The 288,358-nt window shown below is 41.5% G+C and overlaps 1 protein-coding gene across 1 annotated transcript; it reads left to right on the forward strand.

The window, feature by feature from the left end:
* The first annotated feature begins 113,739 nt into the window (after nucleotides 1-113,739).
* LOC120062071 (SLIT and NTRK-like protein 2) lies at nucleotides 113,740-116,301 on the forward strand. Its single transcript, XM_039011879.1, has one exon. It carries the CDS (start codon nucleotides 113,740-113,742, stop codon nucleotides 116,299-116,301), a length of 2,562 nt encoding a protein of 853 aa, XP_038867807.1.
* The last annotated feature ends 172,057 nt before the right edge of the window (nucleotides 116,302-288,358 follow it).

A 288,358-nucleotide genomic window follows, 5' to 3' on the forward strand; every position in this document is an offset into this window, starting at 1 on the left:
AGATAATATAAGACAAGTACTGGAAATAATAGAACACTATGAAAATTCATAGCTGACATTAAAAAAGCCTTTGATAAAGTACAACTGGAATCTATATACAGTTGAAGTCGGAAGTTTACATACACCTTAGCCAAAAACGTTAAAACTCAGTTTTTCACTTTTCCTGACATTTAATCCTAATTGGAGCAGTGGCTTCTTCCTTGCTGTGCGGCCTTTCAGGTTATGTCGATATAGGACTCGTTTTACTGTGGATATAGATACTTTGGTACCTTTTTCCTCCAGCATCTTCACAGGGTCCTTTGCTGTTGTTCATGGATTGATTTGCACTTTTCGCACCGAAGTACGTTCATCTCTAGGAGACAGAACGCGTCTCCTTCCTGGGTGGTATGATGGCTGCGTTGTCCCATGGTGTTTATACTTGCGTACTATTGTTTGTACAGATGAACGTGGTACCTTCAGGCGTTTGGAAATTGCTCCCAAGGAAGAACTAGACTTGTGGAAGTCTGCATTTTTTTCTAAGGTCTTGGCTGATTTCTTTTCATTTCCCATGATGTCAAGCAAAGAGGCACTGCGTTTGAAGGTAGGCCTTGAAATACATCCATAGGTACACCTCCAATTGACTCAAATGTTGTCAATTCACCTATCAGAAGCTTCTAAAGCCATGACATCATTTTCTGGAATTTTCCAAGCTGTTTAAAGGCATGTAGACTTCTGACCCACTGGAATTGTGATACAGTGAATTATAAGTGAAATAATCTGTCTGCATTACTTGTGTCATGCACAATGTACAGTAGATGTCCTCATCGATTTGCCAAAACTATGGTTTTTTAACAAGAAATTTATGGAGTGGTTGAAAAATGAGTTTTAATGACTCCAACCTAAGTGAATGTAAACTTCTGACTTAAACTATATAAATGCCTGGACTATTTTAATTTAGGAGAATCTCTTATACAATTGGTCAAAGTTAACAGATTAGTAAGAATGGCTCACCCCGTGTTCAAGAATGTAATCTGAATGAACAAAAAAAAAGTCTAACTCTCATTTTCGGTTATTTTAAAATGAAATAATCTCCAAAATATAGCTATTTTTAAAACAAGCCATAAAAAGCTGGTTGCAATTTCAGTTCAAACCACCAGAAAAGACAGAACAAATATTACAACAGTAATAAACTAATTGATAAAAATATATTTATATATATTTTTAGAGAGAAAAAAATAAGGACTAGTGGAGTTATGTCACACATACAGTTAACAAAAATATGGGAATGTCTGCTCTATCCAAAATTTCAACAAACTGATTGCAGCATTACCCCAAAAATGGAGGCAGGTGGAAAGGGGAGAAGGTAAGGAATGTGTTTGCATTGAAGACCAAAAATGTCATGAAAATTGTAATGAATAAAAAAAGTATACCAGTTTCAGTTAAGGACCAAAAAATGTACAGCTGCGCCATACAGGTTACAAAATAGTTGGGAGGAGATTTTCGATGTGCTGATTCCATGGCACATGGTTTATGAACTGATACACAAAACGACGCCGAATTCAAAACCTAGGGTTTTTCTATTTAAATTATTATACAACATTTTTGCAAACAATAGAATGTTATACACTGTATATGGGGGAATACAACCATCCCAGCTCTGCAGATTTTGCTGCAAAGAGACAGAATAATTAGATTACTTGTTTTGGTACTGCCCATATGTAGCTTGTTTTTGAATGTACGTTCAGGAATGCCTGAAAAAACTATGACATTTACATGGAGATAACTTTGAAAAGTCATAGTCAATCGATCAATAATATGACAATACAAAAATCTTTAATTTACAATCTGTAGAAACATGAGAATAGAAAGATTCTGAATTTTTGTGAAACATTACAGCACAGTGGAAAAACATATATGTCAACTAAAAATCTAAATTGGGTCTTCAGAGATAGATGTGAGGGGTTGAGGGTATATATATTTTGATTTGTTGATTTTTGGGGGGTTACTACATGATTCCACAAGTGTTATTTTGTAGTTTAGATGTCTTCACTATTATTCTACAATGTAGAAAATAGTACAAATAAAGAAAAAACCCTTGAATGAGTAGGTGTGTCCAAACTTTTGACTTGTACTGTACTTAATGTAATGGCTTTCGTTGGTAGAAGGAGAGGAGGACCAAAGCGCAGCGTGGTGCGTATCCATAATTTATTAGAATACTTCTCAATATGAACAAAAACAATAAACAGACGAAAAACCAACGAAGCTACTGTCCCGAACTAGTGAACACAGAAAAAACAGGAACACACGAACAGGAACAGTCACCCACAAACCAACAGTGAAAACAGGCTACCTTAATATGGTTCCCAATCAGAGACAATGCAAAACACCTGCCTCTGATTGAGAACCATATCAGGCCAAATGACAAACCTCAACATAGAAACACATAACATAGACTGCCCACCCCAACTCACGCCCTGACCATACTAACTAAAGACAAAAACAAAGGAAAATAAAGGTCAGAACGTGACACTTAAAATGATATTTACAGTGCCTTCGGAAAGTACTCAGACCCCTTGGATTTTGCACATTTTGTTATGTTACAGCCTTATTGTAAAATTAATTCAATTAAAACAATTCCTGAGGAATCTACACACCCCATAATGACAAACCGAAAACAGATTTTTTTTAAACTGTTAGCTTTGAGACTCGAAATATAGCTTGGGTGCATCCTGTTTCTAGATGTTTCGACAATTTGATTGAAGTCCACCTATGGTAAAATTAATTAATTGGACATGATTTGGAAAGGCACACACCTGTCTATGTAAGGTCCCACAGTTGACAGTGCATGTCAGAGCAAAACCAAGCCATGAGGTTGAAAACATTTTTGTAGAGCTACGAGACAGGATTGTCTCGGATCTCTGGAGACATCTGAAAATAGCTGTGCAGCAACGCTCCCCATCGAACCTGACAGAGCTTGAGAGGATCTGCAAAGAAGAATGGGAGAAACTCCCCAAATACAGGTGTGCCAAGCTTGTAGAGTCATATCCAAGAATTCTCGATTCTGTAATCACTGCCAAAGCTGCTTCAAGAAAGTACTGAGTAAAGGGTCTGAATACCTATGTAAATGCAATATTTACATTTTTTTATTTTATTTTATAAATTAGCAAAAATTTCTTAAAACCTGTTTTTGCTTTGTCATTATGGGGTATTGTGTGTAGATTTATGAGGGGACAAAAGGATTTCATCAATTTTAGAATAAGACTGTAATGTAACAAAATGTGGAAAAAGTCAATGGGTCTGAATGCTTTCCGAAGGCACTGTATACAGTATATATTTACAAAAAGATATATACAGTACGGGGGATTGTAAATGCAGAAAATTACATTGATAGAAGCCACAATCAGTACATGAAATCTTCCAATGTGTCGTTATGCAGAGAATCTGTTCAAGTACACAAAAGCGCCACAAAATAGTAAAGATCAATGAATGAAGATATAAAGATGTTTATTTATTTATTTTTACTTAATAATGATGTAAAACGTTTTCCCATGTCATGTCACATGAGAAATATCTGTCAGCTCACATGTTCTAATCAATGTATTGTGTTGGGAATATGTGATGCAATTAAAAATTATCAAAAGTATCAAAAGTACGGAAGAAACCTAATTAGTAGAAAATGTATGCCATTTGATGATTTACGATTCCCATTGAGACTATGATAAAATGGACTTCTAACTTTCCAATCTCTCCTTCTAAATGCGTTGAAAAAGGAGTTGAATAATGTGGTACAACTTCAGATGGGGAAGTGGGGTCCCAGGAGTGGACTGCTCAACGTTTGACGACCCCAACCCCCAAATAACATCATGCTTTTGGAGGCAGAGCCTTGACTCAGATCCCCTTGATGAACCTAAAGAGACTCAACAATCTCATTATTGGGTAACAACCACTCACAACCTCCTGAGGATTAGTGATGAGAACTTCATCAGTGACAAAAGGTTCAAACAGGTGTATCTTTGCTCATGTGACAAAAGGTGTCTCAGGATATTAAGAAAATAATCTGTCTCAGTAAAAAGTACACTTCAATAATTCCAGAAAGACTTTTCTTGACACTTAGACATGATGTAGCATTGTCCTGACCTTCACTGTGACCCAGTTCACGGGGTGTCACCAGGGGAGAGTGATAATACGTAATGATTGTGTTGACCTGTACATTCACAGTGTTCCTGGGTGCTGTCAGCAGCTGCCTACTGTTAGCGCTCTGCTGAGTGTTTCATTAAAGATAACAGCGGTGTGGAATGCTACGGATGGAGTTTCACACTAGTAGCCACCTGCTAAATCACCGATTGAAAGCCTTTTCTATTACCAACTCTTTATATCAACAGGATAGAAGCTCACATCTGAGAATGGATGGTACTGTTTTCCTGGAATGGAGCCATTTGTCCCACTGCAGTAAGACTTATAATTATAATAATAATAATAATAATTTGGTGGGTGCTTGTATTTATCCGTGAACCCACTCTCTAAAGGTCGTCTCAGGGGGAGTTGGGATACGCAAAATAACACATTTCTAATTCACACATGCATATACAGTGGGGCAAAAAAGTATTTAGTCAGCCACCAATTGTGCATGTTCTCCCACTTAAAAAGATGAGAGAGGCCTGTAATTTTCATCATAGGTACACTTCAACTATGACAGACAAAATGAGAAAAGAAAATCCAGAAAATCACATTGTAGGATTTTTTATGAATTTATTTGCAAATTATGGTGGAAAATAAGTATTTGGTCACCTACAAACAAGCAAGATTTCTGGCTCTCACAGACCTGTAACTTCTTCTTTAAGAGGCTCCTCTGTCCTCCACTCGTTACCTGTATTAATGGCACCTGTTTGAACTTGTTATCAGTATAAAAGACACCTGTCCAAAACCTCAAACAGTCCCACTCCAAACTCCACTATGGCCAAGACCAAAGAGCTGTCAAAGGACACCAGAAACAAAATTGTAGACCTGCACCAGGTTGGGAAGACTGAATCTGCAATAGGTAAGCAGCTTGGTTTGAATAAATCAACTGTGGGAGCAATTATTAGGAAATGGAAGACATACAAGACCACTGATAATCTCCCTCGATCTGGGGCTCCACTTAAGATCTCACCCCGTGGGGTCAAAATGATCACAAGAACGGTGAGCAAAAATCCCAGAACCACACGGGGGGACCTAGTGAATGACCTGCAAAGAGCTGGGACCAAAGTAACAAAGCCTACCATCAGTAACACACTACGCCGCCAGGGACTCAAATCCTGCAGTGCCAGACGTGTCCCCCTGCTTAAGCCAGTACATGTCCAGGCCCGTCTGAAGTTTGCTAGAGAGCATTTGGATGATCCAGAAGATGATTGGGAGAATGTCATATGGTCAGATGAAACCAAAATAGAACTTTTTGGTAAAAACTCAACTCGTCGTGTTTGGAGGACAAAGAATGCTGAGTTGCATCCAAAGAACACCATACCTACTGTGAAGCATGGGGGTGGAAACATCATGGTTTGGGGCTGTTTTTCTGCAAAGGGACCAGGACGACTGATCCGTGTAAAGGAAAGAATGAATGGGGCCATGTATCGTGAGATTTTGAGTGAAAACCTCCTTCCATCAGCAAGGGCATTGAAGATGAAACGTGGCTGGGTCTTTTAGCATGACAATGATCCCAAACACACCGCCCGGGCAACGAAGGAGTGGCTTCGTAAGAAGCATTTCAAGGTCCTGGAGTGGCCTAGCCAGTCTCCAGATCTCAACCCCATAGAAAATCTTTGGAGGGAGTTGAAAGTCCGTGTTGCCCAGCAACAGCCCCAAAACATCACTGCTCTAGAGGAGATCTGCATGGAGGAATGGGCCAAAATACCAGCAACAGTGTGTGAAAACCTTGTGAAGACTTACAGAAAACGTTTGACCTCTGTCATTGCCAACAAAGGGTATATAACAAAGTATTGAGATTAACTTTTGTTATTGACCAAATACTTATTTTCCACCATAATTTGCAAATAAATTCATAAAAAATCCTACAATGTGATTTTCTGGATATTTTTTTCTCATTTTGTCTGTCATAGTTGAAGTGTACCTATGATGAAAATTACAGGCCTCTCTTATATTTTTTTAGTTGGAGAACTTGCACAATTGGTGGCTGACTAAATACTTTTTTGCCCCACTGTAATACACACTTATGTGAATTGGAAATGTGTTTTTTGCATGTCCCAACTCACCCTGAGACAACCTTTGAAGAGTGAGGTCACGGCAGGGTCAGCCATTATCAACGGCGAGCCAGGAGCAATTTTGGTTAGGTGCCTTGCTCAAGGCACATTGGCAGATTTGTTAATCTTGTCGGTTCTGGGATTCGAACTAGCGACATTTGGGTTACTGGCATAATGCTCCAACCCAAGGGGTGTCTATCTAATTTTCCCACGTTCGGTCTTCAATGAGGTCCGGAGAGCGGCATTTACATTTTTTTTATATATTTCCTTTCCCTCAAAATGTGTAAAAAATTGTCCTATCTTTCGTTTTTGATGCCACTTGATTGTTTAGTGATATTAGCAAGCTGGTTTTAGTCATTTTAAAGCATATTGAGTTTAAAACAACCCGCGGGCCAGATTGGACCCCCTCCATATTTTTCCGACACCCGTACTCTAGCCGCCAGTCTACCTGCGGCAAAGGAGAGTAATAGAAGAAGCCATGTAAACACAGCATTACATTCTAAAGAAACAACCTGGAATCAGGGGTAGAAGTAACATAGTTTATGTAAATTCGGGACACTCATTTACTATGTCATATCTAGTCTATGAGACCAAGCTGAAAAAAAATAAAAATGCATATAAGTGAATGGAAGTACACAATACACAGTAGTTGAGGAAGTTGAAGAAATTATATGAGAGAGACATTTCTTTAGGATTAAATGACATATAGTGCTCAAGTCACAAGTTATTATAAGTATTGTGTAAGTCACAATACATATATTGCTTGCACCTGGTCTCATCAAAACCTATCAAAAGTGCACTGGAAAACACCCTCTGACTGAAGCCTCTGGTGACTCAAAAATGTGTTGTGGATAATAAAGGGGGACATAAATTGCAGAGAACAAGCCACTTGCTTTGACAGATAAGGAGATGGGTACAAATGGTTGTTTCTGTTTTCATTCATTTATTCTTTAGATTTGGCACCATGGGATTTAGCACTATAACATCAAAGTAATTTAGTCCAAAAAGAGTAAAAAATTCCCATGAGCTGCAAATACAAACTTCCATGGCTGATCTTACAGATATTTACTTCACATTGGTAATCCTTGCCAACATTGATTTGATCGCTAGTCAAATATAGCTTCAATATTAAACATTAGTGCAAATAAGTTATGCTCTAGATAGCCAGAACAATTGAATAATTCAGTCAGTAACTCGTAAGATCTTCTAAATGCACTACTCACATGCAGATTAATAATTGAGGGTAAGTGACTTAGTTCAACACTAAATCCTTCTTTAATTACTCGAATTGCTGTACATCAAATCCAGTCATATCTTCTTGAATGATATTTACTCTATGAAGATTCACTGCTTTTATCTCAAGCGCACCATCATGAGGTAGTGTCGTGTGCTGATGCTTGAAAACAAACTAAACAGACATATGTACGCTATCTAACTAACACATCTTTCTAATGTTGGTGATTGTTTTCCTATATGTCACAGTCTACTCATGCCCTAGATGTCAGTGAATGAAAATATAAAGACGTAGATATCCTAGTGTTTGCATTAAATATTTTCCACAGCCAGCTGAATAGATTACTGAGTGCATCAAATGAAAGTAGGATTTGTTTGATGTGGAAGTGTCCTGAAAGGTTCCATTCTCAAATCCTTTTGAAAGTGAAGTCCAGGATTTGCTCACTGTTCCTAATTCCATTCCCTATGTTACAGCACCTGGATTGAGTTTCAGTACTATTGTTAAAGTCAACCGACTGTGTGTGACGCCAAGGTTGTATTGTTGTATAAAGTAAAGCATAACCCAGAGCATCCGTATTTATCACGCCATTCTATCTCTATGGAATTAGCAATGCTTCATTTAAAAAATATTATGCATTCATAGCAGATGGCAGGGCCTCAGAAATCCATCTATCTCATGAAGTTGTATGATTTACCCTGACCAGACTTCTCAGTACATGGACAGTTATTCCATTTTGCAGGCCATTAGAAAGAGTTTTCTATTAATTGAGTGGGCATCACTGGCACGTCTTCTCACTTTGAAATGGACAGCTGTTCAGCAGATGCTTCCTAAATTTCAACTCTTGCTCATTTCCTGTGACAGGGCCTTTTAATCCGTCTGTTGTGTCCTTCAGCTGGTGAACAGGAAAAAGGAAGGCAACAATGTGTTTGATGCCTGAGTTATCCAACAGGTTCTAGTCTAGTGTGTAACAGAGACAGGCAGTATAACACCTTCAGTCTCTCCATCATACGCAGCAGGCTTTTATTTATCCATCCCCGAGACATCAGTTCAAAGATTTGAAGACAAACATGTAATAGGCTTAGTAGAGATATTTGTGGAATACAGATTTTATTTCTAGAGACCATTGGACAGTTCATACCCACTTATCAGTGTTCAAATATTTGAAGACATGGACACTGCAGACAAACTGGACTGTCCATGCTCACAATCAACAACCATCTGTGTAGACCCTTCTGAGACAACATGTAGCCCTTTCCTGCAGTCAAATGACCTAGTGGCCTCATGGGTGGAATGCTATTCATATATTTCATAAACAATAAACATTATTTTTAAAAAGCTGCCTAAAATCCGGTGTTTCTATGTCAAACGGTTTTGTTATATTTCAGTACTCTGTGATGTATATAAAGTGAAATATTGGGATGCAAACTCAATGTAGTACATGCCAAATCTATATCTGACATGGTACAAGTATGTATTTTTTTAAGCCCATAACCATGTGTGTGAGGTGCAGACTTTTAATTCAAAGTAAATTTGTTTAAGACTGCCAATAAATACTCAATGTGCCCCTGATTTAGCCCACTGTCAGTGTTTTCTAAATTGTCCATGGAATAAGTCTGAATGATGGAAGACACTTGCTGTTGTCTATCAGTAGACTTCAAAAAGTGTTAGCAAATCCTATGAAGCTATCCATTCTTTTAGTGCTCCACTTCTCTGAGTCCCCTGATCCAATGTCCCCTGATCCATGTCCTGACTAGACATGTGGCGTAGTCACACCGCACCTTGTTGTACGTACACATTATGAGAGAGGAGTGTGATTCTCTGTAATATGATGATTTGGTATACCCTCCTTGATAATGCTGCATCGCTCTCTCTTCCTTGTCAGCTTGTGGGGAGATTGATGAGAACAGAATGTTAGCACTCTCACTTTCAAACTAATCACCAGCTGTCAGACTTTAAAAATGAATCACCAGCTGTCAGACTTTAAAAATGAATCACCAGCTGTCAGACTTTAAAAATGAATCACCAGCTGTCAGTCTTTCAAACTAATCACCAGCTGTCAGACTTTAAAAATTAATCACCAGCTGTCAGTCTTTCAAACTAATCACCAGCTGTCAGTCTTTCAAACTAATCACCAGCTGTCAGTCTTTCAAACTAATCACCAGCTGTCAGTCTTTCAAACTAATCACCAGCTGTCAGTCTTTCAAACTAATCACCAGCTGTCAGTCTTTCAAACTAATCACCAGCTGTCAGACTCAGGTACAAGACATGGCTCCTCCTACCCCCTCTGCAGTAAATAACTCATCCACCCCCCCTCTCTCTCCGTGTTTTTTCCTGTAGCCAATTTAATCCCCCTTCTGTCGCAGCTGTTTCTTCTCCTTTAACCAGCAGAGCTGTAGCTGGGCATCTTCTCTCTTATTAGAAAGAGCCTGTGATTTCTGTCCAGACCTCTGCACTGCAAAGCGTTGACATTTGCCATTCTATTATAAGAGAATATAGTGAAAAGTGAGTCGGCTGACCCCACTAGGGCTTTCAGACAATGAACAGTGACCCTCAGTCCAGTCAATACTCCTCACACAACATACATAAAGCACTGTCCCCTGGAGAAAGAAAGAGAGGGGGAGGGAAGAGAGAGAGAGAGAAATATCAAAAAAGTGCGCAAAGGGCTATATTAGTGCTTGGCTAAGATTAATAACATCTAAAGTGAGACATAGCTGGCACATTCATCACTAGAGTGACAGACAGGACAATAACCATTAATATGACATTGAGCTTAGAACACAACGTATTTAATGACTGCCAAAAAACCCTGGTGGAGAAGACCCAAGATAATCCAAGTACAATATTGAACATGATGTTACATATCTTACTTAGCTGTTAACCAGCATTTGGAATACCTAATTGTACAAAAACCTATTTTGAGATACAGTATTTATATTAACCAGTAAAAAAAAACAATCAAACCAGACCTCTATCTGTTTCAATGGACTTCTGTATGTACAGGTACAGTTGAAGCCGGAAGTTAACCCTTAGCCAAATACATTTAAACTCAGTTTTTCACTTTTCCTGACATTTAATCCTAGTAAAAATGGCTCTGTCTTTGGTCAGTTAGGATCACCACTTAATTTTAAGAATGTGAAATATCAGAATAATATTAGCGAAACTGATTTATTTCAGCTTTTATTTCTTTCATCACATTCCCAGTGGGTCAGAAGTTAACAAACACTCAATTAGTATTTGGTAGCATTGCTTTAAATTGCTTAACTGGGGTCAAACATTTTGTGTAGCCTTCCACAAGCTTCCCACAAAAAGTTGGGTGAATTTTGGCCCATTCCTCCTGACAGAGCTGGTGTAACTGAGTCAGGTTTGTAGGCCTCCTTGATCGCACACACTTTTTCAGTTCTGCCTACAAATGTTCTATAGGCTTTAGGTCAGGGCTTTGTGATGCCCACTCCAATACCTTGACTTTGTTGTCCTTAATCCGTTTTGCCACAACTTTGGAAGTATGCTTGGGGTCATTGTCCGTTTGCAAGACCCATTTGCGACAAAGCTTTTACTTCCTGACTGATGTCTTGAGATGTTGCTTCAATATATCCACATAGTTGTCCTACCTCATGATGCCATCTATTTTGTGAAGTGCACCAGTCCCTCCTGCAGCAAAGCACCCCCACAACATGATGCGGCCACCCCAGTGCTTCACGGTTGGGATGGTGTTCTTCGGCTTGCAAGCATCCCCCTTTTTCCTCCAAACATAACGATGGTCATTCTGGCCAAACAGAACTATTTTTGTTTCATCAGACCAGAGGACATTTCTCCAAAAAGTCCAAACTTTGTCCCCATGTGCAGTTGCAAACCGTAGTTGTTGTTTTTTTATGGCGGTTTTGGAGCAGTAGCTTCTTCCTTGCTGAGCGGTCTTTCAGGTTATGTCAATATAGGATTTGTTTTACTGTGGATATTGATACTATTGTACCTGTTTCCTCCAGCATCTTCACAAGGTCCTTTGCTGTTGTTCTGGGATTGATTTGTACTTTTCGCACACAAGTATGTGAATCTCTAGGAGACAGAACGCGTCTCCTTCCTGAGTGGTATGACGGCTGTGTGGTCTCATGGTTTTTATACTTGCGTACTATTGTTTGTACAGATGAATGTGGTCCGTCAGGCATTTTGAAATTGCTCCCAAGGATGAACCAAACTTGTGGAGGTCTACAATTATTTTCCTGAGGTCTTGGCTAATTTCATTTGATTTTCCCATGATGTCATGCAATGAGGCACTGAGTTTGAAGGTAGGCCTTGAAATACATCCACAGATACACCTCCAATTGACACAAATGATGTCAATTCACCTATCAGAAGATTCTAAAGCCATGACATAATTTTCTGCAATTTTCCAAGCTGTTTAAAGGCACAGTCAACTTAGTGTATGTAAACTTCAGACCCACTGGAATTGTGATACAGTGAATTATAAGTGAAATAATCTGTCTGTAAACAATTTTTGGAAAAATTGCTTGTGTCATGCACAAAGTAGATGTCCTAACCGACTTGCCAAAACTATAGTTTGTTAACAAGAAATTTGTGGAGTGGTTGAAAAACAAGTATTAATGACTCCAACCTAAGTGTATGTAAACTTCCGACTTCAACTGTATGTCTACGAACCTATAATTAATTCACAGGATGTACATGTTGGCCTAATTCTTATAACATCCAACAAAGAATTGACTCAAAGAAAATGAAGCGCATGTAAAAGGAATATTTTCTGATTTGAGAAAAATGTGATGCTTCTGCAATACTTTCTGACTTTCAGTAATGGGAAAATATCATCGCACTTTTTGAAAGGCAAAGATTCAAACAAACCCAACGATCTGATTCAGTTACTCTAAATGTGCCATTATACTTCCAAATCAAACACAGAGCATGCAGCATATTTCTGCAATCAACCTGTGTGATGTGCAACAAAAGCACAGTGTCTAATTTATTTATGACAGTTCTCACCCCAGTGGGTAAACAGCACTTGCTGGAATATCAAAGCTGAATGTCAGGAGAGTTTCCCTGCAAAGCAAAGGTACACTAAGTGGATCACTGTTCAGCCTTTCAAATGCCAGTCACAGCCCTGCAGGGCTTTAGGTCAAACAGCATGCAAAGGCTAAATACTGTACGCTTTGTTGTTTAAAAAAAAAAATATATTTATCAGTTAGAAAGGTAGTATGGGATGTACAAAACAGTGCACATTATTGCCATTCCCGTGGCAGAGTTTGCTAAAAGCTCTCCCCAGCCCACATCTCTATACCAATTACGAGGGCTAGTCCTGTGAGCATCCCCAGTAGAGACTTAAACATATGTTTCAGTTCATCTCTGGCTGGACTGCTCCTCCTCACAGAGATCCACAGACGGACTGTATCAGACCTATGGGTCAAAATGGGTCAGCTCCGTTCGGCTCTGTATAGCAAAGTTCTGGCTCTAATGCGGGCTGGAGCTGGCACTGCCAAGCAAGGCTGGGTACTGGATCAGCTCCAGGGTCCATCTGCATTTGATCTGTGACCTTGAGGGAGCGGGCGCTGCCAGCTGAGCTCCCAGAACTGCATAACTCTCTGTTGCACAGCGGGTACTGAAAAGACTGGTAAAGACTGGTAAAGACTGGTAGGGACTGGTTGAGGACAAACCTCAACGGGAAAGTTAGACCACGGCCACCTTCACTTAATCAACTCGTCGCATAGAGATATAGAACCTCCAAGACATGAAGTATCTCTAAATAAATCAAGTGTGAAATCTGATCTCGTTACTGCCCATTTATGATAGATGTTGAGTTTAATATGATGAGACACGTTTTATCATTTAGATGGCAGGATGATCATTTGGGGATGGGGAGATATGTTTTAAGCAGTCTTGATCACCCCAGAGAGCGTGTTCTGTGCTTTGAGCTAAGGGTTGACGTCAGGATACAGCAATCACGTACACAGTGATCTACCCTAGAGTTCTTCCCTAGATCAGGCTGGACTGAACTGTAAGTGGGCAAGGAGGGATTATAAAGAACTGGTTATCAAACCAACCAGCAATTCCACTGCAAGACAAACTTTCTCAACCTGAATATACATACATCATTCCTGAATTGAAAATATGGAAGTATGACGGCAGGAAGGATTAGCTATTATGGTAGCAGAGGAATATTAAACATGTTTATTTGAATAACACAAAAGGAGTCTCGAAGGAAATTCAGTCCCTGAGGAGTTTTAGTTTGTGACTGCCTGCCAACAATATTTTATGAGCTTCAGTAAAAAACTAAAACAAGTCATTTCCATTTCAAAGCGCTTATTTCCCCATTCACCTAACTACAGAACATAAACAGACACACCAAAGCTCTTATTTCCCCATTCACCTAACTACAGAACATGAACAGACACACCAAAGCTCTTGTTTCCCCATTCACCTAACTACAGAACATGAACAGACACACCAAAGCTCTTGTTTCCCCATTCACCTAACTACAGAACATAAACAGACACACCAAAGCTCTTGTTTCCACATTCACCTAACTACAGAACATAAACAGACACACCAAAGCTCTTGTTTCCCCATTCACCTAACCACAGAACATAAACAGACACACCAAAGCTCTTGTTTCCCCATTCACCTAACTACAGAACATAAACAGACACACCAAAGCTCTTGTTTCCCCATTCACCTAACCACAGAACATGAACAGACACACCAAAGCTCTTGTTTCCACATTCACCTAACTACAGAACATAAACAGACACACCAAAGCTCTTGTTTCCCCATTCACCTAACTACAGAACATAAACAGACACACCAAAGCTCTTGTTTCCACATTCACCTAACTACAGAACATGAACAGACACACCAAAGCTCTTGTTTCCACATTCACCTAACTACAGAACATGAACAGACACACCAAAGCTCTTGTTTCCACATTCACCTAACTACAGAACATGAATAGATACACCAAAGCTCTTGTTTCCACATTCACCTAACTACAGAACATAAACAGACACACCAAAGCTCTTGTTTCCCCATTCACCTAACTACAGAACATGAACAGACACACCAAAGCTCTTGTTTCCACATTCACCTAACTACAGAACATAAACAGACACACCAAAGCTCTTGTTTCCCCATTCACCTAACTACAGAACATGAATAGATACACCAAAGCTCTTGTTTCCCCATTCACCTAACTACAGAACATGAACAGACACACCAAAGCTCTTGTTTCCCCATTCACCTAACTACAGAACATGAACAGACACACCAAAGCTCTTGTTTCCCCATTCACCTAACTACAGAACATAAACAGACACACCAAAGCTCTTGTTTCCCCATTCACCTAACTACAGAACATGAATAGATACACCAAAGCTCTTGTTTCCCCATTCACCTAACTACAGAACATGAACAGACACACCAAAGCTCTTGTTTCCCCATTCACCTAACTACAGAATATGAACAGACACACCAAAGCTCTTGTTTCCCCATTCACCTAACTACAGAACATAAACAGACACACCAAAGCTCTTATTTCCCCATTCACCTAACCACAGAACATAAACAGACACACCAAAGCTCTTGTTTCCCCATTCACCTAACCACAGAACATAAACAGACACACCAAAGCTCTTGTTTCCCCATTCACCTAACCACAGAACATAAACAGACACACCAAAGCTCTTATTTCCCCATTCACCTAACCACAGAACATAAACAGACACACCAAAGCTCTTGTTTCCCCATTCACCTAACCACAGAACATAAACAGACACACCAAAGCTCTTGTTTCCCCATTCACCTAACTACAGAACATAAACAGACACACCAAAGCTCTTGTTTCCCCATTCACCTAACTACAGAACATGAACAGACACACCAAAGCTCTTGTTTCCCCATTCACCTAACTACAGAACATAAACAGACACACCAAAGCTCTTGTTTCCACATTCACCTAACTACAGAACATGAACAGATACACCAAAGCAATTTAAGCATCGATCATAAAATAAAGATACAGGTAGTTTAACTACCCAAAAGGATGTAACAATGGCTGCCAAACAGGATTTAACAGTGGCTGCCCAACAGGATGTAACAATGGCTGTCCAAAATGATGTAACAATGGCTGTCCAAAATGATGTAACAATGGCTGTCCAAAATGATGTAACAATTGCTGCCCAACAGGATGTAACAATGGCTGCCCAAAATGATGTAACAATGGCTGCCCAACAGGATGTAACAATGGCTGCCCAAAATGATGTAACAATGGTAGTCTTCTTTTGATATCTGGAAGCCCAATTTACTTAGACGTAAACATTCAATGTTTGGGTTAAAGGCAGACATCCTGGAGCGATGACATTGTAGGTTATTGTTTTAGGAGCTAATTTTATGGAATATATTGAATGAAGTTACTCCACACATTGCCTGTGGAGCGAGGAAGTACAGTTTTAGAACAATGGAGGGTAAAAACGAATTAATCAATCGCAACAGACAGCTGAGGAGAAAAAAATAAGAACTAATCGGTTGTGTAACCACGCTTCCTACCTCACCCCGAGGTGAACTCCTGTTTGGATGGAGATATAAATTCAGTTCTAAGTGTTGTTATTGTCCCTGTTAGCTAACTGCACTTCTATGGCAAAATGAACGGTAGGCCTAATGAATGTCATGAGGGCAACTCTGTTATCATCGATGCAGGGTACTTTAGCGTCTAACTATAGGTTAGGTGTGCTATTTGTCTGATTCATGCACTTGTTTCTAATTTATTAATGGCCAATGCTGACACAAAAAATGCATTATACAGACAAACCATCTCCTTTAACCACTTACATTGCATTAAAGTGAAAAATAACACTGAGATGTGCAACGTGCAACACTGCTTGCGGTTTGCTGCATTATCATCATTCACTAAATTGAGAAAATAGGTTCACCCGAACCAACATAAATAGTTTAATAAAATAGACAAACAGAGAACATAAACATTGGTTCACTGTATAAACATTGGTTCACTGTACAGTATCATTACCAGCGTGACACATTTATTTTCAAATAATTATATATTTTTATGTTCATGGGATATTTGAAAAGTTTCCTGTCATAACAATTTAGGGAGGAGACAGGTAAAAGTGTTTATCTAAAATTTCCCCTTGGCATTTGGAGACTCATTGTCTAAAAAGTACTCTATAGACAAAAAAGCTGTAATTCCTATTGCATACCGCAGCTGGTGGAGGCTAGCATATTAAAGGTTATTGCCAGTCAAGATGTGTTGCATTGCAGTTATGCACCCCTCAGCTTTCATCTCATATAGCGGTGATTTTGAGTTTATATACTGGAGCTGCTTTTAAAACCAGCTGCTATTGGATCCTCAGGTGACTTCAAATCAATTTCTGTCAGCGGGCCTGTTTTCCCGAGTCTTTGTTCATCACAGGAATCTGCCTTCAAATGAGCATCGGAGCCTGATAAAAGTGGCACAGATGAGAGAGTTGGGGTGTCATTATCACGCAGCTATGCAGCTATGTCTCTGTGCTGGCTGGCTGGCTTCATGTGGATCTCTCCCTGAGGAGAATGTGAGGGTTTGCTGTGACATAACACGCATCTCCCCAACAGGAGTGTTAATGAGCTGGAAAGGCTTCTTTGTGGAATCTGGCATTTAGAGAGGAAAGGTCGTGACCATTTTAATAGCCACTGCAGTCAGACCTGTGAAGATCTGGAGTATTCATGGGGAAGAAACTCCTGATAAGGGTATCTAATCTCAAATCTTTAAGAGATTCAATAATTGATAGAAAAGCCACCAACTGCTCTATGCTCTATGCAAAAAAAAACTCATTTAATTAAGCACACAAAAGACATCATTCTACAACAGTGAATTTAATTCTACTTTAATTCTACTTCTAATCTCTAACCAGGTTTCCATCCAACCTTTTTAAAAGTAAAGAACATGTCGGATAAAAAATGTCATTACAGACCTGATGGGAACAGAACATATTTTGCTAACCTTTCCAAATGTAGACTAAACAAAATACGCTACACAAGGTGGGATCTTTCGGTGTCAGTAAAAGTAATTATGCGAAAAATGGTGGTGGAAATGCTTTTAATGCGCAAAGTCCCACTACGACTTGTGATAGCGTGCAGTTTATTAGGCTACAGATGAAATACATTTCATGAACTTCACAGTGTCGTGAAAGTGCAAGGTAATAAGCCTGATGCTCCTTTCCAATAAATATAGATGGTCTTATTCTGGTGACATGATGATCGATGCTTGGGTGCAGTTTGTCAAATAATATCATGTAGGCTATACAAGCACTGTATCGACAAGCAGTGGGAATTTAACCGCAAAAGTTATTTTTATGTGCACAATGTCATCACGCACAGCCTTATATCTTCAACAAGTCAATCTGATGGAAACATTTCTGGTGGGAAAATGCCCATATTGTTTTTATGCAGATTTTAGAATATTCACATGAAAATCTGTCGCCATTTGGATGGAAACATAACTACTGTAAACATTTAGTTGGATCACATTCTAGAAATCAATGGAGTGAATAGTTACAATCATCCTTCATCGCACTGAGGATAAGACCAAAAATGAGTGGAGGCTTTAATCCCAGAGCATTGGAGAGGGGTTTACACATTGTTGTTGATGAAGACAGCATTGGAGAGGGGTTTACAAAGTGTTGTTGATGAAGACAGCATTGGAGAGGGGTTTACACATTGTTGTTGATGAAGACAGCATTGGAGAGGGGTTTACACATTGTTGTTGATGAAGACAGCATTGGAGAGGGGTTTACACATTGTTGTTGATGAAGACAGCATTGGAGAGGGGTTTACACGGTGTTGTTGATGAACACAGCATTGGAGAGGGGTTTACACAGTGTTGTTGATGAAGACAGCATTGGAGAGGGGTTTACACATTGTTGTTGATGAAGACAGCATTGGAGAGGGGTTTACACATTGTTGTTGATGAAGACAGCATTGGAGAGGGGTTTACAAAGTGTTGTTGATGAAGACAGCATTGGAGAGGGGTTTACACATTGTTGTTGATGAAGACAGCATTGGAGAGGGGTTTACAAAGTGTTGTTGATGAAGACAGCATTGGAGAGGGGTTTACACATTGTTGTTGATGAAGACAGCATTGGAGAGGGGTTTACAAAGTGTTGTTGATGAAGACAGCATTGGAGATGGGTTTACACATTGTTGTTGATGAAGACAGCATTGGAGAGGGGTTTACACGGTGTTGTTGATGAACACAGCATTGGAGAGGGGTTTACACAGTGTTGTTGATGAAGACAGCATTGGAGAGGGGTTTACACATTGTTGTTGATGAAGACAGCATTGGAGAGGGGTTTACAAAGTATTGTTAATGAAGACAGCATTGGAGAGGGGTTTACAAAGTGTTGTTGATGAAGACAGCATTGGAGAGGGGTTTACACATTGTTGTTGATGAAGACAGCATTGGAGAGGGGTTTACAAAGTGTTGTTGATGAAGACAGCATTGGAGATGGGTTTACACATTGTTGTTGATGAAGACAGCATTGGAGAGGGGTTTACACAGTGTTGTTGATGAAGACAAACTCATTGTGCATCCCTGAGTTAATGAGACAGACTACTGGCAGTCAGAGCTGTAATGCTACCTTGCAACCAGGCACCAGCGTCTAGTAAAGGATGCTTTAGTTTTCAGCTGGGTCTGGCTGGCTCACTGATGGTGATGGGAGTAGGGCTGGCCTGGGAAGAAGCTCCATCCAGCAGAGCCCAATAAACCCCGCTTTGAGAGGAGCCAGAGTCTGGCAGCGTGCTAATCCCACTGAGCCTCAACAGGCAAAAGCCAGCTCAGCATGCACTGCAGCGGCCGCAGGCAGGGCTTCCGAGTAGAGAAAGCCCATCCAAAGCCATCTTTAGAAGAAGCTGCAGACACAAGATAATCTGTTTTGTTTGTCAATCATTGGCTAATAAATCACCATTTTCTTAATCTGTCCACATGCCAAGACGTACCTCATAAAACAACAATCCCTGTGTTTATGCACACACACTTTTAAGAGGCGTCCCTTGAATGTATTTTCTTGTTAAATGTAAAGTATACGGCGGCTAGTCTCTGCCTGAATGGACGTTTCTTGTTAAATGTAAAGTATACGGCGGCTAGTCTCTGCCTGTTACGGCTTTCATATTCCTCCTCCTCGGACGAGGAGAGGCGAGAAGGATCGGACCAATACGCGGAGTGGTTAGTGTCCATAATTTATTAGCATCGAACTGAACACTATATGAAGCAAGATAACAAATAGAAAATCAAACCGACAAACAGTCCCGTGTGGCACAACGACTACACGGAAGACAAACACCCACAAAACACACGTGAAACCCAGGCTGCCTAAGTATGATTCTCAATCAGGGACAACGATTGACAGCTGTCTCTGATTGAGAATCATACCCGGCCGAACACAACATAGAAAATATAGAAACATAGAAACATAGAAAATCAAACATAGACAAACCCACCCAACTCACGCCCTGACCAACTAAATAAATACAAGAAAAAGGAAAACAGGTCAGGAACGTGACACTGCCTGAATGGACGTTTCTTGTTTGTTTATTTGTTTGTGATGGAATGTCTAAAGTTTTGCTTAGCTGAGCCACTTACGGAGCGGAAATATGCATTTGATTATTAAAATGGTAATCTGCAGTTAAAACAATAACAAAAGCCTAAAATGAATGGGACACATGATGAAATACCTCAGCGCAACAGAAACACAAGGACTTTAAAGGTATTAACAAACACTTCTAGAGTAATGCTACTTATTTGAATCATGCCAGGTTAAGGGTTTCCTTTTTTTAGGGCATGGGATATTGCACCATTACCTCATGGTATTCGGTCTGCTTTCTGGATCCTAGATTCTCTGAACACTCTTGCCCTGGAATGATTCATAATTCCAAACAATTTAGGAAAGACGTATCCCAAAAATGCGTCAATTGGCTAAATGCGTCAATTGGCTAAACTCAAGTTCATAAAATGTCCTACATCTTCAATGCTAATTAAAGTTTCACCTTCAACTTCTTGGCTTGGATATGCTTTGCTTTCCTTCCAGCATTAGTTATGGCTGGCAAATACTTACATTTTTATTGGGGAAGATCAGCTCCCTGCCCAGTCTTCACTCTAGAGGACTAAACACATGACACCTTCTCTCTTGGCAAGCATGGGAACATTTCTCTCTTGGCAAGGGAAAGGCCTGTCTGCATTGCCCTTACAAATATGTCTATTTTCTTCCAAGACTCTCTGGCAATGTCTTGAAGATTCCTCTCCGAATTATTCCATTACGGGACATAGTTTTTGTGATTCTCATTCTGTGATTAATGTCCATGGTTTATAGGCCACAGCCACTGCAGTTAAAAACACTCTGTTCCTTACTGGAGAACACAATGATATGTTTGTCTCCATGTATCAGCATTGGGTTCAGATAGGGTCTCCAGCAATTTGGAATTTACAGAGACTTGGTTGTGCTTCTTTCATGGACTGGTTATCTTTTTCTCATTTTAGCTTGCGTTAGGAAGAACTGAGTGACTCAGAAATGTATGCAGGCAAGACCTGTCGTTTAAGATGAATAGCAGAGCCATGCAGTGCCCATTCAAAGAGAAACCGAACACCAGTTCCAATCATCTTGTGTAAAAACCTAATTTTGTCATCTGAAGAAGTTAAACTGAAAGTAAATTGCTACTTCTGACTCATTTCTTTCAGTATGACTTGAATGATTCAGTTGTAGGCCTACTCTGTGACTTCCTATTTGTTGTGACAAAAGGAGAACTCTTTCCATAGGGACATTTCATTGCATGAGAGTTATGAAATCACACTTACATTGCTGGATACTCTGTGAAGCATGTAGTTGTCTATAGACCTCTGCATTACCAGAATGTTTATGATATCACTATTCAATCTTTCACAACACCAGGCTTACTTCAACCTCCTTGTTCATATAGATTAAGGATTTTTTTTCAACCACAAATTGAATCTGAGTCCTTTTGTAATGGCAAGAATTCCTGTTTTTTGAAATGCCACTTTCAAGTAGACATTCTCTTTCAAGGCCAGGTCCTTTCAAGTGGGGTAGACTTTTCTCTGAACAGTGTGGGAAAGGAAGCTGGGGCATTGAGTGCAGGCCCTTTTACGACACGCTCTCCCTGCCTCTGCAGGCCTGTGAATGAGGTCACCTCCAGTAGCTTTTCTTATTCAATGACTTGTTTTGTGCTCTGACCAGGGTACCTTCCCAATGAAACTGCTCGGCTCGCCCTTCTGCTATTCACTTCAGCTTTATACACATATGCCAGATATGCTGCCACAATATTTGTACGTTCTTCAGACTGTCAGATATGCTGCCCCAAAATGTAGACGTTTTTCAGACTGCCATATATGCTGCCCCAACATTTGAACGTTCTTCAGACTGCCATATATGCTGCCCCAACATTTGAACGTTCTTCAGACTGTCAGATATGCTGCCTCAACATTTGGACATTCTTCAGACTGTCAGATATGCTGCCCCAAAATGTAGACGTTCTTCAGACTGCCATATATGCTGCCCCAACATTTGAACGTTCTTCAGACTGCCATATATGCTGCCCCAACATTTGAACGTTCTTCAGACTGTCAGATATGCTGCCTCAACATTTGGACATTCTTCAGGCTGCCAGATATGCTGCCTCAACATTTGGACATTCTTCAGACTGTCAGCACCATCATTATTTCCTCTTGATGAGAGCAAACCCTTTCCTCTGTCAGTACCAACATAAGTCTGAGCTTTATCTTTGAACAACCCTATATAGCCCCATGAACGCGCCTATAAAGCACAATGAACATCGCTATACAGCCCTATGAATGTCCCTATACAGACCTTGCATGTCCCTATACAGCCCTATGAACGTGCCTATAAAGCACAATGAACATCCCTATACAGCCCTATGAATGTCCCTATACAGCCCAATGAATGTCCCTATACAGCCCTATGAACATCCTTATACAGCCCTATGAACGTCCCTATATGCCACCACCAAACGAGACTCAAGCTCAATGATCAGGAGAAATGGCTTCGTTGGAGTACTGTAGAGTAGAGCTGCAGCCCTTACAAATTCGGATTGAAGACACAACTAAAAAAGAATGTAAATCTGCTCTAAAGTACAGAAATCACTAGGCATTCTCCAAGTTGAAGAAACGAATGACCTCAAAATATTACATGTCTTGGGGATAATTAATATTTTGAGGGGCAAGATACATGGTTCAAAGGAGAAATAGGGGCACGCTGTAATCAAGTGAATCATTTTGTATTCAAAGGGAATGGTAACTTCGTCACTAGGGTTATTTATTATTTGCCAGCCAGATGACTACAATATGAACATATTGAAGGTAGGTACGAGGTCATGCAATACAGTAGGATAGTTTTCTTTATAATCCATTTTTAAGATTGTTATAGACACACACATAGTATAATTTATAACACATGCAATATTAAACAGCTTTTCTGAGAATGAACTTCAGCCACCATCAGTGAGAGCACTACAACAACTGCACTCGACGCTAGTGTCATGAGTTCCTTATGCTATGAAATACTAACACTATCAAACACCATCTGTCTGGTGGGTTTGTGGACTCCTTTTCGGATAAAAGATGATTTTTGTGGCTGTGTTATTAACTAGATTTGACGATATGACGTAGATGCAGAATATGAACAACATCGTGGGTCAATTTCCACAACAACTAAGAGCGTTGAAGCGTGAGACTCAACATCTCCATTATTTGTTCCCGTGGCTACCACGCTGTTATCAGTGTGAAGAGAACCCATGCACATGCGCCGATACAGTATGTGACTGTGTGAGCGTCTTGCATCTCACTCATCTCAATGTCTGCAGTGCTGCTTGTGGCAACGTAATTTCGCTTAGGCTATCTTTAATTAACGGCTATTAAATCTGTATCGCGGAAGTTCAGCTATCGCTTGTGATTGAAATTTAAAGGCTATGTTCCCACGTTAGCGGAGACTGCATTCATGGTAAACGCTGCTTATGGTAAACGTCTATCGCTTCAGCGATACAGATTGAATAGAGCCCAAATTAACATAGTTCATTGAATAACATGTACTGAATGTGTACATTTATTTTGCACTGCTCGGGCATGCAATATATAATCTAGTCAGCATGTAGAGGATATTCTTGGATTGAATAACAATTATAGCCGCCTCTAATTTCATTAATGCTAGTCCGAGAAGTTGTAGAACAGGGGTACTCAACTCTTACCCAACAACGTCCGGAGCCTGCTGGTTTTCTGTTCTACCTGATCATTAATCACGTAGGTCATGCACATACAACCAAACTTGATTCCTATTGAATTTGTTGGCAGAACATATAATGACTTCAGGATTCAATCTCTCCATGGTGCTATAGAGTTAGTAGTTAATTAACCCCCGACAACCCAGCCAAAATGATGAGTTCATGACACTAGACAATTTGACCTCGTTAAATGAATTAGACCAAAATCTAATTAGTCTTGATTACACAAGACACACTATATAAGTTAAATTAGGCTTTGCAAATCAAATCAAAAACCAGAAAGATGGCAAAGATAGCTAAAATAGTCCATATGCAGGTCAAGAACCCATATCCCACAGCAAGCTGTATTACTGTAAGACATCCCAGCAGAAAGATAGCAGCCAGTGATCTGGGCTGTGTAAAAGGAATGAGGTCAGGAATGGAAACATTTAAACATAGAGGAAGAGAACAGAACAAGAGAAGAAAGAGGAGTTCAAAATGGCTCCAGAGCCCCAGAGCAAGCTGAGGGAGAGCAGGCAGCTCTGTATCTGAGACCTTCCCAAAGTAGAGGGGGAAGGGGAAGTGGGAGGCAGCGGCAGGTTTTTATGTTGAAAGACATTATGAGGGGGGTGTTATTGTGATAGAGTGTGTGATTGAGTAATATATTTGTGTGTCAATGTGTGCATGTGTGTGTTAGAATGATTGAGTGCATTTGTGGGGGTGCACACTCCACCAAAAAGAATCACAGCTTAATAGTTTTGTAAATAGCCAAAGAACACAGGCCTGAATGCATATCGCATCTTGAGTGAAAAAGGTTTAGATATGCAGCTGCAGAGAGGGCACTTGTACAGCAATCTGATGTAATATGTGCCAGAAAATACCCCAGTGCCTTTATGGACAAACACCTCGTCCCTTTTGGAGTGAGATGAAGGAGAAAATATGGTGGAGGGCACAGGGAAATCCATGACCTTGTTCTAAGTAGATTTCCTTGTCATGTAGGCTCCATGGTGGTGGGAAATCAGACAACAGGACAGAGAGCTGAGCAGAGAGGTGCTGTCTTCAGGCAAGCACAATGCTGCTTTAACAAAAGCACTTTAAATGGAGGGATCATATGGTCCATTCTAAACCTTAAGTCAAAAATAAACCGGACTGCTCAAATCTGATTTACTGTGGCCGGTATAGCTTTGTGGTAATGGGAATACATCCGTAACATGACAGTAATCCAGACGACACAATAACACGTTGTAATTGAAAGATCAAAAAGACAGAATGAAGAAACCCATTTGTCTGAGTTTGTAGTGTATCAAAGAGCAGAACATGTGCCCTAAACATCCTCTATGTCATGTACTACATTAAAGAGACTATTACATCAGAAAAGAACATGTATGACCTCTTGTCTTGTTTTCGTTTTAATCAACATTAGTCAGACCATTATGTGACAAAGGTGGTCGCATGAAACTAATAATTTACCTTTTTAGTTTTAAAATGCTGGCAAATACACGTTAATCACTATTGCACAGCCCCCCAGTGGGACCCCGCTATAAGGATGAGGCTCCAGTGAGTCCGTGATAAACAAATACCTTAACAATATGTTTTGTCGACAATAAACTTGTCCCTCCCTGTGTACCCACAAAAACACCCATACCCTGACGTCTTAATTTAGTGAGTTACAAAAGACACATTTCAGTCTGATGGCACATGTCCATCGTAGTGGACATGGCATAAATGGGATTGTTGCCCTAGTCATGGATTCTCTACTTACTTTCCAACTCCTTTTCATCCGTCAATAGTCTGCTTCTTTGTTTGTTTGACCTCTTCAAAGTCCATGCATGCTTCACAGCACCAGGGGATCAGGGATGAGCAAACACTGATGTTTTTTGCAGCTTTGCTGGCACCAACATAATTCTTTAGCCGCACAATTTAGATGATTGCAGACACGCAGAGTACATGATGTACTACTGACGACACCGCCATGCAGCATCCCCTCTGAAGTTAACATGAAAACCTATTGTTGAAAGGACGAGGGTGGAATAAAGAAATGCAAAGCCTTCAGGAGTAAATGCAGCTGATTGATGGCGTTTGGAAGAGATCATCTGCATGTAAAAGCAAAGCACAAAGAATGTGACTGTTTACCAAGACCTACTACAATACCATATACCATGAAATACCAAATTAGTCGTGAACTCATGGAAAAAACAGACCATTACTTTCTAAAGCCATATAAGCATATTAGATTGTGACATTTAGCGTCTGTTTGCAGAAAAATTGAGAGTCAAACAAACTTCATTGGAATCAGGAGTTGGCCTTTTCTCTTTTAGCTGACAAGCCCATTGAAGAATAAAGGTCAAATAGAAGGGACATTCCAGTATAAATTCAATCTTCACCTAGAAAACAGGAAGGGATAAATACTTACAGTATTTCAAATATGACCATCTATGACATCACATATCTGTGTAGGCCATTTCAGCTTACAGTATGTCAGTATGCCCATTTCAGGCTCTCCAATGATAAAGTATTGGAGCTGAGGAAGCAGCATGGGATAACATGCCACAAAGCCTTTAATCCAGATTAAATGTTCATTGAGAGTATGACTGTAGCTGACTTCTGAAGAGACCTCTAGCTAAGTCCACTTTAAAGGGCTAATTCAGGATTTTGGCAATGAGGCCCTTTATCTACTTCCCCAGAGTCAGATGAACTTGTGGATACCATTTTTATGTATCTGTGTTCAGTATGAAGGCTTGTGTAACTACCTCTAATTTCCTCATTGCCAAAATCCAAAAGGGTCCATTTAATATTCAAGGCTTACAGCCAAGGAGCAAGGCTGTCTTTGACTCTCTGGACTATGCAGTGCTAAACCAATGCTACAAGAGACTCTTTAGCAGCCAAAGAAGTTCTGGGTGACAAAACCATGTAATACAGCACATTGCCCCATGCATCACCAAAGTTGACACCAGCACAGCTCACAAACTAGCACAGAAGGAGACAGGTTTGACAAAGACCACACAGTTAAAATGTGTCAGCTATTTTAAACTTAAAAGAACTAGAAACATAGTTGTTTCCGCCATTTACGGGAGATGCTACCACCTTTCTTTTTTTGTGAAAACAACATTACACATTGCGAAACCATGGCAGGGAGTTACAACAGTTAACTTGAACACTGAATTTACTGCACTACCACCAGATGATGAAACTATCATTATCTGCTATATCTGATTAGCAACTTCCTTTTAAGATTTGACTCATTAAATATAGCTCTAATTACTATACTAGAGAACAACACATAAAATAGAACGTCCATGGATTCCCCCCATAGGAACACGTGCAATTCCTCTGTAGTCTGTCCGTGAGAGACTCTTCACAAGTGCCAGCTAATTATGAATAATAAAGCATCCATTTAAATAATTGCAATTTCAGTTCTGGGTGCGTCTTCACCAGTTAAGTGGGTCACATTTGATGGAATGCATTTAAATCCTCTGGTGTTAACTCCATACGTCCACAGGATTGACTCATATGCATGTAACACAAGAACCTGTCAACAAATGTTAATACACCATTGGCAACTGATAGAGATTGAGATACAATGCTGTGATATGTCTGTTTGTTATTTTAGGCAAAAATGGTTCCACCTGGTGTATAGGGACCCTAATTTCCATATTGTGCAAAATCAGTATGTTAAAATACCATGAGATATCACTGTTGGCAATCAACTGCATTTCCTTTCCAACTTTCCTAATTGTGTATACTGATGTAACCGGTGTGAAATGGCTAGCTAGTTACCGATGCGCGCTAACAGCGTTTCAATCGGTGACGTCACTCGCTCTGAGACCTTGAAGTAGTTGTTTCCCTTGCTCCGCAAGGGCCACTGCTTTTGTGGAGTGATAGATAATGATGCTTTGTGGGAGGAAGTTGTTGATGTGTTCAAAGGGTCCCTGGTTCAAACCCAGGTTAGGGCGAGGAGAGGGACGGAAGCAACTCTTTTACATTGATGCTGTTGACCCAGATCACTGCTTGCTGCAAGAAAAGGAGGAGGTCAAAGGGGGGTGAGTGCAACCGGTGTGAAATGGCTAGCTAGTTAGCGGTGTGCGCTAATAGAGTTTCAATTGGTGACATCATTCACTCTGAGATCTTGAAGTAGTTGTTTCCCTTGCGCAGCAAGGGCCGCGGCTTTTGTGGAGTGATATGGTATTGCAATGCTCAATGTAATCTGTGTCATCTGGCTTTGTCAAGCAAAAGGTCAAAATGGTGGGAAGCATTAGTTGTTTATGTCACTCAGCTGAGAGAAAGAGAGGAAGACAGGAAGAGAGGAGGAGTCTCTATTATTAGAAAATGGAGAACAGGTAAAAATGTGCCCTGATGAAACACTTTTGGACACACCTACTCATTCCAGGGTTTTTCTTTATTTTGAAAATGTTCTTCATTGTAGAATAGTAGTGAAGACATCACATATGGAATCATGTAAAAAAAAGTGTTAAACAAATGATAATATATTCTATATTTTATATTCTTCAAAGTAGCCACCCTTTTCCCTTGATGGCAGCTTTGCACACTCTTGGAATTATCTCAAACAGCTTCATGAGGTAGTCACCTGGAATGCATTTCAATTAACAGGTGTGCCTTGTTAAAAGGTATTTTGTGGAATTTCTTTCCTTCTTAATGTATTTCAGCCAATCAGTTGTGTTGTGACAAGGTAGGGGTGGTATACAGAAGATAGCCTTATGTGGTAAATGACTAAGTCCATATTATGGCTAGAACAGCTCAAATATGCAAAGAGAAACGACAGCCCATCAATACTTTAAGACATGAAGGTCAGTCAATGCAGAAAATGTCAAGAACTTTGAAAGTTTCTTCAAGTGCAGTCGCAAAAACCATCAATTGCTATGATGAAACTGGCTCTCATGAGGACCGCCACAGGAAAGGAAGACCCAGAGTTACCTCTGCTGCAGAGAGTAAGTTCATTAGAGTTAACTGCACCTCCGATTGCAGCCCAAATAAATGCTTCACAGAGTTCAAGTAACAGACACATCTCAACATCAACTGTTCAGAGGAGACTGCGTGAATCAGGCCTTCATGGTCGAACTGCTGCAAAGAAACCACTAATAAAGGACACAAATAATAAGAAGAGACTTTCTTGGGCCCAGAAACATGAGCAATGGACATTAGACCAATGGAAATCTGTCCTTTGGTCTGATGAGCACAAATTTGAGATTTTTGGTTTCAACCGTCTTTGTGAGACGCAGAGTAGGTGAACGGATGATCTCCGCATGTGTGGTTCCCACTGTGAAGCATGGAAGAATAGGTGTGATGGTTTTGGGGTGCTTTGCTGGTGACACCGTCAGTGATTTACTTAGAATTCAAGACACACTTGACCAGCATGGCTACCACAGCATTCTGCAGCGATACGCCATCCCATCTGGTTTGCTCTTAGAGAGAGTGATGAGTGATGGAGTGCTGCATGATATGACCTGGCTTCTACAATCACCCGATCTCAACCCAATTAAGATGGTTTGGGATGAGTTGGACTGCAGAGTGAAGGAAAAGCAGCCAACAAGTGCTCAGCATATGTGAGAAATCCTTCAAGGCTGTTGGAAAAGTATTCCTCATGAAGCTGGTTGAGAGAATGTCAAGAGTGTGAAAAGCTGTCATCAAGGCAAAGGGTGTTTACTTTGAAGAATCTAAAATATAAAACATATTTTGATTTGTTTAACACTTTTATTTGTTACTACATGACTCCATATGTGTTATTTCATACCTTTGATGTCTTCACTATTATTCTACAATGTAGAAAATAATAAAAAAATTAAGAAAAACCCTTGAATGAGTAGGTGTGTCCAAACTTTTGACTGGTACTGTACATGTGCTCTCAGGATGTCAGAGGTCAATAATGTAATATATACAAATACATTTTACTTATTACATGTTTTTACTTATTTTTATACAATCTTATTTCGTATATGGAAAATCTCTTGCTTTCTATTTAGACTGATGCATCAAAGAGTGCTGTAAGACTTCATAATGCATATAGAACCGTCAATGAGACATTGACATTGACAATTGACTATGCTGTCGGTGTCCCATAATCACAGGCTCACTAAGCATTCATGTCTGATATGGGTTTGAGATTGATTGGTCGCATTATTTCGGGAAACTTAGATGGATAGGAAACTGAAAGCCATTGCTTTGTAATTGTACAGAAATGTCCATATCTAATAGTGTAATGACAAAAACCACTCTACTCCATCAAATTGCAATTCCAATGCATTCGCTGCAGCTAGTGCTAGTGTAACAGTATGTGCATGTTAATACAATGTTATTTCTACATTAACTACATTGCTGCTACACAGGTATATGAGCAACTTAACATGTAAAGTGACCATGACTTCATGGACATTAGCCATAGCTTTTATCAGAAGATTGCTTGTGAAACTTCTCATCGCTAGTATCTGACTGCTAGAGGAGGAACGTTCAAATGGCAGTGCCAAAGACAATAATCAATAAGGGTTTGTTATCTCTTGGCATGGGACATGCCAACTATGATTATGAACTTTCTCTGGTGGCCTGTCCACGTTGTATTAAGATATACAGTTAGCACCTTTAATGCCAAAAATATTGTAATTATTACCCCAACTTTTCTAATAAAATATTTTCTTTGATTATCATACTTGACATTTTATGCAAGCTCTGTAATTCACTATGAACATGTTTTCGCTGTATGTTAGTTTAGCTTCCTGAAAAAATCACATTTTAAAGTGCAGCCTAATGTTCTTGGAAAAAATGTACCTATATTTTATACCATCTTATCTCATATATGGAAAACCTCTTGTATTCCATTTAGACTGATGCATCAAAGAGCATTTCCGCTTGGCTGTAATAACTCCAAGTAATAAATAAGGAAATGGGTCAGTAGCGTTTCAGATGTACCATCAGGTCAATGTTCTTTTCATAAAATATGGTGACCTACTTCTGACAGAGCATTGCATTGTGGGTTGCAGGTGTAGAGGCCAATTTGAGGCAATGTTTTGTAATTCATTCTGTCTTGCCTCAAGCGGTTATTTTCCTCACCTCAATTCAACCATAACCATATTTAATCCTTCTATTCCTGGGGAAACACCTGGCCAAAATAAATGTGATCCAAAACAATGCAAAACATACATATTCCAAAAGCAGAATAGATTATGAGTGTTTGGTATTCAGATGCCAAACCATTACTTAATAACTTGTTTTTTGAAAGGTTGACCTTTACATGAATGAAAGGCCCTAGGCAGATCTTAGTGATCTAAATACTTGACCTTTTCCCCCAATTCAGTTATTTGCCGTTTGTTCATTAAGATGACTAATTTGATGTTTGCTTGTACCTATTTGTTCAGCTTGAGACATTTTAGTGCAACTGACGTGTGGGGAAACATAAAGATACATTAATAATTTTACCGTGAAGAGCCTTCTAAAAATGTGATCAGTATTTCATCCTTCTGTTTTTAGTTCAGACCTGTGATCCATGGCCAGGTCACAAATGACTAAGTTTAAATGAGATTCGAAGATGTGGACCTGGGGTACCCTGCAAAAGGATAAGCGAGGTCAAGAGTAACATATTCAATGCGGCAAACCGTTTTCCGAGGTCTTTCCTCTTTTTCATTAGGCAGCAATGGCCCAATCTTTTTTTTAGAACCACTCACATACCAAGGGTTTCCATGGTCACCACATTCAGCACTACTGAAACACCCACTGTTACCATATCTTAGTTACCACATTCAACATGTGTCAACTACCTGAGTTTGCACTATTCACCAGGCCCACTGTCTGTCACACAAATACCCATGATTACCACAGCCACTGTACCATGGGTAGGGGGTCATGAAATTTTGTCAGCCGGTTATTGTCATTCAAATGACTGCGAGTCTCATGATAATTGATTGTTAATTAACATAATATATTCTTAAAAGTCTAAGCCGTTGGGGGGTCGGGGCGGGGGGGTTCTAAACTGACATATATCATTGTTTTAAGATGGTCACACTATGAATCATTTAGCTATTTGATTTAGAATTTTAGGACTCCTTTACGTATGAAAAATACATAAAAAATTTACTACTGTAGCCAAGAGCAACGCATTGAATAACACATTCATAAAATTGAATGGCAAACATTTTTTTATTGCAAAATATAAATCATAAGGAACAAGGTTTGAAATATTTGTCCTATCTCTAAGAGATATAAGAAAGCTCAGGATTTTTTTCGTTGTTGCTTTTTTACACATATTTAACCCTTTTTTTGGGTAGGCACAAAACGACCTTACTTTCAGACAAGTCCCATGAGCAAAATGGAGAACACCATTGTGTTCATGAGAATTTCACAGTGGGTTCACATGAATTTCCACAGTGGGTTCACATGAGTTTTTAGCTTACACTACAGAGGTTTATGTGAGAAGACCGATTTTCAGGAAGTCTCATGGTCTGACAAACACCGCTCTAGCTCGTCCACCTTTCACCGCAGATGCAGAAGTGCGACATCAGCGGCTATGGTTGCTTGAGATGCGTCCAATGCTCAAACTGATGAATTAGATGGGGCTTATTTTATTATGTTACTTAGATGGATGCACCAGTGTGTCTATTGACTCTAGGGTATTGTAATATACACCACCACAGTAAATCCATTATTTATTTTTGGCAAGTCTAAAGAAACATTATGGTATGAAGAAAATGTATTTCAGAAGAACATAACATGCAGTAGGCTAACTCATGGCATGGCGCATAGCCAGATAATATATGCTATAGGCTAGTTCATTTAGCAGACAATATATGCTTATATTATATGATTTTATTGTAAGAGTAATATAGTTGAAGTTTTCCCATTGCGGAGCGACTGCTTCCTATGAAGTGGCTATGTTGAGCATAAAAGTGATCATTTGAAATATGTCCTATACACTAGATTTAGAGTTATTTGGCAACGTTATTCGTGGTAAAGGAACTCAAGTCCTTTTGTTCACCAGAATACCTTACAATCAAATGCCGACCACAGTGGTTCTTCCTTTAAGAGTTGCGTCATACTGCAGCACACCTTGAAGGCTACCGCAGAATTCTATGGCACGTTATTTAAGTGTCAGCCATTGTTCCCATTAATGCCGGTTAGTGCTAGTTTGACCACCAGAGGGCATCTTTGAGAAGCATTTGACTGTTTTTAATATTGTAATATTAATATTATTATTCCAAGAAAAGTGAAAAACGTAACCTTGTACAACGTGACTGGTCGGGAGTAGGCTAATACTGTAAGTGACTGCGAGTGAAGAGCAAAATAATCCTAACTTTTCCACACCCTAATTGTAGGCTAACCAACACCCAAAAGGGAGTTCAGTGAGAAAAATAAATCTTGTTGATTTATCAAGACTAGTCCCCATGCTTGTCTCAGAGCAGTGTGAAACGGTGCTGAAATAGTTGACGACACGCGGGTAGGCTATTGCTTCAAATCCTATTATAACAATTGGATGACTCTGGGTATTCCAGTAAGCAACAATTTGTTGCCTCCATTACAATAAGCTGCCATGTCTTTAACATGAAACAATAACGCAGTGCACCATTATTTGCTCATTTCCTCATTATTCAGTTGAGGAATGAATCTTTAATAGATGACGGAGATACACATCGCCAAACGCTGCATAAGTGTGCTTTACATATGACTCTGACTATCAATGTGTAACCGTTTTAATCATTGCGGACTGTCGTCTACATTTGACATACTGTAGCTCATGAAATCCCATGGTAAAACAGAGTAGGGCTGTTCTAGATTCTCCTGGGACAAACACATGTACAGTATTTGTACAGTATGTATGGCTAATCATGTAGGAAAGAACATCAGAATGAGAGCCTTGGGGCAACTGACAAGTTGTCAGCCAGTGCAGAGAGTAAGGGAGAGAGAGGGAGAAAGAGAGAGGGAGAGAGTGAATTAACCTCAAGAGATGAATAAAACTCAACATGTCGGCTACAGCGATTGAATTCAGGAATGCATTTGACTTTTTTTTATATTAGGAAAATATGGTGCTGTAGAGCAAAATAATCATAATATTCCCACACCCTAATTGTAGGCTAACCAACACCCAAACGGAGATTCAGTGAAAATAAAAATCTCATTGATTCATCAAGACCAGTCCATGTGCTTGTCTCAGGGCAGCACAAAACTATGCTGAAATAGTTGACCACACGCGGGTAGGCTATTGCTTCAAAGTCATCCAATAACAATTGGATGACTTCGGGAATTCCAGTAAGTCATTTGTTGCCTTCATTAGCCTAATTTTTTCATTTTTTTTGCTGTTATTCAGTGATATTTATTCCCATTGTAATTCGTTATGGATCCATCCAGATCTGGTTTGAAAACAGTGCATTTGGTGGACTCGGTAAGACTCTATTGTCCTGCTGATAACCCATCAAGGTTGGAAGGCTTCTTTTGTAAAATACTGCTAGACTTGGGGATTATTGTCACGGACAGTGCTATTCGCAAACACTATCATCAGATGCCTGTGTTATGCCGAATGCGAAAGCCCAGGAAAATGATCAGGTACAGTAGGCTACAGTACTGCTCTGTAGGCCTAATAATGCTCAAAATAATGCTGGAATAAATCTACTGCTAGTCTTTACTGTCTGGCTGCACATGTTTACATTGTATTCCATTTCCAGCAAGGCTATTCAAGCGATTGACTCACTGATGGAGGAAGATGATGAGCGATCGGCAAAGGCCATCTGGAGTCCCAAGCATCCCCTCAAACTCCATGTGTGGGGGGCAAGTTCTCGCCAGGGACCAGGCCCATATTTGATTTTTGATGGTAAGTTTAAATATTTACAAAGCAAAAAGTACATAAAATATTGTACCTTTTAGGTAGGATTATAGCAATATTGTGTTATGTTTAGGCCTATTTATATGTATAGTTCTAGTATTGTACCTAATGTTGGCTGTTAGGCTAAATTTCTTTTTTTCTTCTCCAAATGCAGACAATGACCCTAAACCCACTGGGTTTGCATTGCAAATGAGGGCAAAAACTGGGTCAAGATGGCAGCAGAGTAAGTAGACCTTTATGTAGTAAAATATTATAATAATTAAAGATTTATTTTTAATTAATACAACACTTTTAACAGCACAATACTCAACACTAGTGAGACTCATGTCACCTACGGTAGGCCTACAGTATATCTACAACTATAACTACAACTATAATATAAACAAAGTGGATCTAAATTGTTTGGGATCAACTGAAAACATTAATCCGTAACTCTGCCAAGCCTGCAAGCAGAGATGAACTGGTGAAGGCCATCAAGACGTTTTTGCTTGAGAAATTGACGATACAACAATGCAACAAATACATTGATCATCTCAGCAAGTTTTTACCTGTGGTCGTGGAGCTGGGGGGAAGTGCAACTAAAATGTAGTTGAAATAAACATCTGCATTTTGAACGTTTTTTTACTCGTTATTTTATTAACGATAGCATAAAGATGTTGATGAACAGATACTGTACAGTTTACTGTATGCTTTATCCGAAATTTTGCTGTTGCCTGAGGTTTTGAATCAGAATGTAAAACTTTAGAGCCTTTAGGCATGGAATACATTGCTAGTTGGGGGGATTGTCACACCTACAGTAGCCGGGCTATGAAGAGTCTATTGTCCTGCTAATATCCCCTCAAGGAAACATTGATGGGCTATTGCTCTCCACCTCATAACCTCAAACTGTGCCATTTTGTTTCTCTCCATCGCCCACACACACTTTAAACATTTGGATAATAAAGCATTTAAAGCATATTGAAGATAGAAGCCGCCTCTTAATGAGTTTCGAGAGCTGATCTGTTATAGAACGATTATTATTATTATTATTAACCCTGCATGATAATTATATAAATGCCCCTTAGATATTATTTTAGAATCCTCCAATCCTGGAACCGTTGTTTGCAGAATTCACAGCCCGCTACGCTTGTGAAAAACAAAATGCCTCCATTTGTCCACCACTACTGTAAATAAAAACACAGAATATCTAAGGGGCTTTTGTATAATAATAATGCAGGGTTAATAATAATAATAATAATACCATTTAATAATCGTTGGTTAACAGATCGGCTTTTGGAACTCATTAAGACGTGGCTTCTATCTTCAATATAATCATTATTTAAGAAGGTTAAACCCATAGGTTTTAGGCCTGCAGTAGGTTATAATAAAACTAAAATTGCCTGTCAATTCATAAAGCATGCCCCATGGAATCGGTACATCTAAAATCTCGTCCCAACTATTTTGCTATCTTTATGGCACAGCTGGCAATTTTCTGGTCCTTAAATGAAACTGGTATATATTTTTATTTATCACAATTTTCTTTAACCAATTTTGGTCTATAATGCAGGGCCGACAGACAAGTTCCTTACTTTATTTTTTTGTAACTGAAATTCCAACCAACTTTCTATGCCTTGTATAAAAATGACGATATTATGGAGATGATTTGTTTTCAAATAACCGAAAGTGAGTAATCTGAATAAAGGTAAAAAGGCGATTCTTGAACATGGGTTGAGACATTCTTACTAATTTGTAAATAAAGCCCGTCTGCCCAGCGCCGCCTGCGCTGCCCGTCTGCCCAGCGCCGTCTGAGCTGCCCGTCTGCCCAGCGCCGTCAGGAGCTGCCAGAGCTGCCCGCCAGTCAGGAGCTGCCAGAGCTGCCCGCCAGTCAGGAGCTGCCAGAGCCGCCCGCCAGTCAGGAGCTACCAGAGCCGCCCGCCAGTCAGGAGCTGCCAGAGCCGCCCGCCAGTCAGGAGCTGCCAGAGCCGCCCTCCAGTCATGAGCCGCCCTCCAGTCAAGGAGCCGCCCTCCAGTCATGAGCTGCCATTCAGTCATGAGCTGCCATTCAGTCCGGAGCTGCCATTCAGTCCGGAGCTGCCCTTAGTCCAGAGCTGTCATTCAGTCCGGAGCTACCTCTCAGTCCTGAGCTACCTCTCAGTCCTGAGCTACCTCTCGGTCCTGAGCTACCTCTCGGTCCTGAGCTACCTCTCAGTCCTGAGCTACCCCTCGGTCATGAGCTACCTCTCAGTCCTGAGCTACCCCTCGGTCATGAGCTACCCCTCGGTCATGAGCTACCCCTCGGTCATGAGCTACCCCTCGGTCATGAGCTACCCCTCGGTCATGAGCTACCTCTCAGTCATGAGCTACCTCTCAGTCATGAGCTACCTCTCAGTCATGAGCTGCCCTTCAGTCCGGAGCTGTCCCTCAGTCCGGAGGAGTTTCCTCAGTCCAGAGGCGCTCCTCAGTCCAGTGGGGACCTTTGTTAGGATTCCTAGGCCAAGGTCGGCGGCGAGGGTCGCCACTCAAAGGACACTGAGGAGGTGGACAAAGACAATGGTGGAGTGGGGTCCTCGTCCAGCGCCAGAGCCGCCACCGCGGACAGATGCCCACCCAGACCCTCCCCTATAGGTTTAGGTTGTGCGGTCGGAGTCCGCACCTTGGGGGGGGTGGGGGGTACTGTCACGTTCTGACCATAGTTCTTTTGTGTTTTCCTTGTTTTAGTGTTGGTCAGGACGTGAGCTGGGTGGGCATTCTATGTTTTGTGTTTCTATGTTGGGTTTGTTGTTTGGCCTAATATGGTTCTCAATCAGAGGCAGGTGTTTGTCATTGTCTCTGATTGGGAACCATATTAAGGTAGCCTGTTTTGTGTTGGGATTTGTGGGCGGTTGTCTTCTGTCTTTGTGTTCATTGCACCAGATAGGGCTGTTTCGGTTTTGCCACGTTTGTTATTTTGTATTTTGTAAAGGTTCACGTTATCGTCTTTATTAAATCATGATGAGCACTAACTACGCTGCGTCTTGATCCGATCCCTGCTACACCTCTTCAGACGAAGAGGAGGAAGGCTGCCGTTACACCGAGAGAATTCTCTTCAGTCATTGTCACAGCCATGTATATACCCCCTCAAGGTGATACCACAACGGCTCTCAAGGAACAACACTGGACTTTGTGCAAACTGGAAACCACATATCCTGAGGCTGCATGTATTGTAGCGGGGGACTTTAACAAAGCAAATTTGAGAAAAACACATTGCCTGTAGAACTCGCGCTTCAAAAACTCTCGACCATTGTTACTCTCCCGTCCGGGATGGCTATAAAGCCCTCTCCCACCCCCTCTTCGGCAAATCAGATCACGACTCCATTCTGCTCCTCCCTTCCTATAGGCAGAAACTCAAACAGGATGTACCTGTGCTAAGGTCTATTCAACACTGGTCTGACCAATCGGAATCCATGTGTCAAGATTGTTTTGATCACATGGACAGGGACATGTTCCGGGTTGCATCTGAGAATAATATTCACATATACACTGACACGATGACTGAGTTAAGCAGGAAGTGTATAGGGGATGTTGTTCCCACTGTGATGATTAAAACCTATCCAAATAAAAAAAAAGTGGATAGATGGCAGGATTCGCACAATCCTGAAAGCGCGAACCACCACATTTAACCATGGCAAGGTGACTGGGAATATGGCAGAATACAAACAGTCCAGTTATGCCATCAGTAAGGGAATCAAACAGGCAAAACATCAGTACAGAGACAAAGTGGATTCGCAATTCAATGGCTCAGACACGAGGCGTATGTGGAAGGAACTCCATACAACCAAGGATTACAAAGTGAAAACCAGCCATATCGCTGACACCGACGTCTTGCTCCCGGACAAGCCAATCACCTTCGCCCGCTATGAGGATAATTATGGCTGCAATCCCGGTAACGGGATGATATGACAACAGCCAGTGAAAGTGCAGGGCGCCAAATTCAAAACAACAGAAATCTCATAATTAAAATTCCTCAGACATACATGTGTCTTATACCATTTTAAAGGTAATATTGTTGTTAATCCCACCAAAGTGTCCGATTTCAAATATGCTTTTCAGCGAAAGCACTACAAACGATTATGTTAGGTCACACCAAAGCACAATAAGCACAGCCATTTTTCCAGCGAAAGATAGCAGTCACAAAGCGGCAGAAATATAGCTAAAATGAATCACTAAGCTTTGATGATCTTTATCAGATGACACTCATAGGACTTCATGTTACACAATACATGCATGTTTTGTTTGATAAAGTTCATATTTATATAAACAAATCTGAGTTTACATTGGCGCGTTACATTCACTAGTTCCAAAAACATCCAGTGATAGTGCATAGCCACATCGTTTCAACAGAAATACTCATCATAAATGTAGATGATAATACAAGTTATACACATGGAATTATAGATAAACCTCTCCTTAATGTAACCGCTGTGTCAGATTTAAAAAAAAACATGCAATAATCTGAGACGGAGCTCAGAACAAGAGTCAAATTAGCCGCAATGTTGGAGTCAACAGAAACCAGAAATTACATGATAAATGTTTCCTTACCTTTGATGATCTTCATCAGAATGCACTCCCAGGAATCCCAGGTCCACAATAAATGCTTGATTTGTTCGATAATGTCCGTTTTTATGTCCAATTAGCTACAATTCCAAAGTCACAAAGCGCGTTCACTAAAACGTGATGAAATGTCCAAAAGTTCCATAACAGTCAGGAGAAACATGTCAAACGATGTATTGAATCAATCTTTAGAATGTTGCTAACATACATCTTGAATAACGTTCCAACCGGAGAATTACATTGACTTCAAATGAGCAATGGAACGGAGCTGCCTCTCACGTGAACGCGCATGGTGAATGCATGGTCACCTCATGGCAGTTACTCATTCCTGTCTCCTTCGGCCCCCCTTCACAGTAGAGTCATCAGACAAAGTTCTATTGACTGTTGACATCTAGTGGAAGCTGTAGGAAGTGAAAACTCATCCATATCTCGCTGTAATTTCAATGGGAGCTTGGTTGAAAATCTAGCAGCCCCAGAAAAAATCCAAACAGGAAGTGGAACTTCTCAGGTTTTTGCCTGCCATATGAGTTCTGTTATACTCACAGACATAATTCAAACAGTTTTAGAAACTTCAGAGTGTTTTCTATCCAATACTAATAATAATATGCATATATTAGCCACTATGACTGAGGAGCAGGCCGTTTACTCTGGGCACCTCTGTGCACCTTTCATCCAAGCTACTCAATACTGCCCCTGCAGCCATAAGAAGATAACACACTGCCGCCAAGGGGGGCCACTCTCGTTCTCTTTGGCCGGTTAAAACATTTAAGCATGTTAACCCTCGCAAGGCTGCCAACCCAGATTGCATCCCTAGACGCATCCTTGGAGCATGCGCAGGCCTGCTGGCTGGAGTGTTTACGGACATATTTAGTCTCTTCCTATTCAAGTCTTCTGTCCTTACTTGCTTCAAGATGTCCACCCTTGTTCCTGTACCCAAGAAAGCAATGGTAACTGAAATAAATGACTATCGCCCCATAGCAATCACTTCTGTCATCATGAAGTGCTTTGAGAGGCTAGTTAAGGTTAAGGATCATATCACCTCCACCTTACCCAACACCCTAGATCCACCTCAATTTGCATACCGCCCGATAGATCCACAGATGACGCAATCGCCATCGCACTGCACACTGCCTCATCCCATCTGGACAAGAGGAATACTTATGTAAAAATTCTGTTATTTGACTACAGCTCAGCCTTCAACACCATAGTACACTCCAACCTCATCATTAAGCTCAGGGCCCTGGGTCTGAACCCCACCCTGTGCAAATGGGTCCTGGACATCCTACAGGCCACCCCCAGGTGGTGAGGGTAGGTAATAACACCTCTACTACGCTGAACCTCAACACGGGGGCTCCACAAGGGTGCGTGCTCAGCCCCCTCCTTTACTACATTGTCACTACCAGGCCACACACGCCTCCAACTCAATCATCACGTTTGCAGATAACACAACAGTGGTAGGCCTGATTACCAATAATGATGAGACAGCCTACAGGGAGGAGTGGTTCCAGGAAAAGAACCTCTCTCTAAATGTCAACAAAACAATGAAACTGATTGTGGACTTCAGAAGACAGCAGAGGGAGCACTCCCCAAGCTACATCGACGGGGCTGCAGTGGAGATGGTGAAAAGCTTCAAGTTCCTCGATGTACACATCACTGACAATCTGAAATGATCCACCCACGCAGACAGTGTTTTGAAGAAGGTGCAATAGTGCTTTGTCAACCTCAGGAGGCTGAAGAAATGTGGCTTGCCCCCCATGACCCTCACAAACTTTTACAGATGCACCATTGAGAGCATCCTGTCGGGCTGTATCAACGCCTGGCAGGGCAACTGCACCGTCCGCAACCACAGGGCTCTCCAAAGGGTGGTGCGGTCTGCCCAACGCAACCGGGAGCACACTGCCTGCCCTCCAGGACATCTATAGCACCCGGTTTCACAGGAAGGCCAAGAAGATCATCAAGGACCTCAGCCACTTGAACCATGGCCTGTTCACCCTGCTATCATCTAGAAGGCGAGGTCAGTACAGGTGCAACGAAGCTGGGACGGATAGACTAAAAAACAGCTTCTATCTCAAGGCCATCAGACTGTTAAATAGCCATCACTCACCGGTCTCCATCCAGTATCCTACCCTGAACTTAGTCACTGTCACTAGCCGGCTACCACCCGGTTTCTCAAACATGCACCTTAGAGGCTGCTGCCCTATGTACATAGACATGGAACACTGGTCACTTTTACCAATTTCATACTGTATTCTGGTCAATGCCATCCTATTCAACTTTTGCTGTACAAATACTATTCTATCCTAAGTATTCTTCAGATATACTACATATTCTATTCACATACTAGCCATAATGTCTGTGCATCATATCCTATCACATACATATGTATATATGCTATGATACTGTCTCATTATGTGAGTGGTGTTCTCTGCTATAATACTGTAGGTGTATGTTGGTCTTTGTGCTATACCAACCTCCAGATCTGTTTCTGTATGTTATCACTGTATCTCTGTAAATGTTGCTGTTTTAGCCATAACCACAGGTAAACAGGGAACTGTCTTTTCAGGAAGTTGGTTGAGTCCAAATGTATGCCCAGGCAGCACAAGCTTGTTATCATTGCGTGCCAGGCTACAAACACGCATGTAATGATAGAGAATACCAATCTATGAACTCAATGAAAAGGACATCTTTATCTATTTCAAATCGGCTGCAAATGGCACGGCATTAAACACTAAATGGTGAAGACTTTCTAATTGACATTGAGGTGTGACAGTGAACTCAATAAATACTTTAGCAAAGAAAGTACATTTCCTAAAGAAATTGTCTGTGCTTGCTAGCTTACCATTGAAGGCTATGGAGAAATTAACTGTAATTAATTGTATAATTTAAAACAGTTATATTTCTTATAGTATAAGTAGCATCCAAACATTTTGTTCAAGCCACCTGAAGTCTGTCTACCTGAAAAAGTTGTTTGAATGATGTTTTGATGTTGGTAGCTTTTATGGTTTTGGCGCTACAGGTGCCAGCAGAAGGGTAATACGAAGTATGTCAGATTTCTAAAGTTGTTCTTGCTTTTCAGAAAGCACACCTAATAAGTATGTTGTATTATTTTTGTAAATTATTATATTATTATATCCACCACATGGGAACACAGACAAAAACAAGGAGACCCAGGCATATGCAGTCATTTTTTAAATGCAAAAACCCACAATTGGGTCTTGAACAATGTGTAGCTGTGCAGTGTTGTTTACAGTTTGGTGACAAGAGAAGAAGTAAACTAATGTGACAGGCTATGAATCAGGTTTCCACACAGTGTTTGTCCATCTGGAACAAAACCTTAATTAGTGGTTTAACATATAGTCATTAGCTTCAGATAAAACCCAACATCCGTTCTTGTCATAGAACACGGAAGATACAGACATCCCTAACCACGGACGGAAATTATCCCAAGACTATTACTTTTTAGAGTGGGTTAGTAAATGTACCAAACTAGCCAGGTTGCCAGTGAAATGTTGTCTTTTCAATTATTACACTGCACAGGTTTTGGACATAAATGTTACCCGGGCTAGTGTGAATTGATGTCTACTAACTGGCTGGCTAGTGCCCCAAATCCCTAATTGTTCTTATTCTTTCAAATATAGCTTGGTGTAGATGAATGAAGAAGGTTATTTTATAACAGTTTGATATTTAATCAAGAACAGCCATGATTTAAGCTGGTTTGTTTTCTCAGAACTGGGTGTGCATGTGATTGCACAAGCCCATGTCTTGGTTGGCCTGCATTTCACTTCCTATCAGTTTAACCTTACAGACCTTTATTTGGGTAGATTTGGTTCAGTTTAGCTCTCATCTACAATGTCATTTCTCTGCAGTATAATTATATTCTGCAAAGTAGAAAATGACTCAATAGTGGACTGTCTCTGGAAGTCAGCAATGAGCACAAACATAACCATTATTTTGTTGCCAAACTGTGACAGGAGATGTTCATCATATTAGTGTGTTCTTCCAAGTAGATTAGTAATGCATTAATCATGTTAGCCGATGAAGCGGAACATGGTGGAGAGAGAGCCTACTGCCAACAACATGAACAAGACAACCAGGTTAATCGTAGGATGCTACTCTACCTTCTGCATTTTGTCAATGTATTCTATTTTTATGCAAAGCTTGTTTCTGTAACTTTAGTGCTGGCCTAAAACACTGACAATGGTGGCTACCTGCTGTATTTGTCTTTCCATGTGGCTATAGATGAAACTCCTTTTTGTCTTTACAATGTTTAATAATGTCCCACAACACGTCCACTAAAAGAGAAGCACTGGACTGTGAAATTAAAATTGTTATTTAGTAGTATTATTCAGGTGTTAACCATATTTACATCTTGCATATATCATGTTTACCATCTAACATGATTTCTTTCTAATCCAATTAACTAGTAAAGACAATATCATTTACATGTCTATAATAACCAGCTGTTACAAAAATGTCTTCATGTCATTGTACCACTCAACCCTGATCCGAAAAGCTGTAACCACCTGCATCACGAGACTAAAAAGTTGCTGATTGAAAGAGCAGTATAAAAATGTAATTGCTTTAGGCACAAACTTTTCTCTTCATGGATTGAGGGGTTTTAGGGATTAAATGTGACCCCAACAATGTGCAGCCTGGATTGCAGTATCATATACACCTCCAAAGGATTAAGCACATGTTCATAATAGATGTTGCTGCATCAAATTGGCCTCAGGACCACAGATCAATTTAGGCCTCTTCAAATTACCCACGGGGCTTATCTTTTTAAAATGTTTGAAAACCATTTCAATTTATTTTCATGTGTAAAAATATAGTCCGAAATCAATTTCCTAACATACAAGTATATACTTTCAATTTTTATTAAGACATACAGTTAATTTATGGGAGAAATGGTAGAACAGCTATTCATTTAGGAGAGAATAATGCAAAAACATCAAGAACACTGATAGGAGAGAGAACCGATAAATCACTGTGAATTCTAATGTGCTGTTGTCAAACTGACATCTAAAATTCATTTTCAATATTTTTCTAGTGCGCCAAACACTCCATTCCCAATGTCTGGTGCATATTTAATGCAGTGTGAGTAACTAAAGACGAATCACTTGGTAGCACAACAACATTTTATGAATCAGTTTGATGAAATGAGATCGCTAGGAGCACTGAATACAGTACATCACATGTACCGAAAGAGAGAAGGGCGGGTGTAGGGAAGTGAGAAAGAGAAGGAGAGAGAGGGGGAGTGGGAGAAAGAGAGAGCGAGAGAGAAAGAGAGAGAGAGAGCATTGCCTATGTCTCAGACAGGCTAACAGTTCCCCTTTTTGTCCGTGAGAGGCTCTTTGAGTTCCAGGATATGGACAGTGGTTTGTCATACTTGAGTGAAAGATACCTTAATAGAAAAATACAAAAAAAGTGAAAGTCAGTAAAAGTGAGACCCAGACCCAATAAAATACTACTTGAGTAAAAATCTAAAAGTATCTGGTTTTAAATATACTTACGTACAATGGTGGAAAAATAACTCAATTATCATGCTTGAGTAAAAGTAAATGGCCTACATAAATAACAGTAAATGCAAACCAGACGGCATGATGTTCTTATTTTTTTACAGACAGCCATGGGCACACTCCAACATAATTTACAAACGCAGTATTTGTGTTTAGTGAGCCCGCAAGATCAGAGGCAGCAGGGATGGCAATGCGTTATATTGATAGCTGTGTGAATTGGACCATATTGCTGTACTGCCTGAGCATTCAAAATGTAACGACTACTTTTGGGTGTCAGGGAAAATGTATAGAGTAAAAAGTACATATTTTCTTTAGGAATGTAGTGGAATAAAAGTGGAAGTTGTACAAAATATAAATAGCAAAAATAAAGTACAGATAGCCCAAAAAATTACTTAAGTAGTAGCTTTTTTACTTAGTTACTTTATACCACTGGCTATGGATCTATGTTAACACTACACCCAGTGACATAAAACGTTATGACACGGTTATAACCATGTCATTACATGCCATAACAGCTGACATAACTTGTCATTAAATGGTCATAACACTGTCATAACCCATGCATTTACTTACTTACAGTAACAGTCAAAAGACTGGACACACCTACTCATTCCAGGGTTTTTCTTTATTTGTACTATTTTCTAGTATGTATGAAGTATGAAATAACACATATTAAATCATGGGGTAACCAAAAAACTGTTAAACAAATTTGAGATTCTTCAAAGTAGCCACCCTTTGCCTTGATCACAGCTTTGCACACTCTTGTCATTCCCTCAACCGGCTTCACCTGGAATGCTTCTCCAACAATCTTAAAGGAGTTCCCACATATGCTGAGAACTTGTTGGCTGCTTTTCCGCTCTGCGGTCCAACTCATCCCAAATAATCTCAATTGGGTTGAGGTTGGGTGATTGTGGAGGCCAGGTCATCTGATGCAGCACTCCATCACTCTCCTTCTTGGTCAAATAGCCCTTACGCAGCCTGCAGGTGTGTTGGGTCATTGTCCTGTTGAAAAACAAATAAGTGCACACCAGATGGGATGGTGTATCGCTGCAGAATGATGTGGTAGTCATGCTAGTTAAGTGTCCATTGAATTCTAAATAAATCACAGACAGTGTCACCAGCAAAGCACCCCCACACCATCCCAGCTCCTCCTCCATGCTTCACGGTGGGAACCACACATGCGGAGATCATTCGTTCACCTACTCTGCGTCTAACAAAGACATGGCGGTCGACACCAAAAATCTCAAATTTGGACTCATCAGACCAAAGGACAGATTTCCACATGCATAATATCCATTGCTCATGTTTCTTGGCCCAAGGAAGTCTCTTCTTATTATTGGTGTCCTTTAGCAGTGGTTTCTTTGCAGCAATTCAACTATGAATGCCTGATTCACGCAGTCTCTGAACAGTTGATGTTGAGATGTGTCTGTTACTTGAACTCTGTAAAGCATTTATTTGGGCTGCAATTTCTGAGGCTGGTAACTCTAATGAACTTATCCTCCGCAGAAGAGGTAACTCTACAACTTCCTTTCTTGTGGCGGTCCTCATGAGAGCCAGTTTCATCATAGCGCTTGATGGTTTTTGCGACCGCAATTTCAAGAAAATGTCAAAGTTCTTGACATTACCGATAGGTTAACATTTACCCGTGGGTTAACATTGACTGACCTTCATGTCTTAAAGTAATGATAGACTGTAATTTTCTCTTTGCCTATTTAAACTGTTCTTGCCATAATATGGACATGGTCTTCTACCAAATAGGGCTATCGTCTGTATACCACCCCTACCTTGTCACAACACAACTGATTGGCTCAAATGGGTTAAGATGGAAAGAAATTCCACAAATTAACTTTTAACAAAGCACACCTGTTCATTGAGGTGACTACCTCATGAAGCTGGTTGAGAGAATTCCAAGTGTGTGCAAAGCTGTCATCAAGGCAAAGGGTGGCTATTTTGAAGAATCTGAAATATAATATATATTTTGATTTGTTTAACACTTTTTTTGTTACTTCATGATTCCATATCTGTTATTTCATAGTTTTGATGTCTTCATTATTATTCTACAATGTAGAAAATAGTAAAACCAAGAAAAACCCTGTGTCACGGATCTCCTCTTCGTCTGAGGAGGAGTAGGAAGGATCGGACCAATGTGCAGCGTGGTAAGTGTTCATCATTTATTTAAAATGCACTGAACACTAAAATACAAAATAAACAAATAAAGAACAACCGAAACAGTTCCGTCTGGTAACTAATACAAAGACAGAAAACAACTACCCACAAATCATAGTAGGAAAACAGGTTACCTAAGTATGGTTCTCAATCAGAGACAACGATAGACAGCTGCCTCTGATTGGGAACCATACCAGGCCAAAACATAGAAATACAAAACCTAGACATACAAACATAGAATGCCCACCCACATCACACCCTGACCAAACAAAAAATAGAAACATACAAAGCAATCTACGGTCAGGGCGTGACAAGTATTTTACACCATGTTAAAGATACACTTGTTGTAAATCCAGCCAAAGTGTCCGATTTCAAAAAGGTTTTAAGACGAAAGCACACCAAACGATTATGTTAGGTATTGTAACGGCAGTCTATTTCGTCCTCCTCATCGGACGAGGAGAGGCGAGAAGGATCGGAGGACCAATTTGCAGAGTGGTAAGTTTCCATGGTAATTTAATGAACACGAAAACAATACACGATACAAAACAATAAACGAACATACCGTAACTTCGCCGTGTGGCGAAACACTAACACAGGAACAAACACCCACAAACCACACGTGAAACCCCGGCTGCCTAAGTATGATTCTCAATCAGGGACAACGATTGACAGCTGCCTCTGATTGAGAATCATATCAGGCCGAACACAAAATACCAACATAGAAAAACACACATAGACAACCCACCCCAACTCATGCCCTGACCATACTAAATAAATACAAAACAAGGGAAAACAGGTCAGGAACGTGACAGGTATGAGCCAAGTCACAGAAAAAGACCAGCCAAAGAGAGCAGTAACAAAAAGCAGAAATAGAGATCAAATTAACTTCTACTTCATCACAATCCCGGATCCGGGAGCACCCCCATCAGTAAAAAAGCTGACTAGCATAGCCTAGCATAGCGTCACAAGTAAATACTAGCATCTAAATATCATTAAATCACAAGTCCAAGACACCAGATGAAAGATACACATCTTGTGAATCCAGCCATCATTTCTGATTTTTAACCCTTTCACACGTACCATCACACGGGTGTGATCGTTCTACAGTGGTCCCTGAAGCGTACGATCACACCCGTGTGATTAGAACACTCATTTAGAACGCTCGTTTAGAACGGCCAGTTTCGAATGACGCAACAATCAGCATTTGAGCTGGCCACACTTTTTTCAGAAACTATTTACACAAACACAGTCCTTACAAAGTTATGTCCAGTATGTGAGCAGTTTATTTTGGGATGCAATGTTCAGATATTCACAGAAGTATATATAGCATAACACAATCATCCTAACCGGAAAAATGTAGGCTACATTTGTCCAAGCGCTAACTGAGGAAAGATTGACCCAACACAAGCAGTAATATTTTCTAACTCTCGGCTGACATAAACTACAATATGAATTAGCTAATAGCAATTATTATGTATAATTAATCACATCACGGGTGAGCTCACCATTGATCGAAATAATTAGGTAAAACACTTTTGAAACCGAAAGTAATCCGACGATTAGTTTCAGCGCGCAGCTATGCATTTGTTCCTCACAGAAACCGAAGATAATAAGAGAAGACAAGATGAGTTTGGTCTGTTTATAGTATGCATGTTGAAGGGGTGTATCAATCACTGTCGTTCACATCACACCCTTCATTTCCGGAAGTCCTCAAAAAATGAGTGAACTCTTACTCACCTCATTTTGTTATAACATCTTTGGTCAAACAGACGATAACGTGAAACCCAGAATGCATTGTATGTCAACAAACATGGCTACACAGCTGGAATTAGCTTAGCTCATCATAATCAGTACAACCTTCAAAAAAGTATTTTACACACATATGTGCCCATTACAATCTGTGCAAGAATCGGAATGCATGATTTGTCACATAGAATTGAAAACATGTGAATAAAACAGTAAATACACAAATAATTGCCACACAAAACATTTTCTGATAGTGATTTATTGAGACAAGTGGCACGTGCCGGCAGTCAACCACGTACCCTCTCACTCTAAACCATTCAGTGTTGTTGTTTATGTATGTAGATAGTGAGCTAAGCTGTAGCATTAGCAATAACTTTCAAAAGGAGACAACTCACAAATGTGGAAATTCTGGAGATTTTGAGTCTGAGTATGAAAGTCAGGAATCAGATTCTGACAGTGAGGAGCTGCCCCCCAACCTTGTAGCCATTGAGAACCCTGAATCTGAGGACCCCTTGTCCACTGACAAAGTCCCAGCTCCATTAGAAGATGCTGGTGGTGATGGTGGCAGACTGACAGTGGATGAAGTACAGGAGTTCTGTGGTAGCTGGAAGGCTGCCAGCCATTTCACCCCTCCTGGCCCTGCTGATTGTGTTGATGAGTCCCAGTCTGGAGTGCAACGCCCCTTGCCATTTCCATCTGAGGCAGAGTGCTTCAAGTTGTTTCTGACAGAGGAGCTGGTGGGAGACATAGTAGAGACCAATCGCTATGCCTTGGAGCTACAGGATAAGAGAGAGCCAGTGTAACGGATGTGAAATGGCTAACTAGTTAGCGGGTTCGCGCTAATAGCGTTTCAATCAGTTACGTCACTTGCACTGAAACCTTGAAGTAGTGGTTCCCCTTGCTCAGCAAGGGCCACGGCTTTTGTGGAGCGATGGGTAACGATGCTTCGTGGGTGACTGTTGTTGATGTGTGCAGAGGGTCACTGGTTCGCGCCCGGGTATGGGCGAGGGGACGGACGTAAAGTTATACTGTTACACCAGGAGTGGGGGGACAACCACAATTAGTGAAATGTATACATTCCTGGTGACAGTAAAGAAGAACTCCCTAAGAGAATACTGGAGCAGAGATCCTATGTTTGCAACTCCCTTCTTTGCCACCCTCTTTTCCCAAGACTGCTTTCTAGTTCTGCTGCTATGACTGCATTTCATCATCAACGCTACTGCCATCCTAAATGACCCGTTATACAAAACAAGAGATGTCAACAGCTGGCAGTAAAGTGCCATGACAAACGAGACGTCCATGTCCTCTCCACTGTCCATACAGCAACCATGTCGGCCACAGGGAAGGTGAACCACCTGACGGGAGAGAGAAACAAACCAGACAGAGAAACATCAAACCAGACTGCGTGCTTGACTATTACCTCAAAATGGGGGCAGTGGATAAGGCCGACATGATAAACAGCTTTGTGGAATGAACTCAGAAAACGACCAAGTGGTATAAGATATTTTTCCAGGGTAGCGTCAAAATACAACATGCCAATACTTCTGACGCATTTAGCATTGTTTTACAGAGCTAATAGAATAATGTAACTAGCTACATAAGCACGATTGAATATAACACCATAAAAGGTGAGTAACATGAGTAACGTTACCTAGCGTGTCCGCGGTTATAAGGAATATACACAAATATATTATGCTCCATACACACAGTGAGCTACAGTAGAAACGGTATAACACGACACAGAAACTATTATAACGTAATTAGGCACTTACTTTGATAGAAACGCAGTCTGGATTTGAAGATGGGTGTCTGTAGTGACGCCTCTAGCACTGAGACGCTGTGCCACTTGGGAGTCAAAAGGCCAGGGTAGCTTCAACATACAACACATGCTAATACATCCGTGACGCAATTAGCATTGTTTTCCAGAGCTAATAAGACTGTAGCTAGATACCTAAGCATTGAGTATAACACCATACATGTTATGAAATGAGTAACGTTACATCGCGTGTCCGCGGTTATAAGGAATATACACAAAAACATGATGCTACAGTAGAAACGACATAACACGACATGCAGAAACTATTATAACGTAATAAGGCACTTTGATAGAAACGCACTCATTTCCAAAGTTATTATTGGTAACGAAAACAACTTTGATTGCGATGCAGGCGACAGGTGGAAAATATGAACACGTGTATGCAGGACGGCAGATGAGTAAATGTCTGCAGACTTGAACTGCACAAACTATTGAGAAGTGTTTGGGGAATTTTGTCCGGGTCAGAAATGTCAAAAAAATTAATTGGTCCGCAAAAGTAAAAATGACTACTTTTATGTGAATGAATGAGGCGGAACACCTCATTTCAAACTGTTATTATAAAATAAAAAACTGTTTAGAAAATAATTTAAAATTGACAAATAAAACAGGCGGCGTGCTTTGGTTTGAGGGCAAAGCAGATTAAATGTACGGTTACATAACAATCACATTCTGGAATTGGAGAGAACGTTCTAACATCACGTGCATAAAACAACTTACGCTGGGGCGACCGTTAGAGATATTTGAAACTCACGCATGAAAGGGTTAAAATGTTTTACAGGGAAGACACAATATGTAAATCTATTAGCTAACCACGATAGCAAAAGACACAACTTTTTTTTCCCACCATTTTTTTCCTGCATAGGTAGCTATCACAATTTCGACCAAATAAAGATATAAATAGCCACTAACCAAGAAACAACTTCATCAGATGACAGTCTGATAACATATTTATTGTATAGCATATGTTTTGTTAGAAAAATGTGCATATTTCAGGTATAAATCATAGTTTACCATTGCAGCCACCATCACAACTCACACCAAAGCAACTAGAATAACTACAGAGACCAACGTGAATTACCTAAATACTCATCATAAAACATTTATGAAAAATACACAGCGTACAGCAAATGAAAGACAAAGATCTTGTGAATCCAGCCAATATTTCAGATTTCTTAAGTGTTTTACAGCGAAAACACAATATAGCATTATATTAGCTTACTACAATAGCCAACCACACAACAGCATTGATTCAAGCCAACAATAGCGATAACGAATAAACCAGCAAAAGATATTAATTTTTTCACTAACCTTCTCAAACTTCTTCAGATGACAGTCCTATAACATCATATTACACAATACATATAGAGTTTGTTTGAAAATGTGCATATTTAGCGGCACAAATCGTGGTTATACAATGAGTATAGTAGCCAAGCTGCCAACAATATGTCGGGAGAAATCTTGGGAGAGGCACCTAATCTAATCAGTAACTAAATTTAAACTTGACTAAAAAATACAGGTTGGACAGCAAATTAAAGATACATTAGTTCTTAATGCAATCGCTGTGTTAGATTTTTAAAATTAACGTTACTACGACATACAGCGTGCGTTAAAGCGAGACCGCACCGAAATTAATGGCGGCATATGAGTTTTCCTTTTTTTTAACAGAACAACGAATTAACATCATAAATAGTTCTTACTTTTTGATGAGCTCCCATCAGAATCTTGGGCAAGTTGTCCTTTTTCCAAAAGAATCGTTGCTCGGTTGTAGATTGTCGCCTTCAACTTTGGAATTAGCAGTAAACATTAGCCATGTGGGCCAGACGTGCCCAACTCACTAGAACGCAGCACAAATAAATACCCGAAAATCGCAATATACTGATATAAACTGATATAACTTGGTTTAAAATAACAACATTATGATGTCTTTAACACCTATATCGAATAAAATCAGAGCCGGATATATCTAAGGGCTATAACGGGAGCTTTCTAGAACGCCATCCTGAGGTCTGTCTTGCGTCATGGCGAAGGAAAGAAAGAGAGGACCCCACGTTGCCAGCCCATTTATAAGGCCTCAGATCTGCCTAGCAACTCCATTTCAATTCTCACTATTTGCTGACATCCAGGGGAAGGCGTATGCAGTGCATCTCAACCAATAGAAGACATGCAAATTAATAAACCGACCTCAGAACAGCCTGCAGATTTCAGATTTCTCACTTCCTCATAGGAAAATTGCTCCAACTCGAGTTCTGTTTTACTCACAGATATAATTCAAACGGTTTTAGAAACTAGAGAGTGTTTTCTATCCAATAGTAATAATAATGTGCATATTGTACGAGCAAGAATTGAGTACGAGGCAGTTATATTTGGGAACGAAATTACAAAGTGCAAACAGCACCCCCTATTGAGAAAAGGTTAATCACTAACCTTTGATGATCTTCATCAGATGACACTCATAGGACTTCATGTTACACAATACATGTATGTTTTGTTCGGTAAAGTTCATATTTATATCCAAAAATCAGAGTTTAGGCGGGACGCTACTGTCGCACTTGGCAAAGAGCCTGAGAAAATGCAGAGCGCCAAATTCAAATTAATTACTATGAAACTTACTATAAAATCAAACGTTCATTAAATCACACATGAAAGATACCAAATTAAATGCTACACTGGTTGTGAATCCAGCCAACATGTAAGAATTCAAATAGGCTTTTCGGCAAAAGCATACGATGCTATTATCTGAGGATAGCACCATTTTAAACAAAGAGAGATAAGCATATTTCAACCCTGCAGGCGCGACAAAAAACGCAGAAATAAAAATATAATTCATGCCTTACCTTTGACGAGCTTCTGTTGTTGGCACTCCAATATGTCCCATAAACATCACAAATGGTCCTTTTGTTCGATTAATTCCGTCGATATATCTTCCAAAATGTCCATTTATTTGGCGTGTTTGATCCAGAAAAACACCGCTTCCAAATTGCTCAAACGTGACTACAAAATATCTCAAAGGTTACCTGTAAACTTTGCCAAGAAATTTCAAACTACTTTTGTAATACAACTTTAGGTATTTTTTTACGGTAATAATCGATAAAATTGAAGACGGGATGATCTGTGTTCAATACAGGATTAAAACCAACTAAAGCCAGCTTTCTGCTCACGCGCTTCTATCTAACAGGACACCTCGAGTGACTCGACTTCAAGATGGCCGTACTTCTTCATTACACAAACGAATGACAACAAGCTGCACAAGAACTCACTACTGTAATGGTCCAGGTTACAAAGTGGCTCAGTGACTCGTGTTTGCATCTCAATGTGAAAAAAACTGTTTGCATGTTCTTCACAAAGAGGGCAACAGATGCTACTGAGCCAGATGTCTATGTGTCAGGGGAGAAGCTCCAGGTGGTATCTGATTTTAAGTACCTTGGCATCATACTTGATTCCAACCTCTCTTTTAAAAAGCATGTGAAAAGGTAATTCAAATAACCAAATTCAACCTAGCTAATTTCCGATTTATACGAAATTGTTTGACAGAGGTAGCAAAACTGTACTTCAAATCTATGATACTCCCCCACTTAACATACTGCTTGACTAGTTGGGCCCAAGCTTGCTGTACAACAGTAAGACCTATTCAGTCTGTCTACAAACAGGCTCTCAAAGTGCTTGATAGGAAGCCCAATAGCCATCATCACTGTCACATCCTCAGAAAGCATGAGCTCCTGAGTTGGGAAAATCTTGTGCAATACACCGATGCATGTCTTGTATTCAAGATTCTAAATGGCTTGTCTCCCCCTCCACTCAGGATTTTTGTTAAACAGAAAACCCAAACATATGGCAGCAGATCCACAAGGTCTGCCATGAGAGGTGACTGTATAGTTCCCCTAAGGAAAAGCACCTTTAGTAAATCCGCTTTTTCTGTGAGAGCTTCCCATGTCTGGAATACACTGCGATCAGACACACATAACTGCACCACATATCACACTTTCACAAAATGCTTGAAGACATGGCTAAAGGTCAATCAGATTTGTGAACAAGGTCCCTAGCTGTGTGTTGCCGCTTTCCATGTATGTTGTCTGTAACTTGTGAGGTGTGGAAACACTTCGTTGCTTTTATGAATTTTGTCTTGCTGCTTTTTGTTCTATGTTGCTCTGTCTGTGTGCTACGTCTTGCTTGTCCTATGTTGCTATGTCTTGCTTGTTCTATGTTGCTATTGTCTATATTGTAATTGTTTTTAATAACCTGCCCAGGGACTGCGGTTGAAAATTAGCCGGCTGGCTAAAACCGGCACTTTTACTGAAACGTTGATTAATGTGCACTGTCCCTGTAAAAATAAAATAAACTCAACTCAACTCAACTCAATAACCTCAACCAATTTCTCAAGACTGTTGACATCCAGTGGAAGCCGTAGGAACTGCAAGCAGGTTGCTTAGAAATCTGGTTTCCCAATGAAACCTAATTGAAAAGAGAGTGACCTCAAAAAAAAACATCTGAATGGTTTGTCCTCTGGGTTTCGCCTGCTAAATAAGTTCTGTTATACTCACAGACATGATTCAAACCGTTTTAGAAACTTCAGAGTGTTTTCCATCCAAATCTACTAACAATATGCATATCTTATCTTCTGGGGATGAGTAGCTGGCAGTTGAATTTGGGTATGCTTTTCATCCAAACGTGAAAATGCTGCCCCCTACCCTAGAGAAGTTTAACAACTGTTCCACAGATGCATCTTCATTAATTGTTTATGATTCATTGAGCAAGCATGGGAAACTGTGTTTAAACCCTTTACAATGACGATCTGGGAAATGATTTGGATTTTCACGAATTATCTTTGAAAGCCAGGGTCCTGAAAAAGGGACATTTCTTTTTTTGCTGAGTTTATAAGCCAGATAGGCCTATCACGTAAATGCCCTTATTTCCTGTTCCTGAAATCTGCTCCTGCATTCATCCCAGTCATCAGGAACAGAGCATTGCGGTGGGTGCATGTCTGACATCAATGTGTGCACAATTAAAATAATTTTTTAATATGCTACATTCCTAAAAATGTTGTACAACATGTCATCAGACCAGAACAGCTGACATAACTTGTCATAACTGTTGACACGTAGGGTAAGATGTAATGGAAGGTTTTGCCTTGTGTGGTAGGTTTTGTGAGGTTTTACACTGAATACAGAATACATTATAGGTGTAATAACCAGCTATAAACTAACGCAATATACAGTAGGTCACAACAGGAGTAAATATATGTGCCATGAGTGTTATGACCATATTATAAAAGGTTATGACAAGTTATGTCAGCTGGTATGACATATTATGACATGGTTGTGACTGTGTTATAACATGTTATGACACTGTTTGTCAAGTAAAGTTTTACCGGATCTGTTTTTCCAGGCTTTACAGGTAAAGCTGGCCACACAGTACAGATGTAGGATCTTAATTTGAGCCAGTTTGCGACAAAAAATCATGCACCAACAGGAAATGTGAATTAATATTTGAATTATATTTAATGGACGTTGTTTTTATAGGGGTTGCTATATTTTTCGTTTCGTTCGTCAAGTCTGATATTTTAAAGTGGAAATACAAACTTTATAAGTCTTTTTAATCCTTGAATACACTACAAGTTTCTATATCCTGCTTTGCAGGAAAATTCTCAGCAACAAAGGGATGAATGACCGCAATGGGCTGACCCCAACTTGGCCAAAATGTCAATGAGGCTGCCAGCCACCTCCCGCCTTTGCCAACACTGCGTCACCGCCACAAATACAATTGTGGGTGCTAGTGCACATATATATACACGCACACACACACACACACACACACACACACACACACACACACACACACACACACACACACACACACACACACACACACACACACACACACACACACACACACACACACGTAACCATAAACACACAAACACAAGTAGCTGCATGTGTACTTTTATTGTTTGACAGATCAGACACACCTTTTGTTGTTTGACCCATCAGACACACGAAGTGAATACATTTGACTTTTGATGAGTTCACTCTGCTAGCAGGGAATTTTTGTAGTTGTATTTATTTATTTGCACGCAATAAAAATACAAAACAACATAGTTTAAAAGACGAATGAAAAGAGAAGCAAACAACCCCCAGAGGTATTTAAGGCCCCTCCCCCTTTCAAAAGTGAATTAAACAGCCTGAAGGTGTGAATGTTGGTTTGACGTCTCTAGCTTGAACGGTTCAACAGTTATTATTACTGCTGGTAAGTCTTTATGGTCATTTCAATTGTTATAGTTTTTAGAAGTTTGAAAATGTTATAGTTGTGTCAATGTTTGAGGCTAAAAGGGTTAAAGAACAGCCTAAGAATCACATTTTCACATGGTGTTTGTCCATCTAGAATAAAAACTTACATTAGCCGTTTTACATTCACTACCGGTCATACGTTTTAGAACACCTACTCATTCAAGGGTTTTTCTTTATTTTGACTATTTTCTACATTGTAGAATAATAGTAAAATTAAGAAATACCCTTGAATGAGTAGGTGTGTACAAGCTTTTGACAGGTAGTGTATAGTTATTAGCTTCAGATAAAACCCAACATCCGCTCTTGTCATAGATCATTGCAGATCATGACATCCCTAACCAGGGATGGAAATTAACCTAGCCCACTAGACTGAGACTAGAACTTCTTCGACCGGTTTAGTAAAATGTCCCAAAGTAGCCTGCTAGCCCGAAACTAGTACTTTTTAGACCGGGTGAGTAAATGTACCAAACTACCCCGGTTGCCAGTGAAATGTTGTCTTTTCAAACATTGCATGGCACAGATTTTGGACCTGAATGTTACCCGGGCTAGTTTCTGTCTACTACCCGGCTGGCTAGTGCCCCAAATCCATAATTGTTCCTATTCTTTCAACTATAGCTTGATGTAGATGAATGAAAATGGTTATTTTATAACAGTTTGATATTTAATCAAGAACAGCCATGATTTAAGCTGGTTTGTTTTCTCAGAACTGGGTGTGCATGTGATTGCACAAGCCAATGTCTTGGTTGGCCTGCATTTCACTTCCTATCAGTTTAACCCCTCGGGCCTTTATTTGGGTAGATGAAGCGGAATATGGTGGAGAGAGAGGCTACTCCCAACAGCAGGAACAAGACAGCCAGTTCATTTTAGGATGTTACCTTACTTTCTGCTTCATCATAGTAGTTATTTAAGCAATAAGGCATTGCTTTTATAAAACGGTTGTTAACATAAAAACAAGATAAATTACATGTTTTCATTAGAAACTATTTTAGATGAGTAAATTTGTTTTATTTCATCCTTCCACCAGACAATACAGTCAGGGCACAATCCAGTTGTTTTCTTTAGGTTTTGAAGTTGCTAGACAAACAGGCTGGTCGTTCATTATTTTGAGATGTTTTTATCCAGTCGCTCATTCTATTCATTCCAACTTGCTTTGCTAAACAAATCATTGGCATGTAGCTAGCTAGCTAGCAGAGGTGCAATGATGCCGAGAGACAAGAACAGAAACACACTAACACACATTATTTTTTAGTTGTATTGTTTGTATATCATTGTATTTTAAATTTGCGTGTCTGTCCTTGTCTATCAGGGTTTCAGGGCTTTGTTACTTGTCAAGTTTCATGTTTTTTGTTGACCCTGGGAAAAGTAACTGTTACTTCTAGGCAAATAAACAAATAAAGAACTTCAGCAAATAATTATTTGATAAATAGTATATAATTAGGCAAAAAACAGATAATTGTCAAGTAAAAATTATAATTATTGAGCATAGCTAGGATAACTTTAATTCTCCCTAACTGGCCAGCTAGCCAACTAAAGGTAAGGTAACACACAATCACATCAACTATGTACATTTTAGTTCATATGCATGGCATGGTGGAGAACCCCCTAAAAAAGCATGGGGAAATAATGTCTAGACTCTTTTTTCCGGAGGAGATGAAGTTTATGAATGCCTGGCATTGATACTTGAAATGGAATTATGGCATTATGGCATAATGGCATTTTGCTGGATTTATCGTGAATAACTCCCTGCTATCAACCAATCAGCATCCAGGATTCAAACAAGCCGTTTCATGTTTGACAAATCAGACACACAATGAAGTCAATACATTTGACTTTTGATAATTTCATGCAGAGCATTTTATTTTTTTTATTTTTTTTGCACACAAGAAAAGTACAAAACAATATTATGAGAGTACAAACGAAAAGCGGCTGTACATGAGAGGTAAAGGTAACACTTTACTGTAGGTGTCCTTATTAACGCATTCATAAAGACTTTATAACAACTATATACACTGGGTGGTTGAGCCCTGAAAGCTGATTGGCTGTTCTAATTACATTGGTAACCAGTTTATAATAGCAATAAGGTACCTCAAGGGTTTGTGGTATATTGCCAATATACCACTGCTAAGGGCTGTGTCCAGGCACACTGCGTTGCATCATTCTTAAGAACAGCCCTTAGCCGGGGTATGTTGGCATACCACACCTCCTCGAGCCTTATTGCTTAATTATAGCATTTGTCATAAATTGTCATAAGTAGTTTAAATAGTTATGAGTAATGCCATAACTCGTTATAATTGTAGATGACTGTTCATCCTGTTGTCATATGCTCTAATGTCAATTTTTTATAACAACTGCGAATACACAGTCTGCATAACAACTTATGTCATATGTTATTACATGCTACATGAGTGTCTACATACCAGATGTTACATTGAATGGAATCATAACCATGTCATATGTCATTATAGCGTGTGCACAGACACTAAGTAAAGTGACATTAATTTGAGGTATTATGAAACAGTTATGAATGTGCTTAATACCACAAGATGAGTTGAGAATATCACAAAACCATTCAAGATCTCCAAGAAATATGGGCAAATGGGATCACAGATGTAATTGAGATAAAAAAAAATTTGACAACGAACGGAACCAACTGCTCTGGGGCACAACAAGATTTGTGACAGCTGTGAAAAAAGGAAGTTATGCAGGCTGCAGTAACAATGACATAAATGGGTAGTTAGTGTTACTTTCCCTAAAAACGACCCAAAATATGGATGATCAACAGAAAGGGAGCTAACAATTGAACCACTGACAACCAAAATAAAACCGATGGGGTTTTAAAATGGGTTCTGAAAGGCATCCATGTGGGTGCCTACTGAGTGTGGACAAGCAAACTCATAAACCTCTTGAAGCTAGGGGGCAGAATTTTTATGTTTGGAAAAATAACGTTCCCATTATAAGCTGCCTATTTCTCAGGTCCAGATGCTAGAATATGCATATCATTGACAGAGTAGGATAGAAAACACTCTAAAGTTTCCAAAACTGTCAAAATATTGTCTGTGAGTATAACAGAACTGATTTTGCAGGCGAAAACCTGAGAAAATCCAACCCGGAAGTGAATTCTATTTTGAAAAATCCCTGTTCCATTGCCTGCCTATCCTCCATTTAAAGGGATATCAACCATATTCCTTTTCCTGTGGCTTCCTCAGGGTGTGAACAGTCTTTAGACATAGTTTCAAGCTTTTATTTTGAGAAATGAGCGAGATTTATCAAAACGCTTCAGTGGATACACGGATGTCCCTCCATTAGTTGATGCGCTCGACACTGTTTGCTTTCTCTCCAGTATTGAATAGTTTACAGTCCGGTTGAAATATTATCCATTATTGATGTTAAAAACAACCTGAGGATTGATTATTAAAAACATTTGACATGTTTTTATGACCTTTACGGATACTATATGGAATTTTCATCAAGCCTTGATGACTTGCCTAAGGCTGTGGAATACTGAACATAACGCGCCAAACAAATCGAGGTATTTTGATATAAAAAAATCTTTATCGAACAAAAGGAACATTTATTGTGTAACTGGGAGTCTCGTGAGTGCAAACATCCGAAGATCATCAAAGGTAAGCGATTAATTTTATTGCTTTTCTGGCTTTCGTGACCAATCTACATGGCTGCTAGGTGTTCTTACTGTTTTGTCTAGTGATCGATAAACTCACACACGCTTGGATTGCTTTCGCAGTAAAGCATATTTTCAAAATCTGACAAGATAGGTGGATTAACAACAAGCTAAGCTGTGTTTTGGTATATTTCACTTGTGATTTCATGAAAATAAATATTTTTTGTATTTTTTTTTGAGTTTGGCGCTCTGCAATTCTGCTGTTGTTTACAAAAATTATCCCGCTAAAGGGATCCGTGCGTCAAGAAGTTTTAACACCACGGATGGCTACTAAAGTAGATGTGCCTGATAACAGACAAATTAAAGGAAAAGAACACCCACACCAAATTAGGTTAGGGATTGAAAATAAATGTTGAGCAAACCAAAAATAGACACAAAAAAAGGGCTTTGTATTCACAAAGGGAGGTCTAAACAGCGGTCTAGCTCTTTCAACATCTCTCATGCCAACTAGAGCATTGGCTCTGCAGCTCTTAAATATCACAGGTGAAACTAACGACTGACTAACGAGGTGACAGGTTCAACACGTCCTGCCCGACGACAATGATTCCAATCAGTGAGCGTCCACAACTAAACAGAACCAACCTCGAAAACGAAAACCAAAGCCTGTAACACTAGTCAGGTAGCTAGCTCCCTAAGTAATTGCAAAATGTAGCTCTCTGGAACGAGGGTTGGAGAGCCCTGCTCTACACAGTCCAAACAAAGTGTTTTGTTTGACAGTAATTTGACATTATTGCCACTATCTAGCTAGCCATTCATTAACCCGTAGGGCCATGACATGTGCACAAGCAGCCCCACTGTGCCCCCATCGATGCATAGCTAGCTAGCTAGGTAGAGCTAGTTCTAGCTAAGTTAGCTAGCTACAGGAGGAATAAGAATTATAAAGCTGACTTTGCAGCACATCACACAAAACATTATTTTTCACATACACTTTAAACGCAATTGCTTTTTCATTAATAAACGTTGTTTAACTCTAACGTTATCATATCCATGTTTTTTGCTGTTGGTTTGCCATGGGCTGATCATCTCTTCTCCCTTCTCATGTGTCATTGTTGTTGTCATGATGATAAGTCCCACCCTTCTTCTTCCGATTTCACCATCTGCAAACTGTTAATTTGTGTCAGAAATCATATAGTTGAAATTTCATGGACAGTTTGGAGATCGAATTAAAAGTTATTTAGAGCTCTTGTGCCAGCGAATCATATTGCTGAAATTGTAAGAAAAGTGGGACTTATATAACATGGGATAAGAAGACAGATGGGTTCAGTGGTCGCATCTATCTGGGGAAGAGTATAAAACAATTTCAGTGTTGAAATTTTCCAAGAACACAGTGGTCTCCATCATTGGGAAATTGAAAAAATCTGGAACTATCCAGGCTCTGCCTAGAGCTGGCCGTCCGACCAAACAAAGCAACCGGCCAAGAAGGACCTTGGTCGGGGAGGTGACCAAGAACCCAATGACCACTCTGACTGATGGCTGAGATGGGAGAGCCTACTAGAAGGACAACAGTCTCTACAGCACTCCACCAATCTGTGCTTTATGGGAGAGTGGCCAGACAGAAGCCACTACTGAGGAAAAGGCACATGAGAGGATGCCTGGAATTTACAAAAAGGCATGTGTGTCACGCCCTGATCTTAGTATTCTATGTTTTCTGTATTATTTTGGTCAGGTCAGGGTGTGACGAGGGTGGGTATGATTGTTTTGTATTGTCTAGGGTTTTTGTATGTCTAGGTGTGTGTGTGTAGTCTAGGCATATGTAGGTCTATGGTGGCCTGAATTGGTTCCCAATCGGAGACAGCTGTTTATCGTTGTCTCAGATTGGGGATCCTATTTAGGTTGCCATTTTCCATTTTGGTTTGTGGGTTATTGTCTATGTGATGTTGCATGTCTGCACTCGTTATTATTAGCGTCACGTTCGTTTTGTTATTTTGTTAGTTTGTTTAAGTGTTCTTCGTGTTCTTTCTTTATTAAAAGGAAGATGTATTATAATCACGCTGCGCCTTGGTCTCCTTCGTATGACGAACGTGACAATGTGAAAGACTCTGAGAGCCTTAGGCAAAAGATTATGTGGTCTGATGAGACAAACATTTTACTCTTTGGCGTGAATGCAAAGTGCTATGTCTAGAGAAAACCAGGCACAGCTCATCACCTGTCTAACACCATCCCTAATGTGATGCATGGTGGTGGCAGCATCATGCTATGGGGATGCTTTTCAGCAGCAGGGACAGGGAGACTGGTAAGGATAGAGGGAACAATGAATAGAGCCAAATGCAGGCAAATCCTTGATGAGAACCTGCTTCAGAGAGCAAACTACCTTAGACTGGGGGGGGGGGGGGCGAAGATTTACGTTCCAACCGGTCAATGACCCCAAGCATACAGCCAAAGCAATGCTGGAAAGGTGTCAGAACAAGAATGTGAAAGTCCTTGAGTGTTTTCACTTTGTCATTATGGGTATTGTATGTAGATGGGCGAGAGAAAAACAAAACAAATTAATCCATGTTGAATTTAGGCTAACACAACAAAATTTGGAATAAGTCAAAGGGTATGAAGACTTTCTGAAGGCACTGTAGCCAGCAAACCTAGCCACAGCAAATAACATGGATATAATAACGTTAGCTAGTGAGAGTTAAATACATGAAAAGGGATTTACATTTTAAGTGTATGTGTAAGCCAGGACATATGTATTTTCACGATTTCACAAATATTATCAAATTCAATAAATCAGCACGTTTTTGGGCTCATTCAGTAGTTTTTACCTGATCAAGTGGATTCTCTTGGAAAATAATGTTCAAAGTAACATTTATATTCTGAAAACATACATTGAAAATTATACTGTTGCTGCTTCCTGTTGTCATGGCATTTTGATTTATGTCCGTGTCTCAAATTCCAAATCAATATGCTGAAATAAGTCCTGATATTTTGAAAACAATACATAAAAGTTCCTCCATACACACACTTGTTTTCAGATTACTTGTATTTTGCTAAATTAGTACCTTTATAAACTGCATACACACCACTATTTACTAAGCGGTCACTCAAGCCTGGAATTGATTCGCTTGTTTGACTTTAATCAATAGCAGATGCAAATAAATCCCTCACATCGATGTTGTATTGAAATCAATGGAACTGGCACAATAACCGCGGTGTGGTGAGCAGACATATTCCTTTATTTAGGTGACGCCAACAAAAACAATAAACAATACAAAACAACCGTGAAGCTTAAGGGCTATGTGCCACAAACAAAGTTAACATCCCACACAGAAAGGAGGGAAAAGGGCTACCTAAGTATGGTTCCCAATCAGAGACAACGATAGACAGCTGTCCCTGATTGAGAACCATACCCGGCCAAAACAAAGAAATACAAAAACATAGAAAATAGAACATAGAATGCCCACCCAAATCACACCCTGACCAAACCCAAAGTAGAGACATAAAAAGCTCTGTAAGGTCAGGGCGTGACACATAAAAAGCCAGACTACGGTTTGCAATTGCACATGGGGACAAAGATCATACTTTTTGGAGAAATGTCCTCTCGTCTGATGAGACAAAAATAGAACTGTTTGGCGATAATGACAATCGTTATGTTTGGAGAAAAAAGGGGGAGGCTTGCAAGCCGAAGAACACCATCCCAACTATGAAGCAAGGGGGTGGCAGCATCATATTGTGGGGGTGCTTTGCTGCAGGAGGGACTGGTGCACTTCACAAAATAGATGGCATCATGAGGTAGGAAAATGATGTGCATATATTGAAGCAACATCTGAAGACATCAGTCAGGAAGTAAAAGCTTGGTCGTAAATGGGTCTTCCAAATGGACAATGACCCCAAGCATACTTCGAAAGTTGTGGCAAAATCGCTTAAGAACAAATTCTTATTTTACAATGACGGCCTAGGAACAGTGAGTTATTTGCCTTGTTCAGGGGCAGAACAATAGATTTTTACCGTGTCAGCTCGGGATTCAATCTAGCAACATTTCGGTTACTGTCCCAACGCTCTAACCACTAGGCTACCTGCCGCCCAATGCTAACTTACAAGCCCTCAACCAACAATGAGGTTTCAAGATAATACAAAAAAAAAGAGATAAGAAAAACAAAAATTAAGGGGCAGCAGTAAATAACAATAGCAGGGATATATACAGGGAGTACCAGTTCACAGTCAATGTGTCAATGTGCGGGGTCACCGGTGTCGAGGTAATTGAGGTAATTATGTAAATGCAGGTAGGGTTATTAAAGTGGCTATGCATAGATAATAACAGAGAGTAGCAGCAGTGTGGGGGGGGGGGGGGGGGGGGGGGGTGCAAATAGTCTGGGTAACCATTTGATTAGCTGTGAAAGAGTCTTATGACTTGGGGGTAGAAGCTTTTTAGAAGCTTCTTGGACCTAGACTTGGCGCTCCGGTACCACTTGCCGTGCGGTAACAGTCTGTGACTAGGATGGCTGAAGTCTTTGACAATAATACCATCTCATTACTTTAATTGTAATGGTTTGGGACACCTGGGACATTCATGGAGCTTCAGGGGACCATGACACAACGTCCCAAGTGCGTCCTAAAAACTTCCTCGGGGAAATCGCCGGGACAAACCGGGAACTAGACAATACCTCCAGGGGACCATGACATAACGTCCCAAGAATGTCCTAAAAACTGGGAACTAGAACAAGGTCCCAGAGAGAACGTTGCTTGGGACCATCACATGACACCCTAAGAACTAGTAAAATGAAAGTCCTGAGAACATTCTAAAAAGACCCTGACATGGTCCTCAGTGACATCCTGGGAACTTACAGGGAACTAGACAAAGGTCCCCCAGAGAACATTCCCTTGTGACCATCACGCGACGTCCTAAGGACTAGTAATATGAACATCCTGAACGTCCTAAAAAGGTCCTGATATGGTCCTGACATGGTCTTCAGTGATGTCCTGGGAACTAGACTAAGGTCCCCAGACAACTTTCCCTTGGGACCTTCACACAACGTTCTAAGAATGTCAGAGGGATAACGTCACGCCGAAACCCTTGATGGACCTAATTGTAACATTGCCGAAAGTCCTCAGGACGTCCCCTGTTTGCTGGGTAGCTAACGAACTTCACTAGCTGCAAGTGAAAAAACATACTCTTAGGCACATTTCACATGAAATGTTTCTAGGGAGATCAAACGTTCATTCTGCTGCACAGACCCTATGGACGGTCTAGTCTACAGTAGAGCACCTGGTTAAATTGTGCTTAAGAGCATATTTTAACTGTTTCCAGGGTTAAAGTAGGAAGAAATAGATGTCATTGTTATAAAAATGGGGGAGTGTGCTACATTTACTATCATCATATATTAAAACTTCTTTAGCATACTGGGTTTTGGTCGGAATTTCGGATGACTGACGTGCCCAAAGTAAACTGCCTGTTACTCAGGCCCAGAAGCTAGGATATGCATGTAGTTGGTAGCATTGGATAGAAAACACTCTGAAGTTTCCGAAACTGTTATATGTCTGTGAGTAGAACAGAACCGATATGGCAGGTGAAAACCAGAGGAAAATCCATCCCGAATTTTTTTTTTTTAGGTCACAGGCATACCTCTAAAACCCTGGGCCTGAAGTAACAGTGGATGAGCAACTGGTTCCATTCAGAGGTACATTTTTATTTTCATATCTGTGAAGTAAGTGATTTTCACTGTTAATTGTATTAAGTATTGCTGTAAAATCATTGATTTATGTGATTGTTGTTTTCTGTGACACTGATACTAATTATGGATAGTAATCTCTTTTGTCAAAAGGTCGCTGTCCTTTCCGGCAGTATATGCCCAGCAAGCCAATGTATGACATCAAGATATGGGTGGCCTGTTACGCACAAAAAATTGATTTGGATTTTAAAATTAAATTAAGATGCTTATTTTAGGGATTTAGTGAAGGCGGGTCATTTTTGACCCTTAGAACAAGGGGAGTATACAGAATGTTAAGACTACACAAGGGTTAAACTCTAAATACAGGACTAATATTGAATCGTACTACACCGGCTCTCACGCTCGTCAGAGGTGGCAGGGCTTGCAAACTATTACGGACTACAAAGGGAAGCACAGCCCGCGAGCTGTCCAGTGACACAAGCCTACCAGACGAGCAAAATTACTTCTATGCTCGCTTCGAGGCAAGCAACACTGAAGCATGCATGAGAGCATCAGCAGATCCAGACGACTGTGTGATCACACTCTCCGGAGCCGATGTGAGTAAGACCTTTAAACAGGTCAACATTCACAAGGCCGCAGGGTCAGACGGATTACCAGGGGATGTGCTCCGAGCATGCGCTGATCAACTGGCAAGTGTCTTCACTGACATTTTCAACCTATCCCTGACTGAGTATGTAATGCCAATATGTTTCAAGCAGACAACCATAGTCCCTGTGACCAAGAACACCAAAGTAACCTGCCTAAATGACTACTGACCCGTAGCACCCACGTCTGTAGCCTTGAAGTGCTTTGAAAGGATGATTATGGCTCACAATACCATTTTCCCAGAAACCCTAGACTGACTCCAATTTGCATACTGCCCCAACAGATCCACTGATATGCACTATTGCACTCCACACTGCCCTTTTCCACTTGGACAAAAGGAACACCTACGTGAGAATGCTATTCATTGACAACAGCTCAGTGTTCAACACCGTTGTGCCCTCAAAGCACATCACTAAGCTACAGGACCCTGGGACTAAACAACTGGATCCTGGACATCCTGACGGGCCGCCCCCAGGTGGTAAGGGTAGGTAACAACACATCTGCCACACTAATCCTCAACAATGGGGCCCCTCAGGGGTGCATACTCAATCCCCTCCTGTACTCCCTTTTCACCTATGACAGCATGGCCAAGCACAACTCCAACACCATCATTAAGTTTGCTAACGACACAACAGTGGTAGGCCTGATCACCGACAACCATGAGACAGCCTATAGGGAGGAGGTCAGAGACCTGGCAGTGTGGTACCAGGATAACAACCTCTTCCTCAACGTGATCAAGAGGAGATGATTGTGGACTACAGGAAAAGGAGGACCGAGCTCGACCTCATTCTCATCGACGGGGCTGTAGAGGAGCAGTTTTAGAGCTTCAAGTTCCTTGGTGTTCACATCACCAACGAACTATCGTGGTCCAAGCACACCTAGACAGTCATGAAGATGGCACGACAACTCCTATTCTCCCGAAGGAGACTAAACTGATTTAGCATGGGTCCTGAGATCCTCAAAAACTACTACAGCTGCACCATCAAGAGCATCCTGATGGGTTGCATCACCACCTGGAATAGCAACTGCTCAGCCTCCGACTGCAAGGCACTACAGAGGGTCGTGAATATTGCCCAGTCCATCACTGGGGCCAAGCTTCCTGCAATCCAGGACCACTATACCAGGCAGTGTCAGAGGAAGGCCCAACAAATTGTCAAAGACTCCAGCCACCCTATTCATAGACTGTTCTCTCTGCTACCACACGGCAAGCCGTATCGTAGCACCAAGTCTAGGTCCAAAAGCTTCTTAACAGCTTCTACCCCCAAGCCATAAGACTCCTGAACAACTAATCAAATTGTTAATGTTATAAATGGCTATTGTAGCTGAAAACGACAGATTTTTTATGGAATATCTACATAGGCGTACAGAGGCCCATTATCAGCAACCATCACTCCTGTGTTCCAATGGCACGTTGTGTTAGCTAATCCAAGTTGATCATTTTAAAAGGCTAATTGATCATTAGAAAACCCTTTTGCAATTATGTTAGAACAGCTGAAAACTGTTGTTATGATTAAAGAAGCAATAAAACTGGCCTTCTTTAGACTAGTTGAGTATCTGGATCATCAGCATTTGTGGGTTAAATTAAAGGCTCAAAATGGCCAGAAACAAATAACTTTCTTCTGAAACTTGTCAGTCTATTCCTGTTCTTAGAAATGAAGGCTATTCCATGCGAGAAATTGCCAAAAAACTGAAGATCTAGTACAATGCTGTGTACTACTCTCTTCACAGAACAGCGCAAACTGGCTCTAACCAGAATAGAAAGAGGAGTGGGAGGCCCCGGTGTACAAATGAGCAAGAGGACAAGTACATTAGAGTGTCTAGTTTGAGGAACAGACGCCTCACAAAACCTTAACTGGCAGCTTCATTAAATAGTACCCGCAAAACACCAGTCTCAACGTCAACAGTGAAGAGGCGACTCCGGGATGCTGGCCTAGGCAGAGTTGCAAAGAAAAAGCAATATCTCAGACTTGCCAACAAAAATAAAATATTTAGATAGGGAAAAGAACACAGACACTGGACACAGGAACTATGATATATGAAATTAGTCACGGGAAAATATCCAAAGTCCTGATGAAAAACAAATACTAAAAATATACATATATTATAACAATATACAGTACAAGCCAGAAGTTTGGACACAGCTACTAGGGTTTTTCTTTATTTTTACTATTTTCTACAATGTAGAATAATAGTGAAGACATCAAAACTATGAAATAACACATATGGAATCATGTAGTGACCAAAAAAGTGTTAAACAAATCAAAATATATTTTATATTTGAGATTCTTCAAAGTAGCCACCCTTTCCCTTGATGACAGCTTTGCACACTCTTGGTAGTCTCTCAACCAGCTTCATGAGGTAGTCACCTGGAATGCATTTCAATTATAAGGTGTACCTTGTTAAAAGTTATTTTGTGGAATTCTATCCTTCTTATTGAGTTTGAGCTCATCAGTTGTGTTGTGACAAGGTAGGGGTGGTATACAGAAGACAGCACTATTTGGTAAAAGACCAAGTCCATATTATGGCAAGAACAGCTAAAATAAGCAAAGAGAAACAACAGTCCATCATTACTTTAAGACATGAAGGTCAGTCAATACAGAAAATGTCAAGAACTTTGAAAGTCTCTTCAAGTGCAATCGCAAAAACCAGCAAGCGCTATGATGAAACTGGCTCTCATGAGGACCGCCACAGGAAAGGAAGACCCAGAGTTACCTCTGCTGCAGAGGATAAGTTCATTAGAGTTACCAGCCTCAGAAACTGCAGCCCAAATAAATTCTTCATAGAGTTCAAGTAACAGACACATCTCAACATCACCTGTTCAGAGGAGACTGGGTGAATCAGGCCTCTGTGGTCGAATTGCTGCAAAGAAACCACTTCTAAAGGACACCAATAATAAGAAGAGACTTGCTTGGGCCAGGAAACACTAGCAATGGACATTAGACCGGTGGAAGTCTGTCCTTTGGTCTGATGAGTCCAAATGTGTGATTTTTGGTTCCAACCACCTTGTCTTTGTGAGATGCAGAGTAGGTGAACGGATTATCTCCACATGTGTGGTTCCCACCGTGAAGCATGGAGGAGGAGGTGTGATGGTGTGGGGATGCTTTGCTGGTGACGATGTCCGTGATTTATTTAGAATTCAAGGCACAAGGCACAGGTACAGGGAGAACATTGAATAAATAACAGACGTGAAACAGGACAGACAATTATAGACAGGAAAATAAACAACGGGAATGTGTCCAGGTGTGTCCAATGAGCGTTGCTGCGCATAATGATGGTAAAAGGTTTGCGAAATGTAGGGCAGCCTGGCGCCAGAGAGGGAGAGCTGGAGCAGGCGTGACAACAACAGCATTACGCCATCCTATCTAGTTTGCTCTTAGTGGGACTATCATTTGTTTTCAACAGGACAGTGACCCAAACACACACCTCCAGGCTGTGTGAGGCCTATTTGACCAATGAGAGTGATGGAGAGCTGCATCAGATGACCTGGCCTCCACAATCACCCAAACTCATCCCAATTGAGATGGTTTGGGATGAGCTGGACCACAGAGTGAAGGAAAAGCAGCCAACAAGTGCTCAGCATATGTGGGAACTCCTTCAAGGCTGTTGGAAAAGCATTCCTCATTAAGTTGTTTGAGAGAATGCCAAGAGTGTACAAAACTGTCATCAAGGTAAATTAATCTAAATATTAAAATATATTTTGATTTGCTTAACAGTTTTTTGGTTACTACATGCTTATATATGTGTTAAGTCATAGTTTTGATTTCTTCACTATTATTCGACAATGTAGAAAATAATATTTTTTTAAATCAGAAAAACCCTTGAATGACTAGGTGTGTCCTAACTTTTGACTGGTACTGGATATTCATAATATCGCCTTCGTATATGAAAATCATTGTAATGTGTTTAACCTTAAAAGTCTAAATGAAAATTCAACCAGAGAGTTTCCTTAGATCATAAGAAAATGCCACACTTTGCACAAATCATTCCCACAGTGAATGGCTAGGCCCGCTACGCTATGAAACCACACACTTTTGCAGACTGATTTTACCGGACGCAATTGATATGGTGAAAACAATGTGTGGGGACTGGGAAGGGAGACGCAGAGAAATTCCCATCAATACCTTTGTCAGATAACGCTGTTAAACAAATAATGTATTATATTTCTAGCAATCAAGAGGACTGATCAGCCTATTCTCTCCAAATGGACGTTAGCTGTGAGGGCTAAGATGCCCATGCATTGACTTTTGTTCGCTATACATGTCGGGGGGATGTTATTTACAAAGACATGTTGTTCTGTCTCTTGATTCCCGAGCATAAAAAGGCACAGAGGATGTTCAGTGTGCTGCGTGGCTATATTGACAAAAAAACGATTCTTTGGGATCCAATGATGGGCTTTTGCACAGATGGGGCACCATCTGTGGTGGGACGGCGGGCAGGCCTTTGCACTCTAGTTATGAATGTGTCTTCTTCTGCCATATGGACACATTGTATGATGCACCGAGAGCAACTGGCAGGAAAAGAGCTGAGCACAGAACTCTGAGATATACTGCAGCAGGTGACTTCGATTGTAAACTATATCAAACCACATCCACTACACGCACCCCTGTTCACAAAACTATGTGGAGATATGGGATCAGAGCATGACAATGTTCTATTTCACACCGAGGCTTGATGGTTATCGAGGGGGAGTGTAGGAAAGATGTTTCACATTGAGAAAGGAACCGTTGTCATTTACAATGGATGTAAAAAAACAGACTTGGTTGACTTTCTGTGTAATGAAAAGAAAATTTGTTTCCATGCCTATGGAACAGACATATTTGGGAAAGTGAACAAACTGAACGCAAGCATACAGGGGAAAAACAAAAACCTTCTACAGATGAGTGACCGAATCAGTAGATTGAGAGGAAATAATTCTTATTGGGGAGAGAAAATGTTTCAAAAGCGAAAGAAGAGTCTGACTAGAAACGTCATATAGAGAACAGGAATGCAGTATTCCATGTTTCTAACAGAACACAGCATCAGTAAGTGTCCCACACGAGGGATGACTGCTCACCTCCAACGCTTGGAAGAGCACTTTGGGACCTACTTCCCAATCCATTTGACTTTGATCCTGGATCAGTTGACATGCCGGTCTGTGAAATCGAACAGATGATGGAGTCATGTGACTGAATGCATTCACGAGTCACTACGGAGGAGTTTTGGTTCCTGACTCAAGGGAATACCCTGACGTCTCCCTATGAGCATTAATGCTGCGTTCAAAACAACTGAGAAATTGGAACTGGGACTGTTACCTTTCGGTTTTGCTAGGGTGATGGGTATGGCGGAAGGCTGTAAGCATCTTCCTCTGGTTCCAAAGGGACAAAGGTTGCATGTTCGAACCCAGCGATAGCAAGCTGTTTTTGATATTTTGTTTTTAAGCATATCCCAAACCTTAAACCTTACCTTAACCATTCAGAGTTAATGCCTAACCTTAAGAATATCTAGCTAATGCTTAAACTTAACCTGTTATATTTGAGAAACATGGATGAATGTCTAATTCTGACGTGAGATTGTGAGAGCTTGTAGGTTGAGACAGTATCTCAGTATCTCGTTATCTCAACACATTTTATCACAGCCCAAACTCCAGAGGATTACATTGTAGTAGATCATTCTTTAAATTGGGAATTTATGAATGCCTAACGAGCTTAGTTCAACTCTTTCGGAAACTCTGATTATTAGAGTTAATTTGAACGTCAGTACATTGCATAGAGCTTCCTATTGGTTGCATCTGATATTTCCCAAGTGGGAAACTCCGGTATCATCTTTCTACAACCAGTTAGCATGTTGGAAATTTCAGAGTTCTGACTAGCATTAGCAAAACCCAAAATATTTGCGTATTTTACTCCAATGTTTGTAAACATTGTTTTTTGCCAAATACTGGTGGGGTACACGCTTTGTTATTATTTGAACTGCTGATTACCCCATTAAAATCTACCACAATTTTGTCCAAACTCACAGGATCAATGAATGCCTGATTGGTGGAGTGCTGCAGAGATGGTTGCTCTTCTGGAAGGGTCTCCATCTCCACAGAGGAACTATGGAGCTCTGTCAGAGTGACCATCGGGTTCTTGGTCACCTTTCTGAACAAGGCCCTTCTCCCCCGATTACTCAGTTTGGCCGGGCAGCCAGCTCTAGGAAGAGTCTTGGTGGTTCTAAACTTCTTCCATTTAAAATTATGGAGGCAATTGTGTTCTTGGGGACCTTAAATTGCTGCAGAAATGTTTTGGTACCCTTCCTCAGATCTGTGCCTCGATAAAAACATTGTTTAATCTATTTTAGAATAAGGCTGTAACGTAACAAAATATGGAAAATGTCAAGGGGTCTGAATACTTTTCCGAAGGCACATTCTGTCCTTTGCTGTGAAGAGAACAAGGTGGCATTTGCTGTTTCTCTGGGAAACCGTGGGCTCTTTGTCAGTTCCATGCCAAGATCTTTATTTTCAATTAGAACCTCTTGAATTGAACCAGAATTTACCCCAACCCTGCTGCATGTGGGTTGTTACCTGTTAAGATGATACTGAAATAGTGCGACAACCATTATTATCTATCTTTAAATTAGTGTATCAAATTAAACAAATACATTTATAATTTAATCAATAAATGAATCAAACAATCCTGCAACTGTACGGTTACACACTATGAAGAAACATACAGGCTTGAAACTGGCTGGTCTACTGTTCATCAGTGTCTCGTCTTTTTCCGCAAAAATTTGGTTGTAATAATATGAACATTTTCCCTTTTCATAAATGAAACATGGATATTATGTGTACTCAGATAAAAAAACAAGAAAAAAAATACACTTGATTGTAGGTGAATTTACTTCCCCTTAAATCTATGCAAATTTAATAAAGATCTTCTATTGATTTCTGAGTTTCACCAATCCTCTGTCTGTTGCAATCAGCTGATAACCTTTAGAGCTCTTGCATCATGATGGCACTGCAGGTATAATGGGCTTAGGGATTTAAGTTTTGGTTGGAAAATGTTTTTACTGAAAGTGACCCTCTGGTTTGTGATCACGTGGTACTCAAAAAGTAAAACACTAATTTTTGGTCCAGTAAATGTTCAAGTCAAACCTATCTCTGGTGATATGTTTACTTCAAGCTTTGATCAATCCCAGGTGAGGACATTATTACTGTTTAAATGAACATGCACAATGTAATCATGTATGTCAAAGTGTGTCAAATATGTACGTTTAAAACGCAGTATGTTAAAAGCATTGTTTGTGTGTCTGTGGGTGGCCCTATCCCAGACAAAGACCTGGGAATGGATAAGTGGTTCACCAATCAATGCCTTAATGGGTTCGGCAACAGTAACAAGGGGGGATGTGTAATAAAGGGAGGGTTAGTGTTCCCAGGTAGGTGGGTGAAATATATATATTTTTTAACACTCCTTGGGGACCGTCAGGCGACGTCCTGATGACTGATACACTGAATGTCCTGAGAATGTCCTAAAAAAATGACATCCTCAATCACATCCTAGAAAATGTAGGGAATGTCACACAAAGTCCATTATGGAAAGTCCAGATGACAGGAAAAAAGAATATATTGGGACCGTCCTAAAAACATCTAAAATAACTAAAAGAAAAACTCTGGGGAGCATGACACCACATTCTTGGAGTATCCCATAAATGTATTTTGGGACGTCCCTGAAACAAATAGGGAACTAGACAAAAACCTCTGGTACCATGACACAACGTCCTGACGATATTAGGCAAACTTTTTTCACGTTCCGGGGATGTCCTAACGACAAATTTTTGTTTGCAGGGTGTAAAGTGAACTATTGACTGCTATTCACTGGGTTCAATGGGATATGGTATGGCTCATGTTGCTGTCTTCATGGAGGCATTTATGCCTCTCCTCTTCTATGTTTCTGCTTGACTTGAGGCCCTGACAAGCTTAAGATTGAATATTGTATCTCAAAGCATGCGTGGTTGTCAGAACCCCCCACACACACACGTATACGTTAACATAACATTAAAACAGTCAATCAGGGGTTCAGTACATGGCTCACTTTTCTGTCTCCTGAGAATTCATAATCTCACCCCTGAACAAAGCCCATTAATCAGGGAATCTGTCTCTGTCACATGAAAATAACATAAAGCCAGAGTTCTGCTGTTGAACACCTGGAAATTGTCATTACCTGTGGGATTTACAGTAATATGCTTTTTCATTGTATAGTGCCTTAACCAGCAGTCTATGGTTTTCAACAGCCAATTCCATTATAGAAGAGTGCAATATAAATGTAGCCATTCGCTGCACCACAGTTCAAATCAATAAAATGAGTATATCATTAGTAATGCTTTCATGTCATAACATTAAAACTGAGGAATAGCAATGCAGTATGTTCTGTGTTAGTCACGTGGTAAACAATCAGAAATTACAGTACATTATATGCATTAAAATTGCTGTACCGGTAAGAATGTTATAATGTCACAAAATAGAATTTGAGAAAGCTGACAATTTTGTGATGTGTCAGGATTCCCCAACTGGTTATTTTATTTTATAAAAAATAAAAGTCTCGAAACACCAGCAAATCAGCTCCAATTTATTTTTATTTTGGAAATCTGTTTCAAAGTATTCCCACACATACTCTACGGGAGAGCTATATGTGATTGTATACAAGGTTTGAAATTAATATGTTTTAGTAAAATGTATCTGTTTGGGTTTCCTGTGGTCAATTTGCAGTCTACAAATGATTAGTAATTATCTTCCGGCCCCCTGACCATCTGGTCAAGAAAAAAATTGTCCGTTGGCTGAATGTAGTTGATGATCCCTACAGTATGTGATGGTCTTTTTTTAACATTGTTTGGATTTCTCAGTGAAAATATCAATAGATCTTTCAGTTCAGGGTCCTTCTCGGAAATGTAATGGTCCCTGAACAGCTTGCTAAGTTTTCTAATTGGTGTCAGGGGATGTTTAAAATGTTTAACTTGTGTTCTTTTACAACACTGAGTGAAGGGAGGAACACAAAGTCCTTGAGTTTTAAAAATGTATTATCAGCTAGAATTGTTTTGCAGAATTTAACTGATTTCTACACAAAAACACATTTTACAAAAGGCCTGTGGTCGCCACTGTGCTGGTCAACCATATCAAGAGGCCATATTCAATCACCTTGGACAGAAATACATTAAGGTTGCTGACTGAGGGGGTCAAATGAGGATTACCTCGATTATGTTTCGATTTTAGCCGTTGCTACCTTGATGCATTGAGATCAAATTTTTCTTGCATTTTTGCTAAATAATGTCTGAACCAGACTACTGCAAGGTGGTATCATGCAGAGGACAATATCATCCTGTTTTAGTTTAATGACATTGTAATTATTGGACTAAATAGTAATTAGTAATCTGCATTGCTTCGAGCAGCAGTGATCATTCAGGGAAGAATATTGAGTCAAAAACTAAAACATAAGGCATATTTGAAAAAAACATATGTAAAGTGAATCATGCTTAACTTATAGATAGTAAATGATCCCTTTCACATCTCATTTCAGTGGTGCTAAAACCTCTTTCTGTACGGAGCAATTTCATTGGAGACAAAACAATTGAAGACAATTCCCAGGAGAAAATGGTTCTCAGGGATCTATTCTTCACAGCAGAACGCCACGTCCTCTCATCTTTGAATGAGTTCCATGAGAAAATGTTTAGACCTGCATTTGGCTGCCTAAAAGCCTCTCTGGTGTGTTCATCAATGCTTCAGTATGTTCTAAAGTGTTGTCACTATAACAGTCACTCCTCCTTCATCATTGGAGACTGTTATGACAACGCCACATTACGCTTTACTTATGCCAGACATGTAACACAGGCCATACTTCACCATGAGCTCTACAAGTTGAAGGCAGAGCCGGTCTCACTGCTCTCATGGGCCATACATAGAACAATAAACAGTTGGCAGCTAATGCCTTTAGGTCATTCACCTCTAACCTTTACCTTATTCACTCCTTCAAAGATGGTCTGTTCCCTTTTGAAGATATGCTACATAGGCAAATAACTCTCACCAATCTAAGCTTGAACTGTAGGATACTGTTACCAGACATGAAAGGGTTAAATAATAATTCAGAGTAGATTATTTTTTGGGGGAAAGCATTACATTACAAGCCTGATGCAAGAAAATCTTATTCCACTTGACTGTCAGAATCACAATGTACTCTTGGGGCCCCTCTATCCAGACATCTCAAAGAAGTCAGTTTGGAAAGCATACCCTAGCATGGTTAAAGAGTTTTAGGGAAATGTGACAGAGAGGGTTTATGCCACAGAGTCTCTTTGGTCATATCCAGATTCCCTCTCCCTCTGCTTGGGCAGGGTAACTTTAGGCTGGGCTGGGATGGCCATTTGAAACAGCTAAACAGCAACTGGCTGCAACTGGGAGTCCAGCGTATTTTGCGGGTGGAGTGGAACCATTGGGCATGGCAATCCTTCATTACCCCATGCTGCTCGATAGGGCAGCAAGTTGTACATATCACTGATCTAATTTATTCACTATGGTTTTACCACCACGTCTCCATCCAGAGCCAGAGCCCTTAGCCCAGATGATCTATAATTAACATGCTTCTGGTTGGCACTCCTCTCAGCGGAGACAAAAGGGGATAATTAACATAGTGCTTTCCTGGATACATAGATACACCACTGTGCAGCAGCTAGTCAGCTCTATTTCAGCCCCAGGATCTCGAAAGTATCCACACCTTCAAGCTTAACCAATGGCTGATCCACTTTGGAGTATTATTTGAATTGTTGACGTAGTCTACAATGATACTGTGAGGCTGCTTCAAGTCTTAATTACTACAGCCATTGTTCTTTGCCTTGCCTATTATCCACTCGGGCTCCCGAGTGGCGCAGCAGTCTAAGGCAATTCATCTCTGTGCTTGAGGTGTCACTACAGACACCCTGGTTCGATTACAGGCTGTATCACAACTGGCCGTGATCAGGAGTCCCATAGGGCGATGCACAATTGGCCAAGCGTTGTCCGGGTTTGGCTGGTGTAGGCCGTCATTGGAAATAAGAATTTGTTATTAACTCACTTGCCTAGTTAAATAAAAGTTTAATTAAAAAATATATATATGTTAGGATTATACATGGGGAGAGAGATGGGACTTCTGTAACCAACAAAACCAGTCAAAAGTTTGGACACACCTACTCATTCCAGGGTTTCTCTTTATTTGTACTATTTTCTACATTGTAAAATAATAGTGAAGATATAAAAACTATGAAATAACACATATGGAATCATGTGTTAAACAAATCAAAATATATTTTATATTTGAGACTCCCTTTGCCTTGATGACAGATGTGACACTCTTGGCATTCTCTCAACCAGCTTCATGAGGTAGTTACCTGGAATGTATTTCAATTTAACAGGTGTGCCTTGTTAAAAGTTATTTTGTGGAAGTTATTTCCTTCTTAATGAGAAGCTCTAAGGTCAGGGCGTGAAAGGTATGACTTCTGCGTGGTCCCATGGTGTTTATACTTGTGTACTATTGTTTGTACAGATGAACGTGGTACCTTCAGGCATTTGGAAATTGCTCCCAAGGATGAACCAGGCTTGTGGAGATCTACAGTTTTTTTTCCTGAGGTCTTGGCTGATTTCTTTTCATTTTCCCATGATGTCAAGAAAAGATGCACTGAGTTTTAAGGTAGGCCTTGAAATACATCCACAGGTACACCTCCAATTGACTCAAATGATGTCAATTAGCCTATCAGAAGTTTCTAAAGCCATGACATAATTTTCTGGAATTTTCCAAGCTGTTTAAAGGCACAGTCAGCTTAATGCATGTTAACTTCTGACCAACTGGAATTGTGATACAGTGAATTGTAAGTGAAATTATCTGTCTGTAAACAATTGTTGGAAAGTTACTTGTGTCATGCACAAAGTAGAGTTCCTAACTGACTTGCCAAAACTATAGTTTGTTAACAAGAAATGTGTGGAGTGGTTAAAAAACGAGTTTTAATGACTCCAACCTAAGTGTAGGTAAACTTCCGACATCAACTGTATTTATATATAGACACAGACATACGCATATATATATATATATATATATATATATATATATATATATATATATATATATATATATATATATATATATATATACATATATATACATATATATGTTTTTTTTGGGGGGGGGCTGTCAAAAGCCAAATGTCCCTGTATCCCATAGCATATCCCACACACTGAGAAAAAACTAATGGGAGTTGACACCACAGGAGATTTTAGCATCAGGCACAACATAGCTCTATTCTTAGAATAATTCTTAATTCAAAGGGGAATGCTGTGACTGGGTCTGTGGGGGATGCATACGCAGCAAAACCCTTACTTTTGAAACTGTCGTGTCCAGGGCTGCTGGGCTGAGATATGCCTTTATTTGCCTTGTGTCTCAATGAGCACACGTGGTTATGACTGCAAATAGGGTCATAACAGACCACGGAAAGCTGTGAATATAAAGGTAACAAGAATTTTTACTGAGTAGACAGTAAAAGAGGGAGAGAGGAAAGAGCTTGGATAGGTTTTACATCGTTTTAACAAGGGTTTTCTTGCCTGAAAGTCTCTTTTTTCATGTACTCTATAAAAGAGTGCACTTTCACAGCTATATCACAGTTTGGCTTTGAACTACTGTACATCTGACATTCTTGTAAATTTAACAGGAAGATGTGCATTACGTGTTCTGTACTGAGTTAGCATGTAGTTTTATATAAAAGTATTTTCATGCATCAAAAAGATGCTTTGGGATTACATGTGTCTTTGGTCCATGAAGGAGTTTCCAGTAATTAAACTGCTTCTCAATATTTGTTCCTCTTCCTGGAATAATGTGCTAGGAGTTCACTTTTCTGCAGTGCACAAGTTTGGAATCAATTGGTTCCTAAACTAAGAGTAAGCTTCTTCTAGCATCCTACAGTTCCATTATATAATAAAAAATCCCATATCATCACAGTCCCAGAGGAGCGCCAAATCTATTCTCACAACTCAGGTTGCAGATCACAACAGTGTTTGTTGTCTAGATGTTATATTACCAAGTGGTATATCCTCTGAGAACCATCTGTATGTTACAACCCCAGAAAACAGATGATGTAATAACTGATCTTCATTACCAACAGCAGCTGGATGGAGGCTGGGGAGCAGCAAGAGGCCATTTTCTTTCTTAGGCTGACAGAAAGAATCCAGTGTTTTAAGCTGTCTAGCTACAGGCTGCACATTGCTGTTTTGATTGGTGTGTAAAGACACAGGCTTGGCCCAGCCTGAACTTGTGTGTGCATCATGTCCCCAGAGACCAGAGAGCAGAGCCAACACTCCAGACCAAGCCCTGCCTGTCTTGGCACTTTTCTGCCTCTAATTGCTTTCCTATGGAAAGCTGTGCAGCAACAGACTAGCCAACACAAGGGATAGAGCCACTGTCTGGCACTCTGTCACACGCCAGGGGATAGAGCCACTGTCTGGCACACTGTCACACGCCAGGGGATAGAGCCACTGTCTGGTACACTGTCACACACCAGGGATAGAGCCACTGTCTGGCACTCTGTCACACGCCAGGGATAGAGCCACTGTCTGGCACTCTGTCACACACCAGGGATAGAGCCACTGTCTGGCACTGTCACACACCAGGGATAGAGCCACTGTCTGGCACTCTGTCACACGCCAGGGATAGAGACACTGTCTGGCACTCTCTCACACGCCAGGGATAGAGACACTGTCTGGCACTCTTACATGCCAGGGGATAGAGACACTGTCTGGCACTCTGTCACACGCCAGGGATAGAGACACTGTCTGGCACTCTTACATGCCAGGGGATAGAGACACTGTCTGGCACTCTGTCACACGCCAGGGATAGAGACACTGTCTGGCACTCTCTCACACGCCATGGTACTGTCGGAGGATCTTTTGCATTTTCCCTCAGTCCTGGAAATCCATAGGTTGTGCTGGATACCTGATTTCCAGGGCTGACTGTCATTACAAATTCATCAACAAACAACAATACTGTCTGGAGGTTCAGGATTCTTGTTCCAATGGATTGCAAATAAATTAATAGTCAGATAATTGGTGTTGTCTTATTTCTTCTTCATAACCACTATGCAAATATTGTGCTTTTCTTTCATGAATTAACCTCAAAAGTACATGTTCAATTCAATTCCACCAACTATTGCTGCAGCTACTGTACTAAAACTTAAGAGTTGTGGCAAAGCAGGACAAAGACCATTGGTCTTTACAGAGACTTTTATATACACAGTAAACTATTGCAGGTTGAAAACAAGGAGACAGCAAATGAAGTAGTGAGTATCTTGTGGCCTCTGAAATTGAAGGGGACGTTATTACCCGTTAACAACCTTCTCAATCAAATGGATACCTAATCTATATCAAACGGTTCCTTCTGCTAACTAATTTATCATCATGATTTTCCCATTGTGAGATTTCTCTCAGGGGATCGTTCTATTCAATTCTGCTAAACCCCATGGGTGACAAAACTCTGGATCTATCTGTATTTGTCTTTCTCTATCTCTCTCTATTTAATTTCAATTCAATTTCAATTCAATTTCAATTCAATTTCAATTCAATTTCAATTCAATTTCAATTCAATTTAAGGGCTTTATTGGCATGGGAAACATATGTGTACATTGCCAAAGCAAGTAAAATAGATAATAAACAAATGTGAAATAAACAACAACATTTACAGTAAACATTACACTCACAAAAGTTCCAAAATAATAAAGTAATGTCAAATGTCATATTATGTCTATATACAGTGTTATAGTGATGTGGAAATAGTTAAAGTACAAAAGGGAAAATAAATAAACAAATATAGGATGAATGCAAATTGTACAAACATACATTTTGCAGGAGGTTAGGAAGTGCAGCTCAGTTTCCACATCATTTTGTGGGCAGTGTGCACATAGCCTGTCTTCTCTTGAGAGCCAGGTCTGCCTTTGACGACCTTTCTCAATAGCAAGGCTATACTCACTGAGTCTGTACATAGTCAATGATTTCCTTAATTTTGGGTCAGTCACAGTGGTCAGGTATTCTGCCACTGTGTACTCTCTGTTTACGGCCAAATAGCATTCTAGAGTGCTCTGTTTTTGCAGTTTGTTGATATATATGTTGAAGAGGGTGGGGACAGGCATCCCTGTCTCCCCCCGCGGCCCTTTGGAAAGAAATTTGTGTTTTTTGCCTATTTTAACCACACACTTGTTGTTTGTGTACATGGATCTTATAATGTCGTATCTTTTTCCCCCAATACCACTTTCCATCAATTTGTATAGCAGGGCCTCATGTGAAATTGAGTCAAAAGCTTTTTTTAAATCAATAAAGCATGAGAATACTTTACCTGTCACGTTCTGACCATAGTTATTGTGTGTTTTGCTTGTTTTAGTGTTGGTCAGGACGTGAGCTGGGTGGGCATGCTATGTTGTGTGTCTTGTTTGTCCGTTTCTATGTTTGGCCTAATATGGTTCTCAATCAGAGGCAGATGTTTTGTGTTGTCTCTGATTGGGAATCATATATAGGTGGCTTGTCTTGTGTTGGGGATTGTGGGTGGTTGTTTCCTGTCTCTGTGTTTTCTCTGCACCAGATAGGGCTGTTTCGGTTTGCCACGTTTTGTTATTTTGTAATTGTTGTCAGTGTTCACAGTTTCGTTTGTAATTAAACATGTTGAACACGAGCTGCGCTGCGTCTTGGTCCGATCATTGTTACACCTCCTCTTCAGACGAAGAGGAGGAAGGCTGCCGTTACATTACCTTTGTTTTGGTTAGTTTGTTCGTCAATTCTTGTGTGCAGTGTCGTAACAAAGCATCCTTCACTCATGCTGCCAAACAAACCCTTATAAAACTGACCATCCTACCGATCCTCGATTTCGGCGATGTCATTTACAAAATAGCCTCCAACACTCTACTCAACAAATTGGATGCAGTCTATCACAGTGCCATCCGTTTTGTCACCAAAGCCCCATATACTACCCACCACTGCGACCTGTACACTCTTGTTGGTTGGCCTTCGCTTCATACTCGTCGCCAAACCCACTGGCTCCAGGTCATCTACAAGTCTTTGCTAGGTAAATACCCATCTTATGTCAGCTCACTGGTCACCATAGCAACACCCACCCGTAGCACGCGCCCCAGCAGGTATATTTCACCGGTCACCCCCAAAGCCAATTCCTCCTTTGGCCGCCTTTCCTTCCAGTTCTCTGCTGCCAATGACTGGAAAGAACTGCAAAAATCACTGAAGCTGGAGACTCATGTCTCCCTCACTAGCTTTAAGCACCAGCTGTCAGAGCAGCTTACAGATCACTGCACCTGTACATAGCCCATCTGTAAATAGCCCATCCAACTACCTCATCCCCATACTGTATTTATTTATTTATTTGTCTTGCTCCTTTGCACCACAGTATCTCTACTTGCACATTCATCTTCTGCACATCTATCACTCCAGTGTTTAATTGCTATACTGTAGTTACTTCGCCACCATGGCCTATTTATTGCCTTACCTCCCTTATCTTACCTCATTTGCACACACTGTATATAGACTTTTTGTACTGTATTATTGACTGTATGTTTGTTTTTCATGTGTAACTCTGTGTTGTTGTATGTATCGAACTGCTTTGCTTTATCTTGGCCAGGTCACAGTTGTAAATGAGAACTTGTTCTCAACTAGCCTACCTGGTTAAATAAAGGTGAAATAAAAAATAAAAAGGGTGAATATGTTGTCTGTCTTATGGTAATTTAAATTTGACATTAAAAAATTTGACATTTGCTCAGTACATTGTTTTCACTGATGAAATGTACAAGTCTGCTGTTAATGATAATGCAGAGAATTTTCTCAAGGTTGCTGTTGACACATATCCCACGGTAGTTATTGGGGTCAAATTTGTCTCCACTTTTGTGCATTGGGGTTATCAGCCCTTGGTTCCAAATATTGGGGAAGATGCCAGAGTTGAGGATGATGTTAAAGAGTTTAAGTATAGCCAATTTGGAATTTGTGGTCTGTATATTTTATAATTTCATGTAGGATACCATCAGCATCACAGACCTTTTTGGGTTGGATGGCTTGTATTTTGTCCTGTAGTTCATTCAATGTATGTCACGCCCTGACCTTAGTTATCTTTGTTTTCTTTATTATTTTGGTTAGGTCAGGGTGTGACATGGGGGATGTATGTGTTCCTCCTTGTCTAGGGGTTTTGTATGTTTATGGGGTGTTTACTTGTCTAGGTGTTTGTATGTCTATGATTGCCTAGATTGGTTCTCAATTAGAGGCAGCTGTTTATCGTTGTCTCTGATTGGGAACCATATTTAGGCAGCCATATTCCGTTGGGTATTTCGTGGGTTATTGTCTATGTGTAAGTTGCCTGTGTCTGCACTTGTTTATTATATAGCGTCACGTTCGTTTGTTGTTTTGTAAGCTGTTTAAGTGTTCTTCGTTTCATTAAAAGAGAAGAATGTATTTATATCACGCTGCGCCTTGGTCCTCCTCTCTTCCACATTACGACGAATGTGACAATGTAATTGGAGAATCCAGAGGATAGTCTTTAATAGTTAATTCTAAGATTTGTAATTGATCATGTATATGTTTTTGCTGTTTGTTATAGAGCCAAAAATATTAGAGAAGGGATTAATCCACACATTTCCGTTTTGGATAGGTACATCTTCGTGTTGTTAAGTGTATTCCAATTTTCCCAGAAGTGGTTAGATTTTATGGATTCTTACATTTCAGTACATTGAACTGATTTCTGACGTGCTGTTCCTTCTTTTTCCCGTGGTGCATTTCTGTATTGTTTTAGTGATTCACCATAACGAAGGCGAGACTCTGGGTCTCTATGTTTTTTGTGTGATAGGTTTCTCAATTTCTTTCTTAGGTTTTTACATTCTTCATCAAACCATGTGTCGTTGTTAATTTTCTTAGGTTGTCTCCTTGAAATTTTGATAGGGTAGCTGACAGGTCAAATATACTGTTTAGGCTTTTTACTGCCAAGTTTACACCTTCACTATTACAGTGAAATGTGTGTTGTGCGCGATGGCTTCACAGCCTAGCGCGGAGGAGACGCCGTCGTTATGGCATGGTTTCAGGTGTGTTCCTGAGAATGGAGTTAAGGTGGAGGAGGTTCTGCTCACGGTCAGCAAACAGGTAGGAGCTGAATTTATACATTCCACATCCAGAATAAACAAAGCTGTAGTTGTGTTCATGAAGAGAGTTAATTTGGTGGGTAGGCTGATTGCTAGTGGAACATTTGTAAGGGATGTGTTGGTACCGATTTCTCCTTTTTCGTCTCCTTCGACTAGGGTGGTAGTTGCGAATCTGCCTCCGTTTGTTACGGATGATCAAATCAGGAAAGAGCTGAGTCGTTTTAGTAAGTTTGCTAGCATTTTTTGTGTACTGTCGGTAGGTTTTCAAGCAGATGCCATTAAGCATGTTGTTTTGTTCCGGAGGCAAGTGTTCATGTTTCTGAATAACAATGAGCAACAGATAAATGTGCATTTTAAAGTGAGGCATGGGGAGGGGCTCTACGCAGTGTTTTCCAGCACAAATAGTCTACAGTGTTTTGAGTGTGGGGATTTGGGGCATAAGAGCTTTGCTTGCCCATATAAAGGCCGTAGACAAGGTGAGGGTACAAGCGCCATTGGAGGAAATCGAGGTCATTGTGCAGGGGGCCATGAGACTCAGGTAGCAGAGGATGGGCCTAGTCATGCTTTAGATGGTGGTGTAACTTAGACTGGGTCTAGCCATGCTATGGATGGTGGTGTAGATGTGGCTGGGCCTAGTCAGGTTATGCTAGTGGAAGAGGAGAGTGTATTGGGGAAGGCTAAGCGACTAGTGGAGGTGGAGGAGGGTGTCAAGCGGAAGAGGAAAAAGGGGGAGAAGAAAGGAGGTGGGAGGGGAGAGGCTGGTGTGTCAAAGGCATCAAGGAACCTTTGCCTGGTGCTGGGGGGAGGCCCCAACTAGAGAGAAAGAGCAGGTGGTCAGGATGGGAGATGGATATGAGGAGGAGGAAGGTGAGTCTGAGGTTTTAGGGGCGTACTTGGTCTCGGAGAGATGGAAGAACTGTGAGGTCAGGAAGAACTGTGAGGGGCTGTCACAGGCAGTGGCGTCAAGACTGGCCAGGTGGAGGTAGCTGAGGAATGGGGGGGGGGGGGGGGCTGATAATCCACAATCTGGCGGCATCTTCCCTGTGGAAAAAACTGGCTGTCCTCAAACAATTGTCGGGCCATCACTGGATGAGGGCGGCAGTGTTGTAGATGTCCACACACAAAGGAGGACAGTGCCTGGTGGAACTGAAGAGCAGGGTGGCTGCATTCCGACTAAAGGTGGCGTAGAGACTGCTGTACCAAACTGATGTTGACTGGAGGGAACCAGCATACCCGCTGCTGAGGAGAGCTGGTGGATCAGGGTTGGACCGGCAGCTGTTCCTCATTAGGCCAGAGAGGCTGAGTACAGCAGGTCTCTCTGATTTTTACTCTGCGGTGCTGAGGGCCTGGCAGCTGCTAAGGCCCACAAAAGAAGGAGGTGTGGAGCCTGGGCTGTGGAAGGAGCATATCTTCCACAACCCAGCCATCCTTTTGAGATCGGTTCAGTTGGCCACCCTGCAGAGGCGACTAATGGCAGCGGGTTTACTAAGGCTGGGTGACCTCGGCTGCTGGGGGAGGAGGGGTGAAAACCCCGGAAGTCCTGGCACAACAAACATGACTAACATCTCTTAGGCTGCTGGAGTGATTCCTGGGGGAGGTCCAGGAGGCACTGTCTGAGCCGGGAGGGGGGTGTTTGAGTGGCCAAAGGGGGAGGGGCCACCAATGTTTCAGCCACTGCAGGTGATGGCAGAGACTGGGGACTGGCAAGGGGGTATGGAGCACTTGTCAGATTTTAACACTACGAGCCTGGGGAAGTGTGAGGGGGTGGGAGGTAAAGCCCTCTACAACCTCTGCATTAACCTCTCTTGGGCACGTGAGACGGTAGTGTCCCACCTCTTCAACAGCCAGTGAAACTGCTGGGCGCCAAATTCAAATACAGAAATACTCATTATAAAAATTCAGAAAACAAAACATAAATGCTTTACGGCGAAAGCATACCTTACGATTATTTGAGAGCATAGCCCACTAGACAAATCATTACAAACAGTAGCCAGCCAAGTAAAACAGTTACACATGTCAGAAATAGAGATAAAATGAATCCCTTACCTTTGATGATATTCATATGGTTGCACTCAGCAGATATTCATTTACTCAATAAATGTTCCTTTTGTTCGATAAAGTCTCTTTATATCCAAAAACCTCCGTTTTGTTTGCGCGTTTTCTTCAGTAATCCACAGGCTCAAACGCAGTCAAAACAGGAAGACAAAAAAATCCAAATTGTATCTGTAAAGTTCATAGAAACATGTGAAACGATGTTTATATTCAATCCTCAGGTTGTTTTTAGCCTAAATAATCGATAATATTTCAACCGGACAATAACGTCTTCAATTTAAAAGGTAAACAAGAAACGCACTCTCTCGGTCTTGCGCATGAAAAAGCTCTGTGACACTTTAGGGTCCACTCATTCAGACTGCTCTTACTTCTTCATTTTTCAGAATACAAGCCTGAAACTATTTCTAAAGACTGTTGACATCTAGTGGAAGGCATAAAAACTGCAATTTGAGTCCTAAGTCAATGGATACTGTAATGGCATTGAATAGAAAACTACAAAACCACAAAAAAAAATACTTCCTGAATGGATTTTTCTCAGGTTTTTGCCTGCCAAATCAGTTCTGTTATACTCACAGACACTATTTTAACAGTTTTGGAAACTTTAGAGTGTTTTTTATCCAAATCTACCAGTTATATGTATATCATATCTTCTGGGCCCGAGAAGCAGGCAGTTTAATTTGGGCATGCATTTCATCCAAAATTCCGAATGCTGCCACCTACCCTAGTGAAGTTAAGGTAAGGAACATTAGGAGCCTAACTGGAGTGAAGGCTCATCAGTGGCAGGTGGTATTTGGGGCGGAGAGTATAGTGGGTTTCGATGGAGGGGGCTCTACAAACCCCCAGTACCAAAGAGGTCAGGGGACCTCCAGTGGAGGGTTTTACATGGAGCCCTGGCCGCTAACAGGCGGTTGGCACAGGTAGACCCGGGTATCGGACAGGAGTGCCTTTTCTGTGTCATGAGTGAAACTGTGATTCATGTGTTTTCTGTGTGCGCCTTGTTAATAATGTTAATAATGTCGTTAATGTCTCTGTTGGAATGTCTGTGTGAGAGGTTGGGAATGGAGTTTACTGTCGGGATGTTTATAATAGGGTACAGGTATTTGAATAAGGAAAAGGCCAAATGTGTGTTGTTGAATTTTCTGTATGCTCAGGCAAAGTTGGCTATTTGGCTATCAAGGAGGAACAGGGTCAAAGGTGGGGGGGATAACAGACAAATTACTATTATTTAATGTGATGGTCTCTGCGCGCTTTTAGGGTGGAATTTGAATTTTATAAAATTATAAAAAATGTGGAGATGTTTCAGGAGATATGGTGTGTCGGAGGGGTGGGCTGTCTGTACAGCTGTGGAAGATGGGTTGGCTATACGGTTGTAGAAGTGGTGAGGTTTGGGTTACTGTGATTGTTGGTGTTGGTTTGTATCATGGGGTAGAGGGAAAGGTGAGTATGCAGTACAGGGGATATTTGTTTTTTTAGGGGGGGTGGTGAGGTTTTAATGAAATTAGGATATATCATTAAAGACAAAAAGTCTCTCTCTCTCATATATATATATATATATATAAAGTAATTGCAACACTGATTAAATGGTTTTCTAGAGTCTGGTGTGATTGAATGCAGTTCTTTACTGGTGAGGGAAGACTGACTGATTTTTCATACCAATCTTTGTATTACTGATGAGGTTTCATCAAAGCACTTAAGCGAGACGAAATACAATTTTGGAATGAGATTATAATCATGTGAAAAGTAATTTTGTCTTTGTTTCGCCGCTATGTCAAAGCCCAAAACATTATGGTAATTACATAAGGAAATACAAAAACCAACAATTGATTCTCCCGTGTAATTCTTAGTCAGAATAAAACCAAGTAGAGACAGAGACGTCTCAGGGGCCTGGGACAAATAGAAAGAAAAGTAGAACAACAGAGATCCACAAAGGTTGCAACACATGACTCCGGGGTAACAGATTCATGTGTCCAAGCCCTCAATCTATCTCTCACTGCTGCTAGCAGACAACAGGAAATCGTTCAGAGCAACTTGTGTTCAGGTCAGCACTTCTGCAGGATACTGTGACACAATTCATCACTGTGTGGCTCTGCAAGACCATAGTAGTTATGGGCGAGGAGCACATTGTCTCATGATGGGAGTGAATCTGTGGGAAAATACATTCTCCTGCCAGTGATGGGTTCATAAAAGAGGAGTAGCAGAGAGAAGGAGGAGAGTTTTCTTGTTGCTGCTTTGAGTGCTCGTCGATGTAAAGCCCATCTTGAGACAAAGATAGGGCTTTGATAGCAGGATTTCTGAAAACGTCAGAGAGATACAGCTATATGGATTGTGGTAATTGGCATGTTAGGAGTATTGTGAAAGACCGGTCACATTAGCAGAAAGGCTTGATTTAATGTTACATTTAATGTCTATCAATTTACAATGACAAAGACATGGCCTCACAGAAGGATTAAAGGAGTCCTCTATTAGGTTGAAAAGAGCCACATGTAACGTGTCCAATGGGTCCAAAATAAAGACTTATACGGCTGCCTGTATTTGTTGTCACTCGCTGTGTCAGACATGACACTTTATCTACCCCGTGTCAACAGATAAGACTAATGTTATCTTGTTGTGTGTGGCCTTATCAGTTTATAGGATACATCCAGTCAATTAAAGGTCCGGTGCAGTTAAACATTTTCCTGTGTGTTATATATATGTTCACACTATGAGGTTGGAACAATACTTTGAAATTGTGAAAATTATTATAATGCCCTTTTAGTATAAGAGTTGTCTGAAAAGACTTCCTGGAATTTCCGCCGGTTTTGATGGGAGGGAGTTTTGGCCTTCCATGGTGAAATCACAAGGTGGTAAATTAGTTAATAGACCAATAAGAAAGAGAGTTCCAAACCTCTCTGCCAATAACAGATCATTTTCAGTTTTTCCCTTCCCCACTCAGACCACTCCCAGACAGTCCTAGCAGAATTATTGCTTGAGAAATTGCTATTTTTAATTGAAAACAATCACGGTAAGGCACATAATTGTTATCCAGAAATGTGGATAGAGATACAAACGGCTGCATTGGGCCTTTAAACACTACAGGAATCAAGAGTTTCTCTCCACAGTTTTCCATCATGTGCTGGTAAAATGTTGTGTGATAGACATGGCTACAACTGAATAACTTTTACTTTAAGTAGCAGTTGTGCTGTGTGTAAGTTTAGGGCAAAAACGTCAAAGGCACAATGTCACATACCCCATTTCTGTCAACATTGATTTGATGCAAACACATGGTTAAAACACAAAGCCCACTCTATGTTGTGGTGTCTTTGGTAATCCTCCCCCACTGTGCCCTGTAATGAATTTGACAAATGTGCTGTCAAGCTGCGCCTCACAAATATTTACAAATCCATCTTAATCTATTTGGACCTTATTGTCACTGTCCTTTGTCTTACTCTATCAGAATATGATTTATTGACTTGTGTTTATGACACGATTGTCATAAATTATGGATCAGAAACTGTTGTAAACTGCAATCTCAAACAATTTGCAGAAACATGAAAACCGTTGAAATGGATATGAGCCCTTTTTCTAGACCAGGGTTCCCAATAAGAACTGGGTCGGCAGGAAGCCTAGTGGTTAGAGCGTTGGGCCAGTAACCAGCAGGAAGCCTAGTGGTTAGAGCGTTGGGCCAGTAACCAGCAGGAAGCCTAGCGGTTAGAGCGTTGGGCCAGTAACCAGCAGGAAGCCTAGCGGTTAGAGCGTTGGGCCAGTAACCAGCAGGAAGCCTAGCGGTTAGAGCGTTGGGCCAGTAACCAAAAGGTTGCTAGATTTAATCCCCAAGCTGACAAGGCAGAAATGTGTCATTCTGCCCCTGAACAAGGCAGTTAACCCACTGTTCAGGAGAAAACTGAGGAACTACAACAACAGTATAGTTACTCCACAATACCAACCTAATTGACAGAGTGAAAAGAATGAAGCCTGTACAGAATAGAAATACTCTAAAACATGCATCGAGTTTGCAACAAGGCTCTAAAGTAGTACTGCAATCAATTTAGCAAAGCAATTCACTTTTTGTTCTGAATACAGAGTATTGTGTTTTGGGCAAATAAAACACAGCACATTACTGCATAACACTGCTTTTCACCAGACACTGGGAGATGAATTCACCTTTCATCAGAACAATAACCTAAAACACAAGGCAAAATCTAAACTGGAGTTGCTTACTGAAGAAGACAGGGAATGTTCCTGAGTGGCCGAGTTATAGTTTTCACTTAAATCTGCTTGAAAATCTATGGCAAGACCTGAAAATGATTATCTAGCAATGATTAATAACAACCAATTTGTCAGAGTTGAATTTTGAAAATAATAAATCTGCAAATATTGTACAATCCTGGTGTGGAAAGCTATTAGAGACTTACACAGAAAGACTCACAGCTGAAATCGCTGACAAAGGGAGATTCTAACATGTATTGACTCGGGGGGTTGAATACTTATGTAAATTAGATATTTCTGTATTTCATTTTCAATACATTTGCTACAATTTCTAAAAACATGTTTTCACTGTGTCATTATTGTGTATTGTGTGTAGATGGGTGAGACAAATGTAGATATAATCAATTTTGAATTCAGGCTGTAACACAACAAAATGCTATCTGAAGGCACTATTTATGAAGCAGTTAATAAAAGCAGTTTAGTTGTCCTCTAAAACAACTAGAATGATACAATCTATAGCTAGCTACAAAACTACTAACATTAACTTTAGTAGCCTAGCTATATTGCTAGATAGCTAACAATACCTAGCTAGCTAGGTTGATACAACCATGCAGCTAAAGTTAATCATTTACAGTAGACTCACTGAATACATGTGTTTGTTTCATCTTCTTTATCCTGTGCCAATCTCCTGCTGCTTACCCAAAGCCAAGGGATACCGAAGTTCCTAAAAAGGTTAGTCAGACAGTTTCTTCGTCCAGTAATGTTGGCATATTATTTTATTCCACTGTTGTGGTTATTCACAAATGTTTGTGGCACCAATTTCCATGTCCTAAAAGTAAAAAATCTACAAATTCCACCACAGAGCAGTCAACACAGACAACATGAACACATTTGTCCAACCATTACAGATGGATGGCTAATTCAGAAAGAGATAATTGATAGATTCAAGCACCACCAGAACTTTCACAAATGCAGAGAAAGGCAGCCATAATGGCGTCAGTCTTTTGACTAGCTAGTGCAAAGTGACACCAATTGTTATGAAATGGTAATGCAGGTTTGGTTAGAACCGAGTGCAATGGAATGAGAGAAATGTAATAAAAATTACTTTATAAAAAGGGGGATATTATTTTCAATAACAAACGTGGAAAGTAGTTGATTTAATGATCAAATTGATCAGGACAACAACACAAAGTTATTGGTTTTATGTGTAAAAGAAAACTGTGTTTAGTGTTAAATGTAACCCTGCCTTACATAAAAAATACAAAATGAATAATTGTATAAGAGCACCATAATCAGATGAATAAATCATATATTTCATAGTCATAGCACAGATGAAAAGGGAAGCTATTTATAAAAATAAAATACAATTGTATTAGTCACATGCTCCGAATACAACAGGTGTAGACCTTACAGTGAAATGCTTAGTAACCGACGGATAAGAATACGGATAAGAATAAGAGATGAAAGTAACAAGTAATTAAAGAGGAGCAGTAAAAAAATAACAATATATACAGGGGGGTGCCGGTACAGAGTCAATGTATGGGGGCACCGGTTAGTTGAGGTAGTTGACTCCTTGTGGATTTGCACAACTCGATAAGAACCACATTCTCCTTCAATAATAACAAATGCCCACATGAGATTTGAATTTTGAACCATACACAAACATTATTACATTTATGTTCAGTAAATTCATAATGCTTGTTGTTATATCATTAACAGTTAGCTCTAACAGTGGAGGCTGCTGAGAGAAGGACAGTACATAATAATGGCTGGAATGGAGTGTAATGCAGTGAATGGAATGGTATCAAACAAATGAACATTTTAATTTGTTTTACTTATTTCACCTTTATTTAACCAGGTAGGCCAGTTGAGAACAAGTTCTCATTTACAACTGCGACCTGGCCAAGATAAAGCAAAGCAGTGTGACAAAAACAACAACACAGTTACACATAAACAAACATACAGTCAATAATACAATCTAAGTACAGTGTGTGCAAATGTAGAAGAGTGGAGAGGTAAGGCAATAAATAGGCCATAGAGGTGAAATAATTACAATTTAGCATTAACACTGGAGTGATAGATGTGCAGATGATGATGTGCAAGTAGAGATACTGGGGTGCAAAAGAGCAAGAGGGTAAGTAATAATATGGGGACGAGGTAGTTGTGTGTGCTATTTACAGATTGTCTGTGTACAGGTACAGTGATCGGTAAACTGCTCTGATAGCTGATGCTTAAAGTTAGAAAGGGAGATATAAGACTCCAGCTTCAGTGATTTTTGCAATTCGTTCCAGTCATTGGCAGCAGAGAACTGGAAGGAAAGGCGGGCAAAGGAAGTGTTGGCTTTGGGGATAACCGGTGAAACATACCTGCTGGAGCTCGTGCTACGGGTGGGTGTTGCTATGGTGACCAGTGAGCTGAGATAAGGCGGGGCTTTACCTAGCAAAGACTTATAGACGACCTGGAGCCAGTGGGTTTGGCAACGAATATGTAGTGAGGGCCAGCCAACGAGAGCATGCAGGTCACAGTGGTGGGTAGTATATGGGGCTTTGGTGACAAAACGGATGGCACTGTGACAGACTACATCCAGTTTTCTGAGTAGAGTGTTGGAGGCTGTTTTGTAAATGACATTGCCGAAGTCAAGGATCGGTAGGATAGTCAGTTTTACGAGGGTATGTTTGGCAGCATGCATGAAGGAGGCTTTGTTGCGAAATAGAAAGCCAATTCTAGATTTAATTTTGGATTGGAGAGGCTTAATTAAGGCTAGGGGGCAGTACTCTGAAGTTTGAATGACTGAGGTGCCCAAAGTAAACAGCCTGTTACTCAGGCCCAGAAAATAGGATATGCATATGCATGGTAGTATTGGATAGAAAACACTCTAAAGTTTCGAAAACTTTTAAAATAATGTCTGTGAGTATAACAGAACTGATTTGGCAGGTGAAACCCCGAGGACAATCCACCCAGGAATTTTTGTTGTTGTTGAGGTCATTGGATTTTCCAATGCTTTTCTATGGGAAACCCGACTTATTAGTACCCAGACTGCAGTTCCTATGGCTTCCACTAGATGTCAACAGTCTTTAGAAATTGTTCGATGTATTTTATTTGAAAAATTAAGAAGTAGTTGTATTCTTTCTAAGTGTCACTCAGGTGGACTCAAGTCTTTTGGTGTGCGTGAATGAGAGCGTGCTCCTCATTGTTTTTCTCCGGTATTGGAAACAGTTCATTCCGTCTTAAATTTTATCGATTATTTACATTTTAGGGTACCTGAGGTTGGATTAGAAACATAGTTTGAAATGTTTGGACCAAGTTTACAGGTAACTTATTAGATCCTTTGTAGGCATGTTGGGCGAGTTGGAACCAGTGTATTTTTGAATAAAACGCACCAATTAAACTGACATTTTTGGGATATATAGAAGGACTTTACTGAACAAAACGACCATTCATTCTGTAACTGAGACCTTTGGGATAGCAAAAAGATGAAGATCTTCAAAGGTAAGTGATTTATTTTATCGCTATTTCTGACTTGCGTGATGCATCTGTTTGGTTGGAAAATGTTTTTCATGCTTTTGTATGCGGGGCGCAGTCCTCAGATAATCGCATAGTATGCTTTCGCCGTAAAGCGTTTTTGAAATCTGACAAAGCGTCTGGATTGACAAGAAGTTGATCTTTTAAATGATGTAAGACAGTTGTATCGTCATGAATGTTGAATATGACTATTTCTGTAATTTGAATTTCGCGCTCTGCAATTTCACCGGATGTTGTCAAATCTATCACGGTAACGGGATTTGAGCGGTAAGGGATCCCTAAGAGGTTTTAATGTGAATCTGGAAGGAGAGTTTACAGTATAACCAGACACCTAGGTATTTGTAGTTGTCCACATATTCTAAGTCAGAACCGTCCAGAGTAGTGATGCTAGTTGGGCGGGAGGGTGTGGGCAGCAATCGGTTGAAGAGCATGCACTTAGTTTTTCTAGCATTTAAAAGCAGTTGGAGGCCACGGAAGGAGTGTTGTATGAAGCTCGTTTGAAGGTTTGTTAGCACAGTGTCCAAAGAAGGGCCGGATGTATACAGAATGGTGTCGTCTGCGTAGAGGTGGATCAGAGACTCACCAGCAGCAAGAGCGACATCATTGATATATAAAGAGAAAAGAGTCGGCCCGAGAATTGAACCCTGTGGCACCCCCATAGAGACTGCCAGAGGTCCGGACAACAGGCCCTCCGATTTGACACACTGAACTTTGATGGTGGAACCAGGTGAGGCAGTCTTTAGAGAAACCAAGGCTGTTGAGTCTGCCGATAAGAATGCGATGATTGACAGAGTCGAAAGCCTTGGCCAGGTCGATGAAGACTACTGCACAGTACTGCCTTTATCGATGGCAGTTATGATATCGTTTAGGACCTTAAGCGTGGCTGAGTTGCACCCATGACCAGCTCGGAAACCAGATTGCATAGTGGAGAAGGTACGGTGGGGTTCGGAATGGTCGGTGATCTGTTTGTTAACTTGGCTTTTGAAGATTTTAGAAAGGCAGGGCAGGAAGGATATAGGTTTATAACAGTTTGGGTCTAGAGTGTCTCCCCCTTTGAAGAGGGCGATGACCGCAGCAGCTTTCCAATCTTTGAGGATCTCAGACGATACAGAAGAGAGGTTGAATAGGCTAGTAATAGGGGTTGCAACAATTTCAGCAGATAATTTTAGAAAGAGGTCCAGATTGTCCAGATTGTCTAGCCCAGCTGATTTGTAGGGATCCAGATTTTGCAGCTCTTTCAGAACATCAGCTGTCTGGATTTGGGTGAATGAGAAGCGGGGGGGGCTTGGGCTAGTTGCTGCAGGTGGTGCTGAGAAGTTGGCTGGGGTAGGGGTAGCCAGGTGGAAAGCATGGCCAGCCGTAGAAAAATGCTTATTGAAATTATCGACTATCGTAGATTTATCGGTGGTGACAGTGTTTCCTATCCTCAGTGCAGTGGGCAGCTGGGAGGAGGTGCTCTTTTTCTCCATGGACTTTACAGGATGCAACTTTCTGTTTGAAAAAGCTAGCCTTAGCTTTCCTAACTGACTGAGTATATTGGTTCCTGACTTCCCTGAACAGTTGCATATCGCGGGGGCTATTCGATGCTAATGCAGAACGCCACAGGATGTTTTGTGCTGGTCAAGGGCAGTCAAGTCTGGGGTGAACCAAGGGCTATATCTGTTCTTTGTTCTACATTTTTTGAATGGGGCATGCTTATTTAAGATGGTGAGGAAAGCACTTTTGAAGAGCAACCAGGCATCCTCTACTGACGGGATGAGGTCAATATCCTTCCAGGATACCCGGGCCAGGTCGATTAGAAAGGCCTGCTCGCTGAAGTGTGTTAGGGAGCGTTTGACAGTGATGAGGGGTGGTCGTTTGACCGCGTACCCATTACGCACGCAGGCAATGAGGCAGTGATCTCTGAGATCCTGGTTGAAGACTGCAGATGTGTATTTAGAGGGCAAGTTGGTTAGGATGATATCTAAAAGGGGGCCCTTGATAATTTGTGTGAGATTGAGGGCATCTAGCTTAGATTGTAGGACGGCCGGGGTATTCAGCATGTCACAGTTTATGTCACCTAACAGTACGAACACTGAGGATAGATGGGGGGCGATCAATTCACATATGGTGTCCAGGGCACAACTGGGGGCTGAAGGGGGTCTATAACAAGTGGCAACGGTGAGAGACTTGTTTCTGGAAAGGTGGATTTTTAAAAGTAGAAACTCAAATTGTTTGGGCACAGACCTGGATAGTATGACAGAACTCTGCAGGCTATTTCTGCAGTAGATTGCAACTCCGCCCCCTTTGGCAGTTCAATCTGTCGGAAAGTGTTGTTGTTAGGGATGGAAATTTCAGGATTTTTGATGGCCTTCCTAAGCCAGGATTCAGACACGGCTAGGACATCCAGGTTGGCGGAGTGTGCTAAAGCAGTGAATAAATCAAACTTAGGGAGGATGCTTCTAATGTTAACATGCATGAAACAAAGGCTTTTACGGTTACAGAATTCAACAAATGAGAGCGCCTGTGGAATGGGAGTGATGCTGGGGGCTGCAGGGCCAGAGTTAACCTCTACATCACCAGAAGAACAGAGGAGGAGTAGGATAAGGGTACGGCTAAAGGCTATAAGAACTGGTCGTCTAGTGTGTTTTCAGGTCTCTCCAGAGATGTTTGATCGGGTTCAAGTCTGGACTCTGGCTGAGCCACTCAAGGACATTCAGAGAATTGTCCCAAAGCCACTCATGTGTTGTCTTGGCTGGGTGCTTAGGGTCGTTGTCCTGTTGGAAGGTGAGCCTTCGCCGCAGTCTGAGGTCCTGAGCGCTCTGGAGCAGGTTTTCATCAAGGATCTCTCTGTTTTGTTCTGTTAATCTTTGCCTCGATCCTGACTAGTATCCCAGAACCTGCCACTGACAACAATCCCCACAGCGTGATGCTGCCACCATGCTTCACCGTAGGGATGGTACCAGGTTTCCTCCAGATGTGATGCTTGGCATTCAGGCCAAAGAGTTCAATCTTAGTTTCATCAGACCAGAGAATCTTGTTTCTCATGGTCTGGGAGTCCTTTAGTTGCCTTTTGGCAAACTCCAAGCAGGCTGTCATCCGCCTTTAAATGAGGAGTGGCTTCCGTCCTGCCACTCTACCATAAAAGCCTGATTGGTGGAGTGCTGCAGAGATGGTTGTCCTTCTGTAAGGTTCTCCCATCTCTACGGAGGAGCCCTAGAGCTCTGTCAGAGTGACTATCGGGTTCTTGGTCAACTCTCTAACTAAGGCCCATCTCCCCCGATTGCTCAATTTGGCCGGTCGGCCAGCTTTAGGAAGAGTCTGGTTCCAAACTTCTTCCATTTAAGAATGATGGAGGCCACTGTGTTCTTTGGGACCTTCAATGCGTCAAACATTTTTTGGTACTCTTCCCCAGATCTTTGCCTCGACATAATCCTGTCTCAGAGCTCTACGGACAATTCCTTCGATCTCATGGCTTGGTTTTTGCTCTGACATGCACTGTCAACTGTTGGACCTTATAAAGACAGGTGTGTGACTTTCCAAATCATGTCCAATCAATTGAATTTACCACAGGTGGACTCCAATCAAGTTGTAGAAACATCTCAAGGATGCTTAATGGAAACAGGATGCACCTGAGCTCAATGTCGAGTCTCATAGCAAAGGGTCTGAATACTTCTGTAAATAAGGTATTGCTGTTTTTTAATTTTATAAAAGTGAATAAAATTCTATGAACCTTCTGTCACTTTGTCTTTATGGGGTATTGTGTGTAGATTGGGACATTTTTTATTGAATCAATTTTAGAATAAGGCTGTAAAGTAACAAAATGTGCAAAAAGTCAAGGGGTCTGAATACTTTCCGAAGGCACTGGACCTTATATAGACATGTTTGTGCCTTTCCAAATCATGTCCAATCAATTGAATTTTCCAATCAATTTGGAGAAACATCTCAAGGATGCTTAATGGAAACAGGATGCACCTGCGCAACATGCAACAATTTCAAAGATTTTACTGAGTTTCAGCTCATATGAGGAAATCAGTCAGTTGAAATAAATTCATTAGTCTCTTATCTGTGGATTTCACATGAGTGGGAATACAGATATGTTGTCACGCCTGCTCCCGCTCTTCCCCCCTGGCGCTCGAGGGCGCCAGGCGCCCCAGCATTGCTCGCTCCTGCCATCATCATTATGCACACCTGCATTCTCCCCGTCACACGCATTAGCGATTATTGGACTCACCTGGACTCAATCACCTCTGTCATTACCTTCCCTACATCTGTCTGGTTCCATGCTCTGCTCCATGCTTCTGCAATAATTGTAGTTTGTCATTGTATACCTGTTTGATGACGCTGTTCCTGTCTGTTCCGTATTAAATGTTGACTCCCCGTGCCTGCTTCTCATCTCCGGCGTCAGTCCTTACATATCTATCTGTTGTTCACAGATACCTTAACGGTATTTCTGAGCATTCGAATTGCCATCGATAAATGCAATTGTGTTCGTTGTCCGTAGCTAATGCCTGCCCATTTGATAACCCTACTGCCACCATGGGGCACTCTGTTCACAACATTGACATCATCAAACAACTCGCCCAAACAACGCCGTACATGTGGTCTGCGGATAAGAGGCGAGCTGAGACGGACGTAGCCAATCAGTACTTTTGAAATGGACAGTGACAAAATTCAGACCATTGGCCGCTCTTACAGTATTCTCCCTTTACACCAAGTCAGAACAGTAGGATAAATAACAAGGGAAAATAAGCAGTCAATGAAAGGGGTGGCAGGTAGCCAAGTGGTTAGAGCATTGGGCCATTAACCGAAAGGTTGCTTGATCGAATCCCTGAATCCCCGAGCTGACAAGGTAAAAATATGTTGCAATTAACCCACTGTTCCCCGCTAGGCCGTCATTGTAAATAAAAATGTGTTCTTAACTGACTTGCTAACTTAAAAGAAAAATAATTTAAAAGCTCTTTCAATATTTGATGATCTATATTGATGAATATTTCTCAAAAATAGGGTATAGTTTACACATGTACCACCAATTCAGAATAGTAGGCTAAGTTCTGATGGAAGAGAGTCCAAATTATTAGGGTGAGACACATGGGCTACTAACAGTTTACACTTTCTTTCTTTCTTAGCTACAGTATACATATCTACTTGGCATAATACATCACTGTTGCATCAGCATACAAGACACATTTTTGGACTCACCGTTGTTGTGCCATGCTCACTTGAATAGGAAGGTGGCGCAGGAGTCCTTCTTGTCGGCAAACTTCTCAATTACTTTGCCATCAAAGTCTGGCATTCAGTGGATGAACTTGAAGTCATGCTGAAGTCATGCTGGAACTCGAAGTCATCTGAAGACAAACAATGTATACGAAATGCTTCAGTCTGGTTTTAGACCCCATCATAGCACTGAGACTGCACTTGTGAAGGTGGTAAATGACCTTTTAATGGCGTCAGACCGAGGCTCTGCATCTGTCCTCGTGCTACTAGACCTTAGTGCTGCCTTTGACACCATCGATCACCACATTCTTTTGGAGAGACTGGAAACCCAAATTGGTCTACACGGACAAGTTCTGGCCTGGTTTAGATCTTACCTGTCGGAAAGATATAAGTTTGTCTCTGTGAATGGTTTGTCTTCTGACAAATCAACTGTACATTTCGGTGTTCCTCAAGGTTCCGTTTTAGGACCACTATTGTTTTCACTATATATTTTACCTCTTGGGGATGTTATTCGAAAACATAATGTTAACTTTCACTGCTATGCGGATGACACACAGCTGTACATTTCAATGAAACATGGTGAAGCCCCAAAATTGCCCTCGCTAGAAGCCTGTGTTTCAGACATAAGGAAGTGGATGGCTGAAAACTTTCTACTTTTAAACTCGGACAAAACAGAGATGCTTGTTCTAGGTCCCAAGAAACAAAGAGATCTTCTGTTAAATCTGACAATTCATCTTGATGGTTGTAAAGTCGTCTCAAATAAAACTGTGAAGGACCTCGGCGTTACTCTTGACCCTGATCTCTCTTTTGACGAACATATCAAGACTGTTTCAAGGACAGCTTTTTTCCATCTACGTAACATTGCAAAAATCAGAAATTTTCTGTCCAAAAATGATGCAGAAAAATTAATCCATGCATTTGTTACTTCTAGGTTAGACTACTGCAATGCTCTACTTTCCGGCTACCCGGATAAAGCACTAAATAAACTTCAGTTAGTGCTAAATACGGCTGCTAGAATCCTGACTAGAACCAAGAAATTTGATCATATTACTCCAGTGCTAGCTTCCCTACACTGGCTCCCTGTTAAGGCAAGGGCTGATTTCAAGGTTTTACTGTTAACCTATAAAGCGTTACATGGGCTTGCTCCTACCTATCTTTCCGAGTTGGTCCTGCCGTACATACCAATACGTACGCTACGGTCACAAGACGCAGGCCTCCTAATTGTCCCTAGAATTTCTAAGCAAACAGCGGGAGGCAGGGCTTTCTCCTATAGATCTCCATTTTTATGGAACAGTCTGCCTACCCATGTGAGAGACGCAGACTCGGTCTCAACCTTTAAGTCTTTACTGAAGACTTATCTCTTCAGTAGGTCATATGATTGAGTGTAGTCTGGCCCAGGAGTGTGAAGGTGAACGGAAAGGCTCTGGAGCAACGAACCGCCCTTGCTGTCTCTGCCTGGCCGGTTCCCCTCTCTCCACTGGGATTCTCTGCCTCTAACCCTATTACAGGGGCTGAGTCACTGGCTTACTGGTGCTCTTTCATGCCGTCCCTAGGAGGGGTGCGTCACTTGAGTGGGTTGAGTTACTGACGTGATCTTCCTGTCTGGGTTGGCGCCCCCCCTTGGTTTGTGCTGTGGTGGAGATCTTTGTGGGCTATACTCGGCCTTGTCTCAGGATTGTAAGTTGGTGGTTGAAGATATCCCTCTAGTGGTGCGGGGGCTGTGCTTTGGCAAAGTGGGTGGGGTTATATCCTTCCTGTTTGGCCCTGTCCGGGGGTATCTTCGGATGGGGCCACAGTGTCTCCTGACCGCTCCTGTCTCAGCCTCCAGTATTTATGCTGCAGTAGTTTATGTGTCGGGGGGCTAGGGTCAGTTGGTTATACCTGGAGTACTTCTCCTGTCTTATCCAGTGTCCTGTGTGAATTTAAGTATGCGCTCTCTAATTCTCTCGTTCTCTCTTTCTTTCTCTCTCTCTGAGAACCTGAGCCCTAGGACCATACGTCAGGACTACCGGGCATGATGACTCCTTGCTGTCCCCAGTCCGCCTGGCCTTGCTGCTATTCCAGTTTCAACTGTTCTGCCTGCGGTTATGAAACCGCCACCTGTCCCAGACCTGTTGTTTTTCAACTCTTAATGATCGGCTATGAAAAGCCAACTGAAAATGATTCATGATTATTATTTGACCATGCTTGTCACTTATGAACATTTTTGAACATCTTGGCATAGTTCTGTTATAATCTCCACCCGGCACAGCCAGAAGAGGACTGGCCACCCCTCATAGCCTGGTTCCTCTCTAGGTTTCTTCCTAGGTTTTGGCCTTTCTAGGGAGTTTTTCCTAGCCACCGTGCTTCTACACCTGCATTACTAGCTGTTTGGGGTTTTAGGCTGGGTTTCTGTACAGCACTTCGAGATATTAGCTGATGTACGAAGGGCTATATAAAATAAACTTGATTGATTGATTGATTGACAGCAAGGTCAATGCACTCAACCTTTATGGCTGATGTAATTGCAAGTGAAGGTCTTTATCCTTTTAAGGGTGTTCACTTTGGATCGTGCTTTAAAATGGTGTTGGTCGTCATAATGTAGCCTGTAATCTCCTTCACACATGATCACAAAAATAATCTGAAAATGCCTGGGCAGGAGTTGACCGACTCGGCATGGCCCCGCAGCGCTGTCTGACAATTGCCACACAATTTAATGCATGCTAAAGTTCTGGCAAGCACGTACCTATTCTCCTCCGTTTGTTGGTTGTGAAGGTCGATGGCTCGTCTATATGTGTTGTCTAGCTAAACCACAATGTATGATTTCCCCAGTAATCCAAGTTTAACAGCATTGTATATATTTGATTCACAATTCTCATGTTTTAATTCCTTAAACACAGACTTGGACCACACACCCTCTCCACCGAATAGCAGGTAGGGGAAGCAACATAGTGATTGCTTTGCGACACTTGCAGTTAGCCACTGCCTCCTTCCAAACCACTCATTGTTGAATTTGCAATTTCTGACTTTTTGTGTTATGTTTATGTCCAATTGCCAATGACTACCGAGACATTTTATCTCTCATTTCTCTTCATATGACAAGGATGGAAAAGGATTTGCCAGTAAATTGTTGACATGATTCATGATGTTGACTGTCTATCTAGCTAGCTATCTTGCTAGCAAAGATTTTGAAAGTGTGATGTTGACATGATCAGTCCAGTCAAAGCTACTGGAGATAACGCAATTTGACGTCATTTTGTCTGTGGCCATTGACCTTGAGCCTTCTTGGACGGGCACTTCTACTGTAGATCTATGGTAGCACCCAAGGGGCTTGAACTGCCTAGCTCTCCCATAGATTCTGTGTTGATGTAGAGTTCCCATCGGTGGTGATGTAGAATTCCCATGAGTGACTGAACCCTGAGCCAATCAGGGCACAACCAGAGAAGATGAACAACGTCTTCGCCGGCTAGCCCTCCACCACAGAGAGCACTGAGCTAGGCTGAAACAGCTGCATGGAGCTGCCTGACAAAGAAAGAGACCAAGTTTGTATGCTGCTTTACTAAATCTCTATTTTTGGTTTACATTATTTGATAAACTAATGTGTGATACTAACTAATATCAGAATTAAATGTAAAACAGTCCACTTCTTTTTTTACAGGTGGGGCTTAAATCAGGTGGGTGTCTGCCTGTGAGATCTCTTAGCTGGTGTAACAGTGCCTGACATTGAGCATTACTCAGTAACCACAATAACCATCTCATATCTTAAAATACTAGTCTGCTTTACAGTACCATGTGAATGAGCCTCATATCTAAAGATATTAACCTAAAAATGATAACATGAAAAAGGGGGGTGTTTATTTCTTATGCCTAAAAGCACTATGGGTCCCACACTCTCCCCTCCAAAATAAACGTAGTCCTTACATTCTGTATTTCCTCTGGATGCTCCTCGGCTCGTCGTCCGTCCATCACATAACGTGTATCTTCATTTAATGAAATGTGTTGCTAGCTGATATCATCATGCACTGTGATAGCTACCTTTGCCCTATACGAGGGAAATGTGTCTTAACTGTTAGGTATGCACCCTTCCCTTAACCATAACCCATTACTTGACAAACGTGCCATGTTCTGTGTCTGGTACTTTACTCAGTCAATGACTTAGTATCAACTTTAAAGTTAACTCAGGAACTATTTCCAGTAACTATAACTTGTATGAACTAAAGACTGTTTCACGTAGCTACAGTCTGTAAATGACGTGTCTCTGTGACTGACTATTTTACATTACATTTGACATTTTAGTAATTTAGCAGACACTTATCCAGAGCGATTTACATGAGCAATTAGAGTTAAGTGCCTTGCTCAAGGGCACAGAGAGATTTTTCACCTAATCGGCTCTGGGATTCGAACCAGCAAACATGCTCTTGCTCTTGGGACGGCAATTATAGCTGTCGTTATCTCCTCAGGCTGCACTTCCTGTGAGCATGTGTGCATGTACTGCTCCATGTCCAGCGGTATCCGTAACAACCCATCGGCGTCTCCATTTGATTTCCCAGGTGTTACGCTCGTTGATGGAAGAATCGGACCAAGATGCAGCGTGGTAGGCGTACATCTTTCTTTTATTGATGACACCGAAAAAACAACAAATACAAGACCAGGAGCGCTGAGCAGGCACAACCTGTCCTGGCTGGATGCTAATTTTTGCACGGCAAGTGCGGGGAGCTGGCACCGAGCGCATCGGGCTGTGAATGCGCACTGGAGACACAGTGCGTTTCACCGCATAACATGGTGCCTGAACGGTCACACGCTCCTTAAAGCGAGTGCGGCGAGTTGGCTCTGGTCTGAAACCTGGCTCCGCCAACCACCCTGTGTGCCCCCCCCCAAAAAATGTGGGGGCTGCCTCTCGGGCTTCCTTCGTGGTCGCGAACCCCGGTGTCGTCGTTGTTCCTCCCTCGCTGCCTCCATCTACTCCCATGGAAGGCGATCCCTTCCGACCAGGATCTCCTCCCACGTCCAGGATCCCTTACCATCCAAGATATCCTCCCATGTCCAGGATGTCTGCTCCTCCTGGCCACGCTCCTTGGTCTGTTTGTGGGGGGATCTTCTGTTACGCTCGTTGATGGAAGGATCGGACCAAGGTGCAGTGTGGTAGACGTACAACTTTCTTTTATTGATGACACCAAAAAATATATATATACAAAATGAAACGCACAGTTCTGTAGTGCTGGAAAGCAACAGTACAAAAACAAGATCCCACAAACTAAAGGTGGAAAAAAGGCTGCCTAAGTATGATCCCCAATCAGAGACAACGATAGACAGCTGCCTCTGATTGGGAACCTTACCCGGCCAACAAAGAAATAGAAATACTAGAATGCCCACCCTAATCACACCCCGACCTAACCAAATAGAGAAATAAAAAGGCTCTCTAAGGTCAGGGTGTGACACCAGGCCGATACTTGATGGAGAACTTGAAATCGGCTAACTCGGCCACCCATCGGTGTGTCGTCGTATTCAGCTTGGCTGTTGTCAATAGATAGGTTAGCAGATTGTTATCTGTGTAGACTATGAATGAAGGGGTGTAGTATAAGTCATCTCGGAATCGCTCACATATCGCCCACTTCAATCTCTCACTTATCGCCCACTTCAATCTCTCACATATCGCCCACTTCAATTTCTCACATATGGCCCACTTCAATCTCTCACATATCGCCCACTTCAATCTCTCACATATCGCCCACTTCAATCTCTCACATATCACCCACTTCAATCTCTCACATATCACCAGTGGTGGAAAAAGTTTTAAATACAGTTAAGTATCAAAAGTAAATGTAATTGCTAAAATATACTTAAGTATTAAAAGTAAAAGTATAAATAATTTCAAATTCCCTATATTAAGCAAACCAAGACGGTACAATTTTCTTGTTATCTTAATGTACGGATAGCCAGTGGCAAACTTCAACATTTAGACATAATTTACAAACGAAGCATGTGTGTTTAGTGAGTCCACCAGATCACATGCATTAGGATGACCAGAAGTTGTTATCTTGATAAATGTGTGAATTGGACCATTTTCCTTTCCTGCTAAGTATTCAAAATGTAACGAGTACTTTTGGGTGTCAGGGAAAATGTATGAAGTAAAAATAACAGAATTTCCTTACGAATGTAGTGAAGTAAAAGTTGTTAAAAATATAAATAGTAAAGTAAAGTAACCCTGAACAACTACTTAAGTAGTACTTTAAAGTGTTTTACTTAAGTACTTTACACCACTGCATATCGCCCACTTCAATCTTTCACATATCACCCACTTCAATCACTCACATATCGCTCACTTCAATCGGTCACATATCTCTCACATATCTCTCACATACTGTAAGCTCATATACATTGTGTCATTGTTCATCTTGGCTCTGAGACAGCGTGGCCTGCTACATTCACCTGATCAGTTTTTCCCACTGGCTTCCTTTGTTCTCTACAGCCCTTTGAGAAGTCCCCTGATTGTCCACACATAAAGCAGTGATCACCTGTATCATTTTCTTGACAGACACTGCATCCTCTCTTTCCATTCCATCTAGACTAATGTGCAGTCACTGGGGGGGGGGGTTGTGCATACATTTACGCATTTCCTTCACTTCCTCCTTCAGTTGCTTCACCACATCAAAAAGCTCAGCGTCCCTTTGACTAGCTGCTGCTGGGGCTTTACGACTCTTGGTGTTCTTTACAACTTGAGAAGAATGATCTTGGACCTCTAACATTGCTTCTGCGCCACTGGGGCTTTGCTTCTGGATCTGCACCCCAGTCTGTATTTTGTAAATTTTGGTTACTTTACTACTTGTATTCTTTCTCAGTTTGCTTTGTCTTTCACACTCAAAGCTAGCTGCTTCATTCATCTTGACAATTAACATTTTGTCTGTCACTCTTTGATCATCGAGATAATGTTTCAGTTGAAACGTAATGTGATCACTCAACAGCCCTGTACTAACTGACCTCAATAACTTCTTCTGCATGACCTCTGGACTGTACTACCCATCTGACCCTACTCTCTGGCAGCAAATAACAACCTCTCTTTTAACTCAATTGCACTGAAAAGAAAGTTATGTGGGGACTCACGACTGTCTTGGGTTATGTTTAATAGCCTGCGGTACAGGTCAATGGAACTGTCCTCCTTGAAACACACCTTTAAGATTGTTTTGAGTTGTTTTGAGTTTATTTCAAGCATTTCAACCTAACTACGCATTCAACAACCCGGTCGCATTCCACTTCGCTCCGACAGGTAGTATCACATTTCACTTCATTTCATTACAGTACAACGGTTTGATTTGTTTGATCTTAGCTAGCTACATAGCCGTCTTTGTATCAAAGATAATTGTGTAGTTTAGAGCGATTTTCTAGGTTAGCTAGCCAGCTATTTTCGTCCTTTTAACGTAACGTAACGTAATCAACACTGCTAGCTAGCCAGCTAGCCACCGAATAGCAGCACTGTAGAATCTATTACATTCAACGGAACAACGGAACGACTTGATTAGTGTAGTGTTAGCTAGCTACACAGTGGTCTTTGCTGTCCTTGTATCTAAGATAACTGTGGAGTCTAGAGTAATTTTCGGTTAGCTAGCCAGCTATTTTCGTCCGCCGCGCTGCCGTTCCCCTACCTAGTCAATACTGCTAGTCAACACTGCTAACACTGCTAACACTGCTAGCTAGCCAACTTCTACCGAATAGCAGCACTGTAGAAACTATTACATTACAACGGAACGATTTGATTAGTGTAGTGTTAGCTAGCTAGTGTTAGCTAGCTACATAGTTGTCTTTGCTGTCCTTGTATCTAGGACAATTGTGTAGTTAGACTAATTATCTGGCCAGTTACCGAGGTTACCTAGCCAGCTATCGAGGTTACCTGGCCAGCTACACTTTCAAACAAAGTCAACAACGCAGCCACTGCTAGCCAGCCTACTTCAGCAGTACTGTATCATTTTAATCATTTTAGTCAATAAGATTTTTGCAACGTAAGCTTAACTTTCTGAACATTCGAGACGTGTAGTCCACTTGTCATTCCAATCTCCTTTGCATTAGCGTAGCCTCTTCTGTAGCCTGTCAACTATGTGTCTGTCTATCCCTGTTCTCTCCTCTCTGCACAGACCATACAAACGCTTCACACCGCGTGGCCGCGGCCACCCTAACCTGGTGGTCCCAGCCCGCACGACCCACGTGGAGTTCCAGGTCTCCGGTAGCCTCTGGAACTGCCGATCTGCGGCCAACAAGGCAGAGTTCATCTCAGCCTATGCTTCCCTCCAGTCCCTCGACTTCTTGGCACTGACGGAAACATGGATCACCACAGATAACACTGCTACTCCTACTGCTCTCTCTTCGTCTGCCCACGTGTTCTCGCACACCCCGAGAGCTTCTGGTCAGCGGGGTGGTGGCACCGGGATCCTCATCTCTCCCAAGTGGTCATTCTCTCTTTCTCCCCTTACCCATCTGTCTATCGCCTCCTTTGAATTCCATGCTGTCACAGTTACCAGCCCTTTCAAGCTTAACATCCTTATCATTTATCGCCCTCCAGGTTCCCTCTGAGAGTTCATCAATGAGCTTAATGCCTTGATAAGCTCCTTTCCTGAGGACGGCTCACCTCTCACAGTTCTGGGTGACTTTAACCTCCCCACGTCTACCTTTGACTCATTCCTCTCTGCCTCCTTCTTTCCACTCCTCTCCTCTTTTGACCTCACCCTCTCACCTTCCCCCCCTACTCACAAGGCAGGCAATACGCTTGACCTCATCTTTACTAGATGCTGTTCTTCCACTAACCTCATTGCAACTCCCCTCCAAGTCTCCGACCACTACCTTGTATCCTTTTCCCTCTCGCTCTCATCCAACACTTCCCACACTGCCCCTACTCGGATGGTATCGCGCCGTCCCAACCTTCGCTCTCTCTCCCCCGCTACTCTCTCCTCTTCCATCCTATCATCTCTTCCCTCTGCTCAAAGATGGCCTTCTCCAACCTATCTCCTGATTCTGCCTCCTCAACCCTCCTCTCCTCCCTTTCTGCATCCTTTGACTCTCTATGTCCCCTATCCTCCAGGCCGGCTCGGTCCTCCCCTCCCGCTCCGTGGCTCGACGACTCATTGCGAGCTCACAGAACAGGGCTCCGGGCAGCCGAGCGGAAATGGAGGAAAACTCGCCTCCCTGCGGACCTGGCATCCTTTCACTCCCTCCTCTCTACATTTTCCTCTTCTGTCTCTGCTGCTAAAGCCACTTTCTACCACTCTAAATTCCAAGCATCTGCCTCTAACCCTAGGAAGCTCTTTGCCACCTTCTCCTCCCTCCTGAATCCTCCTCCCCCTCCCCCCCCTCCTCCCTCTCTGCAGATGACTTCGTCAACCATTTTGAAAAGAAGGTCGACGACATCCGATCCTCGTTTGCTAAGTCAAACGACACCGCTGGTTCTGCTCACACTGCCCTACCCTGTGCTCTGACCTCTTTCTCCCCTCTCTCTCCAGATGAAATCTCGCGTCTTGTGACGGCCGGCCGCCCAACAACCTGCCCGCTTGACCCTATCCCCTCCTCTCTTCTCCAGACCATTTCCGGAGACCTTCTCCCTTACCTCACCTCGCTCATCAACTCATCCTTGACCGCTGGCTACGTCCCTTCCGTCTTCAAGAGAGCGAGAGTTGCACCCCTTCTGAAAAAACCTACACTCGATCCCTCCGATGTCAACAACTACAGACCAGTATCCCTTCTTTCTTTTCTCTCCAAAACTCTTGAACGTGCCGTCCTTGGCCAGCTCTCCTGCTATCTCTCTCAGAATGACCTTCTTGATCCAAATCAGTCAGGTTTCAAGACTAGTCATTCAACTGAGACTGCTCTTCTCTGTATCACGGAGGCGCTCCGCACTGCTAAAGCTAACTCTCTCTCCTCTGCTCTCATCCTTCTAGACCTATCGGCTGCCTTCGATACTGTGAACCATCAGATCCTCCTCTCCACCCTCTCCGAGTTGGGCATCTCCGGCGCGGCCCACGCTTGGATTGCGTCCTACCTGACAGGTCGCTCCTACCAGGTGGCGTGGCGAGAATCTGTCTCCTCACCACGCGCTCTCACCACTGGTGTCCCCCAGGGCTCTGTTCTAGGCCCTCTCCTATTCTCGCTATACACCAAGTCACTTGGCTCTGTCATAACCTCACATGGTCTCTCCTATCATTGCTATGCAGATGACACACAATTAATCTTCTCCTTTCCCCCTTCTGATGACCAGGTGGCGAATCGCATCTCTGCATGTCTGGCAGACATATCAGTGTGGATGACGGATCACCACCTCAAGCTGAACCTCGGCAAGACGGAGCTGCTCTTCCTCCCGGGGAAGGACTGCCCGTTCCATGATCTCGCCATCACGGTTGACAACTCCATTGTGTCCTCCTCCCAGAGCGCTAAGAACCTTGGCGTGATCCTGGACAACACCCTGTCGTTCTCAACTAACATCAAGGCGGTGGCCCGTTCCTGTAGGTTCATGCTCTACAACATCCGCAGAGTACGACCCTGCCTCACACAGGAAGCGGCGCAGGTCCTAATCCAGGCACTTGTCATCTCCCGTCTGGATTACTGCAACTCGCTGTTGGCTGGGCTCCCTGCCTGTGCCATTAAACCCCTACAACTCATCCAGAACGCCGCAGCCCGTCTGGTGTTCAACCTTCCCAAGTTCTCTCACGTCACCCCGCTCCTCCGCTCTCTCCACTGGCTTCCAGTTGAAGCTCGCATCCGCTACAAGACCATGGTGCTTGCCTACGGAGCTGTGAGGGGAACGGCACCTCAGTACCTTCAGGCTCTGATCAGGCCCTACACCCAAACAAGGGCACTGCGTTCATCCACCTCTGGCCTGCTCGCCTCCCTACCACTGAGGAAGTACAGTTCCCGCTCAGCCCAGTCAAAACTGTTCGCTGCTCTGGCACCCCAATGGTGGAACAAACTCCCTCACGACGCCAGGACAGCGGAGTCAATCACCACCTTCCGGAGACACCTGAAACCCCACCTCTTTAAGGAATACCTAGGATAGGATAAAGCAATCCTTCTGACCCCCCCCCCCCCCCCCCTTAAAAGATTTAGATGCACTATTGTAAAGTGGCTGTTCCACTGGATGTCATAAGGTGAATGCACCAATTTGTAAGTCGCTCTGGATAAGAGCGTCTGCTAAATGACTTAAATGTAAATGTAAATTTCACATATGTTCAGGCCTGGACTGAAAGCCTGTACTACAGCTTCAATGACTTCAGCTTCACCGTGTCCCTTGTTCAGTCCCATGTCAATCGGATGCATCTGACTTGTGTATGAGAGTTTGTTTGTTTCTGTGTATTGTCACTTCAAATAACCTGTTTGGCTGTGGATATAGCACACTTTGTGTAACTGGCCCTGGGCTGGGTCCGTTGTTTCCCACTTTCTCATTCAACCTCGTGATTTTCTCGGCTAAGGCTTGGGTAGCAGCATGAAAACTCAACTGGAGATCTGAGTATTATTTTTGTACACTCTCAAATGCTTCTTGGCTCCTAACATACTCTTTTGGTTCAGTTCCATCACTTTGCTTTAGCTGGTCTGCTAACTTGAACAGGTCATTCAGATACAGCTTGGCTACATCCCCTTCTTTTTCAATAACTTCATCCATTAATTCCACAATTAGGTGGATAAATGTTTGCTGCCTCCTCTAATTCTCAGCTGGGACTTTAACATAACCACACATCTTTAAGCTATCCTGGCACTGTTCCATCTCCATACTCTGCGTGCGCGCTGCCTCTCTTCTCGCGGAGATGGCGTGACCGCTGTCAATGATGGTCCGGTTCTATTTTTAGCTGTGTCATCCAATCCGTGGCACAACATTTCTCCTGGCTAGCTCACCAATTTTGTTGCACACTTGAATAATGATGACAACATTCAAGCATGTAGAAGTTTAGAACGTTTACGTTCCTTTTCCCGAAATCACAAGACAGTGGCTCCCGAGTGGCGCAGAGACAGCGGCTCCTAAGACACTACATCTCAGTGCTAGAGGCGTCACTACAGAACTTGTTTCGATTCCAGACTGTATCAAAACCAGCTGTTATTAGGAGTCCCTTGGCCCAGCGTCATCCAGGTTAGGGTTTGGCCAGGGTAGCCTGTCATTGTAACTAAGAATTTGTTCTTAACTGACTTGCCTGGTTAAATAAAAATATAAAGACAGGGCCATCAGACATGCTGCCTGTATCATCACTACGTCTCCTTCTACTGATGTTCAAATATCTAAGAGCTCTGAGGTGTCTTAGTTTGCCTAACAGTGCCTGACATTGAGTATTACTCAGTAATAACCACAATAGCTATCTCATATCCTAAAATACTAGCTTTACATACCATCTGAATGAGCGTCATGTCTAAAGATATTACCTCAAAAATATAATATGAAAAATGGGGGGGTATATTTATTATGCCTAATATTACTATGGGTCCCACATATACAACAAATTACCATGTGCATCTCTCATTTACTTGAGCCAATCAGATAGGCTATTTTAAGTTTATGCTCTATGCAAACCGAAACCAGTTGATAACATACAGTAGAATTTAACAGGTGAACAGACAAATGATATTTTGCATTGAAGTGTGTAGGCTACCACTGTAAGCAGGCCTACTGTAGTCACATTTCTTTCCGGGTAGAAATGTTCATCGTCAGCTCATTCAAACACTGTTCCCAGTGTGTCCGACATGCACTTCCTGGTCCTATTGGGAGGTGGCGTGGTGCTCATTCATACCCAGTAACATGCGCAGAACGTAAGGTTGAATTTATACATTGTGTATGCTAATGCTTTTACTTTTGTGGATCAATCTGTATCCAAGTCGACTGCCTATATATATATATATATATATATACAGTGTCGACTCATCATATATATGTAACCGGATTTCAGCCGAAAGTATTTTGAAACCAAATATTCCTCTTTTGAATTGGGCGCATGCTGTGTGTGTGTGTGTGTGTGTGCGCGCGCGCGTGCGTGCGTGTGTGCACATGCGCTAATCAAATGATAGAGGTGTTTTTTCCACCTCCTAGTGGTGGGTTGAGCAAAAAACGTGATCATCCACTTAAAATAACTAATGTTTTTTTTTCTTCAGTTGCATTAAATGTTTCAATACAACTTAATATTTTATTGAAGATTCTATACATGTGCTCGTGCATTTTGTATGGGAAAGTAAAATAGCATTAGATTGTAGTAGGCACATTTTCTGAAGAAACCATTAACATCGTTAATATTTTACTCTACAATAGCATGTGAAGTATTCCAATTGAATGTATTTATTACCCCGTGGCAATGCGTTTCTTATTATAACCTTAGCATATGTGTTTATTATAACCTATCCTACTACTGTTATGTTCATTGGTAGGCCTAGGCGAGGTACCGGTAATGTTAGTCTAACAATAATGTTATTTTTTACATTTACTATTGAGAAGAATGCTAAACTGTTTTTAGCAAGTATAACATGTTGTCGATGCTAGTGACGTAGGACTCCCATGCCTTGAATGTGGGAGGACGTAGGGAAGAAATTCGGCATAGACCTCTCAGTAGGTGTCTATGCGCAAGCGGAGGATGCTTCTGCATGTTATTCCTCAGCATCCGGTCTATATCTCAGAGTTGCTTCTCTCGCTGTTTCCATCGAGAAAGTAAAGGAAAACTCGAAGTGATATGCTACCTATATTGTATTTTTGTCAAAAACTAAATTGCATTTAATGAAGAATGGAATTTCGTAGGATCAAGTCGAGAAGAGACTGTACTATCTCTGTCGCTCAGTGAGTATCTCGCCGTTTCTGATTGTGCTGCTACCGAAATGCTTGAAACTGCTGCCTGTTTGGTCGTGCGTAATACCGGGGATTGCAGTATATTGCGAAGCTAGTCTCCTGACAAACAAACAATGTACCCATTCAAGCCTGGCTCAGAACGTGTCCGATGACTGATTCATGATTTAATTTGCCTTTTGGATTGTAAGAAGATCAATGGCGAGTCCTGCGCGTCCGTGCGCCCTGGTGCCATTTTAACACTAATACTGTGTTAATTTGGGTTTGCATGTCTGCACTGAAATTGCCAACTCCAAGACTCATACAACGTTGATGCTGGATAATTCAGCAACATTGTTGTAAAAATGCTGAACAGCGTTTTGTTGCTCAGCGTTTTAACTGTGACCAGTTTCTCATCGAAAACTGAGAGTCGCAAAACTTCGAAAGACATTTGTAAGAACCGCTGCTCATGTGAGGAAAAGGAGAATATATTGAGCATCAACTGTGAAAACAAAGGATTTACAACGGTTAGTCTATTTCAACCCCCACCGAACAAAATCTGTCAACTCTTTCTCAATGGAAACTTTCTTTCGAGGCTGAATCCAAACGAGTTTGTCAGTTATGGTAATGTGACATCACTTCATCTGGGGAACAACGGGTTACAGGAGATAAAGACTGGAGCTTTTACTGGACTGAGATTTTTAAAACGACTTCATCTCAATAACAATAACTTGGAGATAATCAAGGAGGACACATTTGCTGGTTTAGAGAGTTTGGAGTATTTACAGACAGATTATAATTACATCAGCGCCATTGAAGCAGGTGCATTCGGCAAATTGAATAAACTCAAAGTATTGATTCTCAATGACAACCTCCTGCTCTCTCTTCCCAACAATGTATTTCGTTTCGTTATGTTAACGCATTTGGATCTAAGGGGGAACCGGCTTAAGATGCTGCCTTTTGCTGGCGTGCTGGAGCATATAGGCGGCATTATGGAGATCCAACTGGAGGAGAACCCGTGGAACTGCACCTGTGATCTGATCCCCTTAAAAGCCTGGCTGGACACCATATCAGTCTTTGTAGGGGACATCGTGTGCGAGACCCCATTCAGACTGCATGGCAAGGACATTACGCAATTGATAAAGCAAGATCTATGCCCCCGACGAAATGCTGGTGATTCTAATCACCGCGCAATGCAGCCTCCCTCTGATTCCCAATACCACGGCCTTTCTCCCACCCTACACCCCGGTGTCACTCCAACAAAAACCCCAAGGGCCTCCCGTCCCCCTAAAATGAGAAATCGCCCCACACAAAGGGTAACGTCTAGTAAGGACAAACAAGTGTTCGGGCCTATAATGGTTTATCAGACTAGGTCCCCTGTTCCCATGACCTGCCCTAGCATTTGCGTATGCACCTCTCAGAACCCAGACAGTGGATTAAATATCAACTGCCAGGAGAGGAAATTGCATAATATAACAGAGCTTACCCCTAAACCGTCCTATCCAAAGAAATTGCATTTAACAGGAAATTACTTGCAGACCATATACAGAACAGACCTAACCGAATACAGCTCACTAGAGCTCCTCCACTTAGGAAATAATAGAATAGCTGTCATTCAGAATGGGGCCTTTGAAAACCTAGCTAATCTACGGAGACTTTACCTCAATGGCAATTACATTGAAAGTCTATCCCAATCATTATTCGCAGGGCTGCAGAGCCTTCAATACTTATACCTGGAGTATAATGTTATCAAGGACATTTTACCACAGACGTTTAACTCCTTACATAATCTGCAGCTGCTGTTCCTAAACAACAATCTACTGAGATCCCTTCCCGACAATGTTTTTGGAGGGACTATGCTGACAAGACTAAACCTGAGGAACAATCACTTCTCCCACCTGCCGGTGCGTGGTGTGCTCGACCAGCTCTCCGCATTCATTCAGATCGACCTACAGGAAAACCCATGGGATTGCACCTGCGACATCGTTGCGCTTAAAAACTGGATGGAGCTTTCCAGCACCAGCGTTGTGGTAAATGAAATCACGTGTGATTCGCCCTCCAAACACGCAGGGCGGCTCCTCAGGTCTCTGCGTAACGATGCAATTTGTCCCGAGCCTAACGAGATCACAATAACCAAGGCCCCCACCGTCAGACCCAGCACTGACTCCACTCCTCCCTCTGCCATCACGCCCACAGACGAGCAGGTGCCCGAGATGCACGCGGAGGTTCCCCTGTCGGTTCTCATACTGGGACTGCTCGTGGTTTTCATTCTGTCGGTCTGCTTCGGGGCTGGTTTGTTCGTATTTGTGCTGAAACGACGCAAAGGTGCTGATAGCGTTCCCGCCAGTGCCAATAATGTAGATTTAAACTCCTTCCAGGTACAGTATGGTTCTTATAACACAGAGCCCACTGCAGATAAAACAGAGACGCATGTGTATAACTACATCCCTCCCCCCGTTGGTCAGATGTGTCAGAACCCCATCTACATGCAGAAAGATAGCGAGCAGGTGGCCTACTATAGGAATCTAAAGGAACTAAGCTTCAGCACCATGGACACTAAAAAGTCGGAGTTGCCCCCAAGTCCATATACCATAAGCACAGTGGAGTTCATTGAGAAACAATCTTGCGGCAATCGAGAGCCGGAGCTGCTTTATCAAAACATTGCAGAGAGGGTTAAGGAGCTTCCGACTGCTGGGGCTCTGAATTATAATTTTTGCACTTTACCGAAAAGACAATTCATTCCTCAATATGAAACCACTAGACGACACAACCAGGACAGGTTGAATAAAACGGTTCTCTATGGGACTCCACGAAAGTATTATGCCAATCAATCAAAAAATGAACACCCTGTGCTGCCTGGGAAGCTAAAAACAGAACCAGACTACCTCGAAGTTCTGGAAAAACAAACTGCAATGAGTCAGTTGTAAGATATGGCCCTACTTACTATCATCAGTAATGATTACATCGATATGTATCTATGTACTCCACAAATTGACGAGTCCAACTCAATCAAAGCAACCTAAGCGTTTGCTCTCCATTATTTTCCAGCTGTATTGAGTAAACGTATATGCAGTTATACTATTTTACTGGAGGTTTAAATTATTTATTCTACTTGAAATAATGTCTGTAGCAGGTACCGCAAGAACTATGTAAAATACTGCTTTGTGCATTTCATATTCTATATTTTATTTCGTCTGTGGGAAGCGATATCATTTTAATAGAAGAACAGAAGTGAATAATTATGAAATGACTTTCCTGTACATAATAGCCTATTGATGGTGAGTGTGAAACACATGTACTGGTTCCGTCCACTTGGCAATCCATTTATTCCAGAAGTGCCTTTGCACTCCAAGTATTTTATCGTTGCTTTCTGCAAATTGACATTTTATAAGTGCTGTATTTTAAGAATCTTTATGTAAAATATAATTTTTTGTCCATTACATTAAACATAACTGAAGAGTGTATGATATTTATGGTAGAGAATATGTTTTGAATATCTAAGTGTCTTTCAAGAAGTACAATTTAGAGAATTGCATAATATTGTATGATATAGATGATCAATACAATGCGCCATAAGCGCAATTAAATTTTCACTGATGCACTTTGTCAAGTCTGAATTAAGCATTAAGATTTTACGTCTCTCTCTCTCTCTCTCTCTCTCTCTCTCTCTCTCTCTCTCTCTCTCTCTCTCTCTCTCTCTCTCTCTCTCTCTCTCTCTCTCTCTCTCTCCCTGTGTGTGTGTGTGTGTGTGTGTGTGTGTGTGTGTGTGTGTGTGTGTGTGTGTGTGTGTGTGTGTGTGTGTGTGTGTGTGTGTGTGTGTGTGTGTGTGTGTGTGTGTGTGCTTCCATGTGATGAGGAGGGGGTGGGTGGTTTAGGGGCGGTAACAGCACTCTCTTTGATCTATAGACCACCGTGTATTGACGAGGAATTTGCTGAGCACTTTAGCTGAATGACGCTTGTGCATGCAATTTATCGACCAGCGTTGCTTTAGGTCCCTCACTGTAATACCACAGGACTACCATTCATTTCATACCTATAATATTTTACTCAAAAGGTAGAGAGCAGCAGTGTCCTCTAAAAGTATAGATTATTTACCAGTACGTTACGATTTACGGATGATAAAAACTACTGCTCCACAACTGATCTCCTGTAGCCTACCTGAAACGCACAACATGATGATTAGTTCTCAACGCTCCTTATACCAAAAATAGTTTGTTTCTAGTGGGTTTAAATGGACCAGTTTATGTTTTGACCTTCAGGTGACATTTGCTTTGACGTCTGCTGTGGGCATAAATACAGTACCTTCTCCAGTTTTTTTTTTGCCCGTCGCTTCACGTAGCTATGGTGTCGCTGTCCATGGTGCTGAATGTTTTCTGCTTGCTACTAATGATGCATTTTCTATGGATTCTACTACAGTAAGACTTTTCACTTGCTTTGTTCGATTTCACATTGACTTTGTTATGAGTGCATCATGTTTTTGTTGTTGTTGTTCTTAATCATATTAATTAATTAAACTGAGAACTAAATCAAATTGGGAACTTAAATTAGCAATAACTGGCCTACTTGTGATTTAATTGAACCATTAATTTAATGCTTATGTGAGTCTTACAATCCTGCTATTATGCTTGTGGGTAAGTGAGCTTGTGCCTGTGGGTAGCAGAGGCCATTTGAGTTGATGTGAGTGAGACTGAGTGAAAGTGCTGTTCATTCTTTCTGAAACAGAGTGATTTTCTTTCCTGCATGGCACAATGGGTCTCTGTGTTGCTGTTTACTGCTGCTGTGGAGAATGAGGGGTTGGACATGTCTTGCACACCAATGAGGCTCCTCCCTCCCCACCACACACAGATGTCGATGGCATGCAATAGCTTTACAATAGAAGTTATCAATCACTCCGGTCAGTTGACACCAGAAGATAAGATACAATATTATACATTGACAAACGTGGTGTGCTTAACAATTTGAGGATGACTTTGAAGTATGTGATAGTGTGTGCTTGAATGACTGTTGGATGTTTTTGGGACACAGCCTGCTCTCTAGAGCTTCACTGTGGTAGTTTTGTCACAAACGATTTCCATCCATGGAAAAATCCATAGTAAAGGAAGCAATTGAGATCTATCTTATTTGATCAGCATATTGTAATTGATTCACTTTAAATGAACCCTCTTTCATTTAATTCCAACAATATGGTTCCTGTTGTAGACTAAGGTTCTACATGGGGGATGTAAACTTTGACCTTGTTTTGCTAAGATGTGAACTAGTGTGAATCAATGGAGACTGCTTGGGGCCTCTCCTGCGGCGATCATGGACCTCTTCAGAAATGCTCTTGGGCAAGTTCATGTTTATTCAAAGGTTGGACTGGTTTGTTACCCTCTTTGATTTGTGATGAGGCCCAAAGAGAGTGGCCTATGCTTGTTGTGTATGATACTGAATCTCTTTGACATGGTGGAGACCAAGAGACTAGTGGGAAGAATGGAAGGTCGATATTCCTCTTTCCCAGGGTCCCCGGAATTGGCCGGAGTCACAACCAATTCACTCTCATAGTAAGGAAGTGATGCCGGATTGTGACATTTGAAAGGTCAGGGTCCGTAATGTGTAAAATACCATTTTTTGGATCACTATAGATGCATTGTTCCACATTAACTGTTGGTTATGAATTTCATAGTTTCTCTAAGAAATGTTCAGAAAAATGCTAGGCTCCTACTGCATATGGTAATGCTGCTGCAGGATTGTTTTTTGCATTCATTAAATCAAAGTAATCAAGTACACAACTTAAAGTACAGTTGCATTTTTTTTTGTATTGCTTTGGTGAAATTTTCACAAGTATGTGGTACGTTTTCACAACTCTTAGTATAAAACTCCAAACAGATCATCCATAAGACAGTTGTTTCAAAACTCTATGCACATTTTCAATTGACTAATTACAACACACAAAACATAATGACTTTTTCATCCTAATGTGTTTCATCTAGAAATACATGTTCACATTGCAATACATGTTCATATAAAGTAACTGCCTTTCACAATGTAATGCTCACTTTACTTTGATAAAATACGTTTTACTATTACTTAATCCGACTGCTCTTAATGGATGATCACTAAAACATTTGTTAAACCTATAGATTATACATGTACTACTGCCTGGCCTCCATTATGAGAACTACATAATGAAAATGTATGTCTGTAAAGAAGAAACGTGAAAAGTATAATATGTACTTCTATAATGATGACTATTATGATTTTACTGTACAGTAATAAAAATATATATCTGATATCGACAAGATCAGGGAGATGTACCGTATGTAACAAATCAAATCAGTGTTTATTGGTAGCGATCACAGATTAGCAGATGTCACAGCAGGTTCAGCGAAGTGCTTGTGATTCTAGCTCCTGTAGTGCAGAAATTCAATAGCAACATGCAAATAATTCACACTTTACTTATATTTTAGTGACCAATACAGTACTGTAATATATTACATTTATTTAGCAGATACTTTTATCCAAAGTGAACCCAGTGGGAATCAAACCCACAAGTCTGTTGTTGCTAGTGCCACACTCTAATGAACTGAGCTACAGTTCCACTACAATACAGGAGAACAGTGCTGTAAAATACAATATATGACTACAATGCAGGTGGAAGGTGTATGATGGCCATCCCCATGAGTGTATCACCCTCCTTCAGTACATGGATGAGGCATGCAATGATTTCAATCCAGACCTATGTCAGGCTTGGATTCGCCATGCCAAAAGGTTTTTCCATAGGTGCATGGGGCGGCAGGTTGCCTAGTGGTTAGAGCGTTGGACTAGTAACCGAAAGGTTGCAAGATTGAATCCCCGAGTCTGTAGTTCTGCCCCTGAACAAGGCAGTTAACCCACTGTTCCTAGGCCATCATTGAAAATAAGAATTTGTTCTTACCTCACTTGCCTAGTTAAATAAAGGTAAAAAATTAACAATGAGGATAGTTATTGCCTAATGTGAAAACAGTACTGTAATTTAAAGTTATGTAGCATACTTCATTCAAAGGGCAATTTTGTATTTTACCTTGTTTTGCTATTGGATTAACTGGTTGTTAAAGGAACGGAATTGAGAAGGTATTATAATGTGTTTTGTTGATTAAATATTATATTATATTTCACAGTAAACTTATTTTTTGGATTAATGTGGTGAAAGATGTCTACAAACAAAATGAATGCACACTGAAAGGTTTAGAATGTAAGACTGGCTCCGTTACAAGTGTTACCAGATTGGAGTTTTGTACTAAGAGTTTAGAAAATTCACCACATAATTGTGAAAATAGCTAATATAAAAAACTTTAATTGAAATCTTCAGCCTGAAATATGAGCCATGGTCACATTACATTCAGAGCTTCATTTTAGTCATTTCAAGCGTCCAGTCACTAGAGTCAATGTTTCCTGCCGACTGGGTTGTGGATATATTATGTGTTCTAGTCTTTGTTGAGATCTCTCTCTCTCTCTCTCTCTCTCTCTCTCTCTCTCTCTCTCTCTCTCTCTCTCTCTCTCTCTCTCTCTCTCTCTCTCTCTCTCTCTCTCAGTCCTTTGATGTATAATGCACCAGTTTCATGGCAGCGTAATCATTTAGGCATTAATGATTGGCCATGTTAGATATTGACAGAACTCCTTGAACAGCTGTCACAGGATAAACAACCTTGTAGTCTCTGCACAATGTACAGTCTTCTGCCTTGCAAAACAAGTGTGTGATCTATGAACCCTGAAGTGGCGATGGTTTAAAACACATAGCCACAACCTCTCTGTTAAACGCACTAAGTAAATGGTGAAGGCTGTTGGACTCACAGCCATGACTAAGATCAATGAGACGCTTGCCCCATCTTTGCGTATGGCCGTGTGGTAAAGGAATAGTGACAGACTGCAGACTTCTCCAAAGGTTAACTCAAGCCACATCTGACCTTGTGTCCACTTCCATCGGAGCACAGCACATTGATCTTATTAGAAAAAGAGAGTAAGAGAAATTGAATTCAAACTCCATCCAATGGCAGTGAGAAAAGGCAGTGTAAGTGATACATGAGAAGGGCCAAAAATACACTTACAATATATGGCACATAGGCTAGCTAGCATTCACTTCTGTGCGATTCCGTCATATGAAAGGTCGCTGGTCTGAACCCCCAGCCAACTAGGTGAAAAAATCTGTCAATGTGCCCTTGAGCAAGGCACGTTACCCTAATTAAGTCGCTCTGGATAAGTACATCTGCTAAATGACTAACATGTAAATGTAAATATGAGGTTACATGTAGTACAGAATTCAGAAGTAAGGTAAAGGGGAAATGTTGTGAATTTATGAGTATGTTATTTAATGAAATGTTTACTTTGTTTGACACTTTGGTCCTTTGTAGCTCAGTTGGTAGAGCATGGCGCTTGCCACACCAGGGTTGTGGGTTTACATTTCTGGACCACCCATATGTAAAATGCATGACTAAGTCACTTTGGATTAACGCGTCTGCTAAATGGCATATATTATTATTATTATTATTATTATTATTATTATTATTATATTAAGTGGAGATTGATCCACGTATGTGTGAGTGAGAAACAACTAAATAAAAGCCACTATCTTGAACCACCCTCCCACCGCTCTGCCCCATATGACGCTGAGTTTTAAAACACTTTTCCACATGAGACAGTATCAATAAGCCTTTCCTGTTCAATGCCTTCCATAAAATCTAATCACTGCAGTCATTATTCGGCACTTGGAGTGTGAAGCGGCTACACAGTAAGCCAATGTCCCAGGGAAGACTTTATTGGTTTGTGTAACAAGGCATGGCAAGTGGCTCCTCTAGGATCAAATCTCCCACTGGTTAGCAGTCCTACCCTTTGACCCTCACACAATGGAGCACTCATGTCCCAGGAAGTGCATGGAGGCCTTTCTCCCAGCAGCATGGAAAAGTCTTTATTTTTACCCCCAGGAATGCAATAGAAATCAACAGCTTGGTTGTCAGACCAATATAACTCTCTCAGCTCTGTATATGGACTATGTTATATAGGATATCATGCAACAATGAATAGGAAAGGCTATACCTCCACCACATACCTCCACCACATACCTTGCTGGAACATGACTAATAAAGTGTTGAATTGATAATACAGCCCCTGACGCCAGGTGTTTGTAACATACAGTATGTGATAGCAGTGCCTTTGGGAACTCACAGGGAGGTCTGGCGGCTCCTCATCAGTGGCTTAAAATAAAACACTATCCACATCGACTAACATGAATGGAAACGTGATGATGAAGTACAAAAAATAAATAAACCTTTGAAGCCATAGAAAGTGCAATTGCCTGCAGGAAAGTCACAATCCCAATTTTTGGCAGTGCATAAATAATTTCAACTACAGCTGGTTCTTCAAAAGAGGCTACTGCATTTTCACATTTCAATTTGACACAGCTAGTGCTCTTTCAAGGATTCCGGCATTCAAATAATTCCTCCTATGCAGAAGTATAAGCAGGATCAGTAAATGGGCCATATTTGAGGATTTTATTAAGGAAAAAAAATATATATAGACAGAAAGAAGGAGAAGCTTGCAGGAAAAACGATCAAAAATAATATAGGTGGACGGATTCTTAGGAAAGGTTTTTCTCCGCTGTCAGCCATTTGACAAGATGGGCTCCACACTTACAAAAAACGATTATTGGTTTTCTCTTTTCATTGAAATATTGTAATAGAAATAAAGATTCAAATCTGCAATCCTACTCAACGAATATATTACGGTACTATTTCATTCTATCCATGGTATGACTAATAACACAGGGCTTACACATTGACATGCAAATATTAATGTGTGCTCTAGATTTCTGTGTTGCTGACTTTGTCTATAGAAGGGAAGAGCACCGGAGGCCCTATGGTAGTCTGTGAATGATAACCAGCCGTTCTCTGGAGGCAGCAGCATAGTCACGGATGATGGTCCAGATATCCTGACGATCAATGGTAAGCTCAGACTGTGTTAGTGGGGGGGATGCATCCATGTCAAACTGTTTGTCAGTTGAATGCAACTGACCACTGACGCCCTTGAGGATGCATTTACACCACCCGCCGCCAAATTACACTTCGCATCCCATCAAACCCTTATTCAACAACAACTCAGATGGAGGACCCAAAGGAGGTCTCTCTACGGCCACAGCTAAGGCTACGACCATCCGTCTGTTGAGTAGTGTGACTCAAACGAAGACAAGACTGTCTGTTTGACTTAACGTTAATCTGTCTGCTGCTAATGTCCTTTCATTGTTAGATGGCTGGAGGGCAAGATGCACTCTGTTGCTCAAGTGAAGGACAACATAACAGTACATCTATGTATTGAGTTACAGGGTTTTAGTATATAGTGGCATTGTAGACTACAGTTCTTAAAGACACTATGCAGAGACTTTTAGTCTAAATTGCATTAGCTTCCCTTTTAGCATAGCATGTGTACCATCTAAACCATATTTAAAGGTCACATCCATGAGGGTTGTTAAAGAAGTATTGAATAACAAATGTTTGTAATTTTAGTTTAGATCTACATCAATATTTTAGTAATTTAGCAGACACTAATATCCAGGGCGACTTGCCGTAGTGAGTGCATACATTTTCAGACTTTTTCGTTCTTTTTTTGTACTACTTTTTTTTTCTCCTACTGAATGCCAGTGAGATACTGCCCTGGGAGCTCACCAATCAACCTTCCTTGTCCACCCAGTCTGAGAATGATAAGTGAGTCCACAGGCCCATCCATCTGTGAGTACAGCAGAATCTAAAGCCCTAAAACATCCCTGTATGGGTTCAGGCAATTTGTCAGGTAAAAAAACTCATGTCCAAATGCTTCCTTTGAAGCTTGAGTGGAGCACTGTATCAGATGTATTGGTATCGGCTTCAAAAAGCCTCTTATTTCATGCTTCCATCTCTGAATGTTTCCTTTAGATAAAATCATTCTTGCATAAATGGAGCTACTTGCACAGATATTTGAATTAGTTCCAAAAGTCACACCTCTGGTATATTGAATGAGGAGAGAAGATGGCTATGTTAAAGATGATTTCTAATCATTGTATTGGGGAACACAGTACATAGCTTGCTCAGAATGGATTTTTCTCTCCTATTCTCAACTGTTTTTAGCATGGCAAACTGAACTAAATTACAAGCCCCGATACACAATTTCTGTTAGAATTGCAAACCCCTCTTGTATGCTGTTAAAATCATATTCAGCAACTGAACCGGCGAGTGATTCCCTGACGAGAATATAGAGTTATTAAGCGCCCAAAGATTCACAAGCTATCTAGCCTTCTCTGTTGACAAATCTTTAAACAACAAACAAAAGACTGCCATTTATCTCAGCGTGCCATTGATGATGTAAATTGAGCATCTTATTCATACGTCAATAACCAAAACAACCAAAAATCAACACAGGCATCAATTGTACAATTAATATCTGTCCAATTGGTACGTTTTCACGTATTGACTGCAGGGACAAGAAGCCCTAGGCCTTCAATTTAAAATGTAATACCAAACCAGTGTTTACTGAAGTAGGCTAGAGATCCTGTGAAAATGTGTGATGAGATACCTCAGTAGGCCTGTCCTCCCACCACTCAGTATGAGATGAAATATCACCAAATGTCCATCATTATTTTCCAGGTGGCTGCAGCCCACTGGGTGTCGTTGAGACATCTAAAGCCTCTTTCTTTGTTCCCTCTGTGTTCCTTAGCAGGGCTAATCACCATGCAATGGATTGTGCCACCAATTACAATGACACAAGTGACTTTCACGACCTGGTGCGCACAGCGTGTACAACTCTACATATAAATTATTCACAGTGGTGGAGGTCTGATCAGCACTTTCTGGGCACATGCAGAGAAAGATGGTTCTGTGTCCCTGCCACTTCTGCTCAAACCTAGTCCCCTTTCTCCCCTACTAGATACATTCTCTTCATACTGATTAATTGCATGCTTTTTTTTACCATTGTATCCAAACCAATGTATCATGTTATACGCTCACCACCCCGTCATACAGATGTAGGACCTTCATTTGAGCCAGTTTGCTACAGCAGGAAATAATCCTGCTGCAAAAAGTAATGTGAATTATTAATGTGGATTATAATTGTGGATTTTAATTAATGGACATTTTTTGTAGGGTTAAATACATTTTTCATTAGGCCAAATCAAGTCTGTCATTTTAAGTGGAAATTACAAACTTTAGAAGCCTTTTTAAACCTTTTTAAACCTCAAATACACTATAAGGTTGCATTTCCTACTTCAAAGGATTATTCTCAGCAACAAAATAGTGATCAAATTAAGATCCTACATCTGTAAAACTAACATTCTGTCCCAACTCTATTTCACCTGTAAGCTACCATTTGCACTTGTGTGTCCATTCAACCCTGCTTTCCAAATCTCTCACTATTCTTTTCTACTGTCCTACAATACCAAGTGGCAGGCTATGATGGAATACTTGGAACTCGCCTATCCAATTGGCTACCCTGCCAGCTGTCGGTCACATTGCTGGAATAACAAATTGTGCCTTGAAGAATGACAGCACACATCATTAATTCTATAAGTGGGGCCTAGGAAATTGTTATTGGATGCAAATACACAGAGCCCGACTGGAGTTTGGCTACATGGTGCCCTATTCTCCAGGGTTCATTAATTTGACATTATCTGCTAATTAGGAACCTTGATTAAAACTAGAGAGTGGAGAGGAAACAGCAAAACAGAACATTGATTCCTGCTTTGGAACATTGGTGGACAGTTAGGAGTTAGTCTCCATCAACAGCAAACAGAGAAAACAAACAAGAGACTGAAAAGTCTGCAAATAATCCCTTTCAGTGTTGATGGTTTGTGTGCCGTCAACTCAGGCAGAAATAATCAGAAAGTTGCACCAACCTTATTCAACCCTGTTCAACCCTACTCTGTCCTGTCTTTTGCCTCAAGCCTGTAATCTAGGAAAGACCATCATGATGTAGCCCTTTGTACTTCTGCTCTAGAAACTTGCTGTACAGCGAACTTATGTCAAAATAATATTGCTTCCTAAGCCAACAAAGAATCTTTGTACTGAAAGGTATACAGGGACTCTGGGGCATTTTGCATTATGTCAGCGGATAAACTAAACTCTACATTCTTTCAGATTGTAGTCTACCAGACCCACTCATGCCACTAGTGGAGGGAGGGTAGTAATGCCTCTGTTGACTACTACAAAGTCACATCAAACACACCCTTCTAGCTTTCTACTTCGAGGCGCTGCTAACAACTATTGAACTTTGTCCCTGTATGCACTTGTAAACTGTATTGATCAGTATCTGGGTGGTGATATAGCTCTTAATGTGCAAACCTGATGAAAACAAACCTTAAAAGGTGCAATCCTTGACAAAAGACAGTTTTGTTTCAGTCAGGCTGTAATCCAATTTTAAGATAACTGTGATTTGGGGGTTTGATATTCTAGAGTTGTCTTGCATGCAGTTCCTAGGGACTGTCATCAGGAATAAGATGCTCCAATTGACAGATCCTGTGCAGGTTCAGCTGATAACAGTGCTGTAAGTGGGGTAGAATAGGGGTTTGGAGACTAGCTGAGACTTGACTACGAGCAAATTTTTCAGCATAGTGTTTTACCTTTGCCCAGTAATTGTAAAGCAGGATTGGCTGTACTTAAAATTAAAAACAAATCAAATGTTATTTGTCACATCCTTTGTAAACAACAGGTGTAGACTAATAGTGAAATGCTTACTTAATGGCACTTCCCAACAAGGCAGAGAAAAATAAATAAATAATAAAAATAATAGAAAAATAGAAAAATAAGGAATACCTTGGCAACATGTTGTACCAGTGCCGAATTGATGTGCAGGGGTACGAGGTAATTGAGGTAGATATGTACACTACCGTTCAAAAGTTTGGGGTCACTTAGAAATGTCCTTGTTTTTGAAAGAAAAGCAATTTTTTTGTCCATTAAAATAGCAATAAATTGATCAGAAATACAGTGTAGACATTGTTAATGTTGTAAATGACTATTGTAGCTGGAAACGGCAGATTTTTCGATGGAATAACTACATAGGCGTACAGAGGCCCATTATCAGCAACCATCACTCCTTTGTTCCAATGGCACATTGTGTTAGCTAATCCAAGTTTATAATTTTAAAAGGCTAATTGATCATTATAAAACCCTTTTGCAATTATCATAGCACAGCTGAAAACTGTTGTTCTGATTAAAGAAGCAATAAAATTGGCCTTCTTTAGACTAGTTGAGTATCTGGAGCATCAGCATTTGTGGGTTCGATTACAGGCTCAAAATGGCCAGAAACAAAGACCTTTCTTCTGAAACTCATCAGTCTATTCTTGTTCTGAGAAATGAAGGCTATTCCATGCGAGAAATTGCCAAGAAACTGAAGATCTCGTACAACGCTGTGTACTACTCCCTTCACAGAACAGCGCAAACTGGCACTAACCAGAATAGAAAGAGGAGTGGGGGGCCCCGGTGCACAACTGAGCAAGAGGACAAGTACATTAGAGTGTCTAGTTTGAGAAACAGACACCTCACAAGTCCTCAACTGGCAGCTTCATTAAATAGTACCCACAAAACAACGTCAACAGTGAAGAGGCGACTCCGGCATGCTGGCCTTCTAGGCAGAGTTGCAAAGAAAAAGCCAAAACCAGGAGGAGGCAAGTGGAAAAGGGAGAAGGTAGGGAACTTGTTTGCTTGCCATATATTAAAGATATAAATTGGATGAAAGGAACATGCATGAATCGAAAAATAAACCAGCTTCATCTGAGGACAAAAATGTTGACTGCTGCGCCATACAGGTTGCAAAATAAATGGGAGGAGATATTTGTGGAGTGGTTGACTTCAACTGTATATGGGGCATACAAGAATCTCAGCTCTGTAGATTTTGCTGCGAAGAGACAGAATCAATAGATAATTTATTCTGGTATTGCCACTATGTAGCTTGTTTCTGGTCACAGGTTCAGGAATGGTAAAAAAAATCATAACATGCACTTAAAATTAACATTACAAATAGCAGTGTTGGGCGATTTGGAAAGCCATAGTCAGTCATTAAATAATATAATAATACTCGTAGGAAAGGTTTTCATCTTTAGCTCACAATCTGTGGATAATATACTATTAGAAAGTTTCAAACATTTTGTAAAACATCACTGCACAATTAAAAAATATATGGCACATGGAAACCAAACGAGGGTGGTCTTGTTGTGGAAATATTCAGTCAATAATATTTCTCAAATACCTGAGCCTGTGAGTTCAAATATACTTTTATTACCAAGTAACAAGAGCTGAGTTAGTTCATGAAACAACTGATCTCTCCATTCTCAGTACTCTGCTTTTATACAGTTTTACCCTTACATAACATAGTCACTCCACTTTATGTAAATGACTAATTCCTTTTAGCCTTGGTCACTCCAATCTTGGTGTCTTGCTTAGTTTCCATTCAATGATTGGCTCAGACATTAGGGCTTAGATTCTATTGGTGGCGTGACACGCAGACATGCACACTCCTACTGCAGGTCTAATGGTGCCTATAACTGATTAGCTAATGTTCCTGTCCAAAGGTCTTCACAAGTTCAGGCCGATGTTGTCTATGTATGACTAACCCATGTGCATGTCCAGTAGCCTTCACAAGATCAGATATGGCCCAGACCAGTCAAGTCTGTGTTGGTCTACCTTGAAGAAGGAAGGCTATCGCTCCATTTTGCAAACCCATGCCATACCCTGTTGACTGCGCTTAATTGGAGCCAATTTCCTCCTACAACAGGACAATTACCCAAAGCACAGCTCCAAACTATGCAATAACTATTTAGGGAAGAAACAGTCAGCTGGTATTCTGTCTATAGTGGTGTGGCCAGCACAGTCACCGGATCTCAACCCTATTGAGCTGTTGGGTGCAGCTTGACCGTATGTTATGTAAGAAGTGCCCATCAAGCCAATTCAACTTGTGGGAGGTGCTTCAGGAAGCATGGGGTGAAATCTCTTCAGATTACTTCAAGAAATTGACAGCTAGATTGCAAAGGTCTGCAAGGCTGTAATTGCTGCAAATGGAGGATTCTTTGACGAAAGCAAAGTTTGAAGGACACAATTATTATTTAAATTAAAACTCATTATTTATAACCTTGTCAACGTCTTGACGATATTTCCTATTCATTTTGCAACTCATTTCATGTATGTATTCATGGAAAACAAGGCCATGTCTAAGTGACCCCAAACTTTTGAACGGTAGTGCATTTAGCTCGTCTGTAGGCTCACGTCACTGGAAGCTGTTGAGTAGCCGATAAATGTTTGAGGTCTTGATCTATGGTGTGACTAAGAGCCATCTGGTCCATGGCTATCTTCAGGCTGCTGAACATGTTGCAGATTTACAGAGCACGCTCCTCGTGACACTTCAAATTATAATAATGGATTAAGACAGTGAGAGGACATCTGTTGTAAACATATACTGTTGGTTGGGTATTTTTAAACCCTTTACACTGGTGGGAATTGGCCTATATCGATAGGCCTCAATTGAAATGTTTCTTACAGAAGAAATATGAAATATACACACATAACCATGGTAACAATTGAAAGAGAACAGTTTGGTGATAATGGGAAAATGATTAGAACAAAGTGAGTACACAACAGTTCACCCAACACAAATCTGAATTCAAATATTACACTGTTGATTTTATGTGCGTTATCCATTTGTTGATAACAAAATCTGAAAATACTCTGGATACGTGATATAACATGATAAAATAACATGATAAGACTATTCCTGGAAAATGTGGGGTAGCTGCAGCATAAAACAAAAAAATACAAGGTTTTGAGGAGCCACACACACTTTTATTACTCAAAGAAGAGTTTTCAGCTATAAGGCACCTTTTCCGGTCTCCTAGCTGTTCAGTTAGTGGATTCGATTGGAACACAACCCTGCATCTCCGCATCACACAATTACTGTTGTTGTTTACACAATCCAAAAGCGGTCCATTATAAATGTCAATCTGCGTCAGGTGGGCATGATTTGAAAGCTAAGTTATAATATATTATCTTACAGTGTTAGGCTTTCACAAGGCAATTCAGAGAAACAGATGATCATTGTGATGCACATAGAAAGGAATCATGAGTGCGTTCAGGTGTGTGTGTCGTGGCAAATAATTTTCTTCTTCACAATAAACAAACATAGCCTCATTCTGTTCAGAACAACCCAGGGTATGACTCCATGTCCTCTTGTAACTCTACATCAAACATAGTGATCATAAATGTTGACACTGTACAGTATATGACATGATTTGGAAATGTGAAGTGCACGTTTGGCCTCACGGGTGTTTGGCCTGCTTGAATGACATCAAAGTTATAATCCTCAATGTCTCATCTGTGAAGCACAGAGCCAGGGCTCTGACGTCATGTATAACATGTTATTGTACAGCTACTACATTCCAATTTAAGTGTTGGTGTTTAATTTAAGTGTCCAAATCTGCTATTTTCGACCCATATATGGGTATGAGTGTAAAAGGCTATGGTTATCCCCTACATGCAGTGGAAAGAAAAAGTATGTGAACCCTTTTGAATTACCTAGATTTCTGCATAAATTGGTCATTAAAAAAATGTGTGTGAACCCTTGGATTTAATAACTGGTTGACCCTCCTTTGGCAGCAATAACCTCAACCAAACGTTTTCTATAGTTGCGGATCAGACCTGCGAAATGGTCAGGAGGAATTTTGGACCATTCCTCTATACAAAACGGTTTCAGTTCAGCAATATTCTTGGGATGTCTGGTGTAAACTGCTCAATTGAGGCCACAGCATCTCAAATCGGGTTGAGGTTAGGACTCTGAATGGGCTACTCCAGAAGGCGTATTTTCGTCTGCTAAAGCCATTCTGTTGTTGATTTACTTCTGTGTTTTGGGTCGTTGTCCTGTTGCATCATCCAACTTGAGCTTCAATTGGTGGAAAGATAGCCTTACATTCTCATACAAAATGGCTTGATGAATTCATTTTTCCGTAGATGATAGCAAGGTATCCAGGCCCTGAGGCTGCAAAGCAGCCCCAAACCATGATGCCCCCTCCACTATACTTAACAGTTGGGATGAGGTTTAAATGTTGGTGCGCTGTCCCTTTTTGTCTCTACACATAGTGTTGTGTGTTCCTTCCAAACAACTAAACTTTAGTTTAATCTGTCCACAGAATATTTTGCCAGTAGCGCTGTGGAACATCCAGGAGCTCTTTTGTGAACTTCAGACGTGCAGCAATGTTTTTTTTGGACAGCAGTGGCTTCTTCCGTGGTGTCCTCCCATGAACACCATTCTTGTTAAGTGTTTTACAAATTGTGGACTCGTCAACAGACATGATAGCATGTTCCAGAGATTTCTGTAAGTCTTTAGCTAACACTATAGGATTCTTCTTAAACTCAATGAGCATTCTGCGCTGTGCTCTTGCAGTCACCTTTGCAGGACGGCCACTCTTAGGGAGAGTAGTAACACTGCTGAACTTTCTCCATTTATAGGCAATTTGTCTTACTGTGGACTGATGAACATCAAGGCTTTAAGAGACACTTTTGTAACCCTTTCCAACTTTATGCAAGTCAACAAATCTTAATATTAGATCTTCTGAGATCTATTTGTCCGAGCCATGGTTCACATCAGGAAATGTTTCTAGTGAAAAGCAAATGTAAATTTTGTGAGTGTTTTTTATAAGGCAGGGCAGCTCTAACCAACATCTCCAATCCCGTCTCATTGATTGGACTCCAGGTTAGCTGATTCCTGACTCCAATTATCTTTTGGAGAAGTCATTAGCCTAGGGGTTCACATACTTTTTCCAACCTACACTGTGGGTTGGCAAAAGTATGTGAACACTACTGTTATATCCTCACTGTTATCCTGAACAAAAATATAAACGCAACATGTAAAGTGTTGGTTCCATGTTTCATGAGCTGAAGTAAAAAGTCCCAGAAATGTTCCATACACACAATAAGCTAATTTCTCTCAAATGTTGTGTAAAAATGTGTTTACATTCCTCTTAGTGAGCATTTCTCTTTTGCCAAGATAATCCATCCACCTTTCAGGTGTGATATATCAAGAGGCTGAATAAACAGCATGAGCATTACACAGGTGCACCTTGTGCTGTGCACTATCAAAGGCAACTGTAAAATGTGCAGTTTTTTCACACAACACAATGCCACAGATGTCTCAAGTTTTGTGGGAGAGTGTAATTGGCATGCTGACTGCAGGAATGTCCACCAGAACTATTGCCAGATAATGTTATGGTAATTTATCCACCATAAGCCGCCTTCAACGTTGTTTTAAGAATTTGGCAGCACCTCCAACCAGGCTCACAACCACAGACCACGTGTAATCACACCACCCCAGGACTTCCACATTCGGCTTCTTCACCTGAAAGATTGCCTGAGACCAACAATCCGGTCAGCTGATGAAACTGAAAAGTATTTATGTCTGTAATGAAGCCCTTTTGTGCAGAAAATATTATTCTGATTAGCTAGGACTATCTCCCCAATGATTGGGTCATGCTCCTATGTGCGTGGGCCTTTCCCTCCCAGGCTCACCCATGGCTGCGCCCCGCCCAGTCATGTGAAATACATAGATTAGGGCCTAAGAATTTATTTAAAATTACAGATTTCCTTACATGAACTGTAACTAAGTGAAACCATTGAAATTGTTGCATTCTGCGTTGCTATTTTTGTTCATTGAATTATTGCCCATAATGAGAATAAAATATAGATACAATATTGTCCATAAGGAAAATATATTATGGTATACAGTTGAAGTCAGAAGTTTACATACACCTTAGCCAAATACATTCAAACTCAGTTTGTTCACAATAACTGACATTTAATCCAAGTAAAAATTCCCTGTTTTAGGTCAGTTAGGATCACCACTTTATTTTAAGAATGTGAAATGTCAGAATAATAGTAGAGAGAATGGTTTAATTCAGCTTTTATTTCTTTCATCGCATTCCCAGTGGGTCAGAAGTTTACATACACTCAATTAGTATTTGGTAGCATTGCCTTTAAATTGTTTGTTTTGGTTCAAATGTTTCGGGTAACCGTCCACAAGCTTCCCACAATAAGTTGGGTGATTTTTGGCCCATTTCTCCCAACAGAGCTGGTGTAACTGAGTCAGGTTTGCAGTCAGGTTTGAAGGCCTCCTTGCTCGCACATGCTTTTTCAGTTCTGCCCACACATTTTCTATAGGATTGAGGTCAGGGCTTTGTGATGGCCACTCCAATACCTTGATTTTGTTGTCCTTAAGCCATTTTGCAACAACTTTGGAAGTATGCTTGGGGTCATTGTTCATTTGGAAGACCCATTTGCGAACAAGCTTTAACTTCCTGACTGATGTCTTGAGATGTTGCTTCAATATATCCACATCATTTTCCCTCCCTCATGATGCCATCTATTTTGTGAAGTGCACCAGTCCCTCCTGAAGCCAAGCAACCCCATAACATGATGCTGCCACCCCCGTGCTTCACGGTTGGGATGGTGTTCTTCGGCTTAGAAGCATCCCCCTTTTTCCTCCAAACATAACGATGGTCATTATGGCCAAACAGTTCTATTTTTGTTTCATCAGACCAGAGGACATTTCTCCAAAAAGTACGATCTTTGTCCCCATTTGCAGTTGCAAACAGTAGTCTGGCTTTTGTATGGCTGTTTTGGAGCAGTGGCTTCTTCCTTGCTGAGCAGCCTTTCAGGTTAAGTCGATATAGGACTTGTTTTACTTTGGATATAGATACTTTTGTGCCTGTTTCCTCCAGCATCTTCACATGGTCCTTTGCTGTTGTTCTGGGATTGATTTGCACTTTTCTCACCAAAGTACGTTAATCTCGAGGAGACAGAACGTGTCTCCTTCCTGAGCGGTATGACGGCTGCGTGGTCCCATTGTGTTTATACTTGTGTACTATTGTTTGCACAGATGAACGTGGTACCTTCAGGCGTTTGGAAATTGCTCCCAAGGAAGAACTAGACTTGTGGAGGTCTGCATTTTTTTCTAAGGTCTTGGCTGATTTCATTTGATTTTCCCATGATGTCATGCAATGAGGCACTGAGATTGAAGGTAGGCCTTGAAATACATCCACAGGTACACCTCCAACTGACTCAACTGATGTCAATTAGCCTATCAGACGCTTCTAAAGCCATGGCATCATTATCTGGAATTTTCTGAGCTGTTTAAAGGCACAGTCAACTTAGTGTATGTAAACTTCTGACCCACTGGAATTGGGATACAGTGAATTATATGTGAAATAATCTGTCTGTAAACAATTGTTGGAAAAATGACTTGTGTCATGCACAAAGTAGATGTCCTAACTGACTTGCCAAAACTATAGTTTGCTAACAAGACATTTGTGGATTGGTTGAAAAACTAGTTTTAATGACTCCAACATAAGTGTATGTAAACTTCCGACTTCAACTGTAGATCCCTTAAAATGACAGATTTATAGTCCAGGATTTACTCATAGGCCAATTGACTAAACAGACACTAATTGAGATGTTTCAGTCAATCACTATAGCATAGACACCCTTCACTTAGACAACATTTCCAGCTGCCAGGCACACGGACATGACATGGATCTACTTCTGTTAATAGATTGCCAAGGGTGTCACCTAGCTATTAATCAAAGGATCTCATTAAGTATTAAACGATTGGCCAAAAGTTTCTTAAGGGATGTATCGATCTAGTATATGAGATCCTTAATCTAGATTGCTACCATTCTGGCTCAGGGGAGGAAGCAGTTCATACCTCCGGTAATTGGTAAAAAAATATGTTGATGTGCCCTTGAGCAAGGCACTTAACCTCAATTTGCTCCAGGGGCTCCATACTACTATGGCTGACACTGTAAAACAACACGTCACTGCAACCAGCTGGTGTATGTTACAGCCTTATTCTAAAATTGATTAAATTCATGTTTTTCCTCATCAATCTACATACAATATCCCATAATGTCAAATTTCTACAAATTGATTGGAGTCCACCTGTGGTAAATTCAATTGATTGGACATGATTTGGAAAGGCACACACCTGTCTATATAAGGTCCCACAGTTGACAGTGCATGTCAGAGCAAATACCAAGCCATGTGGTCGAAGGAATTGTCCATAGAACTCTGAGACAGGATTGTGTTGAGGCACAGATCTGGGGAAGGGTACCAACAAATGTATGCAGTATTGAAGGTCCCAAACAACACAGTAGTCTCCATCATTCTTAAATGGATGAAGTTATGAACCACTAAGAATCTTCCGAGCTCTGTCTACCCGGCCAAACTGAGCAATCAGAGGGGGAAGGGCCTTGGTCAGGGAGGTGACAAAGAACCCGATGGTCACTCTGACAGAGATCCAGAGTTCCTCTGTGGAGATGGGAGAATCTTCCAGAAGGACAAACATCTCTGCAGCACTCCACCAATCAGGCCTTTAGAGTGGCCAGACGGAAGCCACTCCTCAGTAAAAGGCACATGACAGCCCACTTTGAGTTTGGCAACAGGCACCTAAAGGACTCTCAGACCATGAGAAACACTATTCTCTGGTCTGATGAAACCAAGATTGAACTCTTTGGCCTGACTGCCAAGCGTAATGTCTGGAGAAAACCTTGCACCATCCCTAATTTGAAGCATGGTGGTGGCAGCATCATACTGTGGGGATGTTTTTCAGTGGCAGGGTTTGGGAGACTAGGCAGGATTGAGGGAAAGATGAACAGAGCAAAGTCCAGAGAGATCCTTGATGGAATCCTCCTCCAGAGTGCTCAGAACCTCAGACTGGGGTCGAAGGTTCACCTTCCAACAAAACAACGACCCTAAGCACACAGTCAAGACAACGCAGGAGTGGCTTTGGGACAAGTCTCTGAATGTCCTTGAGTGGTCCAGCCAGAGCTCGGACTTGAACCCGAAAGAATATCTCTGGAGAGACCTGGAAATAGGTGTGCAGCGACGCTCCCCATCCAACCTGACAGAGCTTGAGAGTATCTGCAGAGAAGAATGGGAGAAACTCCCCAAATACAGGTGTGCCAATCTTGTAGTGTCATACCCAAGAGGTCTCGAGGCTGTAATCACTGCCAAAGGTGCTTCAACAAAGTACTAAGTAAAGGTTCTGAATACCTATGTAAATGTGATATTTCAGATGGATTTTTTTTATGGATTTGCAAACATTTCTAAAAAACTGTTTTTGCTTTGTCATTATGGGGTATTGTGTGTAGATTGATGAAAGAAAAAAACAATTAAATCAATTTTAGATTAAGGCTGTAACGTAACAAAATGTGGTAAAAGTCAAGGGGTCTGATTACTTTCCGAATGCACTGTATAGATATACATTTGTTTTCTGTTGTTTCTGATGAAAGCTTTGACCCCTGAAGTAAAGCTAGCTGCTCCAGTTGTTCCCATCTCTCTTCTCTCTTCTCATGCACTGATTAAAGATTTATCTGGATGTGCTCTGTTTCCCTCTGTGTCATTACTCCTAAATGTAGTTTTTCTCAGTTGCCAGGATGGCTCTACTTCTGTGCCATTCATTTGACATTGAAGATGTTTATCATTCTTAACTTTAACAAATTTTCACCTGAAGAAAACCTTGATCAAGTTTCAAAGGCACAAGTCTGCTTCTATGAAACATAGAAGTTTATTGTCTTTAAAGATGCAGTTCAAAGTGCAGCCATCTTAGTTGACACGGGCATTCCATCCGTGTACCACTTGAGACTCCAAACCACATTGGACCCTTCTTGTGAATTGAGGAAATACTAGCTCCTTCAGAGACCTGAGGCCTTAGGGCTTAGATAACTGCAAAGTACTGTACATTTTCCTCTGATATCATGTTGGATATCCTGTATGTTAAAACATTAATTGTGTCATAATTAAAGAGCAACGAAGTGGACGAAAGGCATGTTAGCCTCACTATGTCCCCTTAAGGCTGGTTTATATTTGGTCTTTTGACATGTCTGTCGACAATTGTCGCAGTAACGTCATGAACATTCTGTCCTCCAATGTCAAACTTTAAGTTGTCGTTATGAAAAAGTATAAAAACGACAGGCTGCATGGTATCAGTAGCCTCGTGGTCCAAAGTAAGTTATGTATTTTAACACCAATAAACCCATCATTTAAAAATTAATGTAGTATACATGTATGTCAATCTAGCAAACCAGTCAACTAATAGCAACTTTATGAACAATGTTTTGGTTAGTTTCTAGCTTGTAGGCTAGCTAGATAGTTGGCTAGCCAGTTCAAATAGAGACCATATCATAGCTGGCAACATCTTAACTTCAGGTAATTTGTATTCATTATTACAGGAAAATAAACTCACAACCAGATCATTATTTGCAAGTTAATGGCAAGCTGATTAAAGAAAATGGCTTACGTCGTGACGAAACAAAAGTAGGGCATTGTACTTATCAGGTTACCATGATAACGGATGCAGCGACAGGGTCAAAGTTAAACTTTTTCTGTCTGCGACAAGGAAACCAACAGTCTCAGAGACGGTCTACAGACATTGCACTGGAGTAGAGATTAAATGTTGTTTTGACCAGCAACACATGTTGCATTCTAATTGCCTACAGACATGTCAATAGACCAAGTATAAACCAGCCTTTAGACATACTGAGATGTACAAACTTTGACCATAACCTTTGTCACTTCCGTTTAGGAGAAACATGTGCCTTCCTTTCACATTTTTTGGTTTACAGTCGACAAATATACAAAAGCATGTTTTAGGTAGCAGCTATTGGCTAGCTCTGACTGTACCTGTATTTGAGACATCAATGTTTAATACTATAAACATTGTGCGTACTATAAATTCAGACTCAGTTTGAGGAAGTTTGTGAGATAGACTGTGAGAGTCTTGTACACATACTGTAGTTAGAACGATCTGAGATATGAGCATACATAAACAACATGGAATGTACAGTAAAACACAGCACTGGAGTGGTTCAGTGTGGAATGGCTCCAGAGGAAGTAGGAATTGTGCTGTGACCTAACAAATCAAGTCTGTCATGTCTTCAATCTGGTGTCAAAAACCTGAGTAACAAAATGGATGCTCTCCTGTTTAATCCAAAAAGGACTTTAAAATGACAAGCCAACCTCAAGTGAGTATTCTCCTATTTTAATGTGTCAATGTCAAAAATCTGAAACACTTGTAGAGTGAACAGTATTAGAGATCCCCAGCCAGAGATTGCCATAAAGGACACGTAGAGCTACACATTGTCTTTAGGGACTTTCAGAACAAATGAAAAGGACTCCTGGGTGTGCGTGTGAGACACCTTTCTTGAAGCCTGTCTTGACCATGCCAATGTCATGTGCAATCCGCCTTAGAAAGCTCCCATATCTCCATGCTAGTGTCTCAAAGAAGCATTTGCATAATTCCCTCTCTTGCAGCAGATGGTCTCTTCCCTTTCAGAGTTCTGCTCTGGTTAGACATAGAGCTGCTGAGTTTCCAGGCACAGTCTATACTAATGGCAAATCATGTCTAGGAATATGACTAGGCAGGTAAGTAACTAGGGAGGTAAGTAACTAGGGAAGAAAGTAAGTAGGGAGGTAAGTGATACCTGAGGTATGATAAAAGACTGTTCATGCAAAAGAAATATCACATATGGAGATTATTTGTGTCCTGTAATTTCGTAGGAATGCATAGGCAGATGCTTCATACATTTTTGCAAACTCAAATGCAATACATGGTTGCACGGCTGCGTCTGTGTCTGTTTTGATTAAGATATATGTGACTGGTGTAGGGATGGTGCTCCTAAATATGTTTTATTCCTGAGCAACCGGTAGAAACCACCCATATATTATTACATTCATTCAAACATGTACTGGAGCCTAAAGAAAAACAATTTATTGGATCTTAAAGAAACACAATTTATTGGAGCCTAAAGAAACATAATGTATTGGAGCCTAAAGAAACACAATGTATTGGAGCCTAAAGAAAGTTAGTTTTTTGGAGCCTAAAGAAACACAATGTATTGGACCCTAAAGACACATAATGTATAGGAGCTTTAAGGAACACAATGCATTGGAGCCTAAAGAGACGTACTGTATTGGAGCTAAAGAAATTGGAGCCCAAACAAACATAATGTATTGGAGCCTAAAGAAAAAATGTATTGGAGCCTGAAGAAATTGTATTCTAAAGAAACATTATGTGTTGGAGCCAAAAAAAACGTAATGTATTGGAGACGAAAGAAACACAATGTATTTGAGCCCAAAGAAACATAATGTCTTGGAGCATAAGATACAATGTATTGGAGCCTAAAAAGCAATGTATTAGATACTAAGGAAAGTGGATTCTAAAGAAACATACTGTATTGGAGCATAATGAAACACAATGTATTGGATGGAGCCTTAAGGAACACATTGCATTGGAGCCTAAAGAAATTGTATTCTAAAGAAACATAATGTATTTGAGCCTAGATAAACATAATGTATTGGAGCCTAAAGAAACATATTGTATTGGAGCCTAAAGAAACATAATGTATTGGAGCCTAAAGAAACATAATGTATTGGAGCCTAAATAAACATAATGTATTGGAGCCTAAAGAAACATAATGTATTGGAGCTTAAAGAAACATAATGTATTGGAGCCTAAATAAACATAATGTATTGGAGCTTAAAGAAACATAATGTATTGGAGCCTAAAGAAACATAATGTATTGGAGCCTAAAGAAACATAATGTATTGGAGCCTAAAGAAACATAATGTATTGGAGCCTAAAGAAACATAATGTATTGGAGCCTAAAGAAACATAATGTATTGGAGCCTAAAGAAACATAATGTATTGGAGCCTAAAGAAACATAATGTATTGGAGCTTAAAGAAACATAATGTATTGGAGCCTAAAGAAACATAATGTATTGGAGCATAAAGAAACATAATGTATTGGAGCTTAAAGAAACATAATGTATTTGAGCCTAAATAAACATAATGTATTGGAGCCTAAAGAAACATAATGTATTGGAGCCTAAAGAAACATAATGTATTGGAGCCTAAATAAACATAATGTATTGGATTCTAAAGAAACATAATGTATTGGATTCTAAAGAAACATAATGTATTGGAGCTTAAAGAAACATAATGTATTGTAGCCTAAATAAATCTAATGTATTGGAGCCTAAAGAAACATAATGTATTGGAGCTTAAAGAAACATAATGTATTGGAGCCTAAATAAACATAATGTATTGGAGCCTAAATAAACATAATGTATTGGAGCCTAAAGAAACATAATGTATTGGAGCCTAAAGAAACATAATGTATTGGAACCTATATAAACATAATGTATTGGAGCCTAAAGAAACATAATGTATTGGAGCCTAAAGAAACATAATGTATTGGAGCTTAAAGAAACATAATGTATTGGAGCTTAAAGAAACATAATGTATTGGAGCCTAAAGAAACATAATGCATTGGAGCCTAAAGAAACATAATGTATTGGAGCCTAAAGAAACATAATGTATTGGAGCCTAAATAAACATAATGTATTGGAGCCTAAAGAAACATAATGTATTGGAGCCTAAAGAAACATAATGTATTGGAGCCTAAAGAAACATAATGTATTGGAGCCTAAAGAAACAATGTATTGGAGCCTAAAGAAATTGGAGTCTAAAGAAACATACTGTATTGAAGGCTAAAGGAAGGGAATGCATTGGAGCCTAAAGAAACACAATTTATTGGAGCCTAAAGAAAGTTAGTTTTTTGGAGCCTAAAGAAACACAATGTATTGGACCCTAAAGACACATAATGTATAGGAGCTTTAAGGAACACAATGCATTGGAGCCTAAAGAGACATACTGTATTGGAGCTAAAGAAATTGGAGCCCAAACAAACATAATGTATTGGAGCCTAAAGAAAAAATGTATTGGAGCCTGAAGAAATTGTATTCTAAAGAAAAATGATGTGTTGGAGCCAAAAAAAACGTAATGTATTGGAGACGAAAGAAACATAATGTCTTGGAGCCCAAAGAAACATAATGTTTTAGAGCATAAATAAACATAATTTATTGGAGCCTAAAGAAATTGGATTCTAAATCAACATAATGTATTGGATCCTAAAGAAACTATAACTAAATACTATATTGGAGCGTAAAGAAACACAATGCATTGGAGCCTAAAGAAACATAATGTCTTGGAGCCAAAATTAAAATAATGTCTTGGAGCCTAAGATACAATGTATTGGAGCCTAAAAAGCAATGTATTAGATACTAAGGAAAGTGGATTCTAAAGAAACATACTGTATTGGAGCATAATGAAAGTTCATTTATTGGAGCCTAAAGAAACACAATGTATTGGATGGAGCCTTAAGGAACACATTGCATTGGAGCCTAAAGAAATTGTATTCTAAAGAAACATAATGTATTTGAGCCTAGATAAACATAATGTATTGGAGCCTAAAGAAACATAATGTATTGGAGCTTAAAGAAACATAATGTATTGGAGCTTAAAGAAACATAATGTATTGGAGCCTAAATAAACATAATGTATTGGAGCCTAAAGAAACATAATGTATTGGAGCCTAAAGAAACATAATGTATTGGAGCCTAAAGAAACATAATGTATTGGAGCCTAAATAAACATAATGTATTGGAGCCTAAAGAAACATAATGTATTGGAGCCTAAAGAAACATAATGTATTGGAGCCTAAAGAAACATAATGTATTGGAGCCTAAAGAAACATAATGTATTGGAGCCTAAAGAAACATAATGTATTGGAGCCTAAATAAACATAATGTATTGGAGCCTAAATAAACATAATGTATTGGAGCCAAAGAAACATAATGTATTGGAGCTTAAAGAAACATAATGTATTGGAGCCTAAAGAAACATAATGTATTGGAGCCTAAAGAAACATAATGTATTGGATTCTAAAGAAACATAATGTATTGGAGCTTAAAGAAACATAATGTATTGGATTCTAAAGAAACATAATGTATTGGAGCCTAAAGAAACATAATGTATTGGAGCCTAAAGAAACATAATGTATTGGAGCCTAAAGAAACATAATGTATTGGAGCCTAAATAAACATAATGTATTGGAGCCTAAATAAACATAATGTATTGGAGCCTAAAGAAACATAATGTATTGGAGCCAAAGAAACATAATGTATTGGAGCCTAAATAAACATAATGTATTGGAGCCTAAATAAACATAATGTATTGGAGCCTAAAGAAACATAATGTATTGGAGCCTAAATAAACATAATGTATTGGAGCCTAAATAAACATAATGTATTATAGCCTAAATAAACATAATGTATTGGAGCCAAAGAAACAATGCATTGTAGCCTAAATAAACTTGATTCTAAAGAAACGCAATGTATTGGAGCCTAAAGATAGTTAATGCATTGGAGCCTGAAGAAACACAATGTATTGGAGTCTAAAGAAAACATTTATATTGGAGACTAAGGAAACATAATGTATTGGAGCCTAAAGAAACACAATGTATTGGATGGAGCCTTAAGGAACACATTGCATTGGAGCCTAAAGAAATTGTATTCTAAAGAAACATAATGTATTTGAGCCTAGATAAACATAATGTTTTGGAGCCACAAGAAACACAACGTTTTGGATTCTAAAGAAACATAATGTATTGGAGCGTAAATAAACATAATGTATTGGAGCCTAAAGAAACATACTGTATTGGAGCCTAAAGAAACATAATGTATTGGAGCCTAAAGAAACATAATGTATTGGAGCCTAAAGAAACATAATGTATTGGAGCATAAAGAAACATAATGTATTGGAGCCTAAATAAACATAATGTATTGGAGCCTAAAGAAACATAATGTATTGGAGCCTAAAGAAACATAATGTATTGGAGCCTAAAGAAACATAATGTATTGGAGCCTAAAGAAACATACTGTATTGGAGCCTAAAGAAACATAATGTATTGGAGCTTAAAGAAACATAATGTATTGGAGCCTAAATAAACATAATGTATTGGAGCTTAAAGAAACATAATGTATTGGAGCCTAAAGAAACATAATGTATTGGAGCCTAAATAAACATAATGTATTGGAGCCTAAAGAAACATAATGTATTGGAGCTTAAAGAAACATAATGTATTGGAGCCTAAAGAAACATAATGTATTGGAGCCTAAATAAACATAATGTATTGGAGCCTAAAGAAACATAATGTATTGGAGCCTAAAGAAACATAATGTATTGGAGCCTAAAGAAACATAATGTATTGGAGACTAAAGAAACATAATGTATTGGAGCTTAAAGAAACATAATGTATTGGTGCCTAAATAAACATAATGTATTGGAGCCTAAAGAAACATAATGTATTGGAGCCTAAATAAACATAATGTATTGGAGCCTAAAGAAACATAATGTATTGGAGCCTAAAGAAACATAATGTATTGGAGCCTAAAGAAACATAATGTATTGGAGCCTAAATAAACATAATGTATTGGAGCCTAAATAAACATAATGTATTGGAGCTTAAAGAAACATAATGTATTGGAGCTTAAAGAAACATAATGTATTGGAGCTTAAAGAAACATAATGTATTGGAGCCTAAAGAAACATAATGTATTGGAGCCTAAATAAACATAATGTATTGGAGGCTAAAGAAACATAATGTATTGGAGCCTAAAGAAACTTGATTCTAAAGAAACGCAATGTAGTGGAGCCTAAAGATAGTTAATTCATTGGAGCCTGAAGAAACACAATGTATTGGAGCTAAAGAAACATAATGTATTGGAGCCTAAAGAAACATAATGTATTGGAGCCTAAAGAAACATAATGTATTGGCGTCTAAAGAAAACATTTATATTGGAGCCTAAAGAAACATAATGTATTGGAGGCTAATTAAACATATTATATTGGAGCCTAAAATGTTTTGACTATAAATAAACATAATGTATTGGAGCCTAAAAAGCAATGTATTGGAGCCTACAGAAAATTGGATTCTAAAGAAACATACTGTATTGGAGCATAATGAAAGTTAATTTATTGGAGCCTAAAGAAACACAATGTATTGGATGGAGCCTTAAATTGCATTGGAGCCTAAAGAAATTGTATTCTAAAGAAACATAATGTATTGGAGTAGCCTAAAAAAAATGGATTCTATAGAAAAATATTGAATTTGAGTCTAAAGACACATACTGTATTTAAGCCTAAAGATAGTTAATGCATTGGAGCCTGAAGAAACATAATGTATTGGAGCCTAAAGAAACATAATGTATTGGAGCTTAAAGAAACATAATGTATTGGAGCTTAAAGAAACATAATGTATTGGAGCTTAAAGAAACATAATGTATTGGCGTCTAAAGAAAACATTTATATTGGAGCCTAAAGAAACATAATGTATTGGAGCCTAAAGAAACATAATGTATTGGAGCTTAAAGAAACATAATGTATTGGAGCTTAAAGAAACATAATGTATTGGAGCCTAAAGAAACATAATGTACTGGAGCCTAAAGAAACATAATGTATTGGAGCCTAAATAAACATAATGTATTGGAGCCTAAATAAACATAATGTATTGGAGCCTAAGGAAACATAAAGTATTGGAGGCTAATTAAACATATTATATTGGAGCCTAAAATGTTTTGACTCTGAAGAAACATAATGTATTGGAGCCTAAAGAAACATAATGTATTGGAGCCTAAATAAACATAATGTATTGGAGCCTAAATAAACATAATGTATTGGAGCCTAAAGAAACATAATGTATTGGAGCCTAAAGAAACATAATGTATTGGAGCCTAAAGAAACATAATGTATTGGAGCCTAAAGAAACATAATGTATTGGAGCCTCAAGAAACATAATGTATTGGAGCCTAAAGAAACATAATGTATTGGAGCCTAAAGAAACATAATGTATTGGAGCCTAAAGAAACATAATGTATTGGAGCTTAAATAAACATAATGTATTGGAGCCTAAAGAAAACATTTATATTGGAGACTAAGGAAACATAATGTATTGGAGCCTAAGAAACAATGTATTGGATGGAGCCTTAAGGAACACATTGCATTGGAGCCTAAAGAAATTGTATTCTAAAGAAACATAATGTATTGGATTCTAAAGAAACATAATGTATTGGAGCCTAAAGAAACATAATGTATTGGAGCTTAAAGAAACATAATGTATTGGAGCTTAAAGAAACATAATGTATTGGAGCCTAAAGAAACATAATGTATTGGAGCCTAAAGAAACAGAATGTATTGGAGCCTAAATAAACATAATGTATTGGAGCCTAAGGAAACATAAAGTATTGGAGGCTAATTAAACATATTATATTGGAGCCTAAAATGTTTTGACTCTGAAGAAACATAATGTATTGGAGCCTAAAGACACATAATGTATTGGAGCCTAAATAAACATAATGTATTGGAGCCTAAAGAAACATAATGTATTGGAGCCTAAATAAACATAATGTATTGGAGCTTAAAGAAACATAATGTATTGGAGCCTAAAGAAACATAATGTATTGGAGCCTAAATAAACATAATGTATTGGAGCCTAAAGAAACATAATGTATTGGAGCCTAAATAAACATAATGTATTGGAGCCTAAATAAACATAATGTATTGGAGCCTAAAGAAACATAATGTATTGGAGCCTAAAGAAACATAATGTATTGGAGCCTAAAGAAACATAATGTATTGGAGCCTAAAGAAACATAATGTATTGGAGCCTCAAGAAACATAATGTATTGGAGCCTAAAGAAACATAATGTATTGGAGCTTAAAGAAACATAATGTATTGGCGTCTAAAGAAAACATTTATATTGGAGACTAAGGAAACATAATGTATTGGATGGAGCCTTAAGGAACACATTGCATTGGAGCCTAAAGAAATTGTATTCTAAAGAAACATAATGTATTGGATTCTAAAGAAACATAATGTATTGGAGCCTAAAGAAACATAATGTATTGGAGCTTAAAGAAACATAATGTATTGGAGCCTAAAGAAACATAATGTATTGGTGCCTAAATAAACATAATGTATTGGAGCCTAAAGAAACATAATGTATTGGAGCCTAAAGAAACATAATGTATTGGAGCCTAAAGAAACATAATGTATTGGAGCATAATGAAACATAATGTAATGGAGCCTAAAGAAACATAATGTATTGGAGCCTAAAGAAACATAATGTATTGGAGCTTAAAGAAACATAATGTATTGGAGCCTAAAGAAACATAATGTGTTGGAGCGTAAATAAACATAATGTATTGGAGCCTAAAGAAACATAATGTATTGGAGCTTAAAGAAACATAATGTATTGGAGCCTAAAGAAACATAATGTATTGGTGCCTAAAGAAACATAATGTATTGGAGCCTAAAGAAACATAATGTATTGGAGCCTAAAGAAACATAATGTATTGGAGCCTAAAGAAACATAATGTATTGGAGCTTAAAGAAACATAATGTATTGGAGCCTAAAGAAACATAATGTATTGGAGCCTAAAGAAACATAATGTATTGGAGCCTAAAGAAACAAAAGGTATTGGAGCTTAAAGAAACATAATGTATTGGAGCCTAAAGAAACATAATGTATTGGAGCCTAAAGAAACATAATGTATTGGAGCCTAAATAAACATAATGTATTGGAGCGTAAAGAATTTGGATCCTAAAGAAACAATGTTTTTTTGAGCCTGAAGAAATTGGATTCCAATTAAACATTATGTATTGGAGACGAAAGAAACATAACATATTGGATACTAAAGAAGCATAATTTGTTGGATCCTAAAGAGACAATGGATTGGAGCCAGAAGAAATTGGATTCCAAAGAAACATAATGTATTGGAGCCTAAAAAAACTTAATGTATTGGAGACGAAAGATACATAACGGATTGGAACCGAAATAAACATACTGCATTGGAGCCTAAAGAAACACAATATATTGGAGCCGAAAGAAACATAATGTATTGGAGCCTAAAGAAGTTGGATTCGAAGTAAACATAATGTAGTGGAGCCTAAATAAACATAATGTATTGGAGCCAAAGAAACAATGTATTGGAGCCTGAAGAAATTGGATTCTTAAAACTTCTTGTCAATATGGGGGCGCTGTTTCCACTTTGGAAAAAATCGTGCCCAGATTAAACTGCCTCGTACTCTATTCTAGATCGTACAATATACATATTATTATTACTATTGGATAGAAAACACTCTCATGTTTCTAAAACTGTTTGAATTATATCTGTGAGTAAAACAGAACTCATTTTACAGCAAACTTCCAGACAGGAAGTGAAAAATCTGAAAACGATGCTCTGTTCCAGGGCCTGCCTATTGAATTGCCTTATATTTATGGATATGCATGCACTGCATACGCCTTCCACTAGATGTCAACAGGCAGTGGAAGGTGGAATGGGGTGTCTAGCTTGATCTGAGCTCGAACAAGAGCTCTTGGAATGACGTGTCCTGAATTTCTTTTCTCTACCTAGGCGCGGGAAGCACCTCCCTATTGTCTTATGATAAGCGTTCGGTATACACGGCTAATATCTCCGGCTTTGTTTTTATTTGATACATATTAGAAAAACATCATAAAGTAGGTTTTTTCAACCGAGTTTCATCAGTTTATTCAACGTTTAATGGGACTTTTGGAGTTTTCCGTTCTCTGCGTCGATAGAAATTGGGAACGTCATCAACATTGGCTAGCCTTGTGGAGCGAATTCGACAGGAGAGAAGGACATTCTAAAACCAAACAACGATTTATTCTGGACCTAGGACTCCTTGTACAAGATTCTGATGGAAGCTCAGCAAAAGTAAGAACAATGATGTTATTATGATTTATGATGTTATTTCGTATTTCTGTGGAAAATGTTTAGTACTATTATCCGCCCTTTTTGCGGGCACTGTCTCGCTATAACGTAAGCTGTTTGTTATTGTAAAGTTATTTTTAAAAATCTAACACGGCGGTTGCATTAAGAACTAGTGTATCATTCATTTGTTGTCCAACATGTATTTTTTATTAAAATTTATGATGAGTTCTTTGGTCAGATTAGGTGAGTCTCCAAAATAGCTCCGGACATTTTGTTGAATCGATTCTACATATTCACAATGTATAACCACGGTTTGCAGCTCTAAATATGCACATTTTCGAACAAAACATAAGTGTATTGTTTAAGAAACAATTTGTATCGGAGCCTAAAGAAATGTACTGTATTGGAGACGTATAAAACACTATGCATTGGAGACTAAAGAAACATGCTATATTGGAGCCTAAAGAAACACAAAGCGTTGGAGCCTATAGAAGCATTATATATTGGAACCTAAAGAAACATAATGCAATGGAGCCTAAAGAGACATAATGTATTGGATCCTAAAGAAACACAATGCATTGGAGCCTAAAGAAACACACTGTTCTGGAGTCTAAAGGAAAATTATTTTAGCAATGTCATTCCCCTCACTGGGATGATCACCTATTGTCATGTTAACCAAATGCATATATTAGCATGGCAGTTGAGACAAGTTAAACCCTTCTATCTTATAAGATCTCAGTCCTCTATAAAACCCAAAGCTAAATGTTGGAGCACATTCCAATATCAGGCTAGCAAATTTGTGGGGTGGACGTTAACTGTCGTCCTGCAGTCCTTTTGGGGCACCTAGGTTGAGTGACTTAAATCAAAAGGTCAGTGTTGTTCATAGATTTGGAAAATACTGATAACTGTCCCTGTCTTTGCCATGGAGTTAATTCCTTTTTTGCACTTTCATTTCAAATTAGCATTCTTGGCGCAGACATCGTTGCCCTGGCAAAGATAAGTCACTGCTGAGTTTTTTGAACAATCACTTGGTCGAACTGTCATCTAAAGGTCAGAGTTGCTTCGTGTCTCTCAGAGCAACTGCTGTCACAATGGAATATGTAGTGTAGCAATGTTTACAGTAACATACAAAGCCATTTAAATGCATTACATTTGTAATGGCATGTCCTGTAGTGGGCTCTTTAACATTTTGCTTACAAATCCAATTATATAATCCATGCTAAATGGTGATTTGGAATCATGTAGATTTTGTTTGTTGGCCAGAGCAGCTTGAGTTTCTGTGAGTACAGAATTCAGAATTTCAATAGGGAAGTGATGAATAGATGGATCAATAAAATAAGTCACAAATCTAGCTATTTTTATCAAATAAACTTTTAATAGCATTAGCGAAGCAAATTACATTTATGTACAAGAAAATAAATGTTTAGCGGAGTTCAACAAGAGTATGTCTGTAGGAGTGTCAAAAAACAATGTTAAAACTTCTCTAGGATAGGGGGCAGCATTTTCACGTTTGGATGAAAAGCATACCCAAACTCAACTGCCAGCTACTCATCCCCAGAAGATAAGATATGCATATTATTAGTAGATTTGGATAGAAAACACTCTGAAGTTTCTAAAACTGTTTGAATCATGTCTGTGAGTATAACAGAACTTATTTAGCAGTCGAAACCCCGAGGACAAACCATTCAGAATATTTTTCTTTTGAGGTCACTCTCTTTTCAATGTGTTTTCATTGGGAATCCAGATTTCTAATTGACCTTCTTGCAGTTCTTACCACTTCCACTGGATGTCATCAGTCTTTAGAAATTGGTTGAGGTTTTTTCCTTTGTGTAATGAAGAAGTACGACCATCCAGAACGAGGGTAACTTGAAGTGTACTGTTAGATAGAGGCGCGTGACCAGAAAGCTAGCTACAGTTTGTTTTAATCCTGTATTGAACACAGATCATCCCGTCTTCAATTTGATCGATTATTTACGTAAAAAAATACCTAAAGTTGTATTACAAAAGTAGTTTGAAATGTTTTGGCAAAGTTTACAGGTAACTTTTGAGATATTTTGTAGTCACGTTGCACAAGTTGGAACCAGTGTTTTTCTGGATCAAACGCGCCAAATAAATGGACATTTTGGATATATATCGACGGAATTAATCGAACAAAAGGACCATTTGTGATGTTTATTTGACATATTGGAGTGCCAACAACAGAAGCTCATCAAAGGTAAGGCATGAATTATATTTTTATTTCTGCGTTTTGTGTCGCGCCTGCAGGGTTGAAATATGCTTCTCTGTCTTTGTTTACTATGGTGCTATCCTCAGATAATAACATTGTTTGCTTTCGCCGAAAAGCCTATTTGAAATCTGACATGTTGGCTGGATTCACAACAAGTGTAGCTTTAATTTGGTGTATTGCATGTGTGATTTCATGAAAGTTAGATTTTTATAGTAATTTATTTGAATTTGGCGCTCTGCATTTTTACTGGCTTTTGGCAATATCCCAGAGAAGTTAAGAACCCAATGCTAAGAACCAAATGTTAAGAACCCAATGTTAAGAACCCAATTTCAAACAAACACACACATCCTTACTTATGCAATTCAACATCATTTACTTATGCAAAGTAAATCATATTGTGTGGTCTGTTTGCAGATTACAAGGGTTTTACAGACCGCGAATTGGACAGTGTTACCCACAGTTGGCTTTAGAACAAGGATACTCAATATATACTGACGAAAAACACAAACACAACATGTAAAGTGATGATCCCATGTTTCAGATTAAATAAAAGATTCCATAAATCTTCTATACCCACAAAAAGCTTATTTCTCTCAAATGTTGTGCACATACTTGTTTACATCCCTGTTGGTGAGCATTTCTACTTTGCCAACCTGACAGGTGTGGCATATCAAGAAGCTGATTAAACATCATCATCATTACACAGGTGCACCTTGCGCTGGGGACAATCAAAGACCACTCTAAAATGTGCAGTTTTGTCACATAACACAATGCCACAGATTCCTCAAGTTGTGAGGGAGCTTACAATTGGCATGCTGACTGCAGTAATGTCCACCAGAGCTGTTGCCAGATAATGTTATGTCCATTTATCTACCATAAACCGCCTCCAACATCGTTTTAGAGAATTTGGCGTACGTCCAACCAGCCTCACAACTGCAGACCACGAGTAACCACGCCAGCCCAGGACCTCCACATCCGGCTTCTTCACCTGCGGTATCGTCTGAGACCAGCCACCCGGACAGCTGATGAAACTGTGGGTCTGCACAACTAAACAATTTCTGCACAAACTGTCAGAAACCGTCTCAGGGAAGCTCATCTGCATGCTTGTCGTCCTCACCAGGATCTTGACCTGACTGCAGTTCGGCATTGTAATCAACTTCAGTGGCAAATGCTTACATTTGATGCCCACTGGCACGCTGGAGAAGTGTGCTCAACTGTACCGGGCAGATGGCAGACAGTGTGCATGTCGACGTGTGGGCGAGCGGTTTGCTGACGCCAAAGTTGTGAACAGAATGCCCCATGGTGATGGTCGGGTTATGGTATGGTCAGGCATAAGCTACGGACAAAGAACCCAAATGCATTTCATTGATGCCAAATTGATTGCACAGAGATACCGTGATGAGAACCGGAGGCCCATCACCTTATGTTTCAGCGTGATAATGCATTGCCAATGACGCAAGGATCTGTACACAATTCCTGGAAGCTGAAAATGTTCCAGTTCTTCGATGCCCACCATACTCACCAGACATATCACCCATTGAACATGCTTGGGATGCTCTGGATCGACGTGTACGACAACGTGTTCCAGTTTAAGCCAATATCTAGCAACTTCACACAGCCATTGAAGAGGAGTGGGACAACATTCCACAGGACATAATCAACAGCCTATGCGAAGGAGATGTGTCACGCTGTATGAGGCAAATGGTGGTCACACAAGATACTGACTGGTTTTCTGATCCACGCCCCTACTTTTTTAAAAGGTATTTGTGACCAACAGACGCATATCTGTATTCCCAGTCATGTAAAATCCATAGATTAGGGCCGAATGAATTAATTTCAATTGACTGATTTCCTTATATGAACTGTAACTCAGTAAAAAAATAAAAATAATTGTTGCATGTTGCATTTATATTTTTGTTCAGTGAACATATGGCAAACTAAAACAGAACACATATGGCATATACCCAAGACAGTCAGGCAGGTCAAGTGAACACTGGGCCAGAGTCCTGGGAAAACAAATTAAGGGGGCATTTCACCAGGGAGCAAGAAAACATTCATTTGACCTTTGAATTATTTTGATTTAATACACTCCTAACATCCCCACTGCTAAATGTGTGACATGAGAGTAGGTTGATGACCTTATGAATATGTAATTAGTACATGTATTATCTGGTGGATTGTACTCCAAACTGAATGTTGATACTAATTTCTCAGGGCACATGCATAAAATCCACAATGCATTTATAATGAATACTATAGATCAGTCAGTAAGCCTTTACCACTGAAAGCAGGCTATGTTACTCCTACATTATGCATTACAAAAGATGAGTAGTAATCAAGATGTGGGATGAATGAAGATAGTTCACCTATGCAGTTACCATTGAAAAAAATCTGTCAGTTCCGGTCTACCTAACAGGGTGTCTCCCATAGAGAACCAGAAAGAAATATTTTTTTTGGGGGGGGGGGACATCAAGTGGGTTATCTCGCTTCCTCTTCTGTCTCTGGTACTAATATAAAAATCACTCTTCCTTAGTACAATAATTGAATCATATATGCCATTTGAATATAAGTACAAAAAAAACAAGGAGACTTTGTGGAGAAAATTACACATACTGTAGATCACAGGAAATGCCTTAGATTTATTCAATGGTTGTATAAGCCATGGGACTGCATGGGTACATCCACCACCCATAAGTGTATCACGACAAATTGAACAATGTGCAGTTTTAATTTTCAGTTCCAATTCTTGCATGTAGCCTAGTCCTGTTAAAAAAGCTCAGTGTGAACTGAACAAAGTTAATTATAACAAAGGGGTATGAACCACAAATGAAAAAAGAGCACCCAATTAAATCTGTATGATGAAAGTTAAATTAAAATTATGCTGTTTTTTTTACCCATGCCTTATTCAACCTGGCTCACAGCATAAAAAAAGTAATCATTAGCAGAACAAAGTGACATGACACAGAGGACAGACAGAAGGTACCCCAAATACATGGGCCAGATGCTACTTTAATCTTTTATAATCTTTTATCTTTTATGTCTTTTTTCAGTTCAATAATTTACCAAAGTCCCTTCATTAATACATATGAATGTTGTATAATGTGGATGCCAGCCTTTTGATCTCACCTCAGTGTCTAGGGCGCACAGATGTAGGATCTTAGTTTGACCTTTATTGTCACAGCATAATAATCCTGCAGCAAAAAGATTTGAACGTTTAGTCCATAATGTTGCTTGATCGATGGTTAAGAGATTAGCTGGCCAAAAGTAGGCTACATGAAAAGTGCAATACTGTTAATATAACTGTGTGTTAGTGTGGGATTTCAGTGTACTTATGTAAATCGCGAAGTTCATCTGCATTTCCTGCAGTGCAGGAATATTCTCAGCAACAGAGTGATCAAATTAAGATCCTACATCTGTACATTGTTCTGTTTTATGTTAGGATTCCATTTCGCTATATAATTTGAGTCCTTTTTTTGGGGTACAAATATGAATCATTTGAGTTGGTAAAGGTATGTGTTTTACAAGGATCATGTGCTCCATTGTGTTTTATATTATTACAGTAACACTGTATGTTTAAATTCAAGTGCTTTTCTAGTCAAAATTAAAACCTTCTCAGGAGAATATGAAAACTATTTTCTTGTTATCTATGGTTATCCAGAATACTTTTCTCAGTGATAATGCCAGTGGATTAATCCTACAGCCCTGCCACTGGTGTAACAGCGTTTATACTGCTAATTCAAACAACCAAGAGAGTGATGCAGCCCTATCAACCAATCCCTATTGTTTCATCTTCAATGGTGGGGTTTTCAATGCTACGCCCATGCCCTGGACTGTGTAGTGATTATCCTACCGTAGTAAGGCCTGTTTTGATCTCAGATTGATAATGTTGCTGGATGTGTGTCTGTGTATAGGTGAAGGTTTGTTGCTCCTGGTTTCTCTGGTATTATGTTTATAATAAACATGTGAGTCTACAGTCGGCTTAAACCAGCTGTCCCTCTTTTGGCCAGCTTCCTCGGGAGAAGCTCTAAGGACACTCCTGACCTGTAAAATGACTAACCAAAATCTAAAACTGACCCTTACCTTAACCCTAACCTTAAATTAAATGAAATGTTATTTGTCACATGCTTCGTAAACAACAGGTTTAGACTAATAGTGAAATGCTTAATTAATGAGTAACGATAACATGGCTATATACATAGGGTACCAGTACCCAGTCGATGTGCAGGGATACGAGTGTAATTGAGGTAGATATGTACATATAACTAGGAATAAAGTGGCTAGGCAACAGTATAGATAATAAATAGTAGCAGCAGCGTATGTGATGTGTCAAACATGTTTTAGGGTTCTGAGGTCCTGGATGGCAGGGAGCTCGGCCTCTGTAGCACCTTGCAGTTGGATGCCAAGCAGTTGCCATACCAAGCGATGATGCAGCCAGTCAATATGCTCTCAGTGGTGCAGTTGTAAAACTTTTTGAAGATCTGAGGGCCCATGACAAGTCTTTTCAACCTCCTGAGGGGTAGAGGCGCTGTCGTGCCCTCTTCACAACTGTGTTGGTGTGTGTGGAACATGATACATTTTTAATGATATGGACACTGAGGAACTTGAAGCTCTCAACCCGCTCCACTACAGCCCCGTCGATGTGAATTGGGGCGTGCTCAGCCCTCTGTTTCCTGTAGTCCAAGATCAGCTCTATTGTCTTGCTGAGGGAGAGGTTGTTGTTCTGGCACCGCACTGCCAGGTCACTGACCTCCTCCTTATAGACTATCTCATTGTCGTCGGTGATCAGGCCTACTACCGTTGTGTCGTCAGCAAACATAACGATGGTGTTGGAGTCGTGTGCGGCCATGCAGTTGTCGGTGAACAGGGAGTACAGGAGGGGACTAAGCCCGCACCCCTGAGGGGCCCCAAACACTTACCCCTTTACCCTATCCTTAACCTAATTCTATTAAATTATGACATGATATATCGTTTTGCAGGTCAGATGTGTCCATACAGCCTTTTCCGCTTCCTCCACCATATGGATCTCACATCACCACCCCATAATGCAAGCAGATGGGACATGTCAACAGGCTGAGGCTCCAGCCAAGATCAAAGTTCACAGAAAATCACACATACAGATCACCCTGTTGCAGGTTCAATGCATGAGATGTAGAACAATGTGTATTTGAGGTATAAAAAGGCTTCTGAAGTTTATAATTTCCACTTAGAAATTTGAGACTCGACCTTCCCTTACGAAAAATGTATCAACCCTTACAAAAATGTTGATTAATTATAATCCACATAATAATTCACATTTTCTGTTGCTGCAGGATCATTTTTCTGCTGTAGCAAACTGGCTCAAGTTAAGATCTTACATCTGTACTGAATGTGGTGACTAATGGTGTCTGACTAATCCTCATGAATCTCTTAACATCTTAACAAGCTAGAGTCCTCGACATTACTGGCACAGTAAGAAAGTGAATGATAGGCATTTTACTTATAAGCTGCATGATACACATCATTTTTCACATGTACACTGTTTGTCTACATTTGTAACAACTCATGGCTCCTTATTACAGCATAGCACACTTGTTTGCCAGGATAAGTGTTGCTGATTCTTGACATAAGTACTCTCTCTGAGGGCAGATGGCAGATGTCATGTTAAATGGTGACCTTACAGGTTCAATATGTATTCACACTATATTATTTGCAACCTTCACTTGGGAGATTGTTATTACTCTTTTCACAATTGTTCTACTGAAGACCTGAGTTCTAATGAAACATTGATCAACGATACCTTGTATAAGCTTGGTTTTCTGTTTGATGTTTTCTGTCTTGGTTCATGAGTTGTGTAATCATTCATTATTAATTTACATTGATATTACGAATCAATTACCGCCTACAAACTTCAAGCACTTCCTTCGTCATCGTCACAAACAAACAAAATCAGTAGAATACAATATCACTTCCTCTCTTAGGAAGTTTATTACTAGAATTTAGGCAAATTATATTGATTACTGGTAAGGGTATGATTTACAGCTTCCAGCTGTGTGGTATAGCTGTTTTGAGCATCTCCTCAATGTGTCTCTGTATAATTTGCTCTCTTAACAGTTGACAAGAGGAGTGCCTGCTGGCCTTTCTACACAGGGGCTCTTCAATGTGAAGGAACGAACATTCCCATTCCGGGTTCTCGAGTTCTGAAGTGAACTTTAGATGAAATTACATGTTGATTAGGCTACATGTTGAAGCATACCCTTTAGAGTGGGTGATCTTGTCAGAAAAAGTCACACTGAAGCTCCTTGAGGGGAAGATGTCTGTCACTATACTCCCTAGCTCTGAGCTAAGCACTGTATTGACCTCAGGTCTGAACTCAACATTGGCCTTTAACATTGGCCTTTGACTGTGCACTATCACTCATGTATTTTATTGCCCTTTTTAATCATTGATTGGATGCTGATTTATTGTCAATAATGTTTAGGGGAGGGCTAATCACTCTTTTTGTTATTGGTCAGTCATCATTTATTTAAATCTAATTATATAAATGTCTTCTTGACATTGATGTTCTTTTAGGAGCAGGCCCAATAGATTTGTACTAGGGATGTTCATTTTGGTGGAGAGGTTGACGGGCGGCATAGACATTCATTTGATGTTCTGTCCTGTAATATCTCTATTTTGTCAAGTCGTTCAATATACAATTGAATAATAATGTGGACAGGAGACATGCTTGTCCTCATCCTTGTCCTCTACCTCTTGCCATGCTTATTTTGTTGACGTTTGCATATGGTTCAGAGTTCAGAGTTCATTCTAAACACCAGCACAGCAGGACCTAGGCAAAACGGATTTAATAGCATACATATATCAGCAGATAATCAATATTATAAACTGGGTGGTTTGATCTCTGAATGCTGATTGGCTGAAACCCCAAAAAGTTCATAATAGCAATAAGGCACCTCGGGGGTTGTGGTAGATATACCACGGCTAATGGCTGTTCTCTGTGTTGCATCGTGCGTAAGAACACTCCTAAGCCGTAGTATGTTGGCCGTGTACTACACCTCCTGGGGCCTTATTGCTTAAATAATCCTCTCCTTAATTTTGGTGATTTATGACTTACACTTTATCAGAGGGGTAGCTGTTATGGTTTTCATGTCACTCTCTCTTACAGAAAGGAGTAAACATACTCATTAAGCCATGATGTCTTAACGCTCTTCACCCGATCTCTTTGAAAACAGATGAAAGAACCTGCATTTACATATTCATCATCCAGCAATTAAGACACCCGCCAAGAAGTAAAAAACTGAAGATATGCAATTCCAGGACTCCATGTTCATGAACAAGGAGATGGAAACAGATTCTGCACCCAAGTCCAGTTTCCAATCGCATTCATCACATATCACAAACAGCTAGCTATATGCTGCAAAGGATCAGCACTTTTAAAAGGAGTGTGGAGCAAGAATACCAGCTATGCTCTTAACAGCACGCTATTTAATTTCTACAGCTTGTGCATCCTCACATTTGCTCACTCATCCAAACAAAGGTCAAAATAAAGGCTGAATCGGGCCTAATTAGAAAAACAAGGGGAGATCTCTTGAGCTCTGTGATTCCAACTAGGACCACACGGGCTCTGCTGGAACCTCTACCAAGCAGCACCTGCAGCTGAAGTCACTCAATAGAATGCGTCATTACCTGTATTGTATCACCTCGCTTTTCCCCTTCACAGGCACTCTGCCATTTTCTCAGAGCGAGATTCGCGAGCTTGGATCTCACTGCTAGAGAGCTTCCTGTTGGCTCCATCTCTGTGCAGTTAATTGGTTTATTCAGCAAGATTCCCAGTAGTCCCTGGTTAGCTTCATGTCATTTCTCAATGGTTAAGACCCTATCCACAGCTCACGTGTCCAATCCATTCAAGTGCCATTGTTTTGAAATGAATCACCCTACATGCAATCAGAAGGAGTGTGAAATGATAAGAGCACTAAAATCCGTTGTGCGATAGTCAAGATATGGCAGTCTGATAACACATATCACAACACATTTTCATGACAGTGGGAAGCAAGTTTACTTAGGAAGAGTGGTTGTCTCACATCCTGGTTGATAGATGGAAATCAATACTCCAGTTTATTCTCACATAAACCAATAGGCCTGCTGAAGCAAATTCCAAAGAAATAACAAGAGAAAGTCATTTTAATAAACCAAAGCTACAAATACTCAAGACTATCTGCATTCATCTGTAATCATTCACCAGATCTCTAAAAATGGCTTGCCAAAAATTATTTGAAATTATAAAACAGGTTGATTGGATCCTGCCTCCCCTGCTACATATTCATAATTACTATCTAGTGTCATATTGATCAGCTGAATTTCATAAATACTATTTAGTGTCATATTAAACAGCTGCATTTCAAAATTACTATCTAGTGTCAAATTGATCTGGTGTATTTCATAAATACTATTTAGTGTCATATTAAACAGCTGCATTTCAAAATTACTATCTAGTGTCATATTGATCTGCTGTATTTCATAAATACTATTTAGTGTCATATTAAACAGCTGCATTTAATAATTACTATCTAATGTCAAATTGATCAGCTGCACTTCATAATCACTATCAAATATCATTTTAATCAGCTGCATTTCAGAACTACTGTCTATTGTCATATTGATCAGCTGCATTTCATAATTCACAAGGTTATAATTAGTGTTTGAGGAATCTAACCTTCACCATATGTTTTGTTCTAAGAGGATAAATACTGTTACATTAATATTACAGTTACCTTGGGGTTTAAGGCTTAATAAGAAAATTGTGGTACTACATTAAGTATGAGTCATTGACATTATATGCACATTTCCTCTGATGTATGACTCAAATGTCAATGTGGCTATAATATAGCAGCAAGCAGAAAACACAGACCATAGCGCTACAAGGGATTAAGATTAACTTCACTTTAGTCCTCCATAGTTACAGTTGAAGTCGGAAGTTAACATGCACCTTATCCAAATACATTTAAACTCAGTTTTTCACAATTCCTGGCATTTAATTCTAGTAAGAATTCCCTCTCTTAGGTCAGTTAGGATCACCACTTTATTTTAAGAATGTGAAATGTCAGAATAATAGTACAGAGAATGATTTATTTCAGCTTTTGTTTCTTTCATCATATTCCCAGTGGGTCAGAAGTTTACATACAATCAATGAGTATTTGGTAGCATTGCCTTTAAATTGTTTAACTTGGGTACAAATGTTTCGGGAAGCCTTCCACAAGCTCCCCACAATAAGTTGGGTGATTTTTGGCCCTTTCCACCTGACAGAGCTGATGTAACTGAATCAGGTTTGTAGTCCTTCTTGCTCGCACATGTTTTTTCAGTTCTGCCCACAAATGTTCTATAGGATTTAGGTCAGGGCTTTGTGATGGCCACTCAATACCAGGACTTTGTTGTCCTTAAGCCATTTTTCCACAACTTTGGAAGTATGCTTGGGGTCATTGTCCATTTGGAAGACCCATTTGCGACCAAGCTTTACCTTCCTGACTGATGTCTTGAGATGTTGCTTCAACATATCCACATCACTTTCCCATCCTCGTGATGCCATCTATTTTGTGAAGTGCACCAGTCCCTCCTGCAGCAAAGCACCCCCACAACATGATGCTGCCACCCTCGTGCTTCACGGTTGGGATGGTGTTCTTTGGCTTGCAAGCCTTCCCCTTTGTCCTCCAAACATGATGATGGTCATTATGGCCAAACAGTTCTATTTGTGTTTCATCAGACCAGAGGACATTTATCCAAAAAGTACGATCTTTGTCCCCATGTGCAGTTGAAAACCGTAGACTGGCATTTTTATGGTGGTTTTGGAGCAGTGGCTTCATCCTTGCTGAGCGGCCTTTCAGGTTATGTCCATATAGGACTCGTTTTACTGTGGATATAGATACTTTTGTACATGTTTCCTCCAGCATCTTCACAAGGTCCTTTGCTGTTGTTCTGGGATTTATTTGCACTTTTCGTACCAAAGTATGTTCATCTCTAGGAGACAGAACGTGTCTCCTTCCTGAGCGGTTTGATGGCTGAGTGGTCCCATGGTGTTTATACTTGCGTACTATTGTTTGTACAGATGAACGTGGTACCTTCAGTCATTTGGAAATTGCTCCCAAGGATGAACCAGACTTGTAGAGGTCTTGGCTGATTTCTTTGATTTTCCAATGATGTCAAGCAAAGAGGCACTGAGTTTTGAAGGTAGGCCTTGAAATACATCCACAGGTACACCCCCAATTGACTCAAATGATGTCAATTAGCCTATCAGAAGCTTCTAAAGCCATGACATCATATTCTGGAATTTTCCAAGCTGTTTAAATGCACAACTTACTGTATGTAAACGTCTGACCCACTAGAATTGTGATACAGTGAATTAATTGAAGTAATCTGTCTGTAAACAATTGTTGGAAAAATGACTTGTGTCATGCAAGTAGTAGATGTCCTAACCGACTTGCCAAAACTATAGTTTGTTGACAACAAATTTGTGGAGTGTTTGAAAAACGAGTTTTAATGACTCCAACCTAAGTGTATGTTAACTTCTGACTTCAACTGTACATACAGAGGTTGGAGGGGGCTGCCCGTGGCGCAGTTGTTGTGGAGGGTTGAGTGCCTTACTCAAGTGCACATCAGCAGGCAATGGCATCTAGGATTTGATACCATCCACCTTCCAGCTTACTTCCCGACATACTCTTTCCATCAGACCCGGGATTCGAACTGGCAGCCCTCTGACTCGCCTCTCTAACCACTTGGCTACCTGCCTCCCAAATGTACATTCATGTACCTGTACATTGTCAACACAGCTATATTATGATATACTATATGTCTAATAAAGTTACTACATAATGAATGTTCAATTGATATGTGTTCAACTGTGCACATTGTCTTTCACAAGAGGTACTGGTAAGAGTTGTGTTGGAGTGGAATGCATGATGGGAATAAAATGTGTGATAATGGGAGCATAAAGCATCCAAGCTGTGTGGGAAACAAAGCGATAAGGAGTGTCCTGGGGAGAATAGAACAGTTATTCCGCACTGGGGGAAGATATCACCACTGCATTTGTGCTGCGTTGACCCGTTGCTCTGAGTTGAATTTCAATTCACTTCCTTCAGCCGTTCTTTTCCCTTCGTCTGCCCCCACTCTCTATAGATCTCCCATACCACACATACACTCCAATGAGCCCCAGGAGCTGCTGCCTGCTGATGTACTATGCTGCCAATTGCGTTAAGGGAGATAGGAAATGCAATGTGTTTCTGGTGTGCTTTGGTGGGCTCCCTTGTGTGTAGAACAAAATCACTTAAACACCCACAGAGGGAAAGACAGGGTTCAGTTAAGGAGACAATAGCATGGATCTGCTGCATCCACCTTTGAAAAAGTACTGAGGTAATGCTATTTGGCTCTCAGCAAATCAAGCGGGTATGCTAACTTGCGAACTTAAATTGGGAAGGCAAAAATAAAATAACCTTGGTCTAGTCACAATTTATACTGTACCATAGAATTGTAGTTGCAACTTCTCTGAGGCTAAGAAACAAGGCCCGGGGGGGTGTGACCCCTTACCATACAGGAAAACCCAAGTCGCCTTATTGCTATAATAAACTGGTTACCAACATAAATAGAACAGTAAACTAGTATTTTTTGCATCATACCCATGGTATATTGTCTGATATACTGTACATACAGCTGAAATACTGTTTCAGCCAATCAGCATCCAGGACCAAAACTACCCAGTTTATAATTGGTTTTATTGCTCACAGTCCTGACCTGGAGATGTCAGAATACAAACTCAAAGCCAATTAAAATCCAAGAGGATGAAAACCTAATGATTACTTGGTTTGGCTTTTCTTCTTATTCTATAACTGTATTTTCAATCAGACAGTGCTGATGTGTTGAATATCAAGTTGAATACTTGAATGACTCATTGTTTTGACTCCGCAATTAAGTTCCCCATTAAGCAATTTAAACAAGGTACCCTGAAACTCAGCCTGTAATCATGAGAGACGTATGGATGAGATGTAGAGAGGCATAGCTATCATGTCTCTCCATGCAGTGTCATGGCTTAGCTCAGGCTTAATGGGCCTGCTGGTGCTAATGGAGTCATGTCATCCACAGATGCTCTTAATCACGACTCTACCACCAACCTGCCAGACGCCTCTTCTCCCTCTACTCCGTCATTGCAAATGTGTTGAGAGGAGCGTGCTTTCTGCCTGCCTGCCTGTGTCATTCTGCACTCTCTGCGTGACTTTGCACCACCTCTCTCCCCGCGTGGCTCATGTCACAGAGCGAACCGGTTCATCGGCAGTGCTAATGTGCATCATCAGTGTGAAACCAGCATTCATTCAATCCTCACAATAATGTATTTTCCTCAACCGCCAAAGTCAAATTTGTTTTTGAAATTCAAGGTTCTTCATCATGGCTAAATATGACTTTATAATTGACGTTCAGGGTTTTCCTCTAACATAATTTACAGATGAATATGCATCGGCACGCTTATGATTCTTTCATGTAAAAGTTTAATAAACACTAATGCAGTTTTGTAGTGAATAGCCTAAATGGCTTCCACATTGTCCCTGACAACCCTTTTCCATTCAGACATCACAGCTTGAAAGTTTTACTTGAACAATTACTCTTTCTAGGGGGAATCATGATCAATGCTTTAAAAATAAATGAAGAGTATATCTAGCTATGTCATTTTCATTTGTTTGACACACACCTTTGACGTTGCGTTTTTTTTAACGTTGCTTTTTCAACGGCGACACATCCTGACTGAAGCATAGCAACAGGTTCCAAAAGGGTTCTTCGGTGTCCCCATAGGAGAACCCTTTTTTTGTTTCCAGGTATAACCTTTTTTGGTTCCAGGTAGAACCCTTTCGGTTCCACATAGAACCCTAATAGGAAAGGGTTCTACATGGAATCCAAAAGGGTTCGTCAAAGGGTTCTCATATGGGGACAACAGAATAACCCTTTTAGGTTCTAGATAGCACCTTTTTATCTAAGAGTTTAATATGCAGCGGAGGGAAGTGGATTCTATGAACAACTTTAGCATACACTCAATATAGCATTGTACAGTACATTGAGAAACGGCAACCACATCCAAGGTAGTGACGAAAAATAACAATACAGGACTCTTTCGAGGCCCAGTAATTGAAATTAATACACTTTAAAGCCATTATACATGGACAGATTGCCACCAACCAGATGATTCATAGTTTGTATTTTCAACACGTTGCTCTACTAACTCAATACCTACTTCGTTTTGACTAAACAGACCAATGGCACATGGGGTAATATGAGAAAAATTACTCTGAGAAAATGATTCCACAGGAGGATCTAATCCATTAATCCAATTATAATATCTATAATAAACATTTTGATTATAAGCAAGAGACAGATTTAATCTAATGATGCCAGCTGAGTGAGGATTTACATTACAATTTGCTTTAGTTATTCTCAATGGGTTCCCTATAGACCCTATACAGAAATATACTGCAGCCAGAGCATGAAAACCCCTTGAAAATTCAACATGAGCTGCTGCATAGATATGGGTTCATTTTGATTTACTTACTGCTGGAATAGATCATCATCATTCCACATCATGAGAATCACTCCTTTCATTTTCTTTAGTAAATACTAAGGAGACTGCAACACAAACATGTAAAAATGAAGAAGAAATAGTATTGCGAAACTTATAGCCAAAATGAAACTAACTATGCAGCATTGCTCAGAGTAAACACAAGGAAAAAATTTAGAAAATACAAATATCGATTTAAAATCAGTATATGCTGAGTGTATAAAACATTTTACAAAATGGGTGGTTCGAGCACTGAATGCTGATTGGCTGACAGCCGTGGTATATCAGACCGTATACCACAGGTATGACAAAACAGTTATTTTTACTGCTCTAATTACGGTAAACAGTTTATAATAGCAATAAGGCACATCGAGAGTTTGTGATATTTGGCCAATATACCAAGGCTAACGGCTATTCTTAGGCATGACGATACTCAGAGTTGGCCATATACCACACCCTTCTGGCCTTATTGCTTAAATTAACCTGCTCTTTCCATGACATAGACTAACCGGGTGAATCCAGGTGAAAGCTATGATCCCTTATTGATGTAATTTGTTAAATCCACTTCAATCAGTGTTTATGAAGGGGAGGAGACAGATTAAAGAATGATTTTTAAGCCTTGAGACAATTGAGACATGGATTTACAGTAGAGGTCGGAAGTTTACATACACTTAGATTGGAATCTTTAAAACTCGTTTTTCAACCACTCCACACATTTCTTGTTAAGGACAACAAAGTCAAGGTATTGGAGTGGCCATCACAAAGACCTGACCTCAATCCTATAGAAAATTTGTGGGCAGATCTGAAAAAGCATGTGCGAGCAAGGAGGCCTACAATTCTGACTCAGTTACACCAGCTCTGTCAGGAGAAATGGGCCAAAATTCACCAACTTATTGTGGGAAACCTGTGGAAGGCTGCCCGAAACGTTTGACCCAACAATGTAAAGGCAATGCTCCCAAATACCAATTGAGTGTATGTAAACTTCTGACCCACTAGGAATGTGATGAAAGAAATTAAAGCTGAAATAAATCATTCTCTCTACTATTATTCTGACATTTCACATTCTTAAAATAAAGTGGTGAACCTAACTGACCGAAGACAGGGAATTTGTACTTGGATTAAATGTCAGGAATTGTGAAAAACTGAGTTTAAATGTATTTGGCTAAGGTGTATGTAAACTTCTGACTTTGAATGGGGTACGGTAGTAGGTGCCTTGCGCACCGGTTTGAATGTGTCAAGAACTGCAACGCTGCTGGGTTTTTCATGCTCAACAGTTTTCTGTTTGTATCCAAAATGGTCCACCACCTAAAAGACATCCAGCCAATGGCAGGCCAGGGGTAGAAAACGGGTCATTGATGAAAGAGGACAAAGGAGGCTGACACAAATTGTGCAGAGCAACAGAGGGGCTACAGTTAGTCAACTGACAGTCCAGTACAACATTGGTGCTCAAAGACACATAAAAGAACACACAACTCATCATACCTTGACACGAATGGGGTATGGCAGCCAACGACCTTACAGAGTTCCACATCTTTCAGCAGAAAAACAAGAAACTGTGGTTGCAGTGGGCTAAGGAACAAAAACACTGGACACTGGAGAATTGGAAAAACATTTCCAGGTCTGATGAATCCCGCTGCTTGCTGTTTCACCGGAGGACTAGGGTATGAAGAAAACCACATGAGTACATGTATCCATCATGCCGCGGGTCATTTCAGGCTGGTGGTGGTGGTGGTGTCATGGGCCCCTTGATAAAAGTGGAACAATGTTTGAATGCCACAGGATATCTGAACATCATTGCCAACATCATTGCATCCTTTCATGGCAGCAGTGTATCCATCTGCAAATGTATTTTTTCAGCAGGATAATGCCCCATGCCTCAAGGCTAGTATTCTCCAGGGATGGGTCCACAAACATGACAGTGAATTCAGCATACTGTAGGTCGTCATTTTAAATAAGAATTTGTTCTTGACTGACTTGCCTGGTTAAATAAAGGTTCAATTTAAAATGTAAAATAAATACTGCAGTGGCCTGCCCAGTCACCAGATCTCAATCCAATTGAGCATCTGTGGGATGAGATGGAATGAGCTATTCGGAGTAGAGATCCACTACCAGCCAACTTGACACTGTGGGAAGCATTGGAGTCAACATTGGCCAGCATCACTGTGGAACACTTTCGACACCTTGTAGAGTCCATGTCCCGACAAACTGTTCTGAGGACAGAAGGGGGTGCAACTCAATATTAGGAAGGTGTTGTACACTCAGTGTAAACCTACTTAATGTCAAGAAAGTCCAAGACAATGTTGATGCTGCAGTACTCCACTGATATAAACTGTCTCAAAAGATGAAGTGCTCATTTTGTTAACAAAACATAGCATACATGACTACGGAGCCAAAAATACATTGTTGTTACCATGGCATTCTTTTTCTACCAACGCTGTAATTCACTATTGTGCAGTAAGCATACTGCTTTAGAAAACCATTTAAGTAAATTGCCATATATTTAGAGAATATATTTTAAATGGTTGAATATTATTCTAATTCTAGACATTCAGTTTTATAGTATTGTTTAAATATTCCCAATGTAATGTTAATGGGGAGCTGCCATAGATGGCTGCCATATAATGTTGTAGTGTCATGTAAATGCACCATAATGCAGGAACCTCATTGGCCCAACTCTCTATATACATGGTTCTGGGCTCACTTATACAAGGACTCAACTTGATCAAATGTATGGTGTCTAGAAATCTGACTCTACATGAAGACACTTCTCTGCATCTAACTGTCTATTGTCTCTTACAAACTTGTTACAAGAATGTTGATAAATCATGATTCAGCATTTTTTGCTATTGAGTTTTGCTATTGAAACCAATCAGATGTTGAAAGACTCTGTCTTGTCATCAAAGTTGGTGTTCAGCATTGGTGCTACGATAGCTCTATGCTAGCCGGGACTTTCAATTAAAGTTCCATCCGCAACAAATCAGTCCATGGAATTGACAGGTAAACAATAGATCGTTTTTTAAGTCAAAATGTCCACTGCTGTGAAAAGTCCCTTGTGTTCAACCTGGGGTAGGAGATCACTCCCTGTTTGTAATGACAAGCCAGACATCCGAACTATAATCTAATACATCTGAGCAAACCTTGATCTACAGAGCCACTTTCTGCACTATTATCTATCAGTGAGAGTAGTCAGCCTTTGGCATGGTTCCAGCAGGTACCAAAGTAAAATTAATCTGTTTTATGAACAATATACAGTCCTTCCTTTTGAAATCGGAAGCAATCAATCGATGGAGCAGCTGAAACTGCTGTCATTGAGAAGAATTAGAGATGTTGGAATGCCTGAAATGAGATATGGCAGAGACCTTTATAACATAGGGTCGTTGAATGGCTACACTGGTTCTTTCATCATTGGATATGACATTAAAAGCACCTTGAGCTACTGCTGGGGGAAAAATCTATACCTTTTAGCACTGTGTCGAAGTGAATAAATGTAATAATGGCTAATTGTTGCCCTTCATTAAGTTAATAATGTTGCTGGCTAACTATGTACACACATTGGGCATATGATCAACGGATATACCCATTTAAATGTCCAATGCAGACATTTTTTTTTATCTCTATCAAATCCTTTCTGGGTAACATTTAAGTACCTTACTGTGACTGGTTTAAATTAAAATAGTAAAAATTAATCAAAAATAGCTTCCTAGCAATGAGCAATTTCTGAAGCAAGAATTTTGCTAGGAATGTCTGGCAGTGGTTAGAGTGCGGAGAGGAAAACAGAAAATGTGCTGTTATTGGCAGAGAGGTTTGGAACTTTTTTTCTTATTGGTGTATTACCACATTTACCGCGTGTTAATGTCACCATGGAAGGCCAAAACTCCCTCCAAATTAAAATATGCTGGAATTTCAGGGTTTCTTTTCAAACAGCTCTTACACTAAAAAGAGCATTATCATAATTTTCACAATTTAATCTGTGGGAGCATCTGTAGGGTGAGATGGAACAAGCTATTCTGATTAGAGATCCACTACCAGCCATCTTCATACAACTGTGGGAAGCATTGGAGTCAATATGTGCCAGTATCCCTGTGGAACGCTTTCGACACCTTGTGGAGTCCATGCCCTGACGAATTAAAGGGGGTGCAACTCAATATTAGGAAGGTGTTTCTAATGTTTTCTACTCTCAATGTATATAAAACACAGAAAAATCAAATGTTTGACTACTTTGGGCCTTTAAATGCTTCCAAATGTCTAATTAGTCTAATGAAGAGAAGCAGTATATAACACCAGTTAATTTAGTTTGTTTTCAACTGTTCAACCCACCCAGCCCCTTGACACCTATTCACTGAATGTGCACATATAGACATGCATTGTATTATTCCTCCTAAATAATTACTTTCCTAAAAAGACAAAGAGGAATTATTTATGGTTCTTTCTATATTTCTATTAAAATGTCTCTTCATTGTGCGGGTAGCACACCCCTGCTCTGTGTTTATTGCTGACGGGCCTCACCGGGACCTATTAGCTTATGCTAATCATCGGTAAATGAAGAATAGAGGAAATTATTCTAACCCACACAGTCTTCTCTCTGGGCATCCGTCATCTGCTGAAAAATAAAGTTTTGATTCAATTATACCATTTGCGGTAGTTCAGGGCTAACATGCTGGGTTAGTTGCTTTCCTTGCTAGGCTGGCTGTGACACAATTAGCTTCTGAACTTTCACCGGATTGTAAAACAGATAAAAGATATGAAGAAGAAAGGATACGCTGTAATTCATACAATAGGATAGAAATGTTACAGTCATAAACCAATGTCAGTGTCAGTTACATGAAGGTCAAAGTCGATGGCCTTAGTTGTGGACACTTCTGTTTTGTCTTTATATAGTGTAAAGCAGGATCGACCAAACTGGGGCCTGGTTTGCCCCGCCAGAAGGATCCAGAAAAAAATGGAAAACTGTTTTAGTCAAGTGAATGCACCCTTTAGTTCAGAGAACCGTGGTTACACGAGTAACCTCTAATATTTGCTAAATGCGCTTGGAACAAACAGAGTGGTTTCTGTTTTCTTCCTACAAATTTGGCTCTAGCTTTTGAACGGTTGGAGCTTTGAACTATTATGACCCCATTCCTGAAAGTAAAGTTAAGGCGGGAACAAATACATGTCTGGAACACATACACGTTTTCTATCTCCCTGCACAACGCTCACCAGCCACGCAGGAGACGTTAGAAGGGACTGTGACAAAACTGCAATTGAAAGCAATGCAGAACATTCTACAGACACAATTAGCTGATGATCTTTTCCTGAACTTTCCAATACCTTCCGGATGCATGAGAGTATCTTTCCAGTTTATCTAATCTGTGATGTTATGCCATTACATGTTAAATATGACTATGGTGTCTTGTGAAAGACTCACATATGGTCTTGCTTCAATTAAGAACTGTTGTCTTAATAAGTGGTTCTCAATTCTCTCCTTACAAATGTTTTCCAGAGCAAGCACTAATGGGACTCGAAGGTCCCAACATGCCTCCGAGCCAAAGCCAGGGATATTCATCAGGGTCCCTGCAGCAAATCACTGGGTGTGGTGCAACCGCCATCACATTTTCATGCTTAGCTGAAAGCCCCATATTCCAGACTGAAACCTGTCGTTACTGAACATCAGCCGTCACCATCTGCAATACCCTCTTTGCGTATGGGCTCGGCTGGCACAAGACCTACCTAGCACCCCCTCAGGCCTTTATGACACCAGCACACCACGGCCTGCTTAGCAGACCACCCCAGAGATTGCATAGGCACCTAACACCCTCACCTTTTGTGAAGGCTTCAGTGGCGAGCTAGTCCAGTCACAGAGTCGCACAACAAGTTACCATAGTGCCATGCCATGGGATCAACCTCAAGCCGAGATCTGTCATGGATTCCACAGGCCTGAACATGCGCAGCTCGCACTGCACACAACTCAGACCCGCATAGTAGCCGAGGACGCACACCGCAACTCTTTGGCTGATGCACCGTGGAACTTTTTGAACTGAACTTTCAGCCCCCTCAGTTAGCAAAATGTACAGAATCACAATGTTGTGCGTCATGCTCTCCCAAGAACTGCCCACCAGCACCAGATTGTAAGTCAAAGCCAAGGTTGTGTTCTGACAAATTCTGTTAGCCAAAAGGGATATGAATGTCCCTATATGTCTCCCAGCAAAAGTCAGGAAATTGTTGGACAGGGGCCCCTCAGCAACTCATTCGTTTTTTTAAAATATATATTTTTTTATTTCACCTATATTTAACCAGGTAGGCAAGTTGAGAACAAGTTCTCATTTACAACTGCGACTTGGCCTGATAAAGCAAAGCAGTTCGACACATATAACAACACAGAGTTACACATGGAGTTAAACAAACATACAGTCAATAATACAGTAAAAACATAAGCCTATATACAATGTGAGCAAATGAGGTGAGATAAGGGAGGTAAAGGCAATAAATAGGCCATGGTGGCGAAGTAAATACAATATAGCAATTAAAGCACTGGAATGGTAGATTTGACAGTAGATGAGTGTGCAAAGTAGAAATACTGGGGTGCAAAGGAGCAAAATAAATAAATAAATACAGTAGGGGAAGCGGTAGTTGTTTGGGCTATTTATAGATGGGCTATGTACAGGTGCAGTGATCTGTGAGCTGCTCTGACAGCTGGTGCTTAAAGCTAGTGAGGGAGAAAAGTGTTTCCAGTTACAGAGATTTTTGTAGTTCGTTCCAGTCATTGGCAGCAGAGAACTGGAAGGAGAGGCGGCCAAAGGAGGAATTGGCTTTGGGGGTGACAAGTGAGATATACCTGCTGGAACGCGTGCTACGGGTGGGTGCAGCTATGGTGACCAGCGAGCAGAGATAAGGTGGGACTTTACCTAGCAGGGTCTTGTAGATGACCTGGAGCCAGTGGGTTTGGCGATGAGTATGAAGCGAGGGCCAGCCAACGAGAGCGTACAGGTCGCAGTGGTGGGTAGTATATGGGCTTTGGTGACAAAACGGATGGCACTGTGATAGACTGCATCCAATTTGTTGAGTAGGGTGTTGGAGGCTATTTTGTAAATGACATCGCCAAAGTCGAGGATCGGTAAGATGGTCAGTTTTACGAGGGTATGTTTGGCAGCATGAGTGAAGGATGCTTTGTTGCGAAATAGGAAGCCAATTCTAGATTTAACTTTGGATTGGAGATGTTTTATGTGAGTCTGGAAGGAGAGTTTACAGTCTAACCAGACACCTAGGTATTTGTAGTTTTCCACATATTCTAAGTCAGAGGTATGGTGCAACCGTCATCACATTTTCATGCTTAACCGAAGAAAGACCCATTTTCCAGGACCGACTGGAAAGTCAGACTGAAGCCTGACTTTACTGAACATCAGCCGTCACCATCTGCAATAAATCAAATCAAATGTTATTTGTCACATACACATGGTTAGCAGATGTTAATGCGAGTGTAGTGAAATGCTTGTGCTTCTAGTTCCAACCATGTAATAATATCTAACAAGTAATCTAACCTAACAATTTCACAACAACTACCTTATACACACAAGTGTAAAAGAATGAATAAGAATATGTACATAAAAATATATGAATGAGTGATGGCCGAACGGCATAGGCAAGATGCAGTAGATGGTATAGAGTACAGTATATACATATGAGATGAGTAATGTAGGGTATGTAAACATTATATAAAGTGGCATTGTTTAAAGTTGCTAGTGATACATTTATTAAATCAAGATGGCAAGATGCAGTAGATGGTATAGAGTACAGTATATACATTTGAGAAGAGTAATGTAGGGTATGTAAACATTATATAAAGTGGCATTGTTTAAAGTGGAAAGTGATACATTTATTACATCAATTTTTCCATTATGAAAGTGGCTGGAGTTGAGTCAGTATGTTGGCAGCAGCCACTCAATGTTAGTGATGGCTGTTTAACAGTCTGATGGCCTTGAGATAGAAGCTGTTTTTCAGTCTCTCGGTCCCCGCTTTGATGCACCTGTACTGACCTCGCCTTCTGGATGATAGCGGGGTGAACAGGCAGTGGCTCGGGTGGTTGTTGTCCTTGATGATCTTTTTGGCCATCCTGTGACATCGGGTGGTGTAGGTGTCCTGTAGGGCAAGTAGTTTGCCCCCGGTGATGCGTTGTGCAGACCTTACTACCCTCTGGAGAGCCTTACGGATGTGGGCGGAGAAGTTGCCGTACCAGGCGGTGATACAGCCCGACAGGGTGCTCTCGATTGTGCATCTGTATAAGTTTGTGAGTGTTATTGGTGACAAGCCAAATTTCTTCAGCCTTCTTCACCACGCTGTCTGTGTGGGTGGACCATTTCATTTTATCCGTGATGTGTATGCCGAGGAACTTAAAACTTTCCACCCTCTACACTACTGTCCCGTCGATGTGGATGGGGGCTGCTCCCTCTGCTGTTTCCTGAAGTCCACAATCATCTCCTTTGTTTTGTTGACATTGAGTGTGAGGTTATTTTCCTGACACCACACTCCGAGGGCCCTCACCTCCTACCTGTAGGCCGTCTCGTCATTGTTGGTAATCAACCCTACAACTGTAGTGTCGTGTGCAAACTTGATGATTGAGTTGGAAGCGTGCATGGCCACAATGTCATGGGTGAACAGGGAGTACAGGAGAGGGCTGAGAACGCACCCTTGTGGGGCCCCAGTGTTGAGGATCAGCGGGGTGGAGATGTTGTTACCTACCCTCACCACCTGGGGGAGCCCGTCAGGAATTGCAGTACCCAGTGGCACAGGGCGAGGTCGAGACCCAGGATCTCGAGCTTAATGACGAGTTTGGAGGGTACTATGGTGTTAAATGCTGAGCTGTAGTCGATGAACAGCATTCTTACATAGGTATTCCTCTTGTCCAGATGGGTTAGGGCAGTGTGCAGTGTGATTGCGATTGCGTCGTCTGTGGACCTATTGGGGCGGTAAGCAAATTGGAGTGGGTCTAGTGTGTCAGATAGGGTGGAGGTGATATGGTCCTTGACTAGTCTCTCAAAGCACTTCATGATGACGGAAGTGAGTGCTACGGGGCGGTAGTCATTTAGCTCAGTTACCTTAGCTTTCTTGGGAACAGGTACAATGGTGGCCCTCTTGAAGAATGTGGGAACAGCAGACTAGGATAAGGATTGATTGAATTTGTCCGTAAACACACCAGCCAGCTGGTCTGCGCATGCTCTGAGGACGCGGCTGGGGATGCCGTCTGGGCCTGCAGCCTTGTGAGGGTTAACACGTTTAAATATTTTACTCACATTGGCTGCAGTGAAGGAGAGCCCGCAGGTTTTGATAGCGGGCCGTGTCAGTGGCACTGTATTGTCCTCAAAGCGAGCAAATAAGTTGTTTAGTTTGTCTGGGAGCAAGACATCGTGGTCCGCGACAGGGCTGGCTTTTCTTTTGTAGTCCGTGATTGACAGTAGACACTGCCACATTCCACTTGTGTCTGAGCCGTTGAATTGCGACTCTACTTTGTCTCTATACTGACACTTAACTTGTTTGATTGCCTTGCGGAGGGAATAGCTACACTGTTTGTATTCGGTCATGTTTCTGGTCACCTTGCCCTGATTAAAAGCAGTGGTTCGCGCCTTCAGTTTTGCGCGAATGCTGCCATCAAGTTTTGCAGCGATGCTGCCATCGAGTCCCATTAGTGCTTGCTCTGGAAAACATTTGTAAGGAGAGAATTGAGAACCACTTATTAAGACAACAGTTCTTAATTGAAGCAAGACCATATGTGAGTCTTTCACAAGACACCATAGTCATATTTAACATGTAATGGCATAACATCACAGATTAGATAAACTGGAAATTTCTGGTTGGGGAATGTTTGAATAGACGCTGTGGGTACAACATCACCGATGCACTTGCTAATAAACTCGCTCACCGAATCAGCGTATTCATCAATGTTGTTGTTCGACGCTATGCAGAACATATCCCAGTCCACATGATCGAAGCAATCTTTAAGCGTGGAATCCGATTGGTCGGACCAGCGTTGAACAGACATGAGCACGGGTGCTTCCTGTTTTAGTTTCTGTCTATAGGCTGGGAGCAACAAAATGGAGCCGTTGTCAGCTTTTCCGAAAGGAGGGCGGGGGAGGGACTTATATGCGTCGCGGAAGTAAGAATATCAATGATCCAGAATGTTGCCAACCCGGGACGCGCAATCGATATGCTGATCAAATTAAGGGAGCCTTGTTTTCAGATTAGCCTTGTTAAAATCCCCAGCTACAATAAATGCAGCCTCAGGATATGTGGTTTCCAGTTTATATAGAGTCAAATGAAGTTATTTGAGGGCCGTCCATGTGTCTGCTTGGGGGGGAATATACAAGACTGTGATTATGAACGAAGAGAATTCTCTTGGTAGATAATGCGGTCGGCATTTGATTGTGAGGAATTCTAAATCAGGCGAACAAAAGGACTTGAGTTCCTGTATGTTGTTATGATCACACCACGTCTCGTTAATCATAAGGCATACACCCCCGTCCTTCTTCTTACCAGAGAGATGCTTGTTTCCGTCAGCGCGATGCGTGAAGAAACCAGGTGGCTGTACCGACTCCGATAGTGTGTCTCGAGTGAGCCATGTTTCCGTGAAGCAAAGAACGTTACAGTCTCTGATGTCTCTCTGGAAGGCAACCCTTGCTCGGATTTCATCTAACTTGTTGTCAAGAGACTGGACATTGGCGAGTAGTACGCTCGGGAGCGGTGCGCAATGTGCCCCTCTACGGAGCCTGACCAGAAGACCGCTCCGTCTGCCCCTTCTGCGGCGCCGTTGTTTTGGGTCGCCGGCTGGGATCCGATCCATTGTCCTGGGTGGTGGGACAAACAGAGGATCCGCTTCGGGAAAGTCGTATTCCTGTTCGTAATGTTGGTGAGTTGATGTTGCTCTTATATACAATAGTTCCTCCCGACTGGATGTAATAAAACCTAAGATTTCCTGGGGTAACAATGTAAGAAATAATACGTAAAAAAACAAAATACCGCATAGTTTCCTAGGAACACGAAGCGAGGCGGCCATCTCTGTTCGGCGCCGGAAGATTCAATACCCTCTTTGCGTACGGGCTCGGTTGGTACAAGACCGAACTTGAGCCCCCCTATATGACTTTGTGACACCTAGCCTAAGCTCAAATCAAATCAAACTTCATTTGTCACATGCGCCAAATACAACAGATGTAGACCTTTCTGTGAAATGCTTACTTACAAGACCTTAATCAACAATGCAGTTCAAGAAAGAGTTAAGAAAAGATTGACCAAATAAACAGAAGTAAAAAATAATAATAAAAAAAATGTATTAACGAGGCTATGTACAGGGGGTACCGGTACCGAGTCAATGTGCGGGGGTACAGGTTAGTCGAGGTAATTTGTACATGTAGGTAAAGTGCCTATGAACAGATAATAAACAGTAGCAGCTGTCACGCCCTGGCCTTAGTATTCTTTGTTTTCTTTATTATTTTAGTTAGGTCAGGGTGTGACATGGGGAATGTTTGTGTTTTGTCTCGTCTTGGGTGGTTATATGGTAAAGGGGGTGTTGGGTTTAGTGTATGGGGTTGTGTTTAGTGAATGTGTCTAGGTATGTCCACGGTTGCCTGAGTGGTTCTCAATCAGAGACAGCTGTCTTTCATTTGTCTCTGATTGGGAGCCATATTTAAGGCAGCCATAGGCATTATAAGCTTGTGTGTATTTGCGCTCGTTTATTCTTTGATGTTTCTTGTTTTCGTTATTACGCACGTGTAGTTAAGTTTCGGAACTGATTTTGTTCCTCCGTGAGTTTCTGTTTTGTTTTCACATTTTTTTGGCACTTGTATGTAGTGTCGGAACTGTGGTTGTTCCTCCGTGTGTTGGCACGAGTTTCTGGGTCCGTGGGAGAGCGTAGTTTTGGATTTTCGTCTGTGGCAATTTTGTATTGATGGACTATATATATATATATATATATATAATTAATATTATATATTAAACACGCTTCTCAGTAATCCCTGCTCTCCTGCGCCTGACTCCTACACCTCTCACTGAGACGCACGTTATCACAGAATTACCCACCGTAATGGGACCAAGCAGCGTGTTAAGCAGCAGCAGGAGCAGCGCATAAAGGATTCTTGGACTTGGGAGGAGATACTGGAAGGTAAGGGACCTTGGGCTCAACCGGGAGAATATCGCCTCCCTTGTGAAGAGCTGGAGGCAGCTAAAGCCGAGAGGAGGCGATATGAGGAGGCAGCACGGAAGCAAGGCTGGAAGCCCGAGAGTCAAACCCAAAAATTTCTTGGGGGGAGGCTACAAGGGAGTGTGGCGAAGTCAGGTAGGAGACCTGCGCCAACTCCCCGAGCTTACCGTGGAGGGCGAAAGTACGGGCAGACACCGTGTTACGCGGTAGAGCGCACGGTGTCTCGTGTACGTGTGCATAGCCCGGTGCGGGTTATTCCACCTCCCCGCACTGGCAGGGCTAGATTGAGTATTGAGCCGGATGTCATGAAGCCGGCCCAACGCATCTGGCCTCCAGTGCGTCTCCTCGGGCCGGCATACATGGCACCAGCCTTACGCATGGTGTCCCCGGTTCGCCTACACAGCCCAGTGTGGGTTATTCCACCTCCCCGCACTGGTCGGGCTACGGGGAGCATACAACCAGGTAAGGTTGGGCAGGCTCAGTGCTCAAGGGAGCCAGTACGCCTGCACGGTCCGGTATTTCCGGTACCACCAGTTCCGGCACCACGCACCAAGCCTCCTGTGCGTCTCCAGAGTCCTGTGCGTCCTGTTGCTGCTCCCCGCACTAGCCCTGAGATAAGTGTCCCCAGCCCGGTACCACCAGTGCCGGCACCACGCACTAGGCCTAATGTGCGTCTCCAGGGTCCAGTATGCCCTGTTCCTTCTCCCCGCACTAGCCTTCAGGTGCGTGTCCCCAGCCCGGTACCACCAGTTCCGGCACCACGCACTAGGCCTAATGTGCATCTCCAGGGTCCAGTATGCCCTGTTCCTTCTCCCCGCACTAGCCTTCAGGTGCGTGTCCCCAGCCCGGTACCACCAGTTCCGGCACCACGCACCAGGCCTACAGTGCGCCTCAGCCGGCCTGAACTGCCCGTCTGCCCAACGCCGTCTGAGCTGTCCGTCTGCCAAGCGCCGCCTGAACTGCCCGTCTGTCCTGAGCCTTCAAAGCCGCCCATCTGTCCTGAGCCTTCAAAGCCGCCCGTCTGTCCTGAGCCTTCAAAGCCGCACGTCTGTACTGAGCCTTCAAAGCCGCCCGTCTGTCCTGAGCCTTCAGAGTCGTCCGCCAGACAGGAGCCGCTAGAGCCGTCCGCCAGACAGGAGCCGCTAGAGCCGTCCGCCAGACAGGAGCCGCTAGAGCCGTCCGCCAGCCAGGAGCCGCCAGAGCCTTCCGCCAGACAGGAGCAGCCAGAGCCTTCCGTCAGACAGGAGCAGCCAGAGCCTTCCGTCAGACAGGAGCAGCCAGAGCCGCCAGCCAGCCATGAGCAGCCAGAGCCGCCAGCCAGCCATGAGCAGCCAGAGTCGCCAGCCAGCCATGAGCAGCCAGAGTCGCCAGCCAGCCATGAGCAGCCAGAGTCGCCAGCCAGCCATGAGCAGCCAGAGTCGCCAGCCAGCCATGAGCAGCCAGAGTCGCCAGCCAGCCATGAGCAGCCAGAGTCGCCAGCCAGCCATGAGCAGCCAGAGTCGCCAGCCAGCCATGAGCAGCCAGAGTCTACCGCCAGCCATGAGCAGCCAGAGCCTACCGCCAGCCAGGATCTGCCAGAGTCGCCAGCCAGCCAGGATCTTCCAGAGCCGCCAGCCAGCCAGGATCTTCCAGAGCCGCCAGTCAGCCAGGATCTACCAGAGACACCAAAGCTGGTATTGACAATGGTGGAGTGGGGGTCACATCCCGCACCCGAGCCGCCGCCATAGGAAGGCCCAACCCGGACCCTCCCCTTCTGTGTTAGGTTTTGCGTCCGGAGTCCGCACCTTTGGGGGGGGGGGGGGGGTACTGTCACGCCCTGGCCTTAGTATTCTTTGTTTTCTTTATTATTTTAGTTAGGTCAGGGTGTGACATGGGGAATGTTTGTGTTTTGTCTCGTCTTGGGTGGTTATATGGTAAAGGGGGTGTTGGGTTTAGTGTATGGGGTTGTGTTTAGTGAATGTGTCTAGGTATGTCTATGGTTGCCTGAGTGGTTCTCAATCAGAGACAGCTGTCTTTCATTTGTCTCTGATTGGGAGCCATATTTAAGGCAGCCATAGGCATTATAAGCTTGTGTGTATTTGCGCTCGTTTATTCTTTGATGTTTCTTGTTTTCGTTATTACGCACGTGTAGTTAAGTTTCGGAACTGAGTTTGTTCCTCCGTGCGTTTGGCACGAGTTTCTGTTTTGTTTTCACATTTTTTTGGCACTTGTATGTAGTGTCGGAACTGTGGTTGTTCCTCCGTGTGTTGGCACGAGTTTCTGGGTCCGTGGGAGAGCGTAGTTTTGGATTTTCGTCTGTGGCAATTTTGTATTGATGGACTATATATATATATATATATAATTCATATTATATATTAAACACGCTTCTCAGTAATCCCTGCTCTCCTGCGCCTGACTCCTACACCTCTCACCGAGACGTACCTTATCACAGCAGCAGTGTAAAAACAAATGGGAGGGTTCAATGTAAATTGTCTGGATTGCCATTTGATTAATTGTTCAGCAGTCTTATGGCTTGGGGGTTGAAGCTGTTAAGGAGCCTGTTGGTCCTGGACTTGGCGCGCCGGTACCGCTTGCGGTAGCAGAGAGAACAGTCTATGACTTGAGTGAATGGAGTCTTTAATAAATATTCTTATGGCTTGGGGGCGCTATTTTCACGTCCGGATGAAAAGTGAAAGTAAACTGCCTGCTACTCAGGCCCAGAAGCTTAGATATGCATATAATTGGTAGATGTGGATAGAAAACACTCTAAAGTTTCTAAAAAGTTTGAATAAAGTCTGTGAGTATAACAGAACTGATTTGGCAGGAGAAACCCCGAGCACAATACATCCAGGGAATTTTTTGAGGAATCTTTTGAGGTCAATCTGTTTTCCATTGGATTTCTATGGCAAGGCCGTTTTAATAGAAATACCCTTGCAGTTCCTATAGCTTCCACTAGATCTCAACAGTCTTTAGAAATTGGTTGATGTTTTTCTTTAGAGAAATTAAGAAGGTGCCCTGTTATTTTCCTGTGTCACTCCAGGTGCACTCTATTGATTTGGTGTGCGCGACCTAGAACATGCTTTCATTGTTTTCGTCCGGTATTGAACGCTGTTTATTCTGTCTTAAATTTTATAGATTATTTACATTAAAAAAATACCTAAAGTTGTATTACGAAAGTTGTTTGAAATGTTTGGACAAAGATTACAGGTAACCTATGAGAGATTTTGTAGTCATGAAGCGTGAATTGGAACCGATGTTTTTCTGGATCAAACGCGCCAAATAAATGGAAATTTTGGATATATAACGACGGAATTAATCGAACAAAGGGGCCATTTGTGATGTTTATGGGACATATTGGAGTGCCAACAGAAGAAGCTCGTCAAAGGTAAGGCCTACCACTTTGAAGATGCTAAATATTTGTTATTGTGAAACAAACAAGAAATTACACAAAAAAACTTGAGCAACTATTCACCCCCCTTGTACTTTGTAGAGCCACGTTTTGCAGCAATTACAGCTGCAATTCTCTTGGGCTATGTCTCTGTAAACTTGGCACATCTAGCCAATGGGATTTTTGCCCATTCTTCAAGGCTAAACTGCTCCACCTCCTTCAAGTTGGATGGGTTCCGCTGGTGTACAGCAATCTTTAAGTCATACCACAGATTCGCAATTGGATTGAGGTCTGGGCTTTGACTAGGCCATTCAATCACATTTAAATGTTTCCCCTTAAACCACTCGAGTTTTGTTTTAGCAGTATGCTAAGGTTCATTGTCCTGCTGGAAGGTGAACCTCCGTCCAAGTCTGAAATCTCTGGAAGACTGAAACAGGTTTCCCTCAAGAATTTCCCTGTATTTAGCGCCATCCATCAGTCCTTCAATTCTGACCAGTTTCCCAGTCCCTGCCAATGAAAAACATCCCCACAGCATGATGCTGCCAACACCATGCTTCACTATGGGGATAGGGTTCTCGGGGTGATGAGAGGTGTTGGGTTTGTGCCAGACATAGCGTTTTCCTTGATGGCCAAAAAGCTCAATTTTAGTCTCATCTGACCAGAGAACCTTCTTCCAAATATTTGGGGAGTCTCCAACATGCCTTTTGGCGAACACCGAGCGTGTTTGCTTATTTTATTCTTCAAGCAATGGCTTTTTTTCTGGCCACACTTCCGTAAAACCCAGCTCTGTGGAGTGTACGGCTTAAAGTGGTCCTATGGACAGATACTCCAATCTCCGCTGTGGAGCTCTGCAGCTCCTTCAGGGTTAAAACAATAGTACGCAAGTATAAACACCATGGGACCACGCAGCCGTCATACCTCTCAGGAAGGAGACACGTTCAGTCTCCTAGAGATGAATGTACTTTGATGCTAAAATTGCAAATCAATCCCAGAACAACAGCAAAGGACCTTGTGAAGATGCTGGAGGAAACAGGTACAAAAGTATCTGTATTGTAACGTCCTGACCAGAGTTCTTATGTGTTTTGCTTGTTTAGTGTTGGTCAGGACGTGAACTGGGTGGGAATTCTATGTTGTGTGTCTAGTTCGTCTGTTTCTGTGTTCAGCCTAATATGGTTCTCAATCAGAGACAGCTGTCAATCGTTGTCCCTGATTGAGAATCATATATAGGTGGCTTGTTTTGTGTTGGGGATTGTGGGTGGTTGTTTCCTGTCTCTGTGTTTGTGTTCTGCACCAGATAGGACTGTCTCGGCTTTCACGTTTTGTTATTTTGTTATTTGTTAATGTTCACCGTTTATCGTCTGATTAAACATGTTGAACACTAACTGCGCTGCCTTTTGGTCCTCTCCTTCGTCCCAGGAAGAAAGCCGTTACATATATCCACAGTAAAACAAGTCCAAATCCGACAAACCTGAAAGGCCGCTCAGCAAAGAAGAAGCCACTGCTCCAAAACCACTGTTTGGCCATAATGACCATCGTTATGTTTGGAGGAAAAAGGGGGAGACTTGCAAACTAAAGAACACCATCCCAACCGTGAAGCACAGGGGTGGCAGCATCATGTTGTGGGGGTGCTTTGCTGCAGGAGGGACTGGTGCACTTCACAAAATAGATGGCATCATGACAAGGAAAATTTCGTGGATATGTTGAAGCAACATCTCAAGACATCAGCCAGGAAGTTAAAGCTTGGTTGCAAATGGGTCTTCCAAATGGACAATGACCCCAAGCATACTTCCAAAGTTGTGCCAAAATGGCTTAAGGACAACAAAGTCTAGGTATTGTAAGGGAACTCCCCCCTCAATTGTACAAAATAACATGGCAACTTATTGGCACCGAGCGGACCATATACACAATGGGATTGTGTGGGATTTCACATTACATCCGGCGCTGTTTCGTCCAAAGTTGATGGCAAATGCCATATTGCAAATGAGCTGTGTAACACTCCAAAATTCCTATAGTGGGCGAGTTTGTTCTATCTAAATTTTTCATAGGCCTTTTGTAATGCAAGTCAAGACCCCAGAGCCAAATTTTGAAATTTTGAAAGTTTTGGCAAAAACTTATCACCCCCTTAAAAAAGTGCTTTCTGGACCGTTTTTCGAAATATTTTCGATTTTTATGTCAATTACACATGTGTAAGAACTGTATGAAAATACTTTTGTCAAATTTTATTAACATAATTTTTTGGACATTTTTATTTGGACTTAAGGAATTTGTTTTGTGCATTTGGAATGTGATTTCATAGGAAGTCAAAAGTCAAAAGTCAAAAATGTCAAAAATTTGGAAAAAACGTATCACCCCCTTTAAAAAAGTGCTTTCTGGACCGTTTTTTGAAATTCTTTCAATTTTTATGTCAATTACACATGTGTAAGAACTGTATGAAAATACTTTTGTCAAATTTTATTAACATAATTTTTAGGACATTTTTATTTGGACTTAAGGAATTTGTTTTGTGCATTTGGAATGTGATTTCATAGGAAGTCAAAAGTCAAAAGTCAAAAATGTCAAAAATTTGGAAAAAACGTATAACCTCCTTTAAAAAAGTGCTTTCTGGACCGTTTTTTGAAATTCTTTCGATTTTTAGGTCAATTACACATGTATAAGAACTGTATGAAGATACTTTAGTCACATTTTATTATCATAATTTTTTTGAAATGTTTACTTGTACTTAAGGAATATGTTTTGTGCATTTGCAATCTGATTTAATATGAAGTCAAAAATGTGAATAAATTAGAAAAAACTTATCAACCCCTTTAAAAAAGTGCTTTTTGGATTTCATAGTCGAAAATAACATTTTGTTTTTAAAAGGCCAAAATGAAGCATTTAAAACCGTTTTGAAAAATGACGCCTGGTAACCCAAAACATGAAACATAGAATATTTTTTGACTTTTTTTGGAAACCTCCTTAAATCACTCAGGCCGGACCCCCATTGACTCGAGAAGAAAAAACAAAACAAAAATTCCAGAAGAAAAAACATAGAATATTTTCTGACTTTTTTTGAAAACCTCCATAAATCACTCAGGCCAGCACACATTGATTTTTGGCCGAAGAATAGTGCTCCCAGAGCGGGTATGGAAGTCTGGATGCCCCCTAAAAGCAATTTCAACCATGGCACCTGGTAACCCCCAAAAAATACCAGGTGCACGAAAAGTTTGGACTTAGAATATTTTTTGAGTTTTTTGGAAAAACTCCATAAATACTCAGGCCATTGACTCGAGAAGAAAAAACATAAAATATTTTCCATGAAAAAAAACATAATATTTTCTGACTTTTTATTTTTCTGACTCCATCCTTGCTGTGTGTGTCTGTGTGTGTGTGTGTGAGCTTTTCTTTGACATCTGTTTAGAGAAATGACTGATTTACAGTTCATGAAGGTTGCCTAATCACATACTTAAAGTTTTGGAAAGATCTGACTTTTTTAACCCTTTGAAACAGCACCTATGACCCCATTTTAAGGCACTTCCGGTTGTCACAGGAAGCTATAAGTAAATACCTATCCTGATCGTGGTATGCTTTTACAGAATCCTGAGTTTTAAGTCTATACGTTAAGAACTGACTAATTTACACAGGGTTGAATGCACTATAAATCACAAACTGCTGGTTGGGTATGGCAAAACACTTTTAGGGTGATTTTATCACTTCCGGTTGCTCCAGGAAGCTTAGAATCAACACAGGTAGACCTCATAGTGGCTTGATGGATTGTCATTGAAGACAGGTTCATAAGACATTCATAACCCACATAGGGTTTATTTAAAGAATGCACGTTACATTTGCATATGATTCAACAGTGAAAAACAACACATCATATTGCAAACATAACACACTGTTGAATCATATTGCAAACACACACTGTTATATTTGCAATATGATGTGTTGAATCATATTGCAAACATAACACACAGTGTTACATTTGTAATATGATGTGTTGAATCATATTGCAAACATAACACACAGTGTTACATTTGCAATATGATGTGTTGAATCATATTGCAAACATAACACACAGTGTTACATTTGTAATATGATGTGTTGAATCATATTGCAAACATAACACACAGTGTTACATTTGCAATATGATGTGTTGAATCATATTGCAAATGTAACGTGCATTCTTTAAATACTTTAGAAATACAAAATTGAACGTCCTGATGACCTCAGGATGGCCGGGCAGTGTTAGTGGTTCCTCTCCATCGCTCGTTGCGTGGAAATTTCATCATGTCGATTTTGGTGATGGTACCCCCCCGTTGAAACATATTGCAAATGCACAAAAGTCAACTAGCAAGTCAGTGTCCATCAGTCAATTGGATATTGTCAGACACCAAACTGATACCATCTGACACTAAACTCACTTTTTCCAACTCCTTTAGAAGCCAACTATAACATATTTCAGAGCAGGCCCAAAATTCACAGCGCCTTCCATTTAAACCATAATAAAACAAATAATACGTAGTTATGTTCTAGCTGCGGGTCCAGTTCTCACATTATGTTTAGCCCTATGTGAGGCGACCTCGAATCCCAAGTTTCGGCTCGATAGGTCATTCGGTGCCCGAGCAATACCTTAATTGGTGCTGAAAATCCACTTTTTTCATTGCCTTGCTACGGGGTCCTTGAATGAGCAATCAAACAGGCTCGTTGGGGTCTGACTCTATGGGCCGAGCCGGTTTCAATGCACCTAGTCTTGAGACTCTGGGACTTTTCTAAATGTTGTCAGTTTCGTTGAGCTGAAAATGAATTGAAAACATAGCAAATACACGAGGCTGTTTATCGGTCTGAGAACCTTCTAGAGCCACATAACTCACCGTGCACAATCAACCTGAGGTCTAGAACAGGTTTCCAAAGTTTCAGAACTCTAGGTCTGACGGTTCTTTAAAAGTTGGAACAAAAGTAACTACCACAGGCACTGTCTGCCTCTTAGCCCCTCAGTGTGTCCCTCCATCATTTCTGTTTGGGTGTGTAAATTTTTCTTTGAAATCTGATGGGACTAATGACTGATTTACAGTTCAGGAGGGTTGCCTAATCACAAATATGAAGTTTTGGAAAGATTTGACATTTTTAACCCTTCAAAACAGCCCATTTGACACCAATTATGGCACTTCCGGTTGGCACAGGAAGCTGTAAGTAAACACATATACTCACTGGAGTATGCTGTTAGAGAATCCTGAGTTTTAAGTCTATATGTTAAAAATTGACTGATTTACATAGGGCTGAATGCACTATTTCTCTCAAACTGCAGGTTGGATATTGCAAACACTTTTAGGGTGATTTTAACCACTTCCGGTTGCTCCAGGAAGCTTAGAATCGACACAGGTAGACCTCATGGTGGCCTGATGGACTGACATCAAAGACAGGTTCATAAGACATTCATAACCCACATAGGCTTTAGGTTGAATTTAGAGGTGCAGTCAATGTATTCCAATGGGGAGACATTTCATTGTAAACTATTTGATGTAAACACCTTCTTTTAACTGTTAAGGGTTAATGCCACAAGGTCAAGGTTAGGCTTGCACAGATCGGGAGGACCTTAAGAACATTCCTGAGGTGAAATTGTGTTTCTAACCTTAACGGTTCTCTCTCTGTGTCCCAAAAGCAAATAAAATTGACATTGAGGTCAAAGGGTCATTTGGGTCCGTCTTCTTGTAACGGTCGCTGCGCTCAGACCGAGCGAGCTACGGTCAAGCGGGGCATCTCGTTGAACTCGGCACGGCCTGGAGATAATAGTAATGCCATTGCAGGCTTTGTGTGTCGTTAAGCACCGTACTTTTTCACTCCATCATTGCTTTTTGTGTGTGTGTGTGTTTGTGTGAGAGAGCTTTCCTTTGACATCTGTTTGGAGAAATGACTGATTACAGTTCATGAGGGTTGTCTAATCACACAAGTGAAGTTTTGAAAAGATCTGACCTTATTACCCTTCAAACCTGACCCTATGGCACCATTTTAAGGTACTTCCAGTTGACATAGGAAGCTGAAAGTGAACACATACCCTCCTTGGGGTAGGCTCTTATATAATATTGAGTTTTAAGTCTTTATGTTAAGAACTGACTTATTTAAAGAGGGTTAAATGAGTGTGTGTTATTTCATAAAATCATATAAAATCACAGGATTCTCGCAGAGCATCGAGACCCACTTTAAAAATGTACGTCTGAACACACTGCAACTGGATCTGTGATTTTTTGGAAAAAAAAATTCCTCTTTGTGAACATCACCAAACGGTCAATGTACATTTTCTCTTAAATTACGATAGATAAATGGCTGGTTCTTTTTTTCCTGACACCGTATGCTTATGTACTTTGACATGAAGCGGTCAAATTAGCACCCTACTTGCGTTTTAACCCTTTAATCCCAGAAAAATGGCCATAACTCAAAAAGCGCCGAGGTCTCGACGCCATCTCGTTCGGGGCCAACTGCCCATTACTCCAAACCTACGCTCGCCGAGTTTCGTCTTCGAAATATTTTCAGTTTAGGAGAAAAGGCCGCGCTCGTTTGCCACGTACTCGTGCGCTTGCAATAAGATTTATTTTCCCCCTTGTGGGAATTTTCGAGAATGCGGAAAAAAGTCAAAAATTTGTCATTTTTATAAAACGGAAACCGAAAGTCCGAGACGTTTTTTTGGGTGACTTCCTGAAAGAGCTCTCCGCCGCCCACGGCCCGACGCCGTCCGCGATTTTCTGCGACGTCGCAAGACGTCAGGTAAGGGACCGTACATTTGCAATGGGACTTTCTTCACTAACCATACGGCTCCCGTCTCAGATGTCCCTTATGTATGGAGTGGCCATCGCAAAGCCCTGACCTCAACCCTATATAACATTTTGGGGCAGAACTGAAAAACTGTGTGCGAGCAAGGAGGCCTACAAACCTGACTCAGTTACACCAGCTCTGTCAGGAGGAATGGGCCAACATTCACCCAACTTATTGTGGGAAGCTTGTGGAAGGCTACTAAATGATTCCATATGTGTTATTTCATTGTTTTGATGTATTCATTATTTGTACAACCCTTGAATGAGTAGCTGTGCCCAAACTTTTGAATGGTACTGTATATATATATCAGTGCCTTCAGAAAGTATTCATACTCCTTCACTTATTCCACTTTGTGTTGTATTAGATCCTGAATTCTGTCAGGATTTGGCCAGGATTGTTCCGGTTTTGGTCACTAGATGCCCCCATTGGGCTTTTTTGACCCTTTTGTTTTCCCTTATTTCCAGTTATTATTTGCACCTGTGCCTCGTTTCCCTTGTATATATTTAAACCCTTAGTTTTCCTCAGTTCTTTGCTCTGCACCCAGCCCCAGCCATGCTGTGAACTTTTGTTACTCCAGTTGGATTCTCTTGAGGTACTCTGTTTTTGTTCTCGTTTATTTATTTATTTTTGATTTTTCTTTTGAGGTTTTTTCCCTGCTGTACTTACCACTTTTGTGGATTTAGAGGAGGATATACCTTTTTTCTCTTGGAATTACTTTTGACGTTGTGGATTTATATTTTTGCCTGAAGTACTTTCCTTTTTATTTTATTAAAACACCGTATCAAGTACTGCTGTGTCTGCCTCATCTTCTGGGTTCTGCCGACTATTAGTGGCTCAGTTTGCTAAGTGACTGTTTCTCTCACCGGAGACCCGGGTCCTGACAGAATTCTAAATGGATTAAATATTTTTTTAAATCACAATTGTCACGTTCTTGTAACGGTCGTCTTGTGGTGAATGAGCGGACCAAGGCGCAGCGGGTGATGAATACATAATGAATTTAATAAAGAAAAGAATAACGATGACGAAGCACACTTTAGAAATTACAAAATAACAAAACGAACTAAACAGACCTGAACATGAGAACTACATGAAACGAAGAACGCACGAACAGGAAAAACGAATGCACGAACGAGACAGTACCGTGTGGTGCAACAAAACACAGACACAGCGACAATCACCCACAAACTAACAGTGAGAACAGCCTACCTTAATATGGTTCTCAATCAGAGGAAACGTCAAACACCTGCCTCTAATTGAGAACCATATCAGGCAACACATTTAACCCAACATAGAAACACATAACATAGAATGCCCACCCCAACTCACGCCCTGACCAACTAAACACATACAAAAACAATGGAAAACAGGTCAGGAACGTGACAGAACCCCCCCCCTCAAGGTGCGAACTCCGGGCGCACAACCAAAGTCTAGGGGAGGGTCTGGGTGGGCATCTGTCCACGGTGGCGGCTCCGGCTCCGGACGTGGTCTCCACCCCACCATAGTCAATCCCCGCTTCCGTAGCCTCCTCCAAATGGCCACCCTCCAAATTAACCCCACTGGATTAAGGGGCAGCACCGGACTAAGGGGCAACACCGGAATGAGGGGCAGCTCCGGACTGAGGGGCAGCTCCGGACTGAGTGGCAGCTCCGGACTGAGGGGCAGCACCGGACTGGCTGGCGGATCCTGGCTGGCTGGCTCTGGCGGATCCTGGCTGGCTGGCTCTGGCGGATCCTGGCTGGCTGGCTCTGGCAGATCCTGGCTGGCTGGCTCTGGCGGATCCTGGCTGGCTGGCTCTGGCTGCTCATGGCTGGCTGGCGGCTCTGGCTGCTCATGGCTGGCTGGCGACTCTGGCTGCTCATGGCTGGCTGGCGGCTCTGGCTGCTCATGGCTGGCTGGCGGCTCTGGCTGCTCATGGCTGGCTGGCGGCTCTGGCTGCTCATGGCTGGCTGGCGGCTCTGGCTGCTCATGGCTGGCTGGCGGCTCTGGCTGCTCATGGCTGGCTGACGGCTCTGGCTGCTCATGGCTGGCTGACGGCTCTGGCTGCTCATGGCTGGCTGACGGCTCTGGCTGCTCATGGCTGGCTGACGGCTCTGGCTGCTCATGGCTGGCTGACGGCTCTGGCTGCTCATGGCTGGCTGGCGGCTCTGGCTGCTCCTGTCTGGCGGAAGGCTCTGGCTGCTCCTGTCTGGCGGAAGGCTCTGGCTGCTCCTGTCTGGCGGACGGCTCTAGCGGCTCCTGTCTGGCGGACGGCTCTAGCGGCTCCTGTCTGGCGAACGGCTCTAGCGGCTCCTGTCTGGTGGATGGCTCTAGCGGCTCCTGTCTGGCGGACGACTCTGAAGGCTCAGTACAGACGGGCGGCTTTGCAGGCTCAGTACAGACGGGCGGCTTTGAAGGCTCAGGACAGACGGGCAGTTCAGGCGGCGCTTGGCAGACGGACAGCTCAGACGGCGTTAGGCAGACGGGCAGTTCAGACGGCGTTGGGCAGACGGGCAGTTCAGGCGCCGCTGGGCAGACGGCAGACTCTGGCCGGCTGAGGCGCACTGTAGGCCTGGTGCGTGGTGCCGGAACTGGAGGTCCCGGGCTAAGGACACGCACCTTCAGGCTAGTGCGGGGAGCAGCAACAGGACGCACAGGACTCTGGAGGCGCACAGGAGGCTTGGTGCGTGGTACCGGAACTGGAGGTACTGGGCTGGAGACACGCACCACAGGGCTAGTGCGTGGAGGAGGAACAGGGCTCTGGAGACGCACAGGAAGCCTGGTGCGTGGTGTAGGCACTGGTGGTACTGGGCTGGGGCGGGGAGGTGGCGCCGGATATACCGGGCCATGCAGGCGTACTGGCTCCCTTGAGCACTGAGCCTGCCCAACCTTACCTGGTTGTATGCTCCCCGTAGCCCGACCAGTGCGGGGAGGTGGAATAACCCGCACTGGGCTATGTAGGCGAACAGGGGACACCATGCGTAAGGCTGGTGCCATGTATGCCGGCCCGAGGAGACGCACTGGTGGCCAGATGCGTTGGGCCGGCTTCATGACATCCGGCTCAATACTCAATCTAGCCCTGCCAGTGCGGGGAGGTGGAATAACCCGCACCGGGCTAAGCACACGTACAGGAGACACCGTGCGCTTTACCGCATAACACGGTGTCTGCCCGTACTCTCGCTCTCCACGGTAAGCTCGGGGAGTTGGCGCAGGTCTCCTACCTGACTTCGCCACACTCCCTTGTAGCCCCCCCCCAAGAAATTTTTGGGCTTGACTCACAGGCTTCCGTGCTAGCCGCGTACCCTCATAACGCCGGTTCCTCTCTCCGGTTGCCTCTGCTCTCCTAGCTGCCTCCAGCTGTTCCCATGGGAGGCGATCTCTTCCAGCCAGGATCTCCTCCCATGTGTAGCAACCCTTGCCGTCCAAAACTTCCTCCCATGTCCATTCCTCCTTCTTGCGCTGTTGCTGCTGCCCGTTAACCCGCTGCTTGATCCTTCGTTGGTGGGTGATTCTGTAACGGTCTTCTTGTGGTGAATGAGCGGACCAAGGCGCAGCGGGTGATGAATACATAATGAATTTAATAAAGAAAAGAATAACGATGACGAAGCACACTTTAGAAATGACAAAATAACAAAACGAACTAAACAGACCTGAACATGAGAACTACATGAAACGAAGAACGTACGAACAGGAAAAACGAATGCACGAACGAGACAGTACCGTGTGGTGCAACAAAACACAGACACAGCGACAATCACCCACAAACAAACAGTGAGAACAGCCTACCTTAATATGGTTCTCAATCAGAGGAAACGTCAAACACCTGCCTCTAATTGAGAACCATATCAGGCAACACATTTAACCCAACATAGAAACACATAACATAGAATGCCCACCCCAACTCACGCCCTGACCAACTAAACACATACAAAAACAATGGAAAACAGGTCAGGAACGTGACAGTTCTGACCATAGTTCTTTTGTGTTTTCTTTGTTTTAGTGTTGGTCAGGACGTGAGCTGAGTGGGCATTCTATGTTGTGTGTCTAGTTTTCCCGTTTCTGTGTTTGGCCTGATATGGTTCTCAATCAGAGGCAGGTGTTAGTCATTGTCTCTGATTGGGAACCATATTTAGGTAGCCTGTTTTCTGTTGGGGTTTGTGGGTGGTTATTTTCAGTCTTTGTGTGTCTGCACCAGACAGAACTGTTTCGTTTCGTGTTATTCTCGTTTATCGTTATTTTGTTTGTTTGTTATGTATTCTATTAAAATGGATACTTTTCACGCTGCGCCTTGGTCCTCCTCTCTTCCTCCATACAACGAACGTTACAACAATTTTACACACAATACCTCATAATGGCAAAGTGAAAGCATGTTTTTTGACATTTTTGTTAATTTGTTAGAAATTAAATAAATAAATACCTAATTTACATAAGTATTCACACCCCTGAGTCAATACTTTGTAGAAGCACTTTTGACAGTGATTACAGCTGCGAGTCTGTACTGGACAGTAATATTTATCATGTATGATATTATAAATACCTCACAGGTGACTCGTAATGAGACTAAGCAAATAGCCTATTAAAATGTTTTTCTGACACCATAAAGATAATTAGCAATATGCAAGAGACTATGGTTGAGTTACACTAATAGGTAATTAAGAAATGTCTTAGAATGGATTAAAAATTCAAGTGTATTTAATTACTTTGTTAAATGAAAATATTCACATACAAGGCATAAAGCTAAAGTCACAAGCTATTGACAATCATTTCAAGGCATTATTCTAATCATGGTCAGAGGGAGACCTGAATGGCTATGCCCCAAAAGTCCATGGGGTGGAGAGAGAGAGACCATAGCCTGAAAAGTCATGCCCCAAAAGTCCATGGGGTGGAGAGAGAGAGACCATAGACTGAAAAGTCATGCCCCAAAAGTCCATGGGGTGGAGAGAGAGAGACCATAGCCTGAAAAGCCATGCCCCAAAAGTCCATGGGATGGAGAGAGAGAGACCATAGCCTGAAAAGCCATGCCCCAAAAGTCCATGGGGTGGAGAGAGAGAGACCATAGCCTGAAAAGCCATGCCCCAAAAGTCCATGGGGTGGAGAGAGAGAGACCATAGCCTGAAAAGCCATGCCCCAAAAGTCCATGGGGTGGAGAGAGAGAGACCATAGCCTGAAAAGCCATGCCCCAAAAGTCCATAGGGTGGAGAGAGAGAGACCATAGCCTGAAAAGCCATGCCCCAAAAGTCCATGGGGTGGAGAGAGAAATAAAGAGCATCTCACCACAGCGCATCAGGAACAAAGAAGAGAAAGACAAATTCATCGTAGACCTTTTTATAAGCATCTAAGTTATTGGGATTCAAAACCTGAGTTGTTGACCAATAGTATTGCTGTTGAGTTAACCTCCAATCAGATATAAAACCTACATAATGTAACCTCGGCTTCTCGGAGGTGTGACAATGGGGGTTGGCAAGACAAATGCAGAGAATGATGAATTCCTAAGACAACACAGAGGATATTATTGCATACAGTAGATAAGAAGAGTCACTTAGGGGGCTGCCTTTCAAGTCTTTCTGGTTAAGTCTCTAAGAGCTTTCCACACCTGGATTGTGCAACATTTGCCTATTATTCTTTTCAAAATTATTCAAGCTCTGTCAAATTGGTTGTTGATCACTTCTAAACAGCCATTTCCAGGTCTTGCCATACATTTTCAAGTAGATTTAAGTCAAAACTTAAACTCGGCCACTCAGGAACAAATACTGTCTTCTTGGTAAGCAACTCCACTGTAGATTTGTTCCTGTGTTTTAGGTTATTATCCTGCTGAAAGGTGAATTAATCTCCCAGTGTCTGGTGGAAAGCAGACTGAAATAGGTTTTCCTCTAGAATTTTGCTTGTGCTTAGCTGCATTCCGTTTCTTTTTTATCCTGAAAAACTCATCAGTCCTTAACGATTACAAGCATACCCACAACAAGATGAAGCCACCCCTATGCTTGGAAATTGTGAAGTAGTAATGTGTTCTATTGGATTTGCCTGGATTTGCCTCAAACAAAAAGTTAATTGCTTTGCCACATTGTATGCATTATTACTTAAGTGCCTTCTTTTCACTCTATCAATTAGGTTAGTATTGTTGAGTAATTACAATGTTGTTGATCTATCGTCAGTGTTCTCTTATCACAGCCATTAAACTCTGGAATTGTTTTAAAGTCATTATTGGCCTCATGGTGAAATCTCTGAGCGGTTTCTTTCCTCTCCAGCAACCGATTTAGGAAGGACGCCTGTATCTTTGTAGTTACAAAATGTAATTAATAACGTCACCATGCTCAAAGGGATATTCAATGTCTGCTTTTTTCTACCAATAGGTGCCCTTCTTTATGAGGCATTGGAAAACCTCATCGGTCTTTGTGGTTCAATCTGTGTTTGAAATTCACTGCTCTACTGAGGGACCTTACAGATAATTGTATATGTGGGGTACAGAGATGAGGTAGTCATTCGAAAATCATGTTAAACACTATTATTGCACACAAAGTAAGTCCATTAAATGTATTATATGACTAATTTTTACTCCTGAACTTATTTAGGCTTCCCATAATAAAGGTTTTGAATACTTATTGACTCAAGACATTACAGCTTTCATTTTAAATTAATGTGTAAAAAAAAAATGAAAAACATATTTCCATTTTGACATTAAGGCGGATTGTGTGTAGGCCAGTGACAAAACATCTACATTGAATTAATTTTAAATTCAGAATGTAACACAACAAAATGTGGAAAAAGTCAAGGGGTGGGTATACTATCAGAAGGCACTGTAGAACAATATTAGACAGAGTTATTTTTCATTTTATTTTAATTTAAAAACATGTTTATTTTAATTGGACTAGAGGACCTCAGCATTCTATACTGCATTAACCAAAAACCTATTTCACTTACAGTACAGGCATCCAAGTACAGTATAATGTGGGTACATACATAGGTGAGAATGAGGATCCTATCAACTAGACCAAAGGATTTATGTACATTCATCCAGATGAAAGTATGTAGCGAGAGAGAAAGTGTTACAAGACTTTACAAATGCTTTTACTGGTGAATTGTTTATGTGCTTTGTAGATTGACTTAGATCAAAGCAAACAAACAGTTAATTAAGATAAATAAAATGAAAACTACATTAAAACAAAATTATCTGCAATTTCAGTGGTGCTGCCCACTCAAAATATAGCTGTGGTACATTTACTGAACTTCTATGTTTCCGTATATGATAGCTAAGTGACCAGACTCTCAGTCCCCTCATCTCCTGGAAAAACTGTACATCTACCCTCAGATCTGTTACTGTTAGACTTACATTACAAGCCAATGCAACTTGTATCTTGGCAAGTATGCTAGCATTAATTATTTCGCTTGCAACACACCATGGTAATAGGATGAGAGCACAGCTGAATGAACAGAGGACTAGCTGGTGAGATAGAAACTGACTGTTGCCATGACCAGCAGCTTTTAACACCTCAGGGGTTCGAATATGTCATGGCGCTCATGTGTCTTTTTATGTTGAACATTTCTACAGTGTTAAGACTTCCCATTAGTATTGTATGGCAACACCTAAATAGCTCAAGCATACACATCAGCAAGATACTTTAATGTAACCTTCAAACAGATTTATCACAGGAAGCCATAACGTAAACAATAGTATGTTTGCTGGTTTAAATAGTTTACCAGGCCTGGCAACTACAAAATGGCCTCTGCAATAACACATTGCATACTGTAATATAGCAAGGACCCTATCAATCTACGTAATAAAGAAATACATACCCCTGTGGATATGAGAAGAAGAGTAAATCCAATAGCGGACACAAAATAGAAAGAAAGGTGATTCAGTTGTTTCGAATTATTCCGTAGCAATTCGTTAAGGTTAGCATATGATTGCTAATCAAACCATGGTTATTGACTTGAGCAGAAGAGTAGACAATTATTACCCGTGCGGTTTTTGGAAAGGGAGAACAATATTTAATATTATGATTATTATGTACAGTTGAGTCATTACAACTCATTTTTCAACCACTCCACAAATGTATTGTTAACAAACTATAGTTTTGGCAAGTCGGTTAGGACATCTACTTTGTGCATGACACAAGTAATTTTTCCAACAGTTGTTTACTGACAGATTATTTCACTTATAATTCACTGTATCACAATTCCAGTGGGTCGGGAGTTTACATACACTAAGTTGACTGTGCCTTTAAACAGCTTGGAAAATTCCATAAAATGATGTCATGGCTTTAGAAGCTCCTGAAAGGCTAATTGACATAATTCGAGTCAATTGGAGGTGTATCTGTGGATGTATTTCAAGGCCTACCTTCAAACTCAATGACTCTTTGCTTGACATCATGGAAAAATCAAAAGAAATCAGCCAAGACCTCAGAAATACATTGTAGACCTCCACAAGTCTTGTTCATCCTTGGGAGCAATTTCCAAACTCCTGAAGGTACCACGTTCATCTGTACAAACAATAGTATGCAAGTATAAACACCATGGGACCACGCAGCTGTCATACCGCTCAGGAAGGAGATGCATTCTGTCTCCTAGAGATGAACATACTTTGGTTGGAAAAGTGCAAATCAATCCCAGAACAACAGCAAAGGACCTTGTGAAGATGCTGGAGGAAACAGGTACAAAAGTATATATATCCACAGTAAAACGAGTCCTAAATCGACATAACCTGAACGGCCGCTCAGCAAGGAAGAAGTCACTGCTCCAAAACCACCATAAAAAAGCCAGACTACGGTTTTCAACTGCACATGGGGACAAAGATCGAACTTTTTGGAGAAATGTCCTCTGGTCTGATGAAACAAAAATAGAACTGTTTGGCCATAATGACCATCATTATGTTTGGAGGACAAAGGGGGAGGCTTGCAAGCCGAAGAACACCATCCCAACTGTGAAGCACGGGGGTGGCAGCATCATGTTGTGGGGGTGCTTTGCTGCAGGAGGGACCAGTGCACTTCACAAAATAGATGGCATCATGAGGATGGGAAAATTATGTGGATATGTTGAAGCAATATCTCAAGACATCAGTCAGGAAGTTAAAGCTTGGTCGCAAATGGGTCTTCCAAATGGACAATGACCCCAAGCATACTTCCAAAGTTGTGGCAAAATGGCTTAAGGACAACAAAGTCCTGGTATTGGAGTGGCCATCACAAGGCCCTGACCTCAATCCCATAGAAAATGTGTGGGCAGAACTGAAAAAGCGTGTGCGAGCAAGAAGGCCTACAAACTTGACTCAGTTACACCAGCTCTGTTGGGAGGAATGGGCCAACATTCACCCAACTTATTGTGGGAGCTTGTGGAAGGCTACCCAAAATGTTTGACCCAAGTTAAACAATTTAAAGGCAATGCAACCAAATACTAATTGAGTGTATGTAAACTTCTGACCCACTGGGAATGTGATGATGGAAATAAAAGCTGAAATAAATCATTCTCTCTACTATTATTCTGACATGTCACATTCTTAAATTAAAGTGGTAATCCTAACTGACCCAAAACAGGGAAGTTTTACTTGGATTAAATGTCATAAATTGTGAAAAACTGAGTTTAAATGTATTTGGCTAAGGTGTATATAAACTTCCAACTTCAATGGTATGTATTATTTATTTATATGTTGCTGTCTGCATGTATTTGCCCTGGGGTCAGGACTCCGTAATAATGTTCATCTAACCCACATGCCCTAATATTCTAACAAGTGTATCAATATTCTATTTAATTGTGGGGTTCTTATATAATTATTTTTAAGAACTTCACAGGTACACTGGAACCTACAGTGAAGCTTCAGCCTGACTTGCTGGAAGAAAATCAAATTTTTTGCATGATATATAATCTGTAGAGTAAATACTTCTCTGCTACAGAGATAACGTAGACAGGGTTAAAGCTTACGTAAAAATGTCAACCTCTACCTCTCGGTTGAACATAACACAGCTTTGTAATTAAGTCCTGCACTATTTTCATTTTTCAATGCATTGAGATGAAATGTTTTACATTCAACCATTTCAATTGTGCTTCTACAGTACACTGTATAGACTACAGACCCATCAATCAATTCAACATTAGATAAACTGTAGATCTACACTATGCAGAGCAGATCCAGAGCAAGTACAACACTTCCCATCTGTCAACATTCAATCGCTTTAAGGAATTTCAATCTCAAGGTTATGTAACAGAACATTGAACATGTAACGTCATTTAGAAAAAACTTTTCTAATATTTGGAACACTTTGTGTCCTCCTGTCACATTCTATCAGATGTTCTCTACAATGAGGAAAAACTAGAGCACTGCAGCAAAGTTTGGAATACTTATGTTTCTGTGTTGTTATACAAGCTATGTCATAACAAACATACCTCTAATATACTGTTTGGTTAACACTTTATTTGGATAGTCCATCTACAGACTATTAGTACCTAACCTTAGCTATCTACTAACCCTAACCTTAACCTTAACCCTTATCCTAACCCTTATTCTAAACCTAACCCTAAACCTAACCCTAACCTTACCACTTACTCTAGCCCTAACCTTAACCCTAACAAGCCTTTGCTTACCAACAGATAGTTTGTTGATAGTATGACCATCTGTACTGCATCTAAAACTGGACTATCCAAATAAAGTTTGACCAATGTTTGTCTACAAAGATAACTAGCACAGGGTAATGAGAAATCCTGTCTGACAGATATAATTAACTAGGTACTGAATACATCATCATGACTTCTGTGTCTGATTTGGAGCACGTTATCACGTGTAAGAGGTGTGCACGCTCTTCTTCTGATGCCTCATGAATATTCAACGTTGGGTTTTCCCTGTCATGTCATGCATATATCTGTGCTTTGACGTGTAAGATGAATCCTTTGGACAAAAGTATTGAGATTCATCAAAGCCACAATCACTCAAACCAAACATTGGCTTGATATCCTAGTTATGCACTGGGTGTACAAAACACGTGCTCTTTCCATGACATAGACTGACCAGGTGAATCCAGGTGAAAGCTATAATCACATTTTTTATGTCACAAATTAAATCCCCTTCAATCAGTGTACCTGAGGGGGAGGAGACAGGTTAAAGAAGTGTTTTTAAGCCTTGAGACAATTGAGACATGGATTGTGTATGTGTGCCATTCAGAGGATGAATGAGAAAGACAAAATATTTAAGTTCCTTTGAATGAGGTATGGTAGTAGATGCCAGCCCCACCGGTTTGTGTCAAGAACTCCAACGCTGCTGTGATTTTCACACTCAACAGTTTCCCATGTGTATCAAGAATGATCCACCACCCAAAGGACATCCAGCCAACTTGACACAACTTTGGGAAACATTGGAGTCAACATGGGCCAGCATCCCTGTGGAATGCTTTCGAAACCTTGCAGAGTCCATGCCCTGATGAATTGCCCTGGGCAGAGTCCATGCCCTGATGAATTGCCCTGGGCAGAGTCCATGCCCTGATGAATTGAGGCTGCTCTGAGGGAAAAAGGGGGTGCAACTCAATATTAGGAAGGTGTTCCTAATGTTGTGTACACTCAGTGTATATCTCACGTTGGGTTTCAAGTAAGACGATGCCCTGCCTTTTCCTAGTCCTCATCCTGCCCTTAACTGTCTACCAAACCACGCAACTGTTTCTAAAGAAAATGTAATCATAACAGAACGAGGCACTTTCCCAGCACAAAGGGAAGCGTCCCATCAGATTTGATTCTTATCAGTATTTTACTAGTATATTATACCATTTCAGCCTGAGGGGGAGTGTCTCCTTGCCTTTTATTAAATCAAGTCAGAGGCTGACACACACCGGCAGGTTTGAGAGGTTCCACTGGCTGCCTGCTGGATTGCAGGATGGCATTCAAGCCCCTGCTGAGCCCTGGCTGCTCAGCCAATATATCATAATCCAATCTCCCACTCCCAGCTAGAGGAGAGGAGAAGAGGCCCGCTCCCCAGCCACTCTCCCCTAGGCCCTGTAGAGCAAATGCTGAGCTTACAGGCATGCTAGCCACAACACCAGCAGCAGGAAAATCTTATTTATATGTGAATGGAAATTTGAATGTATTCAGTCAAATGTAGTGTGGATAAACCAACGTGTTTACAGCCCAACTGCATATGGCATTGAGTAATCAATGAAATGGGCTCCCTTGAAGGATTCATAATTACCCTGCATTTTACGGAGGCAACTGACGCATGTAATCTTCATTAAGGCAAAGCTAGACCTGCAAAGGGAGAGAGAATCTTCAGCAGCGATCATAGATGATCATATCCAGGAAGGGGAAAGAAACTGGCATGTAACCAACTGCTGCAAGTCCTTAATCACATGAATATCTTTGTCAAAGGCAAACGTTCACGTCCCCAGACAGAGTAATTTGCATCTATAATCCAAAATAATGTCTTAGAGCTTGCATGCTATTTAAAGTTTGCTATTTGGCCAGGTTATTGGTTATTGTATTGGTGAAATGGTGTCCACTGCACACATTTGCATCCACAAATCTATAATGTTATTGATTTTTATAATTTTTTTGTATCATGCAACTGTTATGAAATGAGTGTTGACAGAATAGAAATAGGTTATTTTAATGTTAAGTTTTAGTTTTGGCCTTAGTAGATGGCCATCTACATTCCTGTGAGTTCATAAGAGAGACTTACTGGCAGATCGCTTGTTAAAATGAAAACTGGTGTGGTTCAGCACAGCGTGTTTAACCATGTATGACACTTTAACGTCAACAATGCTGTACAGTTACCAAAAATGTTTATGAGTTTTCAGGTGTCAAATTCATTTGAATAAGGAATGGAGCTTTCTAAATCCAATCAGTCTTATTCTGGAATTGGACTGTGCCCTTTTACTCTGATCATTTCATGCATGACTGAAAGTCAATCTATAAATCTGTAAAATTGAATCCCCCATAGATCAATCGGATAACTGTGCACCCCTGAGCAAAATGATATCTGGTAATTACTGTAACCAAATTGAGTACAGTTAATATCTTCACTGATTATCATTGCGGCTCTTATTTTGCAAATATAATTGCTTCAGCTTGATAATCTAACAATAAAAAAATTGCATTATGATGGAATATAAGGTATCCCAAAGTGATTAAATGAATGACATGTATGTGATGTAAGATTGATAAGCATCTCTTATTCAAATTCACGTGAAATGTTTTCAAACTTGGGTAATGTTCAAGTCACAGGAAGGCCATAAAGATCATCAAGGACAACAACCACCCGAGCCACTGCCTGTTCACCCCGCTATCATCCAGAAGGCGAGGTCAGTACAGGTGTATCAAAGCAGGGGCCGAGAAACTGAAAAACAGCTTCTATCTCAAGGCCATCAGACTGTTAAACAGCCATCACTAACATTGAGTGGCTGCTGCCAACATTCTGACTCAACTCCAGCCACTTTAATAATGGAAAAATGTATGTAAAAAATGTATCACTAGCCACTTTAAACAATGCCACTTAATATAATGTTTACATACCCTACATTACTCATCTCATATGTATATACTGTACTCTATACCATCTACTGCATCTTGCCATCTTGATGTAATAAATGTATCACTAGCCACTTTAAACAATGCCACTTTTATATGTTTACATACCCTACATTACTCATCTCATATGTATATACTGTACTCGATACCATCTACTGCATCTTGCCTATGCTGTTCTGTACCATCACTCATTCATATATCTTTATGTACATATTCTTCATCCCTTTACACTTGTGTGTATAAGGTAGTTGTTGTGAAATTGTTAGATTACTCGTTGGTTATTACTGCATTGGCGGAACTAGAAGCACAAGCATTTCGCTACACTCGCATTAACATCTGCTAACTATGTGAATGTGACAAATAAAATTTGATTTGATTTGATTTGAAATATCAAGACAATGTCACTACCACTGAAAAGAAAATGGAGGTCATCAATTAAAGAGCGAGTGTATCATGGCTAATTATGTAGATAGTTCACAGAGCTTCAAATACCCGATTTGTATCCAAGAGCAAAAGACAGAATACAAAGAAAATTTATGTGTATTTATCACCATGACATTTTGTCACATCTATTCAGCTTGAATGCATGGGTTTAGCAAATAACTGAAATTGGAAAAAACATTAACCATCTATATCCCTAGGACTTCCTCATGTTTAAAACATTGCCTACCCACATAGCACATAGCTATATATTATATTTAACAATATACTGTTTATTCACACTCAACTGGCGTCACAAACTGTTTATCATTCCAGAACACCGGCTATAGGCCTCAACTGACATGATACATGCGGTGCAATTTATCCTTGTAGAAACGCAAAAACACTGTCATCCATAACAAAACCGGACACGCATTTGTGCATATAGCAAGACAAATCACCTGTCACTCAGTATATGAGAAAGGAGATACTTGGTGTTATGAGGAGCTACAGCACTTTTTGGCAGTCCTGTCTGGTCCAGCGACGGTGGGTTTGTGCCCATAGGCGACGTTGTTGCAGGTGATGTCTGGTGAGGACCTGCCTTACAACAGGCCTACAAGCCCTCAGTCCAGCCTCTCTCAGCCTATTGCGGACAGTCTGAGCACTGATGGAGGGATTAAGCGTTCCTGGTGTAACTCGGGCAGTTGTTGTTGCCGTCCTGTACCTGTCCAGCAGGTGTGATGTTCGGATGTACCAATCCTGTGCAGGTGTTGTTACACGTGGTCTGCCACTGCGAGGACAATCAGCTGTCTGTCCTGTCTCCCTGTAGCGCTGTCTTAGGCGTCTCACAGTACGGACATTGCCATTTATTGCCCTGGCCACAAATGCAGTCCTCATGCCTCCTTGCAGCATGCCTAAGGCACATTCACACAGGTGAGCAGGGACCCTGGGCATCTTCCTTTTGGTGTTTTTTCAGAGTCAGTAGAAAAGCCTCTTTAGTGTCCTACGTTTTCATAACTGTGATCCTTAACTGCCTACCGTCTGTAAGCTGTTAGTGTCTTAACGACCGTTCCACAGGTGCATGTTCATTAATTGTTTATGATTCATTGAACAAGCATGGGAAACAGTGTTTAAAGCCTTTAAAATTAAGATCTGTGAAGTTATTTGGATTTGTACGAATTATCTTTGAAAGACAGGGTCCTGAAAAAGGGAAGTTTCCTTTTTTGCTGAGTTTATAAGACCAGCAGACAAGAGATACCTGGTGTTATGAGGACATAAAGTGTCAGCAGACAGGAGATACGTGGTGTTATGAGGACCTGTAGTATCAGCAGACAGGAGATAGCTGGTATTATGAGGACCTATAGTATCAGCAGACAGCAGATACCTGGTGTTATGAGGACCTGTAGTATCAGCAGAGAGGAGATACCTGGTGTTATGAGGACCGGTAGTATCAGCAGACAGGAGATAGCTGGTATTATGAGGACCTATAGTATCAGCAGACAGCAGATACCTGGTGTTATGAGGACCTGTAATATCAGCAGAGAGGAGATACCTGGTGTTATGAGGACCGGTAGTATCAGCAGACAGGAGATAGCTGGTATTATGAGGACCTATAGTATCAGCAGACAGCAGATACCTGGTGTTATGAGGACCGGTAGTATCAGCAGACAGGAGATAGCTGGTATTATGAGGACCTATAGTATCAGCAGACAGCAGATACCTGGTGTTATGAGGACCTGTAGTATCAGCAGACAGGAGATAGCTGGTATTATGAGGACCTATAGTATCAGCAGACAGCAGATACCTGGTGTTATGAGGACCTGTAGTATCAGCAGACAGGAGATAGCTGGTATTATGAGGACCTATAGTATCAGCAGACAGCAGATACCTGGTGTTATGAGGACCTGTAATATCAGCAGAGAGGAGATACCTGGTGTTATGAGGACCTGTAATATCAGCAGACAGGAGATACCTGGTGTTATGAGGACCGGTAGTATCAGCAGACAGGAGATGCCTGGTGTTATGTGGACCTAGAGCATTAGCAGACAGGACATGCCTATTGTTATGAGGACCTATAGTATCAGCAGACAGCAGATACCTGGTGTTATGAGGACCTGTAGTATCAGCAGACAGGAGATAGCTGGTATTATGAGGACCTATAGTATCAGCAGACAGCAGATACCTGGTGTTATGAGGACCTGTAATATCAGCAGACAGGAGATACCTGGTGTTATGAGGACCGGTAGTATCAGCAGACAGGAGATGCCTGGTGTTATGTGGACCTAGAGCATTAGCAGACAGGACATGCCTATTGTTATGAGGACCTATAGCATTAGCAGACAGGAGATATCTGGTGTTATGAGGACCTGTAATATCAGCAGACAGGAGATACCTGGTGTTATGAGGACCTGTAGTATCAGCAGACAGGGGATACCTGTCACGCCTTGACCATAGTTTGCTTTGTATGTTTATATGTTTTTGTTTGGTCAGGGTGTGATCTGAGTGGGCATTCTATGTTGTATGTCTATGTTAATTGATTGTGTCAGCACATTTCTTATATAGCTTCACGTTCACTGTTCGTTTTATTGTTTTGTATAGTTTGTTCTGTGTTCTCTGTTTATTAAATTCATGATGAACACATACCACGCTGCATTTTGGTCCTCCGATCCTTCCAACTACTCCTCCTCAGACGAGGAGGACGAAGAACGTGACAATACCTGGTGTTATGAGGACCTATAAGATCAGCAGACAGGAGATACCTGGTGTTATGAGGACCTGTAGTATCAGCAGACAGGAGATGCCTTGTGTTATGTGGACCTAGAGCATTAGCAGACAGGACATGCCTGGTGTTATGTGGACCTATAGCATTAGCAGACAGGTCCACAAATACAGCATGATTGTGGGCCTTAGATGCACTGGATAACTCTCAGTATAATTATGGTCCTGTATGTCTCAGTTGGTAGAGCATGGCACTTGCAATGCCAGGATTGTGGGTTCGATTTCTGTGGCCACCCAAACAAGTAAATGTATACACGCATGCCTGTAATTTGCTTTGCATGACAGTGTATGCTAAATGGCATATATTATATTAGGAAGCCTACATTGTACATGCTTGTGTAACAGAGCTTACATGACTAGGAGATAATTAGGCATGGTGAAAATTAGCTAATCTATTTGGCTAACACTTATTGTTCTCTAGAGTTTCTCTGGATATCTAAATTGCGTACTCGTAAGCTTAATATTCTATTAATATCTCAATTGCATGCTCATAAGCTTAATATTCTACTAATAAGCTGTATGATAACTTGGATATTGCCATACCAGCGAGTGGGTGTAAATGAAATGTAAAAGCATGAAGGGTGACTTTGCTCGGTGCTTTACGAGTTGCCAAATTTGATGGACCAGATACTGTCAAAAACCTTTGGACCATTACAAAGAGTGTGTTCAGTCATAAATCATCTGATTCATCTTTGAACTTCTGATGCATCTGATATTGTTTTTAGGGTAAATTGAATAAAAGATTAGTGTTGTGGTACATGAGTGATGAGTGAGGGATGTAAAGCACCACCCAAAGAGATGGGTGTAGTGCGTTACATCATGTGGGGGTGAAAGACTGTGTTCTTTGCTGATTGTTTGCTGATAATGCAGTAATGTATTATGCTAAAGATAAGGACATTAACATTAATCTTGCCTTAATTAATCAATATATCTTATAGTGGTGGTAGAGGAGGAGCAAAGTTTGAATGACAGAGCAAGACCTGGAATGAGCTGTACAGTCAAACCCAATCCCCAGGGGAGATGATGGTAAAAGATGATTGCCCTAGTTGATCGTTTTCACTGCCAACACCAAATAGGGGTCTTAAAACTTTGTATGGCTGCAATCCCGTTAACGGGATGATGTGACAACAGCCAGTGAAAGTGCAGGGCGCCAAATTCAAACAACAGAAATCTCATAATTAAAATTCCTCAAACATATATGTATCTTATACCATTTTAAAGGTAATCTTGTTGTTAATCCCACCAGAGTGTCCGATTTCAAATAGGCTTTACAGCGAAAGCACCACAAACAATTATGTTAAGTCACCGCAAAATCACAGAAAAACACAGTCATTTTTCCAGCGAAGACAGGAGTCACAAAAAGCAGAAATAGAGATAAAATTATGATCATCAGATGACACTCATAGGACTTCATGTTACACAATACATACATGTTTTGTTCGATAAAGCTCATATTTATATCCAAAAACCTCAGTTTACATTAGCGCCATGTTCAGAAATGCCTCCAAAATATCCGGAGAAATTGCAGAGAGCAACGTCAAATAACATAAATACTCATTATAAACTTTGATGAAAGATACATGTTTTACATAGAATTAAAGATACACTTGTTCTTAATGCATCCGCTGTGTCAGATTTCAAAAAGCTTTACGGCAAAAGCACAATATTCAATAATCTGAGAACAGCGTTCAGCCACAAAAGAAAGCCATACAGTTACCTGCCAAATTGTGTAGTCAACAAAACTCATAAAAAGCATTATAAATCTTCACTTACCTTTGCTGATCTTCGTCGGAATGCACTCCCAGGACTCCCACTTCCACAAGAAATGTTTGTTTTGTTCGGTAATGTCCGTCATTTATGTCCAAATAGCTATTTTTGTTAGCGTGTTTGGTAAACAAATCCAAAGTCAGAAAGCGTGTTCACTAAAAGCTGACGAAATGTCAAAAAGTTCCGTAACAGGCAGTAGAAACATGTCAAACGATGTATTGAAACAATCTTTAGAATGTTTTTAACATAAATCTTCAGTAACGTTCCAACCGGAGAATTACATTGACTTCAGATATGCGATGGAACAGAGCTCCCTCTCATGTGAACGCACATGGTCAGAGCATGGTCAGGTCATGGTAGACCTGACTATTTCCTGTCTCCTTCGGCCCCACTTCACAGTAGAGGCATCAGACAAGGTTCTACAGACTGTTGACATCTAGTGGAAGCCGTAGGAAGTGCAAACTCATCCGTATCCCACTGTTTGTTCAATAGGGGCTGTGTTGAAAATCTACCAACCTCAGAATTCCCACTTCCTGTTTGGATTTTTTCTCAGGTTTTTGCCTGCCATATGAGTTCTGTTATACTCACAGACATCATTCAAACAGTTTTAGAAGCTTCAGAGTGTTTTCTATCCAATATGAATAATAATATGCATATATTAGCAACTGGGACTGAGGAGCAGGCAGTTTACTATGGGCACCTCTGTGCACCTTTCATCCAAGCTACTCAATACTGCCCCTGCAGCCATAAGAAGTTAAAGTTGTATGAGGCAAATGGCCGTTTAATGCTAAATCATCATAATGTCAACTTTTCTTCATTGCTTTGCTCTCACCAATTCCGTCCACTTAGTAATGGCTTTAAAAATAAACTTCAGTAAGGGAACTTCAATGTTTAATTTAGACTAAAGACATTTCCGAAGTAAAATGAGAATAGTCAGGGGACTATGAAAAGGATCCCCATAATTATGTATCTAATCACACATCTGGCCTCAGTACAGCTTCCTGAACATCACTGATAGATGATCCCGCTATCTTTCGAAATGAGCTATCCATCAATAGCGACAGGTAAGATATTATCTTAATTATAAATAGATTTGGGTTAACGATGATAATGAATTTAGATTGTGAATGGGATTCATACTCTCTCTTCCCCTCTTGTTCTCCTATCTTGATGACTAGGGTACCAGAGTGTGAAACTTGTGAACTAGCTCACAGTTAAAGATTTACAGGAAATGGCATTGGTTAGACAGTTCATCTTGTAGAATGTGTGCGAGAGATGAAAACTCAAAGCCATCTCCAGTGTTGGAATGGAATTAGATGTTTTAGTTTATCTGACAAAGTGCCCTAAATGCTTTTTATATCTGATTCCTATGAGTCATAGCTTCAGTAGCTCATTAGTCACATATTCCCTAGATGCTAAACCGGTAGCACTTTACTTGACACACAGCGTCATAACACATTGTGACATGCTCATAACCACGTTATAATATGTCCTAACAGCTGACATAATCTGTCATAATATGGTCATAACACTGTCATGACCCATATATTTACACCTGCTGTGACATATTGCGCTATTTTATGGCTGGTTATGACACCTCCATAAGAGTGTAAAAACCCACAAAACCTACCACACAAGGCAAAACATTCCATTACACCATAGCGTACATAGTGTACTGATTAACTTGTACTTAAGTATATGTAAAGGACAAGCACATAAGAGCTTATTAAATTATTTTTATACTTCTGTTCACCTTTATTAAAACCTCCACGGTATCGGTATCACCCCAACGGGACGGTTGACCTAACGTGCGCTAATGTGATTAGCTTGACGTTGTAAGTAACAAGAACATTTCCCAGGACGTAGACATGTCTGATATGGGTAGAAAGCTTACTTTCTTGTTAATCTAACTGCACTGTCCAATTTACAGTAGCTATTACAGTGAAATAATATCATGATATTGTTTGAGGAGAGTGCACTTTTATGTACTTGAAAATGTGTCAATAATCCAATTAGGCACATTTGGGCAGACTTTACCCAACATTTTGAACAGTAATGCAATGGTTCATTGGATCAGTCTAAAACGTTGCAAATACACGGCTGCCATCTAGTGGCCAAAATCTAAATTGAGCCTAAACTGGAATAACACATTGTGGCCTTTCTCTTGCATTTCAAAGCTGAAAAAATAATTTAATAGAAATCAAAAACGCAGATCTAATGTGTTATATTCTCCTATATTAATTCCACAAACTTTTCCAAAGACTTCAAAGTGTTTCCTTTCAAATGGTATCAAGAATATGCATATCCTTGCTTCAGGTCCTGAGCTACAGGCAGTTAGATTTGGGTATGTCATTTTAGTCAAAATTTGAAAAAAGGGTCCGAAAATTTAGAAAAAAAGGGTCAGAGTTTATGCTACATATATATATATATATATTTATATACACACACACTACCATTCAAAAGTTTGGGGTCACTTAGAAATGTCCTTGTTTTTGAATGAAAAGCAAATGTTTTGTTCATTAAAATAGCATCAAATTTATCACAAATACGGGCCCTCCTGGGTGGCGCAGTGGTCTAGGGCACTGCATCGCAGTGCTAGCTGCGCCACCAGAGTCTCTGGGTTCGCGCCCAGGCTCTGTCGCAGCCGGCCGCGACCGGGAGGTCCATGGGGCGACGCACAATTGGGCTAGCGTCGTCCGGGTTAGGGAGGGTTTGGCCGGTAGGGATATCCTTGTCTCATCGCGCTCCAGCGACTCCTGTGGCGGGCCGGGCGCAGTGCGCGCTAACCAAGGGGGCCAGGTGCACGGTGTTTCCTCCGACACATTGGTGCGGCTGGCTTCCGGGTTGGAGGCGCGCTGTGTTAAGAAGCAGTGCGGCTTGGTTGGGTTGTGCTTCGGAGGACGCGTGGCTTTCGACCTTCGTCTCTCCCGAGCCCGTACGGGAGTTGTAGCGATGAGACAAGATAGTAATTACTAGCGATTGGATACCACGAAAATTGGGGAGAAAAGGGGATAAAAAATAAAATAAAAATAAAAATAATAATAATAATTATCACAAATACAATGTAGACATTGTTAATGTTGTAAATGACTATTGTAACTGGAAACGGCTGATTTATTATGGAATATCTACATAGGCGTGCAAATGCCCATTATCAGCAACCATCACTGTTGACGTTGAGACTGGTGTTTTGCGGGTACTATTTAATGAAGCTGCCAGTTGAGGACTTTTGAGGCGTCTGTTTCTCAAACTAGACACTCTAATGTACTTGTCCTGTTTCTCAGTTGTGCACCAGGGCCTCCCACTCCTCCTTCTATTCTGGTTAGTGCCAGTTTGCGCTGTTCTGTGAAGGGAGTAGTACACAGCGTTGTACGAGATCTTCAGTTTCTTGGCAATTTCTTGCATGGAATAGCCTTAATTTCTCAGAACAAGAAGAGACTGACGAGTTCCAGAAGAAAGGTATTTGTTTCTGGCCATTTTGAGCCTGTAATCGAACCCACAGATGCTGATGCTCCAGATACTCAACTAGTCTAAAGAAGGCCAGTTTTATTGCTTCTTTAATCAGAACAACAGTCTGCAGCTGTCCTAACATAATTGCAAAAGGGTTTTCAAATGATCAATTAGCCTTTATGTTATGTACGCCTCTTGGAGGAGGGAACGCAACACCCCGCTACATCTCAATTCCCTGTGGAGTGAAAAAAGTATGTGATCGTAGGTGCGGGAAAGGATGACAGAGGCGGAGAAAATACCATTTACAGGGAATGTATTATTCCAATACACGGTAATGTGGGGAAAGGGAGCTAGACGGAACCAAAGCGAAGAAAGTAAAAGTTAAGGAATCCCCTCTCCTACCTTACCTGCCTTCCCACTTCTAACCTAACCTTTAGCACCACCTGACGCGCTAAACAAAATACAGGGGGTGGTCCGCCCAGGTCTTACCTAGTGTGCATAGACAAATTAAATACTACGGGTTATGTATGCCCGCAGGCCTCTGCCTAAACACTCCCAAGGTGCGTTCCCCTTCCCCCCTGGGAACAAAAGAAACACAGAATAATTTACCAATACTCGAAGTGAGAAATTTCAATAACCACAAACACTAAGTCCTATTGTCATACACATACCTCTGAAGGAGCGTCTACAAAATACTATCAAAAAAACTTTCACTGACCGCCACAACAACCAACACAGGGCATAAAAAGAAGCTCTCCTCTCTGACGAGGGAACACTGGCTTTTACCAAGCTGGAGAAGGAGTTGGTACTTGAAGAAACAGCTGTATGCCCTGACGAGAGGGAGGGGTCAGAGCTCCAATCAGCGAAGGGACTGACCAATCAGCTGCTTTAGGAATCCAGGAAGCCATTTCCTGAAATAGACACACATACAAACCCACAACAACACAGAAACTGGGGAATGTAACGCTTTAAAAATGATCAACTTTGATTAGCTAACACAACATGCCATTGGAACACAGGAGTGATGGTTGCTGATAATGGGCCTCTGTAGATATTCCATAAAAAATCTGCCGTTTCCAGCTACAATAGTTATTTACAACATTAACACTGTATTTCTGATCAATTTGATGTTATTTAAATGTTATTTTCTTTAAAAAACAAGGACATTTCTAAGTGACCCCAAACGTTTGAACGGTAGTGTGTATATTTTTCAATTGACCATATTAAATTAACATTGTAATTGCGCACACATTGATGTCAGACATGCGCCTACCCCAATGCTCTGTTGCTGATGACTGGTATGAATGCAGGAGGAGATCTCAGAAGGAGGACAAGACACCCTCTTTTTGACTGATATAAGGGCATGCATGTGATGTGTCTATCTGGCTTATATGATTATGATGGCTATAATGCTTCTTGACAGTGTCATAAAGTCTATTTTCTTAGTCCAATTAACATGACACAGGATGGTCATAATTCTTCATGACAGTGTAATAAAGTGCATTTTCTACAAGTTATCGAAAATATGGCTGTGAAGAAACAAACTTTCCAATGAAAGGAAACTTATTGGCATGGGGAAAAAAACACTCTTATGTAGGTGTCTTAACCAGCCATAATATAACGCAAAATATATCTCAACAGGTAAAATATATGGGCAATGACTGTGTTATGACCATATTATGACAGGTTATGACAAGTTATGTCAGCATCCATGACATATTATGACGAGGTTATTACCATGTCATAACGTGTTATGACACTGGGTGTCAAGTAAAGTGTGACCGCTACACCACACTCCTCCCAGCCAATGGTGCAAAAGTGAAACAATTATAGACTTGGAAATAGCAAGGACAGAGAGGGTTCAATTTCAGCCATGTTTCACAGTGTTATGTGAGAGAAATCATACCTCAAAAATGATGATAATAACAAGGGTTATGGAAAACTGTCTTCTTTGTGCATTAAGCCATCCCAGTTTCACAGTGCAATGGACAATGACTTATACGTCACCTCACAATGATTAATAAAGGGCACAGGACTTGAGTAATGAGATGGAGCATTGGACGCAGTGGTTCTGGTATTTTTACTTCAGTGTGCTAGACTGGACTTGATCTGAATACTTAGATGAGATGTGATGAGGTCAGCACCAGGCCATCATTGTCATAAGATCATATCATGATGCACACACACACACACACACACACACACACACGCTCCAGAATATATGTGCGGGGGAGAGAGAGAAATTGAGAGGGAAAAGGGAGAGGGAGAGAAAGAATAGAAAAATCAAGGGAGAGGGAGGCACTGTAATCTCTAAGGATGTTGTAGGATCTACACACTTGGAAGGACAGGGCTTGTGAGGCTGGTATAGCAGGGCTTTGAGCCACAGCACAGAGCAGAGCTGCTATAAATAAACAGTGCAGAGGCACCGATGCACAGAGATATAGAGCAGGGGATTCAGATTCATCACTGCCATGGCATTCGCCAATACTTCCTGCTCTCCCGGCCCCAGCCTCTCCCCTGCTCTCCCCTTTCCACCCTCTCCCCTGCTCTCCCCTACTCTCCCCTGCTCTCCCGGTCCCGGCCTCTCCCCTGCTTTTCCCTGCTCTCCTGGTCCCAGCCTCTCCCCTGCTCTCCCTTACTCTCCCAGTCCCAACCTCTCGCCTGCTTTTCCCTACTCTCCCGGTCCAAGCGTCTCCCCTGTTCTCCCCTACTCTCTCCTGCTCTTCCCTACTCTCCCGATCCTAGCCTCTCCCCTGCTCTCACCTACTCTCCCGGTCCCAGCTTCTCCCCTGCTCTCCCCTTCTCTCCCAGTTGCAGCCTCTCCCCTGCTCTCCCCTGCTCACTCAGTCCCAGCCTCTCCACTGCTCTCTCCTATTCTCCTGGTCCCTACCTCGCCACTGCTCTCCCGCACTCTCCAAGTCCCAGCCTCTCCCCTGCTCTCCCTTACTGTCCTCTGCTCTCCCCTACTCTCCTGGTCCCAGCCTATCCCCTGCTCTCCCCTGGTCACTCACTCCCACCCTCTCCCCTGCACTCCCGGTCACAGAGTCTCCCCTGTTCTCCCCTACTGTCCCCTACTCTCCCCTACTCTCCCCTACTCTCCTGGTCCCAGCCTCTCCCATTTTCTCTGGTCCCAGCCTCTCCCCTGCTCTCTCCTGCTCTTTCCTACTTTCCTGGTCCCAGCCGCTCCCCTGCTCTCCACTACTCTCCCGGTCCCAGGCTCTCCGCTACTCTCCCGTGCTCTCCCAGTCCCAGTCTCTCCACTATTCCCCCCTGCTCTCCCTGTCCCAGTCTCTCTCCTACTCTCCCCTGCTCTCCCCTACTCTCCCGGTCCCAGGCTCTCCCCTACTCTCCCGTGCTCTCCAATACTCTCCCGGTCCCAGTCTCTCCCCTACTCTCCCCTGCTCTCCCATGCTCTCCCCTGCTCTCCCGGTCCCATCCTCCCCCATGACTTGTACACTATTTACCTCTCTTATGTGGGCAAACAAAAATAAACTATCTGATCAATGTGTGTATAAGTAGCAAACTACTTAATCAACCCCCTGAAGTGTTTCACTATACTGTATATATCAGAAGACAGGAGTAAGACAAATACAACCTTGACAGGCCTAGGGTGCCAGTCAATCCAACCCACATTGCAGAATTTGCACAGTTTGCATCATATAATAAAGTATTTTTTCTGGAGCTCAAATAGAGTACCAGACTGGTTGTGTCTGTAATAATACAAGGGGGACTCCCATTACTGGTAGATGCTTCCTGTTTTAGATCGGTCACGTTAGTGCACATGCTGTAGTTTTTAAACAAACATACATTGCTATGGTGGGTGTGATTAATCTGGTCACTGCAGTATTGTGTCTGTCCTCACCTCCTTAAGGATGAATTGTTTGATGAAATACTGTGTTGGATACACAGCAGTAGTCACTAGCATTTAGATGCTAATCATAACTCATTTGTGTTTCACCATATCATATGTTTGTTTATTTTCATATCACTCACGGTTATCCGCTTTTTAAGGTTTTAAGTTTTAAGGTCAAACGGAAGATTCACAATTGAACAAGAAGAAAATGCATGTGTGTAGCTTGACGCGGGTGCACAGATTTTATGACACCTGAAATATTTATTGCGCACTTTTCTTCAATTTAATATTTGATGACTGTGTAACATTCAAAAGTTGCCAGGTAAAATCATGGATTAAGTGGAGTTAAATTATTTAAAAGCACATTCAAATTCTACCACCGTTTCTTTGTTACTCTGCATATCATTCTATAGCCATGTCCATCTTTGACAACAACCAAAAAATAGGAAAGCCAAAAGCCAACTACATCTTACTTGTTGATAGGGTGCAGCATTAACTATGCTAATTGGTCATTATTGGAGAAAACCTCCCTGGATGATCTCAGATAAAGGTTGTCTGATCTCTGAATTTCAGCAGCCAGATTAATTGTTTCCCATAACCCTGTATCCTGTCTTCTACAACTAATGACTGCATCCTCATTGCCTGCTGTAGTACTTACATTTTAGCTCCATTTTAAAGCAAGATACATTTCTAATTAAATAATATATTGTGAAAATGTAGTAAAGTAAGTAATGCCTTTTTTTGTATAGATATTTACAGTATCCAGTTGTACTATTGGTCAGCTAACTACAGAACAGAAACTGTGGCTTTGAAAGCGGCAATCAGCAGTTGAAACAATAACAAAGCACTCTCCCCACACCTCTTTCAGTAAAAAGCTGAGGGATGGGGCTGGTGAAATGTATACAACGGGTGGGTCTAATACTGGACTCTGATTGGTTAAAACCGTATTCCAGACAGTGTCTATTACACAAGTTAACACCAGCTATGACTGTGAAATGCTTATTTACTCTGCTCCATCTCACTGTGCAATCTACTGCCTCATCAGCTCAGCCAGACAATTTATAAACTTGATATCCACTGTAAAAAGCATCTATTCATTATTTCCCATTTCCCATTTTAGTTTTCAATAGCGTAGATTTGTATAAACCTTGCTGTCTGTCTCTCTGACATTGGAGTCATTGTTTCAATATTTCAATTTGATCTCCAGATGTCCCATAGCAATGGACGTGTATGGATCGGGAGGACGAGACAGACAGGCAGGCTGCTTATCTCAGCCAGTCGAAATCATAAATCAGCAGAATGTTTATGTATTCAGTATATACAAAGAAACGTCAATAGAAAACAGTTAAACAAAACGAAGTGCAGCTAGTTTGCAGTTTTTTCAGCTTCAGTTTGAAGTGATTGTGTTAGGTGTCTTCTGAACAACAGTCTAATGACAGAACCTAGCTCTCGAGTGATGCAGCGGTCTAAGGCACGGCATCTCAGTGGTAGAGGCGTCACTAGAGACCCTGGTTAGATTCTGGGTTGTATCACAACCGGCCGTGATCGGGAGTTCCATAGGGCAGCGCACAATTGGCCCAGTGTCGTCCGGGTTAGGGGAGGGTTTGGTCCATATAGTAGATACAGAACAAAAAAACTGGGTCTGGCAACCAAACCGATATAACAAACGGCCAGCCGGCTTGGGTAGCAACTGTAGAATGAAATAGTATGAATAAACTCATCAAAATAAATTTGTTTATGAAAATATGTCAATCATTATTTGAATATGTTGGTAACCCGTTGAATAAAAGTGATAATGTCCTAAAAGCTGGTGTTTGAAGGATATGTTGGCAAATGGTGCCAATATAGCCTTCAAACACAAGCTTGGAGGGCATTATCACTTATTAAGAAACCACTCTCAAATTCATAGACAGAGCTCTGGATGCAAAGACTGACAATCCATGAAATTAAAATGATAGTTTTAACCATGTTTTGAAGCTACACTACATTACAAAAGTATGTGCACACCTGCTCATCGAACATCTCATTCCAAAATCATGGTCATTAAAATGGAGTTGGTCCATCCTTTATTGCTATAACAGCCTCCGCTCTTCTGGGAGGGCTTTCCACTAGATGTTGGAATATTGCTGCGGGGACCTGCTTCCATTCAGCCACAAGAGCATTTGTGAGGTCGGGCGATTAGGCTTGGCTAACAGTTGGTGTTCCAAATCATCCCAAAGGTGTTCGATGGAGTTGAGGACAGGGCTTTGAGCAGGCCAGTCAAGTTCTTCCACACTGATCTCAACAAACCATTTCTGTATGAACCTCGCTTTGTGCACTGGGGTATTGTCATGCTGAAACAGGAAAGGGCCTTCCCCAAACTGTTGCCGCAAAGTTGGAAGCACAGAATCGTCTAGAATGTCATTGTATCCTGTAGTCAGGTCACTGGAACTATGGGGCCAATCCCGAACCATGAAAAACAGCCCCAGACCACTATTCCTCCTCCACCAAACGTTACAGTTGGCACTATGCATTGGGGCCGGTAGCGTTGTCTTGGCATTTGCCAAATCCAGATTCGTACGTCGATCTGTCAGATGGTGAAGTGTGATTCCTCACTCCATAGAACGTGTTTCCACTGCTCCGGAGTCCAATGGCGGTGAGCTTTACACCACTCCAGACTACGCTTGGCATTTAGTATGGTGAACTTAGGCTTGTGTGCAACTGTTCGGCCACGGAAACCCATTTCATGAAGCTCCCGACAAACAGTTATTGTGCTGATGTTGCTTCCAGAGGCAGGATGGAACTCGGTAGTGAGTGTTGCCACAGAGGACAGACGATTTTACATGTCCCGTTCGGTGAGCTTGTGTGGCCTACCACTTCGCGGCTGAGCCGTTGTTGTTCCTAGACGTTTCCACTTCACAATAACAGCACTCACAGTTGACCGGGGCAGCTCTAGCAGGGCAGACATTTTACGAACTGACTTGTTGGAAATGTGGCATCCTATGACAGTGCCACGTTGAAAGTCACTGAGCTCTTCAGTATTGGCCATTGTACTGCCAATGTTTGTCTATGGAGATTGTATGGCTGTGTGCTTGATTTTATAAACCTGTCAGCAACGGGTGTGGCTAAAATAGCCGAATCCACTAATTTCAAGAGGTGTCCACATTCTTTTGGGCATGTGGTGCATATAGTGTTTGTTTACATTTACTTTGTTTAATAACATTGGAATGAAATAAGCTTAGATTTTGAGTTCTGATGGGGTATGACAGTTGAACAAAGCTCATGAGGCATTTATAAGGTATATTCTTCAAGAATCAATGAGTACATTTCAAAAATGGATGAAGCAACTGCAGATTGCCCCTTTAAAGATTTGTACTCCTTCAACTTGATCTATTTCCAAGTGCAGTGGGTGGGCACAATTAATCTCCCTACAAAAGCATTAGCATCACATTAAAAAAACACATACTACAAGTCCCATAGCCAAATGCTAAAGAGCACCCTCCCAATCTGCACAATATCGCTCAACTTAATGTAGTAAAGAGCTGCAGTCCAGGACATTTCCAGCACAGAGATCTCTCTCCAATTTGGCTAATGTTACTCTTGTCAACAGGGATTCATTGCATGAATAATGGCCAGTGTTAATTCATACAAGTGACCTTTTAAAAATCCCCATCTCACATTACAATGTGACAGCCCATGTCAACTGCAATCACAAGTCAAAGGTGAAGGTGAGGATGAATGCATTCACTTGATTGTACGACACTGTCTTTCCTTCCATCTCCTCTCAGTGGGCATCATTCTACAGAAAAGAGGCTGATGTAATACCTGCTAAACCTATTGGTAAAACAAAAAAAGACAGTTTGACATTAATACACAGATGTTAATACAACCTCCAGCAATCACTATCAAAACATTTTGCTTGGATGAAAGTGACTGACTACCCAACAGCCTGGTTAAAATGTTGCTGACAAATATATTGCTACCGCTTTAGAGCTGAACAGCTTTTTGAATCAGAAACTTGGCAAATTGAATTTCAGAGACCCACTGAATGAGGTTATTGTCCAGATACCAAAGGTCTATATGGATCTGAAAGAGTTGTTTCTCTTTTTTTCATCCCGACAGATAATGACTTTCAGAGAGCAAGAGTATGAGAATGATTGAAGAAAGGAGGGAGTAGAGAGATAGCAGAGGAGAGCAGCCTGAGTTTGTAATATGTTGAGCCATGCTGGGGAAATGACGGGTCATTGATCATCAGAGCTCACAGAGACCAGAGACTCTCCTGAGAGATGGCTAAATAAACACTCAGAGGGGAAAATGGTTAGTGTTGGCACTTATACATTCAGCTAGGACAATGTGTGACTGGCACATCAGGCAAGGGGGTTACCTATCCTGCACCCCAACCCCAAACCCCTCCTCCCGTCCCTTACACAGGGAGAGCTCTATGATGACGTAAGGGGGTCCTGGCAGAGGCGTCATGCCCATAGGGGGCAGTTTTTATATATATATATATATATATATATATATATATATACACACAGTGCATTTGGAAAGTATTCAGACCCCTTGACTTTTTACACATTTTGTTACATTACAGCCAAAATATTTTTTGCCCTCATCAATCTACACACAATACCCCATAATGACAAAGTGAAAACAGGTTTAAATTTTTTTTTTTTTGCCAATGTAAAAAAAAATACAAAACAGAAATACCTTATACCTTATTTACAAAAGTATTCAGACCCTTTGCTATGGGACTCGAAATTGAACTCAGGTGCATCCTGTTTCCATTGATCATCCTTGAGATGTTTCTACAACATGATTAGAATCTACCTGAGGTAAATTCAATTGATTGGACATGATTTGGAAAGGCACACACCTGTCTATTTAAGGTCTGCCAATTGACAGTGCATGTCAGAGCAAAAACCAAGCCATGAGGTCGAAGGAATTAAATAGCTCAGAGACAGGATTGTGTCGAGGCACAGATCTGTGGAAGGGTGGCAAATAATTTTTGCAGCATTGAAGGTCCCCAAGAACACAACGAAACCACCCAAACTGAGCAATCGGGGGAGAAGGGCCTTGGTCAGGAAAGTGACCAAGAACCTGATGGTCACTCTGACAGAGCTCTAGAGTTCCTCTGTGGAGATAAGAGAACCTTCCATCTCTGCAGCACTCCACCAAGCAGGCCTTTATGGTAGAGTGGCCAGACGGAAGTCACTCCTCAGTAAAAGGCACATGACAGCCCGCTTGGAGTTTGCCAAAAGACACCTACAGACTCTCAGACCATGAGAAACAAGATTATCTGGTCTGATGAAACAAGATTGAACTCTTTGGCCTGAATGCCAAGTGTCACGTCTGGAGGAAACCTGGCACCATCCCTACGGTGAAGCATGATGGTGGCAGCATCATGCTGTGGGATATTTTCAGCGGCAGTGACTGTGAGACTAGTCGGGATCAAGGGAAAGATCAACGGAGCAAAGTACAGAGAGATCCTTGATGAAAACCTGCTCCAGAGCGCTCAGGGCCTCAGACTGGGAGTGAAGGTTCACCTTCCAACAGGACAACAACCCTAAGCACAGAGCCAAGACAGAGAAGGATTCAGGACAGAGCTCGGACTTGAACCCGATCGAACATCTCTGGAGAGACCAGAGAGAGAATAGCTGTGCAGCAACGGATCCCATCCAACCTGACAGAACTTGAGAGGATCCGCAGAGAAGAATGGGAGAAACTCCGCAAATATCAATCAATCATTCAAATGTATTTATAAAGGCCTATTTACACTACAACCCTGTCGATGGGAATGAGGGCGTGCTCGGTCCTCCTTCTGCAGTTAGAGTAGCTAGCTTGTCCAACTATGTTAGCTGGCATGCCTGCTACCAAGGTTGGTAAACTTTAGAAAAGCAAGCAATAACTAAATATATGGAATAACACTCACATTCGTTTCAATCTTTGACGCAGATTTTAGCAGAGATGCAGAGAAGCATATTTAGTGTCTTAAAAAAAAAACTGTCAGGAGGATATACTTAGATATGCAGAAAAATAAACATATTTTTTTAACATAAAATTAAGAATAATGACTATGGCTCTAGATTGCAGGAAAACGCGGTTTCATAATTCAGAGACAACGATAAACAGCTGCCTCTGATTGGGAACCATACCAGGCCAACATAGAAATAAACAACCTAGATAACTGACCCTAGTCACACCCCGACCTAACATAACTAGAGAATAAAAAGGCTCTCTATGGTTAGGGCGTGACAGTACCCCTCCCAAAGGTGCGGACTCCGGCCACAAAAACTGACTCATTAGGGGAGGGTCCGGGTGGGCATCTAGCGTTAGTGGCAGCTCCGGTGCGGGGCGAAGTACCCACTTAGCTCGCGGATCCGCCAGCATCATTTGGCGGCTCTGGTGCGGGGCGAAGAACACGCTCATCCCTCGGATCCAGCCATGGACCCGGGCTGGCCGCCATGCCTGGACTGGGCATCGGCGAAAAGGAGGGCTCCGGCCTTGGAGTTGGGCTGGCCGCCGTGCCTGGACTGGGCACCGGCGCAGAGGAAGGCTCCCGCCTTGGATCTGGGCTGGTCGCCGTGCCCGGACTGGATACCGGCGCTGAGGAAGGCTCCGGGCCATGGAGCTGGACTGGACACCGTACCCAGACTTGGCACCAGCGCAGAGGAAGGCTCCTGCCCTGGAGCTGGACTGGACACCGTGCCTGGACTGGGCACCGGCGCAGAGGAAGGCTCCTGCCCTGGAGCAGAACTGGGCGCCTCTCTTGGAAGCTCCTGACCATTGACCCTCGCTGAAGGTTCCGGACCGTTGACCGTCGCAGGACGTCCCGAACCGTGGACCGTCGCAGGAGGTCCCGGACCTTGGACCGTCGCAGGAGGTCCCGGACTGTGGACCGTCGCAGGAGGTCCCGGACCGTGGACCGTCGCAGGAGGTTCCGGACAGTGGACCGTCGCAGGAGGTTCCGGACCGTGGACCGTCGCAGGAGGTTCAGGACCGTGGACCGTCGCAGGAGGTTCAGGACCGTGGACCATCGCAGGAGGTTCTGGACTGTGGACCGTCACAGGAAGTTCCGGACTGTGGACCGTCGCCGGAAGCTCTGGACTGGGGACCGTCGCTGGAAGCTCTGGACTGGGGACCGTCGCCGGAAGCTCTGAACTGTTAAAGCGCACTGGAGGCCGAGTGCGTGGAGCCAGTACAGGTGGCACCGGACTAGTGACACGCACCTCAGGGCGAGTGCAGGGAGCAGGCACAGGACGTACCGGACTGGGAAGGCGCACTGGAGGCCTAGTGCGTGGAGCCGGCACAAGTGGTACCGGACTGGTGACACACACTTCAGGGCGAGTGCGAGGCGCAGGCACAGGATGTACCGGACTGGGAAGGCGCACTGGAGGCCTAGTATGTGGAGCCGGCACAGGTGGTACCGGACTGGTGACACACACTTCAGTGCAAGTGCGAGGAGGAGACACAGGACGTACCGGACTGGGAAGGCGCACCTTAGGCCTAGTGCTTGGAGCCGGCACAGGTGGTACCGGACTGGTGACACACACTTCAGGGAAAGTGCGAGGAGCTGGCACAGGATGTACAGGGCTGGGGAGGCGTACTGGAGACCTGGTGCGTGGAGCCGGCACAGATTTTACCAGACTGTTTGCACGTTCCTCAGGACGAGTACGGAGAGCTGACTCAGGTGGCATCAAACTGATAAAGAGCTCCTTAGGGCGAATGTCGTGCATCATACACCAAAACAACAACTCTCTCCTCCAATTCCTCCCTCTTCTCCCAGACTGGCTCTGGTTCACTCCCCGGATCCGCCGACCATCCCTTGTGCCGCCCCCCACTTTATTGAAGTGAAACCCACAAAACAATAAAGGACAAACGAAACATGATGTCAATGAAGTGCTCACAGGCAACTACACAAAAACAAGATCCCACAAAACACAGTGGGGAAATGGCTGCCTAAATATGATCCCCAATCAGAGACAACGATAAATAGCTGCCTCTGATTGGGAACCATACCAGGCCAACATAGAAATAAACAACCTAGATTACCCACCCTAGTCACACCCCGACCTAACCAAAATAGAGAATAAAAAGGCTCTCTATGGTCAAGGCGTGACACTTAGCCCTACTATGGACCATCGTGAGCCATTCTCACGTACTTTGTGCCCCCTCAGATTTTTGGGGTGCATGATTCCCCTGGGTCCTGAAAGCCACTGAGTAAAGAGCGGATGTGTCGAAGGGTGAAGAGGTTAGTGCAAATGCTGATCCGGTAGATTTTATTGAGTTGGAATGTAAGATTCATTCGCTCTCAAGGACTTGACCCTGTTCCATAAAACTTTGGGCATTGGGTTCGATGACTTTGAGGAAAATATTATTGCAATCCTTTCAGCCATACAACTTGTGATCCCTACAACTTGTGCAAAGAGGGGGAAAGAAGACACTATAACAAAAGTGAATTTCCATTCACCCATGGGAGTACCTTATAAAGAATAAATTCCTGACAGGTTCATACCTCAAATCGAACTTTTAAATACAGATGGTGTGTCTGGGTAGAGATACAGCTCCAGTGTCTGGGTAAAAGCCCCAGAGATAAAGCTCCAGTGTCTGGGTAAAAGCCCCAGAGATACAGCTCCAGTGTCAGGGTAAAAGCCCCAGCGATACAGCTCCACTGTCTTGGTAAAAGCCCCAGAGATACAGCTCCAGTGTCAGGGTAAAAGCCCCAGAGATACAGCTCCAGTGTCTGGATAAAAGCCCCAGAGATACAGCTCCAGTTTCTGGGTAAAAGCCTTAGAGATACAACTCACGAAATAAATTCAACACATGGGCAGAAATGTGACAGCAGAAATTACAGGTATGAATCGTATAATCCTGACCAAAGAACTCATTATACAAAAACATTCCCTGATGGGTATGAAATAGACTACAAGGGAGAAACAAAACACTATTCTACTTTACAAATTGCTAAACATCTTGGGTACTTACATAGACATATTTGTCATCTTGTGGTAAATTGTTGATCTACAATAGAGTCTTGATGTTATCAAATTCCACAAATACACAGACTCTAACTGTACATGTACTTGAAGGGAGGCTGACAAGTTGTCAGAGCACCTGTCAATGCAGTAACACCACTGGCCAGCTGGCGAAGGGACGGCCCACTGAATCTGTCTGTCTAAGAAAGGAGCTGATGCAGCCTATAGCAGCTGGAAAGTCTTGGCACCTTATCAAACTACAGCACTCTACCAACAATTTTATTAAATCCAAATTTGAAGTAATTGAACCTGCCTCAAGGTCCATTTTGTGCATTTTCATGTGCATATAATGGCCACCGAAAGCCCTAAGTTAAGCAACACCAGGGTTACACTCATACAGGTGCCTTCGTCCTGAAGTTTGGCAATATTTCAACCATGGTATTTTGAGTTTTCTTACATTATCCGGAATACAGGTTTTTGGGAGTACTTTTATGATGATTTGGCATTGCCAAGAATGAATTCATAGCCCACGATTATATTCCTCTAAAATATGGATTAAAAGATTGCATACTCTACTGTCAAGATTGGGGATTGGAGTGACGGTTATCAGAAGAACTGCAGGTTCCTTTCCTTTCATCTTAAAGGTCCTCATCCTTTATTTGTGGGCTGAATTCTTAAGACTGAAAATGTGATGCTGTTGTATGCTGAACAGGAGGCTATGCAATTAATCACAGTCATAGACTCAGTATGCACAGGTGGTACTTACAGTACATTGTCACTGAGGGAGCAGAGAAATGTTCCATCTGAACACAGAAAATATCTTAACTCAGCAAAAAAAGAAATGTCCTCTCACTGTCAACTGCGTTTATTTTCAGCAAACTTAACATGTGTAAATATTTTTATGAACATGACAAGATTCAACAACTGAGACATAAACTGAACAAGTTCCACAGACATGTGACTAACAGAAATGTAATGATGTGTCCCTGAACAAAGGGGGGGTCAAAATCAAAAGTAACAGTCAGTATCTGGTGTGGCCACCAGCTGCAATGCAGTACTGCAATGCATCTCCTCCTCATGGACTGCACCAGATTTGCCAGTTCTTGCTGTGAGATGTTACCCCACTCTTCCGCAAAGGAACCTGCAAGTTCACAGACATTTCTGGGGGGAATGGCCCTAGCCCTCACCCTCCGGTCCAACAGATCCCAGAATTGCTCAATGGGACTGAAATCCGGGCTTTTCGCTGGCAATGGGAGAACACTGACATTCCTGTCTTGCAGGAAATTACGCACAGAACGAGCAGTATGACTGGTGGCATTGTCATGCTGGAGGGTCATGTCAGGATGAGCCTGCAGGAAGGGTACCACATGAGGGAGGAGGATGTCTTCCCTGTAACGCATTGCATTGAGATTGCCTGCAATGACAACAAGCTCAGTCCTATGATGCTGTGACACAGCACCCCAGACCATGACGGACCCTCCACCTCCAAAACGATCCCGCTCCAGAGTACAGGCCTCGCTGTAACGCTCATTCCTTCGACGATAAACTCGAATCCGACATCACTCCTGGTGAGACAAAACCACGACTCGTCAGTGAAGAGCACTTTTTGCCAGTCCTGTCTGGCCCAGCGACGGTGGGTTTGTGCCCATAGGCGACGTTGTTGCCGGTGATGTCTGGTGAGGACCTGCCTTACAACAGGCCTACAAGCCCTCAGTCCAGCCTCTCTCAGCCTATTGCGGACAGTCTGAGCACTGATGGAGGGATTGTGCATTCCTGGGCAGTTGTTGTTGCCATCCTGTACCTGTCCCGCAGGTGTGATGTTCAGATGTACCGATCCTGTGCAGGTGCTGTTACACGTGGTCTGCCACTGCGAGTACGATCAGCTGTCCGCCCTGTCTCCCTGTAGCGCTGTCTTAGGCGTCTCACAGTACGGACATTGCAATTTATTGCCCTGGTCATATCTGCAGTCCTCATGCCTCCTTGCAGCATGCCTAAGGCACGTTCACACAGATGAGCAGGGACCTTGGGCATCTTTCTTTTGGTGTTTTTCAGAGTCATTGGAAAGGCCTCTTTAGTGTTGTAAGTTTTCATAACTGTGACCTTAATTGCCTACCGTCTGTAAGCTGTTAGTGTCTTAACGACTGTTCCACAGGTGCATGTTCATTGATTATTTATGGTTCATTGAGAAAGCATGGGAAACAGTGTTTAAAGCCTTTACAATGAAGATCTGTGAAGTTATTTGAATTTTTACGAATTGTCTTTGAAAGACAGGGTCCTGAAAAAGGGACGTTTCTGTTTTTGCTGAGTTTACATTGAAAAGCACATTTTGAAAAAATGTATGGTTAAATTACACATACCCTTTTTTAAGATATGATAATCAATTTTAATTTGAATTCACTGACTAAATGCATGACTTAATTAACTCTTCAAGCACAGGGCTTGAATGCTATTGTTAAATTCACATATAATAAATGATGTTTAGGGAAAACGTGATAAAACTTAAGACATCACATTATTTAGGGTAAAAACAACCTGAAGATTGAATATAAACATCGTTTGACATGTTTCTATGAATTTTACGGATACAATTTGGATTTTTTGTCTGCCTGTTGTGACTGCGTTTGAGCTTGTGGATTACTGAAGAAAACGCGCGAACAAAACAGAGGTTTTTGGATATAAAGAGAGACTTTATCGAACAAAACGAACATTTATTGAGTAAATGAATGTCTTCTGAGTGCAACCATATGAAGATCATCAAAGGTAAGTGATTGATTTTATCTCTATTTCTGACTTGTGTAACTCTTCTACTTGGCTGGTTACTGTTTGTAATGATTTGTCTGCTGGGCGATGTTCTCAAATAATCGTATGGTATGCTTTCGCCGTAAAGCCTTTTTGAAATCTGACTCCGTGGTTGGATTCACAAGAAGTTCATATTTAAACCTATGTATAAAACTTGTCTGTTTTCTGAATTTGGCGCTCTGCAATTTCACTGGATGTTGGCCAGGTGGGACGCTACCGTCCCACTTGTACCAGAGAGGTTAATAATGACAAACCACCTGGTACTGACAACTTAGTTGGAAAATTACTGAGGATGTTAGCGGACTACATTTCCACTCTTATTTGCCATATCTTTAATCTAAGTCTAGACTCGAGGAAGGTGTGTGCCTTCAGACCTGGAGGGAAGAAAAAGTATTTCCGCTACCCAAGAATAGCAAAGCACCCTTTACCGGTTCAAAAATACGACCAATCAGCTTGCTACCGGTCCTTGGTATACAGTACTTTTGGAAAAAATGGTGTTCGATCAGATACAATGTTATTTAAATGTGAATGGATTAACAACAGACTTCCAGAAAGCTTATAGGGAAGCTACAGTACTCAGCACTGACAGAAATGACTGATGATTGGTTGAAAGAAATTGATAATAATTTCAAAAACAGATTAAACAATACCTGATGGCATAATGCGGACTGTGAAGAGACATACACACAGACACTCTAAAACATACACTCTCCACACACCCAATCATTATTCTTAGTAATGTAATGTAGTTTTGTAATAGTGTAATGTAATAATGGAGCAATGTAAATTTGTATAATCCACAATGTTTTTTTTATTTAATGTTTTATCTCTGTTTGGACCTCAGGAAGAGTAGCTGCTGCCTTGACAACAGCTAATGGGGATGCTAATAAAATACAAAATACTAATGATAGCACTATTCATTACTGTTATCCTCTAAAGTTATAGAGACAAGTAGAGAGTGCTTTGTGGATGTTCCTGTGTGTGTGTGTGTGTGTGTGGTGTGTGGTGTGTGTGTGTGTGTATGTGTGTGTGTGTGTGTGTGTGTGTGTGTGTGTGTGTGTGTGTGTGTGTGTGTGTGTGTGTGTGTGTGTGTGTGTGTGTGTGTGTGTGTGTGTGTGTGTGTGTGTGTGTGCGTGCGTGTTTTTTGTGTGTGTGTGTGTGTGTAAGGATCACTCTAGAGTATTTACTCATGCCAAAACTTTCTCTAAACTTGCACTCACCTCTCAGAGGGAGCCAGTGATGACTGATCACATATTTCATTTTAACAATTAACTCAATTTTGTAATTTTCCTTTGACTGTATTTGGATTTAGTACAAATGTACTGTTTCAACATTCCAAGAGAAAATCAACAGCGAGCGCTTTCCTTCACAATGCCTGCTGCCTCCACACATAACCTTGGCCAGGCTTCTCAGAATGAACCTGAAGTAAAGTCCCAACCATTGTTCAGGATTGTTATTCCTTTTGTAGGGATGCAGAAGAGCTAAATTGGCCATCTTTTAACCTGAAGCAATTTGAGCTTCCATGGTACCTTGCTGAGCAACCCACTTGGGCATATTCAGTTTAGTTTCTCCTAGCTTGTAATTCTCATTACGCATATAGGTGACAGAACCATCACCCACTACATGTATGTATGTATCACAGGAGGCTGGTGAGAGGAGGACGGCTCATAATAATGGCTGGGATGGATTAAATGTAATGGTATAAAACTCATGGAAACCACGTGTTTGATGTGTTTGATACCATTCCATTCATTCCGTTCCAGCAATTACAATGAGCCTGTCCTCCTCAAATAAGGTACCACCAGCCGCCTGTGTTATCGATGTATCCTGTGTTTGAGCGAGGGGTGCCATGTGGCCACACAATGCCTGTTCGCTGGGAGGTTCCTACCAATCCCCAGAGGATTCCCCCTGTCTTCCCAGCAGTCACTCCGCATTAGATTCCCCACAACAGGCACATCCAGCATGCAGAAATGACACTCTAAAGATGATTATCCACACATTTATGCCACTGTATGTGCCAGGAAGGCTGACAAAACTGTCAGTGTGATTATGTGTTGATGGAAACACAGCTGTAAGTTCTGCCTTCTTGTTCCTGGTGAACAGTCTCTCAGCCACCCGTCTCTCATTACCACGACTCAAACCAAGCACATCCGACAAGCATGAAGAGATTACTTCTGATAGTTGGGGGAACATCTTTTATCACAGTTATTTTTCTTCTTTTTCACTTTTTACCTACCCTGGAATAACAAACCAAAGCGTGTACAAGCTTCTTTCCCATTCTAGAGTAATGACTACCTAACTGCTCTGGAAGATGTTCATGTTTAACAAAGGTTTGTACGTGGCCTTTTACTCAAATCACTGGCAAGAATCGAAGATCCTTTATTTAACGAGTCAAACGACCTGTCTATCTCTATTTCAGGGTTCCATGGTTTTGTTCTCAAAGTTTCCTTTTAATACAGAAACAAAAAAGAACAGCCAGCAGGAGACAACATAGAGCAGAGCCTTCAGGTGACAACATAGAGCAGGGCTTCAGGTGACAACATAGAGCAGGGATTCAGGTGACAGAATAGAGCAGGGCTTCAGGTGACAGAATAGAGCAGGGCTTCAGGTGACACCATAGAGCTGGGCCTTCAGATGACACCATAGAGCAGGGTCTTTAGGTGACAACATAGAGCAGGGCCTTCAGGTGACAGAATAGAGCAAGGCCTTCAGGAGACAAAATAGAGCAGGACCTTTCAGGTGACAGCATAGAGCAGGGTCTTCAGGAGACAATATAGAGCAGGGCTTCAGGTGACAGAATAGAGCAGGGCCTTCAGTGACAGCATAGAGCAAGGTCTTCAGGTGACATAGAGCAGGGCCTTCAAGTGACAGCATAGAGCAGGGCCTTCAGGTGACAGCATAGAGCAGGGCCTTCAGGTGACACCATAGAGCAGGGCCAGGTGACAACACAGAGCAGGGCCTTCAGATGACACCATAGAGCAGGGCCTTCAGGTGACAACATAGAGCAGGGCCCTCAGGTGACAGAATAGAGCAGGGCCTTCAGGAGACAAAATAGAGCAGGACCTTCAGGTGACAGCATAGAGCAGGGCCTTCAGGTGACAACATAGAGCTGGGCCTTAAGGTGACAGCATAGAGCAGGGCCTTCAGGTGACAGCATAGAGCAGGGCCCTCAGGTGACAACATAGAGCAGGGCCTTCAGTAGACAACATAGAGCAGGGCCTTCAGGTGACAACATAGAGCAGGGCCTTCAGTAGACAACATAGAGCAGGGCCTTCAGGTGACAACATAGAGCAGGGCCTTCAGTAGACAACATAGAGCAGGGCCTTCAGGTGACAACATAGAGCAGGGCCTTCAGTAGACAACATAGAGCAGGGCCTTCAGGTGACAACATAGAGTAGGGCTTCAGGTGACAGCATAGAGCAGGGCCTTCAGTGACAGCATAGAGCAGGGCTTCAGGTGACAGCATAGAGCAGGGCTTCAGGTGACAGCATAGAGCAGGGCTTCAGTGACAGCATAGAGCAGGGCTTCAGGTGACAACATAGAGCAGGGCTTCAGGTGACAGCATAGAGCAGGGCCTTCAGCTGACAACATAGAGGAGGGCCTTCAGGTGATAGAATAGAGCAGGGCCTTCAGGTGACAACATAGAGCAGGGCTTCAGATGACAACATAGAGCAGGGTCTTCAGCTGACAACATAGAGGAGGGCCTTCAGGTGACAACATAGAGCAGGGCCATCAGGTGACACCATAGAGCATGGCCTTCAGGTTATGTCCTACCACATTACTCCCTACTGCAAGCTTTCCTCAATCAACAAACCTGCCATAACAGGCTGCCACAAACAACCACTGTCTCTCTACTAGGTTTGTGTACAGGCCAGTGTGCAACACCCAATGTGCTTGAGAATGAGGCAAAGCTTGGAACTGTAGGAATCCCCCCCTCCTGTGAAGATGTTAGGCCTGCATGGTTCTTTGTAGGTCACGTTGGGCCATTCTGCTGCAGGGCAGGACAGTGACCCACTACAATCACACGCAGTACCTTTACAAACAGACATTGGCGATGTCAGAGAGCTCCAGTCTTCGCTGTATAAAAAACAGGTGTTTTTCGGTTTATCCATACACCTCTGACTACAGTCCCTTACCCTGTTAGACCAAGCGGCTGCCTTTGATGTGAAATGCACGATTCAAATAGCGAGTTCAGTCCATTAATAGCTCACAAATGGAAATAGAAGCTCTGCTTATGATGTACCAAGATGATATCCTAATTTACATTACAGTTGTCTGGGTTTTTGACACTGTTCAGTCTCTTCATTTGGACTAAGATCAAGGGGTGAATAATATTTTAGGATGCCAGTGTTCACCAAACAGAGGGTGGGTGATGGCAGACAGATTGTTGATATAAATATGCCTATGTTAGAACCATGCTTCAGCACTGACATTGCCACAATTGTTCGGATGTTCTGTTCCACCAATGTTCAAATTTTCTTCAGGTTCACGTTTAATTAGAACCTGACAAGTTATGCTTGAGTGGATGTTTACTTTTAGAAAGTGCCCACAGACTACTAGAAGCCTAACGCTAACTGAATCAAGCAAAAGTTGAAAAAGCACAGCAAATGTGTTCTGACATTTTCCTGTATTCCAGTAATTCCTGGAGTAAGGAGGAATGTGACAGTCTGAATTTAAGGCATAGTGAGGTGTTGCCTCACAGGCAAATTGTTTTATTTGACAGTCTTTTATATACCATTTAAACTGTTTATTGTAGATTGTATGTGCATGACTTAGGGCTATAGGCCAAATGTTTAGGTTTGTCTTCGCATCTCAAAGTCATCCAATTCCAACCCTATTTTGGGAGCACACTGGTCCTTATCTAATCAGTTGTGAGTTGCGCAGTCTTTTTAACTTTTCAGTTTCATACCCTGTACAATAAGTCTATTAGAATGCTAACCATCACCGTTACCTCTGCATTGCTAACTGTAAATATGAATTCTAAACTCAACCTGCGCCTTCAAGCTGTGGTGACTTATTCATATTGCTTCAGGACATTATGACGTGTACACTTGAGGAAGAGCAGGGAACGCATGCTCCAAATTCATGCAATTGGCTACGCGTGTTCCGTGTTCTGACAAGATTATGAAAGATGGGGAAATGAGTTTCAAAATCCCTGCTGTTTGAATATTCATAACACATCCGATGGTTTATGAATGTAATTGATTAAGGACCTGCAAAATGGAATTCAGTGTTGGGATTAAAAACAGTCTACAGTATACATGAGCTAGAGACTTTGTATGAATGAACACGATTGTATTTAACTTCATTATACTAATAACTTAGTTTTGGAAGCTAGTCTCATTCCCCTCAAGTACTTGTTGCTTTGGAAGCTCATTGGATCCCCCTTCCAATTGGCTTGCTGCTGAGTATAATCACAGAAAATACCATTTAGAGAGCTTAACATTCTTCAACTCCCCTACTGCAATCACCCCAACATGGACAAACGGACAATCAAACTTATTGGAGCTCTGTATTTGTCTTGCATATTAGTTTCTATACAGTGTTTACCATGAATACAATCTGGAAAACTGCCTTGAAATTCAATTGTAGCGTGCTTGTAAACAATGTGCCTTTGATTGAATCCCGGCCTTAGAGACAGTTCAAACACAGTCCAGTGTGCTGACCAAAAGTGCAAACCAAAGCTTTTTGTCACTTTTCAACTTTCAAACTATCTCCTCTGGCACCAAGATGGCAGCAGTACCCTGATGATTCCACGGTGATTCTCTATAATCCTTTTGTAAATACAAGGCAGATTCTAATCATTAGCCCTGCATATGTCTAGCTCTGCGTATGTGTGTGTGTATGGTAATGTGAATGTGTATGTGTGTGTATGGTCATGTGAATGTGTATTACATTTTTGATATATTTTTTTTATTTAACCTTATTTATGTGTGTGTGTGTGTGTGTGTGTGTGGTGGGACTGTGAGGCTGTACTAAAACACAGTCAGCACCAACCATGATGAGCAGATGTCAGGACCTCTAGTCACTCTACACTCAAACACGCACAGAAGTATTTAATTGTACCTTTATTTAACTAGGCAAGTCAGTTAAGAACAAATTCTTATTTACAATGACGGACTACCCTCACCAATTGTGCGCCACCCTATGGGACTCCCAATCACGGCCAGATGTGATGCAGCCTGGATTCAAACCAGGGACTGCAGTGACGCCTCTTGCACTGAGATACAGTGCCTTAGACCACTGCGCCACTTGGGAGTTAGACCAAAGGGTAGACTGTAGAATGCACACACACACACACAGCGGATGTCAGGACCCCTCACCACTCCACACACTTGTTCTCTCTCTCACACATACATCTCTTGTCCTTGTCCCTTCCTATGTTAGGTTTTGTAATACCCAGTCTGGATGTGTGCACCACCTGATTAGCCTAGGCCTGTCAGGCAATAATACTGAACGAATCAGTCATGACTTGGCACTTCCTGAATGGAACATAGACACCTGCCCTGTCGAGCCCCCACTTGGCATAATTTAGTGTTGTTGGTATAATCTCTAGTCCCTGGTCAGGGAGGGACTAGAGATTACACTTTCAGAGTGGTTTGGGTGGTAAGAGAGTTGCGCAAGCAATGCCAAAGTTGTGGGCTCAATTCCCACATGGATCTCACACACACAACACACACACACAGATACTAAACATGTATGCTCTCACTCATCAAGTTTCTCAGGATAAAAGCATTAGCTACCTTGTGTTTACTTGTAATGACATAATATATGGTAATAAAATAATAATGTGATTCATTAAAACAAGTACCACACATATAAAGTATAACCATTCTTCATTAACAGGCATACCATGCAGCAGAAACTCTACTGCAAGATAGTGTTAGCCACCAGTCATTGTGGAAGGGAGATTTAGGACGCTCTATAGGGTGACTGTTCCTACCACTAGGCCTAAATAGCAACACTAAAGATCAGATTGGGAATTTGTAATCACAGGTGATGCCTGTGTTACATCAGGCAAATGAGAGTGTTAGGTTCTAATTCTCAGAGTAAAAAACTCTACGGACACTATGAAAGCTCAACAAAGTTTAATTCTTCCCAGAGGATCAATACAGCTGCATTAGACAAAACATGTTTCCACCAACACAAGTATATATACTCCAATTTAGATGCACTCCTCCTTCTCTCCAATCCTGACATCTGTTATGGTTCGACAGGAAGACAAAGTAATGGGGTAATGAACCGATCTGACCTGACCTCAACCCCCTTGATGCCTAATCCAAAGCTCTCCACCAGTATCACCTATAGCAATCCTGTGACTGCCTCCCCTCTACCCAGCACATTCCAAAGCCATCTGGCTCATACAGATAACCATTACCTTCTGATGTAAAAACTAGTCTCTATCACTCCTCAGATACTATAGTATTACATCTGATGTATAATGTATCTAGTATAATAATGTTCCAAGTGTAACCCAGAATCTAACAAGAGTTAACAGCTGTTATTACCTAATATAACATCCACATGGTTAGTGTTGACACTACTATTACACCAAAGGGTACACTGTAGAAATGGTACAGCCCATGTTTAGTGTTCTACACTACTATTACACCAAAGGGTACACTGTAGAAATGGTACAGCCCATGTTTAGTGTTCTACACTACTGTTAGACCAAAGGGTACACTGTAGAAATGGTACATCCCATTCTTTGTGTTCTACACTACTATTATACCAAAGGGTACACTGTAGAAAAGGTACAGCCCATGTTTAGTGTTCTACACTACTGTTAGACCAAAGGGTACACTGTAGAAATGGTACAGCCCATGTTTAGTGTCCGACACTACTGTTAGACCAAAGGGTACACTGTAGAAATGGTGCAGCCCATGTTTAGTGTCCGACACTACTGTTAGACCAAAGGGTACACTGTAGAAATGGTGCAGCCCATGCATTCTAAGCATTATATAGCCTAAAGGAAAGAAGGACATGTTTTACTGATATACACGTTCAAGATTCCGTAATACACGATGCAGTATCTTGAACGATAATGATTTCTTGAATGTGATTTCTTGAACGTTAATATTCTATTAAATTAACCACATTCAAGGTTCAGAGCATTATAGTATGTATTGTAAACTTTACAATCCGGGGCACAAATTCTGAAAAGAAAGACACCACTGGGTTTGATCTCACAGCCCTCACAGCGCTCACAGCCCTCGACAGCCTTCACAGCCCTCAACAACCCTCACAGCCCCTGACAGCCCTCACAGCCCTCACAGCCTTCACAGCCCAAAAAGCATAAAGCCGGAAGCTTTTACTGAATCTGACCGTCTCAGTAGGGTTGCCAAGCCTCAACAAAGTTATGTTTCCTGGTCCATTTCTCTAAACGGAGGCACTCTCAATCAGTCCACAAGGGATTTGAAGAACACATCAACACACCTCCATCTGCTCTCTACCACATAGTACAACTGTTACTAAGCAACTGCCAGGGTTGTCTGTCTCTGTTAGCTAATTCTCTGTCATTGTGATAGTAAGTGTATCTACAGATATAGTATCTTAATTTGATCACCCTGTTGCAGGAGGATTTTCTTGCAATGCAGGAGATTTAAAACGTGTAGTGTATTTGAGTTTTAAAAGGCTTCTGAAGTTTGTAATTTCCAACGTTGACATTTCAGTCTTGATTCTATTAACCCCTTACAAAAATGTCCATTCATTATAATCCACATTTCCTGTTGCTGCAGGATTATTTTACTGCTGTAGCAAACTGGCTCAAATTAAGATCCTACACCTCTATTTCAATGCATCTCATCTCCCTGTAGTGGAGGGACCAAGGGACAGATTTTAATAGCAGTCATAGAACTGACAATCATATCTTGCATTACCTTTTCAACTTTGGTTGAGAAGGAGAAAACTAATCCATTTGTGCCTTCAATCCCATCCCAATAACATTTTATAGTTCAAGCATACACATGTCATTAAGGAGAGGAGCAGTGAGATGAGCAGAGAGGTTTTAGAATGCACAGAGAGAGAGCATTGTAGGTCACAGTGTTGATGTTCATTATGATCAGTCATGCAGCAGCAGGGTTTGCCTTGGGAGCTGAACGCTGACATCACAGACACTGCACATTGCTCAGTCCTGGACAGAGGCCAGAGAGCTGTTCATAAAGCACTCACTGTCCTGCCCAGTAAATGTTCTGGGGTCTAGCACTGCATAATCTCCCAACATTATCTTATTGTTTTGAGTATTGTGAAACACTATGATTTTAAAAGGCTTTATTTTGCATTCGTGGCATAGCATTAATGAATGAAGTCACTGTTTCTCAGAGCTCATGCTCACCATCAAAAGGTAAACAGACCCCCAGCCTTTTGGGATGGTTTTAGCATGCTGCATTAATTGAAGATGTTTAGGCTAAACTAATAGTGTTAGGTTACTTTGACGTATCTATGCTATATACACTGTGTACAAAACATTAGGAACACCTTCCTAATATTGAGTTGCACCCATCTTTTGCCCTAAGAACAGCATCAATTCATTGGGGCATGGACTCTCCACTCTAAAAAGGGTTCCAAAAGAGTTATTTGGCTGTCGCCATAGGAGAACCCTTTTTGTTTACAGGTAGAACCCTTTTTTATTCAAAATCTAACCTTTTCAGGTTCCATGTAGAACCTTCTGTAGAAAGGGTTCTACATGGAACTCAAAAGGGCTCTACCTGCAACAAAAAGGGTTCTCCTATGGGGACAGCCAAAGAACACCCTTAGGTTCTAGATAGCATTTTATTTTTCTAAAACTGTACAAGGTGTCAAAAGATTTCCACAGGGATACAGGCCCATGTTGACTCCAATGCTTCCAACAGTTGTGTCAAGTTGGCTGGATATCCTTTGGGTGGTGGACCATTCTTGATACACATTGGAAACATTTGAGCTTGAAAACCCAGCAGCGTTGCAGTTCTTGACACACACAAACCGGTGCGCCTGGCACCTACTATCATACGCAAGTCAAAGACACTTAAATATGTTGTCTTGTCCATTCACTCTCTGAATGGCACACATAAACAATCCATGTTTCAATTGTCTCAAGGCTTAAAAATCCTTCTTTAGCCTATCTCCTCCCCTTCAGCTACAATGACTGAAGGGGGGCAGCGGTCTACGGCACTGCATCTCAGGGCTAGAGACATCACTACAGGCTGTATCACAACCTGCCGTGGTTGGATATCCCATAGGGCGGCGCACAATTGGCCAAACGTCGTCCGGGTTTGGCCGGTGTAGGCCGTCATTGTAAATAGGAATTCGATGTTAACTGACTTGCCGAGTAAAATAAATTTAAAACATGTTTTTTTAAACAGGTGACATCAATAAGGGATCATTGTAATGAATACTCAGGGAGAAAAAGGTGTAGATTCACGCAGCAGATGTTTATTAAACATCTGCGCAGCAGATGTTTATTACGCCTTCGCAGAAGTCAGGAATCATGGTCTCAGGCAGGTAATGGTCGAACACAGGTAGGCAGTCAAAAACAAACAATACCTCACAACCAAACAAACAGAAAGAACTGAACTAAATAGGGAGCTGATGAGACCAGGTGAGAAACCAAAACAGGTGAAATCAGTGAACAAAAATGAAAGACAGGGCTACATTCCAGAACACAAACAAACAGTGCTACGTTCAAGAACACACAGAAAAAGAGCACAAGGTCGACTAAGAAAAGAACATAAGAACCTTACAATCATAACTTTCACCTGGATTCATCTGGTCAGTCTGTCATGGAAAGAGCAGGTATTCCTAATGTACACTCAGTGTATACTGTGCCTAATTGAGATACTAATTGAGTTGTGACAAAGAACATTTCCTTTTTCAGTTATCATTTTCTCATGTAAAGCACAGGATGCACAGCTTTTTTAAGACAGCACAATAACATGATCAAAGCAAATTCGCATAATGCTGCACAGTCGGCCTGTAGTATAATGAGTTGATCGTCTGGGTGGGAGTCACACTGCACAGTAGGCCTGTAGTATAATGAGTTGATTGTCTGGGTGGGAGTCACACTGCACAGTAGGCCTGTAGTATAATGAGTTGATCGTCTGGGTGGGAGTCACACTGCACAGTCGGCCTGTAGTATAATGAGTTGATCGTCTGGGTGGGAGTCACACTGCACAGTAGGCCTGTAGTATAATGAGTTGATCGTCTGGGTGGGAGTCACACTGCACAGTAGGCCTGTACTATAATGAGTTGATCGTCTGGGTGGGAGTCACACTGCACAGTCGGCCTGTAGTATAATGAGTTGATCGTCTGGGTGGGAGTCACACTGCACAGTCGGCCTGTAGTATAATGAGTTGATCGTCTGGGTGGGAGTCACACTGCACAGTAGGCCTGTAGTATAATGAGTTGATCGTCTGGGTGGGAGTCACACTGCACAGTAGGCCTGTAGTATAATGAGTTGATCGTCTGGGTGGGAGTCACACTGCACAGTAGGCCTGTAGTATAATGAGTTGATCGTCTGGGTGGGAGTCACACTGCACAGTAGGCCTGTAGTATAATGAGTTGATCGTCTGGGTGGGAGTCACACTGCACAGTAGGCCTGTAGTATAATGAGTTGATCGTCTGGGTGGGAGTCACACTGCACAGTAGGCCTGTAGTATAATGAGTTGATCGTCTGGGTGGGAGTCACACTGCACAGTAGGCCTGTAGTATAATGAGTTGATCGTCTGGGTGGGAGTCACACTGCACAGTCGGCCTGTAGTATAATGAGTTGATCGTCTGGGTGGGAGTCACACTGCACAGTAGGCCTGTAGTATAATGAGTTGATCGTCTGGGTGGGAGTCACACTGCACAGTCGGCCTGTAGTATAATGAGTTGATCGTCTGGGTGGGAGTCACACTGCACAGTAGGCCTGTAGTATAATGAGTTGATCGTCTGGGTGGGAGTCACACTGCACAGTAGGCCTGTAGTATAATGAGTTGATTGTCTGGGTGGGAGTCACACTGCACAGTAGGCCTGTAGTATAATGAGTTGATCGTCTGGGTGGGAGTCACACTGCACAGTAGGCCTGTAGTATAATGAGTTGATTGTCTGGGTGGGATTCACACTGCACAGTAGGCCTGTAGTATAATGAGTTGATCGTCTGGGTGGGAGTCACACTGCACAGTAGGCCTGTAGTATAATGAGTTGATTGTCTGGGTGGGAGTCACACTGCACAGTAGGCCTGTAGTATAATGAGTTGATCGTCTGGGTGGGAGTCACACTGCACAGTAGGCCTGTAGTATAATGAGTTGATCGTCTGGGTAGGAGTCACACTGCACAGTAGGCCTGTAGTATAATGAGTTGATCGTCTGGGTGGGAGTCACACTGCACAGTAGGCCTGTAGTATAATGAGTTGATCGTCTGGGTGGGAGTCACACTGCACAGTAGGCCTGTAGTATAATGAGTTGATCGTCTGGGTGGGAGTCACACTGCACAGTAGGCCTGTAGTATATTGAGGTGATCGTCTGGGTGGGAGTCACACTGCGATGTAGGCCTGTAGTACAATGAGCTGATACTCTGGGTTGGAGTCAAACTGCACAGTAGGATTATAGTATGTGATCTAATACCTGAGCCATAGAGAAGCACACACAGCCACATGCTCCGCTAAGTGAGCCATATAGAACCATACACAGCCCCATGCACTACTAACTGAGAAATACACAGACCCATACTCTACTAACTGAGCTATATACAACCATACAGAGACCCATTTTCTTCTAACTGAGCCATATAGAGCCATACACAGCCCCATATGCTACTAACTGAGCCATACACATACCCATACTCTACTAACTGAGCCATACACAGCCCCATGCTCCACTAACTGAGCCATATAGAACCAAACACAGCCCCACACACTTCTAACTGAGCCATACATAACCATAAACAGCCATATGACCTACTTACTGAGCCATACACATCCCCATACTCAACAAACTGAGCCATATTGAATCATACACAGCCCCATATTCTACTAACTGAGCCATATAGAACCATACACAACCCCATACTCTACTTACTGAGCCATATAAAACCATACACAACCCCATCTCTACTAACTGAGCCATATAGAACCATACACAGCCCCATACTCTACTAACTGAGACATATAGAACCCTATACAGCCCCATACAGACCCATACTCCACTAACTGAGCCATATAGAACCATACACAGCCCCAAGCTCTACTAACTGAGTAATATAGAAGCATACACAGCCCTATATTGTACTAACTGAGCCATATAGAACCATACACAACCCCATACTGTACTAACTGAGCCATATAGAACCACATACAGCCCCATGCTCTACTAACTGAGCCTTGTAGAACCTTACACAGCCCCATACCCACTAACTGAGCCATATACAGCCCCATACCCTACTAACTGAGCCATGTAGAACCTTACTCAGCCCCATGCTCCACTAACTGAGCCATATACAGCACCACACCCTACTAACTGAGCCATGTAGAACCTTACACAGCCCTATGTTCCACTATCTGAGCCATATACTGCCCCATACCCTACTAACTGAGCCATGTAGAACCTTACACAGCCCCATGCTCCACTAACTGAGCCATATTGAACCATACACAGCTCCATGCTCTACTAACTGAGCCATATATAACCATACACAGCCCCATTCTCTGCTAACTGAGCCATGTAGAACTCTACACAGCTCCAAAATCAACTATCTGAGCCATATAGAATTTTCACAGCCCCATCTCTACTAACTGAGCCATACACAACCCCATAATCTACTAACTGAGCCATAAAGAACCATACACAGCCTATACTCTACTAACAGAGCCATATAGAACCACTGACAGACCCATGCTCTACTAACTGAGCCATATAGATTTTTCACAGCCCCATCTCTACTAACTTAGCCGTACACAACCCAATAATCTACTAACTGAGCCATATAGAACCATACACATCCCCACACTCTACTAACTGAGCGAAATAGAACCATACATTGTCCCATACTCTAATAACTGAGCCATATTGAACCCTACACAGCCCTATACTCTACTAACTTAGCCATATAGAACCATAAACATCCCCTCACTCTACTAACAGAGCCATATAGAACCATACACAGCTCCATACTCTACTAACTGAGCCATATAGAACCCTACACAGCCCCATACAGACCCATACTCTACTAACTGAGCAATATTTTCACACCCTGACCATAGAGAGCTTTTTATTCTCTATGTTGGTTAGGTCGGGGTGTGACTAGGGTGGGTTATCTAGGTGATTTGTATATCTATATTGGCCTGGTATGGTTCCCAATCAGAGGCAGTTGTTTATCGTTGTCTCTGATTGGGGATCATATTTAGGCAGCCATTTCCCCATTGTGCTTTGTGGGATCTTGACTATGTATAGTTAGTTGCCTGATAGCACAATTGTAGCTTCACGTTTCGTTTTGCGATTTATTGTTTTCTTTGAGTTTCTCTTCCTAATAAAGAGGATGGAACCATACCATGCTGCATCTTGGTCCACTCATTATAACAATCGTAACACATATAGAACCATACACAGCCCCAAGCTCTACTAACTGAGCCATATAGAAGCATACACAGCCCCAAGCTCTACTAACTGAGCCATATAGAACCATACACAGCCCTATATTGTACTAACTGAGCCATATAGAACCATACACAGCCCCATGCGCTGCTAACTGAACCATATAGGACCATACACAGCCCCATTCTCTGCTAACTGAGCCATATAGCACCATGCAAAGCCCCAAACACCTAACTGAGCCATATAGAACCATATACAGCCCCATACTCGAATAACTGAGCCATGTAGTACTCTACACAGCCCCAAAATCTACTATCTGAGCCATAAAGAATTTTCACAGCCCCATCTCTACTAACAGAGCAATATACAACCCCATAATCAACTAACTGAGCCATATAGAACCATACACAGTCCCATGCTCTACTAACTGAGCCATATAGAATTTTCACAGCCCAATCTCTACTAACTGAGCTGTAAACAACACAATAATCTACTAACTGAGCCATATAGAACCATACACATCCACACACTCTACTAACTAAGCCATATAGAACCATACACAGCCCCATACTCTACTAACTGAGCCATATTGAACCCTACACAACCCCATACTCTACTAACTGAGCCATAAAGAACCATACACAGCCCCATACCTTACTAACTGAGCCATATAGAACCATACACAGCCCCATTCTCTACTAACTGAGCAATATTGAACCCTACACAGCCCCATGCTCTACTAACTGAGCCATATAGAATTTTTAAAGCCCCATCTCTACTAACTGAGCCTTACACAACCCAATAATTTACTAACTGAGCCATATGGATCCATACATAGCCCCATACTCTATAAACTTAGCCATATAGAACCATACACAGCCCCATACTCTACTAACTGAGCAATATTGAACCCTACACAGCCCCATGCTCTACTAACTGAGCCATATAGAACCATACACAGCCCCATACTCTACTAACTGAGCAATATTGAACCCTACACAGCCCCATACTCTAATAACTGAGCCATATTGAACCATACACAGCCCCATGCTCTACTAACTGAAAAATATAGAACCATACACAGCCCCATACTCTACTAACTGAGCCATATAGGATCATACACAGCCCCATACCCTACTAACTGAGACATATAGAACCATACATAGCCCCATTCTCTACTAACTGAGCCACATAGAACCATACACAGCCCCATGCTCTACTAACTGAGCCATATAGCACCATACACATCCCCTCACTCTACTAACAGAGCCGTATTGAACCATACACAGCCCCATGCTCTACTAACTGAGAAATATAGAACCATACATAGCCCCATACTCTACTAACTGAGCCATATAGGATCATACACAGCCCCATACCCTACTAACTGAGACATATAGAACCATACATAGCCCCATTCTCTACTAACTGAGCCACATAGAACCATACACAGCCCCATGCTGTACTAACTGAGCCATATAGAACCATACACATCCCCTCACTCTACTAACAGAGCCATATAGAACCATACACAGCCCCATGCTCTACTAACTGAGCCATAAAGAATTTTCACAGACCCATCTCTACTAACTGAGCCGTACACAACCCAATAATCTACTAACTGAGCCATATAGATCCATAAACCGCCCCATACTCTACTAACTGAGCCATATTGAACCATACACAGCCCCATACTCTAATAACTGAGCCATATTGAACCATACACAGCCCCATACTCTACTAACTGAGCCATATTGAACCATACTCAGCCCCGTACTCTACTAACTGAGCCATATTGAACCATACACAGTCCCATGCTCTGCTAACTGAGCCATATAGAACCATACACAGCCCCATTCTCTGCTAACTGAGCCATATAGAACCATACACAGCCCCATTCTCTGCTAACTGAGCCATATAGAACCATACACAGCCCCAAACCACTAACTGAGCCATATATAACCATACACAGCCCCATCCTCTAATAACTGAGTCATGTAGAACCCTACACAGCCCCAAAGTCTACTATCTGAGCCATATAGAACCATACACATCCCCTCACTCTACTAACAGAGCCAGAACCATACACAGTCCCATTCTCTGCTAACTGAGCCATATAGAACCATACACAGCCCCAAACCACTAACTGAGCCATATTGAACCATACACAGTCCCATTCTCTGCTAACTGAGCCATATAGAACCATATACAGCCCCACACTCTAAAAACGGATCCATGTAGAACCCTACACAGCCCCAAAATCTACTATCTGAGCCATATAGATTTTTCACATCCCCATCTCTACTAACTGATCCATACACAACCCCATAATCTACTAACTGAGCCATAAAGAACCATACACCGCCCCATACTCTACAAACTGAGCCATATAGAACCATACACAGCCCTATGCTCTACTAACTGAGAAATATGAACCATACACAACCCCATAATCTACTAACTGAGCCATATTGAACCATACACAGCCCCACACTCTTTTAACTGAGCCACATAGAACCATACAAATCCCCACACTCTACTAACTGAGCCATATTGAACCTTACACAGCCCCATACTCTACTAACTGAGCCATATTAATCCATACTCATCCCAATACTCTGCTAACTGAGCCATACACAGCCCCATGCTCTACTAACTGAGCCATACACAGCCCCATGCTCTACTAACTGAGCCATACACAGCCCCATACTCTGCTAATTGAGCCATATAGAACATCATATTGGAGCAAAATAAAGTCTTAATATAGGTGCACAACAGAAGAAGCATCTTGTCATATGTAGATTGGTAATACCCTATTTGCAGTGTATCCATGTTTGTCCCATTAGCCTGCCATCGTACGGTTAACTTACAGAGGCCTAGGAATGAGCAGCTCATTTGTCCTCACAGCAGCGCACCTCTAGTCATCGTTAATCTTAGAAATCATTCTCACAACTTCATTGTGTTATTATCATTCCCCTTTCTCAAAGGAAACCTGACCCCTGCAGAGAACAATTTATTTCCGGCAAGAGATACCGTCTAATTGTGTTTGTCAAGGGAGGATAGCAAGGCAGATATCCGACACTACTATGACTATATTTCAATTATTTTTAGGAGGACCGGAGAGATACATTTCTCAGCAGTGAATTTATGGTTATGATATTTTTTGACCAAGGTTTTAATCAGTATTTAATGTATTTTGTATTTGAATGGGTACTTGATATAGTAGTAAAGACAGTCATTAATTACTATAACTTTTTTACAGCTAGCTATCTTCAAAAGGTTAAACAAAAATACCACAAAATGATTAACTGAGTTTTAGCCCTCAGGCAAATCTTGATTTTTTTTCACCTTTTTGTACACCTGCTCATTGGCCAATTGAACAGTTTAATGTAAGTCCACTGCCCTCTCTTGGCTGTCAGCCAATTCCTGAAAGAGATGTCGTTCCCTGACGCATGTAGCTGACATACCCAGCCAATCAAGGGATCAGGCTATCAGGCATTAGCTCCACATTTGTATTGTCAACTACCCTCTCCAGATGACAGATACTATCACGTTTTAGGGAAGACCCAGATGCAGACAGTGTGGAAGTAACAAAAGTTTATTACTAGAACAGGGGGCAGGTCAAGGGCAGGCAGAGGTCAGTAATCCTGTTCAGAGTCCAAAAGGTACAGAACGGCAGGCAGTCTCAGGGTCAGGGCAGGCAGAGGTCAATAATCCAGTGTGGTGGGACAAGGTACAGGACGGCAAGCAGGCTAAATGGTCCGGGCAGGCAGAATGGTCAAAACCGGGAAAACTAGAAAACAGGAACTTTAGAAAAGACAGAAGCAAAGGGAAAAACGCTGGTAGGCTTGACAAACAAAATGAACTGGCAACAGACAAACAGAGAACACAGGTATAAATACACAGGGGATAATGAGGGAAATGGGAGACATCTGGTGGGGGGGTGGAGACAAGCACAAAGACGGGTGAAACAGATCAGGGTGTGACAGATACAGTATGTTCATAAAAACGAAAAACAATTCCTTTTCTCTTTTCCTCCTTTCTATTCTTATAGCTGTTCTATTCTAATAGCTGTTCTGTTCTAATAGCTGTTCTATTCTAATAGCTGTTCTATTTGTATAGCTTTTCTATTCCATTAGCTGTATTATTCTAACAGTTTTTGTATTATTATTGCTGTTCTATTCTAATAGCTGTTCTATTCTAATAGCTGTTCTATTCTTGTAGATGTTCTGTTCTAAAAGCTGTTCTATTCTAATAGCTGTTCTATTCTAATAGCTGTTCTATTCTTGTAGATGTTCTGTTCTAAAAGCTGTTCTATTATAACAGCTGTTCTATTCTAATAGCTGTTCTATTCTAATGGCTGTTCTATTCGTATAGCTTTTCTATTTGTGTAGCTGTTCTATTCCATTAGCTGTTCTATTCTAATAGTTGTTATATTATTATAGCTGTTCTTTTCCATTAGCTGTTCTATTCTAATAGTTGTTATATTATTATAGCTGTTCTTTTCCATTAGCTGTTCTATTCTAATAGTTATTATATTATTATAGCTGTTCTATTCTAATAGCTGTTCTATTCTAATCACAAAAAAAAACGATGTGCTATTAGACCACATTCTTTCCAATCAGAGTTTGGATACACAGTGCTGATTCATCCCAGGATTAGCGTACAATACAATTCCCATAAGAATACAGTGGTTGTTGTTCTTTCTGTTGTGGTGCCAGGCAGGTACCAGGTTTGTTCTGTGCAGTGGCAGTTGAAATCCTTGTATAACTGCTATGAGCCAGGAGATAGTTAGCCCACAGTCTCGGGTGACAAAGGTGGTAGACTCTGGTTGCCAGACACACAGTTGTGTTGAACTCTGACATCCTCTTAATGAAAAGTGACATTGAGTAGTCACAGATAGTGGTTAGGACTAAAATAGGTTTTGCAGGTGTTTCCTAGCTCTAAGGCAATGGCTGAACCTCAGTTTCTGTTTGCATTATTTTTCACTTACCTCACTGGCTGGCAGATAATTGTATGGTTTGGCCTTATAAATAGCATAGTATAACAACTGATCGTTTGTGGAAAATTTGACATTGTGTTACACAAAAAAAGTGGCTACATATTGTGTTCTACTGTAGCTAGTTTTGTAGAAATGTCCATTCCTGGACTGCATTGCTTTGAACTACTTATTGTCAATGTATGGCTATGCTACTGCTGCAATATTGTACTATGCGAATTCATTTCAATTGCACTTTGTTATTCAGTCAGTAGTGAATCTCTCTAGCTGTATCCGAGACGTTTATTCCACTATAATTCATTATGAGGACTGTCATTTATGTATAAGTGACAGCAGTGGTCTCAATATATTACCCATTGCAGAGAAAGCGTACATTTTTAATGAATTATTATCTAGAATTTAAGGAAGGATAAAGGAACATAATGAGCGCTATGAACGTGAGGAGTTGTCTGTGCAGGTAATTAAGCACAGATGAGATCGGCAATGTTCATCTCACTTTCAAAGTCAAGAGTTCATCAGACTCAGCTGAGGCTTTTCAACTAATGTTGATAAGCTGTCCTGAAGGTGTTACTGACTTCACATGTAAAGGCCATAGCGAGACACAACATCCAGCAATATCTCATTTACAACCATAGACCATATATGTTGAATGTTCCTGACCATAAAATGACCCCTCAAAAAGACAATTTATTGTTAGTAGTTACACGTTAGAGATGACAGTTGATCTTTCATGACTTTACAAGTGCATGCAATACAGTAGGACCTTGTAATCATAGCCCATGCAGCATCCTTGAATGCACTTTCTTGCTCTTGGAAGTCGAATGCGGCAGATTATAGATTTTAGATTGGCTTGCATTAGGAAGCTGGCTATAAGTACCATAATCGGATCAATGTTGCACTGAACCTGATCCTCACAAGATCTCTTCTTCTCTACTGTGCTCCGCTGTAACCAAAGGACTAAATTATCCTTGAAGGCATCTCATTTTTCAGCCACTGTGTGTGTGTGTGTGTGTGTGTAAAAGGTTTGGCTCTATGTGGCTTGTACTGCTTCAACAAGCTACAGTATTTACACTGTTTGTAGGATGGAGGAGAGGCAGTGATAACTAACTAATGTGTGGACAGACACACTTGAGGCTGTCTACAGGAGAGAGGAGAGGCAGTGATAACTAACTAATGTGAGGCCAGACACACTGGACGCTGTCTACAGCCTAGAGGAGAGGGAGAGAGAACTAACACATTTTTCCGGATGACTGTGTGATCTCACTGTTCGTGGCTGATGTGAGCAAAACGTTTAAACAGGTTTACAATCACAAGGCCGCCGGGCGGCGGAATACCAGGGTGCGTTCTTCAGACATTTTCAATCTCTCCTTGTCCCAGCGTATAATCCCAACCTATTTCAAGCTGACCACCATTGTCCTTGTTCCCAAGAGCTCCAAGGTAACCTGCCTAAACGACTATCGTACTGTAGCACTCAGATCTGTAATTATGAAATGGTCATGACACACATCAACACCATCATCCCAGACACGCGAGACCCAATCCAATTTGCATACCTCCCCAACAGATCCACAGATGACACAATCTCAATTACACTTCACACTGCCCTCTCCCACCAGGACAAGAGGGGAAATAACTATGTAAGAATGCTGTTCATAGACAACAGCTCAGCGTTCAACACCATAGTCCCCCCCTAAACACCTCCTTCTGCAACTGGATGCTGTATTCCTGACGGGCCGACCCCAGGTGGTAAGTGTAGACAACATTCCCTCCCCCACGCTGACACTCAACACGGGGGCCCCTCAGGGGTGTTGGCTTAGTCCCCTCCTGTGCTCCCTGTTCACCCTTGACTGCATGGCCACCCACAACTCCAACACCATCAGTTTGCTGCCGATACGACGGTGGTAGGCCTGATCACCGATGTCAATGAGTCAGCCTACAGCGAGGAGGTCAGAGATTTAGCAGTGATGTGCCAAGAAAACAACCTTTCCCTCAATGTCAGTAAGACCAAGGAGCTGATTGTGGAATACAGAAGAAAGAGGGGAGAGCACGCCCCCATCCACATTGACGGGGCTGTTGTAGAGCGGGTAGAGAGCTTCAAGTTCCTTGGTGTCCACATCACTAAGGACTTAACATGGTCCACAGATACCAGCACAGTCGTGAATAGGGCACGGCAGCGCCTCTTCCCCGTCAGGAGGCTGAAAAGATTTGGCATGGGCTCTGCGATCTTAAAAAACTTCTACAGCTGCCACATCGAGAGCATCTTGACTGACTGCATCACTGCTTGGTATAACAAATGCACTGCTCTTGACTGCAAAGCGCTACAGAGGGTGGTGCAGACAGTCCAGTACATCACTGGGACCAAGCTCCCTGCCAATCAGGATCTCTATGTCAGGCAGTGTCAGAGGAAGGCCGAGAAGTTGCCAAAGTTTTTAGCCACCCAAGCCATAGACTGTTCTCTCTGCTACCATCCGTCAAATGGTACCGGAGCATCAGCTCTCAGACCAACAGGCTCCGAAACAGCTTCTACCCCCAAGCCATAAGACTGCTAAATAGCCAGACTGCTAAATAGGAAATTAATGTCACCCGAACGATCTGCACTAACTCTATCTTTCACTGACCCTACGTACACTCAGTAGTAAACTCAGCAAAAAGAGAAATGTCCTCTAACTTTCAACTGCATTTATTTTCAACAAACTTAACATGTGTAAATATTTTTATGAACATAACAAGACTCAACAACTGAGACATAAACTGAACAAGTTCCACAGACATGTGACTAACAGAAACAGAACATTGTGTCCCTGAACAAAGGGGGGGGGGGTCAAAATCAAAAGTAACAGTCAGTATCTGGTGTGGCCACCAGCTGCATTAAGTACTGCAGTGCATCTCCTCCTCATGGACTGCACCAGATCTACCAGTTCTTGCTGTGAGATGTTACCCCACTCTACCACCAAGGTACCTGCAAGTTCCCGGACATTTCTGGGGGAAATGTCCCTAGCCCTCACCCTCCAATCCAGACGTGCTCAATGGGATTGAGATCCGGGCTCTTCGCTGGCCATGGCAGAACACTGACATTCCTGTCTTGCAGGAAATCACGTACAGAACGAACAGTATGGCTGGTGGCATTGTCATGCTGGAGGGTCATGTCAGGATGAGCCTGCAGGAAGGGTACCACATGAGGGAGAAGAATGTCTTCCCTGTAACGCACAGCACTGAGATTGCCTGCAATGACAACAAGCTCAGTCCGATGATGCTGTGACACTGCCCAAGACCATGACGGACCCTCCACCTCCAAATCGGCCTTGGTGTAACGCTCATTTCTTCGACGATAAACGTAAATCCGACCATCACCCCTGGTGAGACTGTGACTCGTCAGTGAAGAGCACTTTTTGGCAGTCCGGTCTGGTCCAGCAACAGTGAGTTTGTGCCCATAAGCAACATTGTTGCCGGTGATGTCTGGTGAGGACCTGCCTTACAACAGGCCTACATGCCCTCAGTCCAGCCTCTCTCAGCCTATTGCAGACAGTCTGAGCACTGATGGAGGGATTGTGCATTCCTGGTGTAACTCGGGCAGTTGTTGTTGCCATCCTGTACCTGTCCCGCAGGTGTGATGTTCGCATGTACCAATCCTGTGCAGGTGCTGTTACACGTGGTCTGCCACTGCGAGGATGATCAGCTGTCCGTCCTGTCTCCCTGTAGTGCTATCAATGTTTATTATGAGTATTTCTGTAAATTGATGTTGCTCTCTGCAAAATCACCGGATGTTTTGGAGGCAAAACATTACTGAACAACGCGCCAATGTAAACTAAGATTTATGCATATAAATATGAACTTTATCAAACAAAACATACATGTATTGTGTAACATGAAGTCCTATGAGTGTCATCTGATGAAGATCATCAAAGGTTAGTGATTCATTTTATCTCTATTTCTGCTTTTTGTGGCTCCTCTCTTTGGCTGGAAAAATGGCTGTGTTTTTCTCTGACTAGGTACTGACCTAACATAATCAGATAGTGTGCTTTCGTCGTAAAGCCTTTTTGAAATCGGACAAGTATATCTTTAAAATGGTGTAAAATACTTGTATGTTTGAGGAATTTTAATTATGAGATTTCTGTTTGAATTTGGCGCCCTGCACTTTCACTGGCTGTTGTCAAGTCGACCCCGTTAACTTCTTTGGGGTAGGGGGCAGTATTTTCACGTCCGGATGAAAAGCATGCCCAGAGTAAACGGCCTGCTACAAAGCCATAAAAGCTAGAATATGCATATTATTAGTAGATTTGGATAGAAAACACCCTGTATCTGTGAGTATAAGGGTTAACACGTTTAAATGTTTTACTCACCTCTCCTTCACTGCAGCCGAGGTGAGTAAAACATTTAAACGTGTTAACCCTCGCAAGGCTGCAGGCCCAGACGGCATTCCCAGCCGCGTCCTCAGAGCATGCGCAGACCAGCTGGCTGGTGTGTTTAACCTGTTTGGGCTGCAGGGGGCGTATTGAGTAGCCAGATAAAAGGTGCCCATTTCAAAAAGGCCTCGTACTCAATTCTTGCTCGTACAATATGCATATTATTATTACTATTGGATAGAAAACACTCTCTAGTTTCTAAAACCGTTTGAATTATGTCTGTGGGTGAAACAGAACTGGACTTAGAGCAATTTTCCTATGTGTATGTCAGAATGCAGAATTTTGCTGGCTGTTCTGAGACCTGTGTATTAATTTGCCTGTCCTCTATTGGTTGAGATGCACTGCATACGCCTTCCCCTGGGTGTCAGCGAATAGGGAGACTTGAAATTGAGTTTCTACGTAGTTCCCAAAGGTTATAAATTGCTTGGAATCGAAGTGTCCCATCTTTCCACTTTCGCTCTGACGCAGGGAGGGTCTTGGCATGTCATGTTAGAAGCTCCTTTTTTAGCTCCTAGATATATCCGGCTCTGTTTTTATTCGATATAGGTGTTAAAGACATCGTAATGTTGTTGTTTTAAACCGAATTATATCAGTTTATGTCAGTATATTGCGATTTTCGGGTATTTATTTTCGTGACGTTGTAGGAAGTTGGGTATCTCTGGCCCACATGGCTATTGTTTACTGCTAATTGCAACGTTGAAGACGACGTTCTCCAACCTAGCAACGATTCTTTTGGACAAAGGACACCTTTCCCAAGATTCTGATGGGAGTTCATCAAAAAGTAAGAACTATTTATGCTGATAATTCATTGTTCTGTTGGAAAAAGTAAAATGCATAAGACGCCATTACTTGCAGTGTAGCCTTGCTTTATCGCACCCAGTATTGCGCAGTAACGTTAATTTTAAAAATGTAATTCAGCGATTGCATTAAGAACTAATTTGTCTTTCAATTGCTGTCCAACCTGTATTTTTTTAGTCAAGTTTATGAATAGTTTTCGATAAGAATAGGGGCCTTTCCAAGATGGCGCCGGACAGATTGCTTGAGTATTTGGACACTATTTTCATTGTATAAGCACGATTTGTGCCGCTAAATATGCACATTTTCGAACAAACTCTATATGCATTGTGTAATATGATGTTACAGGACTGTCATCTGAAGAATTCTGAGAAGGTTAGTGAAAAAATTAACCTGTTTGGCGTGCAAGCCCGACGTCGGTACACTTATGACAACAGCCACTTCAAGTGCAGGGCGCGAAATTCAAAAGATATTTTTTTTAAATATTTAACTTTCACACATTAACAAGTCCAATACAGCATATGAAAGGTACACATCTCGTGAATCCAGCCAACATGTCCGATTTTTAAAATGTTTTACAGGGAAGACAAAATATGTAAATCTATTAGCTAACCACGTTAGCAAAAGACTCCACTTTTATTACTCCATCAGTTTTTGACTCCATCAGTAGCTATCACAAATTCGGCCAAATAAAGATATAAATAGCCACTAACCAAGAAACAACCTCATCAGATGACAGTCTGATAACATATTTATTGTATAGCATATGTTTTTTTCGAAAAATGTGCATATTTCAGGTATAAATCATAGTTTACATTGCAGCTACATTCAGAAATTGCACCGAAAGCAGCCATAATATTTACAGACACCAACGTCAAATACCTAATTACTCATCATAAAACATTTCTGAAAAATACATAGTGTACAGCAAATGAAAGACAGGCATCTTGTGATGCCAGACAATATTTCCGATTTATTAAGTGTTTTACAGCGAAAACAAAATGTAGCGTTATATTGTTATATATGAGAAAAAATCCAACCAGGAAGTGAGAAATCTAAGGTTGGTCGATTTTCAACTCAGCTCCTATTGAAGATACAGTGGGATATTGGTAATGTTGCACTTCCTAAGGCTTCCACTAGATGTCAACAGTCGTTAGAACCTTGTCTGATGCCTCTACTGTTTAGTGGGGACCGAAGGAGAGAGGAATGAGTCAGGTCTGCCATGAAGTGGCCATGCTCTGACCATGCGCGTTCACGTGAGAGCAGGGCTCTGTTCCATCGCAATTCTGAAGACACAGGAATACTCCAGTTGGAACATTATTGAAGAATTATATTAAAAACATCCTAAAGATTGATTCAATACTTAGTTTGTCATGTTTTTACGGACTGTAATATAACTTTTTAACTTTTCGTCCGTACTTTCCGCTGGACCTGCCCGCGCATCGTGAGTTTGGAAAGTGTACTGAACGCTAGAACAACAAGGAGGAATTTGGACATAAATGATGGACATTATCGAACAAAACAAACATTTATTGTGGAACTGGGATTCCTGGGAGTGCATTCTGATGTATAGAATCAATCTTTAGGATGTTTTTAACATAAATCTTCAATAATGTTTCAAGCGGACAATTCCTTTGTCTTTAGAAATGTAATGGAACGCAGGTCGCTCTCACGGCCACGCGCGTGACCAGCTCATGGCCTTCTGCCAGACCCCTCAGGGAAACAGCTCTTATTCTCTCCCCCTTCACAATAGAAGCCTGAAACAAGGTTCTAAAGACTGTTGGCATCTAGTGGAAGCCTTAGGAAGTGCAATATGACCCCATTTACACTGTATATTAGAAAGGCAATGAGTTGAAAAAGTACAAACCTCAGATTTCCCACTTCCTTTTTGGATTCTTCTCAGGTTTTCGCCTGCCATATGAGTTCTGTTATGCTCACAGACATCATTCAAACAGTTTTAGAAACTTCAGAGTGTTCTCTATCCAAATACACTAATAATATGCATATATTAGCTTCTGGGCCTGAGTAGCAGGAAGTTTACTCTGGGCATGCTTTTCATCCGAATGTGAAAATGCTGCCCCCTATCCCAAACAGGTTTTAAACTATTTAAAGGCAATGCTACCAAATACTAATTGAGTGTATGTAAACTTCTGACCGACACAACACAAACACACACGCATACTTACACACTTTTACACTTATCATTTGCTTCTGCTACTCTGTTCTTTATTTTACTCGTATTATTATCTATCCTGTTGCCTAGTCACTTTACCCTGCCTTTATGAACATATCTACCACAATTACCTTGCTCATTGATCTGGTACTGATAGTCCCTGTATATAGCTCCATTCATGTGTACTTATTTTATTTCTCTTGTGTTACTATTTTATTTTATTTTTAAACTCTGCATTGTTGGGAAGGGGTCATAAGCAAACATTTCACGTTAAAGTCTACACCAGTTGTATTCACGCATGTGACAAATAAAATGTTATTTTAGATTTGACAACATGCGAGTCACACTGTATGCTGAAAAAAAGGAAGTGCTGCTAAGGTACCCAATAGTACATTTTGGAAGACGGAAGGAGCTCTTTGGTAAAATGGATATATTGGTCATCAAAAAGAAAGGAGGACAAAGGCACTGTTCATATATAATTAATTAAAATGCATTTATTTGTATGGCATGTTTAATGGAAACACATTTTTAAAACTCCGACACGTTTCGGCTGCATGGCCTTCGTCAGGGAGTACAATGCTGTCAACAGGAGAGAGGTGAGGCAGTGATAACTAACTAATGTGAGGCCAGACAGACTGGATGTCTACAAGAGAGAGGAGAGTCAGTGATAACTAACTAATGTGAGGCCAGACAGACTGAATGCTGTACACAGGAGAGAGGTGAGGCAGTGATAACTAACTAATGTGAGGCCAGACAGACTGAATGCTGTACACAGGAGAGAGGAGAGGCAGTGATAACTAACTAATGTGAAGCCAGACACACTGTCACAGCTGCACCATGGTTGAAAAACAGGCCATTCTGACTCACGTAGACTGAGAGGAAGTAACACAGCTTCTGGACCAGTTTTTAGCTTCAGCGACATTATGTTTACATTATGTTTATGATTTATCATGTCAATTAAAGTTGAGTAGATTGTGCACACAATAGATAAGGATTATACTGTGTACGCATGTGCTTGCGTGTGTGTGTGTGTTGCTCTCCTATCAAGTGAATCCAGCACAGTGTGTGCGCCATGTGCTGACCTCTGGTACGACCCATGTGCTGACCTCTCTGGTACGACCCATGTGCTAACCTCTCTGGTACGACCCATGTGCTGACCTCTCTGGTACGACCCATGTGCTAACCTCTCTGGTACGACCCATGTGCTAACCTCTCTGGTACGACCCATGTGCTGACCTCTCTGGTACGACCCATGTGCTAACCTCTCTGGTACGACCCATGTGCTGACCTCTGGTACGACCCATGTGCTGACCTCTCTGGTATGACCCATGTGCTAACCTCTCTGGTACGACCCATGTGCTGACCTCTCTGGTACGACCCATGTGCTAACCTCTCTGGTACGACCCATGTGCTGACCTCTGGTACGACCCATGTGCTGACCTCTCTGGTATGACCCATGTGCTAACCTCTCTGGTACGACCCATGTGCTGACCTCTCTGATATGACCCATGTGCTGACCTCTCTGGTACGACCCATGTGCTGACCTCTCTGGTACGACCCATGTGCTGACCTCTCTGGTACGACCCATGTGCTGACCTCTCTGATATGACCCATGTGCTAACCTCTCTGGTACGACCCATGTGCTGACCTCTCTGATACGACCCATGTGCTGACTTCTCTGATACGACCCATGTGTTGACCTCTCTGATACGACCCATGTGAATGATGTCAGTTTTGCCATCTAGTCAGCTGGATCTGATTATCCATGATTAAAGGTATTTAACGGCACATTACTATCAGGATGCCTCTCCCCCCTATCTCCTCTATGTTCTCTAGTCCCTTCACACTTCATGCGTGGCCTGCCATATCACATCATTCCTCCCCTCTAATGTTAAATGCTATTAATAAACTACATGATACTGCTCATCATTCTGGAATTATGCACCAGGAAGCAGAATAAGAAAGGGAAGCTGGAGAGCTTTCGAACATCTCATCCACAACTTTCTGACAACCTTTCTGCACACTTGGGCTGCATTTGAAATGGCACCCTCTTCCATATATGATGCACTACTGTTGCACAGGGCCCGCATAGGGCTCTTGTCAAAAGGAGTGCACTATATATTGAGTAAACCAAACATTCCTAATATTGAGTTGCACCCCCCCCCCCCCCCCCCCCCCCCCTTGCCATCAGAACAGCCTCAATTCGTCAGGGCATGGACTCTACAACGTGTCGAAAGCGTTCCACAGGGATGCTGGCCCATGTTGATTCCAATGCTTCCCACAGTTGTGTTAAGTTAGCTGGAAGTCCTTTGGGTGGTGGACTATTCTTGATTTACACAGGAAACTGTTGAGCGTGAAAAACCCAGCAGCGTTGCAGTTCTTGACTCAAACCGTTGCGCCTGGCACCTACTGCCATACCCCGCCGTTCAAAGGCACTTAAATATTTTGTCTTGCCCATTCACCCTCTGAATGGCGTCACTTACACAATCCATGTCTCAATTGTCTCAAGGCTTGAAAATCTTTCTTTAACCTGTTTCCTCCCTTTCATCTACACTAATTGAAGTGGATTTAACAAGTGACATCAATAAGAGATCATAGCTTTCACCTGGATTCACCTGGTAATTCTATTTCATGGAAAGAGCAGTTGTTCTTGATGTTTTGTACACTCAGTGTATATGGAATAAGGTGCTATTTCAGACTCAAAATACGTAGTCTATGGCCGAGTCATGTCTAAATACCTAGTCACGTCTGACCACCCGGTCACATCTAACTCCCCATACTAGTGTTCTTAACAGTAGGCATTTTGAGTATGGGAAAAGAAAATTATTTTATAGTAAATTACATTTTGGAAATGTAGCGTGCTTTAAATGCTAGGATGTCCTACTAATTTCTACTTTCCATCTAGTAGAATTTGCTGCAGGAAGAGAATCGTCTTTCCTAATCCATATGTGTTTGATCATTAGATGATGCTTTCTCAGTATGGATGAGTCTAGAATGTTGATATGTGTAGCTTAATGCATTCATTTGGACTAAACAGTGAGATCTAAATCAAGAACACCCCACTGCCGGCTGCAGGACAAATTTGGCTCGTGGGTGATTTTCTTTCGCCCCCAAGTTTTCTGAGCAAAAAAAAAAACATGTTTTATTTTCTTAAATTATTTTGGGCAAAAAACTGTAAAAACACCAGCAAATCTGCTCCATGTGATTGTTGGTAATCTGATCCAAAGTATTCCCACGCATAATAGAGAGAGATACGTGATCGTATACAAATTTAAGGTAAAAAATCGGCCTGCAGCTGAATCTGGTTGATGATCCCTGTTCTAAACAGTATGTAGTATAATTAGTACACAGTATGTAGTTTTAGTAAGTAGTAGGCAAAACAGATTACGGACACGAAAACAAGGAGGGCATTTCTGTTGTGCAATATGTGTCAGGAAAGATTAGATTAGACAGAGTTTCTAAAAGAGACATCTTTGGCACAGTTGGGGGTTAGACAAGGTTCACCGGCTGGACAGCTGGCCTGATTATTCCACCTGGGCTGTGGGTAACAGACTAAATAAATAAGATGAGCGAATTAAGGAATGAGATATTGGCCTATCTGGCACCTGGTGACATCTCTCAAGTTCGCTGCTTCATTCTCATCTACCCTAAGTACATACATGTTACGTTGTTTTCATTTATCTATTTTTCCGAGACTCTCTGTTGTACCAGAGTGAACTATTCAACTTCGCCTGTCTACATATGGGCTTCCTGAGTGTGGTTTTAGAAATCTTGGGACAATATTGTGTTTTTGCAGTTAGCACAGTTGGTATCCTAATCTGCCAGGAGAAAGAAAATGTGAAGGATTAGTCTCCGATCCTGACGCATTGTCCCTGAGACATCACGATGGGAAATCTAGAACAATACATGTACTCAGCAAATATTATATGCAAGTCTCTTTTGTCTTATTGATCTTGATTTAGGAAAAATTATTCATACAATTAAAATGAAAATTGTGTAATATCTAACATAATGAAGATGTAAAGAGTTTGCCTGATCAGTAAATGTGGCAAAAATGTATTCTATTGAAATAGAGACCCCACACTCATTATTCACTAACATAAGCTCCACCTTGTACCTTTAATCACTAACATAAGCTCCACCTTGTACCTTTATTCACTAACATAAGCTCCACCACATACCTTTATTCACTAACATAAGCTCCACCTTGTACCTTTATTCAGTAACACAAGCTCCACCTTGTACCTTTATTCACTAACATAAGCTCCACCTTGTACCTTTATTCACTAACATAAGCTCCACCTTGTACCTTTATTCACTAACATAAGCTCCACCACGTACCTTTATTCACTAACAACCTTCACCACATACCTTTATTCACTAACAACCTTTACCACGTACCTTTATTCACTAACATAAGCTCCACCTTGTACCTTTATTCACTAACATAAGCTCCACCTTGTACCTTTATTCACTAACATAAGCTCCATCACGTACCTTTATTCACTAACAACCTTCACCACATACCTTTATTCACTAACATAAGCTCCACCACATACCTTTATTCACTAACAACCTTCACCACATACCTTTATTCACTAACATAAGCTTCACCACATACCTTTATTCACTAACAACCTTCACCACATACCTTTATTCACTAACATAAGCTTCACCACATACCTTTATTCACTAACAAACAATGTTTAGAAGGATCTTCGAAGGATCTTCGACAAGTCATTAAAAATGTATTATGTCTATTCATCATGATTGGCGGGGCCCTCGAGTCCCAAACCTCCTCCTCAGGCCCTGGCCTATACTTTATCGATGCTCTTTCCTTTCTCTGTCAAACATTTGTCATATGAAACTCCCTTAGCAGGCTCCCCCAGATACCTGGTGTCAATCAATCATGTCACCGCATAGCTGTGTGTTGTTGACACCCGATTTATGGAAAACGGCTTCAGTGTTTGGTGCATCCAATGCCAAACACTACAGAACTAGAAGCATCGCCAGGTAAGGACAGTGCATCCGTCAGAGTCGAGTCATCGCTAATTACCATATGGCACTCCGAAATTAGGTTTTAATTCAAAGAAAAATTGGGGAACCCAGCATCCCCAGCAACAACTCATTTGGAGGAGCAGGGCTTCCTATTGCTCAGCCATGATCAAGCTAATGCCTTTGGCGTCAGTTATCATTAATCAGATTCTTGGGAAATGAATGAACCATCAGCTGCTGGAAGCCATCCAAACCTCTGGGTGGGTGTTGTGTTGAGAGGGCTGAATATGGAGATTGAGGACCTCTGCAGTCTGCGATGAACACACCACCGTTGTAAACACAGGCACAGTGGCAATGAGCTCAATGTCAAAGACCTCATTCCTCCACAGCTTAATGACAGTTGGAAAATGATTACGATGATGTTGCAAGCAGCCTTAGTCACAGCAGTGCATAGATTGCTACAATTTGAGTAGAACTAAAACAGATTTCAGTATTCTCCATTAACATTGGGCACAAACTTGACTAAATTCCCAAAATTGTGTCCTTCACTAAGTGGAATATACAGTACACCTAATTTAGAATCTGTGAAGAAGATGAAGCTTTGTTACTTTAGAGTTCTACTGACAACTTGTGAGTTATTTAGTTATGACACAAAATGTCTTTGATTTTCTGAATGAGATGGTTTAGGCACAGTCTCATTTGAGAGGTATTCAGTACCGTCATTTCACTTATGTCAACCATCAGATGCAGCTCCATATCTAATCAGAGCAGAAACCATCAGATGCAGCTCCATATCTAATCAGAGCAGAAACTATCAGATGCAGCTCCATATCTAATCAGAGCAGAAACCATCAGATGCAGCTCCATATCTAATCAGAGCAGAAACCATCAGATGCCACTCCATATGTAATCACAGCAGAAACCATCAGATGCAGCTCCATATCTAATCAGAGCAGAAACCATCAGATGCAGCTCCATATCTAATCAGAGCAGAAACCATCAGATGCAGCTCCATATGTAATCACAGCAGAAACCATCAGATGCAGCTCCATATGTAATCACAGCAGAAACCATCAGATGCAGCTCCATATGTAATCACAGCAGAAAAAGACACCTATGAGAATGACGGGACCGAAGGTTGTTTGAGATTCCGGGATGGGTGGAAGTACTTACTCCAGGATCCTTCCATGCTGCTTTTGATGAAGCTGGTTAGCCATGACGTTGATTTATACCTGAAGGCTTTAGCCTAAGGCCAGGGTGTCATAGCACATGATATCTTGAATGTAAAACTGGTGGTCTTATAGAACTGTGGCTTTCTGTCTAGGGCAATCTGCTTGGGTCTAGGGCACACTGCCCAGGGCCAATGACCTTGCTGACTGTTGCATTATCCACTGCAGTTGAGGCAGCAGAGGCTAGGCCACAACAAACATGATCTAGTCTGGCAGTGGGGGAAAAAGAAGAAACAACTGGTTCTTTCAACCCCAGAAAAACAGCACCAGTGTCAGATAAGAGGAGTCAAAGCTCCCCTTGTGGCAGGCTAGAGCAGTGCCAATATGGCATCAAGGATCGGATCCTGTATTTCCTGGCCCTTTGAAAATAGCTGGAGATGAAAGGGACCTTGAAAAACACATGAAATCTCTCCCACTCTCTCGTGTTGAGCCATCTGTACTGTCAAAGTTACAGCATGTCAAGTGAATGTCTTAGCCTAGTTGTGAGAGCGACTTTGATCTTAAAAGGCTACGAAAGGCTTTTCGCTCCACATGCTTTTTTCATGTGTACCTTGTTGATACAGTGCTCTCATTTGAAATGCACCACAGCATGTGTGACAACAGAGTCAGATAGCCCAGAGATAACAGCACTGAGAATTCTGACTTTTGCTCAGGATATGACAAGGACATAACGTGGAGTGGTGAAAACACATGTATTTTGCACATCCATTAAATATTAATATTAGCACAGTTGATCATTGTGGTACATGTAGAGGAACTTGTCTCCAGAATAGAGTCATGGAGAGCAGAGTATGGAGCAGCCATTCTGCGGGACATCCATCACTTTGTGACTCCTCTGTTAGTCTGCTATGGTGTTGAAGGAGGTAGAGCGAAAATTACTCCTTCTGTACATGTTGAAATAATGCACTCTGTCTTACCTCTATGACTAGTCACTGTCTTCCTACTAGTCTTGTTTGGGTTAGAATTCAGAAACTGAAAGAAACAGAAGGCCAGAGACTAGCAGTGGATCTTTATGTTGGTGCATAGGGCAGAGATCAGATTTCAGTTGATACGTAGGGCAGATTTCAGATATCTGTTGATGCATAGGGCAGAGCAGAATGGGAATCGAAGCACTAACCTGTAAGATAAAATGTATTTTGTTGCTGTTTCTTTTTTCTGCTGGTTGATTCATCATATTTCAGCTTCTGTATACTGTACCATACAATGCCTATGGAACAGAGAATAAAGCGTTTCACAACGCCATTGCATTATAGTATAAACACCACTGTGCTGTGATTATGTAGATCCAAACAGTTAAACAATTGATAGTGTAAAAGTGGCTTATCTGCTGTGCATTGTGAGGCTGGCTCACACAGTGGAGGAGGAAGAAGATCGAGAAGAAGTGGGAGAGGAAGAGGACTTGTATGACCTAGATAGGAAAGGCTGCATGTGGAAGGAGAAGTGAGGAGGAGCAGTGATTAAACAGGGAGCTGGAAGGCATTGCTATGCCGAGATTAGTCAAGTCAGTCTGCAGCAGCAGAGCTTCTCTTCACGTCATTTCTGAAGTGTCTCTCAGACCTCCATGTCACCCCCAGCGCTAATGTGATCTTGTGCGCATCAACAGTGATGTGCATCCTACTTTAGGAACAGGAAAAATAACAGCCGGCTTGTTAATGGACTGGAAAAATCTCACCAAGAAACATGGGGTCAGTGACTATGTCACAATAGTCACTCTGAAGCGGTTATCTGTGAAGAACTTCACAAGGTTGGTGACAAAACCATGTCTTCATGCTTTTATAATCCCAAATTCTACAACATGGCATTTCAAGGAGTTTCTCTTCCCCTTATTGAAGAAACATGTCTTCTCCAGTGAAAGGATGCAGTTGGATATTAAATTCAAGTTGGTGACCTTATTTAAATTTGTGTGCTTTGCCACCAATGTGCATATTTAAAGATAGCCAATGTTTGTCTTAAATGTCAAAATGCATCACCATCATACATTCCCACTAGGGGTGTGGCTGTCTGTTGGTTGAGAGCCTAATAAAACCTTCATATCTTCAATGCTTTTCTATTTCCCATGGTTGGACATTTGGGAATGCAGTTCTGTCCCATCATACCAACGTGGGAGGGGAGGAGTTTTCCGGTCTTTCCCGAAAGTAACTAAATAAATGTCTTACCACTGATTAACTTGTACTTAAGTATATGAAAAGGACAAACACATAAGAGCGAGTAAAATTATTTTTAAACTTCTGTTCACCTTTATTAAACCTCCACGGTATTGGTGTCCCCCCCGGAGGACTGTTGAGCTAACGTAGGCTAATGCGATTAGCATGAGGTTGTAAGTAACAAGAACATTTCCCAGGACATAGACATATCTGATATTGGCAGAAAGCTTAAATTCTTGTTAATCTAACTGCACTGTCCAAATTACAGTAGCTATTACAGTGAAATAATACCATGCTATTGTTTGAGGAGAGTGCACAGTTCTGAACTTGAAAAGTTATTAATAAACCAATCAGGCACATTTGAGCAGTCTTGATACAACATTTTGAACAGAAATGCAATGGTTCATTGGATCAGTCTAAAACCTTGCACATACACTGCTGCCATCTAGTGACCAAAATCGAAATTGCGCCTGGGCTGGAATAATACACTATGGCCTTTCTCTTGCATTTCAAAGATGATGATACAAAAAAAATACTAAAAAAACATGTTTTTTTCTTTGTATTATCTTTTACCATATCTAATGTGTTATATTCTCCTACATTCATTTTACATTTCCACAAACTTCAAAGTGTTTCCTTTCAAATGGTATCAAGAACATGCATTTCCTTGCTTCAGGTCCTGAGCTACAGGAGGTTAGATTTGTGTATGTCATTTTATGCGAAAATTTAAAAAAAGTGTTCAAACCTTAAGAGGTACTTAGTGTCAAGTGAAGCATTATTCAGTTGGAAGTGTTCTTGCATTATTCTGTTGACAGTGGGCTAGCGCTACTATGTTGACAGTGAGCTAGCATTATTATGTTGGCAGTGGGCCATCATTATTCTGTTGACAGTGGGCTAGCATTATTCTATTGACTGTGGGCTAGCACTATTCGGTTGACAGTAGACAAGCATTAATCTGTTGACAGTAGCCAAGCATTATTATCTTGACAGTGGGTTAACAATATTCTGTTGACAGTGGACTAGCATTATTCTGTTGACAGTGGGCCAGCATTGTTCTGTTGACAGCGGGCCAGTATTATTCTGTTGACAGTGGGCCAGCATTATTATGTTGGCAGTGGGCCATCATTATTCTGTTGACAGCGGGCCAGTATTATTCTGTTGACAGTGGGCCAGCATTGTTCTGTTGACAGTGGGCTAGCATTATTCTATTGACTGTGGGCTAGCACTATTCGGTTCACAGTGGGCCAGAATTATTTTGTTGACTGTGGGCTAGCATTATTCTGTTGACAGTGGGCCAGCATTATTCTGTTGACAGTGGGCCAGCATTATTCTGTTGACAGTAGGCTAGCATTAATATGTTGACAGTGGGCCAGCATTATTATGTTGACAGTGGGCTAGGATTAATGTGTTGACAGTAGGTTAGTACTATTATGTTGACAGAAGGCCAGGATTAGTATGTTGACAGTGGGCCAGCATTATTATGTTGACAGTGGGCAAACAATATTCTGTTGACAGTGGGCTGACATTATTCTGTTGACAGAGGGTTAGCGAAATGTTGTGCACTCACACACATTCTCAGAGCAAGCATGATTAATATTTTCAGCAGTTCAAATTGTTTATCTTATTGAATGACTAACCAGGTTGGTAATGTGGGGTGACAAAATGAATTACAGTCAATTAGATAAAGAGATGGTTGTTTCTGTGGAGAGGAAATTAGGGAGTTAATCATGAAGTCATTTGGAGATGGTTTGGATTTCACCATAGGTCCCCTAGGTCCCCAGGGTCCATGATGTGGTCTAATAACAACATCCACACCAGGGAAAGCTTGTATGGGAGGTAAGTTCAAAAATGAAAATATACCACATTGATAGGTTTTAGCACGTATATGACCACGTCATCAAATACTGGATATTCTTTCCTTGATGCAAGACATACAGTAACAGTGGCACCTAACATGGAGAGCCATGTTATTCTTTAGATGAATAATCAATAGGACCGCAATTTCAAAATATGATGAAATGTTTTATTCTTTCAAGATGTGTACTAGTTCCTAAGTTCCAAGATGTGTACTAGTTCCTCTTTGAAACATTAATAAATATTTCTGTTGATGTATTATGTCAAGTGACCAGTAGGGATCATCAGTAATAATAACCACCACTCCAGTGGGCTTCATGTTCTCAATAGGCTCCACAGAAAAACGAGGCAATTAGTCTGGCAGTGCGAATAGGATGCTCACACTACTATCTACTCTCCCCGGGAAAGATTCTAATTACTGTAAGATTCTTATCCAAGAGCTGCTGGTATGGTATAGACTTATTCTTAAAGTAGCTGTACAGATGTAGGATATTAACTTGAATCAGTTTGCTACAGCAGGAAAATGTTCCTGCAGCAGCATGAAATTTGAATTATTATGTGTATTATAAATAACATACATTTTTGAAGAGGTTGATACATTTTTCGTAAAGAAAAATCAAGTCTGACATTTCAAATTGGAAATGACTAACTTCAGAAGCCTTTTTAAACCTCAAATTAACACGTTTTTAATTTCTTGCATTGCAAGAAAGTTCTTCTGTAACAGGGTTATCAAATGAAGATCCCACATCGGTGCATTGTATATGATCTTATGTCAGGTATGGGTATGTAACCAACACTAGTAACCTAGCTGTTGCTATCCAGAGAGTAGGTTTGGCACATAATGATCAGAGGCTGTTCAGTTCAACACACAGATTTATAGTGATCTGCTTTCAACCAGACAGCGTTGGTTGATATGAGACGAGCTACTGATTGAGATCTGTCTGGCAGCATGTAGCCTACCGGTTAGAGAGGCGAGCCAGCAACTGGAGAGTTGCCGGGTTTGAATCCCAGGTCTGACGGGAAAAAATCTGGCAAGAAGTGAGCTGGCAACCGCAATGTTGATGGTATCAAATCCTAGATGCCATTGCCTGCCGTGTCTTTCAGAGCGGTTGGGATAAAGCAGAAGTCAAATTTTGGTTGGACCTTTGACAAATAAAGTCATCTTAATTTAATCCTTGACAAGTTTCTGAGGAGGAATGAAAGAACATTTTCAAAATGGGCCTCTATCAAATAGCTTAATTAGGCTCAAATACGATGTTGGGTTTTTAGATAAAATGTGAAGGGCAGGAATTTCGATATTAAGCAGATATTGAGTCCCGTGATATTATGGACTACTTACAATACTGTAACCTTCACTTTGATCAAAAGCTCCAATTTAAGTCAATGCATTTTTTCTCTATGAAAGGATTTTTTATGTTACATAAAATTGGAGATACTGGATGTTCTTTGCCTTGGACAAGGGCAGCAGCGGAAAGGGCATGGACCTGTCACTCACGCACCATCAAATCAACATCACGAAGACAGCATGACTTTCTAAGTAATCCTTTCTCCAAGCCAATCTCCCCAGTAATGTGTCTGCAGTAGTGCATCAGATTTGAGTAGGGTCTACGTCGAGGGTACAGGGTCAAACTGTCAACCAATCTGTTCTAGGAAAATGACAAGGAAACAATGACAAGGAAAATGAAGCAGAACAGAAGAAAATGTAAAGAAATGATCCTAAAAAAGGAACCGGAGAGAAAAGCAAAAAAGAATATCCAATTGAAGATATAGTGAGTCTACAAGTAGTTTGAGCAATTCCATAATAATGTGACCTGCAGGATTCCTTTTTCAGCACAGTCATATTAGGGAAGATTCTTTTCAGACCTGCTCAAACTGGGTCAAAAGGAGCCTGGAGTTACACAGTTGCAGCACTATTGCTTTGCAAGTTTTTTAGGAAAAAAGCTTAATGTGAAATGGATTTTGACAAAGGAAGAATAGAGCGAGCAGATTTTTGATGAATGGAGACTACAGTACGTAAAATATGCGACTCAGTTTTGCATGTCTGTCCCAAGGCTGTCTCATTTCCATAATATTCTAGACATATTTATTATGTTTACATAGAACGCCCTCTTAAGCAAGTGCAGGCTAAGATTTACTTGAAACTATTTGAAATTCAATTTTAGGCACATGCAATAAAAGTGCCTCAAGGTAAGGCCCTTTGAATTAATGGTACATTTTCTGTAAGCAACACATTACCTGTGTTAAATGAAAAAGTGTAATATTGCCTCAGAAATGCAGTGCATGCAAATACATATCATTGTGTTGATAACCATGAAAATACATATCATTGTGTTGATAACTGTGCAAATACACATCATTGTGTTGATAACCATGCAAATACATATCATTGTGTTGATAACTGTGCAAATACACATCATAGTGTTGATAACCATGCAAATACACATCATTGTGTTGATAACCATGCAAATACACATCATTGTGTTGATAACCATGCAAATACATATCATTGTGTTGATAACCATGCAAATACACATCATTGTGTTGATAACCATGCAAATACACATCATTGTTTTGATAACCATGCAAATACACATCATTGTGTTGATAACCATGCAAATACACATCATTGAGTTGATAACCGTGAAAATACACATTATTGTGTTGATAACCATGCAAATACACATCATTGTGTTGTTAACCGTACAAATACACATCATTGTGTTGTTAACCGTACAAATACACAGCATTGTGTTGTTAACCAATTCAAATCATTCTGTTTTACTATCAAGCACCCTCAAAGTAGTTAGCCTTTGACAAATGCTCAGAGGTAAGTGGCTGAGAATCAATGTCTGTACCTACATTAGCATTGAAATTGGAGGGACAGACTATTTTGAATGAAGTGCATGGAATAATTTTAATTATAAGAAAGTGTAATCATTCTGTGTGGCTCAGGCAACGTGTCATCAATTAATTCAACATTTTTAATTAACGTGATATACATTTAAATTGGTTCTGGGAGATTCATATTGTTTTTCCAGATCTCCTGGCACTAAGGATTACCTCTCCTGTAAATAGCTTGCATTGGCCCTGCCGTAAGTGGAGCATTTAGCACTTCAATGTTTCCTTGCTCCTGATTCTATTTAGGTCCCCTTACTCAGACAGGCTTTTTGGGCTCTAAACCAAAAGGCTCGTTGTTCTGAGTAAATGGTATCCCTCGTGCACATCCATTAGACCTGAAATTGCATTTGTGTGCCGCCGATGATCTGGCCAAGTCAGTATTGTCCCATTCATGAAATATCTTCATTGATTGTCATTTGCTTACTGTAAAGCCAATTGTGCTCTTGCTCCATTGCTTCCAGTAATACTTGAAGGGCCATTAAGGGTCCGGTTAAACAGAATACAGAGAGACCTGTTGCTCTGGATAGTCTATGAGAAGATGAATGAGACAGTCTTTATTTTCCATTTTTAACTAGGTTGCGCTGCATTTAGGAATAGTCTGAAAAAGGATAATATAAACGTAAATGTATTTACAGTGCATATCACTATTTTATGTATACAATATTTTATCTAAAATACAGTAAAGGGAAAAAGGCCTATCTAACAGATTTGTGCTTTATAAAAGGAATAACATTATATCAGCAGTCTGTCAACTACGATTTCTCCTGTCTGGTTAGATTTGAAATACCCGCTGCTTGGTTAGAAGGATAACTGTACTATATTAATCATAACATCAAATGAACAATACAGCATATGGGGGAGGGGACATATTTTGTGCTGAGGATTATTTTTCTAATACAGGAGTAATAAAGGCCTAGTTCACAAATAATTATTAATAATATATTATTATTCATTTTTTATCAGGTGGTGTTGTGGAACCCTCAGCACCCTACTTCCCGCAGCTATGGGCGTAACATAACCCCAGGGTCAACCACTAACAATAACATTTCACGTGACCATCCTACTGTATGTGATATACATACATAACACCCACTAAAGTGACAAGAAAGGAAATGTCAAGGAAAGGTTATATTTTTTTACCAATACTTTAAATCTAGTTAGCAGTGGTAGAGAAATGTTGTGACACACATCTCAAAGAAATATATATTACTGGGAAAATCCAGTTTTCCAGGATTACCACAAAGAAATCCACACACCATGTCAAACCTCTTGAGAAAAAACGCTCTAAATAGGTAGATATTTGGCATGGTGTTGCACAGGGACGTGTCCAAAATAACAGTATGTACGTTAACTGCATGTACAGTCAAACAACTACTGGCAATCAAACACCTACTGCTCTGTATGCTGTGAGATAAACCCACAGTGAGGTTGTGTTGGAGGTTATGTTGTAATTTACAGTCATAACTACTGGTGTTTGAGAGGTTTTTGGAATACATTTGGCAAGGGAGAGATTCAGAACTCGCCTCTCTACACTTTGCTTGGAACTAACTGCCTAGTATTCTCTGACTTCACCACCAGATAGTTCTACACACCTGTTTTACCATTAAAGGGCTTCATAACGGATTGCTCCTTTTGAAAGGCAAGTCCAATATCAACCTGGTGTCATGTAAATATTCTGCACTGTAAAAAAATGCTACTATACTATACTTCAAATTGGGAAATTGCTAAGCTGACATTTAATACTTCATTAACCAAATGATTTCTGTTCAACGTGAGTTGAATTTGAAAAACAATGCTGACTGAAAATAAATATTGAAGTTTGCATCTGCAACACAAATAGCTCCCTTGATCAAACAAGATAGTTTAGTTTGCTGAGACCAATAACTTAAAATATCAAATTGGTTTTAAATTAAATGTTTCTCACTAATTTATTACCCAGTAATTTGTTGTATCTTACTTATTTTAGTCATTTTACTTGTCAGGGACCAGTATACCATTAATACATGTATTTCAGAGGATGTAATAGCAAAAAGGTAAGTGAGTTTGTTCTACCTATTAGTGAGATTGTTATGCTTGTGTATCTGGTCTATGGTAACTCAGGATAGATTTGATAGAACTCATTGTCTGGTCCATTAAAACTGGGCATGAGTCAAAAGGGATTCTAAGTACAACATTTAAGTGTCTTGGATGTGAGAAATGCACTTTACAAATTAATTGAATTAGTAGTAGGTGCCGTAGTTGGCGCCGGAAAAGAAGGCTGACGATTTACGTGTTCCTATCCAATAGTTTTTTTTTTTTTTTCTTTGCATTGTTTGTAACTTATTTTGTACATAATGTTACTGCTACCGTCTCTTATGACCGAAAATAACTTCTGGACATCAGAACTGCGATTACTCACCACGAACTGGCAGCATCGAGTCTAACAAGCCCGATGTGAATGACAAACCGCTTTCCCGGGAACAGGCCCAGATCCCCATCATTTGTGTGAAGAGAAGGCGGAGAAAATTGGGCTGGAGGACGGGCTGCCTTCTGAGAATTTGTAGGCGATAGAATAAATCCCCAATGCGTTCAATTCTGCTAGCAAACATGCAGTCTTTGGAAAATAAAATCGATGACCTACGAGGAAGATTCAACTACCAATGGGACATAAAAAACAGTAGTATCTTCTCCTTCACGGAGTCGTGGATGAATGACGACATTTTAACATACAGCTGGTACGCTGTATCGGCAGGAGAGAACAGTGGCGTCTGGTAAGACAAGAGGTGGGGGACAATGTATTTTTGTAAATAACAGCTGGTGCACGATATCTAAGGAAGTCTCGAGGTTTTGCTCGCCTGAGGTAGAGTATCTCATGATAAGCTGTAGACCATACTATCTACCAAGAGAGTTTTCATCTCTATTTTTCGTAGCTGTCTACATACCACCACAGACTGATGCTGGCACTAAGACCGTACTAAATGAGCTGTATTCCGCCATAAGCAAACAGGAAAATGCTCACCCAGAGGCTGCGCTCCTAGTGGCCGGGGACTTTAATGCATGGAAACTTTAATCGGTCTTACCAAATTTCTATCAGCATGTCAAATGTGCAACCAGAGGGAAAAAAACTTTAGACCACCTTTACTCCACAGACAGTGACGCATACAAAGCTCTCCCTCGCCCTCCATTTGGCAAATCTGACCATAATTCTGTCCTCCTGATTCCTGCATACCAGCAAAAATTAAAGCAGGAAGCATCAGTGACTTGATCAATAAAAGAAGTGGTCAGATGAAGCAGATGCTAAGCTACAGGACTGTTTTGCTAGTAAAGACTGGAATGTGTTCCGGGATTCCTCCAATGGCTTTGAGGAGTACAACACATCAGTCACTGGCTTCATCAATAAATGCATCGATGACATCCTCCCCACAGTGACCATACGTACATACCCCAACCAGAAGCCATGGATTACAGGCAACATCCGCACTGAGCTAAAGGCTAGAGCTGCCGCTTTCAAGGAGCGGGACTCTAACCCGGAAGCTTATAAGAAATCCCGCTATGCCCTCCGACGAACCATCACACAGGCAAAACGTCAATACAGGACTAAGATTGAATCGTATTACACTGGATCTGATGCTCGTCGGAAGTGGCAGGGCTTGCAAACCATTACAGACTACAAAGGGAAGCACAGCCGAGAGCTGCCCAGTGACACGAGCTTACCAGATGAGCCAAACTACTTCTATGCTCACTTCGAGGCAACCAACACAGAAACATTCATGAGAGCACCAGCTGTTCCGGAAGACTGTGCGATCACTCTCTCCGCAGCAGATGTGAGTAAGACCTTTAAACAGGTCGACATTCACAAGCCCGCAGGGCCAGACGGATTACCAGAACGTGTACTGCGAGCATGCGCTGACCAACTGGCAAGTGTCTTCACTGACATTTTCAAACTGTCCCTGTCCAAGTCTGTAATACCAACATATTTTAAGCAGACCACCATAGTCCCTGTGCCCAAGAACATGAAGGTAACCTGCCTAAATGACTACCGACCCGTAGCACTCACATCTGTAGCCATGATGTTCTTTGAAAGGCTGGTCATGGCTCATATCAACACCGTTATCCCAGAAACCCCACACCCACTCCGATTTGCATACCGCCCTAACAGATCCACAGATGATGCAATCTCAATTGCACTCCACACTGCCCTTTCCCACCTGGACCAAATTAACACCTACGTGAGAATGCTATTCATTGACTAAAGCTCAGCGTTCAACTGGGAATAAACACCTCCCTCTGCAACTGGCTCCTGGACTTCCTGACGGGCCGCCCCCAGGTATTTATATTTGTTATGGATCCCCAGGTGGTAAGGGTAGGTAAGAACACATCTGCCACGCTGATCCTCAACACGGGGACCCCTCAGGGGGGCGTGCTCAGTCCCCTCCTGTACTCCTTGTTCACTCATGACTGCACAGCCAGGCACGACTCCAACACCATCATTACGTTTACCAATGACACAATAGTGGTAGGCCTGATCACCAACCACAACGAGACAGCCTATAGGGAGGAGGTCAGAGACCTGGCCATGTGGTGCCAGGACAACAACCTCTCCCTCAACGTGATCAAGACAAAGGAGATGATTCTGGACTGTAGGAAAAAGAGGACCAAGCATGCCCCCATTCTCATCAACTGGACTGTAGTGGAGCAGGTTGAGAGCTTCAAGTTCCTTTGTGTCCCCATCACCAACAAACTAACATGGCCCAAGCACACCAAGACAGTCATGAAGAGGGCATGACAAAAGCTATTCCCCCTCAGGAGACTGAAAAGATTGGCATGCGTCCTCAAATCCTCAAAGATTCTACAGCCGCACCATCGAGAGCTCGGCCTCCGACTGCAAAGCACTACAGAGGGTGGTGCGTACAGCCCAGTACATCATTGGGGTAAAGCTTCCTGCCATCCAGGACCTCTATATCAGGCGGTGTCAAAGTAAGGCCCTAAAAATTGTCAAAGACTACAGCCACCCTAGTCATAGACTGTTCTCTCTGCTACCGCATGGCAAAAGGTACCGGAGCACCAAGTCTAAGTCCAAGAGGCTTCTAAACAGCTTCTACCCCCAAGCCATAAGACTCCTGAACATCCAATCAAATGGCTACCCAGACTATCTGCATTGCCCCCAACCCCCTCTTTTACACCGCTGCTACTCTCTGTTAATAACCTCTTGGAAATAGGGGGCGCCCTTTTCACTTCTGGATAAAATCGTACCCAATTTAAACGGCCTCGTACTCTGTCCTAGATCATATGATATGCATATTATTATTACTATTGGATAGAAAACACTCTGAAGTTTCTAAAACTGTTTGAATTATATCTGTGAGTAAAACAGAACTCATTTGGCAGGCAAACTTCCAAACAGGAAGTGAAAATTCTGAAATGGGTCTCTGTGAAAGGCATTGCCTATTCAATTGTCTTTTATTTATGGATCTGTATGCACTTCATATGCCTTCCACTAGATGTCAACAGGCAGTAGAACGTGGAATGAAGTCTCTAGCTTTTTCTGGGACCGGATGGGACTCGTTGGAGTGAGAGGTCAGCCATATTGGTAGTACCTGGCTACGCACTTGGATTTGTCATATCGTTTTCTGCAATGCGCTAGGTAGACACGAAGAAATGCTCCGTCTGGGACGTTATTGGATTGATTTCTGAAAAACATCCTAAAGATGGATTATCAACTGAGTTTGACCAGTTTATTCGACTATTATTATGACTTTTTGAATTTTTCGTTCATGCGTAAAATCTTCATGGACACGTGAGCTCCACTATGCTAGCCAAAGTTGCTAATTCGACAGAAGAAATGGACATTTTAAAACAAAACAACGATTTATTGTGGAATTAGGATTCCTGGCACTGCATTCTGATGAAAGATCATCAAAGGTAAGGGAATATTTATAATGTTATTTCGTATTTTTGTGGACTCTTTGGACTCCAACATGGCGGAGAATGGCTGAGCGCTGTCTCAGATTATTGCATGCTGTGCTTTGTACTAAAGTTATTTTTTTAAATCTAACACAGCGGTTGCATTAAGAACCAGTGTATCTTTAATTATATATGCAACTTGTATTTGTCAGCAAAGTTTATGAAGAGTTTTTCTGTTAGATTACGTGGCTGTCTAAAATTTCTCCGAACATTTTGGTGCTGTTTGTGACCATGGCTGCAATGTAAAACCCAGATTTGTAGCTATAAATATGCACATTTTCGAACAAAACATAAATGTATTGTATAACATGATGTCATAAGACTGTCATCTGATGAAGTTGTTCAAAGGTTAGTGATTAATTTTATCTCTATTTGTGGGTTTTGTGAAAGCTATCTTTGCGGTGAAAAAATGGCGTTGTGTTTTGGGCTATTGTGGTGAGCTAACATAAATATATGTTGTGTTTCGCTGTAAAACATTTTAAAAATCGGACATGTTGGCTGGATTCACAAGATGTTTATCTTTCATTTGCTGTACAACATGTATTTTTCATAAAAGTTTTATGATGAGTATTTCTGTATTTCACGTTGCTCTCTGTAATTATTCTGGCTGTTTTGGTGCCATTTGTGACCATGGCTGCGTTGTAAAACCCAGATTTGTAGCTATAAATATGCAAATTTTCGAACAAAACATAAATGTATTGTATAACATGATGTCATAAGACTGTCATCTGATGAAGTTGTTCAAAGGTTAGTGATTAATTTTATCTCTATTTGTGGGTTTTGTGAAAGCTATCTTTGCGGTGAACAAATGGCGTTGTGTGTTGCGCTATTGTGGTGAGCTAACATAAATATATGTTGTGTTTTCGCTGTAAAACATTTTAAAAATCGGACATGTTGGCTGGATTCACAAGATGTTTATTTTTCATTTGCTGTATTGGACTTGTGATTTCATGAAATTATATTATATGATATTCCCTGTGGCGCTAGGCTAGGCTATGCTAGTCAGCGTTTCTGATGAGGAGGATCCTGTTGAACAATTAATAAAATCGCCACTGGACTATTTACATTGACCCCCCTTCTCCCTTTTGTACACTGCTGCTACTAGTTGTTTATTATCTATGCATTGTCACTTCAAACCTACCTACATGTATAAATTACCTCAACTAACCTGTAGCCCCGCACACTGACTTGGTACTGGTACCCCCTGTATATAGCCTCATTATTGTTATTCTTATTATGTGACTTTTTTTTTTCCTTTAGTCTATTTGGTAAACTTTTTCTTGACTCTCCTTGAACTGCACTGTTGGTTAAGGACTTGTAAGTAAGCATTTCACGGTAAAGGCTACACTTGTTGTATTGGGCGCATGTGACAAATAAAGTTTGATTTGATTCAATTTTTTGATTTGATTTGTTGTTGTCATCTATGCATAGTCACTTTAATAACTCTACCTACATGTACATATTACCTTTTTACCAATTACCTCGACTAAACCGTGCCCCTGCACATTGACTCTGTACCGGTACCCCCATGTATATAGTCTCGCTATTGTTATTTTACTGCTGCTCTTTAATTACCTGTTACTTTTATTTCTTATTCTTATAAAAAAAAAAATGTACTTACGAGCTCGTAAGTAAGCATTTCACTGTAAGGTCTACACCTGTTGTATTCGGCGCATGTGTCTAACACAATTTGATTTGATTTTGATTTGAGTATTAACATACTTGTCTCAACCATAATAAAAATATAACAGCAATCTTTCAAAAACTAAATAATTTCCATTGTTGAGCAAACATATTTTTATAGGTTAGAGGACATGAAATCAAAAGTTTAGACAACTTAGGAATATATGTTAGCAGAAATTCCCTGCCCTGAAGTTGAATAAACAAGAAATCATATTGCAGCTAGTTGCCTTGATTTGTTAAGTTGACAAAATGTTTTATTTCAGGTCCCCTCAGCTAAAGTATATAAAGATGTTTGCTCATTTTGGTTGAAACAAGTATGTTAATACTACTACTACTACTACAACTACTGCAACTACTACTACTGCTACGACGACTGCTACTACTACTACTACGACTACTAATTATAGTAATAATAATAATACTTTTTACAGTGTGGGAACTGAGCAATGAAATTTATGTTAGGAGCTATCATAGTTTATGTGAATCTGTGCTGGTTGCTGTATGCTTCGCCAAGGACGGGGAGGCCTGGAGGAGCCTTGTTCATGAGTTTCTTCTCATAATTGTTAAATAAGAAATCAGCATCTCACTAACAGAGCTATGGCCTGTGTGTTTGACAGCGTGTGCAGCTTAATCAAATTGTTTATTGCCAAGTCAAACTCCAGAGAGAAGGTATACTGGTCCCTCACTTTTCAACAGATGATGTCGCTTCTTGTTGTTTTCATGTGCATGTTCTTACATGGTTCAAGGTGTTTCAGAAAAGTCAGTTGTGCATAGTAAGAATATCGCTGGAGATAAAACCCGGCATAAAAATGTACAGCCGTTTGGCAGGGCAATGTTCTCCAGCTTACACCCCATCACATTAAAATGTGTTGCCTGAAGCTCAGTCACACTAGCTGACTTAGCTTGTCTTCACAATGCATTCATGAAGAGAGACAAATATACTCATCATTTATCATGTTGACAATGCACTCCTGTGTTCGTATCCAGACTTTTTTCTGTCTGGTCACATTTCCACTAAAATAAGTTGACCTTCCTTTGATATCTCACTTTGAAGCCTTTTTACGTTATCCCTGTAGCAGAACGTACAGGGGACTTCACTTCTGACTGCAATCATGGATTTTGTATGTGTCTGTGTAACAGTATAACTTTAGATCGTCCCCTCGCCCCGATGCGAACCAGGGACCCTCTGCACACATCAACAACTGACACCCACGAAGCATCGTTACCCATCGCTCCACAAAGGCCGCGGCCCTTGCAGAGCAAGGGGAACCACTACTTCAAGGTCTCAAAGCGAGTGACGTAACCGATTGAAACGCTATTAGCGCGCACCACCGCTAACTAGCTAGCCATTTCACATCCGTTACACTCACCCCCCTTTCGACCTCCTCCTTTTCCGCAGCAACCAGTGATCCAGGTCAACAGCATCAATGTAACTGTATACCTTTACGTCCGTCCCCTCGCCCATACCCGGGCGCGAACCAGGGACTCTCTGCACACATCAACAACGGTCGCCCACGAAGCATCGTTACCCATCGCTCCACAAAAGCCGCGGCTCTTGCAGAGCAAGGGGAACCACTACTTCAAGGTCTCAAAGCGAGTGACGTAACCGATTGAAACGCTATTAGCGCGCACCACCGCTAACTAGCTAGCCATTTCACATCCGTTACATCTGAATGGATTCAGCACCATGTACAGCTACTTGTGGAATATGGAATAGGGTAAGTGTAGTGAATGAATTGTCCTACACATGGCTTTGGGAGACTCAGACAGATGCACAAATATGGATTCCACCCTTGCACTTCAATATTTACAGTATGCTAAATCTTTCCATGGTTATTCTAATGATGACATAGCAGAAGCATAACAGATCATCCATTAAGTCTTTAGTACGGTGGGCTAAGTCAGGGTCACACAGACTGTTTCTTGGTAGTCTTAAACAAATCTACTTTGAAACAAAAGTATATCAAATCAAATTAAATGTCTTTATAAAGCCATTTTTACATCAGCCAATGTCATAAAGTGCTATACAGAAACCCAGCCTAAAACCCCAAACAGCAAGCAATGCAGATGTAGAAGCACGGTGGCCAGGAAAAACTCCCTAGAAAGGCAGGAACCTAGGAAGAAACCTAGAGAGGAACCAGGCTCTGAAGGGTGGCCAGTCCTCTTCTGGCTGTGCCGGGTGGAGATTATAACAGTACATGGCCAACATGTTCAAACATTCATAGATGACCAGCAGGGTCAAATAATAATAATCAGTGGTTGTAGATTGTGCAACGGGTCAGCACCTCAGGAGTAAATGTCAGTTGGCTTTTCATAGCCGATCATTCAGAGTTAGAGACAGCAGGTGCGGTAGAGAGATAGTCGAAAACAGCAGGTCCGGGACAAGGTAGCACGTCCGGTGAACAGGTCAGGGTTCCATAGCCGTAAGGCAGAACAGTTGAAACTGGAGCAGCAGCATGACCAGGTGGACTGGGGACAGCAATAAGTCATCAGGCCAGGTAGTCCTGAGGGAAAGAGAGATAGAGAGAATTAGAGGGAGCATACTTAAATTCACACAGGACTCTGGATAAGACAGGAGAAATCCTCCAGATATAACAGACTGACGCTAGCCCCCCGACACAAACTATTGGAGAAATAATACTGGATGCTATACACCTCACACACATGGTTATAGGCTTAAAAAAATAAGACACATTTACCATGTCATATGTAGAGTTGAAATGTATTAAAGTTTGAGTTTGCATCCCAGTATTTCACTTTATATACTTCAAAGAAGACAGAAATATAACAAAACCATTTGACAGAAACACTGGATTTTCAGCGTTTACATTTTTTTTTGTCAATTATTAAATTATGAAAAATATTAATAACATTCCACCCATGAGGCTACTAAAGGGAAGTTTGGTCATTTGACTGCAGGAAAAGGGCTACTTCAAGCAGACTGTAACTTCAGACTACCAAATTATTGTCAGGAATTCCGTATGAATGTGAATCGGAATCATATCTATTCTTCAGGAGAATGTCACATTATTCATGACAGAACAGAACAAATATTCTATGCATCTATATGCATAATGTTGTTGTCAGCAAGTGTACTGTGTACTGCAGTGCTGCTCATTTGACTGGTTAAGATGAGGAGTTCAGAGATGCATGAACACAGACACAGCCCCTCCAACTTGGTATGCAGTGTACATCACCTTTACTAATGCAGATCCCTAATGGGCAATTATTCAAAGACGGGGTTGCAGGCCACCCACATTGTGATGCTCAGAACTTTAATTCATAATTGCAAGTGTGTTGACTTTACAAATGATCTCCAGAATAGAGTGTGGATATGAACCATGTTCAGGTAACTAATAGTCAGTGTGACTACTAGACAGCATCAATATGCCCCTGGATGGATGGCTGCTGCTGTACATTGTGGTCTTTTTTCCCCCACTTGATGAATTCATCCACTCTCCTCTGGTCTGAAGCGATACACAATTGAAATAAAACAGCGCACAATAAGCGAATTGAATAATAATGCCTGACCATCCATAATCCCCCTGCCTGCTGTTGTGTATGGAGGCTCTAGTTTATGTTTCTGCTGAAATGTCTCATTAAATAGACTTTAGTCCATGCACTCATTGGCTAGATCCTTTTTCAGCCTGATCCCCATTGGTGGTTTGAATAATATTCTCCAACAAGTCTCCTGTACTGAAAGGGATCCCCAGATACATTTATTTAACATGGAACATTAATGAATATGGCCAGTTAGGTTTCTGCCCACTGCACTTACTGCAGAGCTGACTTATTATGCAAAATGCATGGCCAGAAGTAATTCTCACACCACTAGGCAGGGAGTAAATCTGACACCACTGGGCAAGGAGTAAATCTGACACCACTGGGCCAGGAGTAATTCTCACACCACTAGGCAGGGAGTAAATCTGACACCACTGGGCAAGGAGTAAATCTGACACCACTGGGCCAGGAGTAAATCTGACACCACTGGCCAGGAGTAAATCTGACACCACTGGGCCAGGAGAAAATATGCCACCATTGGGCTAGGAGTAAATCTGAGACCACTGGGCCAGGAGTAAATCTGACACCACTGGGCCAGGAGTAAATCTGACACCACTGGGCCAGGAGATAATCTGACACCACTGGGCTAGGAGTAAATCTGACAACACTGGCCAGGAGTAAATCTGACACCACTGGGCCAGGAATAAATCTGACACAACTGGGCAGAGAGTAAACCTGACAACATTGGGCCAGGACTAAATCTGACACCTCTGGGCAAGGAGTAAATCTGACACCACTGCTAGCTGAGCTGAGGGGATGAATAAGTCCTGTGGCACACACACACACATGCACGCACACACACACACAGAGAGTTTAGTGGTTTAACATTGAGGACTTCTTTCCACTCTCTACAGGAATAGAAGGTGATGAAATGTATGCAAACTGTGGTTATGCCAAGTTAAATATCCGTTGTTCCAGAATGTTTCACCAGCTATTAATTCTACACTCTCTAAAGTTGCTTCATTCAAACCTAATTTCATATGCATCCTAGCAGACTGCTTCACTCAAGCAGAATGCAAGACATGCTTTTGAGGGACGACAGCATCTTTGAGAATAAGACTATGAAAATACATTATCCTAATAGAATCCAAGATTGGTTTTACAGCCCTCGTATACAACCTAAAGGAATTCCATTTAAAACAAACTTTAGCTCAATTGACGTTGAATAGAAAGAGAGGGAACCAAGAGAGCTGACCTACCATTAGAGCCAAGAGGTCACTGCAGGATATGTTCATAATACATTCAGACTGATCTCTATGTGACCCTCTAATAAACCACAGGCTTGACCAGTTGGAGGTCAGGATCAATCTTTCTTTTCCTGTTTTTCCGATGGTGAAGTGTTGGCTTCCTAATGGTAACATTCAAACATGATATTGAACATTATTCATAATTTAGTTTAGCATTCACAGTAACAGAGCTAGGTGGATGATGTATACTTATAATGAACTCAACACGAAATCGATTTCAGTCTTATTGTGGCACACTAGATGCATGAATTCCCTCATGTGAGTCTTCAGTCTACTCTCTGCTGGAGGAAGCAGTACTAAAATAGAACGACAGACAAAAACAGGGCTACTGTCTGTGTGTAAATATAGTGGTACAGATGTAGGATCTTAAAATGTGTAGTGTATTTGAGGTTTAAAACGGCTTCTGAGGTTTGTAATTTACACTTTGCAATTTCAGACATGATTTTCCCTTATGAGAAATGTTTGAACCCCTACAAAAATGTCCATTAATTATAATCCACATAATAATTCACATTTCCTGTTGCTGTAGGACTATTTTCCTGCTGTAGCAAACTGACTCAAATGAAGATCCTACACCTGTACAGTAATGTTACGTTTGCAGATGGGTTAAATGTGACAATACTGATTAGATGTCAGAGTAATGAAGCGTAAAGGCTAGCTCGAACAGACTGTGTTCTGTGAGGAGTAGGAAGAGTGCAGTGCTGCAGTGACCCGTGTAATGACGTAGTCTGCGATGTGCTTGGGTGAGTAGGCGGGTGGGTGACAAAGACGGGAGGGCCAGGAACGCCTCTATCCCACAGGGTAATTATGTGGTGTCACCAAAGGCTAGGCAATCTTTAATCAAACCTTCAGGGTTAACAAGTACTGCACTGTAAAAAAACCTTCAGGGTTAACAAGTACTGTAACTGTGTCGATACTAAAACGTTCAGGGTTAACATGTACTGTAACTGTGTCCATACTGAAGCCTTCAGGGTTAACAGGTACTGTAACTGTGTCCATACTGAAACCTTCAGGGTTAACAGGTACTGTAACTGTGTCCATACTGAAACCTTCAGGGTTAACAAGTACTGTACTGTAACTGTGTCCATACTGAAACCTTCAGGGTTAACAGGTGCTGTAACTGTGTCCATACTGAAACCTTCAAGGTTAACATGTACTGTAACTGTGTCTGTGGTACAGCTGTAAATAGTTTAGGAGTAAGCAGAAGCATAGTGCAGTGACCCCTCCCCATTTAGCCACCCCTCCATTCATCCTCTCCTGATGAGAAGGGGTTGTAGTGGTAATGAATCACTGGCTCTGTTTTCCCTTTTTGTTGTTTTTTACTTGTTTTTTCCATCAATTTTCTTTCTTATGGTAAATGGGGTGTGGAGATTCCTTATTTCCAATTGTTTCCAGGATGAATGATCTCTGATTAGATTTGAGTGATATTCAGCTGCTCTGTCAGACATGCTGACACCAAGAGTCTCTTCACTCACTGGCATTCTCTGATATGCATTCTACCCTTTACACACAAGATATCCTTCACTTGAGCATGAAGAGAAATTATTTATTTAAGATTATACCCCAAATCAAGCATTTTGTACGCTTCCGAGAACTGTATACAGATTCAAGGCCTCCCTCTCCACGCTCCCATAATAAATCATTATTCATAATGTGTCTCCCAGGAAATGGCTGCTGAGAGTAGGCAGTGACTTGTGTGCCTCCAGAACCGTCCCAGTCTCCATGGCTGGCCCCGATCCAGAGCCCAGTGGAAAGCACCTATTGATGCCTGAAAAACTCCCACAGTTCACCGCTTCCTGTGTGCACAATGCCCACAGAGACTCCAACTCACCACTCAAGCAGGCTTCAAAGAGCCCCAACAGAACTCTCACGCACCCTCTACATCTTTATCTGATTCAAAAGAGAATATAGAACCACTCACAGTGTGAGATTTCAACCCGAAGTGTACTGATGCCAGGTCAGATGTTTGAGGCCTGTTCGGTGTTTGGGATGGCTGATTGCTGAGTTAGGATTGATTCCAGTTAGACAGGAGATAATAAAAAGGAATAGCATGCCCAACGCATATGAAGGCTTTGTAAATGGTATCATCTGTCCAAGCACACTGTGGCTAGGTAGGGAAGGTGTCTCTTTACTCTGTCTATGTAGCTCCAGATATACAGCATGGAAACTACTGTCAGAGAATGCAGCTATAGTAACACTGTGGCTGTCACTGTGGCTGTCAATAGTACCACGATCCTTCTAGTGAAATATGACACCATTAACATATTTACATACATAAAACTGTTATTATCCTAAAGTATACCTTTAACAGTGCACACTGTCAATATATGTAACCTTCTGCACTCTGAATGGTGCATACAGAGAGGAACTAGCAGAGAGAAAGTCGTGCAGATCTCCATGGCAACCAGAGGGAGCCTCACTCCGAGTGCCATGCCCCCTGTGGCGAATGCAGAGGGCCACCAACAGCACCAATCAACATGGGTCTGGTGATAAGGGGGGGGGGGGGGGGGGGGCAGCTGGGCCGTGGTTATCTGCAGCAGATTGGAGCAATGTGGGGTCATTGCACTCCACAGAACTCACTCTGCATCCTTCCACTCCACATCACTCCACTCCCTCCTCTTCCTCCTCTGCCACTCTATATTTCTCCCTCCTCCTCCTCCCTCAGCGCAGAGGATGGAGAGATCGGTTTACTTTTTTTTTCTTCCTTTCATTCCGCATCCCTCCTCTCCATTTCTCCCTCCTCTGCCAGCACCAGACTGCCTCCCCTCTCTGACTGCATTACCACCTCTAAGGCAGGTGCCAAACCCCTCGGTATTTATAGAGCTCCTCCAGTCTAAAACTAAGGCAGGTTCCCTCCACTGCCAAACCCCTGGGTATTTATAGAGCTCCTCCAGTCTAAAACTAAGGCAGGTTCCCTCCACTGCCAAACCCCTGGGTATTTATAGAGCTCCTCCAGTCTAAAACTAAGGCAGGTTCCCTCCACTGCCAAACCCCTGGGTATTTATAGGGCTCCTCCAGTCTAATACTAAGGCCGGTTCCCTCCACTGCCAAACCCCTGGGTATGTATAGAGCTCCCCCAGTCTAAAACTAAGGCAGGTTCCATCCACTGCCAAACCCCTGGGTATTTATAGAGCTCCCCCAGTCTAATACTAAGGCAGGTTCCCTCCACTGCCAAACCCCTGGGTATTTATAGAGCTCCTCCAGTCTAATACAAAGGCAGGTTCCCTCCACTGCCAAACCTCTGGGTATGTATAGAGCTCCTCCAGTCTAATACTAAGGCCGGTTCCCTCCACTGCCAAACCCCTGGGTATGTATAGAGCTCCTCCAGTCTAATACAAAGGCAGGTTCCCTCCCCTGCCAAACCCCTGGGTATGTATAGAGCTCCTCCAGTCTAATACTAAGGCCGGTTCCCTCCACTGCCAAACCCCTGGGTATGTATAGAGCTCCTCCAGTCTAATACAAAGGCAGGTTCCCTCCCCTGCCAAACCCCTGGGTATGTATAGAGCTCCTCCAGTCTAATACTAAGGCCGGTTCCCTCCACTGCCAAACCCCTGGGTATGTATAGAGCTCCTCCAGTCTAATACAAAGGCAGGTTCCCTCCCCTGCCAAACCCCTGGGTATGTATAGAGCTCCTCCAGTCTAATACAAAGGCCGGTTCCCTCCCCTGCCAAACCCCTGGGTATGTATAGAGCTCCTCCAGTCTAATACAAAGGCAGGTTCCCTCCCCTGCCAAACCCCTGGGTATGTATAGAGCTCCTCCAGTCTAATACTAAGGCCGGTTCCCTCCACTGCCAAACCCCTGGGTATGTATAGAGCTCCTCCAGTCTAATACAAAGGCAGGTTCCCTCCCCTGCCAAACCCCTGGGTATGTATAGAGCTCCTCCAGTCTAATACTAGCACAACTGTGACCCTTTGGGCAAAGTCCTGGACGTCCTTCACACAACCCTGCCGCAACGTCCTGATTTAGGCCTTGCAGTAGAAGTATGAGTCAACTGCGGTGGCCCCCAAGCTGTTTCAAGCGGCAGTGGTGTGACAGTACCTGAAGAAATCCCCTGTACCCGCTGTCTGTGGGACAGACATAGAAGATGAGGTGGGAATGCTTATCTAGTAAGCAATGTACAATCAGTTGATGAAAGGGACTATTTAAATTACTTTTCTTGGTGCAAAATGTTGACATTAAATAGTAATTCCAAAATGTTGTGCTATTTAAATGTACACATTTGAAGTTGAAAATGCCTTCATCACAATTTGATGAACGCAAGCAGTTAACACCAGAAGGGGTACAGCGACCCTATTTAAACTAGATAGACAAGCATTACAAACTGGAAGAGAAAGTCAAGCTGTTACAGAAAATTACAATCAACTTTAACACTAAAGCTGTGTGGTAACTGTTGTAGTAAACAGCTTGAGCCTTTGTGTATTAAAAAGGTCTGTGAATAAGGTGGAGATTACATTTCCTGGCAGAGTTCCGGGCTGAGAGTCCTGTGCATCAGTTGGTAATGACGTTTGCTCTGTAAGGAGAAAATCAGATGGACTTCAAAAGGGATTTTCATGGAGTTGGCTGTCACAGGGTACAGTGTCAGAGACATGCCACATTGCATATGCGGCTTTTCAATATTTCATGGTTGATTCTCTTTCACATGCTGTAGTTATAATCCCAAATCCTTTGAAATGTACATTTGGTGTCAGAGGCCCAATGCTGTTTGATAGTGTAGGTACACTGTTCAACGGAGTGTCGCACCATGAGACATGCTGCGCTTCAAGGCCCCACATCATATAGTAGTCTACAGTCTTCTCTGGTTGCGCCGGATTAGGGAACATTTCACTTCACATCGCTTCTCCAGCTTACCAGTTTAAAAAGGCATCTTGAGGGGCCAAAATGCATGGATTTAAGTGTGTTGTCATGCTTGTGCCTTCGAGACTGGGGCTCAACATCTCACCATGAACAGAGCAAGAAAGAAAGACAGAGAGAGAGAGACATCCATCCTCCTCATGCTGAGTTGAAGACCTCCTGCAGTTAGTACTGGAGACATCCATCCTCCTCATGCTGAGTTGAAGATCTTCTACAGTTAGTACTGGAGACATCCATCCTCCTCATGCTGAGTTTAAGATCTTCTACAGTTAGTACTGGAGACATCCATCCTCCTCATGCTGAGTTGAAGATCTTCTACAGTTAGTACTGGAGACATCCATCCTCCTCATGCTGAGTTGAAGATCTTCTACAGTTAGTACTGGAGACATCCATCCTCCTCATGCTGAGTTGAAGACCTCCTGCAGTTAGTACTGGAGACATCCATCCTCATGCTGAGTTGAAGACCTCCTGCAGTTAGTACTGGATACATCCATCCTCCTCATGCTGAGTTGAAGACCTCCTGCAGTTAGTACTGGATACATCCATCCTCCTCATGCTGAGTTGAAGACCTCCTGCAGTTAGTACTGGAGACATACATCCTCCTCATGCTGAGTTGAAGACCTCCTGCAGTTAGTACTGGAGACATCCATCCTCCTCATGCTGAGTTGAAGACCTCCTGCAGTTAGTATTGGATACATCCATCCCCCTCATGCTGAGTTGAAGACCTCCTGCAGTTAGTATTGGAGACATACATCCTCCTCATGCTGAGTTGAAGACCTCCTCCAGTATTGGACACAGCCTACACTAGCATATGCACATGCACAGGCTAACCACTCCACAACATTCTCACAGTAGAGGACACCTTGGAACACCTTGGATGAGGTTTTCAAATGTTCTCAAACGTATCTTTTCACCTGTCACGTTGGTCTTTATGTGGAGCAATTGCCGAAACTGTTTGATGGAAAGATTGCTTTAGACAGTTTAGGACAATGATTGCTGTTGTGGACAGAGTAAAGAATGGCCTAATTGACTCCTTTCTCATTGGCTACCAAGCTACTTTATCACAAAACGAGGCCAGAGGAAATCACTTCATATGCAAATAAAACAATCATTATCCCGGAACAAATTAAAACATCCTGACCACTGCCTGAGATCAAGCAATTGGAAGGATGTTGCTTCCCTCTGTCACCCTGTAAGTGTCCTTCAATTGGAAGGATGTTGCTTCCCTCTGCCACCCTGTAAGTGTCCTTCAATTGGAAGGATGTTGCTTCCCTCTGCCACCCTGTAAGTGTTCTTCAATTGGAAGGATGTTGCTTCCCTATGCCACCCTGTAAGTGTTCTTCAACTGCAGCAGCCAGGTACAATGACACACTCCATATCTTATCACAGGAACATGAAACAGCATGAAATATCAACCAATCTAACAGAAAAAGGACAGCGCTGGGGCATATCTTTTTCTTATCTAAATTGTACTCTAATCAGATGACACTGTGAAGACTGTTGGTCATTTAACTGCTAGATGAGGTCGTCATCAGCCAAATTGAGTCACAGTTATCTAGTAAATGATCAAATCACACAATTGATACATGTCTAATGAGTTTGTCTTTTTAAATAGTTTATTATTGAAGTCGATTATGGTGATGGATCTGCGTTCTGTTTGTTGCATAGCAACAGATTGAAATAACATGTTGTCTTAGTCATGCTCATTCAGTATGCAGACAGTCAGTGTGTAGTGTGAATGATCTGCTGCTAACCTCTTACAGTATGCAGACAGTCAGTGTGTGGTGTGAATGATCTGCTGCTAACCTCATACAGTATGCCAACAGTCAGTGTGTAGTGTGAATGATCTGCTGCTAACCTCATACAGTATGCCAACAGTCAGTGTGTGGTGTGAATGATCTGCTGCTAACCTCTTGCTATTGAGTTGATTAAATTCTCTGGCAGCAGTGGCACATGCCTCTGGAGAACTCCCAGCTAGCATAGTTGCTGACACACACTCCTCTTCTGTGGATTGGCTATAAAATCATCTGAGTCCCGACTCTAAGGGATATGCTGACTACTCACCCTGCTTTTCTAACATGCAACCCTATTACATATATTTTTTTCAGAGAGAGAGAGAGGAAGGGAGTGAAGTAAGCTGTAAAAGAGGGAGAAAAAAGGAATGATGGAGGGAAAAGATGACACTAAAATGTATTACATGTAGCAAATGATCCAATTTACTGTAATATAACAGACACATTCAAATCACATTGTCACACAGACAGACTTCCATAGATCTCGTAGGGCAATATAAATGACTTTTCCAATATCAAACTGTTTGTAATTAGCTTGCACGGTTAATTTCCTAACTGACAGGGTGTTTGGCACAACTCCAGACACCAGGCAAAAAACATCAGTGTGCGTGAGCTTTAAAAAGATAGTGATGGCACCTCAGAAATAGTCTAGCTTCCCAGCGACGACAAGCCTTTTGGATGTGCCTCTGCGCCTTCAGTATATCATTAGCATCGTGCTTATGAGAATTACCCTCCAGGTTAGCTTGAAGAATAAAGGTTCCGAGAGATTTGGTTTGTTTCAAAAAGCTTCGCTTGGTGCTCTGACAGTATAGCATTGGAATGTGAAGAGCCAAACAACACCAATTAACAGGGAGGTCATGAAGACATACACTAACAGAAACAGAAAGCCATCAAGAATAAAGATCTCTTCGGACTTTATTCAACACAGAGACTCCAATAACCTCTCAAAATGATGCTGACCCCAAACTGACTAGAGTTGGGGAATGCTGGACGTCTTAACGATTGCAGAGAAGCATGCACATACTCTTAATGAGAATAGACTAGCACCTGAGGGGCAAATTCATATGAATAACACATCATTGATGGCAAATGGCAGTAACAAAACAAAAGCAAATAATTTAGATGCCATACGACCCCCAAATAAGGGGTGCATAATATGTATGCTATGAAGCAAAGCTCCATTTCAGTAATTGTACTGGAAGTGCAGTACAGTGTTACTCTGAGTATAACTCCTCATGAGTTCTGGAAAATAAACTTTTACGTAATCATAAAATCAATTGAGATCCACTTATCAGTGAAACGGAATAGTCGTTTAGGGACTACAGTCTCTCATAATTCACGCTCTAACTGATTGTATCTTCACAGGAAACTTGAGCAAATTAACTTCTGTGGTGAAACACATTGTGATAATTGCCTACGTTGATAAAAGTTTTAAGAAACAGTACCATCCCTTTTCTCCAGTGGTATCAATCTCTACTCTGAAATGTGTATATGCAAATACTGTATCATTACGAGAGCAAAACAAAAACAATATTCTAAAGAGATGTAAATTATGTTTGGTGGCATCAGGGGTCACATGCTGAGCATCATATTTGTTCATATTCTGAATGATTTCACTGGTTATTCATTGGAGTAGCATCAGACTATAAACAAATGTTTAAGAATACCGTCAGCAGACAGTCTCCAGACAATACACAGACAGTGACACAGACAGTACACAGACAGTGACAAAGACAGTACACAGACAGTGACACAGACAGTACACAGACAGTACGCAGACAGTACACAGACAATACACAGACAATACACAAACAGTGACACAGACAGTGACACAGACAGTAACACAGACAGTCACACACACAGTGACACAGACAGTGACGCAGACAGTGACGCAGACAGTGACGCAGACAGTACGCAGACAGTACGCAGACAGTACGCAGACAGTACGCAGACAATACACAGACAATACACAAACAGTGACACAGACAGTGACACCGACAGTGACACAGACAGTACACAGACAGTACATAGACAATACACAGACAGTGACACAGACAGTACGCAGACAGTACACAGACAATACACAGACAATACACCGGCAGTGACACAGACAGTACACAGACAGTGACACAGACAGTACACAGACAGTGACACAGACAGTGACACAGACAGTGACACAGACAGTGACACAGACAGTACACAGGCTGTGACACAGACAGTGACACAGACAGTGACACAGACAGTGAACCGATAGTACACAGACAGTGACACAGAAAGTGACACAGACAGTGACACAGAAAGTGACACAGACAGTACACAGAAAGTGACACAGACAGTACACAGACAGTACACAGACAGTGACACAGACAGTACACAGACAGTGACACAGACAGTGACACAGACAGTACACAGGCCGTGACACAGACAGTGACACAGACAGTACACAGACAGTGACACAGACAGTGACACAGACAGTACACAGGCCGTGACACAGACAGTGACACAGAAAGTGACACAGAAAGTGACACAGAAAGTGACAAAGACAGTGACACAGAAACTGACACTGACAGTACACAGAAAGTGACACAGACAGTACACAGACAGTGACACAGACAGTGACACAGACAGCACACAGACAGTGGCATTTCATGTTCTTACCTGATTATCAATTTGTATGACTGTGGCTGTTATGAAGCAAGCTGTAATGGTGTTTCTCGTTAATGAAGATGGAAGGAGGCCTATCATTTTCATTAAGCCAGGCATTTTTTTTAAGCTGGATTAATATGATGCTTTTAATTTATTTCATAGCAAAGTAATGTAATCAGAAAGTACATTTATAATTTCTGCTGGAGCACCAATTTGTTTTTATTGATTGTTTTATGATTATAAAGTAGCTTCTATCCAGCTGTGCCCACAGTTGCAGAGGACATGCCATAGCTTTCTCTCTCATATCTGCAACTGACTGCATTCTTCATTCAAACCACTGAACTGTTCAAACCAAAATCGCATGATGATACATGTTGGATTGGAGACAACTTGGGCGTGTAACAGACAAGTAGCTAAATAATATCAATCTGCAATACTCTTATCACATATCAAGATCAAGCCGTCAAGTTAGTGAAGGTGAAAATGTAGTTATAGGAGTTACACAGCCGACAGGGGCCTCCAGTACTAATGGGTGAATGCAGACTGCAATTAAAGTTTGTGGCTCGATCCGGTGATGGGCTCTGAGGGAGAGATTGAATGCATGATTAGAGCATCCCGTCTCCATCACAAACGCATCAGGTTTTCATTAAGATGCAGTTCATCTGATCAAGGACAAAAGGTTCAGAGATGCATTCTCCTAAACGACGACATCAACTGGCTCCAGGTGGGCCTGGTGCTGGAGATTGTCCATCAATCCTGGCTGATATCCCTGCAGGCAGAGGCCAGCCAGTGGGCATTAACTCAGATGTGGCTGGAGCAGGAATCTCCTCTACAGATCAGATGCAGGTGCTCCAAGCACTTTACAACAGCTTTGAGAGCTACCAAATCCACTGGCCATTCACACTCCAGGTTAAGGTGCTTTGTTATTGGGGCTTAAGGGGATTTAGCCCCGTAGATTACTCTGGAGGTGTGGCATAGAGTGTCGTTCTGGTTTCCAACCTCAGAGTCAGCCTGAGATCACTGTGGCTACTCCTCTAGATCCCACCTCATTAAATCCTGTCTTCTCCTCTCTTCCATTTTAGCTGGAGGTGGTCAATCTGCAACAGGATACGATGAGTGGTAGTTGCATTGTGTTACATCACCCCGTTGGCCTTCCTTAGCTCCCCTGCTGAGTTTGGGTTGTAATTAGTGAACGGGACACAGACTGATCCATTTAAAACACACTTCCTCCTCTCCTCTTTTTTCTCCCGCAGCTCTTTTTCCAGTAGAGCTAGTTGACACCTTTCCCCAGCTTCCATGCCTCATTCCTTAAGTACCCCATAATTTGAGTCCCAGTTATAGGTCTTCTCACTGGCATCGGCAGCGTTAATTGGCTGTGGATCTGCACCAGTGTAAGGAGAGGGGGTGAGGATACAGATGACGTGGGGATGAGGAGGATGAAGAGAGCTGAGGATCACTGTGGCTACTGCCCTAATTAAGAGGAGAATACAGGCATGTCCCTGTGTCTGCTGCTCAAAGCAGCTCTTTGCCATGGCAGCATGGAGGCAGACCAACCATCTTCCGGATTTCATGCTGCAAGGTAGTGCACCTTCGACCCCCATTTGTACAATGGAACCATATAATAATCTCTGCAGAGTGACTCTCAAGGAAATAGTACTCAAATTAACTTGTCAAACAAAGGAGTATGAAATATTACAAAGCTCAGATAGTGTTTGGGAACTGATGACAAGAATGACTGAGCTGGGATGTTATCGCAAACAAGGACAGACTGATTTGCTGATTGATGTTTATTGGGTTTTGTCCTGAATTTTGAATTTTGTGAATTTTGTCCTGGAGGCAGAGCTGAGCTAATTTCACTAGATGTGCCCAAGTCAAAATGGGCTTTTTGGACTTAATTTAAGTTTAGGGTTAGGCGTATGGTTAGCATTGTGGTTAAGGTTAAGGTTAGGGTTAGGATTAAAATCAGATGTTATGACATTGCACAGTAGTTGTGCCAACTACCCTGTGGAGCTGCCTCGAGTACATGGGTCATTCCAATAAATGCCAAATTGAGACTGATTTTGGGGGAAAATGAGCTCTCTACACTTTTTACAGTGATACTGACCTCTGATTTTTCTAATGAACACATTTTTCCAGGCTGAAAAATATATAGAATATAAAATAGATGTTATTATCATTTCGGAATACAGATGACATGGGGATACAGATGACATGGAGACCCTAGTTCAATCTCGGGCTGTATCACAACCAGCTGTGATCAGGAGTCCCATTGAGCAGCGCACAATTGTCTCAGCGTCGTCCGGGTTAGGGGAGTGTTTGGCTCGGGTAGGCCATCGTGGTAAAATAAGAATTTGTTCTTAACTGACTTGCCTAGTTAAATAAAAAAAGAAATCAGGAAAGCCTTCTACAGAAGTTAAGCACCATGACATTTAATTATATTAACATCCATAATGTGACTAACTGATCCATCATAGCATTATCATAGCTTTGTCATCTTTTAATTATATTTCCAATGGAGTGAGGAACCATTTTTGGTATTGCGCGATTCATATCAGTCTAACCTCAGCTCGCTAATCTGCAGATAGTTATTTCCTTCTCTGTTGTGCATTATAAGTGGGAGCTTAAAAATGTCCTTGCTGGATTTTAGCTACATGTTCACTCACAGCATGTCACCAAACTCCCAGGCTCATACCATTTGGCAAGGGCATGGTGACACAAAAGGAACATGGTGGGCAAACCCCAAAATCCAGACATTCAAACAAAGCCTACATTACATTTCTGTGAACCCCAATCAATTTGATGTAATTGGTTGTAACCATGTGTTTCTGGGGCATGGTCTATGACTTCACTACTGTCCTGTTCTGAACCAGGAAGAGGTCTAACAAGATAACAGTAGAGGATGCAGGACAGTAGAGGCTGCAGGACAGTAGAGGCTGCAGAACAGTAGAGGCTGCAGGACAGTAGAGGCTGCAGGACAGTAGAGGCTGCAGGACAGTAG

This window comes from Salvelinus namaycush, chromosome 17 (assembly GCF_016432855.1).
Source record: "Salvelinus namaycush isolate Seneca chromosome 17, SaNama_1.0, whole genome shotgun sequence".
Classification (NCBI taxonomy): Eukaryota; Metazoa; Chordata; class Actinopteri; order Salmoniformes; family Salmonidae; genus Salvelinus; species Salvelinus namaycush.

Bases quoted from the DNA above. Each gene is read 5' to 3' on its own strand.
- LOC120062071 (XM_039011879.1), top strand. From the start codon at position 113,740: ATGCTGAACAGCGTTTTGTTGCTCAGCGTTTTAACTGTGACCAGTTTC.